The sequence below is a fragment of the Bos taurus genome, chromosome X (genome assembly GCF_002263795.3).
Source record: "Bos taurus isolate L1 Dominette 01449 registration number 42190680 breed Hereford chromosome X, ARS-UCD2.0, whole genome shotgun sequence".
Taxonomy (NCBI): domain Eukaryota; kingdom Metazoa; phylum Chordata; class Mammalia; order Artiodactyla; family Bovidae; genus Bos; species Bos taurus.
Window position 1 is genome coordinate 67,023,616 of NC_037357.1, and position 288,358 is coordinate 67,311,973.

At 38.2% G+C, this 288,358-nt stretch overlaps 2 protein-coding genes and 1 non-coding gene across 5 annotated transcripts; 2 read left to right on the forward strand and 1 right to left on the reverse strand.

Annotated features, from left to right (window-relative positions):
• The first annotated feature begins 19,536 nt into the window (after positions 1–19,536).
• On the forward strand, positions 19,537–19,608 carry TRNAC-ACA (transfer RNA cysteine (anticodon ACA)). Its single transcript has one exon. It is a non-coding gene; the product is annotated as a tRNA-Cys (tRNA).
• A 4,418-nt stretch (positions 19,609–24,026) lies between these two features.
• Positions 24,027–241,686, reverse strand: APOOL (apolipoprotein O like). 3 transcript variants are annotated; one of them, XM_059883312.1, is made up of 11 exons: positions 241,623–241,686; positions 239,165–239,334; positions 203,857–203,961; positions 165,561–165,680; positions 161,994–162,048; positions 159,556–159,654; positions 151,611–151,702; positions 149,042–149,149; positions 148,747–148,858; positions 24,900–24,982; positions 24,027–24,348 (listed from the first exon to the last, which is right to left on the reverse strand). In XM_059883312.1, the coding sequence occupies exons 2-10, from the start codon at positions 239,321–239,323 to the stop codon at positions 24,945–24,947; spliced, it is 888 nt and encodes a 295-aa protein (XP_059739295.1). In that variant the 5' UTR covers positions 239,324–239,334; positions 241,623–241,686; the 3' UTR covers positions 24,027–24,348; positions 24,900–24,944. The 3 variants fall into 3 exon arrangements, with proteins under 3 accessions (XP_059739295.1, XP_059739294.1, NP_001030203.1); XM_059883311.1 differs by lacking the exons at positions 24,027–24,348; positions 24,900–24,982 and adding an exon at positions 136,676–137,182; NM_001035031.1 differs by lacking the exons at positions 24,027–24,348; positions 24,900–24,982; positions 239,165–239,334 and adding an exon at positions 136,676–137,182 and having other exon boundaries at positions 241,623–241,663.
• Positions 101,581–128,084, forward strand: SATL1 (spermidine/spermine N1-acetyl transferase like 1). Its single transcript, XM_059883696.1, has 6 exons — positions 101,581–102,763; positions 114,858–114,909; positions 125,477–125,557; positions 126,212–126,313; positions 126,910–126,950; positions 127,804–128,084. Exons 1-6 carry the CDS (start codon positions 102,269–102,271, stop codon positions 127,972–127,974), a joined length of 942 nt encoding a protein of 313 aa, XP_059739679.1. The 5' UTR covers positions 101,581–102,268; the 3' UTR covers positions 127,975–128,084.
• Positions 241,687–288,358: the final 46,672 nt, after the last annotated feature.

Below are 288,358 nucleotides of genomic sequence, written 5' to 3' on the forward strand. Positions count from 1 at the left end.
TCCAAAAGACTGTTCTATACATCATTGTCTCTTTTGCTGTCTCGCATACAGGGTTATCATTACCATCTTTCTAAATTCCATATATATGTGTTAGTATACTGTATTGGTGTTTTTCTTTCTGGCTTACTTCACTCTGTATAATAGGCTCCAAAGATCACCTACCTCATAGGGACTTTACGAGGACTCTATAAAAATGCATATAAAGCAGTTTTCACTTACATAATAAGTATTCTATAAATATTAAACACTAACACATACTTGATAGATACAGATGTAGATAGATAAATAGGTAGATAGAAAGACAGACAGAGACCCTAGATCTTAGAGTCTTGGAGGGCCTTGTAAACTACAGTAAGAATTTGAATACTCTTTATTCTAGGGTATTTGAAAGATATTGAATGTTTTTAAGAAGAAAAGTAACAACATTACTTTGTATTTTTTATTGAAATATAGATGAAGTAAAATATGTTGATTTCAGGTGTATTACATAATGGTTTCATGTTTGCATATATTATGAAGTGATCACCATGATAAGTCTAATAATCATCTGTCTCCATACAAAGTTTTTACAATACTTTTGACAGTATTCTTTATGCTGCATATTATATCCTGGCGACTTATGTATTATATAACTGGAGGTTTGTATCTCTTAATCTTCTTCAACTATTTCACCTACCTCCATCCCCCACCCTTCTGGCAACCACCCATTTGTTCTGTGTATCTATTAGTCTATTTTCACTTTGTTTATTTGTTTTGGTTTTTAAATTCTACATATCCGTTGGATCATGGAGTATTTGTCTTTTTCTGTCTGACTTATCTCACTTAGCATAATACCCTCTAGATCCATCCATATTGTTGCAATTGACAAGATTTCATTTTATATTTGGCTGAGTAACATTCCATTGTGTATTGCAATATGTATACACACACACAGTATCACATTTCTCTATTCATTTCTCTATCCATGAATATTTAGGTTGATCCCAATCTTTTCTATTATGAATAGTGGATAATGCGGCAGTGAATATTGGAGTGAATATATCTTTGCAAGATGTTTTTGTTTTTTTTGTCATGAATATCCAGAAGTGAAATTGCTTGATCACATAGCAGTTCTATTTTTTATTTTTTTGAGGAATATCCATTCTGTTTTCCATAATGGCTGCACTGATTTTCAATTTCACCAACAGTGTATGAGTGTTCCCTTTCTTCACAGCCTTGCCAACACTTGTTATTTGTTGTCTTTTGGATGACAGGCACTATGACAGATGTAAGGTGGTATCTCATTATAGTTTCCATTTGCATTTCTCTAATATTAATTTTTCTTTCTGATAGTTCCTTGTTAGTGTACAGAATTGCAACGAATTTCTGTACATTAATTTTGTGTCCTGTAACTACTGAATTCATTTATTAATTCTAGTATATTTTATGGTATTTTTAGGACTTTCTATATATGATATCATGTCATTTATGAAAAGTGACAGTTTTTCTTCTTCCTTTCTGATTTGGATTCTTTTTATTTATTTATTTATTTTTTGTTTGGTTACTATGGCTAGGACTACCAATGCAATGTTGAGTAAAAATGGCAACAGTGGGCATCCTTGCTTCGTTTCTGATGTTAGAGGAAATGCTTTCACCTTTTTACCCTTGAGTATGTTAACTGTGGGTTTTTCATATATGACATTTATTATATTGAGATATGTGCCCTCTATACTCACTTCGTTGAGAGTTTCTTTTTATCATCAATGGATGTTAGGTTTTGTTAAATGCTTTGTTCTGCATCTAAAAATCGTATGATTTTTAGTCTTAAATTGTTAAAGTGGTGTATCACATTGATTTATTTGCATATATTGAACCACATCCTTGTATTCCTGGGATAAATACCACTTGATCATAATATGTGATCCTTTTAAAGTATTGTGTTTTTTTTTAAATTTTATTTTATTTAACTTTACAATATTGTATTGGTTTTGCCATATATCAAAATGAATCTGCCACAGGTATACATGTGTTCCTCACCATGAACCCTCCTCCCTCCTCCCACCCCATACCATCCCTCTGGGTGGTCCCAGTGCACCAGCCCCAAGCATCCAGTATCATGCAATGAACCTGGACTGGCGACTCATTTCATATATGATATTATACATATTTCAATGCCATTCGCCCAAATCATCCCACCCTCTCCCTCTCCCACAGAGTCCAAAAGACTGTTCTGTACATCAGTGTCTCTTTTGCTGTCTCGTATACAGGGTTATTGTTACCATGAAGATTTTTACATCTATATTCATAAGTGATATTGGACTATAATTTTCTTTTTTTTTTTTAGTATCTTTACAATATATCTTAAATTCATGGCGGGGGGGGGGGCAATTGCACCCTTATATAATATTAGTTTTGGTAGAGAAATTGATTTTAGGTACTCTAAAGAAGAACTTGCCTCACTGCAACTTCAACTGGAAGACCTTTGTATTTTCTTCCTCCCCACTGCATCTACAGAATTTGAGTTGATTCTACATTCAACACTAGATATCAAGGAATTTGCTAAATTCTCCCAAATTTGGAATAATCATATGAATCCTTTCTCTCTAGTTTTTGAATAACAATTTAGCTGGAGAAACAGTTAAATGAGAGATGCAGTCTCTCTTCTACCCATCCCCATCTGCTTTTCTGTAAAAGAAAAAGAGTGCTGCATGTGTTAGAATTACATTTGGAGAATCTGACAGACACTTTTAGGTGCCATTCCAATACCCATTTTCTCCTTTCCTTTTGCCAACAAAACCTTCATTTTTATCAAAGCAATGTGATCAAAGTCTTGAATAATGGAATAATGCCCTTCCTCCAAAGGCAATGGCACCCCACTCCAGTACTCTTGCCTGGAAAATCCCATGGACAGAGGAGCCTGGTGGGCTGCAGTTCATGGGGTCGCTAGGAGTCGGACACGACTGAGTGACTTCACTTTGACTTTTCACTTTCATGCATTGGAGGAGGAAATGGCAACCCACTGCAGTGTTCTTGCCTGGAGAATCCCATGGACAGAGGAGCCTGGTGAGCTGTTGCCTATGGGGTCGCACAGAGTCGGACATGACTGAAGCGACTTAGCAGCAGCAGCAGCAGTCCTTCCTCCAAAGATATCCATGTCATAATCCATGGAACTTGTGAATGTTACCTTCAATAGTAAATGGGAATGAAAGTTATAGATGGAATAAAGGTTGCTAATCAATTAATGTCGAGATAGGGAGGCTGTTCTGGATTTATCTGGGTAGGTCCAATTTATTTTATTTTATTTTATTTTTTTTAAGTGGAAAAGGAGGGCAGAAAAGGTATTTTGAGTAATGCAGTGTAAGAAGAACTCAACCCACCGATGCTGGCTTTGACAGAGACCATAAGCAGAGGGATGTGAGTATCTTAGAAGCTGGAAAAGTAGAGGAAACATATTTTCCCATAGAGCAGGAGAAATACAGCCATGTCCATACTTTGATTTTAGCTCAGGGAGAATAATGTCCAGACTCTGACCTACAGAATTTTAGGAGAATAAATTAATGTTATAAACCAACTAAGTTCCTGGTGATTTGTTACAGTGGCCATAGGAAACTAAGATGGAACCTGATAGATGAGCTCACTTTTACAAATATTGAGTTTTCAATGCTTTTGCAGTAGGCAGATGACCACATGGAAAAGTCAGGAAGATGTCTTAAATACAGATGCAGAATTAAGAGTTACTACAGATGATAACTAGAACAATGGGAGCAAATTAAAATACTTATGGGGAATGAATAAGTTTAGAAGAAGAAAGGACTTAACTCCAATAGTTAGTGAATTGAATAGGGGAAGAGGCCAGTAAGGAGGCTGAGAAGGAGCAGAGTTAGGCATGATAAAATGAGAGCAAGCCTCACAAAACCAAAGGAAGAGAATGTTTCAAGGAGGGTCATTGGTAATCAAGGCTGATGATTAGACTAGTGAAATAAAGACTAGAAATCATATATTAGATTTTAAGACAGAGGTAATTGGTTATACTAGTAAGAGCATTTTGGGTGAAATAGTAGGTGTTCAGTTCAGTTCAGTCCAGTCGCTCAGTCGTGTCCGACTCTGCGACCCCATGAGTCGCAGCACGCCAAGCCTCCCTGTCCATCACAAACTCCCGGAGTTCACTCAGACTCACCTCCATCGAGTCAGTGATGCCATCCAGCCATCTCATCCTCTGGCGTCCCCTTCTCCTCCTGCCCGCAATTCCTCCCAGCATCAAAGTCTTTTCCAATGAGTCAGCTCTTCGCATGAAGTGGCCAAAGTACTGGAGTTTCAGCTTCAGTATCATTCCCTCCAAAGAAATCCCAGGGCTGATCTCCTTTAGAATGGACTGGTTGGATCTCCTTGCAGTCCAAGGGACTCTCAAGAGTCTTCTCCAACATCACAGTTCAAAAGCATCAATTCTTCGGTGCTCAGCCTTCTTCACAGTCCAACTCTCACATCCATACATGACCACAGGAAAAACCATAGCTTTGACAAGATGGACCTTTGTTGACAAAATAATGTCTCTGCTTTTGAATATGCTATCTAGGTTGGTCATAACTTTCCTTCCAAGGAGTAAGCGTCTTTTAATTTCATGGCTGCAATCACCATCTGCAGTGATTTTGGAGCCCAAAAAAATAAAGTCTGACACTGTTTCCCCATCTATTTCCCATGAAGTGATGGGACCAGATGCCATGATCTTCGTTTTCTGAATGTTGAACTTTAAGCCAACTTTTTCACTCTCCACCTTCACTTTCATCAAGAGGCTTTTGAGTTCCTCTTCACTTTCTGCCATAAGGGTGGTGTCATCTGCATATCTGAAGTTATTGATGTTTCTCCCGGCAATCTTGATTCCAGCTTGTGCTTCTTCCAGCCCGGAGTTTCTCATGATGTACTCTGCATATAGGTTAAATAAACAGGGTGACAATATACTACCTTGACATATTCCTTTTCCTATTTGCAACCAGTCTGTTGTTCCATGTGCAGTTCTGACTGTTGCTTCCTGACCTGCATACAGACTTCTCAAGAGGCAGGTCAGGTGGTCTGGTATTCCCATCTCTTCAGAATCTTTTTTTCCTTTTTTTTTTTTTTTTAATTTTAAGTTTTGCCAAATATCAAAATGAACCCACCACAGGTATACATGTGTTCCCCATCCTGGACCCTCCTCCCTCCTCCCTCCCCATACCATCCCTCTGGGTCGTCCCAGTGCACCAGCCCCAAGCATCCAGCATCGTGCATTGAACCTGGACTGGCATCTCGTTTCATACATGACATTTCACATGTTTCAATGCCATTCTCCCAAATCTTCCCACCCTCTCCCTCTCCCACAGAGTCCATAAGACTGTTCTATACATCAGTGTCTCTTTTGCTGTCTCGTATACAGGGTTATCGTTACCATCTTTCTAAATTCCATATTTATGCGTTAGTATACTGTATTGGTGTTTTTCCTTCTGGCTTACTTCACTCTGTATAATAGGCTCCAGTTTCATCCACCTCATTAGAACTGATTCAAATGTATTCTTTTTAATGGCTGAGTAATACTCCATTGTGTATATGTACCACAGCTTTCTTATCCATTCATCTGCTGATGGACATCTAGGTTGCTTCCATGTCCTGGCTATTATAAACAGTGCTGCGATGAACATTGGGGTACACGTGTCTCTTTCCCTTCTGGTTTCCTCGGTGTGTATGCCCAGCAGTGGGATTGCTGGATCATAAGGCAGTTCTATTTCCAGTTTTTTAAGGAATCTCCACACTGTTCTCCATAGTGGCTGTACTAGTTTGCATTCCCACCAACAGTGTAAGAGGGTTCCCTTTTCTCTACACCCTCTCCAGCATTTATTATTTGTAGACTTTTGGATTGCAGCCTTTCTGACTGGTGTGAAATGGTACCTCATAGTGGTTTTGATTTGCATTTCTCTGATAATGAGTGATGTTGAGCATGTTTTCATGTGTTTGTTAGCCATCTGTATGTCTTCTTTGGAGAAATGTCTATTTAGATCTTTGGCCCATTTTTTGATTGGGTCATTTATTTTTCTGGAGTTGAGCTGTAGGACTTGCTTGTATATTTTTGAGATTAGTTGTTTGTCGGTTGCTTAATTTGCTATTATTTTCTCCCATTCTGAAGGCTGTCTTTTCACCTTGCTGATAGTTTCCTTTGATGTGCAGAAGCTTTTAAGGTTAATTAGGTCCCATTTGTTTACTTTTGCTTTTATTTCCAATATTCTGGGAGGTGGGTCATAGAGGATCCTGCTGTGATGTATGTCAGAGAGTGTTTTGCCTATGTTCTCCTCTAGGAGTTTTACAGTTTCTGGTCTTACGTTGAGATCTTTAATCCATTTTGAGTTTATTTTTGTATATGGTGTTAGAAAGTGTTCTAGTTTCATTCTTTTACAAGTGGTTGACCAGATTTCCCAGCACCACTTGTTAAAGAGATGGTCTTTAATCCATTGTATATTCTTGCCTCCTTTGTCAAAGATAAGGTGTCCATATGTGCGTGGATTTATCTCTGGGCTTTCTATTCTGTTCCATTGATCTATATTTCTGTCTTTGTGCCAGTACCATACTGTCTTGATAACTGTGGCTTTGTAGTAGAGCCTGAATTCAGGTAGGTTGATTCCTCCAGTTCCATTCTTCTTTCTCAAGATCACTTTGGCTATTCGAGGTTTTTTGTATTTCCATACAAATTGTGAAATTATTTGTTCTAGCTCTGTGAAGAATACTGTTGGTAGCTTGATAGGGATTGCGTTGAATCTATAAATTGCTTTGGGTAGTATACTCATTTCCACTATATTGATTCTTCCAATCCATGAACATGGTATATTTCTCCATCTATTAGTGTCCTCTTTGATTTCTTTCACCAGTGTTTTATAGTTTTCTATATATAGGTCTTTAGTTTCTTTAGGTAGATATATTCCTAAGTATTTTATTCTTTCCATTGCAATGGTGAATGGAATTGTTTCCTTAATTTCTCTCTCTGTTTTCTCATTATTAGTGTATAGGAACACAAGGGATTTCTGTGTGTTGATTTTATATCCTGCAACTTTACTATAGTCATTGACTATTTCTAGTAATTTTCTGGTGGAATCTTTAGGGTTTTCTATGTAGAGGATCATGTCATCTGCAAATAGTGAGAGTTTTACTTCTACTTTTCCAATTTGGATTCCTTTTATTTCTTTTTCTGCTCTGATTGCTGTGGCCAAAACTTCCAAAACTATGTTGAATAGTAATGGTGAAAGTGGGCACCCTTGTCTTGTTCCTGACTTTAGAGGAAATGCTTTCAATTTTTCACCATTGAGGATAATGTTTGCTGTGGGTTTGTCATATATAGCTTTTATTATGTTGAGGTATGTTCCTTCTATTCCTGCTTTCTGGAGAGTTTTTATCATAAATGGATGTTGAATTTTGTCAAAGGCTTTCTCTGCATCTATTGAGATAATCATATGGTTTTTATTTTTCAATTTGTTAATATGGTGTATTACATTGATTGATTTGCGGATATTGAAGAATCCTTGCATCCCTGGGATAAAGCCCACTTGGTCATGGTGTATGATCTTTTTAATGTGTTGTTGGATTCTGATTGCTAGGATTTTGTTTAGGATTTTTGCATCTATGTTCATCAGTGATATTGGCCTGTAGTTTTCTTTTTTTGTGGGATCTTTTTCAGGTTTTGGTATTAGGGTGATGGTGGCCTCATAGAATGAGTTTGGAAGTTTACCTTCCTCTGCAATTTTCTGGAAGAGTTTGAGCAGGATAGGTGTTAGCTCTTCTCTAAATTTTTGGTAGAATTCAGCTGTGAAGCCGTCTGGACCTGGGTTTTGTTTGCTGGAAGATTTTTGATTACAGTTTCAATTTCCGTGCTTGTGATGGGTCTGTTAAGGTTTTCTATTTCTTCCTGGTCGAGTTTTGGAAAGTTGTACTTTTCTAAGAATTTGTCCATTTCTTCCTCGTTGTCCATTTTATTGGCATATAATTGTTGATAATAGTCTCTTATGATCCTTTGTATTTCTGTGTTGCTGTTGTGATCTCTCCATTTTCGTTTCTAATTTTATTGATTTGATTTTTCTCCCTTTGTTTCTTGATGAGTCTGGCTAATGGTTTGTCAATTTTATTTATCCTTTCAAAGAACCAGCTTTTGGCTTTGTTGATTTTTGCTATGGTCTCTTTTGTTTCTTTTGCATTTATTTCTGCTCTAATTTTTAAGATTTCTTTCCTTCTACTAACCCTGGGGTTCTTCATTTCTTCCTTTTCTAGTTGCTTTAGGTGTAGAGTTAGGTTATTTATTTGACTTTTTTCTTGTTTCTTGAGGTGTGCCTGTATTGCTATCAACTTTCCCCTTAGGACTGCTTTTACCGTGTCCCACAGGTTTTGGGTTGTTGTGTTTTCATTTTCATTCGTTTCTATGCAAATTTTGATTTCTTTTTTGATTTCTTCTGTGATTTGTTGGTTATTCAGCAGCGTGTTGTTCAGCCTCCATATGTTAGAATTTTTAATAGTTTTTCTCCTGTAATTGAGATCTAATCTTACTGCATTGTGGTCAGAAAAGATGCTTGGAATGATTTCTATTTTTTTGAGTTTACCAAGGCTAGCTTTATGGCCCAGGATGTGATCTATCCTGGAGAAGGTTCCATGTGCGCTTGAGAAAAAGGTGAAATTCATTGTTTTGGGATGAAATGTCCTATAGATATCAATTAGGTCTAACTGGTCTATTGTATCGTTTAAAGTTTGTGTTTCCTTGTTAATTTTCTGTTTAGTTGATCTATCTATAGGTGTGAGTGGGATATTAAAGTCTCCCACTATTATTGTGTTATTGTTAATTTCTCCTTTCATACTTGTTAGCATTTGTCTTACATACTGTGGTGCTCCTGTGTTGGGTGCATATATATTTATAATTGTTATATCTTCTTCTTGGATTGATCCTTTGATCATTATGTAGTGACCTTCTTTGTCTCTTTTCACAGCCTTTGTTTTAAAGTCTATTTTATCTGATATGAGTATTGCTACTCCTGCTTTCTTTTGGTCCCTATTTGCATGGAAAATCTTTTTCCAGCCCTTCACTTTCAGTCCGTATGTGTCCCCTGTTTTGAGGTGGGTCTCCTGTAGACAACATATGTAAGGGTCTTGTTTTTGTATCCATTCAGCCAGTCTTTGTCTTTTGGTTGGGGCATTCAACCCATTTACGTTTAAGGTAATTACTGATAAGTATGATCCCGTTGCCATTTACTTTATTGTTTGGGGTTCGAATTTATACACCATTTTTGTGTTTCCTCTCTAGAGAATATCCTTTAGTATTTGTTGGAGAGCTGGTTTGGTGGTGCAGAATTCTCTCAGCTTTTGCTTGTCTGAGAAGCTTTTGATTTCTCCTTCATACTTGAATGAAATCCTTGCTGGGTACAATAATCTGGGCTGTAGGTTATTTTCTTTCATCATTTTAAGTATGTCTTGCCATTCCCTCCTGGCTTGAAGAGTTTCTATTGAAAGATCAGCTGTTATCCTTATGGGAATTCCCTTGTGTGTTATTTGTTGTTTTTCCCTTGCTGCTTTTCATATTTGTTTTTTGTGTTTGATCTTTGTTAATTTGATTAATATGTGTCTTGGGGTGTTTTGCCTTGGGTTTATCCTGTTTGGGATTCTCTGGGTTTCTTGGACTTGGGTGATTATTTCCTTCCCCAGTTTAGGGAAGTTTTCAACTATTATCTCCTCAAGTATTTTCTCATGGTCTTTCTTTTTGTCTTCTTCTTCTGGAACCCCTATGATTCGAATGTTGTAGCGTTTAATATTGTCCTGGAGGTCTCTGAGATTGTCCTCATTTCTTTTAATTGGTTTTTCCTTTATTCTCTCTGATTCATTTATTTCTACCATTCTATCTTCTAATTCACTAATCCTATCTTCTGCCTCTGTTATTCTACTATTTGTTGCCTCCAGAGTGTTTTTAATTTCATTTATTGCATTATTCATTATATATTGACTCTTTTTTATTTCTTCTAGGTCCTTGTTAAACCTTTCTTGCATCTTCTCAATCCTTGTCTCCAAGCTATTTATCTGTGATTCCATTTTAATTTCAAGATTTTGGATCAATTTCACTATCATTATTCGGAATTCTTTATCAGGTAGATTCCCTATCTCTTCCTCTTTTGTTTGGTTTGGTGGGCATTTATCCTGTTCCTTTATCTGCTGGCTATTCCTCTGTCTCTTCATCTTGTTTAAATTGCTGAGTTTGGGGTGTCCTTTCTGTATTCTGGCAGTTTGTGGAGTTCTCTTTATTGTGGCTTTTCCTCGCTGTGTGTGGGTTTGTACAGGTGGCTTGTCAAGGTTTCCTGGTTAGGGAAGCTTGTGTCGGTGTTCTGATGGGTGGAGCTGTATTTCTTCTCTTTGTTCAGTCGCGCTGTGGGGAGGGAGGGAGGGATGCTGCAAACAAATAACACTGGCGTGCGCTGGCAGTGCCTCAGCCACACTGGGTCTGCCCCTGCTCACGGCGCGTGTAGCCTCCCTGCCCACACTGCTCGGGCTCTAGGTTGTTCCACCGGGAACAATCCGAGGCTGGCCCTGGGTTGCATGTACCTCCCAGGTCCAAGCCGCTCAGGTTCAGGCACTCGGGTAGTCCTCAGAGGCGCAGACTCAGTTGGGCCTGAGTTTTGTGCTCTTCCCAGGTCCGAGCAACTCAAGTGATGAGGTGTTTGGCCAGCGCCAATGCTGCGACTTATCGCCTCCCCGCCACTCGGTTATCTGGGTGTAAAACCGGCGCACCTTCTCAGGCAGATGTTAACCATCCAGACCCCCAAGAAGTTTTAGTTAGCAAAGAAGCCTGCTTACAGTTTTATAGATAATGTCTCTCTGGGGCTGCGATTGCCCCCTTCCGGCTCTGGCTGCCTGTCACCGGAGGGGGAAGGTCTGCAGCCGGCTATCTCTGTTCAATTCTTTGTTCCGTGCCTCTTCAGAATTTTCCACAGTTTATTGTGATCCACACAGTCAAAGGCTTTGGCATAGTCAATAATGCAAAAATAGATGTTTTTGTGGAACTCTCTTGCTTTTTTGATGATCCAGCCGATGTTGGCAATTTGATCTCTGGTTCCTCTGCTTTTTCTAAAACCAGCTTGAACATCAGGAAGTTCACGATTCACATATTGCTGAAGTCTGGCTTGGAGAATTTTGAGCATTACTTTACTAGCATGTGTACTAGGTATTGATGATAATTGATGTGAAGTGAGGGATGAGCAAGGAGAGAGAAATGAAGGCAGGGAGTAATGACAACTCATTCCAGAAACTTAACAGTGAAGGAAATAACAGAGAAGTTGCAGGGGAAAATGCTGTTAAGGGAGTGTGTTTAAGTAGGCCCTCCTAGAAGCAAGCATCAAGACGGGATTAGACTGTGCAAAGTTTTTTGTTTTTTGGTTTTTTTTAATTAGAGGAAACACGTGTTGAGAGAAAACTAGGAGAAATATGGAAAAAGCTGAAAAAGTATGACCTGAGTGAAGGAGGATCGTGGAAAAAGCAAGAGAGTCCCAGAAAAACATCTATTTCTGCTTTATTGACTATGCCAAAGCCTTTGATTGTGTGGATCACAATAAACTGTGGAAAATTCTGAAAGAGATGGGAATACCAGACCTCCTGACCTGCCTCTTGAGAAATCTGTATGCAGGTCAGGAAGCAACAGTCAGAACTGGACATGGAACAACAGACTGTTTCCAAATAGGAAAAGGAGTACGTCAAGGTTGTATATTGTCACCCTGATTATTTAACTTATATGCAGAGTACATCATGAGAAACGCTGGGCTGGAGGAAGCACAAGCTGGAATCAAGATTGCCGGGAGAAATATCAATAACCTCAGATATGCAGATGACATCACCCTTATGGCAGAAAGTGAAGAGGAACTCAAAAGCCTCTTGATGAAAGTGCAAGAGGAGACTGAAAAAGTTGGATTGAAGCTCAACATTCAGAAAACTAAGATCATGGCACCTGGTCCCATCACTTCATGGGAAATAGATGGAGAAACAGTGGAAACAGTGTCAGACTTTATTTTTTGGGGCTCCAAAATCACTGCAGATGGTGATTGCAGCCATGAAATTAAAAGACGCTTACTCCTTGGAAGGAAAGTTATGACCAAACTAGATAGCATATTCGAAAGCAGAGACATTACTTTGCCAACAAAGGTCCATCTTGTCAAGGCTATGGTTTTTCCTGTGGTCATGTATGGATGTGAGAGTTGGACTGTGAAGAAGGCTGAGTGCCGAAAAATTGATGCTTTTAAACTGTGGTGTTGGAGAAGACTCTTGAGAGTCCCTTGGACTGCAAGGAGATCCAACCAGTCCATTCTGAAGGAGATCAGCCCTGGGATTTCTTTGGAGGGAATGATGCTAAAGCTGAAACTCCAGTACTTTGGCTACCTCATGCGAAGAGTTGACTCATTGGAAAAGACTCTGATGCTGGGAGGGGTTGGGGGCAGGAGGAGAAGGGGACGCCAGAGGATGAGATGGCTGGATGGCATCACTGACTCGATGGAGGTGAGTCCGAGTGAACTCCGGGAGTTGGTGTTGGACAGTGAGGCCTGACGTGCTGCGACTCATGGGGTCGCAAAGAGTCGGACACAACTGAGCGACTGAACTGAACTGAAGGAGAGAGGGGAGGAAAGTTGGGAGAAAATGTCTTGGACTGCTATTTAGTCTAAGGAGGTTCAACAAAGCCATTAGGGAGTGCTTAAGCCAAAGTCAGTCATCAGAGTAGTCCCATGACTTTCAGAAATGAATTCACAGTAGCATTCTTCTTTGTCTCTGGCATAAGCTAGGGTAGTGTGGGGGAAGCATAGTCTCCAGGCAAAATGTAGGAATGGATTTCAGAACATAGTAATATGGACCCTTGGTTAGAGGTCTATGAGACACATTTTTCATGGCTTTCACAGATGGATTTTCATGGCTTTTTAAAAAGTTTAGTGTGTATTTAAGCTCATTAAATGGAGCCACTAGAGAGAGAGAGATTGAAGATACCCAGGATAAAAGGAAGATAATTAATGCAGCAAGGTCCAAGTAAAGGCTGGGGAGGATAGGATCTGTCAGAGTAAAAGTTATTTCCCTTAGATGAGATGTGAGATGCTTTGAAAGAAGAGGGTGGATGTAGGAGTATTTGTTGGTTTGGGAGTTCCAATCTCATGGTTTCTATTTATTTTTTGAATTACAACATTGTTAATCAGCTATACCCCAATACAAAAAAAAAAAAAAAGAGAGAGAGAGAGAGAGAGAGAAAGTTTAAAGTTTGGAAAAAACATTACAAGTTGAGGTCATTTCCTGAGAATGGGATTATGAGTGTGGGGGTGGGTCAGAGTTCAAGGAAAGGCATAAAATAATCACTGTGGGGAGTTTGAGAGCGACCTGTCTTGCGTTCAAATGGCTGGACAGTGTTAATGTGCCCAGTTGAGTCTGGTCATGTAAACCAGTGGCATTAATCTGCCCCTTTCCTCCCAGCTCTTTCATTCTCTTTCCCCTCACCCAGTCTGCTCATTGGCCTGTTAATCTGTTAACAACCTACCTCCGTGAATACTGCCAATATCTTTTCAACCATAATAATTTCTTCCTCCCATCTGTAACATCTCATGAGCCTCCAGGTCCTGTTAGTTTACTTGTTAGAATTTGCTTCAAACTTCCTTTCCTCTCAATCTTTTTCTCTCACTGCTCGAGTGATAGGATTTCTCATCTCTACCTTCTAACTGGTTGTTTTGCCTCTCATCTTGTCTCATTTAAATCCATCTTGCACGTAACCATCAGAGTGATCAATCTAAACATTAAATCTGATTTTGATTATTTAAGGGCTTCCCTTGTGGCTCAGCTGGTAAAGAATTTTCCTGCAATGTGGGAGACCTGGGTTTAATCCCTGGGTTGGGAAGATCCCCTGGAGAAAAGGAAGGCTACCCACTCCAGTATTCTGGCCTAGAGAATTTAATGATCTGTGTAGTCCATGGGATCGCAAAGAGTCGGATATGACTGAGCAACTTTCACTCATGATTATTTTAAATCCTTCAAAGTATCCCCATAACCAGTAAAATTTAGTCTAAACTCCTTAACAAGGCATATGAAAGTCTCCGTGATGTAATTTTTGGCTACCTCCCCAGCCTCATCTCTTATGCCCTTGGTCACTTTTACACACCAGCAGTATGTGGAAGTTTCCTGCGTACTCCATGTTGGTTTTCACTTCTCCACTTTTTGCTTTTCCTCTGTCTTAAAAACTCTCTCCCAAGCTCACTTTATAAAGCTAACTCTCAACAGTATTATCACACTTCTCCCTAATGGTTTATTGGTTAATTGTTCTTTGGGTTCCTACTTTCTTGTATACATTTTTATCATTGTACTAATCACGTTGGATAAAAATAAGTGGCTTTTGTCTCTGTCTTTTCTATTAATCTGAGTTCCAAGGACTATCTCAGATTCATCTTTGTATCTTTGCAACTAACCAGTGCTTAGCACGCAACTGGTGTGAAATAAGTGCCTTTAAAGAAGGGAGGGGAGACATTGAAATGGCCAATAAACACATGGAAAGATGCTCAACATCACTAATTATTAGAGAAATGCAAATCAAAACTACAATGAAGTACCACTTCACATCAGTCAGAATGGCTATCATCAAAAAAAAATCTACAAACAGTAAATGCTGGAGAAGGTGTGGAGAAAAGGGAACCCTCTTGCACTGTTAATGGGAGTGTAAATTGATAAAGCAACAGTAGAAAACATTATAGGAGTTCCTCATAAAACTAAAAATGGAATACCATGTGACATAGCAATCCCCCTACCGGGCACATACCCAGAGAAAAACATAATTCACAAAAATACATACAGGACTTCTCTGTTGGTCCAGTGGTTAAGAATTTGCCTGCCAGTGCAGGCAACACAGGTTCTATCCCTGGTCCAGGAAGATTCCACATATTGTTGGGATAACTAAGCCTATCAACTGCAACTACTGAAGGTCATGTGCCTAGATCCCATGCCCCACAACAAGAGAAGCCTCTGCAATGAGAAACCCCACACACTGCAACTAAATTGTACCCCTGACTTGCCGAAACTAGAGAAAGCCCACAGGCAGCAACAAAGATCCAATACAGTCAAAAATGAAAATAAATAATTTTTAAAAATAAAAAAATATATACATGCACCCCTGTGTTCATTGCAACACTATTTACAATAACCAGGACATGGAAGCAACCTAAATATCCATCAACAGAAGAATGGACAAAGAAGATGTGGTACATATATACAATGGAATATTACTCAGCCATAAAAAAGAATGAAATTGGGTGATTTGTAAAGATGTAGATGGACTTACAGACTGTCATACAAAGAAGTAAGTCTGAAAGAGAAAAACAAATATCATACATTAACACATATATGTGAAATATAGAGAAAAGATATTGATGATCTTATTTGCAAAACAGAAATAGAAACACAGACAGAGAACAAATGTATGGATACCAAGCAGGGATGGGGAGGGGTGTGCTGGATTGGGAGATTGGGATTGACAGGTATACGCTACTATGTATAACATAGATAACCAATGAAAACCTACTGTATAGCACAGGAAACTACTCAATGCTTTGTGGTGACTTAAATGGGAAGGAAATCCAAAAAAGAGGGGCTGTATTGTATGAGTACAGCTGATTCACTTTGCTGTACAGCAGAAACTAACACAACATTGGAAAGCAACTATAATAAGGGCTTCCCTGGTGGCTCAGTAGTAAAGAATACATCTGCCAATGAAGGAAACGTGGGTTGATCCCTGGGTCAGGAAGTTGCCTTGGAGAAGGGAATGGCAACCACTCCAGTTTTCTTGCCTGAAAATTTCCATGGACAGAGGATTTCAGAGGGCTACAGTCCATGGGGTCGTAAAGAGTTGGATATGACTGAACAACTAAGCAAGATACTCCAATAAAAATTCATAAAAAATAAATAAAGGAGGGATAAAGGAAGAGAAGTAGGAATAATGGAAGAAAGGAAAAGGGTAAGGAAGAACCCAGATCTTGGGTTCAACACCACTCATTTACAGAAATTATTTAGTAATTCTCAGTGGCACCCCACTCCAGTACTCTTGCCTGGAAAATCCCATGGACGGAGGAGCCTGGTGGGCTGCAGTCCATGGGGTCCCGAAGAGTCGGACACGACTGAGCGACTTCACTTTCACTTTTCACTTTTCACTTTCATGCATTGGAGAAGGAAATGGCAACCCACTCCAGTGTTCTTGCCTGGAGAATCCCATGGACAGAGGAGCCTAACGGGCTGCTGTCTATGGGGTCGCACAGAGTTGGACACCACTGAAGTGACTTAGCAGCAGCAGTTTATTTTAAGAGACTAATTTATAATCAAGCCACACATTTCAAATAAAATTAATTTTACATGCTTTGATGAAATTCTATATGCTTATCTAGGAACTAAAATGTATTCAATGTTCTCTGTAGGCAATTTGCAGCCAACCTTCTGTGCATTTCACTGAGCATGTTATAAAGATACATGTCATAAATCAGTAAGCAAATGTTACGCTAAATTTTGGAGATAACAAGTATTTGCCATCCCTGGTGAATTAATGAAGTTGGTAATCGAAAATGAAAGTTTTGCTCTGTGGTCATAGAGAGGGGTGGGGGGAAGGAAAAGTTAAAAAATTTTAGAGATAAGAATTAATGGCATTAAAAGAGAAAGAAAGGTAAAGGATAATTTATAGCATAGGAAACTCACACCCATAGCTTTATAAAAATATTCCAAGTACGCTTTGAGGTTGATCAGATGATTTTATATAATTTTTTTCTGCAGGAAACTTAATAGTTGGGTTTCATCTTATAGCATGTGTCCTATCCTATAAGGGACTTCTGAATCCTCAGAGCTTGGATGTCCAATTTATTGTCTCTCTCTTTGAATGTAGCTTGATTTTGGACCTCCTGGGATGGACAAACTCTGCAAGGGAGTTAAAAATATCAAACATAATTAAATGATACTTAATAAAATCTCTATTCTTGTTTAGATATATTCATATACTAGAAAATTGGACATACAATATCTGAATCATTTTAGGAATTTGTTTAATCACCATTAAAAAATTAATTATTTAAAACAACTCACAAAATTTTTTAGCAAATGAATTGTTGGCTGACTTTAAATAACCATTAAATACTGTACTTTTAGTACAGTTTCCCTAGACAAGTTTAGATACAGTGCAATCCAGAATCTCCACAGTAAAGTAAGAATTTAATATTACAAGAGCAAATTTACCTAAGAAAAACAGACAGCTCTTTTTTTTTTTCCCCTGAAATTACAGTATCAAAGTCCACACTCTAATCTTGCAGGGATGAATGTTAGTACTATATAACTGTTAATTAAATTTGTTGCTTTTATGAAGTATCTCACTTTTGTTGTATAATCATATTGACAAATATTAAGCTACATCACTAGTGTTTCCAAATCATATGTTATTATTAATGTAACAACATTGTTTATGTCATAGTAACCCAGACTTTTGTCAGTGCTATAAAATTGTTTTATGATAGGGGTCATACTGAAACCTCACTTTCTCAACATGTTAATGTTACTTTTTAACAGTTAAAAATCTCTACTCACAGATACCCTTTTATATTGCAGAGACCTTGAAAAACATGTTCATGAGCATTTAGAAATACTATTTTAAAACAGATCTGAGAAAGGAATGAATGATGTAGGCCTTTATTTTGAGGGGTCTCTATTTTTGTTGGAAACCATTATACTAATCACCTTCCCCATTTTTAAGAGAATGGTTCAAAGATAAAAATACACACATACACACATGTTGACCATCACTCTGTAGCAAGCATTCTGCTTGGCACTCAGAATACAATAATGAATAAGTGATGGTTGCTGATCTGGATGAATTAAAAATCAAGTGGAAGACACATATACTATAGAAAGGAAGACAAATATTTATAACATGATACCTTAGTATAAGAATGAAGACAGTAATAGTACTGTTGGGAGGGCAGAGAATAGAGCACTACCTCTGCTTAAAGGTTTGGGAAAGGCTTCATGAATGTGATACCCAAAGTATATACTAGGATGACTGGGAGTTTTGCAGACATAGAAACCATAATTGCTTGGGAACCATGTACTTGGGAAACCATACATTTGGTATGGCTGGAACATAGAGTGGAAGACTAAGATCAGCAAGAGATGGAGATAGAGAGTTGGAGAGATGAGGGGGGATAAAATCCCTCATATAATGCTTACTTGAGGAACGTTGACCTATTTGTATGAGGATCAAGCATGGTCTTTTAAGCTAGATTACAATAAGATCATATTTGGTTTTAAGATGATAACTTAGGCAACAGTGTGACAGGTAAACCTGAAATAGAGACAGAGGTGGCAAAGGAATTAGCTGGCCATAATTTAGAAGAGGTGGCTCAGTGGTAAAGAATTTGCCTGCCAAGCAGGAGATGTAGGTTTGATCCCTGAGTCAGGAAGATTCCCTGGAGTATTCTTGCCTGGGAAATCCCATGGACAGAGGAGCCTGGTGGGCTACAGTCCACGGGGTCACAAGAGTTGGATATAGTGACTAAATCACCACCAACAATTTAGAAGAGACATGCTGAAGACCTGAAGTAAGTCAGTGACAGAGGGAATGAGTTGTCCCAGAACTGAAGGGGTTCCAGGAATGTGGGCCTTTCACTTTTAAAACCAAGACCTTCCCAAGCAAACTGTAGTGAGTTGGTCACCCTAGATTTAAGGGAAAAAAGAAAAACATACTACTTCATGCATGATTAGACTTAAAGGGAGCAGTAAAGGAGAGAAAAGAACTTCCTTGTGTTCACAGACTCCAGTCTTAGATGATTGGGTCAGTGGCACCATTCACTATAATACAGAATATAGGAGAGGAGTAGGGTGGAGTGTAGAGAAAATATCATAGGTCTTTAAGGAGTCTGCTAGAAATATAAGTGTACAAATATCCTATAGAGTATTAGAATCACTGGTCTAGATCTAGAGAGAATTTTATGAGTTGAAATTAGATTTGAAATTTACCGGAAAGATGGAACCCTGAAAAAACAGTACTATTTAAGTTGTAGACAGAGTTGGAAGTTCCTGGAGTTTGCTCAACTCATGTCCATTGAGTTAGTGGTGCCATCCAACCATCTCATCCTTTGTTGCCCTCTTCTCCTATTTCCCTCAATTTTTTCCCAGCAACAGGGTCTTTTCCAATGAGTCAGCTCTTCTCATCAGGTGGCCAAAGTATTAAGGTCTTATAACAATTACAACACTTGAATATATCTATGCATATGCTTTGGATATATGCTATATAACATGGGCAGAGCTGCTTGTCTTCCCCAAGATAGCCTTGCACTCACCAAAGTTAATGATAGAAAAAAGTCAAGCAAGACTTAAGAAACCTGGAATTTCCCTGCTCTGCCAATAATTAAATCCTGGAGAGCCCTATTCCTCCTAGAATTTTAGGCTTCTCACTGTAAAATGAGAGGGTTAGACTAGATGACCTGCAGGGTACTTTTCAGCTCTAGCTTTTTCTGATATCTAGGTGTCCTCCTGTGGACTTCCCTGGTGGCTCAGATGGTAAAGCATCTGCCTACAATGCGGGAGACCCAGGTTCAATCCCTGGGTTGGGAAGATCTCCTGGAGAAGGAAAATGCAACCCACTCCAGTACTCTTGCCTGGAAAATCCCATGGACCAAGGAGCCTGGTAGGGCTACAGTCCAGGGGTCGCAAAGAGTCAGACACGACTTCACTTTCCTCACTTTCTTGTGGAGCAGCCTTTCCACAGAACAACATCTTCCTCTGGCTGCAGACCTGACCTCCATCCATCCATCCATCCACAAAAGCAGTTTTCCTAATCCCATTTAGTTGTCTATGTTGTGTTCTTTTATTTTGCTAGATTTCCTTAAGAGGATTGTTCTTCATTCTTTGTGTGACAATTTGCAGATTTCCATTTTGTTAGGGTCAGTTCTTGGAGCTTTATTAGTTTCCCTTGTTGATGTTATATTTATTTGTTTTTTTGTTATCCTTGATTTCTTATATTGATATCTGCACACTGAGGCACATTTAGTGCACATTTAGGCAGAGGCGGATCTTCACCAGTCAACTCAGTTTGGGTTTCTAGGCATATCTGTTGGTAATGTCCTTAGGCAAGTGGGGTCTGCTATTATGTTGAGGGTGGAGGGAGGCAAGTATTCAAGCTCTGAGTTTGGGGATGGGGAGGTGTGCCACTGACTGAGAACATGCAGATAGCACTGTTAGCTTGGTTCTTTACACAAGTAAGGCAGTTAGATGGTGCTGTACTTTCCTGGATTCTCTGGTCAGGCTTACTAGATGACTGAGACTGGGTACTATATTCTATAGTAGATGGACACATGAATTAGTTTTCCTCCCTGGTAGGGTATCAAGTGCCTGTATGGCTTTATTGTTTGGGACCCCAAATCAGGCAATAGTGTGCACTGAATTCCTTGGTCAGGTGAGAACACCAGTTTTTTTTTGTTTGTTTGTTTTTGTTTTTTCTGAAAATAGGGAAAGATATGGGTTGTGCTCTCTGTTCAAGTGCCACTCTAATCAGGGGTGTTGGGTGGCCTATGCAGTTTCCTGTGTGCTCTGGTTAGGTTCCCTGCTCAGGCAAGATAGAGGCTGTATTCAGCAATGAGCAGGGCCATGAATTAGTTTCCCTGCTTGGGTGCAGTGACAGATGCAGTTCTAAAGGTAGTAAAGCTCTTTGTTTGTTGTCTTAAGCCAACCCATACTCCAAGTTCTCTGGCCAAACAGGTTCATTGGCTTTGCTGTGCAAACTATCAGCTCTGCCTGCCTGCTTCTTGCCTTGAGTGTTGCTGGGCTGCACAACTTCCAGATATTCTTGCTAGCCTTTCTGATCAGATGAGGTGGGAGATACTCTTCACAGTAGGTGGGGATATGTCTCAGTTCCCTTGACTGGGCAAGCCCACCTCTTGGTCCAAGCATTGCTGATTACACAGTTTCTAGGTGTTCTTGCCAGCTTTTCTGGTCAGATGGAGCTCTGGATCCATAGTAGGTTGGGCTATGTTTCAGGTCACTTGCCTGAGTGGGACACTGAAGAGTCACTGTAGGCAGTGCCCATTTTTTCCAAGCAGGCTTTCTGGACTGGAGGGGCTGGGAGTTACCCTCAGCCCTGGCTATGAGTTAATCTCCCAGCCTGGGCTTAGCAAGGAAACCCTCCAAGCCCACTGGCTTTACTCTGGGAGCAGTCAGCTCTGCATGTCTCTCAGCTGGAGTGTTGCTAGGCTACACAGCTTCCAGGTGCTCTCATCAGCCTCTCTGATCATATGGGGTTGGGGGACACTCTCCCCAGTGGATGGATCTCAGTGGACTCAGCTCCTTGCCTCAGACTCCTTGGCCCAGGCTCTATGGCCAGAAATACTCCTCATCTGAGTACCCAAATCAGGCATATCCACATCCTGATGAGAACTGCTGAGCAGTTCACTTAAGCCTGGTCAAAGTGCACCACTGATTCGGTTCTGCAAATGAGCAAAGCCATTTAATTAGGATTTCTACTTGGGCACTGCAGCTATGAAATTGGTCTGCCAAGATCCTTGTTGAAAGCCCCTTCCCTCCACTCCATAACAGTCAGATTCCCAGTGGTTGAACCCTGCAAGTCCCCCTGAAATCCCCATGTGGTGATACCAGAGTAGGGGCTATCACAAAGCAACCCGTGAAGCTTAGGAGGTTGGTTGACCCACTGGGCTCTCCTTTTCCACTGGAGGAAACAGAGACCTCTCTGAGTGGTGCTATACTGGCAATAGGAGGGACAATGCAGTCAATGTGGAGCAGATCCTCTTATCCTTCTAATGCAGTATCTCTTGGTCTCTCTGGTGCAGGGGATGCTCTAATCTCACCCCTATTTCTAGAATTCTCTCAGTTGTGCCATATTCTTAAATAGATGTTAGCTCTTCTTCTGAGGAGGAGTGAAGTCAAGAATGACATATGTTGCCATCTTGGTGATATCACTCTCCCCATTGTGGGTTTCTTGGGGGAGGTCATTTTGTCAGTGGTTATTAAACTAAAAATGACCTTCCCCCCACAAAAAGCAACACTTCAATATGTCAACAAACATTAGATATTCATTTTTGGTGTATTAGTTTCAGTTTTATATGATTCATTGCATTTGTCAAGAACATTCATAAAGATAACTTTCAGGTGATAATGTTTCATCTTTTTTGATTTCTGATTTTAAACACATACAAAGAAACAGTTTGCACCTCATATTAGTTGTTAACATGTAACTAGAGATCAGCAGTTAGCTAGTATTCAGCAGTAGCTTGAGCAATGTGCTATTTAATGTATTATGTACACTTAAACACAAATAGCAGTTGTCTTGTTCAGTTCAGTTCAGTCACTCAGTCTTGTCTGACTCTTTGTGACGGCATGAATTGCAGCATGCCAGGCCTCCCTGTCCATCACCAACTCCCGGAGTTCACTCAGACTCACGTCCATCAAGTCAGTGATGCCATCCAGCCATCTCATCCTCTGTTGTCCCCTTCTCCTCCTCCCCCAAATCCCTCCCAGCATCAGAGTCTTTTCCAATGAGTCAACTCTTCGCATGAGGTGGCCAAAGTACTGGAGATTCAGCATCAGCATCATTCCTTCCAAAGAAATCCCAGGGCTGATCTCCTTCAGAATGGACTGGTTGGATCTCCTTGCAGTCCAGGGAACTCTCAAGAGTCTTCTCCAACACCACAGTTCAAAAGCATCAATTCTTCGGCTCTCAGCTTTCTTCACAGTCTAACTCTCACATCCATACATGATCAATGGAAAAACCATAGCCTTGACTAGACGGACCTTTGTTGGCAAAGTAATGTCTCTGCTTTTCAATATGCTATCTAGGTTGGTCATAACTTTTCTTCTAAGGAGTAAGCGCCTTTTAATTTCTTGGCTGCAGTTACCATCTGCAGTGATTTTGGAGCCCCCCAAAATAAAGTCTGACACTGTTTCCACTGTTTCCCCATCTATTTCCCATGAAGTGATGGGACCAGATGCCATGATCTTCGTTTTCTGAATATTGAGCTTTAAACCAACTTTTTCACTGTCCACTTTCACTTTCTTCAAGAGGCTTTTTAGTTCCTCTTTACTTTCTGCCATAAGAGTGATGTCATCTGCATATCTGAGGTTATTGATATTTCTCCTGGCAATCTTGATCCAGCTTGTGCTTCTTCCAGCCCAGCATTTCTCATGATGTACTCTGCATATAAGTTAAATAAGCAAGGCGACAATATACAGCCTTGGCATACTCCTTTTCCTATTTGGAACCAGTCTGTTGTTCCATGTCCATTTCTAACTGTTGCTTCCTGACCTGCATATAGGTTACCTGGTCTTCCATGTCCAGTTCTAACTGTTACTTCCTGACCTGCATATAATTTTCTCAAGAGGCAGGTCAGGTGGTCTGGTATTCCCATCTCTTTCAGAAATTTCCGCAGTTTATTGTGATCCACACAGTCAAAGGCTTTGGCATAGTCAATAAAGCAGAAATAGATGTTTTTCTGGAACTCTCTTGCTTTTTCGATGATCCAGAGGATGTTGGCAATTTGAGCTCTGGTTCCTCTGCCTTTTCTAAAACCAGCTTGAACATCTGGAAGTTCACGGTTCATGTATTGCTGAAGTCTGGCTTGGAGAATTTTGAGCATTACTTTACTAGCATGTGAGATGAGTGCAATTGTGCAGTAGTTTTGAACATTCTTTGGCATTGCCTTTCTTTGGGATTGGAGTGAAAACTGACCTTTTCCAATCCTGTGGCTACTGCTGAGTTTTCCAAACTTGCTGGCATATTGAGTGCAGCACTTTGATAATTTAATGATTATCATAATATCAATCTGACCTCTGAGTTAGTCTTATGAAATTTAACCAGTCTTCCTTTGATCCCAAATCTCCTTTCTAAATATTGCAAATTTAAGCTATATATATAGCATATTAATTCATATGAAGTCTTACATATACTATACCTTGGACTCATATTTCCTAATCCCATTTTACAAAATGAAATAATGGTGACAGTCTTTTTTTTTTTTTTTTTTAAATTTTATTTTATTTTTAAACTTTACATAATTGTATTAGTTATAAGCTAAACTTTCTGTATCTTTATCTTAACTGATTCTGTCATATAATTTTGCTATAGCAAAGCCTTAGTATTCATTATAATACTTTTATATGAATTGTGATAATAATTATATATAGAAAACGAAATACATGATACACACAAAAAGTGCCTTCATGTGCATTGCCAAGGAATACTTGCCCCCATAGTTTGCTTCAGGTTTAGCTGTTCCCAGGAAGCCATCCCAGTTAAAAGACAGGTAGATATAAGGATTGTCCTCTTTGGGTTCATGAGTCATAATGCTAAATGAAAAATTAAACATGAAATATTTTAGGATATTAAAAAAATATCAAACACACCTAGACTGTTATCATATATTCTCTAGGAAGCAAATAAATGAAATCATCCAGAAAGCACATTAGATGACAGATATATTAATATAATGGCATCTTTCAGAAAACAAAGAAATCATTCTCCTTTTATTCTACTCCTCACTAAAACTAAGGTTTTAGTTAGGGACTATTTACTGTGTCTAAGAGTATCTAAGAAATCACTAGGATACTTAGATAAATGAAAGAAATACAATTTTAAAAATATTACAGATTAATTTAGGTCAGTGCTTTTTTACTCAGGAAATAGAGTCATCTTCTGGCATGAAAAAATTATGTATATATTCATAGTTAGAAATATTGTTATCTCTGACAATGCCCCTCCCTCTCTGCAACCCCACCTCCTACTGAGAAATAAATACATAAAAGTTTCTACTAAAATTATTTCCAAGTAAGATTCTGCTTTCTCCCCAAGCCCTCACAGTATTTACAAGCTTTAATTTTCCTTTTAAGGGATTGCTTACTTGTAATTTCTTCCAGAGAGCTGTTGTGGTGGAGATACAGGACTTCTAGGAAAGACACTTTGAAGGGATGAGCTCCAGGGATTCTGTACATAGATTTTTTTAAGTGCAAAAGGAAAGGTTCAGCCATGATTTTAAGGAGATTTGAAATACAATGACCCATATTGATTGTTGTTGTTTAGTCACTAAGTTGTGTCTGACTCTTTTTTGACTCCTGTGGACTGTAGCCTGGCAGGCTCCTCTGTCCATGGAATTCTTCAGGCAAGAATACTGGAGTGGGTTTCCATTTCCTTCTCCAAGGGGTCTTCCTGACCAAGGGATAAAATCTGCGTCTCCTGCTTGGCAGGCAGATTCTTTACCAATGAGCTACCAGGGAAGGTGACATATATTGATACCACATGCTAAGTATGTAAATATCAAGATATCTCTAGGCCTGCCCCTAAATGATGACAAATAAACAAATATATTTTTAAAAGGCAAATGTTTGGGTATTATGGTAGTAACTTAACAGGTCTTTGTATCTATGTCATCTATTTACATTTATCTATCTTTCTATGATATAGAATGGCTTATAGAAGGGGAAATGCAAATGGAAGATTCATTTCAGCTGTTACTGTAAGAAGTGAGTGAACCTTCCAGCCAAAATAATTAAATATAAACTCCCCTTCCCATTGTTATAGTGTGAAAAAATGCTTATTCCCAGAGAAAACAAAGTTGACAAAAAATAACTTACAGAATACTGAGGCTGAATATAGAGAGTTGCAGCATTAAACAGATACACTATACAACAGAGTTTTGGAGGGAAGCTAATACATATAAACCTTAACTGATAAAAACTTTGTTCTTAAAGACCATAGTTTCAGTAAGTGCATAAGCAAAGAGTAAATTCTAGTAATAATGGACTTTGAAATTGACCTTATAACACAGACATGAGGCATATAAGTGGGTGCAGACCAGATCTACTCAGAGCCTATTCTTATAGCCATGCAAGTTATGAGTGGGTTCATAACATTGTGACATAGCCATTCTGATGAGCCATACAGAAATCAAGAATATTTTAACATAGCTACTTTGACAGAGGTATTTTGACATGGCGAAATTTGATACAGACTGTAAAATAATTCACTGTACTTTCTGATTAACAGAAGATTAAGTTGGATGTGAAATATATACCAAAACTCATCCCTAAGTTTCAGTTCATGTCAATCCACAACCACTCTGGAGAGGGGGGAACCTTGGTTTGGTAATAATATTAGACATAAGATAAAGGTTAGGCATCATCTGGAAAGAGAAACTGATAAAAACAGGAAGAATGAAACAGACCCAGTATTTTTCCTCCGTTGTTTAAATATTTTTCTTCTGTCTTTGGGCTTTCCTCTTCTGCTTTGTTTTTGCAATCTTCTTTAAAATGAAATAAAAGGCCACCACAAAACACAAAAAGAAAACCATGACTCTTGAAAATGTGATTTCAGTGAAGCTTGGCAAGAAAGCTTCTCTTTTGTCTATAGCCAGTCCTTCTTGTCTTTGCTGCCTGATGTCATAGTAGACAGAATCACAGGCTCCTGACTATTCTGTGCATAATTTCTTAAAGGGGCTACCTTTTCCATCCATGGACTTAATTCCATTGGTCCAGGACTTTTTCTCTAGCAGGCAAGAGAGACTAGCATGTCTGATGCAATTTAATGAGACCTATCTAAAATTTTGGATATGAGGATCACAAACCAGATTTTCTAGCTTTAGCAATGTAGATATATTTGGGGAAAAGAATCCCATAGGAAGCAGTAAGTAAGTCTCAGCACATGGAGGGATGTTCTGTACTTCCCACTTGTCCATTTTTGGCCTATTTAAACTCATTAACCCAGACCTGGGCCTTGATTCAACTAGATAGATGTAGAAAAGTGTTTCAGGCAGAACCTAAGGAATAGAGAACTTTTGAAATTTGGTGTTGGAGAAGACTTTTGAAAGTCCCTTGAACTGCAAGGAGATCCAACCAGTCCATCCTAAAGGAAATCAGTCCTGAGTGTTCATTGGAAGGACTGATGTTGAGGCTGAAACTCCAATACTTTGTCCACCTGATGTGAAGGACTGACTCATTTGAAAATGTATGGCAAAACCAATACAATATTGTAAAGTAATTAGCCTCCAATTGAAATAAATAAATTTATAATAAAAAAAAGACCCTGATGCTAGGAAAGATTGAAAGAAGGAGGAGAAGGGGACGACAGAGGATTAGATGGTTAGATGGCATCACCAACTCAGTGGACATGAGTTTGAGTAAACTCCGGGAGTTGGTGATGGACAGGGAGGCCTGGTGTGCTGTAGTCCATGGTGTCACAAAGAGTCAGACATGACTGAGTGACTGAACTGAACTGAACTGACTAGAAGGTGGGGTCAGATTGACATAGTGACCTTTTTTAAAGATCAGATACTAGAGGTAGTGGTGATGGTTACGTGATTGTAGTATGACACTCTACTCTTATGAGCCCATGGGGGTCCAGAAAGAAGAATAACAGCTAGCTATGAAGACATTTCTCTCTAGAATCAGTGACTGTATCAGCCTCTTCAGGTAGACTGACTAATTTATTGCCCAAACCAAAACACTTATAAATAGAATGACAGGGGTAACCATGTTTACATTGGAACAACCAACAGAAGGTGAGACTATCCTCATCACCCTACCTTGAAGTCACAAGTTGTTGGACCGAAAAGCTGAGCCTCCAACCTGTTTTCAGAAATACAGTCAATACAGCTTCCATTTTCTATATCAAAATAAATTCCTCTTTCATATCTTGCTTTGGAAAACCTTGAAATACCCCGTTTGGTATTACATAGGCACAATCATTGATTCTGTTTCTCAGAACTCACAACGAGGTTGACCTTGTGAGAGTGTGGGACTGATATATTCCAAATTAAGCCATTGTGGAACCAAAGCATTAAGCCATAGTCCACCTTGACAACTTCAAAAGACAAAGAAAAAGCCATGTGGAGGGAAACATTAGTAAATGTAGAAAAGTGAGCAGATTTTCATTTAAATCTATGATCAAAGAGCAAAACATCATCTGAGTGTTGAGAAAATTAAAGAAATCAAGAGAAGTCTCTGGAACTCCCTGATGACATTCCAAAGAGAAAATTTGTGTGTAGGAAGACACACAGTTCTATCTAATCTATTTGGGACAGCCTGACTAGGTGCCTCATGTATTGACAGAGGCAGTTGTCATATTAATTCTCCTCTCCAATGCCATTAAAGTTTTTTCCCAGTTGTTACAGATCAAGGCTCTTTCTAGGGCAGCAATATTTGGAACCAGGAGTGGACTGCACCAGTAGAGGGCTGGATTTTAGTTTCTCAGATAAATATCAGATTTTAAAATGTATGATTAAAAATCTCCAAAGAGCCCAATAGCACTGGCGAGCAATCCTACAATTCCCTAATTTATTCTCTTATTCTCTGAGACAACTATTTAACCATCTCATCTCTCCACAAATTTCCAACTTCTCTTCCATGTTCTTTATTTCTAGTTAATGACCTCACATTTTATTTCGCTAACAACTATTTCATTTTCCAATCACCAAATTTATCATCCCACCTTCTTCTGTATGAAGTGTCTCTTCTTATATCAAAGAATAACTCTTGCAAATATGCTCAGGATCCCTCTTCTTGCCCTCCTGTGGCTTTTTTTTTTTTTTTTTGGTCATACTATTATTATTATCCTACAGTATCACTTTTTCACCTCTCAACTGGATCATTCCTATTATCACCCAGGTTTGCATTATACAAAACTCTCTTAACTCCACATCATTTTCTATATACTGCCTCATTTTTCTGCTTCTTATCACTGTAAAGCATCTCAGAAAATTTGTCACCCTAATTGTAACCATTCCCTCACCTCTCTTTCATTTTTCAGTCCATGTCAGTCTTTCTTCTGTCCACACCACTCTGCTGAAACTGCTCTTGTCAAGATTACCAACCACCTCATATCGCCAAATCCAATCTTATTTCTCTGTGTTCATCTGATTTTATCTCTCAGTATCATTTAATATAATGAGTTATTCCCTGATTCTTGAAATACTTTCTTTTCTCTCTTTGCTTCCTTGATATCACACTGTCCTGGCTTTTTTCCTATTGCTCTATATGATCTATCCCAGACCATTTTGCCAGCCCAGCTTCTCCTTTGCAACTTGACCTCTAAATGTTAGAACACCTGAGGGCTTGTTACTGACTTTTTTACTCAATATCTATACTCTGTCTATAAGTCTAGTAACATGACTTTAAATAGGAGCCATATCTTGGTTACTATCAAATTTATATCTCTAGTCTGTACTTGTCTACTGAGATCTAAATTCATTTATCCAACTGCCTACTCAAGACCTCTTCTTAGAAGTCTAATAGACATATCCAACTAATCATGTCAAAACCAAAAATGTGATCCCTTCATTGAAAAAATACCCTGCTTTTCCTCCAATAATCCTCATTCACCCAGTTGCTTAAATCAAAATCTGTGAATTCATGTTTCATTTTCCTCTTTACCTCCCTCTCCATATACAATCTATCAGTAAATTTTGGTTGTTATACTTGTAAAATAGATCACTTCTTTTTATCTCCACTGTTACCACCCTAGTTCAAGAAATCATTAGCTCTCTCTTGGACTTCAGTCAGATTTTGAACTATTCTTCTTTCTTCCAGTTGTGGACCCCTCCAAAACATTCTCTGCACAGCATTCAGAATCATTCTCATGAAGAAAGTTTTCCAGTGTGACTTTTCACTGAACCGATAACAAAATTAAATATCTCACCATATCCTACAAAGCCCAATATGATGTGCTTACCTCATCAACAATTCAACCATGTTAACTTTCTCTTTTTGGGCACATCGAGCCTGTTTTTCCCTTACGGTTTTTGTGTTTGTTCTTCTCTCTGCTTAGAAAGTTCTTTCCCTGACCTTTGTATGGAAGGGTTTTTCTCAACTTACACGTCAGTCTCAATTTACATATCAAATCTTCAAAAAGTCATCTCTAACTTTCCTATCTAATGTTACCCCACTCTAAGTCACTACTATATCACTCTGTTTATTGTACTTACAGAATTTAACATAATATTATCTTATTTACTTGTTTATTATCTGCCTTCTCTCCCTTCTCTAATTTAAGATCAATAAGGCAAGACTTAGTCTCAAAAGCCCCTGTATCGTTAGAATACAGAACAATTCCAGGCACATATTGGAATTTGGTAATTTTTCATTGAGTGGCTAAATGAATAATGATATCTAATGAGTACTACTGAGTGCATTTTTATGCTAAGAACCAAAGTGAAACATTGATTCCTTCCTGTTGAAGTCTGCAATCCCTTTGCTGTGACCTTATACTTTAAAGGCATCATAATATATCTATCTTGAAAGAGCATCAAGCCCAAATCAGAAATAATCTGAACAATAATAAGGCATAGAGGTCTCCCAATCAGAACCTATGCATTGATTATGTAGGATCCTTTACTTCTCTATCCTTACCGCTTGCCTGTTGGGATATTTATGCCCTCCTAAGGTGAATAATAGTGAAAAATAAAATTTGATATTCAAACTCATCAATTTGTTGTCAAACATCAGCAGCTTTAATGAAACATTGGTAGAAGGGAAAATATTCTGAAAGGAAATTTGATTATTTTTTTGTTTAAAGATTTACTATATCCACATTTTCCTTTGGCTTACTTTTTGATCAGGAGTAAAGATAAGTAAAAGCATCGAGAATTTAAGATCTGATGAACAGTGATCACCTATCCATGGAATAAGTGAGTCAAAGAAGTGGAAGAAAGAGAAAGAGCTAACTATTTTTTAGCCCTCACTCTGAGATTACTCCAACAATGAGAAAAGAACTGTTTCTTTACCTGCTTCTGCCCCCAAATAATAGCCTTGTGCACTGAAAATAGTGACTTTAGGCTGCCTTAGAGCTCTTTTGGGTCAGTTGTGATATGAATTTTTAACTTACATGACTGGCCCATGAAACTCAGAGAAAAGTTTCACAACCGTAAAAAAGCCCTACATCCATAAATATATAGAAAGTATATATAAATGGAGTTAATTCATTGTGAGTAAACTTAAAATTAAGTCTATATTAACACAAGATACAGTCTTTAAACAGGCCTTTGAAACAAGCATAACAGAGCCTCAGTCTCCTTTAAAAATTCATACTTTAACAAAATACAACATCCATTTATGATAAAAAAAAAAAAAACCCTCCAGAAGCAGGCATAGAAAGAATGTACCTCAACATATTAAAAGCCATACATGATAAACCCACAGCAAACATTATCCTCTATGGTGAAACATTGAAATCATTTCCCCTAAAGTCAGGAACAAGACAAGGGTGCCCACTCTCACCACTACTATTCAACATAGTTTTGGAAGTTTTAGCCACAGAAATCAAAGAAGAAAAAGAAATAAAAAGAATCCAGATTTGTAAAGAAGATGTAAAACTCACTGTTTGCAGATGACATGATCCTCTACATAGAAAACCCTAAAAACTCCACCAGAAAATTACTAGAGCTAATCAGTGAATATAGTAAAGTTGCAGGATGTAAAATTAACACACAGAAATCCCTTGAACTCCTATACACTAACAATGAGAAAACAGAAAGAGAAATTAAATAAACAATTCTATTTACCATTGCAATGAAAAGAATAAAATACTTAGGGATAAATCTACCTAAAGAAACAAAAGACCTATATATAGAAAACTATAAAACACTGGTGAAAGAAATCAAAGATGATGCAAATAGATGAAAAATATACTATGTTCATGGATTGAAAGAATGGATATAGTGAAAATGAGTATAAAACCGAAAGCAATCTATAGATTCAATGCAATCCCTATCAAGCTACCAATGGTATTTTTCACAGAACTAGAACAGATAATTTCAAAATTTGTTTGGAAATACAAAAAGTCTTGAATAGCCAAACCAACTTGAGAAAGAAGAATGGAACTGAAGAAATCAACCTGCCTGACTTAAGGCTATATTACAAAGCTACAGTCATCAAGACAGTATGGTACTGGCACAAAGACAGAAATATAGATCAATGGAACAAAATAGAAAGCCCAGAAATAAATCCACGCACCTATGGACACCTTAGCTTTGACAAAGGAGGCAAGGATATAAAATGGAGAAAAATCAATCTCTTTCACAAGTGGTGCTGGGAAAACTAGTCAACCACTTGTGAAAGAATGAAACTAGAACACTTTCTAACACCATACACAAAAATAAACTCAAAATAGATTAAAGATCTAAATATAAGACCAGAAACTATAAAACTCCTAGAGGAAAACATAGGCAAAACACATTCTGACATAAATCACAGCAGGATCCTCTATGACCCACCTCCCAGAGTAATGGAAATAATAGCAAAAATAAGCAAAAGGGACCTAATTAAACTTGAAAGCTTTTGCACAAGGAAGGAAACTAGGAGGAGAAGACAAGGTATAAAAACAGCCTTCAGAATGGGAGAAAATAATAGCAAACAAAGCAACTGACAAAGAATGAATCTCAAAAATATACAAGCAGCTCACACAGCTCAATACCAGAAAAATAAATGACCCAATCAAAAAATGGGCCAAAGAACTAAACAGACATTTCTCCAAAGAAGACATACAAATGGCTAACAAACACATGAAAAGATGCTCAATGTCACTCATTATCAGAGAAATGCAAATCAAAACCACAATGTGGTACCATCTCATGCCCATCAGAATGGCTGCTACCAAAAAGTCTATAAACAATAAACGCTGGAGAGGGTGTGGAGAAAAGGGAACTCTCTTACACTGTTGGTGGGAATGCAAGCTAGTACAGCCACTATGGAGAACAGTGTGGAGATTCCTTAAAAAACTGGAAATAGAACTGCCATACGACCTAGCAATCCCACTGCTGTTCATACACACCGAGGAAACCAGAATTGAAAGAGACACATGTACCCCAACATTCATCACAGCACTGTTTACAATAGCTAGGACATGAAAGCAACCTAGATGTCCATTGGCAGATGAATGGATAAGAAAGCACTGATACATATACACAATGGAATATTACTCAGCTATTAAAAAGAATGCATTTGAATCAGTTCTAATGAGGTGGATGAAACTGGAGCCTATTATAGTGAAGTAAGTCAGAAAGAAAAATACCAATACAGTATATTAATGCATATATGTGGAATTTAGAAAGATGGTAACAATGACTCTGTATGCAAGACAGCAAAAGAGACACAGATGTAATGAACAGTCTTTTGTACTCTGTGGGAGAAGGCGAGGCTGAGATGACTTTAGAGGATAGCATTGAAACATGTATATTACCATATGTGAAATAGATTGCCAGTCCAGGTTTGACACATCAGACAGGGCACTCAAGGCCGGTACACTGGGATGACTCAGAGGGATGGGATGGGGAGGGAGGATTGAGGGGGTTTCAGGATGGGGGACACATGTACACTCATGGCTGATTCATGTCAATGTATGGCAAAAACCACCACAATTTTGCAAAGTAATTAGCCTCCAATTAAAATAATTAAATTAATTTAAAAATTCATACTAGTTAGCATTCTCCTAGGCTGTGTTTAAATTATCTCCAGCCAGAAGCCCAGAAGTCTAATGAAATTAAGTATTTTAAAGTTCTGGGTAAAAACTTTCTTTCTTTTGATCTAAGTAACATATACACACACATGCACACATATACACAAACAAGCATACGTTCATGTGAGTGCATTGGAAGCTACATTAAAGTGCATTCAATTAGTTTGGTTTCTATTTAGTGCTACAAAACAGAACCCCAAGGTATTATAGTCTGGAAAGAGTTAATGCATCTGCCAAAGGTATACATTTTACAATGGTTGATAATTTAAATCCTGAGAGAGCATAATGCATGTCACAGGTTCCTCAATCAGCACTATACCTAATAGGGAGACCATATGTTTTTACTTTTTATAGGGACAATACTGACTTCATGTAATTTTTTTCAATAATGGAAATTTGCTAAACATATTACCTAAATATGACACCATATATGTGCAAAAATTACGTAGATTAAAATAAATACATGATGTAAACATAGAATGTTGCCTGGCCTTCCAGTTCTATAAGGATTAGGTTGCAACCCACTGCAATCTCAACTGAAGTGTTCCTTAAGAGAAATTTAGAATGGAAAAAGAGGAAGCATTCTGTTTTGGATATACAGGGCTCCTAGACAGTTAAAATGCATGTCTAAGGAAGAATTTCTATGACCTTAGATTCTTACATCCTCCCATACATAGAAAAGCACTAAAATCATTAACTTCTGATTGTTGTAGTTGTTGTTTTATGATTGGCAGTAATCTTTTACCTTTTCGTACTGTTCATGGGGTTCTCAAAGCAAGAATACTGAAGTTATTTGCCATTCCCTACTCCAGTGGACCTCATTTTGTCAGAACTTGCCACTATGACCCATCCGTCTTGGGTGGCCCTACATGGCATGGCTCATAGCATCATTGAGTTAGACAAGGCTGTGGTCCATGTGATCAGTTTCATTAGTAGGTGCCCAATATTCTACTGGAGAAAAGTGGAGAAATGACTCCAGAAAGAATGAAGAGATGGAATCAAAGTGAAAACAATGCCCAGTTGTGGATCTGACTGGTGATGGAAGTAAAGTCCAATTCTGTAAAGAGCAATAATACACAGGAATCTGGAATGTAGGTCCATGAAATTTGGAAAACTCAGCAGTGGCCAGCGGAATGGAAAAGATCAGTTTTCTTTTCAATCCCAAAGAAGGGCAGTGCCAAATAATGTTCAAATTACAGTCAAGCTTTTGGCTTTGTAGATCACAACACACTGGAAAATTCTTCAAGAGATGTGAATACCAGACTGCCTTACCTGCCTCCTGAGAAATCTGTATGCAGGTCAAGAAGCAACAGTTAGAACTGGACATGGAACAACAGACTGGTTCCAAACTGGGAAAGGAGTATGTCAAGGATGTATATTATTACCCTGCTTATATAACTTATATGAAACTACATCATGCCAACTGCCAGGCTGGATGAAGTGCAAGTAGAATCAAGATAGCCAAGAGAAAAATCAAGATAGCCAAGAGAAATATCAATAACCTCAGATATGTAGATGACACAATCCTTGTGGCAGAAAGTGAAAAGGAACTAAAGAGCCTCTTGATAAAAGTGAAAGAAGAGAGTAAAAAGGCTGGCTTAAAACCCAACATTCAAAAACCGTAATATCATGGCATCTGGTCCCATCACTTCATGACAAATAGATGGGGAAACAATGGAAACAGTGACAGACTTTATTTTTGGGGGGCTGCAAAATCCCTGCAGATGGTGACTGCTGCCACGAAATTTAAAGACACTTGCTCTGTGGGAGAAAAGCTATGACCAACTTAGACAGCATATTAAAAAGCAGAGATTTTGCTGCTGCTTCTGCCACTAAGTCACTTCTGTCGTGTCCAACTCTGTGCAGCCCCATAGATGGCAACCCACCAGGCTTCTCCGTCCCTGGGATTCTCCAGGCAAGAATACTGGAGTGGCGTGCCATTTCCTTCTCCAATGCATGAAAGTGAAAAATGAAAGTGAAGTCACTCAGTCGTGTCCGACTCCTAGCAACCCCATGGACTGCAGCCTACCAGGTCCCTCCATCCATGGGGATCTTCCAGGCAAGAGTACTGGTGTGGGTTGCCATTACCTTCTCGGGCAGAGACATTACTTTGCCAACAAAGGTCCGTTTAGTCAAAGCTGTGATTTTTCCAGTATTGATGTATGAATGTGAGTGTTGGACTATAAAGAAAGCTGAGAGCTGAATAACTGATGCTTTTGAACTGTGGCCTCTTGAGAAATTTGTATGCAGGTCAGGAAGCAACAGTTAGAACGGGACATGGAACATCAGACTGGTTCCAAATAGGAAAAGGAGTACGTTGAGGCTGTATATTGTCACCCTGCTTATTTAACTTCTATGCAGAGTACATCATGAGAAATTCTGGGCTGGAAGAAGCACAAGCTGGAATCAAGATTGCCGGGAGAAATATCAATAACCTCAGACATGCAGATGACACCACCCTTATGGCAGAAAGTGAAGAGGAACTTAAAAGCCTCTTGATGAAGGTGAAAGAGGAGAGTGAAAAAGTTGGCTTAAAACTCAACATTTCTGAATGTTGAGTTTTAAGCCAACTTTTTCACTGCAAAACTAATGCAATATTGTAAAGTTTAAAAATAAAATAAAATTTTAAAAAAAGGATCATTAAAAAAAAAAAAAGAAAGAAAATAAAGATCATGGCATCTGGTCCCATCACTTCATGGGAAATAGATGGGAAACAGTGGAAACAGTGTCAGACTTTACTTTTGGGGGCTCCAATATCACTGCAGATGGTGACTGCAGCCATGAAATTAAAAGGCGCTTACTCCTTGGAAGAAAAGTTATGACCAACCTAGATAGCATATTGAAAAGCAGAGACATTACTTTGCCAACAAAGGTCCGTCTAGTCAAGGCTATGGTTTTTCCAGTGGTCATGTATGGATGTGAGAGTTGGACTGTGAAGAAAGCTGAGCACCAAAGAATTGATGCTTTTGAACTGTGGTGTTGGAGAAGACTCTTGAGAGTCCCTTGGACTACAAGGAGATCCAACCAGTCCATTCTGATCAGCCCTGGGATTTCTTTGGAAGGAATGATGCTAAAGCTGAAACTCCAGTACTTTGGCCACCTCATGCAAAGAGTTGACTCATTGGAAAAGTCTCTGATGCTGGGAGGGATTGGGGACAGGAGGAGAAGGGGACGACAGAGGATGCGACGGCTGGATGACATCACTGACTCGATGGACATGAGTCTGAGTGAACTCCGGGAGTTGGTGATGGACAGGGAGGCCTGGCGTGCTGCGATTCATGGGGTCACAAAGAGTCGGACACGACTGAGTGACTGAAATGAACTGAACTGAACTAATTGAAGACTCTTGAAAGACCCTTGGACTGAAAGGACATCCAACAAGTCCATCCTAAAGAAAATCAGTCTTGAATATTCATTGGAAGGACTGATGCTGAAGCTGAAACTCCAATACTTTGGCCACGTGATGTGACTCATTGGAAAAGGCCCTGTTGCTGGGAAAGATTGAAGGCAGGAAGAGAAGGGGATGACAAAAGATGAGATGTTTGGATGGCATCACTGACTCAATGGACATGAGTTCGAGCAAGTTCCAGGAGTTGTTGATGGACAGGGAAGCCTAGTGTTCTGAAATCCATGGGATTGTAAAGGGTGGGACACCACTGAGAGCCTGAACTGAACTGAACTGAATCTTTTACCTAATGGGCTTTCCTGGTGGCTCATTGGTAAAGAATCTACCTGCATTGTAGGAGATGTGGGTTCAGTCCTGGGTCAGAAAGATCCCCTGGAGGAGGGCATGACAACCCACTCCAGTATTCTTAGCAATAAAGTCCCATGGACAGAGGAGGCTGGTGGGCTACAGTCCATGTGGTCACAAATAGTCTGACACGACAGAAGTGACTGAGCTTGCACATGCATGCAATCTTTTACCAAGATGGATGTTTGCTCACATACATTTTCCTGCCAAAATGTTTCATATACATCATGACTCCTACCCTACCTCTTGGGGACAGTGCCTCAGAGCTATCTGAGAAGCTGTCTCCCAGGCTATAGTCCTTGTTGTGTGTTCTTTTGACAGCAGATTAAAAAAAAAAAAAAACTTTTTCTGACCATATGTCCTTATGTTTATATCAGAAAATATAATTACTATTCATGTATTGCCCCCTATTTTAAAGAAATTCCTTCATGAATCAGTGATGAATAAGAGAACTCAGTTTTAGTGGAATGAGCCAGAGGATCAAGGGCAAGTTTCTGTCTTTACTCTCTTTTTCATCCATGTGCTTGCTCTCCTTTAGTGATCACATATACTCCTAGGGTTTGACTACCAGAAATATATTGTTTATCCCCTCTGAGCCCCGATTTCCTCATTTAAAAATGGGACTAATAATATCTGCCTCATAGGTTTCTGTTATAAGCATTAAAGGGGATAATGTGTATAAAATGCTGAGCACAATGCCTGCCAAGGCATATATTTTCACTGGGTTTGTCTGAAAGAAAAATTTTAATATAGAGATACAACTTCTTCAATTATTTGTGCCATAATTTTTTATAAAGCAACTTCTATGTGTCAAGAATCTGTACACAGGGATAAGACACAGACCTTATAGTTTGAGGGAAAGGAAGAGTCAATAGTCTAGCCTCTGTCTCCAAAGGACAATAAAGGATTAAGTGGGAAAACATGCATGAAATATTTAAAAAATGAGAAATGCAGCAGTGTAGTAAGATGATCCTGGTCATTTACACTTATTCACTTAAAGTTTTGTGATATAATTTACATGCCATAAAGTCCATCCATTTAAACTGTATAACTCAATGTTACTATATTCAGAGTTACACAACCATCACTCTAATTTTAGAACATTTTCATCATTTCCCCAAAGAAACTCTGTACCCACTAGCAACCATTCATTATTTCTCCCAAATGCTCTCCCACCCCTACCCTAAGCAACCGTCAGTCTACTTTCTGATTGTATGGATTTGTTTATTTTAGGTTTCTCAGGTGAATGAAATCATAAAATTGGCTTTTTTCACTTAGCACAATGTTACATCCATGTTATAGAGTGTATAAATATTTAATTCATTTTTTTAAACCAAATAATATTCCATTCTATACATACACCACACTTTGTTTATCTGTTCATTAATTGATGGACATTTTGAGTTGAACTCCATCTTAGCTATTATAAATAAGGCTGCTATAAACAGTCATGTGCAAGATTTTGATTAGACATAAGATTTCAGTTATCTTAAGTAAATATCTGGAATTGTGGGTCATATGGCAATTTTATGTTTAACTTTTTGAGGAGCTGTCAGACTCTTTTCCAAAGTGGCTGCACCATCTTACATTTACACTAGCAGTGTAAGAGGGTTCCAATTTTTCCATATCATCTCTAACACTTATTGTCTGTCTTTTCTATTATAGCCATCCTAGTGGGTGTGAAGCAGAATCTCATTTTGCTTTCCCATGATGGCTATTGACATTGAACATGTTTTTATGTACTTACTATCCATTTTTATATATTCTTTAGAGAAATGTCTATTCAGATACTTTGCCAAATTTTTAGTTATGTGATTAAACTTTTTGCTTTTGAGTTAGAGGAGTGTGTTATATAATTCTAGATAAAAGTCCCTTATCAGATATATGACTTACCAACATTTTCTGGGCTGTATTTTTAGTTTCTTAATGGTGTTCTTTAAAGCACAAAAGTTTACATTTTTGTGATTTTGAATTTACTTATTTTTTGTGTGTCCTCAGTTGTGCTTTTGGTGTCATATTTAATAAACTGTTGCTTAAAACAAAGTCATGAAGATTTACACCTGTTTCCTTCTTCTAAGAGTTGTATAGTTTTTTTAATAGCTCTTATATTTAGGTCTTTGATCTATTTTAATAGTTGAGTTCATTATTATATATGTTGTGAGATAGGTGTCCAGTTCTGTTCTTTTTCACATGAACAGTCAGTTGTCCCAGCACAATTTTTGAGAAGCCTGTTCTTTCCCTTATTGGATTATATTGGTACCCTTATCAAAAATCAATTGACTGAAATGTGAAGTTTTATTTCTGAATGCTCAATTCTATTCCATTGATATGTCTATCCTCTTGTCACACCTCACCATCATGATTATACAGTAGCTTTGTTGGGAAGTGAGAACTTTAGCTTTGTTCTTCATTATTGTTTTGACTTCTGTTTCCTTTGCATTTTCATGGTGTGTTTTTCTCATTTTACGGTCAGACTTACTCTTTCTCCAAAACAAACAAACAAACAAACCAATAGTAAGTGGAATTTTGTTAGAACTTGCACTGAACCTGTATATCAATTTGAGGAGTATTGCCATCTTAACAAGAGTAAGTCTTTGGGCTTCCCATGTGGCTCAGTGGTAAAGAATCTGTGTACCAATGCAAGAGATATGGGTTCAATCCCTGGGATGGGAAGATCCCCTAGAAAAGGAAATGACAGCCTACTGCATCCAGTATTCTTGCCTGGGAAATCCCATGGACAGAGGAGCCTCGTGGGCTACAGTCCATGGGGTTGCAAAAGAGTCAGACACAACTGAGCGACTAAAAAACAACAGGTCCTTCAACCCATGAACATGGAATTTCTTTCCAATTATTAAGGTCTTCTTTATTTCAACAAAGTTCTGTAGTTTATAATTTTGTACTTCTTTTGTTAAATTTGTTTCTAAGTATTTTTATTTTTATGCTATTATAAATGGAATTGTTTTCTTAATTTGATTTTAGGATTGTTCATTGCTAATGTATATACAATTGATTTGTGTATATTGATCTTGTATCCTGTTCAATTTTAACCACAAGCTCAATACAACCTGAAATTATATTCAATCTTATGACTAGTATGGATTTGTAGGAAGATATTGACTATGATTATTATTTTAAGATCTAAAATGACTATGATTGTTCTTTTAAGATCTAAAATCCTATTTTATTTTTCTTCAGCCTTGAGAAATACACATAAATGTATTGTAAAATGTGGTTCTGGACATGCCCTGGATTTTCTAAGTACCCACAGCCAAAAATATTTTCATATGACACATCCTTATCTGCTTGCCCCACTTTCAATGGAAAATAGTCCTTTCTGAAACCCAACTCCTATCATCAACTATTTGGTCCTAAATTTTCTCGAGGAATAACACTGCTTCTTGAGCTCTTCACATTCAGTCTTCTTAAAAGTGTGGTCCACGGTACCTCTAGTTCTTTACTGCCTGCTCTCTTCTCAATCTATTACAATCTGCCTTCTCTCCACTAGTCCACTGAAAATACGACTTATTCTGAGTCTTGAGACCAGAAGAAAAGCCTGAGCTAAAAGCAAAGATTTTGGAGTCATTTACTACCATTGTTTTAACTATCATTTCTCTGGTGATGTCTCCCAAATCAATATTTACAGTTAAGACTTCTCTCTTAAGCTACAGATCTACACATTCAACTGTTTAATATATCTCCACTCTCATGATTCACTTCCTTCATATTTAATAGGGCCAAAACTATCTCCAAATCTGCTCTTTCTTTGCCCCAAGTTTACTGAACAGAATGCTGCTGCTGCTGCTAAGTCACATCAGTTGTGTCCGACTCTGTGTGACCCCATAGACGGCAGCCCAACAGGCTTCTCTGTCCCTAGGATTCTCCAGGCAAGAATACTGGAGTGGGTTGCCATTTCCTTCTCCAATGCATAAAAGTGAAAAATGAAAGTGAAGTCACTCAGTTGTGTCCGACTCTTAGTGACCCCATGGACTGCAGCCAACCAGGCTCCTCCATCCATGGGATTCTCCAGGCAAAGAGTACTGGAGTGGGTTGTCATTGTCTTCTCCAGACTGAAGAGAATACCAGTATTCAAATAGGTAGCCCAAACACCCAGTAACCCAGATCTGAAATCTAAGGATTTATTCTAGGTCCTCTTTTTGTGTTTAACACACACATCCTGTCAGACTTGTCGGTTCTAGGTTTTACATCTTTTTCACCTCCATTACTACTAAATCAGTTCAGGCTATGATACATTTTGTGTTGATTACAATTTTTGTTTCTATCTCCAATCTTGCCAACTATTTACTCCCATTCATTCTGCACACAATAACCAATAATATTTCTAAAATGCAAATCTAATCATAACAGTCTTCTATTTAAAATTCTTCAGTTTTATTCCCCAATTTTCTACACCCCTGTCACAAACTTCAAGAAAATCCCTTAACATGACTTAGATCAGTCTTTGAAAAAGACCATGCCTTTTTTCACCCTTGTGTTCCCTATGTTCTAGATACATTGAAACATGCATATGTGTGCAGTTCTTCAAATAAGCCACGATTTCACTGACTCACATACCTTTTTTTGGACTCTTGTACCTGGACTATACATTTTGCTTTTTTGCCTGAGTAACTTGTACTTATCTCTGGGAAGACTTCCTTAACATTCTTTGAGTTAGGGCACATGTGAATTAAAATATTCAAATGGATATGAACAGTGCATATGAATAATAATTCATAGGGATATGAACTTTCTGTGATGGAAGTAAAGTCTGATGCTATAAAGAACAATACTGCATAGGAACCTAAAATGTTAGGTCCATGAATCAAGGTAAATCCGAAGTGGTCAAACAGGAGATGGCAAGAGTGAACATAAACATTTTAGGAATCATTGAACTGAAATGGACTGGAATGGGTGAATTTAAATCCAATGACCATTATATCTACTACTGTGGGCAAGAATCCCTTAGAAGAAATGGAGGAGCCCTCATAAGTCAACAAAAGATTCCAAAATGCAGTACTTAGGTGCAATCTCAAAAATGACAGAATGATCTCTGTTCATTTTCAAGGCAAACCATTCAATATCACATTAATCCAAGTCTATGCCCCAACCAGTAATGCTGAAGATGCTGAAATTGAACGGATCTACGAAGACATATAGGAACTTCTAAAACTAACACACAAAAAAGATGTCCCTTTCATCATAGAGGACTCGAATGCAAAAGTAAGAAAGCAAGAGATACCTGGAGTAACAGGCAAATTAGGGCTTGGACTACAAAAAGAAGCAGGGCAAAGGCTAACAGTTTTGCCAAAAGAACACACTGGTCACAGAAAACACCCTCTTCCAACAACACAAGAGAAGACTCTACACATGGACATCACCAGATGGTCAATACTGAAATTAGATTGATTATATTCTTTGCAGCTGAAGATGGAGAAGCTCTGCACAGTCAGCAAAAGCAAAACCGGGAGCTGACTGTAGCTCAGATCATGATCACGCAAAATTCAGACTTGAAGAAAGTAGGGAAAATCACTAGACCATTCAGGTATGACCTAAATCAAATCCCCCACTATTATACAGTGGAAGTGACAAATAGATTCAAGAGATTAGATTTAATAGAGTGCCTGAGAACTGTGGATGAGGTTTGAGACACTGTACAGGAGGCAGTGATCAAGATCATCCCCAAGAAAAAGAAATGCAAAGAGGCAAGATGGTTTTCTGAGGAGGCCTTAAAAATAGCTGAGAAATAAGAGAAGCTAAAGGCAAAGGAGAAAAGGAAAGATATACTCATTTGAATGCAGAGTTCCAAAGAATAGCAAGGAGAGATAAGAAAGCCTTCCTCAGTGATCAATGCAAAGAAATAGAGGAAAACAATAGAATGGGAAAGATTAGAAATTTCTTCAAGAAAATTAGATATATCAAAGAAACTTTTCATGCAAAGATGGGCACAATAAAGGACATAAATGGTATGGACCTAACAGAAGCAGAAGATATTAAGAAGAGGTGGCAACAATAAACAGAAGAACTATACAAAAAAGATCTTTATGACCCAGATAACCACGATGGTGTGATCACTCACTTATAGCCAGACATCCTGGAATACGAGGTCAAGTGGGCCTTAGGAAGCATCACTATGAACGAAGCTAGTGGAGGTCATGGGATTTCAGTTGAGCTATTTCAAACCCTGAAAGATGATGCTGTGAATATGCTGCATTCAGTATAAAGCAAATTTGGAAAACTCAGCAGTGGCCACAGGACAGGAAAACATCAGTTTTCATTCCAGTCCCAAAGACAGGCAATGCCACTGAATGCTCAAACTACTGCACAATTGCACTCATCTCATATGCTAGCATAGTAATACTCAAAATTCTCCAAGCCAGGTTTCAACAATATGTGAACCGTGAACTTCCAGATGTTCAAGCTGGATTTAGAAAAGGCAGATGAACCAGAGATCAAATTGTCAACATCTGTTGGATCATCGAAAAAGCAAGAGAGTCCCAGAAAAACATCTACTTCTGCTTTATTGAGTACACCAAAGCCTTTGACTATATGGATTCCAACAAACTGTGAAAAATTCTTCAAGAGATTGGATACCATACCAACTTACCTGCCTCCTGAGAAATCTATATGCAGATCAAGAAGCAACAGTTAGATCTGGACATGGAACAACAGACTGGTTCCAAATTGGGAAAGGAGTACATCAAGGCTGTATATTGTCACTCTACATATTTAACTTATATGCAGAGTACATCATGTGAAATGCTGGGCTGGATGAAGCACAAGCTAGAATCAAGATTGCCAGGAGAACTATCAATAACCTCAGATATGTAGATGACACCACCCTTATGGCAGAAATCAAAGAACTAAATAGCCTCTTGATGAAAGTGAAAGAGGAGAGTGAAAAAGTTGACTTAAAGTTCAACATTCAGAAAATGAAGATCATGGTATCCAGCCCCATCACTTCATGGCAAATAGATGGGGAAACAGTGGAAACAATGGTAGACTATTTTTTTTGGGGGGGGGGGCTCCAAAATCACTGCAGATTTTGACTGCAGTCATGAAATTAAAAGATGCTTGCCCTTGGAAGAAAAGCTATGACTAACCTAGACAGCATATTAAAAAGCAGAGACACTTTGCCAACAAAGGTCTGTCTAGTCAAGCTGTGATTTTTCAAGTAGTGATGTATGAATGTGAGTGTTGGACTATAAAGAAAGATGAATGCTGAAGAATTGATGCTTTTGAACTGTGGTGTAGGAGAAGACTCTTGAGAGTCCCCTGGACTGCAAGGAGATCCAACCAGTCCATCCTAAAGAAAATCAGTCCTGAATATACATTGGAAGGAATGATGCTGAAGCTGAAACTTCAATACTTTGGCCACCTGATGCTAAGAACTGACACATTGGAAAAGACCCTGATGCTGGAAAAGATTGAAGGCAGGAGGAGAAGGGGTGACAGAAGATGAGATGGTTGGATGGCATCATTGACTCAATGGACATGAGTTTGAACAAACTCTGGGAGATAGTGAAAGGCAGGGAATCCTGTTATGCTGCAGTCCATGGGATCGTAAAGAGTCAGATATGACTTAGCAACTGAACAATAACAACATTTTAAACCTTGGACTCTGGGGAATCTAAATTTTTTTCTACACATATTCATAATTCCACAAGCTTCCATGTTGAAATCTGGATGAAGACTTTTGGATACAACAAAATGCCACATCAAAATTTTGTCTCCTTCCAAAAAGGATCCCCTTAATAGCACGTTTTCTGAGACATCATGCCCATAGAGCCAGAGATAGAAACTTTCAAAGATAGAACATTTTAGCAAAGCTAACAGAAATGAAGCTTCATAGTTTTTATGTTTGGCTGGTATGACTAAAATTGCTTGAGCCTGAAAGAATTTGGTATGGTTACCTTGATCAGCCTAGAGTCATACACAACTGAGCATATAAAACTTTCACTTTCAATGGTTGAATTTTATTGCTGCATATGTGAGTTAATTAATTGCATGATCAACAATTTGTTCTTTACACTGAAATACAAAATCCAAAAATTTTATGACCAACTAGGAAACTATTGATGTAAATAATGCTTTCCTTTAATACAGTATGAGAGCTAGAAGTGATAAGTAAAAAGTGGCACTGTTTACTAAATATTCATCCTTTAACATCATTAGATAATATTAATTGAGCATTCATGAGGTACATAGCAACCATATAAGCCTAAGGGAATATCAAGATGAATTTTGCCACATTCAATTTTTTAAGAAATTTGCAATCCAAGTGGAAAAGTATTGAAGATATTTCCTCCCAATATTTTATAATATCTCCATTTGAAATATACTGTTTTGCATGTACAAATGTGTTTGAAAAACCTCAGTTCAGTTCAATTCAGTCGCTCAGTCGTGTCTGACTTTTTGCTTGGACTGCAGCACTCCAGGCTTCCCTGTCCATCATCAACTCCCAGAGTTTGCTCAAACTCATATCCATCGAGTCAGTGATGCCATCCAACCATCTCATCCTCTGTCATCCTCTTCTCCTTCAGCCTTCAGTCTTTCCCAGCATCAAGGTCTTTGCCAGTGAGTCCGTTCTTCTCATCAGGTGGCCAAATTATTGGAGTTTTAACTTCATCATCAGTCCTTCCAATGAATATTCGGGACTGTTTTCCTTTAGGATTGACTGGTTGGATCTCCTTGCAGCCCAAGGGACTCTCAAGAGTCCTCTCCAACACCGCAGTTCAAAAGCATTAAAAAGGCTGTGGCTAATTTATATTAACAATTATTTTCATTTAGACATTCCCTTTTATAATATTGACTATTTTTATTCCTTACATTAAGACACACACACAACTCTTCCTAACCATCTCCTGAAATCTTTCTACTTCCCCACATGCCACCCAACTCACAGACATGTAAAACTATCTTTAAACCCACACCAACATGAAAATTTAGTAGTTAATTATTTTATGGAAAGTATGAAAAAGAGAGCTCCATATCTCCACTGGATTAAAACATATATATTTTTTGCACTTTCATGTGTATTTTTATGGCCAAATATCTTTTTTATACTACAATTTTTAGGTGCAATAAAGGTAAAAATTTATTTCCAAAGAATAATAAATGGACTTCACTTTCACTTTTCACTTTCATGTATTGGAGAAGGAAATGGCAACCCACTCCAGTATTCTTGCCTGGAGAATCCCAGGGACGGGGAAGCCTGGTGGGCTGCCGTCTATGAGGTCGCACAGAGTCGGACATGACTGAAGTGACTTAACAGCAGCAGCAGCATATACTAAAAACATATGCGAGGAATTTCAGAGACTCATAGTAGTTTTTAGATGAGCAAATTAGAACTATTAGAATTCTGTGCTAGTTTGCTTTCTTTTTACAATAATAGAGTAAGGGTTAGAAATTTCTAGAAGAGTTTAAAAGGTCTAGAACTTTTAAAAAACACTTTTGCGTTAGTATACTGTATACTGTATTGGTGTTTGTCCTTCTGGCTTACTTCACTCTGTATAATAGGCTCCAGTTTCATCCACCTCATTAGAACTGATTCAAATGTATTCTTTTTAATGGCTGAGTAATACTCCATTGTGTATATGTACCACAGCTTTCTTATCCATTCATCTGCTGATGGACATCTAGGTTGTTTCCATGTCCTGGCTATTATAAACAGTGCTACAATGAACATTGGGGTACACGTGTCTCTTTCCCTTCTGGTTTCCTCAGTGTGTATGCCCAGCAGTGGGATTGCTAACGCATATATATGGAATTCAGAAAGATGGTAATGATAACCCTGTATACGAGACAGCAAAAGAGACACTGATGTATAGAACAGGCTTATGGACTCTGTGGGAGAGGGAGAGGGTGGGAAGATTTGGGAGAATGGCATTGAAACATGTGAAATGTCATGTATGAAACGAGATGCCAGTCCAGGTTCAATGCACGATGCTGGATGCTTGGGGCTGGTGCACTGGGACGACCCAGAGGGATGGTATGGGGAGGGAGGAGGGTTCAGGATGGGGAACACATGTATAATTTTTTTAAATTAAAATTGAAAAAAAAATAAAAAACACTTTTGCTTTATTTTGAGTGTTATGCATTTAAAACATACCAAAAAAAAAAAAAAATCCAGAAAAAAAGGTACACATTATTTTAGTGCTTAATGCCACATCTATTTATCCATTCCTCTGTTATGAACATTTAGGTTGCTTCCATGTCTCATCTATTGCTAATAGTGCTGCTATGAACATCTGGGTGCATGGATCTTTCAAAGGTTTTCTCCAGGTATATGACCTCAAGAGTGAAATTGCTGAACCTTATGTTAACTTTATTTTTAGTTTTTTAAGGGACAACCATTCAGTTTTCCTTGGTGGTTGCACCAATTTACTTTCCCATCAACAGTGTAGGAGGCTTCCTTTCTCTCCTATCACTTATTATTTATAGACTCTTTTTTATGGTTTTATTTTTATTGGAGTATATTTGCTTTACAATGTTGTGTTAGTTTCTACTGAACAACAAAGTGAATCAGCTATAAGTATACATATATCCCCACCCTCATGGGCCTCCCTCCCACATCCCCATCCCACCCCTCTAGGTCATCACAGAGCACCAAGCTGAGTTCCCTGTTCTATACAGTAGCTTCCCACCAGCTATCTATTTTACACATGATAGTGTATATATGTCAGTGCTACTCTTCTAATTCATCCCATGCTACACTTCCCCCATTGTATTAACATATCCATTCTCTATGTCTGTATCTCTATTCCTACCCTGAAAATAGGTTCATCTGTACCATTTTTCCAGATTCCATATATATGCATTAATATACACTATCTGTTTTTTCTTTCTTTTAAATTTTTTAAAAAAATTAAAAACAATTTTTACTTTACAATTTTTTTAAAAAATTATTTTTAATTGGGTGAAAATTGCTTTACAATGTTATATTGGTTTCTGCTATATAACAATGCAAATAAGTCATAATTATACATACATCACCTCCCTCTTGAGCCTCTGTCTCCTCCTCCCAACCTACCCCTCTAAGTGATCAAGAGAGCCAGGCTGGGCTCCCTGCGTTATATAGCAACTTCTTATCAGCTATCTATTTTACACACGGCAGTGTATATATGTTGATGCTACTTTCTCCATTTGTTCCACTATCTCCTTCCCCTACTGTGTCCACAAGTCCATTCTCCATATCTGAATCTCTACCGCTTCTCTGCAAATAGGTTCATTACACCATTTTTCTAGATTCCATATATATGTGTTAATGTGCAATATTTATTTTTCTCTTTCTGGCTTACATCACTCTGTATGACAGACTCTAGGTTCATCCACATCACTACAATGATGCAATTCCATTCCTTTTCATAGCCCAGTGTTATTCCATTGTATATATGTACCTTATCTTCTTTATACATTTCTCTGTCAATGGACATTTAGGTTCTTTCCATGTCCTGGCTATTGTAAATAATGCTGCAATGAACACTGGGGTACATGTATCTTTTTGATTTATGATTTTTCTCAGGGTATATGCCCAGTAGTGGAATTGCTGGGTCATATAGAACTTTTATTTTTTAGCTTTTTAAGGAACTTCTATACTGTTCTCCATAGTGGCTGTATTAATTTACACTTCCACTCACAGTGCAATAGGGTTCCCTTTTCTCCACACCCTCTCCAGTACTTATGGTTTATAAACTTTTTGATGATGGCCATTCTGACTGCTGTGAAGTGGTACCTCATTGTAGGTTTGGTTTACATTTCTCTATTAATTAGTGACATTGGATATCTTTTAATGTGCTTGTAGGTCATTTGTATGTCTACAAAGTAGAGAAATTAAAAAGGATAGGGAAATGCACTATGAGTCTGAAAATGTCTACAAATATATTTTTGACTGTTGTGATAAAAAATAAAATAATAAATAATAAATAAGGAATAAAAGATAAAAAATAAAGAATACATCAAAATAATAAAATAAAGAATAAATAAAGAATAAAAGATAAAAAATAAAAGGTTGGAAAAAATCATTTGAACTACTTGATTACCATGATTTAACAGGTTCAGATTTTTTATAAATTCTGCATGTAAAAAGACCACAGAATCATTTCTCAGGCTCTGATCATATGCCTCCAAAGAAGCAAATGAGAGAAGACACAAAAATAGGTCTTAGAATTAACAGTATGATTAGAGAAGATATTACATGAATTATTTTCTTTGGTTTTTACTGAGGGAAATTAATAATAAAGCTTTCCTGAAAGTGTTTAGTAAATCAAACGTATCAGAAAAAAAATATTTTAAATGTTTAGATGGTCTATGCCTTTTCTATCCAATACAATTGCTGCTAACTAGATTTATTTAAATTTAAATTCATTAAAATAAAATAGCTCATTTCTTAGTCATACTAGCTGAATTTTAATTCCACTATAGCCACACGTGGCTAGTGGCTCACATATTGGACAGCATAGATTTATAGAACATTTCTGTCATTGCAGAAAGATATTTGAAATCACTTGTCAAATCTTAGTCAATGTGCTAGATGTAGGAGGAGCATAAGAACTAGAGAACATTTCTTAGTTTGAAGGAACTCACAGTTAAAATTGTGCAGTAGATGACCACAATGTGTAAGATTTTTTTTTTTTAATAAATGGCCACTTCAATCAATAAGGATAGAATTCTGAGAACTATAGACCAATAATTCTTATTCTTACATTGTGGGTGAGGTAGAAGATTAACAGCAATATCATCAAATGCTTAAGAAAGCATAACCTACTAGGTAAAAGTGATCATGATTTCTATAAGGAAAATTATGACTGACAAAATCAACTAGGGTTTTTTGAGCATTTTTAGTAAGGGAGTTGAAATGGTTATAACTTATTTAGATTTGCAAAAATCTTCTCTAAGTTTCCACACCAAAGGCCTTTAAAAGTGTGTCATTGAATAGTTGGTCTCCAAAATTCCTTCCAAAGTAACATCTGATGCTGACCTTCATGAAAATGAACTGACAAGCTGACAAGGATAATCTGCATGGAGATCTCCCAAGGCTAGGTGAGTGGGTAGGACTCAACAGATAAGCTTCAATGAGCTAAATGTTATTTATTAGAAAATGGGCTTCAAACAATAACCTTGGCATTTAACATACTGAAAACACAGAGTTGAAGGATAGCAAAATAAATAAGAGCTCCTTTGATTCTTCAAATATAAAGGAAGCTGAAGCAAATTTAAAGTATAATATGCTAGAAAGGATATAAAATCTTAGCAGTGACTATCATAGAATCTTAACTGTTATCTAGTCTTTAATGACACCTGAAGATGTCACTCCTGTCTCATTCTACCCTCTTTTGGAATATTTCCATTTCTGAGGCGTGCACCCCTCACTAGACCAATCTGTTTAATTATTTAGTTGCTCTAACTGCTAGAAAATAGATATATTACATTGAACTGAAGTTTGCTTCCATTAATCTCCACCATTGGTTTTGGTTCTGCCTTTGGTAACTAGGCAAAATAAACATAATCTTTCTTCTACTTACATTCCCTACATATGCTTTAAGACACCTATCATGTACAACATGTACATATATTTCCCTGCCCCTAGTGGGGATGCAAATATTAAAAAAAAAAATAACCACCCAGATAAGAACATAGGTGCAAAGTACCTATATATATATATATATATATATATATATATATATATATATACACCTATCAGTTCAGTTCAGTCACTCAGTTGTGTCCGACTCTTTGCAACCCCATGAATCGCAGCACGTCAGGCCTCCCTGTCCATCACCAACTCCCGGAGTTCACCCAGACTCATGTCACAAAGATGTGTTACTGACGGAGACACACCTTCCTGCAAGAGGGTATAGCAAAGGAACCTGATTCAGACCTGTCCATTGTTTCATGGATCTTTATAATCTCCCTGGATACCAGGGATAATGATGTCCATCTGTCTTCCCACACATCCCATCAAGATTTTGGACTAAAGAGATTTTCAACCAATGTTTATTTTAAAAACATTTTATTTTGAAATTATTTTATTTTATTTATTTTTAATTTAAATTTATTTATTTTAATTGGAGGCTAATTACTTTACAATATTGTATTGGTTTTGCCATATATCAACATGAATCCACCACGGGTGTACACGTGTTCCCAATCCTGAACCCCCCTCCCACCTCTTAGATTACATAAAGGTTGAAAAAATTGCACAGTGAGTCCTGGATTACTTTGACTCTGCTTCCTCCAATGTTCACATCTTACATAAGTATTTGTTGTTCAGTCGCTAAGTCGTATTCAACTTTTTCCACTCCATGGACTGCAGCATGCCAGGCTTCCTTGCCCTTCACTATCTGCCAGAATTTGTTCAAACCCATGTCCATTGAGTCCATGATGCCATCCAAAGATCTCATTCTTTGTTAGCCCCTTCTCCTCCTGCCCTCAATCTTTCCTTGCATCAGGGTCTTTTCCAATGAGTTGGCTCTTCCTATAAGGCCAAAGTATTGGAAGTTCAGCTTCAACATCAGTCCTTGCAATGAATATTCAGGGTTGATTGCCTTTAGGATTGACTGGCTTGACCTCCTTGCTGTCCAAGGGACTCTCAAAAGGCTTCTGCAGCATTGGAGTTCAAAAGCATCAGTTCTTCAGCACTCAGCCATGTTTATGGCCCAAGTATCACATCCATACATGACTATTGGGAAAAACCAAAGCTTTGACTACACAGACCTTTGTCAGCAAAGTGATGTCTCTGCTTTTTAATGTGCTGTCTAGGTTGGTCATAGCTTTTCTTCTAAAGAGCAAGTGTCTTTATTTCATGGCTGCAGTCACCATCCACAGGGATTTTGGAGCCCAAGAAAATAAAAGTCTGTCCCTGTTTCCATTTCTCCACATCTATTTGCCATGAAGTGATGGGAGCAAATGCTATGGTCTTAGTTTTTTGAATGCTGAGTTTCAAGCCAGCTTTTTCACTCTCCTCTTTCACTTTCATCAAGAGGCTCTTTAGTTCCTCTTTCTGCCATTAGGGTGGTGCCATCTGCATATCTGAGGTTATTGATATTTCTCCTGGGAATCTTGAGTCCAGCTCGTGCTTCTTCCAGCTCAGCGTTTCACATGATGTACTCTGCATATAAATAAATAAACAGGGTGACAATATACGTCCTTGATGTACTCCTTTCCCAGTTTGGAAGCAGTCCTTTGTTCCATGTCCAGTTCTAACTGTTGCTTCTTGACCTGCATGCATACATATTTCTCAGGAGGCAGGTAAGGTGGTCTGGTATTCCCAACTCTTTAAAAAATTTTCAGTTTTTTGTCATCCATCCACACAGTCAAAGGCTTTAGGATAGTCAACGAAGCAGAAACAGATGTGTTTCTCTATCATTCAATGAGTATTGACAATTTTATCTCTGGTTCCTCTGTCTTTTCTAAATTCAGCTTTAACATCTGAAAATTCTCAGTTCACATACTGTTGAAACCTAGCTTGAAGGATTTTGAGCATTACCTTGCTAGCATGTGAAATGATTGCAATTGTACAGTAGTCTGAACATTCTTTGGGATTGGAATGAAAACTGACCTTTTCCAGTCCCGTGACCACTGCTTAGTTTTCCAATTTGCTGGCATATTGAGTGCAGCACATTCACAGCATCATCTTTTAGGATTTGAAATAGCTCAGCTGGAATTCTATCACCTCCACTCGCTTTGTTCTAGAAATGCTTCCTAAGGCCCACTTGACTTCACACTCCAGGATGTCTTGCTCTAGGTGAGTGGCCACACCATTGTGGTTATCCAGGTCATGAAAACCTTTTTTGTACAGTTCTTTTGTGTATTCTTGCCACCTCTTCTTAATCTCTTCTACTTATGTTAGGTCCTTACCATTTCTGTCCTTTATTGTGCCCATCTTAGCATGAAATGTTCCCTTGGTATCTCTAATTTTCTTGAAGAAATCTCTAGTCTCCCTCATCTATTTTTTTTCTTTATTTCTTTGCATTACTCACTTAAGAAGACTTTCTTATCTTTCCTTTCTATTCTTTGGAACTCTGCATTCAGATGGGTATATCTTTTTTTTTCTCCTTTGCCTTTGGCTTCTCTTCTTTTCTCAGCTATTTATAAGACCTACTGTATATAACTATATGTACATAACTATAGGACATTATCAAAATCAGGAAAAGAATAATGGCACAATATTACTAATAGCTATAACTAATTAGCATAACTAACTAAATCTAACTAAATAAGGTTTTATTTATTCCATCATTAAAAGCAAATTACAATGAAAATTTTGAATGACTAATAATTTAAACAATGATTTTCTTTTTCTTACCCTGTCCCCTAACCACTAAGTTCCCACCCCCTAACCCCCCAACAGTAGTCATTTTTATAGTTGCTTGTGTATTAATCCAAAGTTTCTTTGTGTAAATATAAGCAAACATGAATATATATTTTTACTTCCTCTCCTTTTTTATACAAAAGGAAACATGTCATACACATTCTTTTGCACCTTTTATTTCACTATACCTTTCTTGGAGGGCTTTTTATATCAGAGATAACTTCTTCTTTTGTAAAGCCTCCAAACATTTCAGTATATAGATGTACTATAGACTAATTAACTAGCCTCTCTTGATAGGCATTTGTGTTGTTTCCAATCCTTTCCTATGGTAATTGATGCTGCAATAAAAAATCTTGCAAATGTATCAGTATGCACCTGTGGGAATATATTTGCAGGATATACACTCTCAGAAGGCATATTGCTAGATCAAATGATATATGGCATTTGTAATTGCCAAACTGCCTTTCCACCAACCATTTTCCTTAGAGCCTTTCTAATAGAATATATTATCAAGCTTTTGGTTCTTTACTAAAATGATAGGCAAATATGGTATTTCAGTAGTCACATTTCCATCACAATAATGAAGGAAGCTTAACATCTTTTTCTGTTTAAGAGCCATTTGGATTTCCTCTTCAATGAATTGTCAGTTCATCTAATTTCTCCATTTAATGTTGATCTTTCACTTCATGTATATGAAGTTTTTATATATTAAGGAAAATTAACCTATAGGTTCCCACATAAAGAAAAAATATTTTTAATATTTTGGCTAAAGTATTTCCATCATATATGTATACTTTAGAAAAAGGAGAGTTGTAATCCTTCAGCATTACATTTTTATCTTCCTATTTTCCAATTGATTGATGCTTCCTTTACAATGCTATTTGTGTGACACAAATCAGTTAAGATTTTATCAGAATCTCCATGATTCTATACTGATGGCAAATCCTCTCAATGATTTGGTCCTGAATGCTTAACTACAGGTTTTCTGCTTTTGAATTTTCACAAAGCCTCTTCCTCTCCAAACCAGATGGCCTAGAAAGATGTATTTAATGGTTAATCATTGCCATCTACTGGTAAAGATGGAAATTTCGTCTAGCTACTTGCCCTTGTGGCTTGGAAGATTTGCTTTATGTATGACAACTTAAAATGTTGATGTACAACAGAAAACCACAAAATTATTATATAAAGCAATTATCCTTCCATTAAAAATTATAATATATATTATATATATATAATATATATATATATTATATATATATATATATATATATAACATGGGAAAATAAATTAAGTGAAAAACAATATAAAAAAAAGAAAAAAAATACAGTTCCTATTTTCAAGTCAGTCAACGCCTTGTAGAAAGACAATCCCATAAACAGACTTTTAAAATCAAGTGGTACAAGTGCAACAACTAAGGTAAACACAGAGCGGACTGTAGAAGTCCAATAGGAGGAAACTAACCAGGGAGGGGAAGTCAATCCTTTCTAGAGGAGATGATGCTGAACCTGAGCATCATTTCTATTCCATCTACAATTTCCAATCACTTACATGGAGTGAACAACACTTTATCTTCAATAAAGCGTATACTTTAAAAAAAAATTCCAGAAAATCTGGATGCTTGATAGTCTTAAATAAAATGGCAAAGAAATAGAAACAAAAATTTAAGAAGCTTATGAGTTTAGTCAAAACATAGTTTTCTTTGAAACCACTAATTCAAAAAGATGTGTGCACCTCAGTGTTCATAGCAGCATTATTTACAATAGCCAAGACATGGAAACAATCTAAGGGTCCATCAACAGATGGATAAAGATGTGATATACAATGGAAATACTACTCAGCCATAAAAAGAATGAAAATTTGCCATTTGTAGCAGCATTCATGGATTTGGAAGATATTATGCTAAGTGAAATAAGTCAGAAAAAGATAAATACTGTATGATATCACTTATATGTGGAATTTAAAAACTACAACAAATTCCTGAATAAACTACATAAAAGAAGCAGACTCACAGGTATAGAGAACAAATTAGTGGTTACCAGTGGGGGAGGAAGGGCAATAAAAGGGTAAGAGAGAGAGATATAAACTGTTGAGTGTCAGATAGGCTCAAGAATGTATTGTACAAAGGGAATATAGCAAATATTTTTTAATAACTATAAATGGAAAGTAACCCTTAAAATCATATAAAAAGTAAAAAGCAAAAAAAATAATAAAATAAATGTTAAAATGCTCAAAATAATATTCCTTTTTCAATTACTAAGATTCCTTTAGTGATTGTAGCCAAATAGCAGAATATTGGACTGTTGAAAAAACTAATCACAAACGTATTATTTCTACCTTGCTGATTTCCAGTTCATTTAAATTTTATTTGTTGTCTTGAACAAATTAATTTCATGGATTGGATAAGTGATAAAATATAAGGCTTTAACTATGTAAAATATTCAGAAGCCTGTGACTAATCATTTACTGATAAGGTAGAATAACATACCTTATTGAATATAACATATTCAATGATAATGCAGACTGAAAATGTAACAATGGTCTGGAGATTATCACAGTTTGCCCAGTGCTATCTGTAGTGGAGTTTGATAATGTTTAACTGTTTCAAGATGATATTAACAACCTCTAATAAAAAATTATTTAATGATAATATTCTCATGTGTCTAAAGAATACTTTAATTACATACCAGTATTTATTTCTATGCTCTTCAGACTATCCCTGAGTTTCTTAACAAATATAGGGTTGTTTTGTTTTTTTTTCTCTTGACATAGTTGCTGTATATTTTCACAAGGTGAAAGTAGTCAAAACATGTTACAGCCTGTAGCTGAATGTCGCTCAATCATGTCATGTAAGCTTGGCTTTAAAGGCAGATAAACGTAAAAAAAAAAAAAAATATTATCAGAACAAAAACCAAAAATAAACAACAAAGGCAATGGTGAATTCTCACAGGACTAAACTATGCCACACATTTTCCTGTTAGAGATTCACAGAATATATTGGGACTTATGCTAGGATTGTAACAGCTTTGAAACCCACAAGCTATTCTGTGGTAAAAGTAAAAGCGGGTGGAAGTGAAGAAGAGGTAGCAAGTATGTAGTAGTCTAACCTCCAGTCACTCAAATCTAATTGTTAAGTCGATTAGAAAAGATTAATGTTGACAACTCAAGAATTAACTCAGGCTCTGCTTTTTAGTTCCTAGTTCTCTGTGTGTGAACTACCTGCATAAAGAATATAGTGATGACTTTGCATGAAGAAGCATTATTCAATTCTGTGGAAATCTGATCTGGGCCTTAGCTTCTGAAAAGTCTCACACGTCAAAGTCAATATTTTATATGTACACTCAGAGCACAGTACCTCTGTACACCATTCTAAAAAGTTTAACTCAGTCCAAAAGTTTCCTAAGTCCTCTATTAAATTGTAAATCTGCAGTCCATTTCTTCCTCCTAATTCCCCGACTCTACCATAAGGAAGAGAAGAAAATGGTAGATTGACACGAGGCATAGCAGTTCACTTGTGGTGTGCCCAGTAAAGGGAAGTTTAGGAGATGGTCACAGCAATGAAGAGAAAGTGTCTACAGTGGAAGTATTTAGATAGATATAACAGAAACTAAGTAGGAATTTAGCTATGGGAATATGAGACCTGGAAATGGGAGAGTAACATTAATTGAATATAGCCTAAATGATGTGCATTATACTTGGCTCTCCTGAATTGTACCCACTAATAAAGCTTGTACACCATTAAGTAAAAACGGGATAATGTGAGGAGAGAAGGAGATCTGAAAAACAGGTGGGTAGCTGAAGTAACTATGGAGGCTAAGAACAAGTGAGTCCTTAGAAGTGAAAAGGCATCACCTCCCTGCTCACTTTTTCTAACACATAGGATTCATCTACAGAGTAATCGGGCACTTGAAGGAAAAAGTGACAACTAAAACAATTTGACAACCTTAAAACAACAGGATGAGAAAAACTAGAGATCTTTTCAAGAAAATTGGAGATAGCAAGGGAATATTTCATGCAAAAATGGGCACAATAAAGGACAGAAATGGCAAGGACCTAACAGAAGTAGAAGAGACTGAGAAGAGGAGGCAAGAATACACAGAAGAACTATACAAAGAAAGGTCTTAATGACCTGAATAAGCACCATGTTGTGGCCACTCACCTAGGGTCAGACATCCTGGAGTGTGAAGTCAAGAAGGCCTTAGGAAGCATTTCTATGAATAAAGCTACTGGAAGTGATGGAATTCCAGCTGAGCTGTTTCAAATCCTAAAAGATGTTGCTGCTAAAGTGCTGCAGTCAGTATGCCAGCAAATTTGGAAAACTCAGCAGTGGTCACAGGACTGGAAAAACTCGGTTTTCATTTCAGTCCCAAACAAGGGCAATGTCAAAGAATGTTCAGACTACCATAAAATTGTGCTCATTTCACATGCTAGCAAGGTAATGCTCAAAATCCTTCAAGTTAAGTTTCAAAAGTATGTGAACCGAGAACTTCCAGATGTTCAAGTTGAATTTAGAAAAGGCAGAGGAACCAGAGATCAAATTGCCAACATTCACTGGATAATAGAGAAACCAAGGGAATTCCAGAAAAACATCTACTTCTGCTTCATTGACTACACTAAAGCCTTTTTGACTGTGGATCACAACAAACTGAAAAATTCTTAAAGAGATAGGAGTAAAAGACCACCTTATCTGTCTCCAGAGAAACCTGTATGCATGTCAAGAAGCAACACTTAGAACCAGACATGGAACAACAGACTGGTTCAAAATTGGGAAAGGAGTATGTCAAGGCTGCATATTGTCACCCTGCTTATTTAACTTATATGCAGAGTACATCATGTGAAATGCTGGGCTGGATGAATAACAAGCTGAAATCAAGACTGTTGGGAGAAATATCAAAAACCTCAGATGTGCAGATAATACCATTCTAATGGCAGAAAGTGAAAAGGTATTAAAAAAAACCTCTTTCTGGCTTACTTCACTCTGGGAACATGTGTACACCCATGGTGGATTCATGTTGATGTATGGCAAAACCAATACAATATTGTAAAGTAATTAGCCTTTAATTAAAATAAATAAATTTAATTAAAAAAATAAACTCAACATTCAAAAAACTAAAAACAACAACAACAACAACAACAAACCTCTTGATGAGGGTGAAAGAGGAGAGTGAAAAAGCTGGCTTAAAACTCAACATTCAAAAAACGAAGATCATGGCATCTGGTCCCATCACTTGACGGCAAATAGGGAAAAAGTGGAAGAAGTGGCAGATTTTATTTTGGGGGGCTCCAAAATCACTGTGGACAGTGACTGCAATCATGAAATTTAAAGACACTTGCTCTTCTGAAGAAAAGCTAAGACAAATCTGGACAGCGTATTAAAAAGCAGAGATCACTTTACTGACAAAGGTCCGTGTAGTCCAAGCCTTGGTTTTTCCAGTAGTCATGTATGGATGTGAGAGTTGGACCATAAAGAAGGCTGAGTGACAAAGAATTGATGCTTTTGAACTGTGGTGCTGGAGAGGACTCTTGAGAGTCTCTTGGACAACAAGGAGATTAAGCCAGTCAATCCTAAAGGCAATCAACTCTGACTATTCATTGCAAGGACTAATGCTGAAGCAGAAGCTCCAATACTTTGGCTACCTGATGTGAAGAGCTGAAACACTGCCAAAGAGCCTGATACTTGGAAAGATTGAAGGCAGGAGGAGAAGGGGGTGACAGAGGATGAGATGGTTGGATGGCATCACGGACTCAATGGACATGAGTTTGAACAAACTCTGGGAGATAGTGAAGGGCAGGGAAGCCTGGCATGCTGCAGTCCACAGAGTCACAGAGTACATGACTTCATGACTGAACGACAACAACAACAACAACAATATAGTTAGCCTTTTATAACATCAACATTATTCACTATAGTCTATTCATCCAGAGTACTTTTAACTTCTTAAGTCCCAATTTAAATTGTTCTGATTTTTAATAGAAAATAAAAATAATCTGACCACTCTCCTTCATTTATCTATCCTTTATCAACTTTTTGTCTTAACTTTTTCATGAGTTTTAATTTTCACTGACCTTGATACTATTCAGAAGGTACCAAATCAAGAACATATGTAGAATTATACTGAGGCTTGTGTTCTTTAGTCTCAAACTAGGTCTTCCTTAAAATATAGAGATCATAATTGTGCATGAGTGAGTGAGTGAAAGCCACTCAGTTGTGTCCAGCTCTTTGGGACCACATGGACTACAGAGCCCATGGAATTGTCCAGGCCAGAAAACTGGAGTAGGTAGCCTTTCTCTCCTCCAGGGAATCTTCTCAACTCAGGGATTGAAGCCAGGTCTTCTGCATTGCAGGCGGATTCTTCACCAGCTGAGCCACAAGGGAAGCCCATAACTGGGCATATTCTAGGTCTAATATACTATAACAAAAAGATGATCTTGAAGTATCTTACTAGCTATTTGTTATATTTAAAACAATAAAAGCATTGCTGCTTCTTTTTATACTTGTGGTTTGTTTTGATATCCAGACCTTTAACTTCAGAGCTATTTGTAAGGTACAGTGAATTAAAGAGATCCATACAAGTCTTCTGTTTTAGAGGATGTGTGCTACTGAGATAAATATAAGATAAATCTTATCCTTATTCATCAGAGGGTAGACAGAATGAAATCCACAATCACAGAAAACTAACCAAATTGATCACAAGGACCACACATTTGTCTAACTCAATGAAACTGTGAGCCATGCCATGTAGGGAAACCCAAGACAGATGGGTCGTGGTAGAGAGTTATGACCAAACATGGTCCACTGCAGAAGGAAATGGAAAGCCACTTCAGTACTCTTGCCTTGAGAATCCCATGAACAGTATGAAATGGTAAAAAGATATGACACTGAAAGATGAACTCCCCAGGTCAGTAGGTGCCTGACATGCTACTGGAGAAAAGTGGAGAAATGACTCCAGAAAGAATGAAGAGATGGAGCCAAAGCTAAAACAATGCCCAACTGCAGATGTGACTGGTGACGGAAGTAAAGTCTGATGCTGTAAAGAACAATATTACACAGGAACCTGGATTGTTAGGTCCATGAATCAAGGTAAATATGAAGTGGTTAAACAGGAAATGGCACGACTGAACATTGACATTTTAGGAAACAGTGAATTAAAATGGACTAGAATGGGGGAATTATTTCAGATAGCCATTGTATTACTACTCTGGGCAAGAATCCCTTAGAAGAAATGGAGGAGCCTTCATAGTCAACAGAAGAGTCTGAAATGCAGTCTTAGGGTGCAATCTACAAAATGAGAGATTTTGTTCGTTTCCAAGGCAAACCATTCAATATCACAGTAATCCAAGTCTATGCCCCAACCATTAATGACGAAGAAACTGAAGTCGAATGGTTCTATGAGAACCTACAAGACCTTCTAGAACTAACACCAAAAGATGTCCTTTTCATCATAGGGGACAGGAATGCAAAAGTAGAAAATCTGGAGTAACAGGCAAGTTTGACCTTGGAGCAAAAAATGAAGCAGAGCAAAGGCTAACAGAGTTTTGCCAAGAGAACTCACTGTTGATAGCAAACACCTTCTTTCAATAACACAAGAGAAGACTGTACACATGGACATCACCAGAAGATCAATACTGAAATTCAGTTCAGTTTAGTTCAGTCACTCAGTCGTGTCTGACTCTTTGCAACCCCATGAATTGAAGCACTCCAGGCCTCCCTGACCATCACCAACTCCTGGAGTTCACTCAAACTCACGTCCATCAAGTCAGTGATGCCATCCAGCCATCTCATCCTCTGTCATCCCCTTCTCCTCCTGCCCCCAAACCCTCCAAGCATCAGAGTCTTTTCCAATGAGTCAACTCTTCACATGAGGTGGGCAAAGTACTGGAGTTTCATCTTTAACATCATTCCTTCCAAAGAAAACCCAGGGCTGATCTCCTTTAGAATGGACTGGTTGGATCTCCTTGCAGTCCAAGGGACTCTCAAGAGTCTTCTCCAACACCACAGTTCAAAAGCATCAATTCTTCAGTGCTCAGCTTTCTTCACAGTCCAACTCTCACATTCATACATGACCACTGGAAAAACCATAGCCTTGACTAGACAGACCTTTGTTGGCAAAGTAATGTCTCTGCTTTTCAATATGCTATCTAGGTTGGTCATAACTTTTCTTCCAAGGAGTAAGTGTCTTTTAATTTCATGGCAGCAATCACCATCTGCAGTGATTTTGGAGCCCCCAAAAGTAAAGTCTCACACTGTTTCCCCATCTATTTCCCATGAAGTGATGGGATCAGATGCCATGATCTTCGTTTTCTGAATGTTGAGCTTTAAACCAACTTTTTTACTCTCCTCTTTCACTTTCATCGAGAGGCTTTTTAGTTCCTCTTCACATTCTGCCATAAGGGTGCTGTCGTCTGCATATCTGAGGTTAGTGATATTTCTCCTGGCAATCTTGATTCCAGCTTGTGCTTCTTCCAGCCCAGCGTTTTTCATGATGTACTCTGCATACAAGTTAAATAAGCAGGGTGACAATATACAGCCTTGATGTACTCCTTTTCCTATTTGGAACCAGTCTGTTGTTCCATGTCCAGTTCTAACTGCTGCTTCCTGACCTGCATACAGATTTCTCAAGAGGCAGGTCAGGTTGTCTGGTATTTCCATCTCTTGAAGAATTATCCAAGTTTATTGTGATCCACACAGTCAAAGGCTTTGGCATAGTCAATAAAGCAGAAATAGATGTTTTTCTGGAACTCTCTTGCTTTTTCAATGATCCAGAGGATGTTGGCAATTTGATCTCTGGTTCCTCTGCCTTTTCTAAAACCAACTTGAACATCTGGAAGTTCATGGTTCACATATTGCTGAAGCCTGGCGTAGAGACTTTTGAGCATTACTTTACTAGCATGTGAGATGAGTGCAATTGTGCGGTAGTTTGAGCATTCTTTGGAATTGCCTTTCTTTGGGATTGTAATGAAAACTGACCTTTTCCAGTCCCGTGGCCACTGCTGAGTTTTCCAAATTTGCTGGCATATTGAGTGCAGCACTTTCACAGCATCATCTTTCAGGATTTGAAATAGCTCAACTGGGATTTCATCATCTGCACCAGCTTTGTTCATAGTGATGCTTTCTAAGGCCCACTGGACTTCACATTTAGGATGTCTGGCTCTAGTTGAGTGATCACACCATTGTGATCATCTTGATCATGAAGATCTTTTTTGTACCATTCTGTGTATTCTTGACATCTCTTCTTAATATCTTCTGCTTCTTTTAGGTCCATACAATTTCTGTCCTTTATCGAGCCCGTTTTGCAAGAAATGTTCCCTCGGTATCTCTAATTTTCTTAAAGAGATCTCTAGTCTTTCCCATTCTGTTGTTTTCCTCTCTTTCTTTGCATTGATCGCTGAAGAAGGCTTTCTTATCTCTTCTTGCTATTCTTTGAAACTCTGCATTCAGATGCTTATATCTTTTCTTTTCTCTTTTGCTTTTCGCTTCTCTTCTTTTCACAGCTATTTGTAAAGCCTCTCCAGACAGCCATTTTGCTTTTTTGCATTTCTTTTCCATGGGGATCGTCTTGATCCCTGTCTCCTGTACAATGTCATGAACCTCTGTCCATAGTTCATCAGGCACTCTATCTATCAGATCTAGTCCCTTTAGTCTATTTCTCACTTCCCCTGTAGAATCATAAAGTATTTGATTTAGGTCATTCCTGAATGGTCTAGTGGTTTTACCTACTTTCTTCAATTTAAGTCTGAATTTGGCAATAAGGAGTTCATGATCTGAGCCACAGTCAGCTCCTGGTCTTCTTTTTGCTGACTGTATAGAGCTACCCCATCTTTGGTTGCAAATAATATTATCAGTCTGATTTCGGTGTTGACCATCTGGTGATGTCCATGTGTAAAGTCTTCTCTTGTGTTGTTGGATGAGGGTGTTTGCTATGACCAGTGCGTTCTCTTGGCAAAAGTCTATTAGCTTTTACCCTGCTTCATTTTGTACTCCAAGGCCAAATTTGCCTGTTACTCCAGGTGTTTCTTGACTTTCTAGTTTTGCATTCCAGTCCCCTATAATGAAAAAGACATCTTTTTTTGGGTGTTAGTTCTAAAAGGTCTTTAGATCTTCATAGAACCATTCAACTTCAGCTTCTTCAGCATTACTGGTTGGGGCATAGACTTGGATTACTGTGATATTGAATGGTTTGCCTTGGAAGCGAACAGTGATCATTCTGTCATTATTGAGATTGCATCCAAGTCCTGCATTTCGGACTCTTTTGTTGACTATGATGGCTACTCCATTTCTTCTAAATGATTCCTGCCCGCAGTAGTAGATATTATGGTCATCTGAGTTAAATTCACCCATTCAAGTCCATTTTAGTTCGGTGATTCCTAGAATGATGACGTTCACTCTTGCCATCTCCTGTTTGACCTCTTCCAATTTGCTTTGATTCATGGACCCAACACTCCAGGTTTCTTGTCCAAGGAGTGATGGCCGCATAGACGTAGGAGGGCCGAGAAAAGCTACTCCATGTTCAAGATCAGGAGAGGTGACGGTGAGGAGATACCCCTCATCCAAGGTAAGGAACAGTGGCTGTGTTTTGCTGGAGCAGCCATGAAAAGATACTACACGTCCAAAGTAAGAGAAACCCAAGTAAGATGGTAGGTGTTGGGAGAGGGCATCAGAGGACAGACACACTGAAACCATAATCACAGAAAATGAGTCAATCTACTCACACAGACCACAGCCTTGTCTAACTCAATGAAACTAAGTCATGGTATGTGGGGCCACCCAAGACGGGCGGGTCAGGATGGAGAGGTCTGACAGAATGTGGTCCACTGGAGAAGGGAATGGCAAACCATTTCAGTATTCTTGCCTTGAGAACCCCATGAACAGTATGAAATACTGAAATTAGATCGATTATATTATTTGCAGCCAAAGATGGAGAGGCTCTATACAGTCAGGAAACAAAAAAAAAAGACCAGGAGCTGACTTTAGCTCAGATCACAAATTCCTTATTGCTAAATTCAGATTTAAATTGAAGAATGTAGCGGAAACCATTAAAGCATTCAGGTATGAACTGAATCAAATCCTTTAAAATTATACAGTGAGGAGAAGGCAATGGCAACCCACTCCAGTACTCTTGCCTGGAAAATCCCATGGACAGAGGAGCCTGGTAGGCTGCAGTCCATGGGGTCGCACAGAGTCGGACACGACTGAAGTGATTTAGCAGCAGCAGCAGCAGCAGCATGCAGTTACAAGCATAATGTAGATGGATCCTAAACTACATATCATGTGTAATTCATAAATGAGATTATCCTTACATAAAGAAATGATCCTCTTAACTGTAGAATTAATGGACTTTTAGATATGCAGATGACACCACCCTTATGGCATAAAGTGAAGAGGAACTAAAAAGCCTCTTGATGAAAGTGAAAGAGGAGAGTGAAAAAGTTGGCTTAAAACTCAACATTCATAAAACGAAGATCATGGCATTTGGTCCCATCACTTCATGCGAAATAGATGAGGATACAGTGGAAACAGTGTCAGACTTTACTTTTTGGGGCTCCAAAATCACTGCAGATGGTGATTGTAGCCATGAAATTAAAAGATGCTTACTCCTTGGAAAGAAAGTTGTGACCAACCTAGACAGCATATTGAAAAGCAGAGACGTTACTTTGCCAACAAAGGTCCGTCTAGTCAAGGCTATGGTTTTTCCAGTGGTCATGTATAGATGTAAGAGTTGGACTGTGAAGAAAGCTGAGCGCCAAAGAATGGATGCTTTTGAACTGTGGTGTTGGAGGAGACTCTTGAGAGTCCCTTGGACTGCGAGGAGATCCAACCAGTCCATTCAGAAGGAGTTCAGCCCTGAGATTTCTTTGGAAGGAATGATGCTAAAGCTGAAAGTCCAGTACTTTGGCCACCTCATGCAAAGAGTTGACTCATTGGAAAAGACTCTGATGCTGGGAGGGATTGGGGGGAGGAGGAGAAGTGGATGACAAAGGATGAGATGGCTGGATGGCATCACTGACTCAATGGACGTGAGTCTGAGTGAACTCCGTGAGTTGGTGGTGGACAGGGAGGCCTGGCGTGCTGCGATTCTTGGTGTCACAAAGAGTCGGACACAACTGAACGACTAGACTGAACTGATAGCTGAGAAAATTGAAGCCCAGTGAAGTGAAGAGATTTCTCCAAGACAGGGTCAAATTACAGTCAAGCGTATTGGATCCCTCTTTCCATTTCTCTGACATTGTTGCTGGGGGTTGAGGGGTTGCTCAAGTAGGACAATTCTTTAGTGAATTACACTTGGGTCACTTGGATTTTATCTGAGGAAGGGGTTTCCAGTTTTTGCTGCATCCAAATCCTGAACAAAATGTATTTGGTTATGCTGAGTTTTATTTGAATTTAATTAAATGTCAATGAATATGGAAGAGAACATACCCAGCTCTATGCATGATAAATGATATCCATTATTTCTTGAATCATTTGCTGATCTCACGAGAGATTTCCCATTATTCTCACATGTATTTAGAAATTTCTTATTCGTGATCATTTGTATTCTTTGATTTATTTTTATAGTAGTGGATAGTCTGGCTTTTTACACCAACTAGTACTGCCAGTCCTATTCTAGATAATGCTGCTACCAAAATCAGGTCCAGAGTATTCCAGAGTTGGTCACATTTGGCTCCCATGTACCAAAAACTTTCCCACCGACCTCTGAAATTTAGACATCTATATAGAGATAATAAAAATAAAAAAATCTCACAAATTTGAGAAACAAAAACAAAATGTTTTCAATGAAAGAATCCAGTCTTTCTTTGTTACTAAACCATGAGGTTTCCCTTTAAGGTCCTTATGAAATTTCTATTGTCCTTTTTTCCACTTGAGTGTGTGTGCATGCTCAGTTGTGTCTGACTCTTTGTGACTTCATGAACTGTAGCCAGAAGGCTCCTCTGTCCATGGAATTTTCCAGGCAAGAATACTGGAGTTGGTTGCCATTTCCTTTTCCAGGAGGTTCTTCCAGACCCAAGGATTGAACCCCATCTCCTGCACTGCAGGAAGATTCTTTACCACCGAGCCACCAAACATGCTGAAATGTACAGGTTTGGATACATTGAGTTAGCATGCAGAAGGCAGTCAGGATTTCCCAACCATTGAGTAATTAAAATGTAGCACTTAGTTAGAAATGAAAGAAAAAAAAAAAGTCTTACACAGAATGGTTGTCTCAAGACTGCTTTTAAAACTCTCTATATTTTGCCCATTGCTCGCACCTTTATTCACTCTGACTACTTCAGTTCTATACATGCTATGAAAAGAGTTTGAAGCAGTCTAATCTACTAGTTCTGTAACTGCAGCTGGATGTTCCCTTCACCAGCACTTACAGTGATGAATGAGGTTAACAACCTAACTATGCCACTTGACAGAAAATATAAGAATAAACATGCAAAGGTGAGAATAAACTGTCTGTCAGCCAAATCTGCCTGCCTCCATCTTTCCCATGATTCCAGATCCTTCTCTATTTTAAAGAAATAAATGACATATATAAACTTCTCATGTTTTTATAAAGTTTGACACTTTACCAGATAACCTGAATGTGGTTCTCTAGTGTCTGGATTGATAGCATACACCCACATAGAAATGCCTATGGGTTTGTGGATAGGAATAATATGACTTCTCAACATCCTCCTCTGGAGGGACTAATGGTGAGGTTAGTTCTTGTAGTGTCTTTAGAAATTGCCTGTAGAATTGTACTATCTCTTGTAGAATTGATAAAGAATTACTCACTTAAACAGTGACTATCAAATCATAAGTCAACTACTCCTGGTTTTTATTGTTCCAGTATATTAAGGACTACTGCCGTGGATGACATGAAGGGATTGATTAGATGATTATTATAATCTTTTATAGCTCTGATAGCCTAGGATTCTGTTATAAAATGTATCTACTGGCTTCACATAGGTAGTAACCTACTCAATGGGGCATGGATTCTAAAATATAATGTCATTCACTTAAGAAAATATGTTTGAAAAATATATCTTATAAACTCTCATGGATTTCTTCCTTAAAAAAAGACTTTTAAAAGTGCATTTCTGATTTAGTCTAAGATCAAATCACAAAGGAATTATCCATTAAACAGTAACAGTTCATTTATTCAACAACATTTATTGGGCTTCCCTGGTGACATAGATGGTAAAGAATCTGCCTGCAATGTGGGAGACCTAGGTTCGATTACTGGGTTAGGAAGGCCCCCTGGAGAAGGGAGGGCAACCTACTCCAGTATTCTTGCCTGGACAATTCCATGTTCAGAGGAGCTTTGCAGACTACATCTCATGGGCTCCCAAAGAGTAGGACACGACTGAATGACTAACACTTTACCACATGCCTAGTACTATGCCAGGCATTTGAGATAAACCAGAGAATAAAACAAGATTCATGTCTTCAAGCAGCTTAAAATGTAACAGAATGAAGACAGGCAACATTATTAATAAACTATCTAGAATGTTTAAAGGTGATAAGTGCTAAGGAAAAATAGAAAAAGTAGAGCATGGTAAAGGGGATTAGCAATTATGGGGGAAAAGATAGTGGGAGAGACTGCAGTGACATAATAGGCTAGTAAAGGGCAGGATTTATTGAGAAGGTAATATTTGAAGAAACACTGAAGTAGGTGAGGGAGTTAGTCATAGGTTACTTTGGGAAAAGAGGCTTCCAAGCAGCAGGAACAGCAAAGCAAAGGGATGGAATATGCCCATGTGTCTGAAGAACAGAAGATAATCCGTATGGCTGAAGCACAGTAAGGGACTATGGTAGAAGATAAGGCCAAAGAAGTATGGCAACAAGATCACAGAAGACCTTACAAGGTCATTGTAAGGACTTTACCTTTTACAGAGTGGAATGAGGAATAGTTATAGGATATTGAGAAGAAGGACATGATCTAGGTTGTTTTACAAGGATCACTCTGTTTTCTACTGCATTGAAAAAAAGGCCATAGGGGACAAAGGTAAAAGCAGGGTGAAATGTCACAAAGCTGTTCAGAATAGTTTAGATAAGAATGATAACAGTAAGTGTGAGGGAAGACCTTTTAGAACTAACACGCCAAAAAGATGTCCTTTTCATTATAGGGGACTGGAATGCAAAAGTAGGAAGTCAAGAAACACCTGGAGTAACAGGCACATTTGGCCTTGGAATATGGAATGAAACAGGGCAACGGCTAATATAGTTTTGCCAAGAAAACGCACTGGTCATAGCAAACACTCTCTTCCAACAACACAAGAGAAGACTCTACACATGGACATCACCAGATGGTCAACACCGAAATCAGACTGATTATATTCTTTGCAGCCAAAGATGGAGAAGCTCTATACAGTCAACAAAAACAAGACTACGAGCTGACTGTGGCTCAGATGATGAACTCCTTATTGCCAAATTCATATGTAAATTGAAGAAAGTAGGGAAAACCACTAGACCATTCAGGTAAACTATTTAGGTAGATCATTTGACCTAAATCAAACCGCTTATGATTATACAATGGAAGTGAGAAACAAATTTAAGGGACTAGATCTGATAGACAGAGTGCCTGATGAACTATGGACAGAGGTTCTTGACATTGTACAGGAGACATGGATCAAGACCATCCTCAAGACAAAGAAATGCAAAAAAAGCAAAATGGCTGTCTGGGGAGGCCTTACAAATAGCTGTGGAAAGAAGAGAAGCAAAAAGCATAGGAGAAAAGGAAAGATATAAGCATCTGAATGCAGTGTTCCAAAGAATAGCAAGGAGAGATAAGAAAACCTTCCTCAGTGATCAATGCAAAGAAATAGAGGAAAACAACAGAATGGGAAAGACTAGGGATCTCTTCAAAAAAATTAGAGATGCCAAGGAAACATTTCATGCAAAATGGGCTCAATAAAGGACAGAAATGGTACAGACCTAGCAGAAGCAGAAGATATTAAGAAGAGGTGGCAAGAATACACAGAAGAACTGTACAAAAAAGATGTTCATGACCCAGAAAATCACGATGGTGTAATCACTGACCTAGAGCCAGACATCCTGGAATGTGAAGTCCAGTGGGCCTTAGAAAGCATTACTATGAATAAAGCTAGTGGAGGTGATGAAATTCCAGTTGAGCTATTCCAAATCCTGAAAGATGATGCTGTGAAATTGCTGCACTCAATATGCCAGCAAATTTGGAAAACTCAGCAGTGGCCACAGGACTGGAAAAAGTCAGTTTTCATTCCAATCCCAAAGAAAGGCAATGCCAAAGAATGCTCAAACTACCGCACAATTGCACTCATCTCACACGCTAGTATGAAATTCTCCAAGCCAGGCTTCAGTAATACGTGAACTGTGAACTTCCAGATGTTCAAGCTGGTTTCAGAAAAGGCAGAGGAACCAGAGATCAAATTGCCAACATCTGGTGGATCATTGAAAAAGCAAGAGAGTTCCAGAAAAACATCTATTTCTGCTTTATTGACTATGCCAAAGCCTTTGATTGTGTGGATCACAATAAACTTGGACAATTCTTCAAGAGATGGGAATACCAGAACACCTGACCTGCCTCTTGAGAAACCTATATGCATGTCTGGAAGCAACAGTTAGAACTGGACATGGAACAACAGACTGGTTCCAAATAGGAAAAGGAGTACATCAAGGCTGTATATTGTCACCCTGCTTATTTAACTTCTATGCAGAGTACATCATGAGAAATGCTGGGCTGGAAGAAGCACAAGCTGGAATCAAGATTGCCAGGAGAAATATCAATAACCTCAGATATGCAGATGACACCACTCTTATGGCAAAAAGTGAAGAGGAGCTAAAAAGCCTCTTGATGAAAGAGAAAGAAGAGACTGAAAAAGTTGGCTTAAAGCTGAACATTCAGAAAACTAAGATCATGGCATCTGGTCCTTTCACTTCATGGCAAATAAATGGGGAAACAGTGGAATCTGTGGCTTACTTGATTTTGGGAGGCTCCAAAATCACTGCAGATGGTGATTGCAGCCTTGAAATTAAAAGACGCTTACTCCTTGGAAGGAAAGTTATGACCAACCTAGATAGCATATTGAAAAGCAGAGACATTACTTTTCCAACAAAGGTCCATCTAGTCAAGGCTATGGTTTTTCCAGTGGTCATGTATGGATGTGAGAGTTGGACTGTGAAGAAAGCTGAGTGCTGAAGAATTGATGCTTTTGAACTGTGGTTTTGGGGAAGACTCTTGAGAGTCCCTTGGACTGCAAGGAGATCCAACCAGTCCATCCTAAAGGAGATCTATCCTGGGTGTTCTTTGGAAGGACTGATGTTAAAGCTGAAACTCTAATACTTTGGCCACCTCATGCGAAGAGTTGACTCATTGGAAAAGACTCTGATGCTGGGATGGGTTGGGGGTAGGAGGAGAAAGGGACGACAGAGGATAAGATGGCTGGATGGCATCACCGACTTGATGGACATGGGTTTGGGTAAACTCCGGGAGTTGGTGATGTACAGGGAGGCCTGGCATGCTGTGATTCATGGGGTCACAGAGATGGACACAACTGAGCGACTGAACTGAACTGAAAGGGCAGTTGATTTCTGCTTATCTTTTTAAAGACAGAACCAACAAGATTTCCTGATGGACAAGAAAGAGATTGTGTAAGAAAAAGAGGACTGAAGAATGACTTTAGGTTTTTGGCCTAAGCAAGTGAAAGGATGGAATTTCCATTGTCAACTACAGACTGGCACTTACCAAGAGCATTCCCAATGACTGAACAAGGCACTTGCCATCTACATCTACTGAGATTGAACACCATGCTGCTACAGCTGGTGACCTTCAGCAACCCCCATGGAAGTTCAGAGTGGAGTGAGGCACTCTGTGGTCCAGGGAATCTGGTGGGACAGGTCTTTAGATAGTTGGATGTTTTTAGGAACAGATTTTATGATCTCCATCCTTGCATCTCCTCATATCTAGAGAAGCACTAAATTCCTTCATGGTGACATCAGACCCTCGTGACTAACAAAAAACCTTTTGTAAATTGAGTGCTTCATGGTATTGAACTCCCCCTTCACAAAAACTTTATATACTGACTTTCCCCCACTGCTGCTTTGGAGCAGTTTGTCAGAGGTATCTGAGATGTTGCCTCCCGGTCTGCAGTCCTCATTTTGCCCCAAATAAAACTTAACTCACAACTCTTACGTTGTACACCCTTTTTAGTCGACAGTTATGGCTACCGATGAAGTGACCCAGAATGCACTTCCTTCCTTCAACTGGACTCTACAAGGAACTGGAGCTTTGGTATCAGCGGCGGCCCCTTGTGCCCATCTGCCTCCTTGGGGAGTACAGACGAATTTGGGTAAGTCTTTCCTGGTTCTTGAATCTCTCATAATGGTTGAGATTCTATTTGGTGGTTGAGCAGGTTACCTGCCCCCTCCTAGTAGGAAAGATACTAGGGGGAACCCGGGTGAAACATCTGGGGTATACCCACTCATGGTCTAGACACTGAGTGGGACTCGTTTGAAAGATACCAAAGTCCCAAACAGTTAAAAGATGCTGGGTAGGGGGTTGGCTGAAAGATGCCAGGAGAATTGCCCATCCAGTGGAAAGGTACTGGGTAGGGGGGGATCGACTGAAAAAAAAAAAAATCAAAGAATATCCAGGGCTTGGCTGATAGATGCCAAGGTTGCTGCGTTGTAGGGCACTCAGTTGTCTTGGCTGAGTGGTTAAGAGGCTGATCTGACACTTTTCCTCAATTTGACTGCCATTATAGAATTTGTCAGGATAAAAGTGAGGAAAATACATGAGAGCATTGCTCTGAAGAAAAAGGACAAGACTCCTCCTGGCTGGTTTCGGTTTTCTCAGGTGACTGAGAACTTTATGGGCATGGTGGAGGCCTAGTCCTCATGCCGGGCAGTGGTCCCATAGGGAAACCCACTCATTAATTAAAACACTTGCTTGTCCGGGGGCCGCACATAAGAACTGGCCATTCAGTGACCTGAGCAGCCATGGTGGTCTTAGATTGCTGGAGGCAGAATCCGAGACACGTAAGACGAGCTGAAACGACTCTGGAGTGACTCCTGGAGGAGTTAAGTTCACAAGCAGCACTTTGGCCCACTACACAAGTTCACTAGTGATTTTTATCCCAGACAAATTCAGCTTAAAATGGGAAACAGAATCTCTCAACAGACACAAAGGCGTGTCATAAAGCCAGCCTCTGACTAACATTCTCGCCAGATTCATGTACAATACATATGAAGCTCACACTTGCAAGTACCTAGTTAATTGGAGAAATTATACTAAAAGAGATCTCAACCTAAAATGGCCAAATTTGGGTTCTTTTGATACTCTAAAATTGATATTTTTGCATGTACAATTAGAAAAGGCCGGCCGTGTTTGACTGGTACCTAGAAGCTTCTAAAACAGAAAATGATAGAGTAACTTCTTTGCAGAAAATCAACAAGAAATTGCTTGAAACTATATCAAAACTAAAACAAGGCTGCTAGCATTGACTTTGCCAGGTCGCAAGTCTAATTGAACTGGGAAGTCACGTTTGGCATTTATGCCTTTTGGCTTTTGATTTCTGGGCATCTCTTTGCCTTTTGTTTCATTTGGAGTGTGACTCCTGGCTGGTGAAGTTCTGGTTCGGATTGGTTTGTTGGTTTAGTTTGACTGCACAGACATCTGGTACAAACTATTCGAGCTAATATGTGAATTTCTCACTCCAAGGTTCCACACTCTACCTGGGAATCCCTTGGAAAAAAATTTTTAAATGATTGGTCAATCTATAGCTATGATCCAGTGACAAAGAAAATGGCCTAAAACTATTAGATCTTTATTGACATAGGATAGGAAAATGAACTGAAGTTCCCTTTTGTCCAGGACTTCCTCCTGTAATCAACAGCCTGGAGCTGATCAAACTAAGACCCCTACTTCCTCAGAGGGACAATCCCTGCTGGGACCAATCTGCCCTTGTTTTCAGGGCCAAGTTGAGTACTACCTGGTCTAAATTTTGGCTCTAAAACTATGGTCACACACAAAAAATATACAATTTTTGACAATGTGGTCATAATATTTTTAGACTCCAGTATGCCTCAGTGTGTGTCTTTATTTCTTTCAATAATATTGCTGATTGCTGGGATCAGTTTGTAAATGAGCTCTAATCTAATTGGCCTTAAAAAAAAAAGTAAATGCTTACAAATCAAATAATTTTAAATACAAGAGAAATTAACCTAAATGAATTTCAGGTTCATGTGAATTGGAAAATATTCAGTGTTAAACACCTGATATTAATGTTTATTTGTTGATCTGAATAATGTAGACATGTTTAAGAGTAATTAACATTAAGCAGAATATTTTCACTGTACCTAGATTTAATATAAATTAAATATTATATCTGTTACAAGTTTGTTAGTGAGGAAATTACCTTGCTGAGTGAAGAAACTTCTAAAAAACTGTAAATGAGATATGAGCCTTTAGACAAACTCTATTAAGAATAATTATGCTTTAGGAATGTCTGTCTAAATAGTCTATCCAGATTGGGGTAACTTGAACTTCTAAGGGTTGTGCTAAACTAAGTGTTGGAAGCCTATTGAATAGCTAAGTCATTTCCAAATAAAATAAATAAAAAGATTTTGAAACATTTACTACTAAACACTACCTCTTACAGAGAAACTAAAGAGATTTGGGATCAAAAAGAAATGTTTGGTGCCATCCTAAAATGTTATCTCCAAGAAAACAAAGGTTTTAGAAATTATCACTGGTATTTATGCTCACCGATCTATAAAATGCTGATGTAAAAGTCAGTTCTTGGTTGCTTAAGGGAAGTAGGAAGTGTCTTTTCGATAAAGAAGGTATGAGGAATGGAATTACCTTTTTGTTAAGGGAAAAGGAAGTAACCCTGACTTATAGGTGGCTTTTTAGGATGGAAGAACACAGTAATGGGTACAGAAAGTGATAAGGTTTGTGAAAAGTGAACCATGAGGAAAGAGTTTTGTATATGGTTAGGACTAAGTTTAAAATAAAGTTAATCAAGTTTACCTTTTAAGTAAAGTAAGCTGATGCCAAAACTTGAATTTAGCTTTTCTCTCTGTTAAGAGGACACTTTGTCTTCAGATATTGGACTGCCTTTGATAATAGATTTAAGTTTCTTTGTCTCTTTAATGTTCTGTTCTGAAATTCTTTATTGTGACTTTGGCTAGGTGAACAGCTATTGTTTCACAATGACCTATAGTCCTATCTGACTGAGTGTTCTAAATGTGTTTTTTTAATATAAATTTATTTATTTTAATTGCAGGTTAATTACTTTATAATATTGTACTGCTTTTTCCATACATCAACATGAATCCACCACAGGTATACACGTGTTCCCCATCCTGAACCCCCCTCCCTCCTCCCTCCTTATACCATCCCTCTGATTTTTTTTATATTTGTTGACAAAGCTTCCTAAATAATTCTAATGAAGATTTCTAGCTAACTTTGGGATGCTTCAGAGGGCTCCTGAAGCATCCCAAAGAGAGATATTACACTAATTAGGTTCATTTTGTATACAGAATTACATGGGGGATATTGTCAAGTGAGCAGTAAGTCTCGGGTTATATTGTATGGTAAATGTTACTAATATAGATATCCTAGAAACTGTATGGAGTTCCTAAAAGTTTGATATATTTGGGTAAAATGTTATCAAGCATAATTCTAGTTACCAACTCAAAATATTGTCATAGCACTAACCAAGTTTTGAAAAAAATGCTTCCTCTTCAAGATTTATAAAAAGGACTTTTGGATAAATACCAGTTTTTGAACTGGGTAAAAATTCTAATGAAAAACCTGATGATGTCACAAAGGTTAACAAAAAAGATTGAATGAACTGCTTAGAACTGAATATGCTTATTACTTTTATGGTTTTTAGTTTTCCAAGCTTAAGAAAAACCTTCCCCTCAAACTAATTATGATGGTAATTTGGTAAAATTATATTTTATAAACAAATTGAAACATCTATCTTTTCTATCTGAACCCTCCAGAGATTAGAAACTCTTAGTTTCCAGTAACTTTATCAGAAAAGTTAGGAAGGTTATCGTACTAGCAGGTACAGAAATCTGAAAGAACTTGAAGGAATCTGAGACCTTGAGAAGGGAGGAATTTACTTAGATCTGTTAGACAAAATCTATGATAAACCTTTGGCATGACTTTTCTTGCCCTGAAAGGTTTTATTTTAAAAGTTCAGTCTGAGACTTTTATAGTCTCAGCAAAGCAAAAAAGTCTATGATCAATTATGGTTATATAAATCATCAAGCCAAGTTTATTGCGACCAGACCTATATTACAAACAAGTATTAATTTGTTATATTTCTTAAAAATGATGGTGATTTTAGGGAGAAAAAGATGTTTCAATGAATGTTAAATACCAGTTTGTTAATGGAGGTCTGTATCTACTAAGACTCATTTCCTGGATAGTTCTTTGCTGTTAGGGTATATTAATGTAAAATTTAATTGAATTATTAAAGGACACTCTAGGGTTGTTTCTGAAGCCATCTCAGTAATCTCTCTTTAGATGAAGATCAGATGCCTCACACATTACTTTCAATCAAGACTGGAAGAAGACATAATTTAAGGAACTGTCTCTAACCTGTATGGAATGAACTTTCTATCAGGTAGTCTTAACTAGCTCATGCCCAGCGAAATTGAAGGGAAATTGACTCTTTGGTTAACTCCCGCTTCCAAAGGCCCCTAAGCTGGACTGGTCCATAGTGAGGCCTGATGACCTCAAACTCACTTTAAAACAATGCTCAAACGGAGGAAACTAAACTACACTAGGATGAGAAGAAGATGACATCAGAAGTAGACAGCTTGCCCAAGCTACTGATCTGATTTTTATGATCATTTGTAATGTTTTCTTGATTCCTTGGACCTATGTCTATCAATTACATGTTTTAAAAACTCAATCCAATTGTTGGGTTATGGCCAATTACCTGTGCCTAGTACTTCTGGGCTATCTGTTCTCTAGGTAGATTTCTGTTCTCTAGGGCTCTGATTGGACACCCCCTAGGAAATTTATTTTAGATGAGTGTTCAGTCCTGTTCTATTTATGATATTACTAGATGGGATCCTCCCACCTGGCCAATTAATAATACCTGCTCTGATGCTGGCGATAGATTTAAGTTTTTTCTTAGGGTCATTTAAACTCAGTCAGAGTGATGAGCTAAGTCTCAATAAAAAATTAACTTCTCATCTATTAAAAGGAAGACTCCCACAATTATGGGGTGGATCTACATGGTTAACACCAGGCTATGGTTATTTAAGTTTAAAAGCTCCTCTATGTTGGGAAGGGTTAAACCATACTAAAATGATCAACTTGGTAATTATGAGACAAGGCTGGGTGCTTTATGAACTATGTCTATTATTACCCTTAGAGAGAGTGATTGGCATGTAACTCAGTGGATTTGTGGCACTAATTTGTGCCTTTCACATCTACAGGAATGGATACGAAGGTGTAGCCTGGGATTCTCATGAATTTAAGGTCATACATGTTAATGAATTAGAGGTAACCCTAACCAATCTCGGAGAAGGCAATGGCACCCCACTCCAGTACTCTTGCCTGGAAAATCCCATGGATGGAGGAGCCTGGTAGGCTGCAGTCCATGGGGTCGCAAAGAGTCAGACACAGCTGAGCGACTTAACTTTCACTTTTCGCTTTCATGCATTGGAGAAGAAAATGGCAACCCACTCCAGTGTTCTTGCCTGGAGAATCCCAGGGATGGGGGAGCCTGGTGGGCTGCCATCTGTGGGGTTGCACAGAGTCAGACACGACTGAAGCGACTTAGCAGCAGACTTAGCAGCAGCAGCTAACCAATCTACCATTGGTATGATCCCAATGGGCCAAAGATCTGTATTGTACTGGTATGACATCTGCTCTCTCATATTTGCTTATTCTTCACAGCATGTATCACACTTTTTCCTCTAGACAGATAGATATAATTTAATGTTTGTCTCCCCTGATGACCATGTTGTCTTTATACACCAGTGTATTCCCAGTACATAAAGTGATGTCTGGCAGACAGGTGCTCAGTACCTATTTGTTTAATGAACAAAGTAGAGAAGAAAGCTGGCATTTATTTAACACTTAGCCTCATGCTAGACACATTCACATAAATTCACATTTATACCTTATAACAGTTTTGTGAGGAAGGAATTATTAGCACATTTTTAAGAGGATGAAAGTCAGAGACACTATATAACTCTCCTAATATCACAGCATTATTAGCTAGCAGCATCAGGATTCAAACTGAGGATACTTTGAATTCAAAGCTAGTGCTCTCACTCTACCACATTGCTTCTTCTTTTATTGTAAATTGAGATATAATCGATATACAACATTGTGAAATTATATATATATATATATATATATATATATATGATCACTACGGGAGCATTAGCTAACAGCTCTCTCATGTCACATAATTATTTCTTCTTGTGTTGAGAACAGTTAAGATCTAGTCTCTGTGGGAGAGGGCGAGGGTGGGATGGTTTGGGAGAATGGCATTGAAACATGTATATTATCATATGTGAAATGGATTGCCAGTCCAGGTTTGATGCATGATACAGGGTGCTTGGGGCTGGTGCACTGGGATGACCCAGAGGGATGGGATGGGGAGGGAGGTGGGAGGGGGTTTCAGGATGGGGAACACACGTACACCCGTGATGGATTCATGTCAGTGTATGGCAAAACCACTACAATATTGTAAAGTAATTAGCCTCCAAAAAAATAAATTAATTAATGTAAAAAAAGATCTAGTTTCTTAGCAACTTTAAATTGTATAACACAGTTTTGTTGTCTATAATCACTATGTTGTGCCTTAGATTTCCAGAATTTATTTACTTACTAGTTGCAAGTTTTACCCTTAAACAACATCTCCCCAGGTCCTCCATCCCCCAGCCCTTTACTACATTACTTCAATATCTGTTTACTGTGACTTCCCTATTGACTCAATGATGTAAAGGATGTACCAGGGAGTTCACACCAGTCAGAATGGCTGCGATCCAAAAGTCTACAAATAATAAATGCTGGAGAGGGTGTGGAGAAAAGGGAACCCTCTTACACTGTTGGTGGGAATGCAAACTAGTACAGCCACTATGGAGAACAGTGTGGAGATTCCTTCAAAAACTGGAAATAGAACTGCCTTATGATCCAGCAATCCCACTGCTGGGCATACACACTGAGGAAACCAGAAGGGAAAGAGACATGTGTACCCCAGTGTTCATCGCAGCACTGTTTATAATAGCCAGGACATGGAAGCAACCTAGATGCCCATCAGCAGATGAATGGATAAGAAAGCTGTGGTACATATACACAATGGAGTATTACTCAGACATTAAAAAGAATACATTTGAATCAGTTCTAATGAGGTGGATGAAACTGGAGCCTATTATACAGAGTGAAGTAAGCCAGAAGGAAAAACACCAATACAGTATACTAACACATATATATGGAATTTAGAAAGATAGTAACAATAACCCTGTGTACGAGACAGCAAAAGAGACACTGATGTATAGAACAGTCTTATGGACTCTGTGGGAGAGGGAGAGGGTGGGAAGATTTGAGAGAATGGCATTGAAACATGTAAAATATCATGTATGAAATGAGATGCCAGTCCAGGTTCGATGCACGATACTGGATGCTTGGGGCTAGTGCACTGGGACGACCCAGAGGGATGGTATGGGGAGGGAGGAGGGAGGAGGATTCAGGATGGGGAACACATGTATACCTGTGGTGGATTCATTTTGATATTTGGCAAAACTAATACAATTATGTAAAGTTTAAAAATTAAAAAAAATAAAAGAAACAGAAGGAAGGAATAAGACAAATATTTGAAGCTAAATATTTTCACTTCAATTCCAAATATCTAAATATCACAGAGAAAGTTGGATTACAAACAACTATACAAATGAATTTTTGTAAAGTAACATATTGATAAATTGGGGTGTCAACAGCACACCCCTGAAATTTTTAAAACATATTTTATTTTGGGTATGTTAAATTTTAATAGGTAATACGTATACAAATAATAAATGCTGAACATGGGTTAGAAAAAATGGAACCCTCCTACAAGATTGGTGGGAATGCAAACTGTTGCAGCCACTATGGAGAACAGTATGGGGGTTCCTTAAAAAAAATGAGAAAAAAAGAGCTACCATATGGCCCAGCAATCCTACTCCTGGGCTTATTTTCAGAGGAAACCATAATTCAAAAAGATACATGCACCCCAATGTTCATAGCAGTGCTATTTATAATAGCCAAAACATGGAAGCAACTTAAGTTTCTATCAACAGATGAATGGGTAAAGATGTGGTACATATATACAATGGAATATTACTTAGCCATAAAAAGAACGGAATAATTCCATTTGCAGCATCATGGATGGACCTAGAGGTTATCATACTAAGTGAAGTATACCAGACAAAGAAATACAAGTATATGATATCGCTTAATATGTGGAATCTATAAAATACAAATGCACTTATTTAAAAAACAGAAACAGATTCACATAGACAGAGACAAACTTATGGTTACCAAAGGGGAGGAGAGATGAATTAGGAGTAGGGATTAATAGATATGTACTACTATATATAAACCAGATAAACAACAAGGATTTACTGTATAATACAGGGAACTCTATTCAGTATGTTGTAATAACCTTTAATGGAAAAGAATATGAGAAAGAATATGTATATATAATTATAACTGAATCACTTTGCTATATATCTGAAACTAACACAATATTGTAAGTCAACAATGTGCTGTGCTCAGATCACTCAGTCGTGTTTGATTCTTTATGACCTTTTGGACTGTAGCCCGCCAGGCTCCTCTATCCATGGGATTTTTCAGGCAAGAATACTGGAGTAGGTTGTTATTTCCTCCTCCACGGGATCTTCCTGATCCAGGGATCAAACCCATGTCTCCTGTGTCTCCTGCATTGCAGGTGGATTCTTTACCACTGAGCCATCAGTAAAAAGGTAATATGTACTCCTATTTGAAAAAATAAAACAATACAGAAGCTTATAAAGTAAAGCTCCAAATCACCTTAACCTCCCTCCCAATCTCACTCTCCAGCAGTAACCAGATTTAATAATTTGATGTGTTGTGAACATGTATTTTGGTTTCTGAAAAAATATCTACAATTTCCACTAAAAGACTGTTATGAAACTCACAATTGGCAGTTATTATGACAGTGAATCCAGGTGTTGGTAAATGTTTTTCATTTAGTGTGTTTTTTCTCAGAGCATGTCTTTGTAATAATTTACATGCAGGGTTCAAAGGGCCATGCAGATTTCATATGGTACTTCCTACTTAAGGAAGCCTTTTCTTTTCCTTTTTCTTCCTCTCTTACAGTCACTCACATATTAATTTGTTCCAATATGTATTGAGTGCCTACAATATGTCTGGCACTAGGAATATAATCATGAACAAGACAGACACAGTCCTTGGTCTCCTTATAGGTTAAAGGGAAGAACCCCAAAGAGAAGAGACAAATACACAATTTTAACTCAAGGTGATGAGTAGTATGACAGAATGTGACTCTTAAACTTTAGTGCACAGCACAGTCGTTTGGGATTCTCGCCAAATTGCAGTCTGGTCCTACACCAGACCCACTAAATCTGGAGAGTAGATATTAGGAATTTGTATTTTAATAAGCTCCCAGGTGGCTCCAACTGGAGTATTTTATTTTGGCGACATATAGAGGCAGAAGAAGAGCAATAGGGAGTATGTATGTGGCAGTAAGTTTGTTTAAAGGGAGTTAAGGAAGACTTCTGCGAACAGTATGTCTAAATTGAGACCTGAACAATGAGTCAGGACTAACTAGGCAATTGGAATTTGGGGGTGGGGAGGTGGATAAGTGCAAAAGAAGAGAGACTTGCCTGAATCTGAGAGGGAGAGAGCCTACACTCAGGAAGTGAAAGAAGTTCAATATGGCTAAAGAGTACAGTTTGAGGTGGGTAGGTAAATGGCAGGTGAATAAGAACCCCTTTGGAAAGAGTAGTTTGAAGTGACAACCAAGGCTAGTATTGCAGGAATTGTTAACATTTAGGGGAAGTGAAGAGGAGGTCAAGAAGACTAACAAGGGCCATTCAATTATTTTCTGTCATGTCTTTGTCATATACTTTTTCCCACTTATACATATATCATTTTCTCTCTAAACATAAAAAATAATCCCTTACATTTTTACTCTCAAACATTTTTCCTTTCAAATGGACTGTCACAACAAATATATGAGATACATTGGGCAGATATTATTATTTCCATTTTACTCACGAGAAAACTATGGCTCATAGAAGTTAAATTTCTTAAGGCCTCAAAGTTACTAAGAAGCACAAAACTGATACATGATTTAGATTTTTTTAATGTTTGTTATGATTTGTTTTGGGGTATGTTTTTCAATGTTCTTATACTCTCTATTCCCCTATTTGAGGGTTTTTTGAATTCTGACTTTATCCTCCAAAATTATATACATTCCAGCCATCTGAAAGCCATTACACTGTTGAAAATATTGTCACCAAACTAGTAATGATGGCACAGGTCCCAGCAACTTAAGTAAGACCTACTCTTTTTCACCCCTCTCTATGATGGATAACTTTTAATTTTTTTTTTGGTAACAAGCTTGTAGAAGAAAAGAAATGTGTTGACATTATAGTACATGTTGCAAAATCAGCAGTACCTTGTGAGTCTTATTAACTAAGTACAATATTCATAGTAATAGCCTTTTCTATAACAGCCCAACATACTATAAAAGAGTTTATTGCTATGATTTTCAGTTTCACAGTTCAAATAAAGCAGAATGCTTTCATAAAACACCATTGACATAAACTCAGTTTCTGGAAATGTGCTTCCTTTAACTTTCAAAGTGTTAGTCGCTCAGTCATGTCTGACTCTTTGCGACCCCATGGACTGTAGCCTGTCAGGCTTCTCTGTCCATGGAATTCTCCAGGCAAGAATACTATAGCGGGTTTCCATTTCCTTCTCCAAGGGATCTTCCTGACCCAGGGATTGAACCCAGGTCTCCCGCATTGCAGGTGGATTCTTTACCTCTTGAGCCACCAAGGAAGCCCTTTAACTTTGCTTCCTTCTATTTGCATATTTCTTACTAACTCCAAAGAGAACTGAATTCTCAGGTTCATCAATTCTGTTATTTTCTTTGGTCTACTTTCATTTCAGAGTTATGTTCTTAAGAGCTTCTAACTTTACTTTTCACTGTCTCCAAGAATACTACTTCTTCATTAGAGCTGGAGAAAGGTTGTTGTTATTTCTCTTTTGGAGTTGGGATTCTTCTTAAACTGGGGACATTTCAGAAAGACAATGACTAAGTGGTTAAAAGTCAATAAGATTAGTGTTCCCTATATTTAATGGGGAAAGAATTTAAAATTTCTCTGGGAACACAGCTGTAGTGTCAGTCCCTTGCCTCTACCACACTCTGGAGGGAGAAACTTTCCCAGAGAGCTAGTGCAGGAATAGGGATAATTGAAAAGACTAGAAAAGTAAGATTATAATAATATTTAGTTGGGTTATTAGGTAGTGTAAAAGGAGGACTCTTTGAAGGGGAAAAAGCAAGATTTAAATTACATTAAATTTCTTAATTTTAATTAGTTACATTAAATTAATGTGGGGATGAGGGGCGGCCCTAAGATGGTGGAGGAATAAGACAGAGAGACCATTTTCTCTCCCACAAATTCATCGAAAGATCATTTGAATGCTGAGAAAATTCCACAAAACAACTTCTGAATGCTGGCAGAGGACACCAGGCACCCAGAAAGGCAGCCTATTGTCTTCGAAAGGAGGTAGGACAAAATATAAAAGATAAAAAGAGAGACAAAAGAGTTAGGGATGGAGACCCATCCCGGGGAGGGAGTCATAAAAGAGGTTTCCAAACACCAAGAAACAGGCGGGTTTGTGGGGAGTTTTGGAATCTCAGAGGGCAACATAACTGGGAGGAAAAATAAATAAATAAAACCCAGAGATTATGTGCCTAATGGCAACTCCCAGAGGAGAAGTAGCCCAGACTCTTGCATTCGCCACCAGCAAGTGGGGGCTGAACATAGAGGCCTGGGCTGCGTTGCTCAGGGGAGGGACCGGGCCTGAATACCCTGAGGACAATCTGAGGGAGCTAACATGAGATAGCAACCCAAACTATGGGATAGCCAGAGAGAGAGAGAGAGAGAGAGAGAGAAGAGAGAGAGAGAAAAGAGAGAAAACTTTTCCACAAAAAGCTCTAACCTAAGGCACTGCCAGGCCAGCTCACAGAACAAAGGAGTGAGCGAATACCAGAGGAGAGCTAGCTGGCTGAGGACCGGCCCATCCCCCACCGGAAGCAGGGAGACAGGGAGTCAGGCTGGCAACAGCCAGAGCTGGAAAGGGGTACCATCTACCAAACTGCAAGCAAGGTCCCCAGTTTCTAACCAAGTCTTTCTGGGATCCTGGATGGTTGACATACACCGGGAGGGTCACAGCCAGAGATCATCTCCTCAGAGGAGACACACCAGACACCTGAGACAGCACTCCCAATGCGCACCCAGGAAACCAAGCGGCTAGGACAGGGGAGGTGATAAGATGCACTGCCCAACTTGAGGAGAGTGTGCTCGTCAAGCACCTGATCGCCTGAGCAGCTCGGACCTGGGAAGGGCACAAAAAGCAGGCCCAACCAAGTCTGCACATTTGTGGAGTACCAGAGAACCTGAACCTGAGCAGCTTAGACCTGGGAAGTGCACGCAACCCAGGGCCCACCTTAGGCAGTTCCCCTGCAGAGCAACCTGGAGCCTGAGCAGTGTAGACTGGGAAAGCACATAAGCCATGAGCAGGGGCAAACCCAGTGTGGCTGAGACACTGAGCACTCCCCACACACGCCAGTGATATTGGTTTGCAGTGTTCCTCCCTCCCCACAGCATGACTGAACAAGTGAGGCTAAATAAGTGACCACATTTGCCCCTTTGTGTCAGGGCAGAAATTAAACACTGAAGAGACTTGCAAACAGAAGAAGCCAAAATAAACAGAGGGAACTGCTTTGGAAGTGACAGGTGCAACAGACTGAAACCCGGTAGTCAGTACCAACTACATTGGAAGGGGCCAATAGACCTTGAGAAGTATAAGCTAGATCAAGGAACTATCTGAAATGGAACTGACCCCACACTGCCTGCAAGAGCTCCAGAGAAATTCCTAGATATATTTTTACTATTATCACTTTTTGAAATTTAAAAAAAAATTTTTGAAAATTTTAGGTCCTGTATTACTCCTTTATTTTCTTCTTCTTCTTCTTCTTTTTTGGTTTTTATTTTTTTATTTTTCTTTCCAACTACAATTTTATTTTTAAACTTTACAAAATTGTATTAGTTTTGCCATATATCAAAATGAATCCGCCACAGGTATACATGTGTTCCCCATCCTGTACCCTCCTCCCTCCTCCCTCCCCATACCATCCCTCTGGGTCGTCCCAGTGCACCAGCCCCAAGCATCCAGTATCGTGCATTGAACCTGGACTGGCAACTCGTTTCATACATGATATTTTACATGTTTCAATGCCATTCTCCCAAATCTTCCCACCCTCTCCTTCTCCCACAGAGTCCATAAGACTGTTCTATACATCAGTGTCTCTTTTGCTGTCTCGTACACAGGGTTATTGTTACTATCTTTCTACATTCCATATATATGCGTTAGTATACTGTATTGGTGTTTTTCTTTCTGGCTTACTTCACTCTGTATAATAGGCTCCAGTTTCATCCACCTCATTAGAACTGATTCAAATGTATTCTTTTTAATGGCTGAGTAATACTCCATTGTGTATATGTACCACAGCTTTCTCATCCATTAATCTGCTGATGGACATCTAGGTTGCTTCCATGTCCTAGCTATTATAAACAGTGCTGCAATGAACATTGCGGTACACGTGTCTCTTTCCCTTCTGGTTTCCTCAGTGTGTATGCACAGCAGTGGGATTGCTGGATCATGAAGTAGTTCTATTTCCAGTTTTTTAAGGAGTTCATTTTTATAACCTATCATTACCTTGCAAAAAAAGAAAGACATCGTTTTTAAAGAAATTTTAATAGATTTTTTTTTATTTTTTGTGATTTTTTAAACATATATATATATATATATATATTTTTTTTTTTTTTTTTTTTTGAGAATCTAACCTCTAGATTTTTAATCTTTCCTTTTTGGTATTTGTTATCAATTCTGTACCTTTAAGAATCTAACCTTCAGTACCCATTTTTACTTGGGAGTGGAATTATTGGCTTGATTGCCCTCTCCCCCTTTTGACACTCCTTTTTTATCCCCTAGGTCACCTCTATTACCTCCATCCCCCTTCCCATCTCTACCCAACTCTGTGAATCTCTTTGGGCATTCTGGGCTGTGGAGAACACTTAGGGAACTGATTACTGGCTAGATTTGTCTCTCTCCTTTTGCCTCCACCTCTTCTCCTCCTGGTCACCTCTATCCCCTTCCTCCCTCTTCTCTTCTCTATGTAACTCCATGAAACTCTCTGGGTGTTCCAGGCTGTCGAGAGAACATAGGTATTCGATTACTGGCTAGATTGCTCTTTCCCCTTTTGGCTCCCCCTCTTCTCAACCTCAGATATGCAGATGACACCACCCTTATGGCAGAAAGTGAAGAGGAACGAAAAAGCCTCTTGATGAAGGTGAAAGAGGAGAGTGAAAAAGTTGGCTTAAAGCTCAACATTCAGAAAACAAAGACCATGGCATCTGGTCCCATTATTTCATGGGAAATAGATGGGGAAACAGTGGAAACAGTGTCAGACTTTATTTTTGAGGGCTCCAAAATCACTACAGATGGTGACTGCAGCCATGAAATTAAAGGACACTTACTCCTTGGAAGAAAAGTTATGACCAACCTAGATAACATATTAAAAAGCAGAGACATTACTTTGCCAACAAAGGTCCGTCTAGTCAAGGCTGTGGTTTTTCCAGTGGCCATGTATGGATGTAAGAGTTGGACTGTGAAGAAAGCTGAGTGCCGAAGAACTGATGCTTTTGAACTGTGGTGTTGGAGAAGACTCTTGAGAGTCCCTTGGACTGCAAGGAGATCCAACCAGTCCATTCTGAAGGAGATCAGCCCTGGGATTTCTTTGGAAGGAATGATGCTAAAGCTGAAACTCCAGTACTCTGGCCACCTCTTGTGAAGAGTTGATTCATTGGAAAAGACTCTGATGCTGGGAGGGATTGGGGGCAGAAGGAGAAGAGGACGACAGAGGATGAGATGGCTGGATGGCATCACTGACTCGACGGACATGAGTCTGAGTGAACTCTGGGAGTTGGTGATGGACAGGGAGGCCTGGCGTGCTGTGATTCATGGGGTCGCAAAGAGTTGGACACGACTGAGTGACTGAACTGAACTGAACTTCACCTGGTCATCTGTATCTCCCACGTCCCTCTTCTCTTCTCCATGTAACTCAGCGAACCTTTCTGGGTGTCCCTCACTGTGGAGAAACTTTTCTCCATTAACCTAGATATTTTATCATAGGTGCTGTATGGATGGAGAAATCTTGAGTCTACTGTAAGAATAAGACTGAAAACCAGAGGCACGAGGCTTAAATCCAAAACCTGAGAACACCAGAGAACTCCTGACTCCAGGGAACATTAATCGATAAAAGCTCATCCAAAAGCCTCCATGCACACCCAAGAGCCAACAAGTTCTGGAGGAAGATATACCACGCAAATTCTCCAGCAACACAGAAACATAGCCCTGAGCTTTAGTATACAGGCTGCCCAAAGTCACTCCAAACCCACTGACATCTCAAAACACACTACTGGACACTTCATTGCACCCCAGAGAGAAGAAATCCAGCTCCACCCACCAGAACACGATGCAAGCTTCCCTAACCAGGAAACTTTGACAAGCTACTTGTCTAACCCCACCCACAGGGAGGAAATTCTACAATAAAGAAGAACCACAAACTGCCAGAATACAGAAAGTCCACCCCAAACACAGCAATATAAACAAGGTGAAAAGGCAAAGAAATACTCAGCAGGTAAAGGAACATGATAAATGCCCACCAAACCAAACAAAAGAGGAGGAAATAAGGAGTTTAGCTGAAAAAGAATTCAGAATAACGATCGTAAAAATGATCCGAAATCTTGAAAACAAAATGGAATTACAGATAAATAGCCTGGAGACAAGGACTTAGAAGATTCAAGAAATGTTTAACAAGGACCTATAAGAAATGAAAAAGAATCAATATATAATGAATAATGCAATAAATGAGATCAAAAACACTCTGGAGGGAACCAACAGTAGAATAATAGAGGAAGAAGATAGGATAAGTGAGGTGGAAGATAGAATGGTGGAAATAAATGAAGCAGAGAGGAAAAAAGAAAGAATTAAAGGAAATGAGGACAACCTCAGAGACCTCTGGGACAATGTCAAATGCCTCAACATTTCAATCATAGGAGTCCCAGAAGAAGAAGACAAAAAGGAAGGCCATGAGAAAATACTTAAGATTGACTTCCCTAAAATGGGAAAGGAAATAGCCTCCCAAGTCCAAGAAACCCAGAGAGTTCCAAACAGGATAAACCCAAGGCAAAACACCCCAAGACACATATTAATTAAATTAACAAACATCAAACACAAAGAACAAATATTAAAAGCAGCAAGGGAAAAACAACAAATAACACACGAGGGGATTCCCATAAGGATAACAGCTGATCTTTCAACAGAAACTCTTCAGGCCAGAAGGGAATGACGGGATATACTTAAAGTGATGAAAGAAATAAGCCTAAAACCCAGATTACTGTACCCAGCAAAGATCTCATTCAAATATAAAGGAGAAATCAAAAGTTTTACAGACAAGCAAAAGCTGAGAGAATTCAGCACCCCCAAACCAGCTCTCCAACAAATGCTAAAGGATCTTCTCTAGACAGGAAACACAGAATAGGTTTATAAACTCGAACCCAAAGCAACAAAGTGGCAATGGGATCATACTTATCAATAATTACCTTAAATGTAAATGGATTGAGTGTCCCAACCAAAAGACAAAGACTGGCTGAATGGATACAAAAGCAAGACCCCTATATAGGCTGTCTAAAAGAGACCCACCTCAAACCTAGGGACACATACAGACTGAAAGTGAAGGGCTGGAAAAAGATATTTCATACAAATGAAGAGCGAAAGAAAGCAGGAATAGCAATACTCATATCAGATAAAATAGACTTTGAAGTAAAGGATGTGAAAAGAGACAAAGAAGGACACTACATAATGATCAAAGGATCAATCCAAGAAGAAGATATAACAATTATAAATATATATGCACCAAACATAGGAGCACTGCAATATGTAAGGCAAATGCTAACAAAGATGAAAGGGGAAATTAACAGTAACACAATAAGAATGGGAGACTTTAATACCCCACTCACACCTATGGGTAGATCAACTAAACAGAAAATTAACAAGGAAACGCACACTTTAAGTGATACAATGGAACAGTTAAACCTAACTGATAGCTATAGGACGTTTCACCCCAAAACAAGGAATTTCACCTTTTTCTCAAGTGTACACAGAACGTTCTCCAGGACAGATCACATCCTGGGCCTTCTCCACGTTTTGGAGAAGACTCCAAGAGTCTTCTCCAACACCACAGTTCAAAAGCATCAATTCTTCGGTGCTCAGCTTTCTTCACAGTTCAACTCTCGCATCCATACATGGCCACTGGAAAATCCATAGCCTTGACTAGACGGACCTTTGTTGGCAAAGTAATGTCTCTCCTTTTCAATATGCTGTCTAGGTTGGTCATAACTTTTCTTCCAAGGAGTAAGCGTCTTTTAATTTCATGGCTGAAGTCACCATCTGCAGCGATTTTCGAGCCTAAAAAAACCTATATGCAGGTCAGGAAGCAACAGTTAGAACTGGACATGGAACAACAGACTGGTTCCAAATAGGAAAAGGAGTACATCAAGGCTGTATATTTTCACCCTGCTTATTTAACTTATATGCAGAGTACATCATGAGAAACACTGGGCTGAAAGCACAAGCTGGAATCAAGATTGCCAGGAGAAATATCAATAACCTCAGATATACAGATGACACCACCCTTATGGCAGAAAGTGAAGAGGAACTAAAAAGCCTTTTGAAAGTGAAAGAGGAGAGTGAAAAAGTTGGCTTAAAGCTTATAATTCAGAAAAGTAAGATCATGGCATCTGGTCCCATTACTTCATGGGAAATAGATAGGGAAACAGTGGAAACAGTGTTAGACTTTATTTTTTTGGGCTCCAGTGAATATATTTGTGTAATAAATTTTAAAATAAATATCACTTTAAATATTCCCAAAGAACCTGGAAACTTTTTGGAAAAATAGCAGTAGATGAAGCCCAGACAAAAGCTCTATTTAAGATGCTTAGTGGAGTGGAGTCAAGATGGCAAAGTAGGAGGACATGGAGTTCACATCTCACAACCAGGGCACAACTAGCACCTTGGGTGCTAGTAGGAGTCCTCAGACACCAGAAAGTACAGAAAGAACCTCAGTGCAACTGGGTAGGTCATGGGAGGGAAGTAGGGAGAGAGAAAACGTGGAGACAGGATAAGACTATGCGCCAGAAGGGTGCATAGGGGATGGAAGAGGTTCCTGTTTTTGGAGGGGTCTGCTCAATGTGCGGAGATCAGGAGGGAAGGAGAGAAACCTTCGGAGAATTAGGAGACTGGAGAAGAATTCATCCAGTGTCTCCCCTTCCCAATGGGCTCCAGCATGACTGCTGGTGTCCAAGGCCTGAGCTCCCCCTACCAGGGCCTCTTCTGCCCATGTGAACCGCCAGGTCTGAGCTCCCCCTAACCTTTGCAAAATCTTCTCTGGCTGTGTGGGTCCTGGCAGATCAAGTGGCAGCCCTGAAAGGACCTACTCTGGCTGTGGAGATTCAGGCAGGCTGAGTGCTACACACCCTCTAAGGTCTCCTCCAGCTGCACAGGCCCCTGTAAGCATGCCTGTGGAGGCTTGCATGGGCATAAGTGCCTCGGACCAGCTCCAAAAACAGATGCTGGTGAGAGGAACACACACAGACTTTAAGCTGACACAGTGGGTCCAGAGACATATCTAGAGATCTTGAAGGCCTACTGAGGAGGCAGAGGTATGCTGCAGTTCACCATGGGGTAAGGACAACAATACAAGAAGCATCAGGGAATTTTTTATTTTTTTATTGTCTTAATCAATTTTTTAAAAATGATTTTATTTTTTACTCTCTCTTTCTCTCTTTTTTTTTCTTTTGGCTCTTTTTCTGTTTTCTTATCTTGATGCTTCATTCCCCCCCCCCCCAAAAAAAAAAAAAAAAAAAACTAACATTAAAAAAAAAAAAAAAAACAAGCTGAAAGAAAGTTCACTGTAGAAAGTCAATAAGGGTTTTAACAAAACCAAAGTATACTTTTTTATACAATATATGTGTATATTATCAGCAAACGACTTCTGAGATTTTATGTTCTTTTAGTTATTTATTTTAAAGAAAACATAAACAATTATATTAGTATGGAATGTCAGCTAATCAATTCTTCTTTTATTCTGTGATTTGGGCCTTCTAGTGCAAGTAATTTTATGATTCTCATTCAGTTCAGTTCAGTTGCTCAGTTGTGTCTGACTCTGCAACCCCAAGGACTGTCACATGTCAGGCTTCCCTGTCCTTCACCATCTTCCAAAGCTTGCTCAAACTCATATCCATTTAGTCAATGATGTCATCCAACCATCTTGTCCTCTGTCATTCCTTTATCCTGCCTTCAATCTTTCCCAGCATCAGGGTCTTTTCTAATGAGTTGGCTCTTCTCATCAGCTGGACAAAATATTAGAGCTTCAGCTCAGCATCAGTCCTTCCAAAGAATATTCAGGGTTGATTTCCTTTAGGATTGACTGGTTTGATCTCCTTGCAGTCCAGAGGGCCAGGGAGTCCAGCTTGTCCCTCTGTGACAACTTAGAAGTGTGGAATGAGTGGTGGGGTGGAAGGGAGGCACAAGTGGGAGGGGTATGTATATACACACACACACACACACACACACACAAACACACACACCTATGGCTAATTTGCCATGTTGTATGGCAGAAACCAACACAACATTATAAAGCAACTATCCTCTAATTAAAAAAGCATTTGTTGAATGATAGCAAATTTTAAAAGCATTATATGTAATGCTATAGCAAATGGTGAAGACTAACAATACATTGTTAAGTAAAGAAAGATAGTTACTATGATGTCAAGTTTATTTAAAATTTTATATATTTTTATGTAGAGAGAAAAAATATATAGAGAGGCAAAGGACAGCCATTGAATGTAAATAACGATTATGTGCAGATAGGACTCTGAGAGATTTTTCATTTCTATTTTATGTGTTTCTTAGGTCTCCCAGTCTTCTGTAGTCATGTATTCCTTTAACAAGCAAATGTCTTGAGTTCCTACCCCAGGTAACAGCAGGGTCTATGCTCTTTACCCATTCCTCCTTTCTATCATAAACTTCTTCTTAGATATCTGCTCACCAATCAGTCCAAGCTATAGTTCTACTAGTCTCTGTGTTCAACTCCTACAGCTGCTGTCTTCTTTCAGCACCTCTGTCAGGCATGTAGCCTTCATTCCTCCATTTACATGTCTCTGAAACACCGAGGCTAGTCTAGTGACTTCCATTAAATTATTGGTAGGCATATTTCCACACAGCATCCAGTAGGAAAAAAATTAAAACTGAATGAGTGAGTGAGTGAAGTCGCTCAGTAGTGTCTGACTCTTTGTGACCCCATGGACTGTAGCCTACCAGGGTACTCCATCCATGGGATTTTCCCAGCAAGAATACTGGAATGGATTGACATTTCCTTCTTCTGGAGATCTTCCTGACCCAGAGATTGAACCCGGGTCTCCCACATTGTAGGCAGTTGCTTTACCATCTGAGCCACCAGGGAAGTTTAAAACTGAATAGTGATATCTTAAAGAGAACCTTTACTGGCTGTCTTGTGCCCTAGAACTTAGTGTACCACAGTTGGGCCAGGTACTGCTCCTCAAGCCAAGAAGTCTTCCTTCCATTTAACCTCTATTTCCCTAGTTCCTAAAGTGCCCAGCCTCTTTCTCAAGATTTCTCCCTGGGGGGGGGGGGGAGTCCAATTTATTGTTTTTATATGCAAAGCAATCTAGTTCTTAGTCTTCCCTCCCAGACTAGGCTTTGGACGCATATTGTCTTCTACATAAAGTTACTGTTGGGGAACTTTTCTAAACAAAACAAACAAACAAACAAAAATCCATGCATCCCTGATTTACACTCTCAGCTAAGTAAAAGAACAGCATAAGTTAAGTCATAATTTCCTTTAACTGGAAATTTGCTGATAATATATGGAAAGGAAGAAAATGAAAATTCTTGGATGTGCTCATTTTTAATCAGAGGAAAATCTAGAGGAAATTTTTCATCTGTTACAGGTATTTTCCAAATGTTTTACAATGAGCATGTGTTTTTTAATAAAATAAAATACAGCAAATATTATAAAAAATATTATTCTGTTGATGAATGTCTCCAAAGCATTTTAAGTTTTTATTTCAGAAAATAACTGCTATGCATTATTTCTGTTCTCCTTGCCTTAAACCCATCCTCATCCTGTGCCCTCAACTCCTGCCTTTTCTTTTTCTTTCTTTTTGTTTGTTTGCATTTTACAGGGGTAAAAATAAAAAGCCTGTAACTTAAAAGGGACAGAAAAAAGGTTGGCTGTGAAGTATAGGGAGATTCCAACAAATTCATCTGCTTGCTATAGATGATAATTATACAAATGCCTTTCTCAATTGTGAATAGACGTTTAGAAGAAACCAAGTTGGGGTCAGAATTCAGAATACCGGATTTTAGCATCTTCAGTAAGGGGGATCTTATGTATTGTAGTCATTAGTTTAAGTGCATAAATATTTCCATTTTTTAGACCTATAGGAAGTGGCTTATACATTAAATTAAAAATATTTTGGTAGAGTAGACTATAAATGTACATTTTGATTCATAGAATTTGGCAGATTTTGGCTTACAAAATTAACAACTTAGGCTAGATCTGTATATGTTAAGACTAAAGTTACATTTTAGAAATTTTCTGATAATATATGGAAATGATAAAAACATGAAATTTAAATAATATATATATATATATATATATATTAAATATAAGCAAGATTACAACGTTTATCATTTAGACTTTGTCCCTAAACTGGACATTTCCACCTTTTGGCAAAGACTGATTACTGACACTTCTGTCTAAATAGATTTAAAAAAAAAAAAAAAAAAAAACTATTTTTTCCCCTGTTAATATATCAGGTACAGTGTGGTGATAATTTGTATGACTGATAAAGACAGTGTCATTTTGTTTCTAAGATGGAACAAGCTGTGTTAATAAGTAACTGCAAGCAAGAATATGCATTTTTGATACAACCCCTTAAAATCACCATTTTATAAAGTTTAAAAAACATTAAATGTTAAAAAACTAACACCTAAATCACCTTCAAGTGATGATAAGGTTCATGAGCCAAAATATAAAATAAACTTGTTAACAGTTCTCGATCACACACTGTAATTTCTAATGTTACAGCTTTAAGGCATCAGCCGGAAACCTAACACGTGTCTCCTCCTCCATTCATCCCTACCATAAACTATGAAAGTGGTTGGATTTTTGTTAAACAAACAACAAAATTCTTTCACCTCTTTTCTGGCATTTCAGTTCAGCTCAGTTCAGTTCAGTTTAGTTCAGTTGCTCAGTCGTGTCTGACTCTTTGTGACTCCATGGATTGCAGCACGCCAGGCCCCCCTGTCCATTACCAAATCCTTGAGTTTACTCAACTCATGTCCATTGAGTCAGCGCTGCCATCCAACCATCTCATCCTCTGTCATCCCCTTCTCCTCTTGCCTTCAGTCTTTTGCAGCATCAGGATCTTTTCAAATGAGTCAGTTCTTTGCATCAGGTGGCCAAAGTATTGGAGTTTCAGCTTCAACATCAGTCCTTCCAATGAATATTCAGGACTGATTTCCTTTAGGATGGACTGGTTGGATCTCCTTACCGTACAAGGGACTCTCAAGAGTCTTCTCCAACAACACAGTTCAAGGGCGTCAGTTCTTCAGCTCTCAGCTTTCTTTATAGTCCAACTCTCACATCCATGAATGACTACTGGAAAAACCATAGCCTTGACTAGACAGACCTTTGTTGGCAAAGTAATGTCTCTGCTTTTTAATAAGCTATCTAGGTTTGTCATAACTTTTATTCCAAGGAGCAAGTGTCTTTTCATTTCAAGGCTGCAGTCACTCTCTGCAGTGATTTTGGAGCCCCCCAAAATATAGTCTGTCACTGTTTACCCATCTATTTGTCATGAAGTGATGAGACCAGATGCCATAATCTTCGTTTTTTGAATGTTGAGTTTTAAGCCACTTTTGCAGTTTCCTCTTTCACTTTCATCAAGAGGCTCTTTAGTTCTTCTTGACATTCTGCCATAAGGGTGGTGTCCTTTGCATATCTGAGGTTATTGATATTTTTCCTGCCAATCTTAATTCCATCTTGTGCCTCATCCAGCCTAGCATTTCGAATGATGTACTCTGCATATAAGTTAAATAAGCAGGGTGACGATATACAGCCTTGATGTACTCCTTTCCCAATTTGAAACCAGTCTGTTCCATGGCCAGTTCTAACTGTTGCTTCTTGACCTGCATACAGATTTTTCAGGAAGCAGGTTAGGTGGTCTGGTAGTCCAATTTCTTGAAGAATTTTCCACAGTTTGTTGTGATCCACACAGTCACAGGCTTTGGCACAGTCAATGAAGCAGAAGTAGATATTTTTCTGGAACTCTCTTGCTTTTTCTGTGATCCAACAGATTGGCAATTTGATCTCTTGTTCCTCTGCCTTTTCTAAATCCAGCTTGAATATCTGGAAGTTCATGGTTCATGTAATGTTTAAGCCTGGCTTGGGGAATTTTGAGCATTACTTTGCTAGTGTGTGAGATGAGTGCAATTGTGCAGTAGTTTGATCATTCTTTGGTGTTGCCTTTCTTTGGGATTGGAATGAAAACTGAGTTTTCCCGTCCTGTAACCACTGCTGAGTTTTCCAAATTTGCTGGCACATTAAATGAAGCACTTTCACAGCATCATCTTTTAGGATCTAAAATAGCTCAACTGGAATTCCATCACCTCCACTAGCTTTGTTCATAGTGATGCTTCCTAAGACCTACTTGACTACGAATTCCAGGATGTCTGGCTCTAGGTGAGTGATCACATCATCATGATTATCTGGGTCATGAAGATCTTTTGTGTATAGTTCTTCTGTGTATTCTTGCCACTTCTTCTTAATATCTTCTGCTTCTATTAGGTCCATACCATTTCTGTCCTTTATTGTGCCCATCTGTACTCCAAGGCCAAATTTGCCTGTTATTCCAGGTGTTTCTTGACTTCCTACTTTTGCATTCCAGTTCCCTATAATGAAAAGGACATCTTTTTTGGGTGTTAGTTCTAAAAGGTCTTGTAGGTCTTCACAGAACCATTCAACTTCAGCTTCTGCAGCATTACTGGTCAGGGAATAGACTTGGATTACTGTGATATTGAATGGTTTGCCTTGGAAATGAAGAGAGATCATTCTGTCATTTTGAGATTGCATCCAAGTACTGCATTTTGGACTCTTTTGTTGACTATGATGGCGCCTCTATTTCTTCTAAGGGATTCTTGCCCACAGTAGTAGATATAATGGTTATCTGAGTTAAATTCACCCATTGCAGTCCATTTTAGTTCGCTAATTTCTAAAATGTTTATGTTCACTCTTGCCATGTCCTGTTTGACCACTTCAGATTTGCCTTGATTCATGGACCTAAGTTTCCAGGTTATTATGCAATATTGCTCTTTACAGCATCAGACTTTACTTCCATCACAAATCACATCCACAGCTGGGTATTCTGTCATTTCAGAAAAAGTCATAATGAGAACTGAGTTTTCCTTATTTTGTGTGGACTTTCAGTTGTGTGACTTAAATTTTTTAACATCTTTGAGTCTCAGTTCCTTTACCTGAAAAATGAACATAATAATATTATCTACCTCACTGGGTAAGTAATCCTCACAATAAGTGAGGATTAAATGAGTAAATTGTCCCCTAGAACCATAGCTAACACCACAGGAATCATTCATAAAGTTTTAGATTTCATTATTATGGGTTGATCAAGATCAGAAATGTATCTGTATCTAATTTGTGTTAAGTTTGGCATAGTTCTGTGATGTTACTGTATTTATCTGTCATGCTAAGAAGGTGGGCTCTCTAGGTTCCATTTATAGCTAGTAGGAGGCAAATGGTGGTTACTCTTTACTTCTATTCAAACCTTATCTCTACAGAATGGACCTTGAACATTGTCCCCATTTTGGCATGTATCAGATTTGGGAAAATTAATCTTTCTGAGTTTCAGTTTCTTTATTGATAAAATTAGGAGCAATAGTATATATCTCTTATGGTTGCTTTGATGATTGTTTTTAAGGTTTTAATGTTTTTAATTTTAAATTAATTACTTTAAATTGGAGGCTAATTACTTTACAACATTGTAGTGGTTTTGCCATACATTGACATGAATCAGCCATGGATCTACATTTATTCCCCATCCTGAATCCCCTCTCACCTCCCTCCCCATCCCATCCCTCAGGGTCATCCCAGTGCACCAGCCCTGAGCACCCTGCATCAAAGCTGAACTGGTGATCAGTTTCACGTATGATAATATACATGTTTCAATTCTGTTCTCTCAAGTCATCCCACCCTTGCCTTCTCCCACAGAGTACAAAAGACTGTTCGTTACATCTGTGTCTCTTTTGCTGTCTTGCATACAGGGTCATCGTTACCACCTTTCTAAATTCCGTATATATGCATTTACTGTATTGGTGTTTTTTTTTTTTTTTTTTCCTGACATACTTCACTCTGTATAATAGGCTCCAGTTTCATCCACATTTCATCCACATCCTCCTCATTAGAACTGATTCAAATGTATTCTTCTTAATGGCTGAGTAATACTCCACTGGGTATATGTACCACAGCTTTGTTATCCATTCGTCTGCTGATGGACATCTAGGTTACTTCCATGGCTTGGCTATTATAAACAGTGCTGCAATGAACATTGGGGTACATGTGTCTCTTTCCATTCTGGTTTCTTTATTGTGTATGCCCAGCAGTGGAATTGCTGGGTCATATGGCAGTTCTATTTCCAGTTTTTTAAGGAATCTCTGCACTGTTCTTCATACTGGCTGTACTAGTTTGCATTCCCACCAACAGTGTAAGAGGGTTCCCTTTTCTCCACACCCTTTCCAGCATTTGTTGTTTGTAGGCTTTTTGATAGCAGCCATTCTGACCAGCACGAGATGGTACCTCATTGTGGCTTTGATATGCATTTCTCTGCTAATGAGTGATGTTGAGAATCTTTTCATGTGTTTGTTAGCCATCTGTATGTCTTCTTTGGAGAAATGTCTGTTTAGTTTTTTGGCTCATTTTTTGATTGGGTCATTTATTTCCATTACTGTGGGAGATGGGTCATAGAGGATCCTGCTGTGACTTATGTCAGAGAGTGTTTTGCCTATGTTTTCCTCTAGGAGTTTCATAGTTTCTGGTCTTACATTTAAATCTTTAATCCATTTTGAGTTTATTGTTGTGTATGGTGTTAAAAAGTGTTCTTGTTTAATTCTTTTACAAGTGGTTGACCAGTTTTCCCAGCGCCACTGTTAAAGTGATTGTCTTTTCTCCATTGTATATTCTTGCCTTCTTTGTCAAAGATAAGGTGTCCATAGGTGCATGGGTTTATCTCTGGGATTTCTATTTTGTTCCATTGATCTATATATCTGTCTTTGTGCCAGTAGCATACTGTCTTGATGACTGTAGCTTTGAAGTATAGTCTGAAGTCATGCAGGTTGATTAGTCCAGTTCCATTCTTCTATCCAAGATTGCTTTGGCTATTTGAGGCTTTTTGTATTTTCATGCAAATTGTGAAATTATTTGTTCTAGTTCTCTGAAAAATACCATTGGTAGCTTGATAGGGATTCCATTGAATCTTTAGATTGCTTTGGGTATTATACTCATTTTCACTATATTGATTCTTCCGACCCATGAACATTGTCTATTTCTCCATTTATTTGTGTCATCTTTGATTTCTTTCATCAGCTTCAAAACTTCTCCATCCATACAGCACCAATGATAAAACATCTAGGCTAATGGTGAAAAGATTCTCCACGGTGAGGAACACCAAGAGCAGTTCACAGAGTTACATGGAGAAGAGCAGAGAAGAGGGACGAGGGAGATAGAGATGACCAGGTGGAAAAGAGGGGGAGTCAAAAAGGGAGAGAGCAATATAGTCAGTAATAAGTCAAAAAGGGAGAGAGCAATATAGTCAGTAATAAATTCCCTATATACTCTCCACATTCTGAAACACCCAGAGAGGTTCATGGAGTTACATAGAGAAGAGAAGAGGGAGGAGGGAGATAGATGTGGCCAGGAGGAGAAGAGGGGGAGTCAAAAGGAGAGAGATGGATCTAGCCAGTAATCAGTTCCCTAAGTATTCTCCACAGCCCAGAACACCCAAAGAGATTCCAGAGTTAGGTAAAGAAGAGAAGGGGGAAGGAGGAGATAGAAGTGACCTGGAGGAGAAAAAGGAGAGTCAAAAGAGGAGAGAGCAATCAAGCCAGTAATCAGACTCCTAAGTAAAAATGGGTACTGAAGATTGTATTATGAAAGGTACAGAATTGATAACAAATACCAAAAAGCAAAGATTAAAAATCTAGAGGTTAGACTCTCAAAAATACAATATTAAAAACCAAAAACAAAATCACAAAATTTATAAAAAATACATATGAAATTTGCTTTAAAAATAGGGTCTTTTTTTGGCAAGGTAATAATAGGTTATAAAAATGAAAATTAAAGGAGTAATAAAGAACTTTAAAAAATCAAATTAAAAAATGATAATAGTAAAATATATCTGGGAATTTCTCTGGAGCTGTTGAGGGCAGTGTGGGGTCAGTTCAGTTTCGGATTTTTTCTTATTACAGCTTATACTTCTTCTCAAGATCTGTAGGCCCCTTCCAATGCTGAGTCAATGTTAACTACAAGGTTTTAATCTGTTTCACCTGTCACTTCCAGAGCAGTTCCCTCTTCTTTGTTTATTTCGGCTTCCAGTGTTTTCAAGTCTCTTCAGTGTCTATTCTCAGCCCTGATACAAGGGGGTGAAAGTGGTCACTTATTTAGGCTCACTTGTTCAGTTGTGCTGTGGGGAGGGTGGAACACTGCAAACCAATACCACTGGCATGTGTGCAGAGTACTCGCAATGTCTGAGCCACACTGGGTTTGCCCCAGCTCATGGTGTGTTTGCTTTTCTGGCCTACACTGCTCAGGCTCCAGGTTGCTCTGCAGGGGAACTGTCTAAAGCGGGCCCTGGGTTGCGTGCACTTCCCAGGTCTAAACTGCTCAGGTTCCAGTTCTCAGGTACTCCACAAAGGCACAGACTCGGTTTGTTCTGCATTCTGTGCCCTTCCCAAGTCTGAGCAGTTCAGGTGACCAGGTGCTTGGTGAGCACACTCTCCCAGGTGGGCAGTGCATCTTATCACCTCCCTGGTCCCAGCCCCTCGGTTTCCTGGGTGCAGTGCTAGAGCCCCATCTCAGGTGTGCTGTGTGTCTCCTCTGGGGAGCTGATCTCTGACTGCGACCCTCCTGGTGGATGTCAACTGTCCAGGATCCCAGGAAACCTTGGTTAGCAACCAGGAGCCTGCTCACGGTTTGGTGGAGGATGCCATATCTGGGGCCGAGATTGCCCCTCACCTTCCAGCTCTGGCTGCCACCCACCTGCCTCTCTGCCTCCAGCAGGGGGATGAGCCTGTCTGCAGCTGGCTAGTTCTCCTCTGCATTTGCTCAGTCCTTTGTTTTGTGAGCAGGCCCAGCAGTTCCTTAGGTTAGAGCTTTTCATGGGAAAGTTCTCTCTCTCTCTCTTTTTCCTTCTCTCTCTGGCTATCCCACAGTTTGGGTTCTTGCTCCTTCAGATTGTCCTCAGGGCATTCAGGCCCAGTCCTTGCCCTAAGCATGCAGCCCGTACCTCCCTGTTCAGCCCCCACTCACTGTTGGTGGATGTGAGCGTCTGGGCTACTTCTCTGCTGGGAGTTGCAGTTAGGCGAGTAATCTGTGGGGTTTTTTCCGCCCTCCATTACGTTGCCCTCTGAAATTCCAAAACACCCCACAGATCCACCATTGAGAGGGTTTCCTGGTGTGTGGAAACTTCTCCTCTTTCATGACTCCCTCCTTGGGACAAGTCTCTGTCCCTAACTCTTTTGTTTCTCTCTGTATCTTTTACATTTTGTCCTACCTCATTTTGAAGAGAATGGGCTGCCTTTCTGGGTGCCTGGTGTCCTCCACCAGTGTTGAGAAATTGTTTTGTGGAATGTCCTCAGGATTCAAATGATCTTTTGATGAATTTGTGGGGGAGAAGGTGATCTCCCCATCCTATTCCTCTGCCATCTTAGGACAACCCCCCTGCTTTGATGATTAAATGAAGTAATGCATACATAGAGACCTATTAGCAAACTGTGAGACTTCACAGCTTCAACCAACATTTTCTGGTATGTTTTAAAAAAATACAAGACACTCCATCTACAACAATATTAGCACCAGCACATAATCTATGTTATTAAGGAAGTGATCCAACAGATAAAAAGATAGGAAAAGGAATTCTATGAGGGGAGATGGGGTGAAAGGACAACATACCTGATCTCACAGATATGGGGGGTGGAGATAAGTATAGTGTGTATAACGGACAGGATAATATTATGGTAAAAATCCTGTAATTGGAATCAGATAGACCAGGGTCTGAATTCAGGCTCTTTGCCAACTGTTCAGATCTTGGTTAGGTTACCAAATCTTTTGAATAAATTTCCTTAGAATTGGGTATAATAGGGTTGCTGTGGGATTGAATGTCAAAATGTAAAAAAAAAATGTTCCCACTGAACCAAGGTCAGAAAATAATTCAAAAAGTAGTAGCCGCAGATATTCTTAATTATTTGTAAAGAAATATCTTCTTCATTAGGGACTTGAACACCTCTCTAGGAGAACTCTTTTAAATATTCTACCTCTATGGTGTGGGGAAAAGATAATAAGTAAAAGTTAGAACAAAAATAGGAAGTGAATTATTTCAGGGCTGGAGAATGGGGAAAACAAAAAGGTTTAGGGCAAATATCTTTAAATTGGTTGGTTAAAACAGTGGGCACTGAGGATGAATGTCAAGCATATGCTCTGAGATTTCCTTCTAGCTTTTTGTTTCAGCCCTGTCGCTCTTGGGAGGAGGAAATAAAGTGGTCAAGCAGGCCCTGCCTCACCCCCTCCCTCACCACTTGGGGGAGCACGTACACATGTAAATAAGGGTATTGTGACTTCATTGCTGTGAGGCAGTGCAAGGTGGTGCGGCAGTAATAGTCTCCCAGGGTCATTTTCTTCTGCCCCTCACTTCCAGCCCATTGGCAGGGAAAGGCCAGATGACAACCTGAAACCCAGATAAGCATACAGCTGTGACAGCTGGTGGTGTCAGCTCCAGCAAATCAGAGGCATTAATAATCTTTAGATAGCACTCCTTTATTTTCCCATTCTAGTCTTGATAGAGGGGTATCTCGAAGAACGAATCAAGTTGAGGAAAAACAGAAACATCCTACAGCCTCCCACCACAGAACTGTAGTTAAGGGCTCCTATTACATCAAGGCACTCAGTCATTGGCCAACCAGTCCTCTGCCAACCCACAATCCATCAACTAGTCATAAGCCAACTAGCCCTCAGCCAACCAGACATGAGTCAACTGGGTATGAATCAATCAAGCCTACCAGACATGAACCAGCCAGGCACGAGGTTACTTGGTATGAAGCAACTGGACGTGAACCAACGAAGCACAAGCTTAGCTGACACTAACCAACTTGGTCAACTAGGCATGAGGCAACCAGGTCTGTGCCAAATAAGCATGAGGCAATCTGGCACATGGCAAGAAGTCCTGAGCCAATCAGGCATGAAGCAAACAGGCATGAGCCAATCAAATACAAGCCAATCAAGTACAAGTCAGCCAGGCCTGAGTCAACTGCAACTAGGCCTGAGCCAATCAATCATGAGTCAACTAGGCCCGAGCCAATCAGGCACAAGCCAAACATGCATGAGCCAACTAGGAATGAAGCAGCCAAGCTTGAGGCAACCAGGCAGGAGCCAATCAAGCATGAGGCAACCAAGTGTGACTTCTTTTAGAGTAAGACCTGCAGAGGCTCAAGACTGCCCAGAAATCCTGCATCTAATTAAAGTAAGCTGCTTTCTCTTCATTCCATAGAGCTTCATGGCATTAGTTTAAGGCAGAGGGTACGGAAGGCATATTCTTTCTGAATCCTGCTACTGCTGCTAAGTCACTTTAGTCGTGTCCGACTCTGTGCGACCCCATAGATGGCAGCCCACCAGGCTCCTTCGTCCATCGGATTATCCAGGCAAGAACACTGGAGTGGGTTGCCATTTCCTCCTCCAATGCACGAAAGTGAAAAGTCAAAGTGAAGTTGCTCAGTCGTGTCCGACTCCCAGCTCTGTTAATTATGACTCATATATATAAATTAATGGAAGTTACTTAAGTTCTATAAGCTTCTGTTTTCACATCTAAAATCAAGATCATAATACTATCTATTCACAAGATTGTTGTAATGATTTAGAGTATAAAATGATTACATATTAATTGCTTGACTTATAGTAGGGGGCTTAAAAAATCAAGGGGGAACCAATTCATAGATATTTCAGGGACCTAATGTGTTATCCCTCCTGGGAAAATTTAACTTTAAAAAAGGATCTTCAATAAAAGGAATGCTTAACTCACATGAATGACCTGTCAGTGATAGAATTTCAAGCTAATAATAGCTAAGATTTTAGGATAGGGTATCTTTGTTTGAAGACCACACCTACTTGTGGAATCTCATGATTAACTGTCCAGAAACAATATTTGTCCACAACAATTTTTTTATGTATAATTTCAGACTGTTGTTTGACTACTGAAGCCCATCCACAGATATCCTCCTAAGAGTCCAAGGATCGGGGTTAAAATTTCTGATTTAAAAATTCATTTTAATTGTTTTCCTGGAATTCATCCCAGTGCAGTAAAAGGGACAAACAATTAGCCATAGCTACTGTGCTGGAGCTCTGTGGCACTCAAGGCAATCATTTATGTGACACACAACCTAAACAATTCCATATAAAAGCAGTTGGTTAGATGTTTTTAAAGGAATAAATATGTGGCTGGAACAAGGCACTCATAAAATATTTTTGTAATGTAACTGTTTCCATCTAATATATAATTTAAATTAGGCCAAGTTCCTGTTCCCTTGGATCATAGAATGTGTTTTCATGGGCAAAATAAAATACCGGAAGTTTTCGAGTGAAATCTGTCTGTCAAAATGATGCTAGGCCTGGTTACAGATCTGTAAGAAGTGGGTTATCTATCCTTCCATGCCTTCCATTCTATTCTATCCCCCCAGAGTTCCCACATAATTTCCCTAATTGGCATTAATCCACATGAGTAGGTCATCAATCAAAATACTATGCCCAACATGGTAATTATTCTCGAACCATATTTTTCCAGGTAGAAAATAATTTTAAAGAGCTTTTTTAGCTTAGTATCTGACATTCAGTTGGCAGTTAATAAAATTATTATTGAACAACAATGAATCTCTCTATCCAGAAAACTTACCTTCCTTATCTTTACAAAAAGGGTCCATTGTTATCACCAAGGGAAAAACATACCACTAGATTCTCTGACTTTAGTGAACCTGTATCTCTCAAGTTCCTAACCACATTTACTTTTGAATTTGCCTCTTGTGCCTAAATAAACACTATATGTTTCTTGGAAATAATTTAAATAATATTCACTGTAAAAAATAATAGAAAAGATAAATTATTCTGCATCACAGACATGAATATGATTCATTTGCTTTTACATGATCTTCTCTAATACATATGTATCTATTCATCCTAACTCGTATTCATTGCTAAGTTTGCAAGACATTCTCTTTGTAAATGAATTCATGAGAGTTTGCCATCATAATAACTCATTCCTTAACTGAAAGTTTTTCAGGTTTTACTTACTGTTCTGCCAAGAGTCTTAAAACTCTTCCAAGCATCTTTTGTATGCATCTGTTTTATCCTATTAATCACCACACCACAGCATTTTTTGGCGATCTAGCCACTTTATGGCTAGGCAGCCATAACTTCCTGCTTATCAGACTTTCCATTTAAAGCCTTTTTTAATGGTGGTTCTCAAAATGTGGTTTTTGGATAATTGGTGATCCATAAGAAGGACTGTGTACTGCTAATACTGATTTTTTGTTCATTATGCGAACATTGAGTATGTACTAGGGGAAGGCCATGTGCTAAGTACTATAAAGGATGTTGCTGCTTTTTAATCACTGTCATGTTCATCTCTTTTGTGATCCCATGGACTGTAGGCTCCTCTGTCCATGGGATTCTCTAGGCAAGAATACTGGAGTGGGTTGCAGTTTCCTTCTCCAAGTTATCTTACTAACGTAGGTATCAATCCTGTGTCTCCTGCACTGGCACGAACATTCTTTACCACTGAGCCACCTGGGAAGCTCCACTATAAAGGATATCAGGTTATTAAAATATAGTTGTTGCCCTCAAAGAACTTACAGTATCTTAGGGAAGGTGCTCAAAACAGCAGCCAAAATGCTCAAACTTCATTGGGTTCTGGTTGCACTGAGAATAAAATCCAAATTTCTTAGCAATGCTTTATATAATCTGGCCCTTGCTGTCTTCCTTATGTATTTTAAAGGCTTTTTCAATTATAAATTTAATGTGATTCCAGTCAAAATCTCCAAGAAGAATAAATGTGTGACCATTTCTAGAAAAATTCCAAAAAGAACAGTGATGAGTGGAGGTGATTCCTACCAGAAACTCTAAAGCTGTCAGTAATTAAAATATTATAGTAATCTATAAGTATAGATGCAGAGATAGATCACTGGAACAGAATGGAGAGTCTAGAAGTTCTCTTAGATATATATGTGAATATAGTACATAATAGGGTCTCCCTGGTGCCTTAGCAGTAAAAAATTTGCCTGCCAATGCAGGAGATGTGGGCTTGATGCCTGTGTTGGGAAGATTCCCTGGAGAAGGAAGTAACAACCCACTTCAGTATTCTTGCCTGGGATCTCTGGGATAATGTTAAATGCCCAAACCTTCGAATCATAGGAGTCCCAGAAGAAGAAGACAAAAAGAAAGACCATGAGAAAATATTTGAGGAGATAATAATTGAAAACATCCCTAAAATGGGGACGGACATAATCACCCAAGTCCAAGAAACCCAGAGAGTCCCAAACAGGAAAAACCCAAGGCAAAACACCCCAAGGTACATATTAATCAAATTAACAAAGATCAACAACAAAGAACAAATATTAAAAGCAGCAAGGGAAACACACACACACACACACAAGGGGATTCCCATAAGGATAACAGCTGATCTTTCAATAGAAACTCTTCAGGCGAGGAGGGAATGGCAGGACATACTTAATGTGATGAAAGAATATAACCTACAGCCCAGATTGCTGTAACCAGCAAGGATCTCATTAAAATATGAAGGATAAACCAAATGCTTTACAGACAAGCAAAAGCTGAGAGAATTCAGCACCACCAAACCAGCTCTCCAACAAATGCTAAAGGATCTTCTCTAGACAGGAAACACAGAAAGAGTGTATAAACTTGAACCCAAAACAACAAAATAAATGGCAACGGGATCATACTTATCAATAATTACCTTAAGTGTAGATGGGTTGAATGCCGCAACCAAAAGACAAAGACTGGTTGAATGGATATGAAAGCAAGACCCCTATATATCTTGTCTACAAGAGAGCCACCTCGAAACAAGGGACACATACAGACTGAAAGTGAAGAGGTGGAAAAAGATGTTTCACACAAATGAAGACCAAAAGAAAGCAGGAGTAGCAATACTCATATCAGATAAAATAGACTTTAAAACAAAGGCTATGCAAAGAGACAAAGAAGGATAGTACATAACGATAAAAGGATCAATCCATGAAGAAGATATAACAATTTTAAATATATATGCACCCAACATAGGAGCACCACAATATGTAAGACAAATGCTAACAAGTATGAAAGGGGAAATGAACAATAACACAATAATAGTGTGAGACTTCAGTACCCCAGTCACACCTATGGATAGATCAACTAAACAGAAAGTTAACAAGGAAACACAAACTTAAAATGATACAATAGACCATTAGAACTAATTAATATCTATAGGACCTTTCACCCCAAAACAATGAATTTCACCTTTTTCTCAAGTGCACATGGAACCTTCTCCAGGATAGATCACATCCTGGGCCATAAATCTAGCCTTGGTAAATTCAAAAAATTTGAAATCAATCCAAGCATCCTTTCTGACCACAATGCAGTAAGATTAGATCTCAATGACAAGAGAAAAACTATTAAAAATTCCAACATATGGAGGCTGAACAACACGCTGCTGAATAACCAAATAATCATAGAAGAAATTTTTAAAAAATCAAAATATGCATAGAAATGAAGGAAAATGAAAACACAACCACCCAAAAACGCGTGGGAAACTGTAAAAGCAGTGCTAAGGGGAAGGTTCATAGCAGTACAGACATATCTCAAGAAACAAGAAAAAAGTTAAATAAATAACCTTACTCTACACCTAAAGCAACTAGAAAAGGAAGAAATGAAGAACCCCAGGGTTAGCAGAAGGAAAGAAATCTTAAAAATTAGGGCAGAAATAAATGCAAAAGAAACAAAAGAGACCATAGCAAAAATCAACAAAGCCAAAAGCTGGTTTTTTGAAAGGATAAATAAAATTGAAAAACCATTAGCCAGACTCATCAAGAAACAAAGGGAGAAAAATCAAATCAATAAAATTAGAAATGAAAATGGAGAGATCACAACAGACAACACAGAAATACAAAGGATCATAAGAGACTACTATCAACAATTATATGCCAATAAAATGGACAACGTGGAAGAACTGGACAAATTCTTAGAAAAGTACAACTTTCCAAAACTGGACCAGGAAGAAACAGAAAAACTTAACAGACCCAACACAAGCACGGAAATTGAAACTAATCAAAAATCTTCCAGCAAACAAAAGCCCAGGTCCAGATGGCTTCACAGCTGAATTCTACCAAAAATTTAGAGAAGAGCTAACACCTATCCTGCTCAAACTCTTCCAGAAGATTGCAGAGGATGGTAAACTTCCAAACTCATTCTATGAGGCCACCATCACCCTAATACCAAAACCTGACAAAGATCCCACAAAAAAAGAAAACTACAGGCCAATATCACTGATGAACATAGATGCAAAAATCCTTAACAAAATTCTAGCAATCAGAATCCAACAACACATTAAAAAGATCATACACCATGACCAAGTGGGCTTTATCCCAGGGATGCAAGGATTCTTCAATATCCACAAATAAATCAATGTAATACATCACATTAACGAATGGAAAAATAAAAACCATAATGATTATCTCAATAGATGCAGAGAAAGCCTTTGACAAAATTCAACATCCATTTATGATAAAAACTCTCCAGAAAGCAGGAATAGAAGGAACATACCTCAACATAATAGAAGGTATATATGACAAACCCACAGAAAACATTATCCTCAATGGTGAAAAATTAAAAGCATTTCCTCTAAAGTCAGGAACAAAACAAGGGTGCCCACTTTCACCATTACTCTTCAACATAGTTTTGGAAGTTTTGGCCACAGCAATCAGAGCAGAAAAAGAAAGAAAAGGAATCCAAATTGGAAAAGAAGAAGTAAAACTCTCACTATTTGCAGATGACATGATCCTCTGCATAGAAAACCCTAAAGACTCCACCAGAAAATTACTAGAACTAATCAATGACTATAGTAAAGTTGCAGGATATAAAATCAACACACAGAAATCCCTTGCATTCCTATACACTAATAATGAGAAAACAGAAAGAGAAATTAAGGAAACAATTCCATTCACCATTGCAATGGAAAGAATAAAATACTTAGGAATATATCTCCCTAAAGAAACTAAAGACCTATATATAGAAAACTATAAAACACTGGTGAAAGAAATCAAAGAGAACACTAATAGATGAAGAAATATACCATGTTCATGGATTCGAAGAATCAACATAGTGAAAATGAGTATACTACCAAAGCAATTTATAGATTCAATGCAATCCCTATCAAGCTACCAACAGTATTCTTCACAGAGCTAGAACAAATGATTTCACAATTTGTATGGAAATACAAAAAACCTCGAATAGCCAAAGCAATCTTGAGAAAGAAGAATGGAACTGGAGGAATCAACCTACCTGACTTCAGGCTCTACTACAAAGCCACAGTTATCAAGACAGTATGGTACTGGCACAAAGACAGAAATATAGATCAATGGAACAAAATAGAAAGCCCAGAGATAAATCCACGCACATATGGACACCTTATCTTTGACAAAGGAGGCAAGAATATACAATGGATTAAAGACCATCTCTTTAACAAGTGGTGCTGGGAAATCTGGTCAACCACTTGTAAAAGAATGAAACTAGAACACTTTCTAACACCATACACAAAAATAAACTCAAAATGGATTAAAGATCTAAATATAAGACCAGAAACTATAAAACTCCTAGAGGAGAACATAGGCAAAATACTCTCTGACATACATCACAGCAGGATCCTCTATGACCCACCTCCCAGAATATTGGAAATAAAAACAAAAATAAACAAATGCGACCTAATTAACCTTAAAAGCTTCTGCACCTCAAAGGAAACTATTAGCAAGGTGAAAATACAGCCTTCCGAATGGGAGAAAACAATAGCAAATGAAGCAACTGACAAACAACTAATCTCAAAAATATACAAGCAGCTCAACTCCAGAAAAATAAATGACCCAATCAAAAAATGGGCCAAAGAACTAAATAGACATTTCTCCAAAGAAGACATACAGATGGCTAACAAACACATGAAAAGATGCTCAACATCACTCATTATCAGAGAAATGCAAATCAAAACCACTATGAGATACCATTTCACACCAGTCAGAATGGCTGCAATCCAAAAGTCTACAAGCAATAAATGCTGGAGAGAGTGTGGAGAAAAGGGAACCCTCTTACACTGTTGGTGGGAATGAAAACTAGTACAGCCACTATGGAGAACAGTGTGGAGACTCCTTAAAACCTGGAAATAGAACTGCCTTATGATCCAGCAATCCCATTGCTGGGCATACACACTGAGGAAACCAGAAGGGAAAGAGATATCTGTACCCCGATATTGATCGCAGCACTGTTTATAATAGCCAGGACATGGAAGCAACCTAGATGTCCATCAGCAGATGAATGGATAAGAAAGCTGTGATACATATACACAATGGAGTATTACTCAGACATTAAAAAGAATACATTTGAATCAGTTCTAATGAGGTGGATGAACTGGAGCCCACTATACAGAGTGAAGTAAGCCAGAAAGAAAAACACCAATACAGTATACTAACGCATAAATATGGAATTTAGAAAGATGGTAACAATAACCCTGTGTACGAGACAGCAAAAGAGACACTGATGTACAGAACAGTCTTATGGACTCTGTGGGAGAGGGAGAGGGTGGGAAGATTTGGGAGAATGGCATTGAAACATGTAAAATATCATGTATGAAACGAGTTGCCAGTCCAGGTTCAATGCACGATACTGGATGCTTGGGGCTAGTGCACTGGTACGACCCAGAGGGATGGTGTGGGGAGGGAGGAGGGAGGAGGGTTCAGGATGGGGAACACATGTATACCTGTGGCGGATTCATTTTTATATGTGGCAAAACTAATACAATTTTGTAAAGTTTAAAAATAAAAAAAATTTATAATTAAAAAAAAAGAAACAAGTAAAAAGTTAAATAAATAACCTAACTCTACACCTAAAGCAACTAGAAAAGGAAGAAATGAAGAACCCCAGGGTTAGTAGAAGGAAAGAAATCTTAAAAATTAGGGCAGAAATAAATGCAAAAGAAACAAAAGAGACCATAGCAAGAATCAACAAAGCCAAAAGCTGGTTCTTTGAGAAGATAAATAAAGTTGACAAACTATTAGCCAGACTCATCAAGAAACAAAGGGAGCAAAATTAAATCAATAAATAAAGTTGACAAATTATTAGCCAGACTCATCAAGAAACAAAGGGAGAAAAATTAAATCAATAAAATTAGAAATGAAAATGGAGAGACCACAACAGAGAACACAGAAATACAAAGGATTATTAGAGACTACTATCAGCAACTATATGCCAATAAAATGGACAAAGTGGAAGAAATGAACAAATTCTTAAAAATACAACTTTCCAAAACTGAACCAGGAAGAAATATAAAATCTTAACAGATTCATCATAAGCAAAAAATTGAAACTGTAATGAGAAATCTTCCAGCAAAGAAAAGCCCAGGACCAGACAGTTTCACAGCTGAATTCTACCAAAAATTTAGAGAAGAGCTAACACCTATCCTGCTCAAACTCTTCCAGAAGATTGCAGAGGAAGGTAAACTTCCAAACTCATTCTATGAGGCCATCATCACCCTAATACCAAAACCTGACAAAGATGCCACAAAAAAAAGAAAACTACAGGCCAATATCACTGATGAACATAGATGCAAAAATCCTTAACAAAATTCTAGCAATCAGAATCCAACAACTCATTAAAAAGATTGTACATCATGACCAAGTGGGCTTTATTCCAGGGATGCAAGGATTCTTCAATATCCATAAATCATTCAATGTAATGCACCATATTAACAAATTGAAAAATAAAAACCACATGATCATCTCAATATATGCAGAGAAAGCCTTTGACAAAATTCAACATCCATTTATGATAAAAACTCTCCAGAAAGCAGGAATAGAAGGAACATACCTCAACATAATAGAAGGTATATATGACAAACCCACAGCAAACATTATCCTCAATGGTGAAAACTTGAAAGCATTTCCTCTAAAGTCAGGAACAAGACAAGGGTGCCCAATCTCACCACTACTATTCAACATAATTTTGGAAGTTTTGGCCACAGGAATCAGAGCAAAAAAAATAAATAAGAGGAATCCAAATTGGAAAAGAAGAGGTAAAACTCTCACTGTTTGCAGATGACATGATCCTCTACATAGAAAACCCTAAAGACTCCACCAAAAAATTACTAGAGCTAATCAGTGAATATAGTAAAGTTGCAGGGTATAAAATCAACACACAGAAATCTCTAATAATAAGAAAATAGAGAAATTAAGGAAATATTTCCATTCACCATTGCAACAACAACAACAAAAAAATACCTAGGAATATATCTACTTAAATAAACAAAAGATCTATATATAGAAAACTATAAAACACTGGTGAAAGAAATCAAAGAGGACACTAATAGATGGAAAAATATACCATGTCCATGGATCAGAAGAATCAATATAGTGAAAATGAGTATAGTACCCAAAGCAATCTATAGATTCAATGCAATCCCTATCAAGCTACCAACGGTATTTTTCACAGAGCTAGAACAAATAATTTCACAATTTGTATGGAAATACAAAAACCTCAAATAACCAAAGCAATCTTGAGAAAGAAGAATGGAACTGGAGGAATAATCCTGCCTGACTTCAGGCTCTACTACAAAGCCACAGTCATCAAGACAGTATGGTACTGGCACAAAGACAGAAATATAGATCAATGGAACAAAATAGAAAGCCCAGAGATAAATCCACGCACATATGGACACCTTATCTTTGACAAAGAAGGCAAGAATATACAATGGAGAAAAGACAATCTCTTTAACAAGTGGTGCTGGGAAAACTGGTCAACCACTTGTAAAAGAATGAAACTAGAACATTTTCTAACACCATACACAACAATAAACTCATTATGGATTAAAGATCTAAACCTAAGACCAGCAACTATAAAACTCCTAGAGGAAAACATTGGCAAAACATTCTCTGACATAAATCACAACAGGATCCTCTATGACCCACCTCACAGAATACTGAAAAGAAAAGTAAAAATAAACAAATTGCACCTAATTAAAATTAAAAGCTTCTGCACAACAAAGGAAATTATAAGCAAGGTGAAAAGACAGCCTTAAGAATGGGAGAAAATAATAGCAAATGAAGCAACTGACAAAGAATTAATCTCAAATATATAAAAACAACTCCTGCTGCTCAATTCCAGAAAAATAAACAACCCAATCAAAAATGGGCCAAAGAACTAAACAGACATTTCTCCAAGGAAGACATACAGATGGCTAAGAAACACATGAAAAGATGCTCAACATCACTCATTATCAGAGAAATGCAAATCAAAACCACAATGAGGTACCATTTCACGCCAGTCAGAATGGCTGCTATCCAAAAGTCGACAAGCAATAAATGCTGGAGAGGGTGTGGAGAAAAGGGAACCCTCTTACCCTATTGGTGGGAATGCAAACTAGTACAGACACTATGGAGAACAGTATGGAGATTCCTTAAAAAACTGGAAATAGAACTGCCATATGACCCAGCAATCCCACTGCTGGACATACACACCGAGGAATCCAGAATTGAAAGAGACAGGTGTACCCCAATGTTCATTGCAACACTGTTTATAGTAGCCAGGACATGGAAGCAACCTAGATGTCCATCAGCAGAGGAATGGATAAGAAAGCAGTGGTACATATACACAATAGAGTATTACTCAGCCATTAAAAAGAATGCATTGAATCAGTTCTAATGAGGTGGATGAAACTGGAGCCTATTATACAGAGTGAAGTATGCCAGAAAGAAAAACACCAATACAGTATACTAATGCATAAATATGGAATTTAGAAAGATGGTAATGATAACTCTGTATGCAAGATGGCAAAGGAGACACAGATGTATAGAACAGTCTTTTGGACTCTGTGGGAGAGGGCAAGGGTGGGATGATTTGGAGAATGGCATTGAAACATGTATATTATCATATGTGAAGCGAATCGTCAGTCCAGGTTCAATGTATGATATAGGATGCTCAGTGCTGGTGCACTGGGATGACCCAGAGGGATAGTATGGGGAGGGAGGTGGGAAGGGGGTGCAGGATGCGGAAAACATGTACACCCGTGGTGAATTCATGTCAATGTATGGCAAAACCAATACAATATTTTAATGTAATTAGCCTCTAATTAAAATAAATAAATTTATGTTTAAAAAGTTTAAACAGTTTTGTGATAATTGGGGAAAAAAACAAATGTGAAATTCCACCTTCTTACACACAGATGAAAGCAAATTAATCAATTATTAATATATAGAACTTAAAACAGTTTGGTGGTTCCTAGAGGTGGGAGGTGGGGGTTGGGGAGATGGCTGAAGGTAGTTAAAGGGTAAAGACTTCCAAGTATAGGATAAATAAGCTCTGGGAATGTCATGTACAGTGGCTATAGTTATCAGAGAAGCCCATAGTTGACAAAACTGTAGTGCATATTTGAAAGTTATTAAGAGAGTTGATCTTAAAAGTTCTCATCACAAGAGATAAATTGTAACTATATGATGTCACTAATGTTAACTAAACTTATTGTGGCAATCATTTCACAGTGTATACATACATCAAATCATTATGTTGTGCACCTTGGACTAATACAATGTTATATGTTAATTATATCTCAAAAAAGAAAACTGGAAAAAAAATTAAGAAAGAAACAAAAGTCACTATTTTTATAATTCCAAAATGGTGATTGCCTTTCCAAATATGAGATCAAAACTGTGAAAAATTAATTTGAAGGTGTAGAAAAAATGATATTAAAAAGCCAAATAAATTCTAGTGTTAAATTGGAAAGAACACCTAATAAGCAAATACAACAGACTTCTCTGTAAAGTCTATGAAATTTATAATACATAGACTTTGTTATATCTACCTCGAATGCTCAGAGAACCTTTGGGCTTTACTTCCTGATTTCATTGTATTCAAAGCTAGTTACCTAGATAGTTACCTAGTTACATAGATAGACCTTCATAGGAGTGATGTATTGACATAGTTAATCTCTCTGTATATTTATTATCTTGTTGCATATGTTATTTTGAATTTTAAGTTTCTAGATGACTGGAGTTAAATCTGACTCACTTTTAATACTACCCACAACATCATAAGTTAATAAATGCTCAATAAAAACTTCATGATTATCATCTTAATAATTTGTTACTAGGAATCCCCTGGTAGTCTGCAGGTTAGGACTTGGTGCTTTTACTGCCATGACATGGATTGAATCCCTGTTTGGGGAACTTAAAGATCCTGCAGGTGTGCAGAATGCCCTTTTTTTTTTTCGTAATTAAATAATTTGTTACTAAACCATAAACTGAAAGTTTTCTCTATTTTGACAGGAATTGGCTGCCTGTGAAAACATGCTAGATGCAGTGAAGTTGACATCAAAGGGTAAGATGTTTCATGGTATTTTCAGAGCTAGAAAAAGAAACACGGCATAATGTATGCACAAAGCATTACTTGTACCTAGATATGTGGATGCTGCTGTCCTTGGTGCACAAAGAAACTGTCATTAATAGTATCTAGATGTACGGGGCAAAAACTCATATGAAATAATATTAATAGTTTTGCCAGTGCAGCAGAATATTATATTTTCCCCATTTTTAAATTATGAAATTTATAGTTAAGTCATCTTTACAGCAGCAATGGACTTCAACTTTCAATATATAAAATGAGAAGTGTAGTTGATCAAAGACAGAATAATTTAATGCCCAATATGTTAAAAGCAACATGACAGGATGAAATGGATAAAAACAAAATGACTTAAAACTATTTTCAAGGAATTTGCTACATTTGATAGCCAGCAATATTAATAGGCTCAATTCAATTCAGTTCAGTCGCTGAGTCGTGTCCGACTCTTTGAGACCTCATGAATCGCAGCACACCAGGCCTCCCTGTCCATCACCATCTCCCAGAGTTCACTCAGACTCATGTCCATCGAGTCAATGAAGCCATCCAGTCATCTCATCCTCTGTTGTCCCCTTCTCCTCCTGACCTCAATCCCTCCCAGCATTAGAGTCTATTCCAATGAGTCAACTCTTTGCATGAGGTGGCCAAAGTATTGGAGATTTAACCTCAGCATCAGTCCTTCCAATGAACACCCAGAACTGATCACCTTTAGCATGCACTGGTTGGATCTCTTTGCAGTTCAAGGGACTCTCAAGAGTCTTCTCCAATACCGCAGTTCAAAAGCATCTATTCTTTGGCGCTCAGCTTTCTTCACAGTCCAACTTTCACATCCATACATGACCACAGGGAAAACCATAACCTTGACTAGACGGACCATTGTCGGAAAAGTAACATCTCTGCTTTTCAATATGCTATCTAGGTTGCTCATAACTTTTCTTCCAAGGAGTAAGCGTCTTTTAATTTCATGGCTGCAGTCACCATGTGTAGTAATTTTGGAGCCCAAAAAATAAAGTCTGACACTGTTTCCACTGTTTACTCATCTATTTGCCATGAAATGATGGTACCAGATGGCATGATCTTCGTTTTCTGAATGTTGACCTTTAAGTCAACTTTTTCACTCTCCTCTTTCACCTTCATCAAGAGGCTTTTTAGTTCCTCTTCACTTTCTGTGATAAGGGTGGTGTCATCTGTATATCTGAGGTTATTGATATTCTCCTGATAATCTTGATTCCAGCTTGTGCTTCTTCCAGCCCAGCGTTTCTCATGATGTACTCTGCATAGAAGTTAAATAAGCAGGGTGACAATATACAGCCTTGACATATTCCTTTTCCTATTTGCAACCAGTCTGTTGTTCCATGTCCAGTTCTGACTGTTGCTTCCTGACCTGCATATAGGTTTCTCAAGAGGCAGGTCAGGTGGTCTGGTATTCCCATCTCTTTCAGAATTTCCCACAGTTTATTGAGATCCACTCAGTCAAAGGCTTTGGCATAGTCAATAAAGCAGAAATAGATGTTTTTCTGGAACTCTCTTGCTTTTTCGATGATCCAGAGGATGTTGGCAATTTGATCTCTGGTTCCTCTGCCTTGTCTAAAACCAGCTTGAACATCTGGAAGTTCACGGTTCACATATTGCTGAAGCCTGGCTTGGAGAATTTTGAGCATTACTTTAATAGCATGTGAGATGAGTGCAATTGTGTGGTAGTTTGAGCATTCTTTGGCATTGCCTTTCTTTGGGATTGGAATGAAAGCTGACCTTTTCCAGTCCTGTGGCCACTGCTGAGTTTTCCAAATTTGCTGGCATATTGAGTGCAGCACTTTCACAGCATCATCTTTCAGGGTTTGAAATAGCTCAACTGGAATTCCATCACCTCCACTAGCTTTGTTTGTAGTGATACTTTCTAAGGCCCAATTGACTTCACATTCCAGGATGTCTGGCTCTAGGTCAGTGATCACACCATCGTGATTATCTTGGTCATGAATGTCTTTTTCGTTGGCTAGTTTAGTTCAATTGCTCAGTTGTGTTTGACTCTTTGTGACCCCATGGACAGCAGCAAGTCAGGTTTGCCTATCCATCACCAACTCCTGGAACTTGCTCAAACTCACATCCATTGAGACAGTGGTCCCATTCAAACATCTTAACCTCTGTCATCCCCTTCCCCTCCTGCCTTCAGTCTTTCCCAGCATCAGGTTCCTCAGATCAGGTGGCCAAAGTTTTGGAGTTTCAGCTTCAGCATCAGTCCTCTCAAAGAATATTCAGGACTGATTTCCTTTAGGATGGCCTGGTTGAATCTCCTTGCAGTCCAAGGGACTCTCAAGAGTCTTTTCCAACACCGCATTTCAGAAGCAGCAATTCTTCTGTGCTCAGCTTTCTTTATATTCCAACTCTCACATCCATGCATGACAACTGGAAAAACCATAGTTTTGACAAGATGGACCTTTGTTGGCAAATTAATGTCTCTGCTTTTTAATATGCTGTCTAGGTTGGTCATAGCTTTTCTTCGAAGGAGCAAGCTTCTTTTAATTTCATGGCTGCAATCACCATCTGCAGTGATTTTTGGGAACCCAAGAAATTAAAGCCCATAACTGTTTCCATTGTTTCCCCATCTATTTGCCATGAAATGGTGGGGCCAGATGCCATGATCTTCATTTTTTGAATGTTGAGTTTTAAAGTCAACATTTTCACTCTCCTCTTTCACTTTTATCAAGACACACTTTAGTTCCTCTTTGATTTCTGCCATTAGGGTGGTGTCATCTGCATATCTGAAGTTATTGATATTTTTCCAGGCAATCTTGATTCCAGTTTGTGCTTCATCCAGCTTGGTATTTTGCATGGTGTACTTTGCTTATTAGTTAAATAAGCAGGGTGACAATATATAGCCTTAAAGTCCTCCTTTCCCCTTTTAAAACCGGTCTGATGTTCCATGTCCAGTTCTAACAGTTGCTTCTTGACCTGAATACAGATTTCTCAGAAGGCAGGAAAGGTGATCTGGTATTCCAGTCCCTTGGAGATTTTCTCACAGTTTGTTGTGATCCACACAGTCAAATGCTTTATTGTAGTCAATAAAGAAGTAGATGTTTTTCTGGAATTCTCTTGCTTCTTCTATGATTCAGTGGATGTTGGTGATTTGATCTCTGGTTCCTCTGCCTTTTCTAAATCCAGCTTGAACATCTGAAATTTCACAGTTTACATACTGTTAAAGCCTGGCTTGGAGAATTTTGAGCATTACTTAACTAGCGTGTGAGATGAGTGCAATTGTGCAGTAGTTTGAGCATTCTTTGGCATTGCCTTTCTTTGGGATTGGAATGAAAACTGACCTTTTCCAGTCCTGTGGCCACTGCTGAGTTTTCCAAATTTGCTAGCATATTGAGTGAAGCACTTTCACAGCATCATCTTTTAGCATTTGAATAGCTCAACTGGAATTCCATCACCTCCACTAGCTTTGTTTGTAGTGATGCTTCCTAAGGCCCACTTGACTTCACATTCCAGGATATCTGGCTCTAGTTGAGTAATCACAGCATCATGATTATCTGGGTCATGGAGATCTTTTTTTGTATAGTTCTTCTGTGTATTCTTGCCACCTCTTCTTAATATCTTCTGTTTCTGTTAGGTCCATACCATTTATGTCATTTATTGTGCCCATCTTTGCATGAAATGTTCCCTTGGTATCTCTAATTTTCTTGAAGAGATCTCTAGTCTTTCCATTCTATTGTTTTCCTCTATTTCTTTGCATTGATCACTGAGGAAGACTTTCTTATCTGTCCTTGCTATTCTTTGGAATTCTGCATCTTTCTTTTTCTCCTTTGCCTTTAGCTTCTCTTCTTTTCACAGCTATTTGTAAGGCTTTCTCAGACAACCATTTTGCTTTTTTTGAATTTCTTTTTCTTGGGGATGGTCTTGATCCCTGCCTCCTGTACAATGTCACAAACCTCCATCCATAGTTCTTCAGACTCTATCTATCAGATCTAATCCCTTTAATCTATTTGTCACTTTCAGTGCATAATCGTAAGGGATTTGATTTAGGTCATACCTGACTGGTCTAGTGGTTTTACCTACTTTCTTCAATTTAAGTGTGAATTTGCAATAAAGAGTTCATGATCTGAGCCACAGTCAGCTCCTGGTCTTGTTTTTGCTGACTGTATAGAGCTTCTCCATTTTTGGCTGCAAAGAACATAATCAGTCTGATTTCAGTGTTGACCATCTGGTGATGTCCATGTGTTGCATTGTCTCCCATGTTGTTGGAAGATGATGTTTGCTATGACTAGTGTGTTCTCTTGGCAAAACTCTATTAGCCTTTGCTCCACATCATTTCGTACTCCAAGGCTAAATTTGCCTGTTACTCCAGGTATCTCTTGACACCCTACTTTTGCATTCCTCTCCCCTATGATAAAAATGACATCTTTTTTGGGTGTTAGTTCTAGAATGTCTTGTAGGTCTTCATAAAATCTACAAGAGGATGAATTAGAACATTTTATGCAGGGAATGAGAGAAGAAATGAAATGATTAAAGTGTACAGTCCCTGACTTACATATAGTATGACTTTAGGATTTTTGGACTTTATAATGGTTGAAAAGAAGTACACATTCAATAGAAACTGTACCTCATATTTGGAAGTTTCTCCTTTACCTGGGCTAGCTATATGGATAAAATGCTTTCTTATGATGCTAGGCCGAAGCAGTGAGCTGCAGCTCCTTGTCAGTGTTGTGATCATGAGGGTAAATAACTGATACATTTACAACCATTCTGTACCCGTACAGCCATTCTGTTTTCACTCAGTATTCAATAAATTACACGAGATACTCAATACTAAAGTATTCTAAAATAGGCTTTGTGTTAGATAATTTTGCCCCACTCTAGGTTAGTGTAAGGGCTTCTTCTGTGGCATTAGTGGTAAAGAACCTGCCTGGCAATGCAGGAAATAATAAGATGTGTGTTCAATCCCTGGGTCAGGAAGATCCCCTGGAGAAGGATATGGCAACCCACTCCAGTATTATTGCCTGGAGAATCCCATGGACAGAGGAGCCTAGCGGGCTGCAGTCCATAGGGTCACAAAGAGTCGGACCCAACTGAAACGACTTAGCATGCAGGCTAATCTAAGTGCTCTCAGCAGGTTTAAGGTAGTGAAGTGAAAGTCATTCAATCGTGTCTGACTCTTTGCGACCCCATGGACTATAAAATCCATGGTATTCTCCAGGCCAGAATACTGGAGTGGGTAGCTGTTCCCTTCTCCAAGTGATCTGCCTAACCCAGGGATCAAACCCAGGTCTCCAACATTGCAGGCAGATTCTTTATCAGCTGAGCTACAAGGGAAACCCAAGAATACTGGAGTGGGTAACCTATCCCTTTTCCAGTGGATCTTCCCGACCCAGGAATCGAAGCGGGGTCTACTTCATTGCAGGCAGACTCTTTACCAGCTGAGATACCAGGGAAGCCCCAGGTTTAAGGTAGGTTTAGGTTTAGGCTAAACTATGATGCTCAATAGTTTGAATATATTAAATGCATTTTTGATTTTTTGACATTTTCCACTTATGATTGGTTTATCAGGATATAACCCTATCTTAGGTCAAGTGAAGTCTTGACCTAGATAAAATTACACACTTGGAATTCCAAATGAATTTGAGCATCAGCTTCATCACTCCTGTGAAAGAGGATGTTAGAATATTTATTGAGATGACAGTGAATCTTCAGATCACTTTGGATAATATTGACATCTTAACAATGTTAATTTAAATCTTGTCTATGAACACAGGATAACTTTTAACTTTTTTAGGTCTTTAATTTCTTTCAGCAATGTTTTATAGTTTTTTGTATGTATTTCACCTCCTTGGGTAGATTTATTTCTAGGTATTTAGTTATTTTTTAGGGGTGGTTGTAAATGGAATTGCTTTTTAAATTGACTTTTTGGTTTGTTCTTTGCTGGTGTATAGCAATACAAATGATTTTTGTTTGTTGATCTTGTAGCCAGCAACTTTGCTGAATTTGTGTTAGTAGCTTTCCTTTGGATTCTTTGGGATGGTCTATAAGTAGGCTTATGTCATCAGAAGATAAGGGCTTCCCAGGTGGTGTTAGTGATAAAGAACTTGCCAATGCAGGAAACGTGAGATGATCCCTTGGAAAAAGGCGTGACAAACCACTCTAGTATTCTTGCCTGGATAGAGATCGTTTTACCTCTTCCTTTCTTATTGGGATGGCTTTTATTTCTTTTTCTTGTATAATATCTCTAGCTATAACTTCCAGTGCAATGTTGAATAGCAATGTTGAGACTGGGCATCCTGTCAGTTGCCTTTTCTGTAACAATTGAGATGGTCCTATGCTCTTTTTCCCCCTTTGTTCTGTTAACACGATTGATTTCCTTATACTGAACCATCCTTTCATTCCTAGGATGAATCACACTTGGTCATAGTGAATGATCCTATTAATATGCTGTTGGGTTCAATTTGCTATTAATATTTTGTTGAGTACTTTTGCATCTGTATTAATAAGGGATATTGGTCTTTAATTTTCTTGTGATGTCTTTCTCTGTATTTGGTATCAGAATAATGTTGACTTCATAAAATGAGTTAGAAAAAGTTCCCTCCTCTTCAATTTTTGGGGAAGAGTTTGAGAAGGATTGGTGTTAATTCTTTAAATGTTTGGTAGAATTCCCCAGTGAAACCATCTGGTGGTCCCTGACTTTTCTTTGTTGGGAGATTTTTTATTATTATTATTGATTCAAATTCTTGTTATAGTGCTGTTTAGATTTTATTTCTTCTTGAATTCATAAGTTTCAAGGAATCTGTTCATTTCTTTTTGGCTATCTAATTTGTTGGTGTACAATTCACAGTACTTATAATCCTTTTTATCTCTGTAAGGTCAGTGGATTTTAATTATCTGCCATCTTTTTTTTTTTTTTTCCTCTCTCTCTTTTTCAGTCTACCTATAAATCTGTTGACTTTTTCAAATAACCAAATTTTGGTTCCATCGACTTTCTTATTGCATTTCTATCTTCTATTTAATTTAATCTCCTTTCTAATCTTTATTGTCTTCTTTCTGCTAGTTCTGGTTACTAAGGTGTTAGATTAAGCTATTGCTTGAAGCCTTTCTTTTCTTTCTTTTTTTTTTTTTAATGTTGGCATTTCCAACTATAAGTTCCCCTCTGAGCACTTCTTTCACTGAATCTCATAAGTTTTATATGTTGTGTTTTCCTTCTCATTCATTTCTTTTTTTCTGATTTTTCTTTTTACTTCTACTTAGCCATTAGTTGTTTGAGTGTATTGTTTAATTTCCACATATTTGTGAATTTCCTAGTTTCCTTCTGTTGATTTCTAGTTTCAATCTATTGTGATTGGAAAAGATACTCTGTATGGTTTTGACCTTTCAAAATGTATTAACACTTGATTTTTGGCCTAACATGTGGTCTATCCTTAAAAAAAAAAAAAAAGAGAAAGTTCAATAAAAATGTGTATATGTTTTTGGGTCACGTGTAATACTTCTGTTAGGGGTCCAGTTGTTCTATAGCTTTGTTCATATAATCTATCAATATTAATGTATTTATCATTGTTCTGGTTGTTCAGTATATTATTGAAATTGATGTCATGAAGTTCCCTACTATTATTTTAGAGCAGTCTCTATCTTCAATTCTGTCAATATTTGCTTCATATACTTCGGAGCTCTGATGTTTGGTGCATAAGTGTTTATAAATGTTATATCTTCTTGCTGAATTGAACTTTCTATCATTATTTAATATCCTTCTCTCCTGTAACATTTTTCTACTTAAAGTCTATTTTGTGTTATATTAGTACAGCCATTCCAGCTTTTTTTTTGGTTACTATTTGCATTAAATGTCTTTTTCCTTCATTTCACTATCAACCTTCTTGTGTTTATTAAAATTATTTTTATTTTAAAAATATTTTAATTGGTGGATAATTACTTTACAATATTGTGATGGCTTATGCCATATATCAACATGAATCAGCCATAGGCATATATGTGACCCCTCCCTCTTGAATCTCTCTCCCTCCTCCCTTCCCACCCCATCCCTCCAGGTTATCACAGAGCACCAGCTTTGGTTACCTGCATAGAACCTATTATACAGAGTGAAGTAAGTCAGAAAGACAAATGTTGCATACTAAGCATATATATAGAATCTAGAAATTTATTTTTAATTGGAGGATAATTGCTTTACAATGTTGTGTTGATTTCTGCCATACAGCAACAGCAATCAATACTATATATTCTTGTTTTTGTTTTTGTTTTTAATCTAGAGTCTCTTATAAGGGTTTCCCTAGTGGCCCAGTTGGTAAAGAGTCTGCCTGCATTGTGGGAGAGTTGGGTTCAATCCCTGGCTTGGGAACATCCCCTGGAGAAGGAAATGGCAACCCACTCCAGTATTCTTGTCTGGAGAATTCCATGGACAGAGGAGCCTCGTGGGCTACAGTCCATGGGGTCACAAAGAGTTGGACTTGACCTTTTTAATAGTCAGTCTCTTATAGATAGCATATAGTTGGGTCATGCTTTTTTTTTAAAATCCATTCTGCTAATCTCTGTATTTTGATTAGGACATTTAATCCACTTATATTTAAAGTAATTACTGACAAGGAGGGACTTCTGACATTTTCCCATTTGTTTTCTATATAGTTTTTGGTCCTTCATTTCCACATTTCTACCTTCTTTTTATTTTTGCAGTAAAATGTTTTGATTCTCTTCTCATTTCCTTAGGTGTATATTCTATAGATATTTTCTTTGATGTTATCACAGGGATTATATTTATTAAGTTGGCTAAAAATATTTGTTCAGGTTTTATGGAAAAACCCAAATGACCTTTTGGCCAACTCAATAACATCTAAAAGTTGTAATAGTAAAATTTGTATTTATATTAGCTTAATGTCAATAGTGTGCAAAAACTCTTCCCTTATATATCTCCATTCCCCCTTTTTAAGTTATTGATGTCACAGATTACATCTTCATACATTGTGTGCCCAAGAACAAACATTAATGACTAATTTTATGCACTTGTCTTTTAAATCATGTAGAAAATATAAAGTAGAACTATAAATAAATTTGAGGTAACACTAATTTTTTATAATTGCCCATATGTTTACCTTTAACTAGGCACCATTATCTTTATTTCTTCATATGGCTTTGAGTTATTACCTATTTTCCTTCCATTTCAACCTGAAGGACTCCTGAAAGACTCCATTTCGTGCAGGGCAGGCCTAGTGATAATGATTTCTTCAGCTTCTTCTTCTTCTTCTTCTTTTTTTTTAGTTTGGTGGAGAACTGGGGATATCTTAATTTCTCCCTCATTTTTGAAGGATTTTTTGGTGCATATAGAATTCTTAGTTAAGTTTCTGCACTCTTCCTCTCCTCCCCTGTCCTCTGTACTGGCTGCCAAGGTTTCTGATGAGAAATCAGATGATAATCTTATTGAGGATCCATTGTATGTGACAAGCTATTTCTGTCTTGCTGCTTTCAAGATTTTCTCTTTAATTATGTGTTTTGGTATTGATCTTTTGGGGCTTATACTACTTGGAGTTTGTTGAACTTGGATTTGTAAAATGATATATTGCATCCAATTTGGGAAGTTTCCAGTCATTATTCAAATATTCTTTTTTCCTTACTTTCTTTCTTCTCCTTCTGAGAGTCCCATAATACATATGTTGGTGTGCTTGATGGTGTTACACAGATACCTTAGGCTTTTTACTTTTCTTCATCTTTTTTTTTTTTGTTTCCTCAGACTTGATAATTTAAATTATCCTATCTTTAAGTTCATTGATTCTTTTTTCAGCTTGCTTAGAAATTTGGATTTTGAACCCCTGCAGTGCACTTCTATTATACTTTTCAGCTTCAGAATTTTTTGGTGGGGATTATTCTTTATAATTTCTATTTCTTTACTGATATTTATACTTTGTTTATACATCTTTTTCCTTTGTGCATGTCTCCCTTTAGCTATTTGAGTACATTTAAGACAGTTGTTTAAAAGTGTTTGTTGATGATCGAGTGGGTGGGGGTAGTTGGAAGCCACCACTAGGCTGATGGCTGAATTTCACCAAAATTAACTGCAATTTATCAGTCAAGCTGTCCTCTGGAAGCTGCAAGTACACAGCAAAAGAGACACTGATGTATAGAACAGTCTTATGGACTCTGTGGGAGAGGGAGAGGGTGGGAAGATTTGGGAGAATGGCATTGAAACATGTAAAATATCATGTATGAAACGAGATGCCAGTCCAGGTTCGATGCACGATACTGGATGCTTGGGGCTAGTGCACTGGGACGATCCAGAGGGATGGTATGGGGAGGGAGGAGGGAGGAGGGTTCAGGATGGGGAACACATGTATACCTGTGGTAGATTCATTTTGATATTTGGCAAAACTAATACAATTATGTAAAGTTTAAAAATAAAATAAAATTAAAAAAAAAATAAACTCTAGTTCCAAAATATTCACTTTAGGCAGTTTATGCCTGTACAATTGTTGTACACGTGAAGAAAGGAATTCTGGGATTGCCAACTCCACTATCTTCCTTCTCTTTACTCTAAACTTTCTAATATATTTTATGTGAATCAATATTTCAGATTTACTCAGGGATGGCTTTGGGGACAATCCCCTTTTCTACTGTCTGATTGCAGAAGTACAGAATCATCAAAAACCATCAGGTAAAATAAACTTCCATTTTTCAATTTAATCAAGAGTATATTTTCTCTACCCTGAAAACAAAGTACAGTTTGATAGCATACAGTTACTCTTAAGCCAAGGAGATGAGTGTAAGTACATAAACTAAGTCTTGCTTTCTGAAAGAGAAAATGTGTGGTATGTATTTATGTTGGACTTCCCAGGTGGCACTAGTGGTAAAGAACCAGCCTGCCAATGCACAAGACATGAGAAACAGGTTCAATCCCTGGGTCAGGAAGATCCCCTGGAGAAGGATATGGCAACCTACTCCAGTATTCTTGCCTGGAGAATCTCATGGACAGAGGAGCCTGGTGGGCTACAGTCCATGGGGTCACAAAGAGTCGGACAAAACTGAAGTGACTTAGTATACAGCACACATGCATTTATGTTTGTATATGCATAGAAACAAATTAGGAAGAATGTACTCCACACTGTTAAAAGATGGGTTAGCTCTTAAATGTTGTATTATAAGGACTTAAACCTTCTTTATTACATATTTCTGTATTTAAAATTTTGTCCAGCAAGCTTTTATTACTTTAATAGATAAAAATAAACACAAAGATATTCCATTTTGGAGGAAAGAACATTGTAAGATTCAATGATTTAACTTCTTTATACCCTATCTTTCCTCTTCCTAGGTAAAGTGACTGTTGGATTTGCCATGTACTACTTTACTTACGACCCCTGGATTGGCAAGTTACTTTACCTAGAGGACTTTTATGTCATACAAGCTTACCGAGGTCAGGTAACACATAGTATTACTTATATTTTAAAAATTAAAATGGTATATTTAAAGGAGTTTTAGTATAAATATGCTGTTTAAGTTAGTTTATGTAAATACTTTCTATTTCATTAGACTGATTACTATCCTAGTTATCCTAGCATATGGTGTGGTGAAGACTCAATCACAGATTAGAAAAGATTTATTAGTTCCCATCAAGGCTTGAATAAGCCAAGTTATCATAGCTATATTTTTATCTTTTTTTTTTTTGTTTTCTTTTTTTTTAAGCTATTTTTTTAATCTCTAAAACATGCTTTTATATTTTGTGTTGATTTGTCTAAAATGAATAAGAAATATATTCCGTGATAAGATGATAGTGACAAGGACTCATTTCCTCTTCACTGATCTTTAAAATAAATCCAAAGTCTTTTCCATTACCTTTGGAACCACATTCCATTTCGGAAAAAGAGATATGGAAAGCATTCATGAGCTGAATTTCAACACAAGCTATTATGAATATGTAACAACCAGATAACAGGCTTTAAACTAAAGCAAACAAATTGTTAAGTGGAATTTTTCAACATTTTTTTTCGTTTTGTATTATCTATTGAAAAGGTCTAGGTATTGGAGCTGAAATGCTGCAGAGGCTAAGTCAGGTATACATTACAGTTACTATTGTTATTCTATATGTTATCCTTTTCTTCATCAAATGTTATTATTTAACATTGCATAGATACTTTATCTTAACATCAAAACATAATCTCAAAATATACTTAATTTTTTCCCAATTAAACAGGTTTTCAAATTAGGTCTTATTTGACATGTTTAAAAGCTGATATAATCCACAACCACATTATATACCCTTTTGCTACAAAGCAGAAGCAAGCAAAAGGGAGATTAGAAGGCAATTTACCCATAAAATGTGTCTACAGTATGAATATGCTGCTGCTGCTAAGTCGCTTCAGTCGTGTCTGACTCTGTGCGACCCCATAGACGGCAGTCCCCCAGGCTCCCCCATCCCTGGGATTCTCCAGGCAAGAACACTGGAATGGGTTTGCATTTTCTTCTCCAATGCATGATAGTGAAAAATTAAAGTGAAGTCGCTCAGTCATGTCCGACTCTTAGCGATCCCATGGACTGCAGCTTACCAGTCTGCTCCGTCCATGGGATTTTCCAGGCAAGACTACGGGAGTGGATTGCCATATCTTTGCCACAGTATAAAAAGATTCTTTTGCATTTCAGAAATACATATAGGTTAACTTTTTCTGTAGAATAAAGAAAAAAAGCTGAATTTATTTTGGACTTCTAAAGAAAGGGTTTTAAAACTCAACAGTACATTTTTTATTTTTACAGATTTAGAGAACTCCAAGAGATAACTATTGCATTATTATTTGGAAGTATTTTACACACACACACAGTGCCTTGCATATAGTAGATTTTCCATAAAATAAATGTGATAATGAAGATTATACTTTTAAATAAAAGTAATGTCTGTTTGTTTTTAAACAGATAGCCATCAGAAGGCAGTGTAACTGCATGCAGTTTCTTGTCGTCATTTGGAACCAGGCTTCTATCGACTACTACACTCGTCGAGGGGCTTTAGACCTTTCTTCCGAGGAGGGCTGGCATCTGTTCAGGTTTAACAGAGAAGAACTCATGGACATGGCAGGGGAAGAGTGAAAGGTGACTTATCACTTGTCCCAATATAGGCTCCAACATCTGAATGTTAACAACTTGTCCCAATATAGGCTTCAACATCTGAATGTCGCCTAAATCCAACAGCAATTTGACTGTCGTATAATACAGCAAGTGAACAAACTCTGGCTTCAGCAGATCTTTGAAACAGATTTTGTAGATACAACTTGCCATTATCTGAATTAACATACTAATGGTTAGTAGCAGAGCTGATAACCCAAAAGAGAAGATAATTCAAAAATAACTTATACTTGGCTTTAGGATATTTATTTTTCTACTTACTGTATCCTATGAAATTTCAAATGCTTATATTTTCATATTGTAACACATCTGAAATTTGGATAAATATTATGATCAAATGGCAACACTTTTCCCTTTGAGGTCTTGGATTTGATGAAATACTGTACATTTGGTCACAAACAGATCTGAGGTAAAAAAAAATATATAAAATGCTAAAGCTAAATTATGAAAAGCTTACCTATGAATAACTAGTAAATGAACTGCTTTCCCAACTTGAGCAGATCAAGGACCACTGCCTTGACTTCATCTTGGAACTACATTACATCTCTGTCTTTATCTTGGAACTAAATTCTATCTCTGAGAAACCAACTTTTGTTGTAACTATCTTAGGGAAGATATTACATAGTACACTGTATCTGTGTATGTTTCTATCCTTTCTAGTAGGATATAAGCCTTTTGATAGAATTATAATTATTTTTTCACCCTATATTACAACCACCATGTGAGTACCTACTACATACTAGGTATTATGGGTATAAAAGCTATGAAGTGAAAGTGAAAGTCGCTCAGTTGTGTCCACCTCTTTGCGACCATATGGACTATAGCCCATCAGGCTCCTCTGTGAAATTCTCCAGGCAAGAATACCAGAGTGGGCAAGTTGCCATGAGCTTCTCCAGGGGATCTTCCCAACCCAGGGATCGAACCCAGGTCTCCTGCACTGCAGGCCAATCCTTCACCATTTAAGCTACCTGAGAAGCCCATTTAAAAAGCTATACAAAGATGATTCAGTTATACCACAAGGAGCCTTGTAAATTTAAAAAAAAAAAAAAAAACTAATCTAGTTTTAGTTTTTATTTATTTTAATTAGAGGCTAATTACTTTACAATATTGTATTGGTTTTGCCACACATCAACAGGTGTACACGTGTTCCCAATCCTGAACACCCCTCCCACCTCCCTCTGGGTCATCCCAGTGCACCAGCCTCAAGCATCCTGTATCCTGCACCAAATCTGGACTGGTGATTCGTTTCTTATATGATATTATATATGTTTTAATGCCATTCTCCCAAATCATCCCCCCGTGCCTCTCCCACAGAGTCCAAAAGACTGTTGTATACATCTATGTCTCTTTTGCTGTCTCGCATACAGGGTTATTGTTACCATCTTTCTAAATTCCATATATATGCATTAGTATACTGTATTGGTGTTTTTCTTTCTGGCTTACTTCACTCTGTATAATAGGCTCCAGTTTCATCCACCTCATTAGAACTGATTCAAATGTATTCTTTTTAATGGCTGAGTAATACTCCATTGTGTATATGTACCACTGCTTTCTTATCCATTCATCTGCTGATGGGCATCTAGGTGGCTTCCATGTCCTGGCTATTATAAACAGTGCTGCGATGAACACTGGGGTGCACATGTCTCTTTCGATTCTGGTTTCCTCAGTGTGTATGCCCAGCAGTGGGATTGCTGGGTCATATGGCAGTTCTATTTCCAGTCATTTAAGGAATCTCCACACTGTTCTCCATAGTGGCTGTACTAGTTTACATTCCCACCAACAGTGTAAGAGGGTTCCCTTTCCTCCACACCCTCTCCAGCATTTATTGCTTGTAGACTTTTGTATTGCAGCCATTCTGACTGGCATGAAATGGTACCTCATTGTGGTTTTGATTTGCATTTCTCTGATAATGAGTGATGTTGAGCATGTTTTCATGTGTTTGTTAGCCATCTGTATGTCTTCTTTGGAGAAATGTCTATTTAGTTCTTTGGCCCATTTTTTGATTGGGTCGTTTATTTTTCTGGAATTGAGCTGCAGGAGTTGCTTGTATATTTTTGATATTAGTTGTTTGTCAGTTGCTTCATTTGCTATTATTTTCTCCCATTCTGAAGGCTGTCTTTTCACCTTGCTTATAGTTTCTTTTGTTGTGCAGAAGCTTTTAATTTTAATTAGGTCCCATTTGTTTACTTTTGCTTTTATTTCCAATATTCTGGGAGGTGGGTCATAGAGGATCCTGCTGTGATTTATGTCGGAGAGTATTTTGCCTATGTTCTCCTCTAAGAGTTTTATAGTTTCTGGTCTTATGTTTAGATCTTTAATCCATTTTGAGTTTATTTTTTGTGTATGGTGTTAGAAAGTGTTCTAGTTTCATTCTTTTACAGGTGGTTGACCAGATTTCCAAGCAGCACTTGTTAAAGAGACTGTCTTTTCTCCATTGTATATTCTTGCATTCTTTGTCAAAGATAAGCTGTCCATAGGTGCATGGGTTTATCTCTGGGCTTTCTACTTTGTTCCATTGATCTATATTTCTGTCTTTGTGCCAGTACCATACTGTCTTGATGACTGTGGATTTGTAGTAGAGCCTGAAGTCAGGCAAGTTGATTCCTCCAGTTCCATTCTTCTTTCTCAAGATTGCTTTGGCTATTCGAGGTTTTTTGTATTTCCATACAAATTGTGAAATTATTTGTTCTTGCTCTGTGAAAAATACCATTGGTAGCTTGATAGGGATTGCATTGAATCTATAGATTGCTTTGGGTAGTATACTCATTTTCACTATATTGATTCTTCCGATCCATAAACATGGTATATTTCTCCATCTATTTGTTTCCTCTTTGATTTCTTTCACCAGTGTTTTATAGTTTTCTATATATAGGTCTTTAGTTTCTTTAGGTAGATATATTCCTGAGTATTTTATTCTTTTCGTTGCAATGGTGAATGGGACTGTTTCATTAATTTCTCTTTCTATTTTCTCATTATTAGTGTATAGGAATGCAAGGGATTTCTGTGTGTTGATTTTTTATCCTATAACTTTACTATATTCATTGATTAGCTCTAGTAATTTTCTGGTGGAGTCTTTAGGGTTTTCTATGTAGAGGATCATGTCATCTGCAAACAGTGAAAGTTTTCCTTCTTATTTTCCAATTTGGATTCCTTTTATTTCTTTTTCTGCTCTGATTGCTGTGGCCAAAGCTTCCAAAACTATGTTGAATAGTAGTGGTGCGAGTGGGCACCCTTGTCTTGTTCCTAACTTTAGGGGAAATGCTTTCAATTTTTCAACATTGAGGATAATGTTTGCTGTGGGTTTGTCATATATAGCTTTTATTATGTTGAGGTATGTTCCTTCTATTCCTGTTTTCTGGAGAGTTTTTATCATAAATGGATGTTGAGTTTTGTCAAAGGCTTTCTCTGCATCTATTGAATTAATCATATGGCTTTTATTTTTCAATTTGTTAATGTGGTGTGTTACATTGAGTGATTTGTGAATATTGAAGAATCCTTGCATCCCTAGGATAAAGCCCACTTGGTCATGGTATATGATCTTTTTAATGTGTTGTTGGATTCTGATTGCTTGAATTTTGTTAAGGATTTTTGCATCTATTTTCATCAGTGATATTGGCCTGTAGTTTTCTTTTTTTGTGGGATCTTTGTCAGGTTTTGGTATTAGGGTGATGATTACCTCATAGAATGAGTTTGGAGGTTTACCTTCCTCTGCAATTTTCTGGAAAAGTTTGAATAGGATAGGTGTTAGCTCTTCTCTAAACTAGTTTTATTTTTATAATAAATTATGTGGGCTATCACAGCCATAAATACCAAATGTAAGGGAATGTATAGGAGAGTATCTAAATCCTACCCTGGGGAACTGAGAAAGGATGTGTTTGAATAATAAGTAGGAAGTTGGAATGAAGCATGTGTGACGAGACAAAAACAACTCTGAGACACTAGCACAGGCAGAGAAAGAGGTAATAAAAGAGCAAAGCATGTTTATGAAGCAAGTGGTGTTATAGATAACATACTGGGCAGACCAAAAAGTTTGTTCAAGTTTTTCTGTACAGTTTTATGGAAAAACCCAAATTAACTTTTTGGCCAACCCAATATAATATACTTGATAGTAGGGTGGGTGGGGAGAGGGAAGGAAGGATTAAAGTTTAGCTGGGATCATATATGAAGGCCTTGTATGTCATGCTAATGGGTCTTGATTTGATTCTGTAGACAATGTTGAGTCACTGAAGATCTCAGGAAGACAACTATGTCATAATAATCTGATAGATGGGTTAGAAGAATAGGGTAGCAGACATTATATATTAACTTAAACTCAACACCATTCCAAATCCCTTACCACTTGCCTTTCTCTTCATAGACAAAAATGTAATTTGCCAACCTTAAATTTGACTTACAAGACAAATTCTGGTTAAGGTACAGACAGAAGTCTTTTGAGAGGGATTCTAAGAAATAATTTAATTCTCTGATTAGAGGGAGTCAGAAGTATCTGGTACAGTTTTTTGTAACCCCTTTTCCTACTTTGAATGTGTGTGTTCCCGAGAGGTAGGGGAGCCATTTTGTGATCATGAGGTGACAAATCAACATGCTAAAGAGTAGAGCAGAAAGAGAAATATATCTAGATCCTTGATGACACCAATGAGTCACTATACCAACTCTGTACTGACTAATTCCAGACTTTAAACAGACTCATTTATTTAAGTAGCTACAGTTAACTGGTTTACTGTTACTTATAAGCAGAATGCAATGTTAAGTGACAGAAAGCAAGACTGATGGCAAGCAGATTGATGAGAAGCATATATAATAATCCAGGAAGTGATGATGAAGACCTGAATGAGAGTAAGGATTAGAGAAAGTACAATCGATTTGAGAAACACAGAAGTGAGAGAGATGTAGAGACAATTTAATTTTAGGTCTTTTGATATCAGGGCTTCCCAGGTGGCTCAGTGGTAAAGAATTCGCCTGACAATGTAGAAGATGCAGGTAGACCTGGGTTCGATCCACTGGAGGAGTGAATGGCAACTCACTCCAGTATTCATACCTGAAGAATCCCATGGACAGAAGAGCCTGGCCTCCTGAGAAACCTGTATGCAGGCCAAGAAGCAACAGTTAGAACCAGACCTGGAACAACAGACTGGTTCCAAACTGGGAAAAGAATATGTCAAGGCTGTATATTGTCACCATGCTTATTTAACTTATATGCAGAGTACATCATGTGAAATGCCAGGCTAGATGAAGCATAAGCTAGAATCAAGATTACAGGGAGAAATATCAATAACCTCAGATATGCAGATGACACCACCCTAATGGCAAAAAGCCAAGAGGAACTAAACAGCGTATTGATGAAGGTGAAAGAGGAGAGTAAAAGAGCTAGCTTAAAACCCAACACTGAGAAAACTAAGAGCATGACATCTGGTCCCATCAGTTCATGGCAAATAGATGGGGAAACAATGGAAACAGTGACAGACTTTGTTTTCTTGGGCTCCAAAATCACTGCAGCCATGAAATTAATGCAGCTCCTTGGAAGAAAAGCTATGACAAACCTATGCTGTGCTGTGATTAGTTGCACAGTCATGTCCAACTGTTTGTAACCCCAGGGACTGTAGCCTTCCAGCCTCCACTGTCCATGTGGATTCTCCAGGCAAGAATGCTGAGTGGGTTGCCATGCCCTCCTCCATGAGATCTTCCCAACCTAGAGATCAAACTCAGGTTTCTTACATTGCAGATGGATCTTATCTATTAAAAAGCAGAGACATCACTGTGCTGATAAAGGTCCATCTAGTCAAAGCTATGGTTTTTCCAGTAGTCATGTATGGATGTGAGAGTTGGACTATAAAGAAGACTGAGTGCCAAAGAATTGATGCTTTTGAACTGTGGTGTTGGAGAAGACTCTTGAGAGTCCCTTGGACTGCAAGGAGATCCAACCAGTCAATCCTAAAGGAAATCGATCCTGAATGTTCATCAGAGGGACTAATTCTGAAGCTCCAATACTTTGGCCACCTGATGCGAAGAGCCAACTCATTAGAAAAGATGCTGATGCTGGAAAAGATTGAAGGCAGGAGGAGAAAGGGATGACAGAGTATAAGATGGCTGGATGGCATCGCTGACTCAACGGACACGAGTTTGAGCAGGCTCTGGGAGATGGTGAAGGACAAGGAGGCCTGGAGTGTTGCAGTTCCATGGGGTCACAAAGAGTCAGACACGACTAAGTGACTGAACAACTATTGATATTGAGAATCTCTATGGGATATACAGGGCTTTCCAGGTGGTGCTAGTGGTAAAAGAACCTGCCTGCCAATGAAGGAGACATAAGAGATGTGGGTTCGATCCCTGGCTTGGGAAGAACCCCTGGAGGAGGGCCTGGAAACTCACTCCAGTATTCTTGCCAGGAGAATCCCAGGGTTTCTGGAGAATCCCTGTGGGCTACAGTCCATAGGGTCACAAAGAGTCAGACATGACTGAAGCAACTTAGCACACATGCACATATGGATATAAGATAGACATGACTAATAATTAGAAAGATAGATACACACTTCTGGAGAAATATGCAAGATGGAAATATTAATAATAAGGACATATAAATGATGCTTGAAGTCAGTGAAGTATATTGAATGGAAATGAGAAAGCATTGAATGAGAAAAGACAAGAAATGCAAACTGAGGAGCCTTAACATGTAAGGGATTCAAAGCAAGAGAACAATGAGTAACAAGAGGAGCAGGAATAACACTAAAAGGAGGACTCATTTTTAGGAGGGAGTAGTTATGAGTCAATCATTACATAAAATTCAAGTAGGTAAAGAGGATGAGATTACTAGATAGCATCACTAACTCAATGAACATGAATTTGAGCAAACTCTGGGAGATAGTGAAGGATAGGGAGACCTGTCTATGGGTCACAAAGAATCAGACAAAATTTACTGAAAAACAACATAGAGGCAAAGGTGTAGCAAGTTATAGAGGAATTGAAATTGAGAACTTAAGAAAATGACATTAATTACTGTTTTATGAAGTCTGAAAATCATAGGAAAGAGAAAGAAAAGAGAGCTCAAGAGGAAGAGGGAGTTATGGAAAGGTTTTTGCTACTGTTGTTTTTGGATAAAGAGGATGTGAAGCTGTTAGAGACTGAGGAAAAGAAATCAGTTAAAAGAGAAACAAAAGACTGAAAATTAAACAGGATGGAATACGGTACTAGAAAAGACGGGAAGGAGATCTGGAACACAAATAGAAACATCAACTTTAGAAAAGGGGGATGCATGGCTGAAAAAAGGTAAGCATTGAAAACAGATGGGAAGAAGTTGGGAAAGATTGTGTCTAATAACTTATTTTTGTCCTCTGAGTAATAGGATACATAGTCTTCTTTGGCAGGTATAGGAGGCTTCAGAATAAGAAAAAAGCAAGAGAGTTCCAGAAAAACATCTATTTCTGCTTTATTGACTATGCCAAAGCCTTTAATTGTGTGGATCACAATAAACTGTGGAAAATTCTGAAAGAGATGGGAATACCAGACCACCTGACCTCCCTCTTGAGAAACCTATATGCAGGTCAGGAAGCAACAGTTAGAATGGACATGGAACGACAAACTGGTTCCAAATAGGAAGAGGAGTACATCAGGGCTGTATATTGTCAACCTGCTTATTTAACTTATATGCAGAGTACATCGTGAGAAACGCTGGACTGGAAGAAGCACAAGCTGGGATCAAGACTGCCAGGAGAAATATCAATAACGTCAGATATGCAGATGACACCACGCTTATGGCAGAAAGTGAAGAGGAACTAAAAAGCCTCTTGATGAAAGTGAAAGAGGAGAGTGAAAAAGTTGGCTTAAAGCTCAACATTCAGAAAACTAAGATCATGGCATCTGGTCCCATCACTTCATGGCACATAGATGGGGAAACAGTGTCAGACTTTATTTTTTGGGGCTCCAAAATCACTGCAGACGGTGATTGCAGCCATGAAATTAAAAGACGCTTACTCCTTGGAAGGAAGGTTATGACCAACCTAGACAGCATATTAAAAAGCAGAGACATTACTTTGTCAACAAAGGTCCATCTAGTCAAGGCTATGGTTTTTCCAGTAGTCATGTATGGATGTGAGAGTTGGACTGTGAAGAAAGTTGAGTGCTGAAGAATTGATGCTTTTGAACTGTGGTGTTGGAGAAGACTCTTGAGAGTCCCTTGGACTGCAAGGAGATCCAACCAGTCCATCCTAAAGGAGATCAGTCCTGGGTGTTCACTGCAAGGACTGATGGTAAAGCTGAAACTCCAATACTTTGGCTACCTCATGCGAAGAGTTGACTCATTGGAAAACACCCTGATGCTGGGAGGAATTGGAGGTAGGAGGAGAAGGGGATGACAGAGCATGAGATGGCTGGATGGCATCACCGACTCGATGCACTTGAGTTTGGGTGAACTCCAGGAGTTGGTGGTGGACAGGTAGGCCTGGCATGCTGTGATTCGTGGGGTCGCAAAGAGTCAAACATGAATGAGCGACTGAACTTAACTGAAAACCTCTCCTGGAGACCAGAATAGGAAACTACACAGGAATCAGTAGAAGGAATGCTAAGCAGCACTGAGGCTTCCCATGTAGCACATGGTCCTCTCAAACAGACTTATTTTTGGACATCTAAGAGGAATTAGCATTAATTAAACAAAGAGACAAAGCCAAGAACATGTCATAAAATATGTATATTTTATTATATCTCTGGGAAATGCAAAACAAACGGGGGGAGGGAACACATCCTTCCACACACCATTCTAATTTAGCTGATATTAATTCAGAAAAGCTACAGCAAATATATATGTGTATATGTTTATATATATACAAAATTTTTTTTTTTATAAACACCCTTAAAGTCATGAAATGCATCCTAATACTTCTACCTCTGCCTCCTCATTGATCATTTAATGTTGTTTGGATTGTATTCAGTTTGTGTTTTAGTCACTAATGTGATTTTTCAAACTGTACATTAGATGATGTAAGGGGAAAACTTGGTTTAATTTATATCCTATGCATCAGTTACATGTTACATGATTTTTTTCACCATTATTTGAAACTTCACACATCTTGTAGTTCTCTATGCAGACTACTTCAGCTTCTAGTGCTGTACATATCTATATCTTCTGGATGGGACTGCCCGTGATCCATGAGCTTGGGGTCAGGCATAAACTGTGTAGCACCTGATAAAGTATTAAAATGAAAAAGAAAATTAGTCATTAATTTAACAAAATTCTTGTTGATATGGGGGGCACATCAATGAGCAAAACAGATAAAAATCTCCACCAACATGGACCTAACATTAAAGTTGGGTAAAGGAGACAATACGTTAAGTAAACAGTATGTCAGATGGTGGTATGCAGAAAAATAAAACAGGGTGGAGAGGCATATGGAGAGATTGGGTGATCTGCAATTTTAAACAGGGTGGCCAGGGAAAGAAAGCCTTATATATTTGAGCAAAGAACTGAAGAAGGTGCAGGTATGAGCCCTGTAACTATTTGAGGGAAATGACTTACTGGAGGAGCAGGTGGCAAGTGTAACAGACTTTAGGCATGTCTGAGGAGCCATAAAATAGCAAATATGGCTGTAACAGAGATAGCAAGATGTGCTGATGGTGGATGCAATGAGTGTGATAGAAGTCATAATCAGAAAACAGTGGAATGCTAGGCCACACAGGTCATGGGAAAGTTTTTCTCTTTTATTCTAAGAGATGAGAAGTCACTGGACAGTTTTGAGCAGAAGTGTAACATGATATTATGTTTTTAAAAAGATTACTCTTGGCTATGGGTAGAAGAGAGTGTAGGGAAATAAGCATAGAAATAGGGAGACGAGTTACGAAGCTATTATAGCAGAGAAGACTGCAGTACACCAGGATGGAAATGCTAAATGGCTTTTACTAGGGCAGTGGAGGTGGTGATAACTTAAGGACAGGATTTCCAAAGTGGATTCAGTATGTTGTGTGAGTGATACTCTTTAATTTGAGAAACTAAAAGAATGGAGTTGACATTTACTGAGATGGGGTAAATGTAGAAACATGTTTTGTTGTTGTTGTCATTCAGTTGCTCAGTCGTGTCCGACTCTTTGCAACTTTATGGACTGTAGCCCACCAGGTCCCTCTGTCCATGGAATTTTTTAGGCAAGAATACTGGAGTAGGTTACCATTTCCTTCTCCATGGCATCTCCCCCAAATCAGGAATTGAACTTGCATCTTTTGCATTGGCAAGCAGATTCTTGACCACTAAGCAACCAGGGAAGCCCCAGAAGCATGTTTGGGAGAAGGTAAATTAAGTGTTAAGTTTTGGGTGTGCTATATTTGAATTGCTAACTAGACATCACTTCATGGCAAATAGATGGGGAAACAGTGGAAACAGTGACAGGCTTTGTTATCTTGGGCTCTAAAATCACTGCAGCTATGAAATTAAAAGATGGTTGCTCGTTGGAAGAAAAGCAATGACAAACCAAGAAAGCATATTAAAAGCAGAGACATTACCAACAAAGGTCCATTTAGTCAAAGCTATGGTTTTTCCAGTGGTCATGTATGGATGTGAGTTCAGTTCAGTTTAGTCGCTCAGTCGTGTCCGACTCTTTGCGACCCCATGAAACGCAGCACGCCAGACCTCCCTGTCCATCACCAACACCCAGAGTCCACCAAATTCACGTCCATCGAGTCAGTGATGCCATCCAACTATCTCATCCTCTGTCGTCCCCTTCTCCTGCCCTCAAACTTTCCCAGCATCAGGGTCTTTTCAAATAAGTCAGGTTTTCGCATCAGGTGGCCAAAGTATGGGAGTTTCAGATTCAAAATCAGTCGTTCCAATGTACACCCAGGACTGACCTCCTTTAGGATGGACTGGGTGGATCTCCTTCAAGTCCAAGGGACTCTTAAGAGTCTTCTCCAACACCACAGTTCAAAAGCATCAGTTCTTTGGTGCTCAGCTTTCTTCACAGTCCAACTCTCACATCCATACATGACCACTGGAAAAACCACAGCTTTGTCTAGACGGACCATTGTTGGCAAAGTAATGTCTCTGCTTTTTAATATGCTGTCTAGGTTGGTCATAACTTTCCTTCCAAGGAGTAAGTGTCTTTTAATTTCATGGCTGCAATCACCATCTGCACTGATTTGGAGCCCCCAAAAATAAAGTCTGACACTGTTTCCACTGTTTCCCCATCTATGTGCCATGAAGTGATGGGATCAGATGCCATGATCTTCGTTTTCTGAATGTTGAGCTTTAAGCCAACCTTTTCATTCTTCTCTTTCAGTTTCATCAAGAGGCTCTTTAGTTCTTCTTCACTTTCTGCCATAAGGGTGGTGTCATCTGCATATCTGACGCTATTGATATTTCTCCCTGAAGTCTTGATTCCAGCTTGTGCTTCCTCCAACACAGCGTTTCTCATGATGTAGTCTGCATAGAAGTTAAATAAGCAGGGTGACAATATACAGCCTTGACGTACTCCTTTTCCTATTTGGAACCAGTTTGTCGTTCCATGTCCAGTTCTAACTGTTGCTTCCTGACCTGCATATAGGTTTCTCAAGAGGCAGGTCAGGTGGTCTGGTATTCCCATCTCTTTCAGAATTTTCCACAGTTTATTGTGATCCACACAGTCAAAGGCTTTGGCATAGTCAATAAAGCAGAAATAGAACTCTCTTGCTTTTTCGATGATCCAGCGGATGTTGGCAATTTGATCTCTGGTTCCTCTGCCTTTTCTAAAACCAGCTTGGACATTAGGAAGTTCACGGTTCACGTATTGCTGAAGCCTGGCTTGGAAAATTTTAAGCATTACTTTACTAGCATGTGAGATGAGTGCAACTGTGCGGTAGTTTGAGCATTCTTTGGCATTGCCTTTCTTTGGGATTTGAATGAAAACTGACCTTTTCCAGTCCTGTGGCCACTGCTGAGTTTTCCAAATTTGCTGGAATATTGAGTGCAGCACTTTCACAGCATCATCTTTCAGGATTTGAAATAGCTCAACTGGAATTCCTTCATGTCCACTAGCTTTGTTCGTAGTGATGCTTTCTAAGGCCCACTTGACTTCACATTCCAGGATGTCTGGCTCTAGGTGAGTGATCACACCATCATGATTATATAGGTCATGAAGATCTTTCTTGTACAGTTCTTTTGTGTATTCTTGCCACCTCTTCTTAATATCTTCTGCTTCTGTTAAGTCCCTACCATTTTTGCCCTTTACTGAGCCCATCTTTGTATAAAATGTTCCCTTGGTATGAGAGTTGGACTATAAAGAACGCTGAGGGCCAAAGAATTGATGCTTTTGAACTGTGGTGTTGAAGAAGACTCTTGAGAGTTCCTTCAATTGCAAGGAGATCAAACCAGTCCATCCTAAAGGAAATAAGTCTTGAACATTCATTGGAAGGACTGATGCTGAAGCTGAATCTCCAATACTTTGGCCAACAGATGTGAAGAACTGACTTACTGGAAAGGACTCTGTTTGTTTTTTATTTTATTTTTTAAAATTAAATTTATTTATTTTAATTGGAGGTTAATTACTTTACAATATTGTATTGGTTTTGCCATACATCAACATGAATCCACCACAGGTGTACACGTGCTCCCCATCCTGAACCCCCCTCCCACCTCCCTCCCTGTACCATCCCTCTGGGTCATCCCAGTGCACCAGCCCCAAGCAACCTGTATCATCCATCGAACCTGGACTGGCGATTCGTTCCTTATATGATATTATACAAGTTTCAATATCATTCTCCCAGATCATCCCTCCCTCTCCGTCTCCCACAGAGTCCAAAAGACTGTTCTATACATCTGTGTCTCTTTTGCTGTCTCGCATACAGGGTTATCATTACCATCTTTCTAAATTCCATACTTATGCATTAGTATACTGTATTGGTGTTTTTCTTTCTGGCTTACTTCACTCTGTATAATAGGCTCCAGTTTCATCCACTTCATTAGAACTGATTCAAATGTATTCTTCTTAATGGCTGAGTAATTTTTTGGGCTCCAAAACCACTGCAGCTGGTGACTGCAGCCATGAAATTAAAAGACACTTACTCCTTGGAAGGAAAGTTATGACCAACCTAGACAGCATATTGAAAAGCAGAGACATTAATTTGCCAACAAAGGTTCGTCTAGTCAAGGCTATGGTTTTTCCTGTGGTCATGTATGGATGTGAGACCTGGACTGTGAAGAAGGCCGAGGGCCGAAGAATTGATGCTTTTGAACTGTGGTGTTGGAGAAGACTCTTGAGAGTCCCTTGGACTGCAAGGAGATCCAACCAGTCCATTCTGAAGGAGATCAGCCCTGGGATTTCTTTGGAAGGAATGATGCTAAAGCTGAAACTCCAGTACTTTGGCCACCTCATGTGAAGAGTTGACTCATTGGAAAAGACTCTGATGCTGAGAGGGATTGAGGGCAGGAGGAGAAGGGGTCGACAGAGGATGAGATGGCTGGATGGTATCACTGACTCGATGGATGTGAGTCTGGGTGAAGTCTGGGAGTTGGTGATGGACAGGGAGGCCTGGCGTGCTGTGATTCATGGGGTCGCAAAAAGTTGGACATGACTGAGCGACTGAACTGAACTGAACTGAACTGAATAATCCATGGTGTATATGTACCACAGCTTTCTTATACATTCATCTGCTGATGGACATCTAGGTTGCTTCCATATCCTGGCTATTATAAACAGTGCTGTGATGAACATTGGGGTACACATGTCTCTTTCAGTTCTGGTTTCTTTGGTGTGTATGCCCAGCAGTGGAAAAGACTCTGATGCTGGGAAAGATTGAAGGTGGGAGGAGAAGGGGATGACAGAGGATGATATGGTTGGATGGCATCACCGATGTGATGGACACGAGTTTGAGTAGGCTCCAGGAGTTGGTGATGGACAGGGAGGTCTGGTATGCTACAGTTCACGGGGTTGCAAAGAGTCGGACACAACTGAGTGACTGAACTGAACTTACTGAACATCTGAGTACAAATACTGAGTAAGCAGAAATGTGAATCTAAAGTTCTGGAGTCTCCTGGGCTGGTTTATAAATTTTATGTTCCTAAGGTATAAATAGCATCTAAAACTATGGGACCATATGAGGTCATCCATAACATCATAAAGGAAGTCCAAAGAAAGACCTTTGGATACTCCAAGTTTTTGAGGTTAAGAATATTAGGAGAATATAGCAGAGAAGACTGAAGAAACAGCCAGTCAGTGAAGTAAGAGAACCAAGAGTAAGTGATATCCCACAGGCCAAGTAAAGAGACTGTTGCAAGGAGGAAGGAATAATCATTTCTGTTAGAAATGACTGATGGATTACATAAGATAGAGATTGGGAATGGAACCTGGATTTGGCAGTGTGGATCAATGTGATCTTGATAAGCTGACTGCGTACCAGGCAAGATGCCACATTATTTTCATGCATTATCTCAGAATAACACTGTGAGATAGATGACATTTTTATATTATCCATGTTTTACAGATAAGGACATTTTAATGTAGACAGGTTAAGAAACTTGACCAGTGTCATCCAGGTGATAAGTATTGGAACCAGGACTGAATCCAGTTTTGTCTGACTCCCAATGCAACAACCCTGGATCTTCTGAAAAATGGGGGTTAGAGTAGGCAGAAGTGTCACAAAATGTCACAAACCCTGGGGTTAGAGTAGTCACAAAATGTCACAAAATTATTTTTAGTATTCAACATAATAATATATACAAAGTGGTACATATAATACCCTGTGTATGTTAAGTAGGTAAGAATAATTTTTATATTTATTTTGTGACATACACTAAAGATATTTTTCACAATTTTTAAAATTTTAAATATTTTTCAAATTCTGATTCATTTTGAAATGATTTTTTTTTCATTTGAGAAACACATCTTTTTGCCAGAGAGAAATTTAGTTTCTAGTTAAAGGTGAGAAATAGATTTACATACAATTATTTATTTTACATCTACCTTTTCAGAAATAGTTTCTGTTTTATAAACTGGGATAGATCTATATGTAACTTCACCACTAAGTATATTTTAAAAACAGCCAGATCTTAAATAATCACTACGCATGACAAGAATACAGTTCTCCATAGACTTTTAACCTGGAATCCCTTTGGAGGAGGGGAGTCTGTGGATAGAATTCATATGATCTATGAACTTGGATAGGGGAAATTTGTCTTTGTTTTCATTAACCTCTGACTGAAAATGAATGTCTTCTTCAATAATGAATGCAAGCAACAAACCACAATACTATACTCTTAAGAATACCTTAGACTCTGTCACTAATAGAAACCATAGATATTGTCATATCACACTGCAGTTGCAGATATCTTGAAATATTTATACTTACTACCACTTCAAAATTATACCCTTTTTCAGTATGTTGTTAAATACTGTTGATTAATACAACTAGGGAAGCTCATACATTATTGTGTATTTTGTTTATGTATTTAAAAACATTCTGAGATGGGGTCTGTAGTACAAGTAGGTTAAGAAACAGTGTTTCTGACTGCTCCTTTTCCAAATGTATCTTCCTGGTGGAAGCTTTTGGTCAGTACAAGTGAAAACTGAACTAAGAAATAGTATTATCAAATAGACATACTATAGTTCAGTTCAGTTGCTCAGTCGTGTCCAACTCTTTGCAACCCCATGAACCGCAGCATGCCAGGCCTTCCTGTCCATCACCAACTCCCAGAGTCCACTCAAACCCATGTCCATCGAGTCAATGATGCCATCTAATCATCTCATCCTCTGTCGTCCCCTTCTCCTCCTACCCTCAATCTTTTCCAGAATCAGGGTCTTTTCAGATGAGTCAGCTCTTTGCATCAGGTGGCCAAAGTATGGGAGTTTCAGCTTCAACATCAGTCCTTCCAATGAATACCCAGGAGTGATCTCCTTCAGGATGGACTGGTTGGATCTCCCTGCAGTCCAAGGGACTCTCAAGAGTCTTCTCCAACACCACAGTTCAAAAGCATCAATTCTTTGGCACTCAGCCTTCTTTATAGTCCAACTCTTACTATAGACATACTATAGTAAGCATTGAGAAATACTTATTTTATGTAAGTCTGAATGTGTCTGATTTGCTTAACAATGTCCATCAACTGACTAAGTTTTCTAACACTCTACTAACTTTCTTAATTTATATTCTTGTCCAAAATCTGGTCAAATAGTCAGCTCACCTAAATTTGAAAGGCTCTGTTACCTTTAGATCCCCATCTCTCAAAATTTGTTGAGAGGCTTCAGATTTTTTATTTATTCATAGCTTATGTTGGTCATTATTAACTAGAGGAATGTACATACAGAATTCCCTGTGGAGCTTTTCCTATAATCCACCTGCTTGGAGGCCTCACCTCTGGAAATTCTAATTTATAATTCTTATGTAGAGTGAATTTTAGAAAAAAAAAAGAAACTCAAGAAATTGTGATGTGGATCCCTCTGGCTTAGAACCACTTAGCCTAGGTCATTTGATTTCTGCCTTTTTAAAAAGGATTTGTCTCATGCTTTTCTGAGTAATTAAAGATTATACCTTTCCTCAGATATTTCTTAATCCCTTTTGATAAAAGGCTCTCTGTCCTCCCAAAGAATTAGCAGTCATAAAACTCTTCTTTAATCTCATTCCCCTAATCATCAAAATGATTTTCTTTGTACTTTATCATAAATCTCTAATGAAAAACTATTTATGCTTAGCTTTTTTTAGTCGACTTAAAAAAAAAAAAACTGCTGTTATAGCAAACAGGTAAAGAATAAAGATGTTTATTAAAAAGCAATGAATTATTGTCTCAAATAGCCATTAGGTATTATCTGTTCATTGATAATTTAGTTCACTCCTTATCTCATTTACATTTTAAGCAAGTTAGGTATCAAAAATAGGACAGATCACTAATAAATTGCTGAGTGAAGTTATGAATATTAGAGATTCTATTTTTGTTTCTTCTGTATAAAATCGGGATGATATTCAGTATTCAGCTGTCTCAGTAACTGAAACACTTAAACATATTAATCATTGCAAAGTGTGTTCTCACACTGATCTATTCTTTCCATTCTTTTTTCTCTCTGGCTTCAGTTTGTCTTTTTTATCCTATATTTGAGTTCATTATTTCTGTCCTCTTTTTGTATACAATCTGCTATTAAACCCATCCAATGAGTTCATAATTTCAGATTCTGTATTTTTTCACATCTAGAATATCCACTTGATTTTTTCACAGACTCCAACTGGCTGTGAAATTTTCCATCCTTTCATCTATTTTGTTCATCATATTTTCCATTTGATATATTAGTCATAGTTATTTTAAAGTGCTTTTATTCTAACTTCAATATTTAGATCACCTGTGGATCTGCTGTAATGTTTTTTTCTCTTTTCTTAGTCACATCTTCCTGTCTCTTTGCATGACTAATATTTTATTTGTAGGACTTCGCTGTAGCTCAAATGGTAAATAATCTGCCTGCAATTCAGGAGACCAGGGTTCTATCTCTGGATGTGGAAAATCCTCTGGAGAAGGGAACAGCAATCCACTCCAGTATTCTTGCCTGGAGAATCCCATGGACAGAAAAGCCTGGCGGGGTACAGTCCATGGGGTTGCAAAGAGTTGGACACGACTGAGTGACTAACACACATTTTATTTGTATGGTGGACACTGTGTAAAAAAGAATTGTAGAAGCTCCAGATGATATCATCTGCCAGAGTGGGGACTTTTTTCCTTTCTTGGGGAGGGGTAAAGTATTGATACTTATCATCTCCAATCAGGCACTGAGCTGTGTTGCAGTTTATAGAAGAGTTGGTCAGCCCTGTTCCTCAGGTATGGTACTCTGTAGCTTCTGATTGACAGCTTGAGTTTCTGTCTCCCTAACACTAAAAGACTGTAGGAAATCTTGTTTTGCCTTTCAGGATTTTGATTTTGGATATTTAGTGTCATGACCTATATAATAATCTGGGAAATATCATGAGGGGAACATGAGTCATGTATGTATGGCACACCTCATCCCTCTAAAATATGAATCGGCAAATCTATTTGCAAAGGACCAAAGTAAACATTTAAACTTTGTAAACCATAAGGTCTCTATCACAACCACTCAACTCTACCATTTTAGGGTGAAAACAGCCACAGACAATACATAAATGAGTGTGGCTGTGTTCCAATAAAACTTTATTTATTTATGGATACTAAAATTTGAATTTCATACAATTTTCACTTGTCATGAAACATTTTTCTTCTGATATTTTTTTAAACTATTTAAATTACATAGGAACTATTCTTGGCTTGTGAAATGTGCAAAAATAGTTAGTGAGCCAGATTTAGCACAAGGTCCATAGTTTGTCAACCTCTATTTGAGAGGGACATTAATCTTGTGAGGCTGTGAAAGATTTCATTCTACTTTCATCATATTTTGAAGAAGTCCATGTCACCAAATTTCCAAATTTGTGATTCCCAAAATAAAAGTTGTCACCAAAAATGTATATGGATGATAGAGGACAATCAAACTCACATTGTGAATTACAATATATTGTTGGACAGTATACACAATCTATTCTGTATGGTGAGAAGTGGTGGCTAGGGACATGCTCCCCTGCTAAGTAATGTGCTCCCAAAGTGTGCTCAATGACAAATTTGTTTATTGGCAAAATGGCACCCCACTCCAGTACTCTTGCCTGGAAAATCCCATGGATGGAGGAGCCTGGTAGGCTGCAGTCCGTGGGGTCGCTAAGAGTCGGACACGACTGAGCGACTTCACTTTCACTTTTCACTTTCATGCATTGGAGAAGGAAATGGCAACCCACTCAAGTGTTCTTGCCTGGAGAATCCCAGGGATGGTACAGCCTGATGGGCTGCCGTCTATGGGTTCACATAGAGTTGGACACGACTGAAGCAACTTAGCAGCAGCAATGATATCTTTTAACACTCGTTGAGAATTTAGTATGTGCTTGACATTGTACTTTTTGCTTTACATGCAATATCTCATTTAATCCTCATAACAATCATGTCAAAAAGATACTATTATTGACTCTCTTTTATAGATGAAGAGACTGAGGCTTGGGTATTAGATAACTTGCCCCAGGCAATAGAACTAGTACATGTTGGATTTAGGATTAAGATTCATGTTCTATCTTAAAACCTATGTTCATGATCACTACTGTTTTTCACATAATAGACCTTTGGGATTGCATATGAAATGTGGAAATAATGAGTCTCAATTCTGGGTCTACTATATACCCTGAATGATATACGATAACGATGAATAGTACTGAGTATCTCTTTCCTCTACATGTCTCCTTAGGATGCTTTACATATACCAGATTACTTATGATAGGCAGTAAAAGGTTCCAGAATACAGATGTGAGAAGAAAAGATGTTGGCTAGGGATGGAGAAGGCAATGACACCCCACTCCAGCACTCTTGCCTGGAAAATCCCATGGACAGAGGAGCCTGGTGGGCTGCAGTCCATGGGGTCACGAAGAGTCGGACATGACTGAGCAACTTCCCTTTCACTTTTCACTTTCCTGCATTGGAGAAGGAAATGGCAACCCACTCCAGTGTTCTTGCCTGGAGAATCCTAGGGATGGTGGAGCCTGATGGGCTGCCGTCTATGGGGTCGCACAGAGTCGGACACGACTGAAGCGACTTAGCAGCAGCAGCAGCAGCAGGGATGGTCTGGTCCCACTGATAAGCTGTAACATCTCCACAAAGATCTCTGGAGTTGACAGGCATTTAGAGAAATGACCAGATATATTATATACTTGAGGGAATATGGGCAACTGTGGGTTATTCAGAGAGTCTAAAACCTGTGTAACTTATCTTGATTAGAAAAGAGAGGTGACAGGACAATATTAAAACTCAAATCAAGTTTGTTACTCAGTGAGAGCTTTTATAAAGATTAAGTGATAGGGGAGGAGACTAAAATCTCCTCAGAGGAAATTAGAGACTAAAATCTTGTTTTAAATTAGATAATCTATATGCAAAAGAGGAGCTTGGACTTCGGTGTCAAGAATATCTAGACTCTAAACATAACTCTATTTGTAAACTATAATTTTGGGCAAGTTACTTAAGCTCCCTGAATCTCAGTCTATTTATCATAAAACAACTATAATTACATACACACCAGAGTTTTTTTTTTTTTTTTTTCTTTTTTGGAGAAGATTGAATAACACATTTATAGCTCTTTGCCCCACAGCAGTTGCTCAGTAAAGGGCACATATTCTCATTATTCTCTAATTCTCTACTTTTGAGTTGGTCCTATTTCCTTTGTAATAAGATGACTTGATGCATAGTATCATTTACTTAGTACAGATAAACCTACATAAGCCAATGACTGGTGAGTTTATGTGAATATACTATTGAACTGATATGTTTCTTTTTGATCACGGTAAAACCATGATGTTTAGAAAGTATAACTGTCACATTTTGATCTCGCATAGTTGCCTGTATCTAATACTAGCAAAGATATTAGTATTATAATTTGTGCTATTTTTACTATTTTATGTTGAAAGTTTTCCTAGTATCTAAACTAAATAAAACTGACTGTGGAAGCAAAGACGGATGGGGATAGAACAAGAAATGGAAACCTGGTATTTCTTCTATGTAGGTATGACATATTGTTATAGCCTATAACTAGAAGAATCCAGAAATACACATTTTCCCCTACCTTATTGAGAACCTCATAACCTAAAAAGACACACAGACTACAGATATGAGGACAAAACATTTATGAAAACACATAAATAAATTCAAACTACTAATTATAATACTATAAAGTTATTTAAGAAAATAATTTAAAAAATGAATTATTCCAAACAAACCTGATGTAGATTTTGTCTTTGTTTCAGAGCTGAGTTCTGCTGGCAAAGGCACTGAATGTTTCAGGTTGTGAGTTGTTTCTGCAGGTGTTTCTGTTTCATCAGCGCTTCCTAGCTGTTTACCAAAAAGATTTTTCTTTCATAGGTAAATCGTTTTACTAAAACAATAAAATATCCTAAAAAATTATAGCATGCAAGGTAGTATATTCCTTCATCTCTTTTCATTCCATCCTTGACCTCTGTCTAGGACATCCACCTAAACAAAACAGTCTACGTTTTTAGTCCATTTAAATTCTACCTTAGTTTTTTCTTTATGTTCAGGAAGTTTTTTGTTGTTTTTTGTCCACAGTGATTTAACTGCTTCATACATTTGCTGGCTTGTAGCATATGCCTTTTTCCCAGCTACCTAATTAAAAAAAAAAAGTGAGTCAAATTATATAAATTTTTAAAAGTTAAAATAACAAATATTTTAAAAAAATTATGTCTTGTATTTTATATGAAAAACCAGGTCAGAATCAACAGTAAAACTATAAGTCTCTAGATCATGATAACACAAAGTCTCATTTTCTGTATCTTATACAAAAAATTATTAGCCTCACGATATATATTATTTGGAGGTGTGATTTTCTCAAAAGCTTAACAACATGTAACAGAGATGTTTCCATATCAGATTATATACCAGAAGATCTGCTTCTAATAGCTGCAAAGTCTGTAGTCTATAATGAACATATCATAATTCATTTAACAAATCCCCTATTGATGGGCATATGAGCATTATGATTTAACAAATCCCTTGATGATGGGCATCCTTTTTTTTCTTTAGGCAATTATAACCATTTGTAATTAGCACTCTTCCACAAATAACTGGGATCATATACCCTTGTGGTAATTCCTTGGGTATATCATTAAAGATGATATGCATTTTAATTTTTGATACTATTGCCACATTGCGTTCAGAAATTCAGCACTGTCCTACAGCAATTTACACTCCCATCAAGAGTATGTAACTATTTTCCAACCTAATTTCTCAGCAGCAATGTTATGAATCTTTTAAATCTTTGTCAAATGAAAAGGCTAAAAATCAATATCTAAATGATTTTTTAAATTTTCATTTATTTGGTTGCTGATGAAGTTAAGCATCTTTAATATCAGATCAGATCAGATCAGTTGCTCAGTCGTGTCCCACTCTTTGCAACCCCATGAATCGCAGCACGCCAGGTCTCCCTGTCTATCACCAACTCCCGGAGTTCACTCAGACTCACGTTCATGGAGTCAGTGATGCCATCCAGCCATCTCATCCTCTGTAATCCCCTTCTCCTCTTGCCCTCAATCCCTCCCAGCATCAGAGTCTTTTCCAATGAGTCAACTCTTCGCATGAGGTGGCCAAAGTACTGGAGTTTCAGCTTTAGCATCATTCCTTCCAAAGAAATCCCAGGGCTGATCTCCTTCAGAATGGACTGGTTGGATCTCCTTGCAGTCCAAGGGACTCTCAAGAGTCTTCTCCAACACCACAGTTCAAAAGCATCAATTCTTCGGCCCTCAGCCTTCTTCACAGTCCAGGTCTCACATCCATACATGACCACAGGAAAAACCATAGCCTTGACTAGACGAACCTTTGTTGGCAAAGTAATGTCTCTGCTTTCGAATATGCTATTTAGGTTGGTCATAATTTTCCTTCCAAGGAGTAAGTGTCTTTTAATTTCATGGCTGCAGTCACCATCTGCAGTGATTTTGGAGCCCAGAAAAATAAAGTCTGATCTGCCTCTTGAGAAATTTGTATGCAGGTCAGGAAGCAACAGTTAGAACTGGACATGGAACAACAGACTGGTTCCAAATAGGACAAGGAGGACGTCAAGGCTGTATATTGTCACCCTGCTTATTTAACTTATATGCAGAGTACATCATGAGAAACGCTGGACTGGAAGAAACACAAGAAACACTGGAATCAAGATTGCCGGGAGAAATGTCAATAACCTCAGATATGCAGATGATACCACCCTTATGGCGGAAAGTGAAGAGGAACTAAAAAGCCTCTTGATGAAAGTGAAAGTGGAGAGTGAAAAAGTTGGCTTAAAGCTCAACATTCAGAAAACGAAGATCTTTAATATATTAGGCCATTTATGTTTCTTATTTTGTGGATTGTTTGTTCATATACTTTCTTCATTTTCTTAGAGGGCATTCATTGTTTTCCTATTGATTTACAGAAGCTTTTAATATATTGAAGGATATTATTTAGTCCTGTATTATATATGTGCAAATAACTTTCCCAGTTTTTCATTTATCCTTTAACTTTGTACATGGTATACTGTGATCAACAGAAATGTATGACTCTGATGTAGCAAAATACATTATTTTTTATCTTTGATGGCTTCTGGCTGTGTTTTAAGAAGGCCTTTCCTATCTCAAGATTATACAAAAATACCTTTCTGCTCTTCTAATATTTTATAGCATTATATTTTCTCATTATATTTTTATTTCACCTGCAATATTTTTGCATGATATTTGGTAAAGGTCAAAGTATTTTTCTGAAATGTCAATTATTCCAACACGTTTCTTGAATAGTCCACCTTTTCTTTACACACTGATCTGAAGTGCCACGTGTACATTAATCCTCAAATCATCATTTATATTGTTGAATTATATTTTAACAAACTAATCCTATTTATTTGTGATAATCATGTAATTAACAATGGCATTAACAAGCTGAGATGCTAATGTCATTTTGCCAACAGAGTTGCCACCAGAGTTAATACCAACTATATTTCCCTGAAAATTAAATGTTACAGGTACTGTGTGACATTTAAATATTGTCACACTGAGAATTTAAACAAATACTGAAATGAAGCTATCACTTAAAAAGAGCTTACCTTTGCAATTATTACTGATTGAACGGGGTAGCAAACAGTTGCTCCCAAAGTGGCCAATCCCAATGGATAAGCAATTCTCTTAAACCGAGAACCTGTAACATTCAAACAAACTATTAAACTCCAAACAGATGCTGCCAGACACTTGATGCTTTTAGAACTTTAATGTTTTCTGTGTTCCCCTTTAAGCCATCATCTATGCTTATTTTTTAGGTAAAAACACCAATCAAGATGAGAGTTAAAATGTCCTTAAGTATTACAGTTCAATTAATCTCCCTTAGTTGTCACATTCAATTTAAGAAAAGTATTCTCAATCTAACATTGATAATTACCTACACAAAGGGGGTTGATAATTTTCTTCTTTTTAAAAGCTAGGTATTTTTTCATGTCCTAAGAAACCCAGAGTTGTAGCCACAGTTTTTCCAAGTTTGTAACACCATGTTAAACTGAAATGGACTCTTTTCAGATATCTTTTTTTTTTTTTTTTTACTAACTCTCTAGAAAGCTGAAATGATCCAGCTAACTAATAAAGATTTTAAAAGGTACATAACTCCTTCATGTCATTGATTTAGAATACTGAAGTAATAATTTAATAATTGCAAGTAATTTGTAATAATTCATTAATTTTCACTTTTGCCTTAATTAAGCATCTAGGAGTCATTTTCAAAGTGTTTAAATTAGCAAAATTCTTCAAAAAAAATCTTCCAAATAGAACCTAACTAGGAACTTCATATATAAAATCTATAGACTTGAAGTTACTCCAGTTAGCCTGAGGAAGTGAAGCTCATATCATGCCCTACCTACGTGGCTTTTCCAGTATTCCCATACCACCACTGAACACTTTCATGGAACCCTAGATTCTACAGAATAGTTTGAAACCCACTACTCTAAGCCATAGCTTAGTTCAAACAGACTGTTAGTTCAAAACAGTATGTATCTTAAGTGCTTGTGTGGGTACACTTGACTCTAAATATGATCTGGGAAACTATTATAGATATTGCAATTTCTAATTATGGTAAGTACTTTTATTCTCTGGAACAGAATTTACAACTCAGTTTAAAAATTGGACAGTTTATCTGGTATATCAGTAAAATATACCAGTTTATCTGGTATATCAGAAAAATATATCAGGCAACTTAACAGTTTAGGGAAGGTAACACAAGATGTATTTCTCTAACTGGTTTTGACTATTAGTAATGAGGCCTTCTACAGTCATGTCTACAATAGATTGAGCATTGAGGGAGGTGGGTAGGTAGGCAGCTTCCACCCTTAGTTTTACTTTCCTTTAGATACAGACTGGTTTTGGTGATATTGGGAAAGAAGGTATAATTATATTAAAATATGTCTTGCTCACTATTATCCTAGTATCTGTAGTTTGGTTCTTGATTTTACTGACCTAATATTTCTTAATGTAGGTTTCCTTGACTCAGCCAAATTCTAATTCTGCTGCTCCTAAACTTGGAAAGTGGCAGTTTTTCCTTTATGTGTCATCTTATTTTATTCTTTATTTACTTTTTTTGTACTTGCTATACTTCTTAAAATCATTTTAAAATTGAAGTATAACCATTTCTTTATTGATTGACATTGAATAGTATACCATTCTCTAAACAACTATCCAAATGTCTAGTGTATGATGCATACATATGCTTGGATTTATTCTGTTTTTTTCATATGAATATATATCTATGGAAAAAAATGAAAGTGTGGTTAATTTACAATGTTGTGTTAATTTCAGGTGTATAGCAAAGTGATCTAGTTATATATATTCTATTTCAGATTCTTTTCCATTATTGGTTATTACAAGATATTGAATATAGTTCCCTGTGTTATATCATTGTTGTTTATCTAGTTTATATATAGTAGTGTGTATATATTAATCCCAAACTCCTAATTTTCCTCCCTCTCTCATCCCCACTATCCCCTTTGATAACCATGTTTGTTTTCTATGTCTATGATTCTATTTTTGTTTTTTAAATAAGTTCATTTATATAATTTAGATTCCATATATAAGTGATATCATATGATACCTGTCTTTCTCTTACTTCACTTACTATGATAATTTCTAAGTCCATCCATGTTGCTGTAAATGGCATTATTTCATTCTTTTTTATGGCTGAGTAATAATATTCCATTCTCTCTGTGTGTATATGTACACACAAGATGTATTCTTTATTATTTAAATATTAAAAAGATTTGCATTCATCCTTTCTTTACTTGATATAAAAGGCCAGGTTACAAGAAAATAAATTGCATTTGTGTTCAACTGCCCTACTGCTATAAGTAGGAAATGACTCTAGACATAGTCACTAACTAGCTATATAATATGTACTATGCAATCACTGAATGATTCCCTTTCTCTAGAGCTCTATCTGTAGCATTATATGATTACACTAAACCAACATCTTTCATACTTTTTTGACCATGACTCACATTGAAGAACAAATTTGACCTATCTCTCTTTGTCTTTTTCTATTTCTCTTTCTCACACACACACACACACACCACTGAAACAAAAGTTTCACAATATTTATCCATACTGAGTATAAAACACTCATATTTGCTATCCTCCTCTATTTTATTTTTGAATAAAATGCTTCCTGAGAATCACCATATTTATTTCACTACCTACTTATAAACTGAGCTCTGTAATTAAAAAAAAAAAAAATATTGGGTTAGATTATTCTAGCTCTGACACTTTGGAGTCATTGTGGATGACCTAAGGAACAGTTTCTCTTACAAGTGGATTATGAGAACTGAGTAATACACTTTGGCCAGTTTCCTTTAAAATTGAATTCTTTGTCTTATTGTTACATATGATGATCTTGGTTTTCAATGTCTTTCCTAACAAATAATTTATAATATGTATGCAATTAGAGGTTGCATATAGTGTTAGAATAAAAACTATGATACAAGGAGCCATTAATACTATCTATAAAGAAAGTGTTAGATCTATTGTGATAGATACATGGGCTATAGTAGAATACTGGAATGTTTTTATAACTTACAGAGGTTTTATATGTGATTAGGTATACTTGGATTGAGGCTACTTTAAAGACTAAAGCTGGGTAAACCAACAATAATGTATCTGATGTCAAACTCCAGGCTGGTTCAGACATGTGGTTCAGCTGGTTCTAACCACATGTAATTTAGTTTGGAGATAATGACTGGCATTGGGAGACAGAGGATAAATGGAAGGCGCTCAAAATGCCTACTGACCAGAGAACTGACCAGCTTAGTAAGGGCTTAAGTGAGGAGGGGAGGCAGTAATTTCTACTGAGAGAGATTTCCATACCAGAGATGGAAAATGGGCAAATACAAAATTCACCATGTGCTTATGAGAGTTATTTAATGATGTGCAGAAAACAGTTAACATATGCCCAAGACTGCTACCATTAGTAAGGTATGCTTGCAAGACTGGCAATTAGCTGGCACCTGGAAACCTGACTGGTAAGTAGTTCACTACACTAACAGAAACTGTTTCCTAAATCACAAGAATGGATCAGTTCAGTTGAGTTGCTCAGTTGTGTCTGACTCTTCACGACCCCGTGGACCACAGTACGCCAGGCTTCCCTGTCCATCACCAACTCCTGGAGTTTACTCAAACTAATGCCCATCGAGTTGGTGGTGCCATCCAACCATCTCATCCTCTGCTGTCCCCTTCTCCTCCCGCCTTCAATCTTTCCCAGCATCAGGGTCTTTTCAAATGAGTCAGTTATTCGTATCAGGTGGCCAAAGTATTGGAATTTCAGCTTTAGCATCAGTCCTTCCAATGAATATTCAGGACTGACTTCCTTTAGGATTGACTGGTTGGGTCTCCTTGCAGTCCAAGGGACTCTCAAGAGTCTTCACCAACACCACTGTTCAAAAGCCCCAATTATTCAGTGCTCAGCTTTCTTTATAGTTCAGCTCTCACAAATAACATGGTTTATGCTGAACCACTATTGATACTTTCATTCTGGGAGTCTGGAGTCTTGGTACATGCCAGAAAGACAGTGTTTATATGACTAGCCTCCAATAATAGACTCGGTCACTCAGTCTCTAATGAGCTTCTCTGACTGACAACATCTCATAAGTATTGTCACAGTTCATTAGTGGAGGAATTAGGTGCATCTTATATGTGAACCATGAACTTCCAGATGTTCAAGCTGGTTTTAGACAAGGCAGAGGAACCAGAGATCAAATTGCCAACATCTGCTGGATCATCAAAAAAGCAAGAGTGTTCCAGAAAAATATATATTTCTGCTTTATTGACTATGCCAAAGCTTTCGACTGTGTGGATCACAATAAACTGTGGAAAATTCTGAAAGAGATGGGAATACCAGACGTCCTGACCTGCCTCTTGAGAAACCTATATGCAGGTCAGGAAGCAACAGTTAGAACTGGACATGGAACAACAGACTGGTTCCAAATAGGAAAAGGAGGACATCAAGGCTGTATATTGTCACCCTGCTTATTTAACTTCTATGCAGAGTACATCATGAGAAACGCTGGGCTGGAAGAAGCACAAGCTGGAATCAAGATTGCCGGGAGAAATACCAATAACCTCAGATATGCAGATGACACCACCCTTATGGCAGAATGTGAAGAGGAACTAAAAGCCTCTTGATGAAAGTGAAAGAGGAGAGTGAAAAAGTTGGCTTAAAGCTCAACATTCAGGAAACGAAGATCATGGCATCTGGTCCCATCACTTCATGACAAATAGATGGGGAAACAGTGGAAACAGTATCAGACTTTATTTTTTGGGGCTCCAAAATCAGTGCAGATGGTGACTGCAGCCATGAAATTAAAAGACGCTTACTCCTTGGAAGGAAAGTTACGACCAATCTAGATAGCATATTCAAAAGCAGAGACATTACTTTGCCAACAAAGGTCCGTCTAGTCAAGGCTATGGTTTTTCCAGTGGTCATGTATGGATATGAGGGTTGGAGGGTGAAGAAAGCTGAGCACCGAAGAATCGATGCTTTTGAACTGTGGTGTTGGAGAAGACTCTTGAGAGTCCCTTGGACTGCAAAGAGATCCAACCAGTCCATTCTAAAGGAGATCGGTCCTGGGTGTTCTTTGGAAGGAATGATGCTAAAGCTGAAACACCAGTATTTTGGCCACTTCATGCAAAGAACTGACTCATTGGAAAAGACTCTGATGCTGGGAGGGATTGAAGGCAGGAGGAGAAGGGGACAACAGAGGATGAGATGGCTGGATGGCATCACTGACTGGATGGATGTGAGTTTGAGTGAACTCCGGGAGTTGGTCATGGACAGGGAGGCCTGGTGTGCTGCAATTCATGGGGTTGCAAAGAGTCGGACATGACTGAGCAACTGAACTGAGTTGAACTGAACTGAACTGTGACTTACACAAGGAGCCTGGCAGGGTAGTCATCAGGGTCGCAAAGAGTTGGACATGACTGAAGTGACTGAGCATACACACATGACTTACACGACTCTACTGGGAGAAAACTCCTGGAAGCTTGTAATTCATTTCCTCTAAGCTTTGCCTGACGTATCTTTTCTCTTTGTTGATTTTACTTTGCATCCTTTCAATGGAATAAATCTTAGCCATGGATATGACTATAGGTTGACTCCTCTAAGTCTTCTGAACTAACCATCTAATCTGGGAATGGCTGTGGGGACTCTCTCTGTACAAGTGGTATAGTGAGAAGGACGGACAAAGTTGGTAGAGATACGGAGTACAAAGATGAAAAGAAATGAAATATATTAACCCTCATATGCTGAATGAGAGTAGTGATTGAGTTGTCTACCTCAGAATCTCCATTCCCAGCTAGCTGATGTCAGTTCCAACAACCTTGGTCAGGATGAGACAAAGAGAGAATAAAATTTTTCTGAGATGTATCAGTATCTCTGTCTCAATTTCTTAATATAGTCCCCCAAATATGGGTGTTCACAACTAAGCAGAGAAAAGCAGTTTGAGTGGTTAGTATACATTATTATATAAATGTAAATTTTTCAAGATCTTTTTTTTAATAGCGAGAGATTATTAAGATCTTGTCAAAAATAATGTTATCTAAGAGATGAAAAACAAAATGATAAATTACAATTTTAACAGGAACAGCTCTATATTTTTCAAATTTTATTTTTAAAAGACCATTCGGGAAATTCAACTTTTGGCAGGGGTTCAGTTCTATCCATTTTATGAAATGGAACCATGAGTCATGAAACCACCAGAGTCATGAAACCACCACTACAATAAGGATATGGTCTATCACTCCTAAAAATTATCTCATGCTATCCCTTTGTAGTCACACCTTTCCCCCACCCCTAATCCCTGTGAACCACTAACTTATTCTTCGTCACTAAAGTTTTGCCTTTTTGAGAATAATATGAATGGAATCATACATTGTGTAACTTTTTAAGACTGGCTTTTTTAACTCAGATTCATCAAGATTGTTGTATGTGTCAATGGTTCATTCCTTTTGTTCCTAAGTAGTATTCCTTTGTATGAATGTGCCATAGATTAGTTCACTGTTGAAAGACATTTAGGTTGTTTGCAGCTTTCGGTGGCTATGAATGGAGTTACTATAAATACATCAGGGAAGCCTGGCATGCTGCAGCTCATGGGATCACAAAGAGTCAGACATGACTGGGCGAATGAACAACAATGACAACTATAAACATTAGTGTACAGGTTATCCAGAGTAAATACCCAAGAGTGGGAATACTGTGTCTCATAGTAATTACATGTTTAACTTTATGAGAAACTGTCAGGCTATTTTCCAGAATAGCTATCTCATTTTGTATTCCTACCAAAAGTGTACAAGAGTGTTAGTTGCTCTACATTCTCAACTACATTTTGTATGAGCATTCTTAATTTGAGATATTTTTTTAATTGTTATTATTATTATTATTTTTTTTTACTTTACAATATTGTATTGGTTTGCCATACATCAACATGCATCCACCACAGGTGAACACGTGTTCCCCATCCTGAACCCCCCTCCCATCTCCCTCCCCATACCATCCCTCTCAGTCATCCCAGTGCACCAGCCCCAAGCTTCCTGTATCCTGCATTGAACCTGGACTGGCAATTCGTTTCTTATATAATATTATACATGTTTCAATGCCATTCTCCCAAATCATCCCCCACCCCGACCCATAGAGTCCAAAAGACTGCTCTATATATCAGTGTCTCTTTTGCTGTCTCACATACAGGGTTATCATTACCATCTTTCTAAATTCCATATATATGCATTAGTGTACTGTATTGGTGTTTTTCTTTCTGGCTTACTTCACTCTGTACAATAGGCTCCAGTTTTATCCACCTCATTAGAACTGATTCAAATGTATTCTTTTTAATGGCTGAGTAATACTCCATTGTGTATATGTACCACTGCTTTCTTATCCATTCATCTGCTGATGGACATCTAGGTTGCTTCCATGTCCTGGCTATTATAATAGGTATGTATTGTTATCTCACTGTATCTTTTTGAAAAAAAGTTATTTATTTTTTTATTGAAGGTTAATTGCTTTACAGAATTTTGTTGTTTTCTGTCAAACATCAACAAGAATCAGCCATAGGTGCACCCATATCCCCTCCCTCCTGAGCCTCCCTCCAATCTCCCTCCCCATTGAACCCTTCTAGATTGCTATAGAGTTCCCTGAATCATACAGCAAATTCCCATTGGCTATCTATTTTACATATGGTATTGCAAGTTTCCAGGTTACTCTCATCATACATCTCACTCACTGTAGTTTTAATTTGCATTTCCTTAATAACTAATGATATTGGACTTCTTTTTGAATCACTGTATTTCTAAAAACACAAAAAAGTCTTTGTGAAAGTAAAGTAAACACACGGTACTATAGAATCTAAAAATTTTTTACATTAGCCTACCCTACTAATATTCAATAAGGGATATGTGGTTTTCCTGTAGCAGTAAAATTCAGAAATTAGTATAACAGCATTGAAAGAGGGAATATATATATTTTAACCTTACCTTTTCTTGCTGAAATGAAGCCTGCCAATCCTGAAACTGTAATCACTCCAATTTTTGGAAGAAAATCTCGAGGTGGATTCTTCAGATATACATACGCATCTCAAGAAATCAGTTAAAAATTAATATGAATAACTTACAATTTTGGGCATTCATATCAGTATGATGAAAAGTTAAGAGATTTGCTTAGATAATAGCAGATGATTTAAACATTTGTGAGAGCCAGCTCATGGGAAAAGAGCCTGATGATGGGAAAGATCAAAGACAAAAGGAGAAGGGGATGAGATGGTTGAATGGCATCACTGGCTCAATGGACATGAGTTATAGCAAACTCCAGGAGATAGTAAGGACAGAGGAGCCTGGCAGGCTACAGTCCATGGGGTTGCAAACAGCTGGACAAGGCTTAGTGACTGGAAAACAACAAAAAGAACTACACAAAATAATGATTTGAGAAGCAACTTAAAAAGCCAGTTATAATAGTTACCTGCTACAGAATAAAAATCTTCCTTCCACAGCTTATTTAATAGCATTTGTTTTCTTAATAGAGGTGATTATTACACTTTAATGAAATATAATGCTAGAGTGCACACCTTAAGATGGATTACTATAAATTCCTGATTGTGTATGTATAATAATGGAAATGCTTCTGGCCTTATCTATTTAAACAATGGTATAATACAGAACGGAGAAGGCAATGGCAACCCACTCCAGTACTCTCGCTTGAAAAATCCCATGGACGGAGGAGCCTGGTAAGCTGCAGCCCATGGGGTCGCTAAGAGTCGGGCATGACTGAGCGACTTCACTTTCACTTTTCACTTTCATGCACTGGAGAAGGAAATGGCAACCCACTCCAGTGTTCTTGCCTGGAGAATCCCAGGGACAGAGGAGCCTAGTGGGCTGCCGTCTATGGGGTCACACAGAGTCAGATGTGACTGAAGCGACTTAGCAGCAGCAGCAGCAGCAGGATACAGAAAGAATTGAAATAGATACTTTATTAAGGAACTTTAAATAAGGGTCTAGTAAAACATGCAGCTACTACACTCTGCTTGTCACACTATCCCCAGTAACCTCAGAGTAGTTGTTGCTCTCAGTTAAAACCAATGGTCAGTGTACAGACAAAAAGTAGACAGAGGGTGGGTAGAGGTCCAGATTTCTTGACTTTTTTAATATGTTTATATGGTTTCTGGTTCCAGGCAACCCAAAAAAACACTCTTCTATCATAATTATTTAATGGATTTCATTTATTTAATATTCCTCAAGGCTGATGAGGCATATAACTTGGAATTAATTGGAATTAATCTCTACACACATTATATGATGATACATATACAGGTTATCAGTATCAGTGACATTTAAAGATTTTAGCTAATCTTTCTGTCCCTACCGCCAACACACATTTATTTTGACAACTGACTTAGTCTAAGAAGGGAGCTATATTTGCTGCCAAACTCTATTATCAAATTTACAAGTCAAATACAATTATTTTCCAACATTAGCTCAAAAATTCTAGGGTGACTAATTGAAGTACTGTTTCCGAGCAATAGGTAGCAAACTACTATGCATTTTAACAGCAAACAGTACTTATTTAAACTAACTAATAATAATGGAGATATATTTCTAGTTTATGGTTTATGAATATGTAATATGGGTTTTGTAACCAAAACAGTTTGAGTCCAGGTGTTGCCACTTACTAGCTATGTGACTTTGGTAATCCACTTAACCCTTCTAAACTACAGGTTCGTCATCTATAAAATGGGAGTAAGTATAATACCAACACGAAGAAGGCAATGGCACCCCACTCCAGTACTCTTGCCTGGAAAATCCCATGGGTGGAGGAGCCTGGTAGGCTGCAGTCCATGGGGTTGCTAAGAGTTGGACACGACTGAGCAACTTCACTTTCACTGTTCACTTTCATGCATTGGAGAAGGAAATGGCAACCCACTCGTGTTCTTGCCTGGAGAATCCCAGGGACAGGGGAGCCTGGTGGGCTGCCGTCTATGGGGTCGCACAGAGTCGGACACGACTGAAGCGACTTAGCAGCAGCAGCAGCAGCAACCCTGTATTAGGTGTTCTAAGGGCTACAGAACTCAAATAAGACACGGTTGCTGATCCTTGAGAATTCAACACCCTGATTAAGCTGTCTAAATCAGTAAGTGACTTAGCAGCAGTAGCAGCATAATACCAACATTCACAGGTTTGCTACAAAATTAAATTAGATAAATTATGTAAAATGCTTATTATAGTGCCTCAACATATAATAATTGCTAAATAAAAAATTGATACCATTGCTTTATTATTGTCATAAACTGCTATATGGAGTATCTTCTGAGTTGGTCAAACATGATAATGATTAACATTCCAGGTATGTTTTCTCATATGTAAACCCTGCAAGTTAAAAAGACAATAGAACATTTCTGAATATAGATGGTTCACTCACCTACCTTTTCCAAATTGCACTGTATCCATTATCCCATTTTTCACAAAGACATAAACGCCCTAAGTAAAAAGGAGGGGAAAAAGGACATCTGTATTTTTGAAGATGTTGATAATTAGATCAAATAGCCCACATCTCTGAGAGTGTATGAAATTTCACCAAAATAAATTTAGCTTCTCTATTATCTATCAAGACACTTCTTGAACTTAGCTTCTCTTCTTGTTTTTCATCTATTTAACATGGATAATACATGTTATTATTTTCCTCATATAAATGGGTAAAGTAATGCCTAGAAAATAATCATTGCAGATCACAGAAAAGTTATTACAGAAATACAAAGATTTATCATCTTATTTTATGACAGTGTAGAAAAATGAATGGAATTTTTAAAAAGCATGAAGAGAGGTACATTTCAGCCTAGAAGCAACATCTGATTAATAAAGATGTAACAGCAACAACATTAATGATTTGTGGAGAAAACAACAAAAAGCCTAAACAAAGTGCTTCACCTCCCTTTTTCTTAGTGTGCATTCAGTTCAGTTCAGTAGCTCAGTTGCGTCCATCTTTAGTGATACCGTGGACGGCAGCACGCCAGGCTTCCCTGTCCATCACAAACTCCCGGAACTTGCTCAAACTCATGTCTATTGAGTCAGAGATGCCATCCAACCATCTCATCCTCTGTTGTCCCCTTCTCCTCCCGCCTTCAATCTTTCCCAGCATCAGGGTCTTTTCAAATGAGTCAGTTCTTTGCATCAGGTGGCCAAAGTACTGGAGTTTCAGCTTTAGCATCAGCCCTTCCAATGAATATTCAGGACTGACTTCCTTTAGGATTGACTGGTTGGGTCTCCTTGCAGTCCAAGGGACTCTAAAGAGTCTTCTCCAACACCACGGTTCAAAAGCATCAATTCTTCAGTGCTCAGCTTTCTTTATAGTCCAATGCTCACATCCATGCATGACTACTGGAAAAACCATAGCTTTGACTATATGGACCTTGTCAGCAAAGTAATGTCTCTGCTTTTAATATGCTGTCTGGATTTGTCATAGCTTTTCTTCCAAGGAACAAGTGTCTTAATTTCATGGCTGCAGTCACCATCTGCAGTGATTTTGGAGCCCAAGAAAATAAAGTTTGTCACTGTTTCCATTGTTTCCCCATCTATTTGCCATGAAGTGATGGGACCGAATGTCATGATCATAGTTTTTTGAATGTTGAGTTTTATAGTGTGCATTAGAAAAATAAATAAGACATTTATCTTAGGATAGAAATCATCCTACACAGTTTTTCAATAGGAACATAAATTCTCTGCAAATCAACATCATATTAACCCATTTGAGGGATTAAAGCTTTAAATTAAATTACTTATTTTACCTGTTTATATTTTAATACAGGAAATATTGTTACACACATTTTTTTAATAGGTATTATCTCAATTACATCAGAAGAAAAATGAAGGTATGGTATAATTTACCAGTATAATTGCCCATTGTCATGCTGTACTCTATCAATGGAACTACAAAACACAGTGTAAATATATAGTCTCCTTCTATGAACTAGATGCTATGAAATCATGGAATAAAAACAACAAAAAACACAACAAAAGATTTTCAAAGAAAAGAAAATAGAAATAATTACATTAAATAAGAAAGAAATAAGTTATTGCTATTGACAAAGTATTAGTAACTTTGTCTCAGATACATTCATGATGATCAGGTCCAGAACCTGTTCACTGTGTTTTAAAGCTGTACAAACCAACAGGTACCTTAATTGCCACTGAGCTATTTTTCTTTAGGTATTGTCTCTTGAGTAAATGTTACCTTCAAAGTTATAATACTTACAGACCAGTTGATTGGGAATCATGTAACTGTTGAGGAAGAAAACTAGTCACTTCTTTTGGGAAATTTTCCTTAGCTGTGTTTAGGAATTCACTTTTACCACTGGAGGTCACTGCTACCTGAATTTCAAAACACTAAGGAATAGGAGTAGAAAATGAATTTGCCCTCCATGATTCTAAGTTTAATGAAAAATGTATTTTGAGTCAGAGTTAATTTTTAGAGAATAGATTATTTTTAAGAGAAAATTAGAGAGGAAATGTTTACATTGAAGATGAAATGCATTTTAAAGCACCCTCCTTCAACTTATTCAGTTCAGCATATTAACAGAATAAAAAGTTCTTTTGGTCTTAAATTGGGTGATGGTAACAATAGCAATTGAAAGATCTCTCAGGAACAATTTCCCTCAATGAAAACGACTTTGAGGACACGATGGAAAATGAGCTCTCAAGAGACTTCAGTCTGAATCATCCAGATGTTGACACATAGCCTCAGGGGCATGATTCAGACCTTATTAGTTAAGCTATTTCTTGCTAAGACCAAACTATAGTACAACTAGTCAAACTATTAAGAGTGTATTAAACGTCCATCAGAATTGTTTGACAGGCATAAAATAAAACACCATGTATTCATCAGATGTTTGAAATGCCAGCTGAAATGACCATAGTCCAAAGATTTGCTATTTAAGAACATTAGAATTTTCTTTCTAAAAAGAATGGATTAGAAACAAAAAAGGCACAGGGGTTCACAATTGGATAGGTTAGACTTGAGGGGAAGTTGTGTGGTTAATAGGTCAAAATGATTAAAATAATAGTACCAACATTATCACTATGACACTGATACTGGAAATGTTGATATTAGCACACATCTATGTGGATGTGATAATGAAACAGCAGTAATGTACCAGCTTATTCCACCATTCTACTACTGGATAGTGTCGATTCAAAGCTAAGTATTAAAATAAGGTGAATTCTATTTTGTCCAATAGATGACTATAGTCAGAAATGTCTTATGAACCAAACCCAATATGTGAACATTTTACTTAGTCAAATAAGGAACAATGCGGAAGTAACCTCAGAACTTCATGTAAAAACTCAAACAATGTTTTGTACATGCCATGTGACATAAATGCTTGTTGAACTTCTTTAATCTACGCAGTAGTGGTAGAGTACATTATATATGGCCACAAATTTTTTGCTGCTACTCATACTGAGAGATGGTATCTAATTCCTCTCTCATAAAGACTGTGTTGGCCTTAGTGACTTTATTTAACAACAAAGTATTGTACAAGTAACCTTCCCAGACATCTTAAGATAGGTTGGTGAATTGTGACTAGAGCTTCTTGTAACATTTTCTCTAGAAGCCCTGAACTGTACATATAAGTTATCTGACTACCTGAGGCTGGGTATAGATGCTTCAGTCAACATTCCCAGCTGAGCCCAGCCTTCTAGCCATCTGTGACAAGGTACCAGCAATGAGAATGAAGTTGTCTTGGACCCTCTAGATCAATCCCTTCACCTGACGAATATCACTGAGTGACCTTTGTCAATAACATATGTGACAGAAGAATCAGCTATCTGAAGTATGATTAAATTTCTGACTTACAAAATCATGAGTTAGAATAGTTACCATTTTAAACCATTAAGTTTTGGGGAAGTTTGTTACACATCAGTGGATAACTGAAACAACTGTTATGTAAGACAAATGAGAACCCTCTGATATTAAACCACTATCAGAATTCACTTACCTTGCACCAGCCAATATAACGACTGGTTGTAGTGCGAATGGATGCAAAGCCCATTTGTAAATGACCAGGCTGCTCTTCAACATATTTAGACTGGAGTGGTGGTGCAGTATATATGGGGAGCTAGAAGGGAAAAAGTTCATGTCAAAAATATAAAATAGCTGGACTTCTTTTTTCTAGCATATTGCAGGATAAGAATCCTTACCAACCTTGCTACTGAAAACAACTGAAAAATACTGATAAAATGTATTTTGCATGTGTGCTAGGTCATTTCAGTCACGTCCAACTCTTTGTGACCCTATGGACTATGTAGCCCTCCAGGCTCCTCCAGGCAAGAATACTGGAGTGGGTTGTCATGCCCTCCTCCAGGGGATCTTCCTGACCCAGGGATCAAATCTGCATCTCTTATGTCTCCTGCATTGGCAGGCAAGTTCTTTACCACTAACGCCACCTGGGAAGACCAAAATATGTTGTAAACCATCTTAAATGCAGGAATAACCTGGTAACGTGTTTATAAAGACTATTCAAAAGCCAGACATTAAGTGAAAGCAAAAATGCAGAGATGAACAACAAAACCAGCTTTTACCTTGATGTCATTTGCTGTGAAACAGATGGTTATTGGAGTATGGATTCAGAAAACAAAACCCAGAATGAGCTTCAGGTGGGCAATCTTACTGGAGACTACTTAAAAACTGGTATCTCAAGGTGCTGCATCCCAAATTAAGGTTGAGCTAGAAATAAACATTTCACTGTAAGGGACTGTTAAGATAACTGATTGTCTCAAAGATTGGTCACTGAATAGAGAAGAAAGAACATTTCCTAAGAATTGGCAATCACAAGTGAGAACTCATAAACTACAGCACAAAACTATCTCAATAATTTAAGAAATCTCAAATCAATTATACATGTAGTGTGCTCCCAGGCTGGTATACCCCACAGATATGTGGCAGATGCAAATGAACAGATCCTCTCTGGAGGAAGCTATGCAGACTTCAAAGAATTACAACAGATAAAGTTCTATGAAATATGAAACCACAATTTTGAAAAATTTAAAAAATTCAAAGAAGCAAAATTAGAAAAAAATAGAAAGGATCTTGACAAGAGCTAGCAGAAACAACAAAGAGCAGAATCAGAGCCGCAAAAATGTCAACACTAGAACACATGATATCAAATACATGTATTTTTTGTTGTTGTTGACAATGAGGGCTACTCCATTTCTTCTAAGGGGATCCTTGCCCACAATAGTAGATATAATGGTCATCTGAATTAAATTTGCCCATTCCTGTTCATTTTAGTTCACTGATTCCTAAAATGTTGATGTTCACTCTTGCCATCTCCTCTTTGACCATGTCCAATTTACCTTGCTTCATGAACCTAACATTCCAGGTTCCTATGTACCATTTTTTGTCTACAGGATTGGAATTTACTTTCAACACCATACCCATTCATACCTGATCATCATTTCTGCTTTAGCTCAGACAATTCATTCTTTCTAGAGCTATTTCTCTGCTCTTCCCCAGTAGCATATTGTACACCTACCAACTTGGGGTTCTCATCGTCCAGAATCATATATTTTTCCCTTTTCATAGGTTCATGGGTTCTCAAGGCAACAATACTGAAGTGGTTTGCCATTCCCTTCTCCACTGGACAACATTTTTCCAGAACTCTCAACCATGACCCATCCGTATTTGGTGACAAGATTCCAAAATGCAGTACATGGGTACAATCTCAAAAATGACAGAATAATCTCAGCTTGTTCACAAGGCAAACCATTCAATATCACAGTAATCCAAATCTATGCCTCAACCACAAATGCTGAAGAAGCTGAAGTTGTATGGTTATATGAAGACCTAACCTAGAACTAACATAAAAAAAAAAAAAAGATGTCCTTTTCACAATAGGGGATTGGAATGCAAAAGTAGGAAGTCAAGAGTTACCTGGAGTAATAGGCAAGTTTGGCCTTGGGAGTACAAAATGAACTAGAGCAAAGGCTAATAGAGTTTTGCTACAAGAACACAATGATCATAGCAAACACTTCTTCAAACAACTCAAGAGATGACTCTACACATGGACATCATCAGATGGTCAATACCAAAATCAGATTATATTCTTTGAAGCCAAAGATGGAGAAGCAAAAACAAGACCACTAGCTGACTGCCTCAGATCATGAGCTCCTTATTGAAAAATTCAGGCTTAAATTGAAGAAAGTAGAGAAAATCACTAGATCATTCAGGTATGACCTAAATCAAATTCTTTATGATTATTCAGTGGGGATGACAAATAGATTCAAGGTATTAGATCTGATAAGAGTGCTTGAAGAACTATGGAGGGGGGTTCATAACATTGTACAAGAGGTGGTGACCAAAATCATCCCACAGAAAAAGAAATGCAAGAAGGCAAAATGGTTGTCTGAGGAGGTCTTACAAACAGCTGAGAAAAGAAGAAAAGCTGAAGGCAAATTAGAAAGGGAAAAACATACCGAACTGAATGCAGAGTTCCAGAGAGTAGAAAGGAGAGGTAAGAAAGCCTTCCTAAGCTAACAATGAAAAGAATAGGCGAAAACAATAGAATGGGAAAGACTAGATATCTCAAGAAAATTGGAGATATCAAGGGAATATTTCATGAAAAGGTGGGCACTACAAAGGACAGAAATGGTAAGGACTTAACAGAAGCAGAAGAGATTAAGAAGACGTAGCAAAAATACACAGAAAAACTATATAAAAGCCTTAAGACCTGCATAACCATGATGTTGTGATCACTCACCTAGAGCCAGACATCCTAGAACATGAAGTCAAGGGGCCTTAGGAAGCATTACTACAAACAAAGCTAGTGAGGGTGATGAAATTCCAGCAGAACTATTTAAAATCCTAAAAGATGATGCTGTTAAAGTGCTGCACTCAATATGCCATTAAATTTTGAAAACTCCTCAATGGCTATAGGACTGGAAAAGGTCTGTTTTCATTCCAATCTTAAAGACAGACAATGCCAAAGAATGCTCAAACTATCATACAACTGCATTAATTTCACATGCTAGCAAGGTAATGCTCAAAATCCTTCAACCTAGACTTCAGCAGTATATGAACTGAAAAATTTCATATGTATAAGCTAGATTTAGAAAAGGCAGAAGAATCAGAACCCAAATTGCTGACATCTGTTGGATCATAGGAAAAGCAAGAGAATTCCAGAAAAATATCTAATTCTGCTTTATTGACTATGCCAAAGCCTTTAATTGTGTGGATCACAACTGCGGAAAATTCTTAAAGAGATGGGAATACCAGACCACCTTACCGGTCTCCTCAGAAACCTGTATGCAGGTCAAAAAGCAATAGTTACTACTGGACATAGAACATGGACTGGTTCAAAATTGGGAAAGGAGTATGTCATGGCTGTATATTGTTATATTGCTTATTTAACTTATATGCAGATTACATCATATGAAATGCCAGGCTGGATGAATCATGAGCTGTAACCAAGTTTGCCAGGAGAAATATAAAAAATCTCAGATATGCAGATGATACCATTATAATGGCAGAAATCAAAGAGGAACTAAAAAACCTCTTGATGAGGTTCAAAGAAAAGAGTTAAAAAGATAGCTTAAAATTCAACATTCAAAAAACTAATTTCACGGCATGGCAGGCATCTGGTCCCTTTCAGTTCAGTTCAGTTCAGTCGCTCAGTCATGTCCGACTCTTTGCGACCCCATGAACTGCAGCACACCAGGCCTCCCTGTCCATCACCAACTCCCAGAGTCTACCCATATACATGTCCATCAGTCGGTCATGCCATCCAACCATCTCATCCTCTGTCAGCCCCTTCTACTCCTGCCCTCAATCTTTCCCAGCATCAGGGTCTTTTCAAATGAGTCAGCTCTTCACATCAGGTGACCAAAGTATTGCGGTTTCAGCTTCAACATCAGTCCTTCCAATGAACACCCAGGACTGATCTCCCCCAGGATGGACTGGTTGGATCTCCTTGCAGTCCAAGGGACTCTCAAGAGTCTTCTCCAACACCACAGTTCAAAAGCATCAAGTCTTCGGCACACAGCTTCCTTTATAGTCCAACTCTCACATCCATACATGACCACTGGAAAAACCATAGCCTTGAATAGATGGACCTTTGTTGGCAAAGTAATGTCTCTGCTTTTGAATATGCTGTCTAGGTTGGTCATAACTTTTCTTCCAAGGAGTAAGTGTCTTTTAATTTCATGGCTGCAATCACCATCTGCAGTGATTTTGGAGCCCCAAAAAATAAAGTCAGCCACTGTTTCCCCATCTATTTGCCATGAAGTGATGGGACCAGATGCCATGATCTTAATGAATTTTTCTGAATGTTGAGCTTTAAGCCAACTTTTTCACTCTCCTCTTTCACTTTCATCAAGAGGCTCTTTAGTTCTTCACTTTCTGCCATAAGGGTGGTGTCATCTGCATATCTGAGGTTATTGATATTTCTCCCAGCAATCTTGATTCTCATGGCAAATGGATGAGGAAAAAGTGGAAAAGTGGCAGATTATATTTTCTTATGCTCGAAAATCACTGTGAATGGTGACCATAGCCATGAAATTAAAAGACACCTGCTCCTTGGAAGAAAAGCTATGACAAACCTAGACATTAAAAAGCAGAGACATCACTTTGCTGACAAAGGTCCATATAGTTCAAGCTATGGTTTTTCAAGTATTCATGTACAGATGGGAGAGTTGTACCATAAAGAAGGCTTAGTGCCAAATAATTGTTTTTATTTTTTAAATTGTGGTGCTGGAGAAGACTCCTGAGAGTACCTCAGAGCGCAAGGACATCAAACCAGTCAACCCTGAAGGAAATCAACCCTGAATATTCATTGGAAGTACTGATGCTTAAGCTGAAGCTCTGATATTTTGGCCACCTGATGAGAGGAGCCGACTCATTGGAAAAGACCCTGATGCTGGGAAAGACTGAGGGCAGGAGAAGAAGGGGTGACAGAGAATGAGATGGTTGGATGGCATCACCGACTCTATGGACATGAGCTTGAGCAAACTCCAGGAGATGGAGTGAAGGACAGTGAAATCTGGTGTGCTCCATTCCTTGCAGTCGCAACGAGTTGGATAGAATTCAGTGACTGAACAACAACAACATATGTTTTATATTTAGAGAAATAAAAGGGGAAATTTGAGTTTAAAGCTAGAGACTACTGAAAGGTTGTTATTGAATCACGTGAAGACACCGGGATTCTTGGCCCCAGGAGGAGAAGAATTCAATCTAGGGCCAGAGACGAGGCTTGATCGTTCAGCGCTTTTGTGTACTAAAGTTCTTTTAAAGTATGAAGGAGATAGAGAAAGCTTCTGACATAGGCATCAGAAGGGGGCAGAAAGAGTACCCGCTTGCTAGTGTTAGCAATGAAGTTATATACTCTCCAATGAATCCAAAGAATGTCTGGAGGTTATAAAGACCTCACCAGACCTACTCCCATAATTTACATTTTAAGATAACAGAATTGGCCAGAAGGTTTAATCCAGAGACTGTCCTCAGGTAGGATACATTATTGTTATATAATCCTAGGGAATGTAGAGAAGGAAAAAAAGTTTGTCCTTTCTTCCTCCTTGAGAATTCCAGACCCCTCTCTCCTTGGGGACCCCTAGACACCTTATCAACCTGCCTAGGAAATGACTCTATCACTACAAAAATTACCAAAGCTAATGAAAATAAAGTGAAAGAGAACTAACTTCTAGAACTGGAGATTAAAACTTAAAGAACTCAGTCGATAAGTTTTCATAGATCAGAAACAGTTTAGAGCTGCTGACGGATTTTGTGAACTAGTAGTCCTGAGAGAAATTGTTATGCAAAGAAATGAAAAAAAAATATGAAAGTGGTATGTACAATAGATTGAGAACTATCAACTTAGGTCTAATCAGAGTTCCAAAAGAAAGGAGAACGATTGGGGCAGAAGTAATATTTAAAGAGAATAGTTAAGATTTTTCCAGAACTTACAAACACTTGACAAGTTCAGAAATGCAACATATCCCAAACAGGATAAATAAAAAGTGGTCCACAACTAGACAAATGATAGTGAAACTCCATAATGCCAAGAAAAAGAGGGGGTATTAAAAAGAAAACCAGATAGAAAAAACAGATTACCTTCAAATGAATAAAAATTAGATAAAATTCTGAAAAACAACATTGGAAAGCATAATATCTTCAATGTGCTAAAAAAGTAACTCTACTGAGAATTATATATTCAGTAGAATATCTTTGTTTCAAAAATGAGGGGAGAAGTAAGGACACATTCAGACAGACAAAATCCAAGATAGTTTGAAACAAAATGATGTTCAGTGGGAAATTTCGAATCATGTACTTAAGGTAGAAGAAAAATGTTCCCATTGAGAAGGTCTGTGATAGAAGAAAGAATCATTAGCAAAGAAAGTTGTAGATACATGAGTAAAACTGAAACAATGAAAATATACCATAATAATTGTATGCATGTATTTAAAAAATAGAACTATATCCCTGAAGGTAGTATAAATTAGGAAAGGCTTCTCAGGTGGTGCAGTGGTCAAGAATCCACCTGCCAATGCAGGAGATGAGGGTTAAATCCCTGGGTCAGGAAGATCTCCTAGAGCAGAAAATGGCAACCCACTCCAGTATTCTTGCCTGAAAAATTCCATGGACAGAGGAGCCTGGCAGGCTACAGTTCATGGGGTCTCAAATAGTCAGACATGACTGAGCGCGCACACACACACACACACACACACATGTAAATTAGGAAGGGATGACAGAAATTAAAATGTTCTCAGTTTCTAGTATTGTTTGGATGGGGGAGGTGAATATAATGATGAGACTGAAATGATTGAGTGTTACTCAGCCATTAAAAAGAATACATTTGAATCAGTTCTAATGAGGTGGATGAAACTGGAGCCTATTATACAGAGTGAAGTAAGCCAGAAAGAAAAACACCAATACAGTATACTAACGCATATATATGGAATTTAGAAAGATGGTAACAATAACCCTGTATACAAGACAGCAAAAGAGACACTGATTTATAGAACAGTCTTTTGGACTCTGTGGGAAAGGGAGAGGGTGGGATGATTTGGGAGAATGGCATTGAAACATGTATAATATCATATAAGAAACGAGTTGCCAGTCCAGGTTCGATGCACGATACTGGATGCTTGGGGCTGGTGCACTGGGACAACCCAGAGGGATGGTACGGGGAGGGAGGAAGGAGGAGGGTTCAGGATGGGGAACACACGTATACGTGTGGCAGATGCATGTTGATATATGGCAAAACCAATACAATATTGTAAAGTTAAAAAGTAAAATAAAATAAAAAGAAATGAACACAGGTTAAAATTTCTAGAGTGACCAATAAAGAAAATAAAAAGAAGGTAGAATCAACAAATTCTGTTATAGAAAAAAATTAAGTGTAAACATAAAGCAAAGAAATAAGAAGAGGTAACAAAACCCACAAAAACTTGATATAAAAAATTCCAAAGATATTAAAAATTATAGTAAATGCAAATGGATAAAAATGATCTAGTTAAAAGTCAAAGACAAAAAGAGTGTATTTACAAAATACAGTCACATGCTTTTTATATGAGACATTCCTAAAACAACTACTTAGAAAAGTCAGGGGAAAAACAGGAATAAAAAATACATATTGGGCAAATAGCCACCAAAAGAAAGGTACTATAAGTTATATGAATATTAGGATAAATAGATTTTAAGACAAAAACCACTACTAGAGATAAAGTGCCTATATTAAGGCCAAAAGTTTAAATAAGAGAGATTACTTTCTTAAACTTGTATGAATCTATTAATATATTCTCAAAATTAATGAAACAAGGAAAAACAGACAAAATCACCATCACAGAGGGAGTTTAACTTATCATCTATGATGGGTTATCAAAAGAAGATTTAAAAAATAGTAATGAGCAGAAATGGGCAAATGACAACCTGTGGACCAGTCACCTGTTTATGTAACTCAAATTTTACTGAATCACAGCTATACTCATTCATTAATACATTGTCTGTGGCTGCTTTTGTGCTACAACAATAATTAAGAAGGTGTGACAGAGATGCGTATGTTTAAAATATTTACTATAAGGCTTTTTAAAGAAAAAAACTCTATTGACTCCTGGTACAGAAAAATATAATCAATAAGCTTGGTCTCATGGACACATGTAACACAAAGAATTGAACAACTGTAAAATACATAATATTTTCAAGCACAAATGAAAATATATAAAAATTGAGCACACCCTGTGCCATTTCAGGAACTGAAACTCTCAGGAAGTTTCAAAGGACTAATATACAGAATATGCTAACACAAAATTCCAACAGCTTAATCTTACTTAATGGTAAGAGACTGATTGTTTATTCCCTTACATCAGCAACATAAAAAATGCCACTCTTACTACTTCTAGTCAACATTTTACTGGAGGTTCTAGTCAGTGCATTCAGGCAAGAATAAGAAATAGAAGACAATAAACCTGAAAGGAATAAATAAAACTCTCTCTATTCACAGATGACATGATCTTGTACACAGAAAATCCTAACAAACCCAGCATAATCCCTAAACAAATAAATTATACAAGGTTGCAGGATAAAATATCAATGCACAAAAATCAACTATATTGTTATATACTAGCAATAAATGATCTGAAAATGAAATTAAGAAAGCAATTCCATTTAAAACATCAAAAAATAAAATCCTTAGGAATAAATTTAACAAAGAAGTGTAAGACTTATACACCAAAACCTGTAAAAAATGTTGAAAGAAATAGAGAAGATGTAAATAAATAAAAGGCATCACAGATATCCCATGTTCTTGGATTAGAAAGTTAATATTGTTAAAATGGCAATTACTTCCCAAATTGATCCACAGATTCACTTTGAAAATTCCAATTGCCTTTTTTCCCCATAAAAAGAAAAATTTGATGCTAAATTCATACAGATGTGAAAGGAACCCAGAATAGCCAAAACAATCTTGAAAAAGAAGAAAAATGTTAGAAGACACATACTCCCCAATTTAAACTTGTTACAAAATAATAGTGTGTTATAGCTATAGGGATAGACATATATACAAATGGAATAGAATTTTGAGTCTAGAAATAAACCCATGCATTTATAGTCAACTGATTTTCAACAAAAGAACAAAGAAAATTCAATGGAGTAAAAATAGTATTTTCTATAAATAGTACATGGACACCTGCAAACTCACAAAAGGACAAAGTTGGATCCTAACATCATGCCACAGACAAAAAAATTAATGCAAAATGGATCATGTAAAAAACTATAAGAGCTAAAACTATAAAACTCTTAAAAGAAAACATAAAGGTGAATCTTCATGATTTTGGGTTAAGCAATGATTTCTTGTATACAACATTAGAAGCACTAGCAACAAAACTAAAAAAATAAAAATAAGTTGGACTTCATCAAAATTAAAAACTTGTGTTGCAAATGATATCAATATAGTAAAAGGACAAACCATAGACAATACTTACAAATCATATGTCTCATAAAGAACTTGTATCTAGAATATATAAACTATATATATTTTGAACTTGCAATTCAGCAATAAAAAGGCTAATTACCCAATTTAAAAAATGACAAAGAATCTGAATAGACAATTCTTCAAAGATGTACAAATTATCAGCAAGCAGATGACAAAATGCTTGACATTATTACTTATTACAGAAATGCAAATCAAATCCCCACTAGGATGGCTACAATAAAAAAAAACATACAATAACAAGGACTGGTAAATAAGTGGAAAAAGTGGAACCTTAATACACTGCAGGTGAGAAGATAAAATGGTGTAGTTGCTTTGGAAAACAGCCTGGCACTTCCTCAAAAAGTGAAAGCTGATTTACTATATGGACCAGAAATTCCATTCCTAGGTCTATACCCAAGAGAAATGAAAGTAAATGTTGACACAAAATTTATACACCAAAGGTCATAGCAGCATCAGCCATAATAGTCTCAAAGTGGAAATAACCCAAATATCTATCAGCTGATACATGGACAAATATTTGCTGTATTTACAGAATGAAGTATTCAGTTCAGTCGCTCAGTCGTGTCTGACTCTGCGACCCCATGAATCACAGCATGCCAGGCCTCCCTGTCCATCATCAACTCCCCGAGTTCACTCAGACTCACCTCCATCGAGTCAGTGATGCCATCCAGCCATCTCATCCTCTGTCGTCCCCTTCTCCTCCTGCCCCCAATCCCTCCCAGCATCAGAGTCTTTTCCAATGAGTCAACTCTTCGCATGAGGTGGCCAAAGTACTGGAGTTTCAGCTTTAGCATCATTCTTTCCAAAGAAATCCCAGGGCTGATCTCCTTCAGAATGGACTGGTTGCATCTCCTTGCAGTCCAAGGGACTCTCAAGAGTCTTCTCTAACACCACAGTTCAAAAGCATCAATTCTTCAGTGCTCAGCCTTCTTCACAGTCCAACTCTCACATCCATACACGACCACAGGAAAAACCATAGCCTTGACTAGACGAACCTTTGTTGGCAAAGTAATGTCTCGGCTTTTCAATATGCTATCTAGGTTGGTCATAACTTTTCTTCCAAGGAGTAAGCTATTACTCATCAATAAAAAGAAACTACATAATGATACATTCTATAACGTGGATGAAACTTGAAAACATTTTGGAAATTGAAAGAAACCAGTAACAAAAGGTCATATATTATGACCTTTAGAATCATATAATTCTATTTATATGACATGTCTGGCATCGGCATTGATCTACTTTCATCAGAAAGTAGATTAGACCAGGGGCTTGGGAAAGAGTGAAATTGAAGTGATGATAATGGGTATAGGGTTTCTTTTTGTAGTGATGAATTTTTTTCCCCTAAAATTAGCAGTAAGGGGATTTCCAAGATGGCAGAGGAGAAGACGGATGTGAAGTTCATCTGCCCCTACAAACACATCAAGAATACATCTACATATGGAATAGTTCTCACAGAGCACCTGATGAACACTAGCAGAGGACCTTGGACACCTAAAGGACAAGAAAGATCCCCACGTAACTGGGCAGGACAAAAGAAAGAAGAGAAAAGGAAGAGAGGAAGCAGGATGGGACCTGAGTCCCTGGTGGGGAGCTGGAGGTGAGGAGAAGCTCCAACATCTGGGGAAGCCCCTTTATCAGCAAGGAGATCAGATGGGACAGAAGGGGAGATTTGGGGTCTTGGAGGAGAGGTCAGCAATTGGTCAGTGGCAGGGAGGACAGAGGGAGACCTACAGAGGGTTTGTCCCACAGCACTGTGCACATCAGTCTGAGATGGGTGTCCTGGGGCTAGGTTCTGTAACGTGGGGTTTGGAAAGCAGACTAAAGGAGGATATTGCTGCTGGCTATGAGAAGACAGCATGAGGGGATGAGGGTGAGGAGCTCTGAAACCAGGAATGCCTGTGGAGAAAGCCATGACCACTATAGAGGCAAAGTGCCACTGTTGAGTGACGCTCAGTTGTGCCCGACTCTTTGCAACCTCATGTACTATACAGTCCATGGAATTCTCCAGACCAGAATGCTGGAGTGAGTAGCCTTTTCCTTCTCCAGGGGGTCTTCCCAACCCAGGGATCAAACCCAGGTCTCCCGCATTGAACACAGATTCTTCACCAACTGAGCCGCAAGGGAAGCCCAAGAATACTAGAGTGAGCAGCCTTTCCCTTCTTCCCAGGAAGATCCAGTGGATCTTCCTGACCCAGGAATCGAACTGGGGTCTCCTGCATTGGAGGTGGATTCTTTACCAACTGAGATATTAGGGAAGTCCAAGATGAAGTAGGAGAAAGACAAATTTATGGTATCACTTATATGTGGAATCTAAATAAGGGTACAAATGAGCTTATCTACAGAACAGAAATAGAGTTACAGATATAGCAAACAAACTGATGGTTACAGAGGGGGAGGGGGGAGGAATAAATCGAGAGATTAGGATTTACATATACAAAATGTGCATGTGTATGTGTGTGCTAAGTTGTTTCAGTCATGTCCAACTCTTTGCAACCGCATGAACTGTAGCCCACCAGGCTCCCTGGGATTCTCCAGGCAAGAATACTGGAGTGGGGTACCATGCCCTCCTCCAGGGGATCTTCCCAACCCAGGGATCAAACCTACCTCTCTTATGTCTCCTGCATTGGCAGGTGGGTCCCTTGCCCCTAGTGCTACCTGAGAAGCCCACATATACACATTACTATATATAAAATAGATAACTAATAAGGATCTGCTATATACTGCTGGGAACTGCTGGGAACTCTGGCCTATATGGGGACGAAAAACTCTAAAAAAATAGTTGATATATGTATATATAAAACTGAATCACTTTACAGTACATCTGAAACTAACATATTGTAAATCAACTATATTCCAATGAAAATTAAAAAAAAATATTAGAATTAAATCTAAATATACTAAAACCCAATTATTTCTAAAAAATAAATAAAACATGAATAAATGCTTATGACTTGATTAGGCAAAATTTTCTTAGACATGACATCAAAATCATAACCCATAAATTCAAGAACTGACAGATTAGATTTTATAAAAATCAAAATCTTCTGTTCCTGAAAAGACACTGTTAAAATGAGGTAGTGTATGCAGAACAATGACCCCCACCCCAAAACCTCTTAATCCTTGGAAGCCATGAATATGTTATGTTACAATAAATGAGAGTTAAAGTTGCATATATAACTAACATTAATCATTTAACCTTAAGAGAGGAAGATTTTCCTGGATTATCTGGGTGGGTTCAAAATAATCTTAAGACATTAAAAGTAGAAGGGGCACGTGGAAGGGTAATGTCAGGGGGAGATGTGACTGTAGAAGAATGGTCAGTATGCTGTGACACGAGAACGACGTACACTATTTATCCTGGCTCTGAAAATGCATAGTTTTGGACGTTTTGGCCACAGCAATCAGAGCAGAAAAAGAAATAAAAGGAATCCAGATCGGAAAAGAAGAATTAAAACTCTCACTCTTTGCAGATGACCTGATCCTCTACATACAAAACCCTAAAGACTCCACTAGAAAATTACTAGAGCTACTCAATGAATATAGTAAAGTTACAGGATATAAAATTAACACACAGAAATCCCTTGCATTCCTATACACTAACAATGAGAAAGTAGAAAGAGAAATTAAGGAAACAATTCCATTCACCACTGCAATGAAAAGAATAAAATAATTAGGAATATATTTACCTAAAGAAACAAAAGACCTATTTATAGCAAACTATAAAACACTGGTGAAAGAAATCAAAGAGGACACAAATAGATGGAGAAATATACAATGTTCATGGATCGGAAGAATCAATATAGTGAAAAGGAGTATACTACCTAAAACAATCTAAGATTCAATGCAATCCCTATCAAGCTACCAACGGTATTTTTCACAGAACTAGAACAAAAAATTTCACAATTTGTATGGAAATACAGAAAACCTCAAATAGCCAAAGCAATCTTGAGAAAAAAGAATGGAACTGGAGGCATCAACCTGCCTGACTTCAGTCTCTACTACAAAGCCACAGTTATCAAGACAGTATGGTCCTGGCACAAAGACAGAAATATAGATCAGTGGAACAAAATAGAAAGCCCAGAGATAAATCCACGCACCATTGGACAACTTATCTTTGACAAAGGAAGCAAGAATATACAATGGAGAAAAGACAACCTCTTTATCAAGTGGTGCTGGGAAAACTGGTCAACCACCTGTCAAAGAATGAAACTAGAACACTTTCTAACACCATACACAAAAATAAACTCAAAATGGATTAAAGATCTAAATGTAAGATCAGAAACTATGAAACTCCTAGAGGAAAACATAGGCAAAACACTCTCTGACATAAACCACAGCAGGATTCTCTATGAGCCACCTCCCAGAATATTGGAAATAAAAGCAAAAATAAACAAATGGGCTCTAATTAAAATTAAAAGCTTTTGAACAACAAAGGAAACTATACGCAAGGTGAAAAGGCAGCCTTCAGAATGGGAGAAAATAATAACAAATGAAGCAAGTGATAAAGAATTAACCGCAAAAATATACAAATAACTCCTGCAGCTCAATTCCAGAAAAATAAATGACCCAATCAAAAAGTGTGCCAAATAATTAAACAGACATTTCTCCAAAGAAGACATACAGATGGCTAACAAACACATGAAAAGATGGTCAACATCACTCATTATCAGAGAAATGAAAATCAAAACCACAGATGGCTAACAAACACATGAAAAGATGGTCAACATCACTCATTATCAGAGAAATGAAAATCAAAACCACAGTGAGGTACCATTAAACCCTCTTACACTGTTGGTGGGACTTCAAACTAGTATAGCCACTATGGAGAACAGTGTGGAGATTCCTTAAAAAACTGGAAATAGAACTGCCATATGACCAGCAATCCCACTGTTGGGCATACACACTGAGGAAACCAGAATCGAAAGAGACACGTGTACCCCAATGTTCATCACAGCACTGTTTATAATAACCAGGACATGGAAGCAACCTAGATATCCATCAGCAGATGAATGGAGAAGTAAGCTGTGGTACATACACACAATAGAGTATTACTCAGCTATTAAAAAGAATACATTTGAATCAGTTTTAATGAGGTGGATGAAACTGAAGCCTATTATACAGAGTGAAGTAAGCCAGAAAGAAAAACACTAATACAGTATCCTAACACATATATATGAAATTTATTTTTTTATTTTTTAAATTTTATTTTACTTTTAAACTTTACATAATTGTATTAGTTTTGCCAAATATCAAAATGAATCCACCACAGGTATACATGTGTTCCCCATCCTGAACCCTCCTCCCTCCTCCCTCCCCATACCATCCCTCTGGGTCGTCCCAGTGCTCTAGCCCCAAGCATCCAGTATCATGCGTCGAACCTGGACTGGCATCTCGTTTCATACATGATATTTTACATGTTTCAATGCCATTCTCCCAAATCTTCCCACCCTCTCCCTCTCCCACAGAGTCCATAAGACTGTTCTATACATCAGTGTCTCTTTTGCTGTCTCGTACACAGGGTTATTGTTACCATCTTTCTAAATTCCATATATATGCGTTAGTATACTGTATTGGTGTTTTTCCTTCTGGCTTACTTCACTCTGTATAATAGGCTCCAGTTTCATCCACCTCATTAGAACTGATTCAAATGTATTCTTTTTAATGGCTGAGTAATACTCCATTGTGTATATGTACCCTTTGTGTCAGGGTGGGAACCAGACACTGAAGAGACCAGCAAACAGAAGAAGCTATAACAGAGGGAAACGCCCTGGAAGCTACAGGCAATACATGAAAACCCTGTGGTTACTACGGACTACATAGGAAGGGGCCTATAGATCTTGAGAAATATTAAGTCGGACCAAGGAACTAGCCAAAAATGAACTGAACCCACAATGGAGTATATATGAAATTTAGAAAGAAGGTAACGATAACCCTGTATGTGAGACAGCAAAAGAGACACAGATGTATAGAACAGTCTTTTGGACTCTGTGGGAGAGGGAGAGGGTGGGATGATATGGGAGAATGGCATTGAAACATGTAAAATACATTTGTGAAACAAAGTGCCAGTACAGGCTTGATGCATGATAAGGGTGCTTAGGGCTGGTGCACTGGGATGACCCAGAGGGGTAGGATGGGGAGGGAGGTGAGAAGGGGGTTCAGGATGGGGAACACATGTACACTCATGGTGGATTCAAGTCAATGTATGGCAAAACCAATACAATATTGTAAAGTAAAATTAATTAATTAATTAAAAAAATAAAACATTTTGCTTGCATTAAAAAAAAAAAAAAAAGAAAATGAATGAAATGGCCATAAGCCAAGGGAAGTCTCTAAAGCTGAAAAAAAGAAGAAAGTGGATTCTCTCAAGATGCTCCAGAAACAAATGCAACCCTGCCAACACCTTGACTTTAGTCCAGTATAGTTGTATTAGAATTCTATCTTAATAAAAACTACAAGATAATAAAATTGTGCTGTGTAAAATCACTAATTTCCTGGTAGTCTTTTACAGAAGCAATGAAAAAGTAATATATAAAGAAGAGATAAGTCACAGTTTGGAGAAAATATGTGCATATCACATACCTAATACAGGGCTGAAAGTCCAGAATATATAAACAATTTTAAAGCTCAATAATAACAAACTAAACAAATAACCTAATAAAAATGGCCCAAACATTTTAACAGATTATTCACAAAAGAAGAATGGCAAATAAACACATGAAAATATGCTCAAGATATTAGTTAGTAGAAAAATACAAGTGCAATGTTATGCCTGTATTTAACCACTAGAATAACTAATATATATATAATGATGTTCAACTTCATCAATAACATGGAAATGAAAATGAAAACCACAGTGAGAAAGTATTTCAATTCCACCTATTTGGCAAAGTCTGACAATATCAAGTTGACAAGAATATGGAGCAACCTTGAATTGGGCTATATACATACAATGAAATATTATAAATTAAGGGGAAATGTATAAATTACAGCTACATGGAAAAATCTGGATGAATCTCAGAAATGTTGAGAATAAAAAAGTATTTGTAGAGCAAAAGAGGAAAATTAGAGAAAATTATATGCAGGTATATTTCCATCAACATATAGTTCAAAAACTTATAAAACCAAAAACATTGTTTAGTAATACTGACATACAAGGTAAAGGTAAAAAGTAAACAAAGGAAGCAATAATCCAAATTCAGCATAGGGTAATGGTTATCTCTGTATGGATAGGGAATGCTATAAGAACAAAGGGATTTTATTTTGTTTTTCCTTTAAACTAGATGGTAGGTATATGGTTGTTCATCATGTTATTTTTATACCTTTCATAAACTGATTAGTCTTTTAATTCTAATCCATATTCAATAAAAACAAATATAAAACATAAAAGAATTATGAAAAACTTAATGAGGTAAGGACTTAGTCTCTTCAAAGTTACATATTATCTGCTTTATATTCAGGGTGTATCATCTTTCCTTAAGATTTGAGAAAGACATATTTGGGAAGAATCAAGTTTACCAATCAACAGCAAGGGAACTAGATTATTAATAGCTTTAGATCTGATCTACCAGCAACAAATATGAGACAGTTTAGGTTTGGTAAAACTTTACAAGTAATGGGTCACAAAATTCTTGTTTTACCATTAGACAGATCACCCTTTGCTACCTGTACCAGGATTAAAATGTTTCTCTTTTTAGGCTAATACTTGAAAATTAAATTAACTACATTAGCAACTATGTGTAATTAGGAAGATCAGAGGTACATACTTTATATTAAAGGAATGTAACATGTATAAAAAGCAGGTACACAGCAGGTAAGGAAGTTCCTCAGCTCCCAAGAAAGGAAGAATATATGTGGATATACGGGTGTTAAAATAGATAAAATCATTTACTTACATGTTTGTTTCTTTACATGTACATGTTTCTTTTTACACTCCCCAATTCAAACCTTATAAGTCATAAACTGTTCTTGTTCTCTCTTGTATCCTAATCAAAACCTGCTGATTTTTCCTTTATACCCCAATATAAATTAGATCAACAGTCTATAGAACAGGTTTGTTTATTGTGGTTTATTGTAAACAAAATTTTGAATATGAACTTTTCTAGGAAGAACATTCAAAGTTTCATCAGATTCTCAAAGGAATCAAAATGGTTAAAATCGGTGCTTTAAACTATTTTCCTTCTTAGATATGGGCATTCAAGCATACTTGAAAGGTTTATGATAAAAGTACTTCTTGAAATGATAAACAAAATTGACAAACCCTTAGCTAGTCAAACTAGCAAAAATAAATAAATAAATAAATAAAAAGAGTAGATTCAAATAAAATTAGAAATGAAATACCAGAGATTACAATTGGTGCCTCAGAAACAAAAAGTATCATAAAAGACTATCATCGATAAGTACATGCCAACAAATTGGATAACTTAGAAGAAATCAGTAAATTTCTAGAAACATACAACCTACCAAGAAGAAATGCAAAGTCTGAAGAGACCGGTTAGGAGACTGAGTCAGTAGTCAAAATCCCCTCAACAAAGAAGAATCCAGGATGAGATGGCTTCACAGGTAAATTAAAAATTCAAATATCAGTTCTTCTTGAACTGTCCCACAAAAAGGAAGAGGGAATACTCCTAAACTCATTTGATTGTATCACTCTGATCAAAAACAGACACAGGAACTATAGGAAAATAAAACTACAAACCAGTATCCTTAGCGAAGTGAAAGTGAAAGTTGCTCAGGCATGTCTGACTCTTTGGGACCCCATGGACTATACAGTCCATGGAGTTCTCCAGGCCAGAATACTGGAGTGGGTAAACTTTCCCTTCCCAGGGGATCATCCCAACCCAGTGACTGAACCCAGGTCTCCCCCACTACAGGCAGATTCTTTACCAGATGAGCCACAAGGGAAGCCCGTCCCTAGTGAACACAGATGCAAAAATTTTCAATAAAGTGGTGAAAATGAAGTAGCTCAGTCATGTCCGACTCTTTGCAACCCCGTGGACTGTAGCCTACCATGCTCTTCACTCCATGGGATTCTGCAGGCAAGAATACTGGAGTGGGTTGCCATTTCCTTCTCCAGGGGATCTTCCCAGCTCAGGGATCGAACCCGGGTCTCCCACATTGCAGGAAGACACTTTAACATCTGAGCCACCAGGGATTCCCAATAAACTAAATTCAACAGCATAGTAAAAGGATTAAACAACAGGAACAAGTGGACTGTATCCCTGGAATGCAAGGATGATTCATCATGTGCATATCAACGTGATACACCACATTAACAGAATAAAAGACAAAACTCATATTTGTCATCATCTCAATAGATGCAGAAAAAGTATTTTATGAAATTCAAAATCCATTTATGAAAGAAAGCTCTCAACAAAATAGGTACAGAAGGAACTTAACTCAATAAACATATATGAAAAACCCATGGCTAACATCAACTGGAAAAAAAAAAAACTGAAAAATTATTCTCTAAGTCCACTCAAGTCAGGGATACCCACATTCAAAACTTCTATTTAATACAATATTAGAAGTCCTAGCTAGAACAACTAGACAACAAAAAGAAATTTTAAAAAATCAAATCAGAAAGGAAGAAGTTAAGGATCTGCACAAGACACAATAATATATGTTGAAAACTCAAAGAACAACCAAAAATTATGAGAATTAATAAACAAAGCCACTAAACTTCAAAATATAAAATCAACATACAAAAAGTCAGTGGTGTTTCTACACATTAATGGTGAACTATCCAAAAAAATTAAGAAAATAATTCCATTTCCAATAGCAATAAAAAGAATAAAATAGACAAGAATAAACTCAACCAGAGGTGAAAGACTTGGACACTGAAAATTATTAAAAAACTGATAAAGGAAATTAAAGAAGACACACAAAAAGGAAAGATATCCCATGTCCATGGATTGGAAGAATTAATATTGCTAAAATGTCCATGCTGCCCAAAGTGATGTATAGATTAAATGCAACTATTAAAATCCCAATGGCATTCTTTATAGAAACAGAAAAAAAAAGTCCTAAATTTCAAATGAAAAAAAAAAAAAAAAGAAATCTTGAATAGAAAAGCAAGTTTTGAGCAAGAACAAGCTGGAGGTATCACACTTTCTGATTTCAAAACCATTATCAAGAAAAAGAAATGCAACAAGGCAAAGTTGTTGTCTGAGCAGGTCATACAAATAGCTGAGAAGGGAAGAGAAGCAAAAGGCAAATGAGAAAGGGAAAGATGTACACATTTGAATGCAGAAGCAACAGTTAGAACTGGATATAGAAGACTGACTGGTTCAAAACTGGGAAAGGAGTATGTCAAGGCCGTATATTGTAATCTTGCTTATTTAACTTACATGCAGAGTACATCATGCAAAATGCTGGGCTGGATGAAGCACAAGCTGTAATCAAGATTGCTAGGAGAAATATCAATAATCTCAAATATGTAGATGACACCATGCTAATGGCAGAAATCACTGCAGATGGTGGCTGCAGCCATGAAATTAAAAGATGTTTGATCCTTGGAAGAAAAATTATGACAAACTTAGACAGCATGTTAAAAAGCAGAGATGTTACTTCGCCAACAAAGGTCTGTAGAGTCAAAGCCATGGTTATTCTAGTAGTCATGTACAGATGTGAGAGCTAGACCATAAAGAAGGCTAAGTGCTAAAGAATTGATGCTTTTGAACTGTGGTGCTGAAGATTCTTAAGAGTCCTTTGGACAGCAAGGAGATCAAACCAGTCAGTGCTAAAGGAAATCAATCCTGAATATTCATTAGAAGGACTGATGCTGAAGCTCAAACTCCAATACTTTGGCCACCTGATGCGAAGAGTTGACTCATTGGAAAAGACTCTAATGCTGGGAAAGATTGAGGGCAGGAGGAGAAGGGGGCAACAGAGGATAAGATGGTTGGATGGCATTATTAAATTAATGGAAATTAGTTTGCATATACTCCATGAGATAGTGAAAGACTGGAAAGCCTGGTGTGCTGGAGTCCATAGAGTCACAAAAAGTTGGGTATGAGTGAGCGACTGACCAACAACAACAAATCACACTTTGTGATTTCAAAATATATTACAAAGTTATAGTAATCCAAATATTATTATATTGGCATAAAACAGGCATATAGAACAATGTAACAGAACAGACTACACAGAAATAAATATATGCCTTTATGGCCAATCTTGATCTTTGACAAGGGTGATAAAGACAGTGGGAAAAGGACAGTCATTTCAATAAACGGTGTTGGGGGGCTTCCCTGGTGGATCAGTGGTGAAGAATCTGACTGCCAAGGGAGGAGACACAGGTTTGACCCCTGATCTGGGAAGACCCACATGCCACAGTGCAACTAAGCCTGTGTGCCACAACTATTGAGCCTGTGCTCTAGAGCCTGGGAACCACAACTACTGAACCCACATGCCACAACTACTGAAATCTGGTCACTGTAGAGCCCATACTCTGCAACAAGAGAAACCACTGCAATGTGAAGTTCACAACTAAAGAGTGGCCCCTGCTCACCACAACTAGCGAAAGCCCACACCCAGGGAATTAAGACCCAGCACAGCCAAAAATAAATAAATAAAACTATTTTTAAAAAAATGGTGTTGGGAGAACTGGGTATCTAGATGCAGAAGAATGAAATGGGACCCAAATTTCACATCTCATACCATATACAAAGATCAACGCAAAACACATGAAGCATGGCACTCAAAGCCAGTGCACTGGGACAACCCAGAGGGATGGGATGGGGAGGGAGGTAGGAGGGGAGTTCACAGTAGGGAGACACATGTACACCTGTGGCTGATTCATGTCAATGTATGGCAAAAACCATCACAATACTGTAAAGTAATTAGCCTACAATTAAAAGAAATAAATTAAAGAAAAGAAAAAAAGGAAAACAGATTGAAGAATTAAATGTAAAACTATTAAAAAAAAAGAAACATGGTTAAAGCTTCCTGACACTAGTCTTAGCAATGACCCCCAAAGCACAAACATAAGCAAAAATAAACAAGTGAAATAACATTAAACTAAAAAGCCTCTGTACAGAAAAGGAAAAAGTTAACAGGGACAACCTAAAGAAAGGGAGAAAATATTTGCAAAACTTACATCTGATCAAGGTTAACATCCCAAACATGTAAGTAGCTCATATAACTTAATACCAAAACCCAACTGATTAAAAACATGGGCATGCTGGGGGCAGAGAGGCCAGTGTGCAACAGAGGGCAATCTTGGCCCCAGAGACTGGCATCCTCCACCAAACTGTGAGCAGGCTCCCAGTTGCTAACCAAGTCTTTTTGGGATCTTGGACGGCTGACATCTGCCAGGAGGGTCGCAGCCTGAGATCAGCTTCCCAGAGAAGACACACAGCACACCTGAGACAATGTTCTTGTGGTGCATCCAGGAAACCTCGAATAGCCAAAGCAATCTTGAGAAAGAAGAATGGAACTGGAGGCATCAACCTGCCTGACTTCAGGCTCTACTACAAAGCTACAGTCATCAAGACAGTATGGTACTGGTACAAAGACAGAAATATCAGTGGAACAAAAGAGAAAGCCCAGAGATAAATCCACGCACCTATGAACACCTTATCTGTGACAAAGGAGGCAAGAATATACAATGGAGAAAAGACAATCTCTTTAACAAGTGGTGCTGGGAAAACTGGCCAACCACTTGTAAAAGAATGAAACTAGAATACTTTCTAACACCATACACAAAAATAAATTCAAAATGGATTAAAGATCTAAATATAAGGCCAGAAACTATGAAACTCCTAGAGGAAAACATAGGCAAAACACTCTCTGACATACATCACAGCAGGATCCTCTATGACCCATCTCCCAGAATGGAAATAAAAGCAAAAATAAACAAATGGGACCTAATTAAACTTAAAAGTTTTTGCACAATGAAGGAAACTATTAGCAAGGTGAAGAGAGAGACTTCAGAATGGGAGAAAATAATAGCAAATGAAGCAAGTGACAAAGAATTAATCTCAAAAATATACAAGCAGCTCAGGCAGCTCAATACCAGAAAAATAAATGACCCAATCAAAAAATAGGCCGAAGAACTAAAAAGACATTTCCAAAGAAGACACACAGATGGCTAACAAACACATGAAAAGATGCTCAACATCACTTTTTATCAGAGAAATGTGAATCAAAACCACAATGTGGTAGTACCATCTTATGCCAGTCAGAATGGCTGTTATCCAAAAGTCTACAAACAATAAATGCTGGAGAGGGTGTGGAGAAAAGGGAACCCTCTTACACTGTTGGTGGGAATGCAAACTAGTACAGCCACTATGAAGAACAGTGTGGAGATTCCTTAAAAAACTGAAAATAGAACGGCCATATGCCCCAGCAATCCCACTGCTGGGCATACACACCGAGGAAACCAGAATTGAATGAGACATGTGTACCCCAATGTTCATTGCAGCACTGTTTACAATAGTACAATAGCTAGGACATGGAAGCAACCTATATGTCCATCGGCAGACAAATGGATAAGAAAGCTGTGGTACGTATGCACAATGGAATATTATTCAGCTATTAAAAGCAACACATTTGAATCAGTTCTAATGAGGTGGATGAAACTGGAGCCTATTATACAGAGTGAAGTAAGCCAGAAAGAAAACACCAATACAGTATATTAATGCATATATATGGAATTTAGTAAGATGGTAATGATGACCCTATATGCAAGACAGCAAAAGAGACACAGATATAAAGAACATACATTTGGACTCTGTGGGAGAAGGCAAGGGTCGGATGATTTGAGAGAAAAGCATTGAAACATGTATATTATCATATGTGAAACAGATTGCCAGTCCAGGTTCAATGCATGAGACAGGGCGCTCAGGGCCAGTGCACTGGAACAACCCTGAGCAATGGGATGGGGAGGGAGGTGGGAGGGGGCTTCAGGATGGGGGACACATGTTCACCCATGGCTGATTCATATTAATGTAGGGCAAAAGCCACTACAATCTTGTATAGTAATTAGCCTCCAATTAAAATAAATAAATAAATAAATGTCAAATAATTTTAACAGACATTTCTCAAAAGAGGACATACAAATGTCCAACAGGTATATGAAAGGGTGTTCAACACCCACAATCATCAGGGAGGTGCAAATCAAAACCTCAAAGATATACCATGTCAAAACTGTTAGGATGGCAAAACTCAAGAGATAACAAGTGTTGGCAAGAATTTGGACTAAACAGATCCGTTAAACACTGCTGGTAGGAACGTAAATTTGTATAGTTATAATGGAAAACAAAATGGGGGTTTCTCAAAAAGTCAGAAACAGATCTACCATATGATCTGCAATCTCACTTCTGTAACTATATCCAAAGAAAATGAAATATGGATCTTGAAGAGATATTTGTACCTCCCATGTTCACTGCAGCACTATTCAAAGAGCCAGATATGAAAACAACCTAAATGTCAATCAGCAGATGAATGGATAAAGAAAGGTGTATTATGAGTGTGTGTGATACTGAATACTGCAAATTTCATGGCTTAAAAATGTATACTTATATGTGTGTGCATGAATGGAATATTAGGATATCCCCCATTTTTGACAACATGGCTGATCCTAGAGGACATTATGCTAAGAGAAGTAAGGGAGATACAGAAAGAGATATATTGCACAATCTCATTTATATGTAGGATCTAAAATAGACTCAAAACCAGAGGTAGAATAGTGGTTACCAGTGTGAGGTGAGGCAGAGGGAAAGTGGGGAGGTCTTGGTCCAAGAGTACAAAGTTTCAGTTATGCAAGAAGAACAAGTTCTAGAGATTCAATGTATATCATAGCGACTAGTGACTATGGTTAATAATGATGTATTCTATATTTAACATCTGCTAACAGGGTCAGATATGCAGATGACACCACCTTTATGCAGAAAGTGAAGAGGAACTAAAAAACCTCTTGATGAAAGTGAAGAGGAGAGTGAAAAAGTTGGCTTAAAGCTCAACATTCAGGAAACGAAGATCATGGCATCTGGTCCCATCACTTCATGGGAAATAGATGGGGAAACAGTGGAAATAGTGTCAGACTTTATTTTTTGGGGCTCCAAAATCACTGCAGATGGTGACTGCAGCCATGAAATTAAAAGATGCTTACTCCTTGGAAGAAAAGTTATGACCAACCTTGATAGCATATTGAAAAACAAAGACATTACTTTGCCAACAAAGGTCCGTCTAGTCAAGGCTATGGTTTTTCCAGTGGTCATGTATGGATGTGAGAGTTGGACTGTGAAGAAAGCAGAGCACCGAAGAATTGATGCTTTTGAACTGTGGTGTTGGAGAAGACTCTTGAGAGTCCCTTGAATGCAAGAAGATCCAACCAGTCCATTCTAAAGGAGATCAGCCCTGGGTTTTCTTTGGAAGGAATGATGCTAAAGCTGAAACTCCAGTACTTTGGCCACCTCATGAGAAGAGCTGACTCATTGGAAAAGACTCTGATGCTGGGAGGGATTGGGGGCAGGAGGAAAAGGGACCGACAGAGGATGAGATGGCTGGATGGCATCACCAACTCAATGAACATGAGTTTGAGTGAACTCCGGGAGTTGGTGATGGACAGGGAGGCCTGGTGTGCTGCGATTCATGGGGTCGCAAAGAGTGGGACACAACTGAGTGACTGAACTGAACTGAATTGAAGAGGGTAGATCTTAAATGTTCTCACCACACACACAAGGAAAATGGTAACTATATAAGATGTCAGATGTTAATTAGCTTGACTGTGCTCATTTCACAATGTACACATATCTAAAAAAATCAAGCTGTGCACTTTAAATTTGAGAAGGCTTTCCTATCCTTGCTATTCTCTGGTACTCCGTATTCAGTTGGGTATAGCTTTTCCTTTCTCCTTTACCTTTCAATTCTCTTCTTTCTTCAGCTACTTGCAAAGCCTCCTCAGACAACCTCTTTGCCTTCTTGCATTTCTTGGTCACTGCCTCCTGCACAATGTTTTGAACCTCCGTCCCTAGTTCCTCAGGCATTCTATCAAATCTAATAAAGGCAGAAATGGTATGGATCTAACAGAAAAAAAAAAAAAAAAGTGAAGTCGCTCAGTTGTGTCTGACTCTTTGTAACCCCATACACTAGAGCCTGCCAGGCTCCTCCTTCCATGGGAATTTCCAAGCAAGAATACTGGTGTGGGTTACCACTTCCTTCTCCAGGGGAACTTCCTGATCCAGGGATCAAACCCAGGTCTCCTGCACTACAGGCAGCTTTTACCATCTGATCCACCAGGGAAGCACATGAGAAGATATTAAGAAGAGATGGCAAGAATACACAGAGGAACTATGAAAAAAAAGGTCTAATGACCAAGATAACCACGATGATGTGTTCACTCACCTAGAGCCAGACATCCTGGAATGCGAAGTCAAGTGGGCCTTGGCAAAGCTAGTGGTGTTGATGGAATTCCAGCTGAGCTATTTAAAATCCTAAAAGATGATGCTGTTGTAGTGCTGCACTCAATATGTCAACAAATTTGGAAAACTTAGCAGTGGCCACAGAACTGGAAAAGGTCAGTTTTCATTCCAATCCCAAAGTACAGCAATGCCAAAGCATGTTCAAACTACAGTGAATCTTCAGTCATTTGACATACTAGTAAGGTTATTTTCAAAATCCTTCAAGCTAGGCTTTAGTAGTATGTGAATCAAGAAATTCCAGATGTACACACTGGGCTTCAAAGAGGCAGAGGAACCAGAGATCAAATTTCCAGCATTTCATTTTGTTTGTTTGTTTGTTTGTTTGTTTGTTTTTCCTAAATTTATTTATTTTAATTGGAGGCTAATTACTTTACAATATTGTATTGGTTTCACCATTACACTGACATGAATCTGCCACAGGTGTACATGTGTTCCCCATCCTGAACCACCCTCCCACCTCCCTCCCCATACCATCCCTCTGGGTCATCCAGTGCACCAGCCCAGTGCATACTGTATCATGCATCGAACCTGGACTGGTGATTTTTTTCACATATGATAATATACATGCTTCAATGCCATTCTCCCAAATCATCCCACCCTCGCCTTCTCCCAGAGTCCAAAAGACTGTTCCATATCTGTGTCTCTTTTGCTGTCTCGCATAAAGGGTTCTCATTTGTCAGGGAGTGTTTAACAGAAAGATTCCTATATGCTGTTTCTTACAAGTCCTTTGTTTCTTTTTAATCAGAACAGCAGGCTGCTCCCAGGAACTGAGATAATTGTGTGAGACAGGCTTGAATCTCCTTTAGTAAACATTCTCTTTACGACAAACTTGCTTAGTCTCAATCCCCTTTCTTGAGATATGGATTGTCTCCTGACCTTGTGACCATTATTAATCCCTTGTTCCCTTGGTAATGGCTGCTGTACATTTGGTTTTCTGATCTTTATCATTGTTGAAAGAACTTTCTTGTACCACAGACTACATATACTCACAGAAAAATCATTAAAGCACCTTTGCTCCATCAGAGCTTGGATCCCCGTGTCTTTCTTCCTTCCTCCCTCCCTCCCTTCCTTTCTCTCTTTCATTCTCTCTTTTACTCTTTCTTTCTCTCTTTCTCTCTCTCTCTCTACCTCCAGCTCTCTCTTTCACTTTCTTATCGTCGACTCTGGGCCACCAAGTCTGGGTCCATTAAAGGACCCCAACAATCTTTACTGTCTTTCTAAATTCCATATATATGCATTATTATACTGTATTCATGTTTTACTTTCTGGCTTGCTTCACTCTGTATAATAGACTCCAGTTTCATCCAACTCATTAGAACTGATTGAAATGCATTGTTTTTAATGGCTAAGTAATACACCATTGTGTATATGTACCACAGCTTTCTTATGCATTTGTCTCCTGATGGACATCTAGGTTACTTCCATGCCCTGGCTATTATGAACAGTGCTGCAATGAACATTGGGGTACATGTGTCTCTTTTATTTCTGGTTTCCTCAGTGTGTATGTCCAGCAGTGGGATTGCTGGGTCATATGGCAGTTCTATTTCCATTTTTTAAAGGAATCTCCACACTATTCTCCATAGTGGCCATACTAGTTTGCATTCCCACCAACAGTGTAAGAGGGTTCCCTTTTGTCCACACCCTCTCCAGTATTTATTGTTTGTAGACTTTTGAATAGCCGCCATAAAACTGGTGTGAAATGGTACTTCATTGTGGTTTTGATTTGCATTTCTCTGATAATGAGTGATGTTGAGCATCTTTGCATGTGTTTGTTAGCCATCTGTATGTCTTCTTTGGAGAAATGTCTCTTTAGTTCTTTGGCCCACCTTTTGATTGGATTGTTTATTTTTCTGGAATGGAGCTGCAGGAGTTGCTTGTATATTTATGAGATTCATTCTTTGTCAGTTGCTTCGTTTGCTGTTATTTTCTCCCATTCTGAAGGCTGTCTTTTCACCTTGCTTATAGTTTCCTTTGTTGTGCAGAAGCTTTTAATTTTAATTAGGTCCCATTTGTTTATTTTTGCTTGTATTTCCAATATTATGGGAGGTGGGTCATAGAGGATCCTGTTGTGATTTCTGTCGGAGAGTGTTTTGCCTATGTTCTCCTCTAGGAGTTTTATAGGTTCTGGTCTTACGTTTAGATCTTTAATCCATTTTGAGTTTATTTTTGTGTATGGTGTTAGAAAGTGTTCTATTTGCTTTCGGTTACAAGTGGTTGACCAGTTTTCCCAGCACCACTTGTTAAAGAGATTGTCTTTTCTCCATTGTATGTTCTTGCCTTCTTTGTCAAATATAAGGTGTCCATAGGTGCATGGATTTATCTCTGGGCTTTCTATTTTGTTCCATTGATCTATATTTCTGTTTTCTGCCAGTACCATACTATCTTGATGACTGTGGCTTTGTAGTAGAGCCTGAAGTCAAGCAGGTTGATTCCTTCAGTTCCATTTTTCTTTCTTAAGATTGCTTTGGCTATTCGAGGTTTTTTGGATTTCCATACAAATTGTGAAATTATTTGTTATAGCTCTGTAAAAAATACCATTGGTAGCTTGATAGGGATTGCAATGAATTTACAGATTGCTTTGGGTAGTACACTCATTTTCACTATATTGATTATTCCAATCCATGAACACGGTATATTTCTCCGTCTGTTAGTGTCCTCTTTGATTTCTCTCACCAGTGTTTTATAGTTTTCTATATAGAAGTCTTTTGTTTCTTTAGGTAGATATATTCCTAAGTATTTTATTCTTTTCGTTGCAATGGTGAATGGAATAGTTTCCTTAATTTCTCTATTTTCTCATTTATAGTGTATAGGAATGCAAGGGATTTCTGTGTGCTGATTTTATATCCTGCAAGTTTACTATATTCATTGATTAGTTCTAGTAATTTTCTGTCATGTCATCTGCAAACAGTGAGTGTATTACTTCTTCTTTTCCAATTTGGATTACTTTTATTTCTTTTTCTGCTCTGACTGTTCTGGCAAAAACTTCCAAAACTATGTTGAGTAGTAGTGGTGAGAGTGGGCATTTGTTTCTGACTTTATGGGAAACGCTTTCAATTTTTCAGCAATGAGGATAATGTTTTCTTTGGGTTTGTCACATATAGCTTTTATTATGTTGAGGTATGTTCCTTCTATTCCTGCTTTTTGGAAGGTTTTTATCATAAATGAATGCTGAATTTTGTGAAAGGCTTTCTCTGCATCTATTGAGATAACCAAATGGTTTTTATTTTTCAATTTGTTAATGTGGTATATTACATTGATTGATTTGTGGATATTGAAGAATCCTTGCATCCCTGGGATAAAGCCCACTTGGTCAGGATGTACCATCTTTTTAATGTGATGTTGGATTCTATTTGCTAGAATTTTGTTAAGGATTTTTGCATCTATGTTCATCAGTGATATTGGACTGAAGTTTTCTTTTTTGTGGCATCTTTCTCAGGATTTGGTATTAGGGTGATGGTGGCCCCATGGAATGGGTCTGGAAGTTTACCTTCCTCTGCAATTTTCTGGAAGAGTTTGAGTACTATAGGCGTTAGCTCTTCTCTAAATTTTTGGTAGCATTCAGCTCTAAAGCTGTCTGGTCCTGGGCTTTTGTTTGCTGGAAGATTTCTAATTACACTTTCAATTTTTGTGCTTGTGATGGGTCTGTAAAGATTTTCTGTTTCTTCCTGGTTCAGTTTTGGAAAGTTGTACTTACCTAAGAATTTGTCTATTTCTTCCAAGTTGTCCATATTATTGGCATATAGTTGCTGACAGTAGTCTTTTATGTTCCTTTGTGTGATCTCTCCGTTTTCATTTCTAATTTTGTTGATTTGATTTCTCTCCCTTTGTTTCTTGAAGAGTCTGGCTAATGGTTTGTCAATTTTATTTATCCTTTCAAAAAACCAGCTTTTGGCTTTGTTGATTTTTGCTATGGTCTCTTTTGTTTCTTTTGCATTTATTTCTGCCCTAATTTTTAAGATTTCTTTCCTTCTACTAACCCTGGGGTTCTTCGTTTCTTCCTTTTCTAGTTGCTTTAGGTGTAGAGTTAGGTTATTTATCTAACTTTTTTTCTTGTTTCTTGAGGTAAGCCTGTATTGCTATGAACCTTCCCCTTAGCACTGCTTTTACAGTGCCCCATGGGTTTTGGGTTGTTGTGTTTTCATTTGCATTCGTTTCTATGCATATTTTGATTTATTTTTTGATTTCTTCTGGGATTTGTTGGTTATCAGCAGCGTGTTGTTCAGCCTCCATATGTTGGAATTTTTAATAGTATTTCTCCTGTAATTGAGATCTAATCTTACAACATTGTGGTCAGAAAAGATGCTTGGAATGATTTCAATTTTTTTTAATTTACCAAGGCTAGATTTATGTCCCAGGATGTGATCTATACTGGAGAAGGTTCCGTATGTGCTTGAGAAAAAGTTGAAATTCATTGTTTTGGGGTGAAATGTCCTATAGATATCAATTAGGTCTAACTGGTCTATTGCATCATTTAAAGTTTGTGTTTCCTTGTTAATTTTCTGTTTAGTTGATCTATCCATAGGTGTGAGTGGGGTATTGAAGTCTCCCACTACTATTGTGTTATTGTTAATTTCCCCTTGTGCCGGGAGCTGGTGAGGCATTCCACTCGTGACAAAGGTCATGAGGAAGGAGGCTCGGCATACGCAAAGGCGGGATCGAGCCTCAGGAGTCCGCCCGGATATTCTCGAGCATTTTCCCCCAAAAAACCAGAGTCTGCCTACTTTATTGCTTTGTGCTCTCACCTCTGACTTTACTGGGGGCTGTCCCCTACCACCATCTCGCTCTCTCTGTCAAAGAGTTAACTTACAGCTACAATTAATAAAGTTCCTGGGCAATTAGGAGTGTTTAAATCCAAACCCCTCAGATGGCTCTCTAACTCGCCTGACAAGTTTACCCGGACTCCTGCAGCTATGCATACGATTGTTTACAGTCTCCTAGCCTCCAGAGGCAGGGGAAGCTTAAGATATTCAAATAGCTTAGAGCCTCTAAGAGAGTTAAAAACTGTCAGAATAAACTAGTAAAGGATTTCATTGATGAGTCAATGCTTGTTGCCAAGTTTTCACATCCTCTGAATTGTATCCTTGAATGTGTATTAATTAATAGTGGGTATGTAGAAAAAATAAGTAGTGGCCTTGGTGTTAGTAACTTTAGACCCTTAAGGTAATAAATTCTTTCCTTTGTTGTAAACCCATTACACATCCGCCCTATAGGAATGCAATTTTATCTTTGGAAGATGGCGCCAAACCTTAAAATAATTACTCTTAGAGAAAATAAGTCTTTGTTGATAAGTCCTTGTCAAGAGTCATAAAATGTTAGTAGGCCTTCTGGCCAGAAGATGATGTAAATCACCTAAACCATTTGTATACGATAAATTTGCAGGAAAGAAACCCTGGTTTTTGATAAGAATCAAAGACTGCTGACTTTGCATCCCCTATTATCCTCTATGTGTAACTTAGGGTATATAAGCCCCTGTTGAAAATAAAGCTACGGGCTTTGCTCACCAGCGCTTGGTCTCCCCATGTCATTCTTCCCTTTAACTTCCAGCTGAGTCTCCATCTGAAGCGCGGAACCCACCACGCTTACTAATTATGCCTGGGCTTCTAAGACCCACTCGAGAAGGTGTCTAGGGTGAGGCACCTTCCGCTATTCGAGAGGGCGCCTGCGGCCTAGTAAGTGGTGCAAACTTCTTGTCTTGAAGTTTTATTGGTCTCCCGCGTAAACCAAGCTACTCAGCTTCTTTTCTCCATTGAATTTTCCTACTGAGCTATCCTCATTCTATTATTCTTTATATCTCTAATTAGCATATAAATAGTCGCCTAGGCCGTCTCTCCTTTGAATACCCTGGATCAGCTGGGGCTGGTCCCCAGCACCCTTGCATATTGTTAGCATTTGTCTTACATATTGTGGTGCTCCAATGTTGGGTGCATATATATTTATAACTGTTATATCTTCTTCTTGGATTGATCCTTTGATCATTATGTAGTGTCCTTCTTTGTCTCTTTTCACAGCCTTTATTTTAAAGTCTATTTTATCTGATATGAGTATTGCTACTCCTGCTTTCTTCTGGTCTCTATTTGCGTGGAATATCTTTTTCCAGCCCTTCAGTTTCAGTCTGTATGTGTCCCTTGTTTCGAGGTGGGTGTCTTGTAGACAACATATATAGGGGTCTTGCTTTTTTATCCATTCAGCCAGTTTTTGCTTTTGGTTGAGGCATTCAACCCATTTACATTTAAGGTAATTATTGATAAGTATGATCCTGCTGCCATTTACTTTATTGTTTTGGGTTCAAGCTTATACACCCTTTATGTGTTTCCTCTCTAGAGAAGATCCTTTAGCATTTGTTGGAGAGCTGGTTTGGTGGTGCAGAATTCTCTCAGCTTTTGCTTCTCTGTAAAGATTTTGATTTCTCCTTCATATCTGAATAGGATCCTTGCTGGGTATATTTGAATGACACCTGGGCTGTAGGTTATTTTCTTTCATCCCTTCAGTATTTCCTGCCATTCCCTCCTGTCCTGAAGAGTTTCTATTGAAAGATCAGCTGTTATACTTATGGGAATCCTCTTGTGTGTTAGTTGTTGTTTTCCCGCTGTTGCTTTTAATATTTGTTCTTTGTGTTCGATCTTTGTTAATTTGATTAATATGTGTCTTGGGGTGTTTTGCCTTGGGTTTATCCTGTTTGGGACTCTCTGGGTTCCTTGGATTTGGGTGATTATTTCCTTCCCCATTTTAAGGGAAGTTTTCAACTATTATCTCCTCAAGTATTTTCTCATGGTCTTTCTTTTTGTCTTGTTCTTCTGGGACTCCTCTGATTCGAATGTTGGGGCGTTTCACATTGTCCCAGAGGTCTCTGAGATTGTCCTCATTTCTTTTATTTCGTTTTTCTTTTTTCCTCTCTGTTTCATTTATTTCTACCATTCTATCCTCTACCTCACTTATCCTATCTTCTGCCTCTGTTATTCTACTGTTGGTTCCCTCCAGAGTGTTTTTGATCTCATTTATTGCATTATTCATTACATATTGACTCTTTCTTATTTCTTCTAGATCCTTGTTAAACTTTTCTTGCATCTTCTCAATCCTTTTCTCCAGGATATTTATCTGTAACTCCATTTTGTGTTCAAGATTTTGGATCATTTTCACTGTCATTATTTGGAATTCTTTATCAGGTAGATTTCCTATCTGTTCCTCTTTTGTTTGGTTTGGTGGGCATTTATCCTGTTCCTTTACCTGCTGGGTATTTCTCTGCCCTTTCATCTTGTTTATCAGCATTTCTTTTATATCTTTTTGTTCTATGATTGCCATGGCTAGGATTATCAAAACTCTCTTGAGTAATAGTGGTGAGAGTGGGCACCCTTTCTTGTTCCTAATTTTAGAGGATATTCTTTCAATTTTTCACCATTGAGGGTAATTTTTACTGTGTGTTTGACCTATATGGCTTTTATTATTCTGAGGAATGTTCTTTTTATGCCTGCTTTCTGGAGAGTTTTTTAATCATAAATAGGTGTTTAATTTTGTCAAAGTCTTTCTCTGCATCTGTTGAGATAATCATATGGTTTTTAATCATTCAATTTCTTAATATGATGTATCACATTGATTGATTTGCAAATACTGAAGAATCCTTGCATCCCTGGAATAAAGCCCACTTGACCATGTTCTTTTAAATATGTTGCTGGATTCTGTTTCCTAGAATTTTGTCGAGGATTTTTGCATCTATGTTCATCAGTGATATTGGCCTGTAGTTTTTTTTTTTTTTTTTTGTGGCATCTTTGTCTGGTTTTGATATTAGGGTGCTGGTGACCTCATAGAATGAACTTGGGAGTTTGCCTTCCTCTGCAATTTTCTGGCAGAGTTTAAGATTGGTGTTCGCTCTTCTCTAAAATTTAGGTAGAATTCACCTGTGAAGCCATCTGTTCCTGGGCTTTTGGTTGTTGGAAGATTTTTGATAACAGTTTCAATGTCCATGCTTGTGATGGGTCTGTTAAGATTTTCTATTTCTTCCTGGTTCAGTTTTGAAAGGTTATACTTTTCTACTAATTTGTCCATTTCTTCCAAGTTGTCAATTGTTCATACTAGTCTCTTATGATCTTCTGTATTTCTGTGTTGTCTGTCTGTTGTGACTTCTCCATTTTCATTCCTCATTTTATTGATTTGATTCTTCTCTCTTTTTTTCTTGTTGACTGTGGCTAATGGTTTGTCTATTTTATGTATATTCTCAAAGAACCAGTTTTTAGTTTTGTTGATTTTTGCTATAGCTTCATTCATTTCTTTTTCAGTTATTTCTGCTCTGATTTTCATGATTTCTTTCCTTCTGTTAACTTTGGGTTTTTCTGTTCTTCTTTTTCTAGCTGCTTTAGGTGTAAAAGTTTGGTTGTTTATTTGATGTTTCTGTTTTTGTTTTTTTTTTTTGAGGTATGCCTGTATTGCTAAGAATCTCCCTCTTAGCACTGCTTTTACTGAATCCCATAGGTTTTGGGTTGTCGTGTTTCATTATTATTTGTTTCTATGCATAGTTTGATTTCCTTTTTGATGTCTTCCGTGATCTGTTAGTTATTAAGAAACATGTTGTTTAGCCTCCATGTGTTTGTGTATTTTTATAGTTTTTTTTTTCCCCCTATAGTTGATATGATCTTACTTACCATTCTGTGATCAGAAAAGATACTTGAAATGATTTCATTTTTTTACAATTTACTAAGACTAAATTCGTGGCCCAGGACATGATCTATCCTGGAGAATGTTCCGTGTGCACTTGAGAAAAAGGAAAAATCCATTGCTTTTGGGTGAAATGCCCTGTATATATCAATGAGATCTAACTGGTCCATTGTATCATTTAAAGGTCTGTTTCCATGTTAATTTTCTGTTTTGTTGATCTATCCACAGGTGTGAGTGCGGTATTAAAGTCCCCCACTATTAGTGTGTTACTGCTAATATCGCCTCTCATACATGTTAGCATTTCCCTTACATATTGTGGTGATCCTATGTTGACTGCATATATACTTACAATTGTTATATCTTCTGGGATTGATCCCTTGATCATTATGTAGTGTCCTTCTTTGTCACTTCTACATAGAAAACACTAATAATACCACCAGAAAATTACTACAGCTAATCAAAGAATGTAGTAAAGTTGCAGGATATAAAATTAATACACAAAAAACCCTTGCATTCCTATACACTAACAATGAAAAAACAGAAAGAGAAATTAAGGAAACAATCCCATTCACCATGGCAATGAAAAGAATAAAATACTTAGGAATACATTTAAAGAAACAAAAGACCTATATATAGAAAACTATGAAACACTGATGAAAGAAATCAAAGATGACACATACAGATGAAGAAATACACCATGTTCATGGATTGGAAGAGTCAACAGAGTGAAAATGAGTATACTACCCAAAGCAATCTAAAGATTCAATGCAATCCCTATCAAGCTACCAGTGGTATTTTTCACAGAACTAGAACAAATAATTTCACAATTTGTATGGAAACCCAAAAAACCTCGAATAGCCAAAGCAATCTTGAGAAAGAAGCAGGGAAGTGGAGGAATCAACCTGCCTGCCTTCAGACTATACTACAAAGCTACAGTTATCAAGACAGTATGGTACTTGGACAAAGACAGAAATATAGATCAATGGAACAAAATAGAAAGCCCAGAGATAATTCCATGCACCTATGGACACCTTGTCTTTGACAAAGGAGGCAAAAATATACCATGGAGAAAAGAAAATCTCTTTAACAAGTGGTGCAGGAAAAACTGGTCAATCCTGTATAAAAGAAAGCAAATAGAACACTTTCTAACACCATACACAAAAATAAACTCAAAATGGATTAAAGATCTAAATGTAAGGCCAGAAAGTATAAAATTTGTAGAAGAAAACACAGGCAGAACATTCTCTGACATAAATGACAGCAAGATCCTTTATGACCCACTTCCCAGAGTAATAGAAACAATAAATAAATAAATAAACAAATAGGATCTAACTAAACTTAAAAGCTTTTGGGCAACGAAGAAACTATAAGCAAGGTGAAAAAGAAGCCTTCAGAATGGGAGAAAATAATAGAAAATGTGAAAACTGACAAAGAATTAATGTCCAAAATACACAAGCAATCCATGCAGCTCAATACCAGAAAAATGCACAATACAATCAAAAAGTGGAGAAAGAACTAAACAGACATTTCTCCAAAGAAGACATACAGATGGCAATGTAGGAGACCTGGGTTCGATCAGTAGGTTGGGAAGATTCCCAGAGAAGGGAAAGACTACCCACTCCAGGATTCTGACCTGGAAAATTCCATGGATTGCATACTCCATGGGGTCATGAGATGGACACGACTGAGCGACTTCAACATACACACATATGTAAATAGTCCATAGCACTTAGCTGGCAACTTTGCTTAATAAGCAACTCAATTGAATTCTGTTTAAAATATACTGGGGAACACAATAAATACCAAGATATCTTGTTCATTCCATAACATAGTAAGGAGCACAGATTTATTTTAAAATATAGAAATATGTAAATTAAGTATTAGAGCCAAATGCCAGTTTCCTATTATCCAACCTAGATTTTAAACTTTCCAAAGATACAAGTGCCAAGGTAGGCTTAAAAACAACATCTCACTAAGATTAATAAAAAGGAGAAAAAAATACTGAGAGTCTGCAAGTATACAGAAGAGTAAATCTATTCTAGACTGCTAATGAAAATTAATAAAACTTTACCCAGTGCTTTGTATATGCCTCACATATGTAAGAGGAGCTCAGGAAATATTTTTTTGTTTAGTGAATAAGTAAATACCACCTTTATGCATGTTGGTTTGGCAACTTACTGATATGTTTCATGCTTTCTCACCTACAATTCCATTTCTAGAGATTTATTCTAAGGAAACAGTTACATATGTACATAAAGATTCAGGTACAAAGTGTTTTGACAAAGCCTGATTACATTTGCAAAATAATTGGAAATACACTAAATTTTCAGAATATATGAAAAATATATATTTGATATGATATATTCATACAACAGAATATGCCACTATTAAGAATTCTGTCCAATGCCATCCAACAGTCTGTGACAGGGTCAAGATTCAGATTTAGGCCTGTTTGCCTCCAATATATATTTCTAAGCATGCAGATGTATCTTAAGGGTAACTTGAGGCTAGAAAAGATGAAACGTACCGTGGTGAAGAGAATAAGTTACTACAATGAGACATTAAAAGGCTGATATGATAGACTAGATTAATGAGATGTAAGTTAAAAAGGCATAAATGTACCTGTAACTAAATCTAAAATGTATATATGCATAAGTACAAACTCAGAAATTACTAGTAAGCTATGTACTAGTAGCTTACTAGTAGCCCATATAAAAACATTTAATGAATTTTAGAGAACTGCACATTCACTATGTCATGGTCAAAAGCTGATTTTAAGCAAGGTTGATTGTGATGACCCAAAACAAAAATAAATATAAAAACAAATGTAATCTTAGACTGAAACACCAGGGAAGCCTAGTCAGCATTAAAACAGAAATAAATTATCTTAAACAAGAAAAGTCAGAGTCTGACTCTATCTTGCAGTATTCAAAATACTTACACCAGAAGAAAACACTAGCCATCCTGAACATGTTTGGCAGAGAAAGATCATGAAAGTGAAGGAACTCAAAGCTTTGACCCAGGAGTAATTGTTAAATTACTAATATGTTTACCCAGGAAGCAAAACTAAATAAAGTGAATGGACATCTGAAGAGTTGTTTTGTGGAAGAGAGATGAGAACTGTTCTGGACAGCATAAATGAAAGAGATACAGGGCCAATAGGTAGAATATGATTATGAGACAGGTTTGTGTTTGATGAAAGAAAGGACCTTAAATTGAATGAAAGCTGCCAGAAAATGGTATGGACTGCCTTAGGTTCCTTTATCCAGTTTTATTCACATTGAAGAAAACAGCCAGTTAGTGTGCCTATTGTAGAGGGACTTACAATACTATAGAGTAAGCGAATTAGAAAACATCTAAGATTGCTTTCAAAACTGAGATCTTAATGAATTTCTTAAACTAAAGCTTTCAAATATCATGTGCACCTGTATAAATTTTTTTCCAGAAACAAAAACTAGACTGCTTACAAGAACTAAAACCCTATACTACTCATCGATTATTCATTAAGAAAAATCAAAAAACTGTTTTTCATTGGAGTTAGTATTTTAGATGTTTGGGCTAAAAATAATAAAATATTTACTTTGAGACATCTTGTAACTATTTCTCTCAACTTGAAAAACATGCCTAACAAATACTTCAAAGACATTTTTGATGAATAGAGTTAACAAAGAAACAAACCTCACAGTTTTTACATCATATTTATGTCATACAAAATTCACAAACTTTTGTAGGCAAGTTACCTGCTCTGGTTTCACTAGCTGCTTTTTGGACTCCTCTTCTTTGGCCACATGCACACTTATAGATGCATATATTAGACCTGTTGGCATGGTTGTCAACTTTCCCATCTGAGAAAATATATCAAAACATATTTTTAATTGAAAAGCTTCCCACCCCATATTTCCTGATAAATTTGGGGGTGGCACATTTGAGGAACACTATGGGTTTCATTTAAGTGTATTAAAAACTCAAGCATTCCAAACAATTCATACCTTTTTAGGATATAATTCCTAAAATTCTCCTCTCATGCTAAATGGTAGAGTATTATTTTCACCAATTTGTTAACTACTTACTTCATATGGAATACAGCAATATAGTAATTAGCAGGAAGAAGTGAATATAAAATTTTACAGGTGAAGTGAGATAGATTATGATATTCATTCAGTTCACAAATATTAACTGAGTAATTACTATATGCCAGACCCATTGGGAACAAAACAACAATTATCGCTTTCATGGAGCTGACATTCTAGTGGAGTAGAGACAGAAGATATACACAATACATAAATTATATGGTATACTACAATCGATAATGCTAAGGAGAAAGTAAAAAATAAGGGTGATCTGGAGTACTAGGTGATTCAGGTTGTATCTTGACACATAATTTATAATCACATTATTTATAAAAATAACTTCCTACCATTACAAATCTTATTCCCCTAATACATTCCTTTTTAGCTATTATATTTAATGCTTGATCTAAAGCCAAAAGTGACCTTTGTTTTTGATATAACTTGATTTAAATTAAGAATGCAGGAAAATTAGTCTCTAAGAACAAAGTGCTCCAGTGTTTATCCAGTATCAAAATAATTCCTAAAGATTATACATTCAACAAGGCCAAATGAAAAACTCTCCAGGGAACAACTATTTTAAGAGCTTTATTCTTTAGACTCAAAAGGAGGGCCTGATGAAATTGACAAAAGACATCCACAGGGAAGAGGTTTCTCTGGCTTACACATAAGTGGAATTGTTCAAGAACTGGAAGAAACACCAGCCAAAGGATTCCAAATGTTCTCGGATAACAGTGATAGTAACTGCATTTCATTTCTGACATATGTTTCCATAATTTCTGGGCAAAATAAGGGAAAGTACTGGTACTAGTAAAGCAATTTCCTGTTTAGGCATGACTCTGATTTAGATTGAGACTCCAAAAATATACAGTAAAATTAAGACTCAACACTAATAAAAAGAGATTGTTTTCACTGTTTTTCTACCTTCAACCTTCCCTCTGTACGTATGTCAGCATCATAGAACAATTTATCTAGTCCTGGCTTCCCGAAATACATCACTTTTGATTTCTTATACATATTTGGTATTTACTAATGAAATAACAAGATTCCCACTCAATATATAATGTCAGGTAACAAAAAAAAATATTAAAACTGATGCTGGCAAGAATGTTCTCCTATGTACCTGAAAAAATATTTTAATAAAGCTCTGAAGTGATTATTTGAAGCAAGTCAATTCTTACAATATTTTAAAGCTATTTTTAAAATACCTGATTAGACATTACTTCCTAGATAAAAGAAAAATATCTTTGAATATTGCTAATATCTGAAAAAATTTCAACAATGTTCTCATAGTCATTTTACTTCACATAATGGAAAAATAACATGTAGACTATAAAATAAGTTCATAGGTATTACTTAATAATTATAATCCTGTGCTACAGAGTGTGGACTAATTAAACTAGTGGCCTAAACTTTTCCATATTTCAGCCCGGGAACTTGGGGCACAGTTTCCAGCCTGATATATGAACTTTCCATATTTCAGCCTGGCAACTTGGGGAGTAAGCCACTAATTAGTCCACAGAAGAGAACATTCTTGCCAGCATCAGTTTGAATATATATATATATATATATATATATATTTTTTTTTTTTTTTTTTAAGTTAGGGCTTCCCTTACAGTGCAGTTGGTAAAGAATCTGCTTGCATTGCAGGAGACCCCAGTTCAATTCCTGGGTCGCAAAGATCTGCTAGAGAAGGGATAGGCTACCCACTCCAGTATTCTTGGGCTTCCCTTATGGCTCAGCTGGTAAAGAATCCGCCTGCAATGTGGGAGACCTGGGTTCCATCCCTGGGTTGGAAAGATCCCCTGGAGAAGAGAAAGGCTACCCACTCCAGTATTCTGGCCTGGAGAATTCCATGGACTGTATAGTCCATGGAGTTGCAAAGAGCTGGACACAACTGAGCGACTTTCACTTTCACTAAAAAGTTAAAACAGTAGTATAACCTTGAAAAATGCCCAAGTATTGATATCCTTGCTACATTTTCTACTCTGTAGGGCAGAGTCCATCCACCTTGACTTTCAGTGATAAAGCTGTATGGCATAATGGCAAAAATATAAGCTCACAAGTTGCACAGACTTGGTTTTGAACTCAAGTTTTGGAGCTTACTGTCTACGTTTGGGCAAGTTACTTAAGCTCCTAAGAGGTATGCTGCCCAATATGGTAATTACTAGCTACACTGTTGTTCAGTTACTAAGTCATGTCTGACTCTTTGCAACTGCAAAACTCCAAGCTTCCCTGTCCTTTATCATCTCCCAGAGTTTGCTCAAACTCATGTCCATTGAGTCAATGATGCCATACAATCATCTCATCCTCTTGGCCCCCTTCTCCTCTTGCCCTTAATCTTTCCCAACATCGGGGTCTTTTCCAATTACTTGATTCTTTGCATCAGGTGGCCAAAGTATTGGGGCTTCAGCTTCAGCATCAGTCCTTCCCATGAATATTTAAGGCTGATTTCCTTTAAGACTGACAGGTTTAATCTCCTTGCAGGCCAAGGGACTCTCAAGAGTTTAGTCCCAGCTTTGTTCTTAGACTATGTAATCTCTAGTTAAGTCACAGGCCTACGTTTCTTTATTTGTAAAAATATCTTGTGCAGACAATCTCTGAGAGCCTTAGACCTGCACTCTCCAATAGGGTAGCCAATATCCACATGTTATTTAAAATTGTATCTCAATTAATGAAAATTTTAAAATTAAAAATTAGTTCTTTCATCCCCCTAGCCACATTTCAAGGTCTCAATAGATACATAGGACTCTAGTGGCCACCAACTGGACAGCACAGAAACAGAACATTCCTACCATAGGGGAAAGTTTTATTGGATAGCACTGCCTTACAGCTCCAACATTTAGGATTTTCTTATAATTCTATCAAAAAAGAGATTAAGATTTTAATGAGATATATACACTCCTATGTTTATCACAGCATTATTCACAATGGCCAAGATATGGAAACAACCCAAAAGTCCATTGACAGATGAATGGATAAAAAAGATGTGATATACATATATATGCATGACTGCCTGTGCACTAAATTGCCTTGATCATGTAACCATAGGGTTACTCTTTGTAACCCTATGGACTATAGCCCCCCAGGCCCCTCTGCTCATGGGATTCTCCAGGCAAGAATATTGGATTGGGTTGCCATGCTCTTCTCCAAGGGATCTTCCCAACCCAGGGATCAAACCTTGGTCTCTTATGTCTCCTGCATTGGCAAGTAGGTTCTTTACCACTACCACTGCTTGAGAAGCCCATACACAATGGAATATTATTCAGCCATGATAAAAGAGGATATCAAACTATTTTCAACGATATGGATGGACTTTGAGCATATTATACTAAGCCATATAAGTCAGAGAAAGACAAGTACTGGAGAATGTCACTTAGATGTGAAATCTAAAAAGTCAAACATGTAAAAACCAGATAGTAAAATGATGGTTACTAAGGGATGTGGGGGAGGGGAATAAGACTGATGGGGTTTAAGGGTACAAACTTGTACATAGTAAATAAGCCATAGAGATCTAATGCACAATATAGACAATGTTGTAATATAATTATATCATTTGATAAATATTATATAACAGCAGTCACATTACAACCTATACATGTATAAAAGCAACATACAATACACCTTAAACTTACACATTACATATCAAATTTATTCAATAAGAAATGATTATTTCTGATTTCGAATATACCAGTTTTAATTCTAAATCCATCTATTCAGGGCATATATATTAACCTGAAAACAGCAAAAGGAAGAACTGGACACTATTTATGCCACTGCAGAAGAATATAATGGCATTATATTTTTAAGAGAGTAAAATATGAAAATGAGAAATTTTATCCTGTTATAGGAATGATGGTTTAAATCTATAAATCAGAAAACATTCTCATAAAATTGTGAAAACAAACCTATGAAACAGTTGACCCTGGAACAGTGGAGGGCTTAGGGGTGCTGACCCTCCTTGCAGTCAAAAATGTATAACTTTACAGTTGGCTTTCTATATCTGTGGCTCCACACCCACAGATTCAACCAAACTGGGATCATGTAGTACTGCAATAAAAATTTAGTGAAAAGAATCTGCATATAAGTGGACCTGTGCAGTTCAAACTCACGTTGTTCACTGTATTCATTATACTTACATCTTTCCATTTTTTACACAAATAGTAGTCAAACAACTGTGCTAGATACGAGAAAAATAAACATAAAAAAATATGCCCCCACTTCCCATGCCCCATCTCCAAGGGAATTTACCATAACTTTTCTATCCTTGTCTCTGTTCACTACTCTCCCTCAGGAATTCGTTGACATAGTTAAGCTCAACTGGTTGCTTATTTCCATGTCATAACCCCCAGGAATACCCTCTTTACTATATCGGCATTCTTAAGAACTACTTAGATACAGTACTCTTCATGTGGTCTTTCCTACCCCTCTAATTATATATATAATTATTTCTAATTAGAAATAGTCAACCAAATCCAGGAAGCACAGAGAGTCCCAGGCAGGAAAAACCCAAAGAGGAACACACTGAGACACACAGTAATCAAACTGACAAAAATGAAAGACAAACATAAAATACTAAAATCAACAAAGGAAAAACAACAAATAAAATACAAGGGAATTCCCATCAGGCTATCAGCTGATTTCTCAACAGAAACTCTACAAGCCACAAGGGAATGGCATGATATATTTAAAGTGATGAAAGGGAAGAACCTACAACCAAGAATACTCTACCCAGCAAGACTCTCCTTCAGATTTGATGAAGAAAAATCAAAAACTTTCCAGACAGGCAAAAGTTAAGAGAATTCAGCATCACCAAACCAACTTTACAATAAATGCTAAAGGAACTTCTCTAGATGGGAAATAAGAGAAGGAAAAGACCTACCTCTACAAAATAAACCCAAAACAATTAAGAGAACAGTAATAGGATCATGTGCTGTGCTGTGCTTAGTCAGTCAGTCATGTCCGACTCTTTGTGACCCCATGGACTGCAGCCCACCAGGCTCCTCTGTTCACGGGATTCTCTGGGCAAGAATACTGGAGTGGGTTGCCATGCCCTCCTCCAGGGGACCTTCTCAACACAAGGATCAAACCAGGTCTGCCACACTGCAGGCAGATTCTTTACCATCTGAGGCAGGGAAGCCCAATAGGATTATATGTATTGATAATTACCTTAAATGTAAATGGATTAAATGTACCAACCAAAAGACAAGACTGGCTGAGCAGATGAAAACATGTACATGTATGAAAATATGTGCATTCCACTTACCACATCACTCTGCTTGACCCCCCCCTCCCCAAATTGCAAGTAATTATTTGTTAGGTTAATCATGTTCCGATTATAGCTTGCATTTGTAATTATCTTTTTTTTTGAGGGGGGGCAGGGGGAGGGTCTGGCTAATGATCGTGAAGGGCTTCCCTGGTGGGAAGGGCTCAGAGGTTAAAGCGTCTGCCTGCAATGCACCTGCAATGCGGGAGACCTGGGTCCAATCCCTGGTTCGGGAAGATCCCCTGGAGAAGGAAATGGCAACCCACTCCAGTATTCTTGCCTGGAGAATTCCATGGGCAGAGAAGCCTGGTGGGCTACTGTCCACGGGGTCGCAAAGACTGGAACATGACTGAGCGACTTCACTTTCACTTTCATTGATCGTGAAAACCAATAAACATTTTTCACTATTATGATTATGTAACTATTCCTCACTTAAAACAAGTGTACTGTTATTGGTCAACAGAAAAATAATAGAATTCTGTATCACAAAAACTACCATTTAATAGAAAAACCTGTAATCACTTTTTAAAATCCAGATGCATATCAGAATTGTCTTGGAAGTTTTTGAAAAATTCAAATGCCCAGTTACTGCTTTCTTTTTTCCACCAGAGCTCCAGATATGATTCTAGTTAGCATCCGTGTTTAAAAACAACTGAACTATATGAGGACCTTTTATTTTTATCTAGTTAAATGGCAACCCACTCCAGTATTCTTGCCTGGAGAATCCCAGGGACAGAGGAGCCTAGTGGGCTGCCGTCTATGGGGTCACACAGAGTTGGACATGACTGAAGTGACTTAGCAGCAGCAGCAGCAGTTTGCTTCACTTTTTTCTATTTCATATTCAGTGCTCCCGTTTCATTTAGTTTGTTTTCAATTTTTCCAACTTTTTTTTATGTTATTTCTCAAGCCTTCATCAAGTGTAGCAGAAAATCTCTTGTATACACATAGATGAATAATATGCGTAATATATATATATTAGAATACTTATGGGTTTTTGCTTAACTAAAAAATGTATAACGTTTGATTCCACTTGTTTGACTTAGTATGAATAGAATGTAAGACTTCTAATTTTAAGAAATAGATATGCCACAAGAAAAAAAGGTTTACTGTATAGCATAGGGAAGTATAGTAAATAGCTTACAATAACCTGTAATGGAAAATAATTTCAAAAATAATATAAATGCATATATAACTGAATCACAAAACAAAAGAATTCTACTTTTTGAAATTTAGAAATGTTCATCTTTTTGCCAGTTTTTCGAAGTGTCCTATGGACATCTTATAACAACGTATGAGACACAAAATCTGATTATATTTTTTTAGGATGTAAGATTAATATAAATAGAAATCTATTATATTTAAATTATTAATGATATCATTCAAGATGCTCCTATTCTTATTTTTTCTATACTTGATAAAATATTGTCAGAGAAATGTTAATATATCTCACTAAGATTATACTTATTTTTCTTTCCTCTTATATTTTCTGATTTGCTTTATGTATCTTTGTTTCTTGTTGTTAGGTGTCTAATGGTTTATAATGTCTATCTTCTTTGTGAACTGTACCTTTTATCATTAAAAATATTCATCTTTTTTCATTTAAAAGTAAATAATTGATTTAAAAAAAAAGAAAAATAGCTAGAGCATATTAAAACCAGCAAAGTTAAATAACGAAGATATCAAAAGACGAAGAACAGGTTAAATTCTCTTTGGTTAAAGATGAATGGGAAGTACTTGTTACACTTCAGTTCTAATATTCATCAAAATTAAAATTCCAGTACTTAAAACGTCCAATCTTAAATTAGCTAGAACAAATAACTGCCCACCTCAGTATGGCTTGGATAGATATGTTTGTTTGTTTGTTTTTCAACTGTAGCATTAACGTGTAGAACATTATGTTAAAGCATTTCAAGCACCAAGTGCTTTAATTATGATGTAATAAAGAACTAAATTATTTTCAAATTTATTTCACCTTGGAGTACGGAATGAAGCAGGGCAAAGGCTAATAGAGTTTTGCCAAGAGAACACACTGGTCATAGCAAACACTCTCTTCCAACAAACACAAGAGAAGAATCTACACATGGACATCACCAGGTGGTCAACACCGAAATCAGATTGATTATATTCTTTGCAGCCAGACATGGAGAAGCTCTATACAGTCAGCAAAAACAAGACCAGGAGCTGACTGTGGCTCAGATCATGAACTCCTTGTTGCCAAATTCAGACTTAAATTGAACAAAGTGCGGAAAACCACACTTTGATTTGATTCAGGAATGACCTAAATCAAATCCCTTATAATTATACAGTGGAAGTGAGAAATAGATTTAAGGGACTACATCTGATAGACAGAGTGACTGATGAACTATGGAGAGAAGTTCGTGACATTGTACAGAAGACAGGGATCAAGATTATCCCCATGGAAAAGAAATGCAAAAAAGCAAAATGGCTCTCTGAGGAGGCCTTACAAATAGCTGTGAAGAGAAGTGAAAAGCAAAGGAGAAAAGGAAAAATATAAGCATCTGAATGCAGAGTTCCAAAGAATAGCAAAAAGATATAAGAAAGCCTTCCTCAGCGATCAATGCAAAGAAATAGAAGAAAACAACAGAATGGGAAAGACTAGAGATCTCTTCAAGAAATTCAGAGATACCAAGGGAACATTTCATGCAAAGATGGGCTCGATAAAGGACAGAAATGGTATGGACCTAATAGAAGCAGAAAATATTAAGAAGAGGTAGCAAAAATACACAGAAGAACTGTACAAAAAAAATCTTCATGACCCAGATAATCATGTTGGTATGCTCACTCACCTAGAGCCAGACATCCTGGAATGTGAAGTCAAGTGGGCCTTAGAAAACATCACTATGAACAAAGCTAGTGGAGGCGATGGGGTCCCAGTTGAGCTATTTCAAACCCTGAAAGATAATGCTGTGAAAGTGCTGCACTCAATATGCCAGCAAATTTGGAAAACTCAGCAGTGGCCACAGGACTGGAAAACGTCAGTTTTCATTCCAGTCCCAAAGAAAGGTAATGCCAAAGAATGCTCAAACTACCGCACAATTGCACTCATCTCAAACGCCAGTAAAGTAATGGTCAAAATTATCCAAGCCAGGTTTCAGCATTACGTGAACCATGAACTTCCAGATGTTCAAGCTGGTTTTAGAAAAGGCAAAGGAACCAGATAAAATTGACAACATCCGCTGGATCATCGAAAAAGCAAGAGAGTTCCAGAAAAACATCTATTTCTGCTTTATTGACTATGCCAAAACCTTTGACTGTGTGGATCACAATAAACTGTGGAAAATTCTGAAAGAGATGGGAATACCAGACCATCTGACCTGCCTCCTGAGAAATCTATATGCAGGTTAGGAAGCAACAGTTAGAACTGGACATGGAACAACAGGCTGGTTCCAAATAGGAAAAGGAGTACCTCAAGGCTGTATATTGTTACCCTGCTTATTTAACTAATATGCAGAGTACATCATGAGAAACGTTGGGCTGGAAGAAGCACAAGCTGGAATCAAGATTGCTGGGAGAAAGATCAATAACTGCAGATATGCAGATGATACCATCTTTATGGCAGAAAGTGAAGAGGAACTCAAAAGCCTCTTGATGAAAGTGAAAGAGGAGAGTGAAAAACTTGGCTTAAAACTCAACATACAGAAAATTAAGATCATGGCATCTGGTCCCATCAGATTAGATCAGATCAGATCAGTCGCTCAGTCATGTCCGAGTCTTAGTGACTCCATGTATCGCAGCACGCCAGGCCCCCTGTCCATCACCAACTCCCCGAGTTCACTCAGACTCATGTCTATCGAGTCAGTGATGACATCCAACCATCTCATCCTCTGTCGTCCCCTTCTCCTCTTGCCCCCAATCCCTCCCAGCATCAGTCTTTTCCAATGAGTCAACTCTTCGTATGAGGTGGCCAAAGTACTGGAGTTTCAGCTTTAGCATCATTCCTTCCAAAGAAATCCCAGGGCTGATCTCCTTCAGAATGGACTGGTTGGATCTCCTTGCAGTCCAAGGGACTCTCAAGAGTCTTCTCCAACACCACAGTTCAAAAGCATCAATTCTTCGGCGTTCAGGCTTCTTCACAGTCCAACTCTCACATCCATACATGACCACAGGAAAAACCATAGCCTTGACTAGACGAACCTTTGTTGGCAAAGTAATATCTCTGCTTTTGAATATGCTACCTAGGTTGGTCATAACTTTCCTTCCAAGGAGCAAGCATCTTTTAATTTCATGGCTGCAGTCACCATCCGCAGTGATTTTGGAGCCCTTTAAAGTCTGACACTGTTTCCATTGTTTCCCCATCTATTTCCCATGAAGTGATGGGACCAGATACCACGATCTTCGTTTTCTGAATGTTGAGCTTTAAGCCAACTTTTTAACTCTCCACTTTCACTTTCATCAAGAGGCTTTTTAGTTCCTCCTCACTTTCTGCCATAAGGGTGGTGTCATCTGCATATCTGAGGTTATTGATATTTCTCCCGGCAATCTTGATTCCAGGTTGTGCTTCTTCCAGCCCAGAGTTTCTCATGATGTACTCTGCATATAAGTTAAATAAGCAGGGTGACAATATACAGCGTTGACGTACTCATTTTCCTATTTGGAACCAACCTGTTGTTCCATGTCCAGTCCTAACTGTTGCTTCCTGACCTACATACAAATTTCTCAAGAGGAAGATCAGGTGGTCTGGTATTCCCATCTCTTTCAGAATTTTCCACAGTTTATTGTGATCCACACAGTCAAAGGCTTTGGCATAGTCAATAAAGCAGAAATAGATGTTTTTCTGGAACTCTCTTGCTTTTTTTATGATCCAGCAGATGTTGGCAATTTGATCTCTGGTTCCTCTGCCTTTTCTAAAACCAGCTTGATCATCAGGAAGTTCACAGTTCACGTATTGCTGAAGCCTGGCTTGGAGAATTTTGAGCATAACTTTACTAGCACGTGAGATGAGTGCAATTGTGCGGTAGTTTGAGCATTCTTTGGCCTTGCCTTTCTTTAGGATTGGAATTAAAACTGACCTTTCCAGTCCTGTGGCCACTGCTGAGTGGGAAATAGATGGGGAAAAAAGTGGAAACATTGGCACACTTTATTTTGGGGGACTCCAAAATCACTGCAGATGGTGATTGCAGCCATGAAATTAAAAGATGCTTACTTCTGCAAAGAAAAGTTATGACCTACCTAGACAGCATATTAAAAAGCAGAAATATTACTTTGCCAACAAAAGTCCGTCAGGTCAAGGCTATGGTTTTTCCAGTGGTCATGTATGCATGTGAGAATTGTAGTATGAAGAAAGCTGAGTGCCGAAGAATTGATGCTTTTGAACTGTGGTGTTGGAGAAGACTCTTGACAGTCCCTTGGACTGCAAAGAGATCCAACCAGTCCATCCTAAAGGAGATCAGTCCTGGGTGTTCATTGGAAGTACTGATGCTAAGGCTGAAACTCCAGTACTTTGGCCACCTCATTTGAAGAGTTGACTCATTGGAAAAGACCCTGATGCTGGGAGGTACTGGGGGCAGAAGGAGAAGGGGATGACAGAGGATGAGATGGCTGGATGGCATCACCGACTTGATGGACATGAGTTTGAGTGAACTCTGGGAGTTGGTGATGGACAGGAAAGCCTGGCATGCTGTGATTCATGGGGTCGCAAAGAGTCGGGCACGACTGAGCGACTGAACTGAGCTGAACTGAATTATTACTAAATCCTAAAGAAATCAATCCTAAAGGAAATCAGTCCTGAATATTCATTGGAAGGACTGATGCTGAAGCTCCAATACTTTGGCCACCTGATGTGAAGAACTGACTCATTGGAAAAAACCCTGATGCTGGGAAAGTTTGAAGGCAGGAGGAGAAGGGCACAACGGAGGACAAGATGGTTGGATGGCATCACCAACTTGATGGACATGAGTTTAAACAAGCTCCGGGAATTGGTGATGGACAAGGAAGCCTGGCATGCTGCAATCCATGGGGTCACAAACTGACACACGACCGAGTGACTGAACTGAATTATTACTAACACCTGAAAGTGTCAAAAGTTCATCTTAGATAAATAAAAACTAAAGTAGAAAATTAAAAATAAGAACAGGGAATGTAGCAGTTACATAAACACTTTAAACATCCTCCAGAAATAGTAATGTAGATTGGTGCAATTCAATTTTATTCAGTTTATGGTAATCAGAGTCAGGAAAATACTAACTTACTGTCAAAAACAGTAAACAAATTTTCAAAAACATCTAAAAGCTCCCTTTCACATACATATTTACAAGCATTTGTATATCAAAGAATCTAGGCTATATCTACCTTATAGTGTTGTAGGAAAGGAACATTGAGAGCATTCTATTTACTTGAGAATATGATAATACTCCAGTAAGAGATGATTTTCAAGGTGTTGTCAATTTAGAGTTCAGTTGCTACTAAATTTCAAAAGAGCATTATATAAACTATACAGAAAATAAAGTGAATCTTTCTAAAATACTGTTTTGTTTTCCTGGCTCAACAAACAAGCCATCTTAGTTTCTCCCTCTGTATATATCCTCGGGGGTTAGCAGACATTTGGTCTTGTTCAAAATGTCTGTAAGACATTTGGCCCACATCAAAAGGTCTTTGATATTTGGTCCTATCCAAAAGCATTTGACACAGATCAAATATGCTCACGGATGTTTTAGACGGGACCAAATTTCAAGGAGGTGTTGTCCAAATGTCTCATTAACCAATTGTCTTATGGATCAAATGTGTTTGTTAGACCCTCTGGCTCTAACCAAATTCATCTTCCCAGGCCAAAATATGTCAAGTACATTCCTTCCTCAGTGCCTTCACTTCATTTTCTCTGCTAAAGTATCTACCCCTCTCCTAAACCTAACAGTGACTGGCACATACTAGGTACTCAAAAAATATCTGGAGAATGAATACACTTGTCCAAACCCTGCCCTTCCTTGAAGGTCTAGCTCAAGTCCTACTAGCTCACTCAGAGCCATCTTTCTAAATTCATAAAGCTCTTCTTTGTGTGAAACACTAATCTGGAATTAAACAAACATAATGTTATGTTACTATTTACCCTTAGTTATATACATATATAGCCTATTTTTCTAATAAAATATAGGTTCCTAGTGAGTAGTCTTATGCCTTTTTGCATTCACAGGGCTCTGTAGGGCTAAGGATCTGAAAAAAGTTATAAAATAATTCACTTGTTTATATAGGGCAGTATGCATAGGTAATCTAGCAAGTTCTACTATGTAACATTTATTTACTACCTATGTGCCAACCATTTGTGAAGGGAAATGATAACTAAAGGTGCTTAAAGCTAATCTGAAATTGTAAGACTGATTCAGTGGTCTGAGTTTTTTGAGAATTCAATGAAAATTATGTATTATGGTCTCCCCAAATGTAGTTATTCTCAAAATTTTGCATATGCTTGCAGGCTCTGCCACACTCTCTGACACATTTGGGGACCCAATTAATTCAGCCCCACCACAACTAAAATTTTTCACAAATACATCTTATCCTAATTCAAGTATAAATGCCTCAGAGAAATTTTCTTAACAATTCTCACAAGAATGTTTAAAGAATCAAATAGTACAATAGATGAAAACTTTATGAACTGTTTAGTGTTAGATAAATGGAAGGAAGTATTCTTATACCACATTTCTTGACTAAATCTCAACCTTCTGAATACTATATCTAATGAACAAGCCTGATTCCTTCTTACTAGAAACAACATTCTACTTTGCATGTGCCATGCCAAAACTTCATGAAATTAATGTAATTATTGTATCAAATATCTTAAAATATAATACTAAGTTGATGCATTTTTAGCTACAATGGTCAATAATACCTTGCTTAGGGAAAAATATACCTTTATACGATAATTGCTTAATTTTTAAAAGGTTTCATTTTTTGAGGTCAAAAGATTCAGAAATGGAGGGAGCTGGAAAGGTATGAAAAGAAGTATTCCTCTTAGTGTAAGGCTGGTGCCTGAGGAGCTGTTCACAAGGAAAATCTCATTAGCACAAGGATGTTTATGATTTGCGACTTAGTGACTAAACCACCACCACCACCACCATCCTTTAGTAGGGAAAAGAGGAAAGTTATAGTCTGCCATCCCTGGTAAAGGAAAAAAGTAGCTTATTCATCGCCAATTGCTCCTACTTTTTGCTCTTTCTTCTCATCACTTCTTTCCCCCACCCGTTTTTCCCCCAGAAACTATCTCTTCTACTTATTTTTCTTTTCTAATAGACTTTAATAAAAAATATATTTATTTATTTAGGTTGCTCTGGTTCTTCATTGTTATGCACAAGCTTTCTCTAGTTGCAGTGAGCAGGGGCTACGGTTCATTGTGGTGTGTGGGCTTCTCATTACAGTGGTATCTCTTGGGAACACAGGCTCTAAGTGTGTGGGCTTCAGTAGTTGTAGCATGTGGGCTCAGTAGTTTGGTACATGGCATATGGGATCTTCCTAGACCAGAGATTGAACCCACGTCCCCTGTATTAGCAGGTGGATTTTTAACCATGGGACCAGCAGGGAAGTCCCTGTTTCACTTATTTTTCTATCCTTATTTTACCTCCATTTCCTACTTTTCCATCTTTCTCCCTTTCCTTTGTAGATCTGAATGGCTAATAGCTTGCCTTATCAGCAGGGGAGAGAAGACTGTGACTTTCTGGGTGATTTCCTTCATCCACAGAGCTAAAGTACAAACACACAGGCATAAATATGCAACTGATGAAGTTTAGCCTCTTTTGAAATATTAGGTAGGAGACAGGAAGAACATAAATTGGCCTGAAAAATCAAGCACTGCTTCAAGATAAACTAAACATTATTGAAACCAATATAAAATGGTAAGAGAGACTGGTTTCAAAATGTGTTGTGTTTCAGCACCTTCTTTGTACTAGAGTTTCAGTCTCAGAATACAAAGGGACCTTACTGGTCTTCTGGTTCAGTCATTCCTCTGACAATAGAATCCCTCCTATAACACACTACCAAGTGACCCCAAGTGAGTGTACGTACTTACCCCCTCTCAGTAATGGGAATCTCCACTAACAGATCATTCCATCTTCTTATAGCTCTATGAGAAAATTCTACTAAAGACAGAACTGAAACATGCAATTTTCACTGGTCCTGATTACACTCTTTTGGTTTATGGAGCAGAGGTCCAACCACTCTTGTCAATGAAAGCATATTGTAATTCTCCATTACTAACTTGTGTGTCCCCTATATTACTTTTTCAAGATTAATAAATTTTATGACAATGGCAAGTGCACTAACTCATCTTCTGCTTTAACAGAGATATTACCATATCTTTTTTTCTGACTAAAATTGAAACAAGAAAAGTGCTAATGCTTCATTATGTAGCTATTGTATAAGAACTATTTCTTGAGAGCAAGATAAAAGTCTTACACAAGACTGTTCTGTTTTAAAGTAATCACCAGTGAGTCACTAACATGTCTATATATATCATGGTGCTTATTTTCTTAAAGAAATAATGAGTGGGTGAATCATCTCAAAGAGAATAAGCTATTATTAAATCTACTGAGAACAGAGTCTATCGGCTACAGCATTACTTATTATACTGGTACATGGAAAGCAGATACTTTGCTGAAAAAGGAAATTTTAAAACTCTGCCTGTATTTTTTCAAAACACTTGTGATAAAGAGCAAATAAACTATGAAAACGTATTTGTACAATTTGGGCCTTCCATGTCAGCATTTCAAACAGTCTATTTTTCAAAGGGTTGAAATGCTAAAACAAAAATAAAGAATCTGTGAAAAACCTATAGGGGTAAAACAGCCACAAACTATAAAGGCTTTAGCATCTCAATCCTCAAAGGTTTGAGACTCTAGCATACCTTAATTTACACTCTTATCAGTTAGCTTTTTAATAGATGATCAATGAAAATGGTAATCTCATTTCCACTCTACTAGAATTCTACCAAGAGAATCCTTAAATTTGGGTTATTCAAAAGGAAACTTTTCTTAATGCCTGTTTCACATTATAGTTTTTGAGTAAACAATCTCAGAAATAACCTCTGCATTTAAGTTACACATAAATGGAATGGTAACCAAATAAATACATTGTATTTTACACTTATAAAGATGATTTCTCTCTTTAAAATATAATGAATAACCATCAAGGGTCTGAAACAAATCAAAATAATTCTAAGAAGAAACAAGGATACCCAGCTTCGATCCCTGGGTCAAGAGGATCCCCTGGAGAAGGAATTGGCCATCCACTCCAGTATTCTTGCTTGGAAAATTCCATGGATGGAGGAACCTGACAGGCTAAAGTCATACGGTTGCACAGAGTAAGACACGACTGAAGGATTTCACTTCAAGAAGAAACAAGGCTATAAATATGTACTCATTTTAATAAAAACTGAACACAACAAATTCCTATTCTACTTGTTTGAAACTGTTATTGTTCACTGTTATGAAAAGCCAAGTTACCAGCCTACTGGCATACAACAATAATGAATACTTGGGAATGTTTTCCATAGTAAGAACTTCTGTTTCCTTGGTCTCAAAATTACTTGATAAATAATTCTTCTATTGATGGAAGTAATCAAGTGGTACAAAAAAATTCTTCACGACCCAGATAATCATGATGGTGTGACCACTCACCTAGAGCCAGACATCCTGGAATGTGAAGTCAAGTGGGCCTTAGGAAGCACCACTACAAACAATGCTAGTGGAGGGGACAAAATTCCAGTTGAGCTATTTCAAATCCTGAAAGATGATGCTGTTAAAGTGCTACATTCAATATGTCAGCAAATTTGAAAAACTCAGCAGTGGCCACAGGACTGGAAAAGACCAGTTTTCACTCCAACCCCAAAGAAAGAAATAAAGAAAGAAAGTGAAGTCGCTAAGTCGTGTCTGACTCTTTGCAACCCCATGGACTGTAGCCTACCAGGCTTCTCCGTCCATGGGATTCTCCAGGCAAGAATAATGCATTGGGTTACCATTTCCTTCTCCAGGGGATCTTCCTGACCCAGGGATCAAACCCCAGTCTCCCACATTGGAGACAATGCCAAAGAATGCTCAAACTACAGCACAATTGCACTCATCTTACACGCTAGTAAAGTGATGCTCAAAATTCTCCAAGCTTCAGCAATACATGAACCGTGAACTTCCAGATGTTCAAGCTGGTCTTAGAAAAGGCAGAGGAACCAGAGATCAAACTGCCAACATCTGCTGGATCACTGAAGAAGCAAGAGAGTTCCAGAAAAACATCTATTTCTGCCTTATTGACTATGCCAAAGCCTTTGACTGGATCGCAATAAACTGTGGAAAATTCTTAAATATATGGGAACACCAGACCACCTGGCATGCCTCTTGAGAAACCTGTATGCAGATGAGGATGCAACAGTTAGAACTGGACATGGAACAACAGACTGGTTCCAAATAGGAAAAGGAGTATGTCAAGGCTGTATATTGTCACCCTGCTTATTTAACTTATATGCAGAGTACATCATGAGAAACACTGGGATGGAGGAAGCACAAGCTGGAATCAAGATTGCTGGGAGAAATATCAATAACCTCAGATATACAGATGACACCACCCTTATGGCAGAAAGTGAAGAAGAACTAAAGAGCCTCTTGATGAGACTGAAAGAGGAGAGTGAAAAAGCTCAACATTCAGAAAACTAAGATCATGGCATCTGGTCCCATCACTTCATGGCAAATAGATGGGGAAACAGTGGAAACAGTGGCTGACTTTATTTTTCTGGGCTCCAAAATCACTGCAGATGGTGATTGCAGCCGTGAAATTAAAAGACACTTACTCTTGGAAAGAAAAGTTGTGACCAACCTAGACAGTATATTAAAAAGCAGAGACATTACTTTGCCAACAAAGGTCCATCTAGTCAAGGCTATGGTTTTTCCAGTGGTCATGTATGGATGTGAGAGTTGGACTATAAAGAAAGCTGAGTGCAGAAGAATCGATGCTTTTGAACTGTGGTGTTGGAGAAGACTCTTGAGAGTCCTTTGGACTGCAAGGAGATCCAGACAGTCCATCCTAAAGGAGATCAGTCCTGGGTGTTCATTGGAAGGACTGATGTTGAGGCTGAAACTTCAATACTTTGGCCACCTGATACGAAAAGCTGACTCATTTGAGAAGACCCTGATCCTGGGCAAGATTAAGGGCAGGAGGAAAAGGGGATGACAGAGGATGAGATAGTTGTATGGCATCACCGTCTCAATGGACATGAGTTTGGGTAAACCCCGGGAGTTGGTGATAGACAGGGAGATCTGGCGTGCTGTGGTTCATGGCGTCACAAAGAGTCGGACATAACTGAGCGACTGAACTGAACTGAACTGAACATATCTGAGAGAGCTAGTTCTTAGGTAGGTTGATAAGGAGTCCAGTTGAGGAGGAGGAGGAAGTGACAAACATTTTCCATCCTTTGTCTTAGTCACATAAGACGTTTTTTCTTAAGCTCTGAGTTGTTATGGCAACAATCTAACTTTCTTTAAGCCAGAGCTAATGATTATACAACAAAACAACTAATCTTGCTCAAGGGTATGTTTTTCCTTAAGCTCTGTACTAATGATTATATAACAACAATGTATCTTGCTGGATGATGTGTTTCTCCTTAACAGGTGCCTGTTCCTTCTGGCTAATCTTGTTATTTGTTATTTTAAGATGCATGTTGTGGGAGTGGGTCTGCTAAGACCTTCACAACCTTGAGGCATTTTTGACCTATTGTTAGTAAACAAGTGAAAAGGTCTATAAATCCCTTGCTAAGACTGGGAGGCGGGGGTGGGGGTGGGGGGGGGTGGGGGGGCACTCTTTCTGCCCACTTCTAATGTCTGTGTCAGAATCTTTCTCTATCCCTTTCCACTTTAATAAAACTTTTGCTATACAAAGCTTTGAGTGAGTGAAGCTGTGTCTTTGTCCCAAAGCGAAATTTTCTCCTTCAGACATCATGAATCCGACACTGTTTACTGTAAGCTGTCATCTCCATCTCAAACTTTAACTATCCCTTCTCCCGATCCTTCCCCCAGCAGTCATGAATCAGTCTGTTCTCTTAGTGTGAGTCTCTTTCTGTTTTGTAAGTAAGTTCGTTTGAATTATTTCCTTTTAGATTCCACATATAAGAGATGTCATATGATATTTTTCTTTCTCTGTCTGACTTACTTCACTTAGTAGGAAGCAATTAATATATTTTTAAATCTAGTGAAAGTGAAAGTCACTCAGTCGTGTCTGTTGGTGACCCCATGGACTGTACAGTCCATGGAATTCTCCAGGCCAGAATACTGGAGTGGGTAGCCTTTCCCTTCTCCAGGGAATCTTCCCAACCCAGGGACTGAACCCAGGTCTCCCGTACTGCAGGTGGATTCTTTACCAGCTGAGCCACATGGGAAGCCCATCTAGAGTTATGATTAATTTCCCTCTAAATATATTTAAGTATAAATGTCTAAACATTAAAATTTGAATCATATGTTTGCATATATGGGTATAACAGAATGCACTGATTCATTCATTCAACAACCATTCAAGTGTCTTCTATATATTATATCTCAAGAGGCTGAGAAACTTGAGCTACAAATATGAATAAAACATGATCTCTACTTTTAAGGAAACTTTTAGCTTAATGAAGAAAAAACACAAAAACAAATGCAATACATGGTTTTAAGCAGTATAAAAGAAGTGTGTACAATGGGGATACAGAGAAGGAATTAATATTTTCTATTTAGGGAGCAGAGATAAGGATGATATCTTCATTTTCAAGTATTTCAAAAAGATGGAAAATTTTACCTATACAGGACATAAACTGCCCAGTCTATGAAAGCCTGGGATAATTCAGAATTTAATCGTGTTACTCTTATGAACTATTAATTAATATTTCTTCAACCAGGATGCTATGTTCTTTAAGGGCAAGAAGTCTAAAAGTTATTCAAAGTTTTAACTCAGTTAACAAACAATTCCTAAAGAAACACTATGCTCCAAGAAGGTGTCATCTTAGGCCATGAGGGGTATAAATATGCAAAAACATTATTCTTGCCCTCAAGTATTGTATAATCTCTAGTGTGGGAGTTGGACAAATATATCACCAGTAAAGGATGATAAAAGAATATGGTGGAGGACTTCCACTTATGGAAAAATGAAGAAGATATATTTTTCCCAATTCCTTTTACTAAGTACAGCTCAAATACAAGATATTATATAGAAAATAAGTACAGGAAGACTCAATGGTGGAGAGAAGATGGAAGACCAGATAGGGATGTCGGGACCTGAGGAATGACATGGCAGTGAGGTCCCTGGATTTTCTTTTTGCCTCATATGTCTTAGACTGTCTGCTGAAGAAGCTAGCAACACAGAAATGGCAACCAATGAGGACAGACACCCAAGAAAAGCAGCTCTCTTTAGCCAAAAGAGCCGGAAAGGCGTGGTCCAGCAAGATACAAAATAGTCACTCTACTACAGTCAAACACCACAGACAAAATTGCATGAGCCAAGGCTGAGGGGAGAGAGAACCTAGACTTCCATTCTGGCTAGGCTGCAATACAGTATTCTAACACTCCCCATCCCATCAAGGTAGCATTACAGAAGGTAGAACTTTCATCCCTGCCAGATGGTAATAAGCCCTGGCCCCCAAGATATTAGTCGAGACCATGTAGGGAATCTGAATATCCACTACCATCTGATATTAGTGAGGCCACCCCTCCCCTTCCCTGCTAAAGCAGTACCTGAGAAGGCCTAATGGAGAGTTTTCCCTATCATCAAATGGTAACAAGGTTACTCCCCCTCCCCACTCCACTAACAGTGCTCACTAGTGGGAAGCACTAATAAGATACTTCTACCCGTCCCAGCCGGGGTGCTAATAGCAGAAATCTATGGGAGACCTAAACTCACTCTTGATCAGGAATATCAAATGGGGTCTCCCCTCCTTGGGTGTCAAAAGACACTGAGCAGGGAAGCTTGATTTTACCCTCAATCGCAACTTAATTTAAAAGGACAATAAGACAAATATCAACAAGTGATAGAGATGCATAATTATCTGACAAACATTTTAAAGCAACAATCAGAAAATGTTTCAACAAGCAATTATAAACACTTGAAGCAAATTAAAAAATAGAAAGTCTCAGCAAAGAAACACAGTCTTGGCAGATAAATATAAGATGTAAAGAAAAATCAAATGGAAAATTTAGGCTTGAACAATTCAATGACTGAAATAAAAAAACTCAGTGGGTGAGCTCAAAGAACCCAAAGAAGTTCATACCAAGATACATCACAGTTGAACTTCTAAAAACTAAAGAAAAAGAAAAAATACTGAAAACAATGAAAGAGAAACAACATCTAAACTACACGGAGAAAATGATTCAAATAACAGCAGATATCTCATCAGAAACCACACAGTCCAAAAGAAAGTGTCACAACATTTCTCAACTGGTGAAAGAAATGAACTGTTAGCCTGTATTTCTATATCTAGAAAAGATTTCCACTAAGAGTAAGGAGGAAAGAAAACTAAAAGAATTTTTAACCAGCACACCAATCCTAAAAGAAGAAAGAAATGATGTGTTACCAAAAGCTAAGCTTCTCTATACACTAGTGTCGAACTGAATCTCGCAGAAAGAGTTTTGGGCCAAATAGAAAAGGATTGGTGCCGAGCACAACCCTGTGGAGCTCCTGGACACTGAGGCCTCATTGTCTCCCATTTCTTGTAGGCAAGACCCCAGCCTCCATGAACTTCTGTGAGTTAAAAAAGGAGAAGCAGCAACAAAACCACCTGAGGCAAGATTAAAGGGATAAGAGCAGCTCATCAGGATTAGGAGACCTGGCCACCTGAGACCCTGCACACATCCTAATCTTGTCAGTGTGTGTGCTAGGTCACTTCAGTCTTGTCTGACTCTTTGAGGCTCTGTAGATGATAGCCTGTCAGATTCCTCTGACCAAGGGATTCTCCAGGTAAGAATACTGGAATGGATTGCCAGGCCCTCCTCCAGGGAATCTCCCCAAACCAGGGATTGAACCTGGATCTCTTACATCTCCAGCATTGGAAGGCAGATTCTTTACCACTAGCACCACCTAGGAAGCACAAGCTGGAATCAAGATTGCCGGGAGAAATATCAATAACCTCAGATATGCAGATGACACCACCCTTATGGCAGAAAGCGAAGAGGAACTAAAGAGCCTCTTGATGAAAATGAAAGAGGAGAGTGAAAAAGTTGGCTTAAAGCTCAACATTCAAAAAACTAAGATCATGGCACCTCGTCCCATCACTTCATGGCAAATACATGGGGAAACAGTGGAAACAGTGGCACACTTTATTTTGGGGGGCTCCAAAATCACTGAAGATGGTGACTGCAGCCATGAAATTAAAAGACACTTGCTCCTTGGAAGAAAAGTTATGACCAACCTAGACAGCATATTGTAAAGCAAAGACATTACTTTGCTAGCAAAGTTCCGTCTAGTCAGTGCTATGGTTTTTCCAGTGGTCATGTATGGATGTGAGAGTTGGACTATAAAGAAAGCTGAGAGCTGAAGACTTGATGCTTTTGAACTGTAGTGTTGGAGAAGACTCTTGACAGTCCCTTGGACTGCAAGGAGATCCAACCAGTTCATCCTAAAGGAAATTAGTCCTGAATAGTCATTGGAAGGACTGATGTTGAAGCAGAAACCCCAATACTTTGGCCACCTGATATGCAAAGAACTGACTCATTGGAAAAGACCCTGATGCTAGAAAAGATTGAAGGTGGGAGGAGAAGGGGATAATAGAGGATGAGATGTTTGGATAGCATCACCCACGCAAAGGACATGAGTTTGAGTAAACTCAGGGAGTTGGTGATAGGGAGGCCTGGCATTCTGCAGTCCGTGGGGTCACAAAGAGTCAGACAGGACTGAGCTAACTGACTGAACTGAACTGAACCACATAGGAAGCCCATAATCTTGTCAGCAACTCCACCCTTTTGAAACTCTAAAGAAGGAAGACTGTTACTGCCTTGATCCTTATCACATACCCCTGTCTGACTCCTCCCTATTCACCAGGGAGGAGTGCACAGCTCTTGAGGCACTAGCCTACTGTGTTCCCCCTTTGCCTGGCAAGGTAATAAAGCCATTCTTTCCTTCTCATCTATAACTCTGTCTCTGTATTACTGTTTGGCACACACTACTGATGCACAGATAGCCAAGATTTTGGCAACAGGATGGCTTTATAACTTTGTCAGGCAAATGGGGACACAGTGGGCTCCTGCCTTTAAAAACTTTTTCCCAAGCCCAGAGGATTTGATGAAGGGTTTCATAATAATGGTTCAAGGGGCAAGGGAGGGTGGGGCCTGCACTCCTTTAATCTACTCTCAGGTGGTCTCCAAAAAAACTGTGGACATTGACTGCAGTCATGAAGTTAAAGTTGTTTGCTCCTTGGAAGAAAAGCTATGACAAACCTAGACGGCATATTAAGAAGTGGAGACATCACTTTGCTGACAAAGGTCCATATAGTCAAAGCTATTGTTTTTCCAGTAGTCAGGTATGGATGTGAGAGTTAGACCGTAAAGAAGGCTGAGCACCAAGGAACTGATACTTTTGAACTGTAGTGCTGTGGAAGACTTTTGAGAGTCCCTTGGACAGCAAATGGATAAAACCAGTGAATCCTAAAGGAAATCAGTCCTGAATATTCATTGGAAGGGCTGATGCTGAAGCTGAAGCTCCAATACTTTGGCTACCTGATGCAAAGACCTGAATCATTGGAAAAGACCCTGATGCTGGGAAAGATTGAAGGCAAGAAGAGGAAGGAATGACAGAGGATGTGATGGTTGGATGGCATCACTGACTCAATGGACATGAGTTTGAGCAAGCTCAGGGAGTTGGTGAAGGACAGGGAAGCCTGGTCTGCTATAGTTCATGGGGTAGCAAAGAGTTGGACATGACTTAGCAACTGAGCATGCACACGTGCATAGGTGGATTTGGCAGTTGGTGAAAACCAGAAGATACCATACACACTAATTTCCCATGCCTAGCTCCTTCTCTATTGAGAAGGTTAAGAAAGCCAGTTGGTGAAAATTCCAGTCCCATATTCCTTCATGTCTCTATGCTGTTAAAGAGTTGTTCTGATACTCACAGTACCTGATTGGCACACCATAAAATATCTACTGAATACAAGTAAAGGCATTAAAGGAGGAAGAGAAGAACAAAAATCGACATGAGACATAGAAAATGAAAGCAAAATCACAAAAATAAATCTAATTGCCTCAATAATCACATTAAATCTGAGTGAGTTAAACAATCAAAGGACAAAGTTTGTCAGATTCTATATTAAAAAAAAAAATCCAAGTATACCCTGTCCAAAGAAAATATATTTTAGATACAAAGATATATTTAGGTTAAAAATAAAAGCATAGGGATTTCCCTGGTGGCCCAGTAGTAAGAGGCAGGGGATATATGTATACCTATGTCTGATTCATGTAGAGGTTTGACAGAAAACAACAAAATTCTGTAAAGTAATTATCCTTCCATTAACAAATAAATAAAATTTTTAAAAAGAATTAAAAACAAAAAGACTCTACCATCCAATGTAGGGTACAATGGTTCAATCCCTGGTCAGGGAACTAAGATCCCATATGCTATGCGGCAACTAAATCAACAAGCTGCGACTAGAGAGCCCACACACCACAACTACTAAGCCCATGCACTCTGGGGCCCGAGCCACAAATAGAAGCCCACATGCTACAATGAAAGATTCTGTGTGCCACAACTAAGACCCAATGCAGCCAAATAAATAAATAAATAGTTTTTAAAAAGTAAAAGCATAGAAAGTGGTACACCAGGAAAACAGCCACCATGATTTGACTTTGAGGCAAAAATTGTTACTAGAGCTAAAGAGACATATTATGATGGTAAAATAGTAAATCTACCTGAAACATATATGATCACAATTATAAACATATACGCACCTAACAACAGAGCCACAAAATACTTAAAACAAAAACTGACACAAAACACAGCAAGGAAAAACAGAACAAACAGAAAGTAAAGAACAAAGAAAACAGAAGGGAAAAATTAGACAATGTAATAATAACAGAAATTTCAATGTCTTATTTTAATAAATTAAATTAGGCAGAAAATCAGCAATTCAGAAGATCTGAACAATATAAACTAAGTAGACCTAACAGACTTCCACAGCACACTTCTATCTCACAACAGTAGAATATACATTCTTATTAAGTGCATATGGAACACTCTCCAGGATAGACCATACAGTGGCCATAGAACATGTCTCAAAAGATGTTAAATTATACAAAGAAAATACAGTCTCTAACTACAACAAAATTAAATTAGAAAAGAACAACATAAAGATCTAAAAAATGCTCAAGTATGTAAAAAATAATTAAAAACAAAAACCAACTAAACACTCCTAAAAACAAACAGGCCAAAGAAGAAAATTCACAAGTAAAATCAGATAACACTTTGAGTTGAATGAAAATTAAAACAAGAGACCAAAACTTATGTATCCAGTAAAAGCAGTATTGAAAGGGAAATTTATATATAGCTGTAAATGTTAGAAAAACAATACCTCAAATCAATAATCTAATAACTTATCTTAGGAAAGCAGAAAAAGAAACTTAACCCCAAAGCCAGTAGAAGGAAGGAAGGAATGAAGATTAGAGTGTAAATAAATGAAATAGAGGAAAGAAAATCAACCCAGAAAAATCAACACAACCAAAGGTCACTTCTTTGAAATGAGCAACAAAATTGACAAACCTTTGAACAAGGTCAGAAAACGCTCAAATTACTAAAATTAGTAATAAAAGTTGTTGTTATTTAGTTGCTCAGTCGTGTCCAACTCCTTTGCAACCCCATGGATTATAGCCCACCAGGCTTCTCTGTCCATGGGATTCCCCAGGCAAGAATACTGGAGTGGGTTACCACTTCCTTCTCCAGGGGATCTTCCTGACCCAGGGATCAAACCTATGTCTCCTGCATTGGCAGGCAGATTCTTCCCTGCTGAGCCACAAGGGAAGCCCATTAATGAAAGAGAGGACATCACATACTGACTTTACAGGAAAAACATTTTAAGTTAATATTATGAAAAACTGTACAACAACAAATTAGATAACTTAGAAGAAATGAACAAATTCCTAGAAAGACACAAATTACCAAAAAAATGAAAGAGGAAATGGAAAATCTGAATATGTAACAGTATGAGGGAAAGTGTTGCCTCCTGTCCTATTTTTTGAACAAGTTTTTGAAAGATTGATGTTAATTCTTTTTTAAAGATCAGGCAGAATTATTAACACTAAAAAATCTTCCTATAAGGAAAGCTCACGTGTAGACTGCTTCATGGGCCAGTTAAATTCAGTTCAGTTGCTCAGTCATGTCCAACTTTTGCAACCTCATGGACTGCAGCACGCCAGGCTTCCCTGTCCATCATCAACTCCTGGATCTTGGTCAAACTCATGTCCATCAAATCAGTGGTGCCATCCAACCATCTCATCCTCTATTGTCTCCTTCTCCCCCTGCCTTCAATCTTTCCCAGCATCAGGGTCTTTTCCAATGAGTCAGTTCTTCACATCAGGTGGCCAAAGTATTGGAGCTTCAGCTTCAGCATCAGTCCTTCCAATGAATATTCAGGACTGATTTCCTTTAGGATGGACTGGTTGGATCTCCTTGCAGTCCAAGGGACTCTCAAGAGTCTTCACCAACACCACAGTTCAAAAGCATCAGTTCTTCGGTGCTCAGCTTTCTTTATGGTCCAACTCTCACATTCATACATGACTACTGGAAAAACCATAGCTTTGACTAGACAGATTTTTGTTGGCAAAGTAATGTCTCTGCTTTTTAATATGCTGTCTAGGTTTGTCATAGCTTCATGGGTAAATTCTACCTAATGTTTAAAGAAGAAAAAAGAGCAGAGGAGGCAACACTTTCCCTCTCATTTGGTGTCCTGGCACTAAAACCAAAGATGTCACAAGAAAATTACAGACCAATATTGCTTATAAATATAGATTAAAAATCTTCAAGTAAAAAATAATAAAATTGTATATAGACACATATAAAGAGACCTATGCATCTGACCAAGTGGGATATGTATCAAGAATGCAAGGTTATCTAGAGGGGCTGGATGGGGTGGGAGGTGGGAGGGAGGGCATGGAAGGAGGATACATAGGTATACCTGTCTATGGTGGATTCATGTTGATGCATGGCAGAAAGCAACACAACACTATATACCAATTACCCTCCAATTAAAAATAAATAAATTTTAAAAAAGAATGCAAGGTTAGTGTAACAAATGAAAATTAATCAATGTATCATATTAGTAAAATAATGGACAATAAAACAAATGACCATATCAACAGACACAGAAAAAGCATTTAACAAATACTAGTACTTTTCCATGTTTTTAAAAAGCCACTCAACAAATTAGGAACAGAAAAGAACTCCCTTAACCCAGTGAAGGGTGCCTATAAAATCCCACAGCTAACAATTTCATGACAAGTAGCTGAAAGCTATGATCAGGAAGAAGAACAGAATGTCTACTGTCACTACTTCTATTCAACACTTCACTGGAAGTTCCAGCCAGGGCAATAAGACAAAAAAAAGAAATAAAAGGCATGTAGTTTAGAAAAGAAGTAAAACTATCTTTATACACGACATGATCTTGTACGTAGAAAATCCTAAGAAATACACTCATACACACACACGTACATGCATGCACTCGACTATTCAAGATAATAAACGAATTCAGCAAGGTTGCAAGGTACACAGGATATAAATCTATATACCAAGGTACACTTTATTTCTATTTGCCTGTAATGAATAATATGAAAATGAAATTATGAAAACCATTTCATTAACAAGAACATTAAAAGAATAAAATAGGAATAAATTCAATACAGTGCTAAATTTTCAAGTCTTGCAAGACTTGCAAAGTAAGTACAAGACTCTCTAGGCTGAAAACTACAAAATATTGTTAAAAAAAATTGAAGACCTAAATCGACTTAAAGACATCCCAAATTCATGGATTGTCAGACTCAGCATTGTCAAGATAGCAATATTCTCCAAAGTGATCTACTGATTCAATGTAATCACTATCAAAATTCAATTCAAATTTCAAATGTCTCTTTTTTCAAATTGATATGCCGATTATAATATTCATATGGAAATGCAAGGAACCTAGAAAAGTCAACATCTTGAGAAAAAAGATAAAAATTGGAATTCTCATCACAAGGAAATTTTTTTCTATTTCTTTAATTTTGTATCTAAATGAGATGATATGTATTCACTAAAGTTACTATGATAATCATTTCAGGTTGTAAGTCAAATCATTCTGTACAATTTAAACTTATGAAGTTCTGCATGTCAATTACATCTCAATAAAACTGGAAGAAAAAAATACTTTTAAGGTCATTCATGAAAGACAGGAAGACTGAGGAAATATTTCAGATTAAAGAAGATCAAAAAGGAATGATAAGGAAATGTTATGCATGATTCTAGATTTGGATTCTGGCCTCTGGGCTTCCGTGGTACCTCAGATGGTAAAGAATCTGCCTGCAATGTGGGAAACATGGGTTCGATCCCTGGGTCAGGAAGATCCCCTGGAGAAGGGAATGGATACCCACTCCAGTATTCTTGCCTGGAGAATCCCATGGACAGAGGAGCCTGGTGGGCTACAGTCCATAGGGTCGCAAAGAGTCAGACATGATGAATGACTAACACACTAGAAAAGAAAAGGAGACATTGTGCGGTGGGTGAAATTTGAATGGCATCTATGGTTTGGATGGTAGCATTCTATCAGCGTTACCATCTCAGATTCGGAGGCTTGCACAAAGGTTAAAGAACAGTATATGCTTCTGAGGAAATACACGGTGAAATATTCATGGGTGAAATAGCAACATGTCCGCAACTTGCTCTCAGACTGATCAGAAAAGGAAACATTAAAAAAAAAAAAAAAAGAAAAATTATAATAGAGGTGAAAGGGGGAAAATGGCAAAAGCTAACAACTGTAGGATCTGATTTAAGATGAGTTCTCTGTACTCTTCTTTAAGCTTTCCCGTACGTTTGAAATTATTTCACAATAAATAATACTAAAAAAAAAGGCCAAATTTAGAAAACTCACATTTTCGCATTTCAAACTTAATAAAAAGCTATAGCAAAGAAGACAATATAATATTGGCACGAAGACAGAATACAGATCAATGGAATAGAACTGAGAGTTCAAAAATAAACCCTTATGTTTAGGGTCAATTAAGTTTTGATAAACGTGCCAAAACAATTTAATGGAAGGATGAATTGTCCCTGCCAGTGCATGGCTCTGTGAGTTTTTGTCATAGGAGCTCTACTGTGAATTTTGTCAAAGGGACCAAAATTGCAATTTTTCCATTAGGCAGAAAAATACATATAAAAATACATTCCAAAGTTAAATGCAATATTGGTTTTCAATTATTTATGCTGTTCCTTTCCTTCCATTAGCACTGATGAGTGAATAGATATGATGGTACTTTCTCTGCCTACAAAATTAAGTTCTGTTTAACTCTACTGGTTCTTTCATGATAAACACAAGGATTTGTGTTTCAATTAAACTAAGGTGGAGTAAATATTTTAACCATATTTTGATCAGTACCAAGATATGCCAAAAACAAATTATAAAATTATTTACCTAGTAAAGTAATACGAGTCATTCTTGTGGTAGAGGAAAAGAATAAGAAATCTAGGCAGGGGTGTATAATACTCTTACAGTAAGAGACCACAAATATTTAAAATAAAAAATACAATCTACCACCACTTGCCAACTAGAAGTTCTCAACACATGGCAGGTGTTTAATCCATACTTGAATGAACTAAAATGAACAATTATGAAGCAGTCTTATATTCTGTAGGCATTTAAACTATTTCCTCCTCTTTTCTCCCATAGTAACTTTTAGATTATGCGCAGGTCAGGAAGCAACAGTTAGAACTGGACATGGAACAACAAACTGGTTCCAAATAGGAAAAGGAGTACGTCAAGGCTGTATATTGTCACTCTGCTTATTTAACTTATATGCAGAGTACATCATGAGAAACGCTGGGCTGGAAGAAGCACAAGCTGGAATCAAGAGGGCGGAGAGAAATATCAATAATCTCAGATATGCAGATGACACCACCCTTATGGCAGAAAGTGAAGAGGAACTAAAAAGCCTGTTGATGAAAGTGAAAGAGGAGAGTGAAAAAGTTGGCTTAAAGCTCAACATTCGGAAAACGAAGATCATGGCATCTGGTTCCATCACTTTATGGCACATAGATGGGCAAACAGTGGAAACAGTGGCTGACTTTATTTTGGGGGGGGCTCCAAAATCACTGCAGATGGTGACTGTAGCCATGAAATTAAAATACGCTTACTCCTTGGAAAGAAAGTTATAACCAACCTAGATAGCATATTGAAAAGCAGAGACATTACTTTGCCAACAAAGGTCTGTCTAGTCAAGGCTATGGTTTTTCCAGTGATCATGTATGGATGTGAGAGTTGGACTGTGAAGAAAGCTGAGTGCCAAAGAATTGATGCTTTTGAACTGTGGTGTTGGAGAAGACTCTTGAGAGTCCCTTGGACTGCAAGGAGATCCAACCAGTCCTGCGTGTTCATTGGAAGGATGGATGCTGAAGCTGAAACTCCAATACTTTGGCCACCTCATGCGAAGAGTTGACTCATTGGAAAAGACCCTGATGCTGGGAGGGATTGGGGGCAGGAGGAGAAGGGGACAACAGAGGATGAGATGGCTGGATGGCATCACCGACTCGATGCACTTGAGTTTGGGTGAACTCCAGGAGTTGGTGGTGGACAGGGAGGCCTGGCATGCTGCATTTCATGGGGTCGCAAAAAGTCGGACACGACTGAGTGACAACTGAACTGAACTTTTAAATATCTTTTGTTTTGAATAGAATTTGTGTTTATTTATCAATTTCGGTTAGTAGAATCCATTCCTTGAGGACAATAGTTTGGTCTTGCTCTTCTTTGGCCTTCTGCTAATCAATCAAAATTGATTGATTAATTCATTTCCTTTAAACATCAAATTTCACTCTAATTTACCCATCATATGTACGTGGGTATTTTAATGTGTTTAGTGATTGTATTATCTTTTTGTTTGCATTTTTAAAAATGCATATTGTAGTAACATGTACATATATTTTTAACTGTTGACTTCCCAGGTGGTGCAGTGGTAGAGAATCTGCCTGCCAGTGCAGGAGATGCAAGAAACAAGGGTTTGATCCTTGAGTCAGGAAGATCCCCTGGAGTAGGAAATAGCAACCCACTCCAGTATTCCTGCCTGGGAAATCCCATGGACAGAGAAGCCTGGCAGGCTCCATAGGGTTGCAAAAAGTCAGACACATTTAAACACAGACACACATTTTTTGTTATTACATATCTCATTTTTTCTTACTTTTTAAAATAACATAAATGGTGTATTACAGTTACTTTGTTTCTTACCCTTTTTCATAAAACATAGCCATCTGTGTTCATACAACCAATTTCTTCCAGCTGATGTTCGGTGTATATCCACCACATTTCACCTATCCACTGTCAGTGATAGACAACTACATTGCCTTAAACTCCCTGTCACCATAAAAAAAATACTGTGAGGAATATTACTCTATAAGTGTCCTCATGAACTTGTATATCTTTGTGATATACACTCAAGAACAGAACTGCCATGCCATAGGATATGTATATATACTTAATTTCACTGAATAAATCCCTACCAACATTAACTAGAATTCTATTTTTCTCTAGCTTAATAAAGAGTTACCTCATTGTTCTAGTATGCAGTTATCTGCTAATTGTTTTAAGCATTTCTTCATGTGTTTACTAGTTTTAGTTTTTCTCTTCTATATACCTTGTTTATATTTTGCTGATTTTTGTATCCCCAGTGTTTATCACCATCTCCTATACATTATAGGCATTAAGATTTTTTTTTTTTATCAATGAATGTATACAAGAACAAGAATGTATGAAAGTATAAAGTATCCAGAAGACTCGTTAACAGTATGGGTGTAGAGGATAATTTAAAATGACCCCAAGCTTAGAAGCTCATGTTCTTAAATGAAATAAGGAATGCAGAAGAAAAGTCAAATTTGGCAAACAGAAAGGAATTTTGCCCTTGTTGAATTTGATGCACCTAAAGATATCAAGTATGAATTTGGAAATATGAATGAAAGAGGTGAACTACAGAGCCAGACTAAGCAGGGATATGGCAGTAGCAGTTAGCCTAGTGATACGAAAAGTCCCTGGTAAGCCTCAGAATGACTGAGAGAAAAGATCCAAAAACAGCCAGGCCAAATCTACATTAAGTATGCAACTCATGACTTAGCTTAGAGTACTAATATCGATCAAGTCTATATAACAGATGGTCTCAATCAGGGAAATTATAGAAATGGGTTACTTTTCCCCCTAACATGTTCAAATTGTAACTAAACAAAATGTATTATCAACTATAGATTGCTACTACACTGGTTGTCTCAATGGTCTTTCTTTTTTTTCCATGGGCAACCAATTTTCCAATTTAAATTATAAGACCTTAATAAGTAAGCTTTTAAAAACAACTCTAAATATATTCCATTATATTTTCAACAACCTTATTGCTTACTTCTAGAAAGTATTCAAAAGTACATTGTACCAGAAAAACCATGAACACCGAAAGTACCCATCAATTGCCTTGCCCCTTCTAAGAAGCCCTGGAACACAGGTCACCATGCAGGACTGATACACTGGCCAAAACAGACTGGACCAGGATTGGTACCTGAGCCAAAGACAGCCAACAAGAAACTGCCTTGCCAAAGGGCCTGATGTGCAATTTCTGCCTAAGAAGGATACTTTGCAGTGGTTTGTGCCTAGACAACCTGATCAGATCCTGGCTCTAGGAAAATCTGAATATGAAACATACAGAGTTAACAGAAGCAGAATAATCATGAGAATGACTACCAGTATTGATACAGTATCTTGAATGGTTCTACTTACAAACCTGAATGGTGAGACAGTTTCCTAGGCATTCTTCCTAACCTAAATATTTTTTCACTAAACTACTATTTAAGATAACTTGATCTTGCATCTGTTCTTTATAACCTGAAAAGGCCTAATACTCTTTTTCTCTAACTTGTATGAAAGCCACAAATTCCCTCCTAAACCAGTGGTTCTTGAACCTAGCAACACAGCAGAATCATTGGTGGAGTTTTAAAATATTAAAATGTCCCATCAGGGATGGGGGTCAGGCATCAGTACTTTTTTCCAGGATATCACATAGCACACAAGAATGAATGAACTAGCATACATGTGTAATGGCTGAATCTCAAAAATATAATATTGGGTGAAAGAAGCCAGATATAACAAAGTAAATACTGCATAATTCTATTTATATAAAGTTAAAAAATAGGCAAGATTAATCTATGAGGGAGGAGGAGAAAAGGGGAAAGTTTCTGGGCTGCTGGTAATGTTCTTTTTTTCTTTTAATTTAGGTGCCACTTGAACAGGTATGTTCATCTTTTGACAATTTACTAAGCTGCTTGTGATTTGTGTACTTAATTGTATGTATGCTACACTTAAACTGAAAATAAGTTCCCATTAAGGAAAGAAAAGTGGTTCTCCTTTGAGGTTCATACCACCCACCTATTCATCCTTAGCACCTGCCTCCCGGACACTTCATCACATCGAAGATTTAGGATCCTGGTCAACAGCCTTCTTCTATACTCTGTCTGCTGTACTAAGTTGCTTCAGTTGTGTCCAACTCTTTGCAAACCTATGAACTATAGCCCACCAGGTGCCTCTGTCCATAGGGTTCTCCAAGCAAGAATACTGGAGTGGGTTGCCATTTCTTCCTCCAGAGGATCTTCCTGACCCAGGGATCAAACACTCGTTTCTTACTTCTTCTGCATTGGCAGAAGGTTCTTTACCACTAGTGACACCTGGGAAGCCCTCTTCTATACTCTAAATCCTGCCATAACTCTGAGTGACTTTAATGTCCATGTGATTGAGCCACTCAAAAGCCTCACCTTGCTGTTCTTTGGCTTCACCTTCTTAGAGCTTTCAGTCCACTGCAGTTACACTGTCCATGAGTACACCCTGAATTTACCATTTTCTGGAACTTGTTAACAGCTTAAATTATAAACTCAATAAGCTGTTCTCTGACTACAACCTCCTATTTCAGTTTTGACTTCCTTACTGTCCTACTCCTGTTCTTTGAGCCAATAATATTATCTACCACAGAAAACTTTTTGTGAGAATTAAGTTAAATGATGTCATCAACAGCATAATACAATGTCTGACACACAGGAACTGCTCAGTACATGGTAGCCATATTTCAATATTATGCATTTTATTATAAACAAACATTTTTCAGGGCCCAAATTTTCCCCAAATTCACTCAACTTTTGGCATTAATGAAATCTGGCTTTTGACACTATATTTCTCCTGATCCTTTTAAATGAAAGCCAGTCCTCCAGCTATTCTTTCTGATTCAAGAAGTCAGGAAGAAAGATCAGTACAGACCTGTTCTCAAGGCTAATTCCACATCAGTGTTCTATCATCATGTTTGCTCAAAAAGCTCTTACCTTTCAAAATGAATGTAAACTATTTTCAGAATTATCTAACCAACATTCAGGACTCCTTTCTACATTATCCCTTATTATTAAACTCTAGGGCTTCAAAATTAATACAGATCATCTGTTTTATACCTTGGCTTTACAGATGCTTCATCAAGGTTAAGCCCCATGATCTGGACTAAGATCAGAGATTTCAGATTCAGATTGACCACTTACAACTGTGTGACTGTGGCAGAGTTACTTAACCTTTCTGAATTTCAGCTTCTTTACCTGTAAAATGCTCATAACAGCAACTACTCATTGGGCCATTGTGAAGCATAAATGTGAAAATTCACATAATGCACTTAGCAAAATGCCTAGTGCAATAGCTGTGATCACTATCATTAATTTTTAGTAGTTCTTCCACATTTCTCCCTGTCTCCAAACCTGCTCAGGTCTCCTAACATGTTTTTCCCCCAGTTTCATTGAGATTTAATTGGCACATAGTCTCCTACTTTTTTTTAAATGAAAAGACATCTTTTCTGGAACTTCCTACCACCATTTTAAGATCTCTTCCCTACTTTGACCATAACATTTTTCTAAGAGTGATGTACACCTCCCTTTCAGAGGAGACAAGGAGTAGTGGAAAGATCAGGGACTTTGAAGCCAAATATACCTGTGTTTGAACCTGGTTCTTCCACCTAGTAGCTGTATGACCTGGACCCAGCACTTTTTCTAAGCCTCAGTTTTTTCATATGTAAAATGGGTATATTACCCCCATTTCTTAGGGTCATCAAAAAGATTAAACAGAAATAATACATTAAAGCAGCTGGTCAAAGTAGGTGCTAAATGAATGCCAGTTTCCCACCCCTTATCCTTTCCCTCAGTTCAGTTCAGTCGCTCAGTCATGTCCAACTCTTTGAAACACCATGAACTGCAGCACGCCAGGCTTCCCTGTCCATCACCAACTCCCGGAGCTTCCTCTAACTCATGTTCATCGAGTCAGTGATGCCATCCAACCATCTCATCCTCTCTTGTCCCCTTCTCCTCCTGCCTTCAATCTCTCCTAGCATCAGGGTCTTTTCCAATGAGTCACTTCTTCACATCAGATGGCCAAAGTATTGGAGCTTCAGCATCAGTCTTTCCAATGGATATTCAGGACTGATTTCCTTTAGGAAATCCTTTCCTTAACCCCTTATAATCTGGGGATTCCCCAGTGGCTCAGCAGTAAAGACTCACCTGCCAATGCAGATGTAAGAGACACAGGTTCCATCCCTGGGTTGGGAATATCCCCTGGAGGAGGGCATGGCAACCCACTCCAGTATTCTTGCCTGGAGAATCCCATGTGCAGAGAAGCCTGGTAGTCCACAGTCCATAGGGTTGCAAAGAGTAGGACATGACTGAAGCAACTGAGCACAACACAACATAACTCTTTACAATCTAGGTTCTCATTCTACCACTTTACCTCACTTCAGCTCTTATTAGCATTATGACTTTGGGGAACTTAATTGAATTTTCTTAGCCTTAGTTTTTCATTTGTAAAATGGTGATCATAGTATCTTCAACATAAAGTTGTCTTGATAATTAAGTGAAAAAACATACACAAGGTATTTTAGCAAGGTGCCTAGCCTTGTAGTAAGCACTTAATAAATGGCAGCTACCAATGACTTTTTACTGGCCAAATCAAAAAACTGTTCAACGGTCTCCTTCTCTGGGTTTTGGTGACAACATACTTTTCAGGTTTGCTTTTTAACCATTGACCACTCAATCTCTCTCTGTACTCCCTCCGTGAAGTCTTTCTTTATTCTCTTCAACCAGGTGTGAGCTCTCTTCTGAACCCTCAGATCACTTTTTACTTCTCCTGAGGCAAAGCACTTCCCCTACTTTGAATCATTATCATTTGTTATACAATGCTTAACTTAATTTCTTTTATCTCCATTGCCTGGTATTTATTTATTCATGCAGAATTTATTGAGTACTTAATATAAGTCATACTTGTACTTAGTACTAAGGATAAAAAATTAACATATAATTACTGCTCTCAAGTAGCTTATCATTTAGGAGGGTAGAATAGACAGTAAATAGTCTATTACTTGCAGTGTGATAAGTCCAAAGGTAAAAGTATGCCCAGGGTCCTCTGGGAGCATAAAGGCGAGTTACTTAGACTGGGGAGATCTGGGACACTATCTCGGAAAAGGCATTTTGCATTTAGCATACGGGGAGGCAGTACACAGATCACTGTTAAATCAATCAGTGAAATATGAATAGGAACTAACTACATGAGGATGGTAAAGGGCACTTCAGACCCAGAGAAAGAGCAGGGAAAAAGTACAGATGTTAGGAGAGTTCCTGAAAGATAGGAAAAGAAGCTGGAAAGGCAAGGCAGGCTGGGCTGTTCTAGACACATAAGAGTCTGACCTGAGCCCAGAGGACAGATGATGGCGTACCAATAAAGATTTTTAAGTAGTGGAGGAACATAATCAGATTGCCATTTTAGTACTCTGGCAGTGCAGGGGAAAATGAATTCCATTAGAACCAGGCTAGAGGCAGCGAGTCCAGTTGGACGGGTATTGTAGTAATTCAAATAAATTATGAATGCAGAAGAAGAGAAGAGCAATGGCAACCCACTCCAGTACTCTTGCCTAGAGAATCCCTTGGACAGAGAGGAACCTGGTGGGGTGCTGTCCATGGGGTCACACAGAGTCGGACACGACTGAAGTGACTCAGCATGCACGCATGCATGAATGCAGAAATGAAGTGAGAACGGCTTATCAAGCCCGATATAGAGCCTGAATTATTCATATTTGTATCTCCTGCAAGAGTGCATTTTACACTTAAAACCTGCTACAAATATCTACCCATAGATTTTTGTCGACCACTGTTACTGAAACTTACTGAGGGAACTGCAGTTGGCAGACAGTTGGGTCACTTCCTGTACAGATTCCTAAGTAAAAGGATCATTCCGCATTGCAGAACTCAAAAGAAACAGGTTTGTTATTCAAACCCGTAGAGTAACAGCAGTGAATACAAACCCGCGCACTGCGGAGAGACCTCTCTATCCTGGTCTATTTCACCAGAAATAATTTTCGAACGAAGTCCTCCAAAGGGTCGTGAGGCTCCGCCCTATGCACTCAGACAAATGCCCAGGCTTTTTTTCTCTTTGTTTCAGCTCAAGACACAAGTCTGTTTGCTGCTCGTCGCCCAGGCGGCCATTTTCACCCAGCAGTTTCCCAGTTTTCACCCCACCGCAGAATAAAGTCAACAGCAGGGAACTGAGGAGAGTACAGTTCCAGGCTGCTGCTGCTGCTGCTGCTAAGTCGCTTCAGTCGTGTCCGACTCTGTGCGACCCCAGAGACGGCAGCCCATCAGGCTCCCCCGTCCCTGGGATTCTCCAGGCAAGAACACTGGAGTGGGTTGCCATTTCCTTTTCCAATGCATGAAAGTGAAAAGTGAAAGTAAAGCCGTTCAGTCCTGTCCGACTCTTAGCGACCCCATGGACTGCAGCCTAGGCAGATGTATTGAGGCTTCAAACCGGTTAAAGATTCCCTGACCTTGCTAGTTCTTTCGCAACCTCATCTCCATCTCGCCTCTTGCTGTGGGACTCCTTTTTGAAGTTAGGAGGACCCCTTCTATGGTTATTATAGTGCTATCAGCACTCCAGAAACTAAGCAAGGTATTTTTTTTTTTTTTAACTTACCCTAAGGGCTGCCATAGCTGTGACCGCCTCCGCCCAAGTCCTCGCACGGAGAGCGGAAAGGGACAAAACATTTCAACTAGATTCCACTTACACTAGCCTCAGCCAGTCCCGCCCCTCGCCGGCTGGCTCCGCCCTTTCTCCGCCCTTGTAGTGCTGTTCTGGGAAGCTGCAGCAGTTTGTCCTTTCTGGGGAGAAATGATTTAACTTTGTAATTGATTGTCGCCGTCCCTGATAACACCTTTCAGAATATATTCTCCATAGACCATTTGAAAGGTACTTTTCTGGGTACAGAACTTTTCATTATGTTAGTTGTTTCTGGGATATGAGATTTTTTCTAGCTGAAGACTTAAAATCCAAGTTCAGCTGCCTTAATAAATACTGATAGTGAAAGTCCCTCAGTCGTGTCCGCCTTTTTGCGACCTCATGGACTATACGGTCCATGGAATTCTCCAGGCCAGAATACTGGAGTAGGTAGCCATTCCTTTCTCCAGAGGATCTTCTCAATCCAGGGATTGACCCAGGTCTCTCTCACTGCTGGGGGATTATTTACCCTGAGCCACCAGGGACGCCCCCCTTAATAAATAACTAGTTACAAAAAGAACGGGTTATTTCTACAATACGTGGGCAAGTTCATACAGTCTAAGACCATGTGACTAAGCGCCTACTATGTGCCCGGCAATTGTTCAAAATAGAAAATAATGTAATACCTTCCGTCACGGAGCTTACAATTCCAGGAATAAAAGAAACAGACAAATGTTACAAAATGCCAAGTGCTATGAAGGAAAATAAAAAGAGTATGGGGATGAGGTGTGAATTTACTGATTTCAATCCATTCAGTTCAGTGCAGTGTCTCAGTCGTGTCTGACTCTTTATGACCCCGTGAATCACAGCACGCCAGGCCTCCCTGTCCATCACCAACTCCCAGAGTTCACCCAAACTCATGTCCATTGAGTCAGTGATGCCATCCAGTCATCTCATCCTCTGGCGTCCCCTTCTCGTCCTGCCCCCAATTGCTCCCAGCATCAGGATCTTTTCCAATGAGTCAACACTTCACATGAGGTGGCCAAAGTACTGGAGTTTCAGCTTCAGCATCAGTCCTTCCAATGAACACCCAGGACTTATCTCCATTAGGATGGACTGGTTAGATCTCCTTGCAGTCCAAGGGACTCTCAAGAGTCTTCTCCAACACCACAGTTCAAAAGCATCAATTCTTTAGTGCTCAGCTTTCTTCAGAGTCCAACTCTCACATCCATACATGACCACTGGAAAAACCATAGCCTTGACTAGACATACGTTTGTTGGCAAAGTAATATCTCTGCTTTTAAATATGCTATCTAGGTTAGTGATAACTTTCCATCCAAGGAGTAAGCGTCTTTTAATTTCATGGCTGCAATCACCATCTGCAGTGATTTTGGAGCCCCAGAAAATAAAGTCAGCCACTGTTTCAACTATTTCCCCATCTATGCACCATGAGGTGATGGGACTGGATGCCATGATCTTCGTTTTCTGAATGTTGAGCTTTAAGCCAACTTTTTCACTCTCCTCTTTCACTTTCATCAGCAGGCTTTTTAGTTCCTCTTCACTTTCTGCTGTAAGAGTGGTGTCATCTGCATATCTGAGGTTATTGATATTTCTCCCTGCAATCTTGATTCCAGCTTGTGCTTCTTCCAGCCCAGCATTTCTCATGATGTACTCTGCATATAAGTTAAATAAATAGGGTGACAATAAACAGCCTTGATGTACTCAAGGGACTAGATCTAATAGACAAAACTATGGATGGAGTTTCAATACATTAGGGAAAGGCATTCTGATAAGGTGACATTTGAGAAAAGTCCTGAAGGAATTTAGGGAAGAACCTTCCATGCAGAAGTAGCAACAATTAAAGAAAAGCCAGTGTGTCAGAAGTGGCTACATCTGATGGCATTGACTTAATTTAAGGAGAGATTATCACATTAATCCAAGTCTATGCCCCAACCAGTAATGCTGAAGAAGCTCAAGTTGAACAGTTCTATGAAGACCTACAAGAACTTTTAAAACGAACACACAAAAAAGATGTCCTTTTCATTATAGGGGACTGAAATGCAAAAGTAGGAAGTCAAGAAACACCTGGAGTAACAGGCAAATTTGGCCTTGGAATATGGAAGGAAGCGGGGCAAAGACTAATAGAGTTTTGCCAAGAAAATGCACTGGTTATAGTAAACACCCTCTTCCAACAACACAAGAGAAGACTCTACACATGGATATCACCAGATGGTCAACACCAAAATCAGATTGATTATATTCTTTGCAGTCAAAGATGGAGAAGCTCTATACAGTCAACGAAAACAAGACCAGTAGCTAACTGTGGCTCAAATCATGAACTCCTTATTGCCAAATTCAGACTTAAATTGAAGAAAGTAGGGAAGACCACTAGACCATTCAGGCATGACCTAAATCAAATCCCTTATGATTATACAGTGGAAGTGAGAAATAGATTTAAGGGCCTAGATCTCATAGACAGAGTGCCTTATGAACTATGGACTGAGGTTTGTACATTGTACAGGAGACAGGAATTAAGACCATCCCCATGGAAAATAAATGCAAAAAAGCAAAATGGCTGTCTGGGGAGGCCTTACAAATAGCTGTGAACAGAAGAGAAGCAAAAAACAAAGAAGAAAAGGAAAGATATAAGCATCTGAATGCAGAGTTCCAAAAAATAGCAAGAAGAGATAAGAAAGCTTTCCTCAGCGATCAGTGCAAAGAAATAGAAGAAAACAACAGAATGGGAAAGACTAGAGATCTCTTCAAAAAAATTAGAGATACCAACGGAACATTTCATGCAAAGATGGGCTCAATAAAGGACAGAAATGGTATGGACCTAACAGAAGCAGAAGATATTAAGAAGAGGTGGCAAGAATACACAGAAGAATTGCACAAAAAAGACCTTCACAACCAAGATAATCACGATGGTATGATCACTCACCTAGAGCCAGACATCCTGGAATGTGAAGTCAAGTGGGCCTTAGAAAGTATCACTACAAACAAAGCTAGTGGAGGTGATGGAATTCCAGTTGAGCTAATTCAGATCCTGAAAGATGATGCTGTGAAAGTGCTGCACTCAATATGCCAGCAAATTTGGAAAACTCAGCAGTGGCCACAGGACTGGAAAAGGTCAGTTTTCATTCCAATCCCAAAGAAAGGTAATGCCAAAGAATGCCCAAACTACCACACAATTGCACTCATCTCACATGCCAGTAAAGTAATGCTCAAAATTCTCCAAGCCAGGCTTCAGCAATATGTGAACCGTGAACTTCCAGATGTTCAAACTGGTTTTAGAAAAGGCAAAGGAACCAGAAACCAAATTGCCAACATCCGCTGGATCATAGAAAAAGCAAGAGAGTTCCAGAAAAACATCTATTTCTGCTTTATTGACTATGCCAAAGCCTTTGACTGTGTGGATCACAATACACTGTGGAAAATTCTGAAAGAGATGGGAATACCAGACCACCTGACCTGCCCCTTGAGAAATTTGTATGCGGGTCAGGAAGCAACAGTAAGAACTGGACTGGAACAACAGACTGGTTCCAAATAGGAAAAGGAGTACATCAAGGCTGTATATTGTCACCCTGCTTCTTTAAATTCTATGCAGAGTACATCATGAGAAACGCTGGGCTGGAAGAAGCACAACCTGGAATCAAGATTGCCGGGAGAAAGATCAATAACTGCAGATATGCAGATGACACTGCCCTTATAGCAGAAAATGAAAAGGAACTCAAAAGCCTCTTGATAAAGGTGAAAAAGGAGAGTGAAAAAGTTGGCTTATGGAGAACAGTGTGGAGATTCCTTTAAAAACTGGAAATAGAACTGCCTTATGATCCAGCAATCCCACTGCTGGGCATACACACTGAGGAAACCAGAAGGGAAAGAGACACGTGTACCCCAATGTTCATCGCAGCACTGTTTATAATAGCCAGGCCATGGAAGCAACCTAGATGCCCATCAGCAGATGAATGGATAAGAAAGCTGTGGTACATATACACAGTGGAGTATTACTCAGCCATTAAAAAGAATACATTTGAATCAGTTCTAATGAGATGGATGAAACTGGAACCTATTATACAGAGTGAAGTAAGCCAGAAAGAAAAACACCAATACAGTATACTAACGCATATATATGGAATTTAGAAAGATGGAAACAATAACCCTGTATGTGAGACAGCAAAAGAGACACTGATGTATAGATCAGTCTTATGGACTCTGTGGGAGAGGGAGAGGGTGGGGAGATTTGGGAAAATAGCATTGAAACATTGTATAATATCATGTATGAAAGAGTCGCCAGTCCAGGTTCGATGCACAATACTGGATGCTTGCGGCTGGTGCACTGGGACAACCCCGAGGGAGGGGAGGGGAGGGAGGAGGGTGAAGGGTTCAGGATGGGGAACACATGTATGCCTGTGGCAGATTCATTTCGATATTTGGCAAAACTAATACAATATTGTAAAATTTAAAAATAAAATAAAATTTAAAAAAATCTACAAAAAAAAAAAAGAATAGTATGATGCATGCATTAGGTATTAAATAAATGCTATCTGAAACAACAACAACAACAAAAAAAAGTTGGCTTAAAACTCAACATTCAGAAAATGAAGATCATGGCATCTGGTTCCATCACTTCTTGGGAAATAGATGGGGAAACAGTGTCAGACTTTATTTTTCTGGGCTCCAAAATCACTGCAGATGGTGACTGCAGCCATGAAATTAAAAGACACTTACTCCTTGGAAGGAAAGTTATGACCAATCTAGATAGCATATTGAAAAGCAGAGACATTACTTTGCCAACAAAGGTCCGTCTAGTCAAGGCTATGGTTTTTCCTGTGGTCATGTATGGATGTGAGAGTTGGACTGTGAAGAAAGCTGAGTGCCAAAGTATTGATACTTTTGACCTGTGGTGTTGGAGAAGACTCTTGAAAGTCCCTTGGACTGCAAGGAGATCCAACCAGTCCATTCTGAAGGAGATCAGCCCTGGGATTTCTTTGGAAGGAATTATGCTAAAGCTGAAACTCCAAGTACTTTGGCCACCTCATGCAAAGAGTTGACTCATTGGAAAAGACCCTGATGCTGGGAAGGATTGGGGGTAGGAGGAGAAGGGGATGACAGAGGATGCGATGGCTGGATGGCATCAATGACTCGATGGACGTGAGTCTGAGTGAACTCCGGGAGTTGGTGATGGACAGGGAGGCCTGGCGTGCTGCGATTCATGGGGTCACAAAGAGTCAGACACGGCTGAGCGACTGAACTAAACTGAAGGTGAGAAGAAAAGTATGTGCAACTTTAAAAAATTTCCCCAAGACATATGGTAAACCTCAGTGACTTTTTATAGCCATACTAAAGAAAGCAAAGCCCCTTTACTTCACATGATCAAAAAAGCTGAGATTTTAAAAGCTAAACTCAAAGACTGATTCTTTGTGTTTCTAAAATTACTTCAGCCTGATACCAATTTCTGTATTATTTCGCATTCTTTATTGTCAGGCAACAAAGCCCAGCTCTGGATGATATAAGCAAAAATGGAACTTATTTTAGACAAATAATTGAATCAAATGTAAAGCTAAATAACTAGAACTTTAAAATGTCAGGAACCAAGATAGCAAGAGAATCTAAATAGGAAGAACTAATCAACAATAAATTCCAGGCTTTGTTGTCTAAAAGCATGTGTTCCAACAAATTGTAATTATTACAAAGTCTCCTTATTACAAAGTCTGCTTATTGGGCTCCAATCCATCCATGTCCATCTGCTTACATCTTCTATAAATCTTAGTTATAAGCTACAGTTTTTAGCAATTTTAGCTAACATTAATAAATATAAAATAATTTTTAAAGATATTAGCCATTAAGCCAAATTAAGAGAAATTCTGGAGACATAGGATCAGAAACATCAGCAGGGATCAGTGAAGGCTAGGATGCAGGCAACACAGTTAAGGATGCTCCACAGAATAAATATGCATGTCCTTTTCATCATAGAGGATTGGAATGCAAAAGTAGTAAGTCAAGAGATAGCTGGAGTAACAGGCAAGTTTGGCCTTGGAGTAGAAAATGAAGCAGGGCAAAGGGTAACAAGAGAATGCACTGGTCATAGCAAATACAGTCTACCAAAAATGTAAGTGATGACTCTGCACATAGATATCACCAAATGGTCAAAACCAAAAACAGATTGTTTATACTCTTTGCAGCCAAGATGGAGTAGCTTTATACTGTCAGTGAAAACAAGATATGGCAATGACTATGGCTAATATGATGAGGTCCTTATTGCAAAATTTAGGCTGAAATTGAAGAAAGTAGGGAAAACTCATAGACCATTCATGTATGACCTAAATCAAACCCCTTATGATAATACATTGGAGGTGACAATAGATTCAAGGGATTAGATCTAGTAGACAGAGTGCTTGATGGATGTAGGCTTATTACATTGTACATGAGGTGGTGACTAAAACTATGCCAAAGAAAAAGAAATGCAAGTAGGCAAAGTGGTTGTTTGAGGACATCTTACAAACAGCTGAAAAAAAAAAGAGAAACAAAAGGCAAAGGAGAAAAGGGAAGATAAACCTAACTGGTTGCAGAGTTCTAGAGAATAGCAAGGAGAGATAAGAAAGCTTCCTTAAGTGAACAATGCAAAGAAATAGAGGAAAACCACAGGAGAAAGACTATAGATCTCTTTAAGAAAATTGGAGATGCCAACGGAACATTTTGGGCAAAGATGGGCACAATAAAGGAAAGAGATGGCGAGGACATAACACAAGTGGAAGAGATTAGGAAGAAGTGGCAGGAATACACAGAGGAACTATACAAAAAAGATCTTCATGACACATATAACCCTAGAGCCAGAGATTCTGGAGTGTGAAGTCAAGTGGGCCTTAGGAAGCATCACTATGAACAAAGCTAGTGGAGGTAATGGAATTCCAGCAGAGCTCTTTCAAATCCTAAAAGATGATGCTGTTAATGTGCTACACTCAATATGCCAGCAAGTTTGCAATACTCAGCAGTGGCCACATAACTGGAAAAGGTCAGTTTTCATTCCAATTTCAAAGACAGGCAATGCAAAAGAATGTTGAAACTACCATGCAATTGTGCTCATTTCATATACTAGCAAGGTAATGTTCAAAATTCTTCAAGCTTGGCTTCAGCAGTATATGAACTGAGAACTTCCAGATGTACAAGCTGGATTTAGAAAAGGCAGAGGAACTAGATCAAATTGCCAACTGCTGTTGGATCATCAAAAAAGCAAGAGAGTTCCAGAAAAGCATCTACTTCTGCTTTATTGACTACAGCAAAGCCTTTGACTGTGTGGATCACAACAAACTGTGGAAAATTCTTAAAGAGATGGAAATACCAGACCACCTTATCTGTCTTCTATGAAACCTGTCTGCAGGTCAAGAAGCAGAAGTTAGAACTGGACATGGAACAATAATGGACTGTTTCAAAATTGGAAAAGGAGAACATCAAGGCTGTAATCATGTCACCATGCTTGTGTAACTTATATGCAGAGTACACCATATAAAATGCTGGGCTGGATGAAGCACAAGCTGGAATCAAGATTGTCAGGAGAAATATCAACAAGCTCACATATGCAAATGATACCACTCTAATGGCAGAAAGCAAAGAGGAACTAAAGAGCCTCTTGATGAAAGTGAAAGAGGGAGTGAAAAAGCTGGCTTAAAGCAATATTCAAAAAAGAAAGATCATGGCATCCAATCCCATCATTTCATGGCATATATATGGGGAAAAGTGGAAACAATGACAAATTTTATTTTCCCGGGCTCCAAAATCACTGCAGATGGTGACTGCAGTCATGAAATTAAAAGAGGGTTGCTCCTTGGAAGAAAACCTATGAGATACCTAGACAGCATATTAAAAAAAAAAAAAAAGGCAGAGACATCTCTTTGCTGACAAAGGTCCATCTAGTCAAAGCTATGGTTTTTCCAGTAGTCATGTATGGATGCGAGGGTTGGACTATAAAGAAGGCTGAGTGACTTCCCTCCTTCCCTCTCTCTCTGTCTTTGTAATGACCATTGTAACAGATGTGAAAAGACTACCTACCTCATTGTGATTTTGCATTTGTCTGATGATATTTGATGTTGAGCACTTTTCATATACTTATTGGCCATTGACATGTTCTCTTTGGAGAACTGTCTATTTAGGTCCTTTGCCCATTTTAAATCTGCACATTTTTGGGGGGCTATTGAATTATAGAATTCCTCATGCTTTTTGGAAATTAACCCTTTTCAGATATGTGGTTTGCAAATATTTTCCCATTCCATGGATTGTCTGACAACAAAAGCACAGACAACAAAAGCACAGACAACAAGTAAAAATGAACAAGTGAGATCACAATCATTTAAGCTTTTAAAGTTGAAATATAACCTGTTTGTAGAAAAGTGTATAAACTGGTATTATTATAGAGTATACCCATTCAAGCAACTGCACACAGATCAAGAAATAGAACATTTTCAGCACTCCAGATTCCTTTCTTGTGCTCACTCTCAGTCAGTACCTACCATCAACTCTAAAGATAAATACTAGAGTGTCTTTTAGCACTATATATTGGTTTTATCATGTTTGAACCTTATGTAAGTGGAATCATATTGTAGGTCCCCTTTGTGCTTGACTTCTTTTCTCAAATGTTAAAATCTATTGATGTTATACTTTTATGGGCATTTGAGTTGTTTCCAGTTACTCAATATTGTGAATAATGTTGCTGTAAACATTTTTGCACATGTCTCTTGACACATGTACAGGATTCATGTATAAGATGTGTATGGTTCAGTCTGATATTTCCTTAGCTTGCATTCCTCAGAACATTGAGCCTGAGATAAAGTTTATATGTTGCTACTTTATTAGGGAGCACATTCCCAAGGCAATTAAGTCTCAGAAGAAGTGAGTCAACAAAAGTGTGTGTTCCCTGGGCCTACCACAATTTGGAATGAAAACAACTGACTGTTCAATATCACAATCTCTTCTTTGAGAGGCTATATCGATTGTCATAAGACAGTCTGACAGTGGGAAGAAAGGGAAGATTATTTATTCAGTGGATCTCCCCGTGCTCATTCTCAGTTACTCAATAATAGATCATCCCAGAGTGAATTCAATGGGAGTCCATATCGGTTCAGTTCAGTTCAGTCACTCAGTCGTGTCCAACTCTTTGTGACTCCATGGACTGCAGCACGCCAGGCTTCCCTGTCCATCACTGACTCCTGGATCTTGGTCAAAGTCATATTCATAGAGTCGGTGATGCCATCCATCCATCTCATCCTCTGTTGTCCCCTTCTCCTCCTGCCTTCAATCTTTCTCAGCATCAGGGTCTTTTCCAGTGAGTCAGTTCTTCACATCAGGTGGCCAAAGTATTGGAGTTTCAGCTTCAGCATCAGTCCTTCCAATGAATATTAACGTCTGATTTCCTTTAGAATTGACTGGTTGGATCTCCTTGCAGTTCAAGGGACTCTCAAGAGTCTTCTCCAACACCGCAGTTCAAAAGCATCAATTCTTCAGCGCTCAACTTTCTTTATGGTCAAACTCTCACATCCATACATGACTACTGGAAAAACCATAGCTTTGACTAGACAGATCTGTGTTGGCAAAGTAATGTCTCTGCTTTTTAATATGCTGTCTAGTTTGGTCATAGCTTTTCTTCCAAGGATCAGGTGTCTTTTAATTTCATGGCTGCAGTCACCATCTGCAGTGATTTTGTGCCCCCCAAAAAAGTCTCTCACTGTTTCCATTGTTTCCCCATCTATTTGCCATGAAGTGATGGGACCAGATGCCATGATCTTAGTTTTTTGAATGCTGAGTTTTAAGTCAGCTTTTTCGCTCCCCTCTTTCACTTTCATCAAGAAGCTCTGTAGTTATTCTTCACTTTCTGCCATAAGGATAGTGTCATCTGCATATCTGAGGTTATTGAAATTTTCCCAGCAATCTTGAGTCCAGCTTGTGCTTCATCCAGCCCGGCATTTTGCGTAATGTACTCTCCTTATAAGTTAAATAAGCAGAGTGATAAATATACAGCCTTGATATACTCCTTTCCCAATTTGGAACCAGTCTTTTGTTCCATGTACCGTTCTAACTGTTGCTTCTTGACCTGAATACAGATTTATCAGGTTAGATGGTATGGTATTCCCATCTCTTGAAGAGTTTTCCACAGTTTGCTGTGATCCACACAGTCAAAGGCTTTGGCATAATCAATAAAGAAGTAGATTATTTTCTGGAACTCTTTTGGTTTTTCTATGATCCAACAGATGTTGGCAATTTGATCTCTGCTTCCTCTGCCTTTTGTAAACCCATCTTGAACATCTGAAAGTTCATGGTCCACATACTGTTGAAGCCTGGCTTGGAGAATTTTGAGCACTACTTTGCCAGCATGTGAGATGAGTGCAATTGTGCAGTAGGTTGAACATATTTTGGCATTGCCCTCCTTTGGGATGGGAATGAAAACTGCCCTTTTCTAGTGCTGTGATCATTGCTGAGTTTTCCAAGTTTGCTGGCACATTGAGTGCAGCACTTTAACAGCATCATATTTTAAGATATTAAATAGCTCTGCTGGAATTCCATCACCTCTATTAGCTTTGTTCATAGTGATGCTTCCTAAGGCCCACTTGACTTCACATTCCAGGATGTCTGGCTCTAGGTGAGTGATCACACCATCATGATTATCTGGGTCATGAAGATTCTTTTTGTATACTTCTTCTGTGTTCTTGCTACCTCTTCTGAATATCTTCTGCTTCTGTTATATCCATACTGTTTTTGTCCTTTATTGTTCCCATCTTTGCATGAAATGTTCCCTTGGTATCATTAATTTTCTTGAAGCGATCTCTAGTCTTTGTCATTCTTTTTTTTTTTTTTTTTTAATTTATTTATCTTTTTTAAATTGTCTTTTTTTAAATTTTATTTTATTATTATTATTATTATTATTATTTTTACTTTACAATATTGTATTGGTTTTGCCATACATCAACATGCATCTGCCATGGGTGTACACGTGTTCCCCAACCTGAACCCCACTCCCACCTCCCTCCCCATACCATCCCTCTGGGTCATCCCAGTGCACCAGCCCCAAGCTTCCTGTATAATAATGGAAGAATAATTGCTTTACAGAATTTTGTTGTTTTCTGTCAAACCTCAACATGAATCAGCCATATATATACATATATCCCCCCTGTTTTGAACCTCCCTCCCATCTCCTTCCCTCTAGATTAATACAGAGCCCCTGTTTGAGTTTCCTGAGTCATACAGCAAATTCCCATTGGCCATCTCTTTTACAATATGGTAATGTAGGTTTCCATGTTACTCTTTCTATACATTTCACCCTCTCCTCCCCTCTATTTCTTTGCATTGATCACAGAGGAAGACTTTCTTATCTCTCCTTGCCATTCTGTGGAATTCTGCATTCAAGTGTGTATATCTTTCCTTTTTTCCTTTGCCTTTAGCTTCTCTTCTTTACTCAGCTATTTGTAAGGCCTCCTCAGACAATTATTTTGCCTTTTTGCATCTCTTTTTCTTAGGGATAGTCTTGATCCCTGCCTCCTGTACAATGTCATAAACCTCGGCCCATTATTCTTCAGGCACACTGTCTATCAGATCTAATCCCTTCAATATATTTGTCATTTTCACCGCATAATTGTAAGGAATTTGATTCAGGTCATACCTGAATGGTTTAGTGGTTTTCCCTATTTTCTTCAATGTAAGTCTGAATTTTGCAGTAAGGAGGTCATAATCTGAGCCACAGTCAGCTCCCAGTCTTGTTTTTGCTGACTGTATAGACCTTCTCCATCTTTGACTGCAAGGAATATAATCAATCTGATTTCAGTATTGACCATCTGGTGATTTCCATGTGTAGTTGTGTTGTTCCACACACACACACACAAAGAGAACACACAAGTTCTCTTGTGTTGTTGGAAGAGGATATTTGCTATGACCAGTGCGTTCCCTTGGCAAAACTCTGTTAGCCTTTGCCCTGATTCATTTTGTACTCCAAGGTCAAATTTGCCTGTTACTCAACATATCTCTTGACTTCTACTTTTGCGTTTGAGTCCCCTGTGTTGAAAAGGACATCTTTTTTGGGGGTGTTAGTGCTATAAGGTCTTGTAGGTATTCATAGAACCATTCAACTTCAGCTTCTTCAGTGTTGGGAGCTGCGTTAGGTATTACTAACAAAACGGAGGCATGGCCCCAACCCCCTCTCCTCATCCCGCAGTCACGGTCCCAGGATGAAGGAGTTAGGTCTTGTGATTCTGACTTGTTCTTTCCTTTCTTTGGTTGAGTTGGCTGGAAAGAATGTTAAGGTGCTTATTGTTCTTGAGAGAAGCATAAGAAAGCACAAAGCCTTCTGCAGTTGTGCCCAGAAACTGATCTATAAAGTAACCATTTCATTTGTTCAAGGATCTTTACAAAGAATGTTCCAGGATGAGTACACAGGCCTCAGATTTAGGCCATGGGAAGGATTGTTATCTGAGACCTCTTTGTGAAGGGAATGTTTATGGCAAAAGAAGTTTGCTGAGCTTAGGGTTTAGGAATAATTAAGAATAGTTAGGAAATGGCAACCCATTCCAACGTTCTTGCCTGGAGAATCTCAGGGACAGGGAAGCCTGGTGGGCTGCTGTCTATGGGGTTGCACAGAGTCAGACACGACTGAAGCAACTTAGCAATAGCAGCAGCAAGAGTAGCTAGAAGCCTTTTTAGTGATCTTAAGATGCTAGGGGCAAACAGGATTTGGAAAGATAAGAAATAAACTGAGGAGTGTAGCATGAGTTACAATGTAATCACAAGTTAAGTATAGGACACATAAGAGGAAGTAGATAATAGATAGTAAAGCCGATTCTTAGAGAATCCCTGAAGCAGGAACTCTGTTTGTAGGGCAACAGTGATTTCTGGAGACAATAGATCTGGGTGGGAGAAACTAAAAATATCAAACCTCTGACCTAATGCTTTAGTCAAAGTATAAAAGAAAACCTGAAGCTTGACATAAACATGTAGCCCCGCACCTTGAGTTAGAGGCTACATCATTGTCTGCCGACAAAGCTCACCCCTTCAGGCTGATTCCCTGGCTGCTGGAGCTGGACTCCGGCACTTCAGCATTACTGGTTGGGGAATAGAGTTGGATTATTGTGATATTGAATGGTTTGCCTAGGAAACGAACAGAGATCATTCTGTCATGTTTGAGACTGCACCCAAGGACTGCTTTTCAGACTTTTGTTGACTATGTGGGCTCCTCCATTTCTTCTAAATGATTCTTGCTCAAGGTAGTATATATAATGGTCATCTGAATTAAATTCTTCCATTCCAGTTCATTTTAGTTCACTGATTCCTAAAATGTTGATGTTCACTCTTGTCATCTCCTGTTTGACCACTTCTAATTTATCTTGATTCGTGGACCTAACATTCCAGGTTCCTATGCAATACTGCTCTTTACAGCATTGGACTTTACTTCCATCACCAGTCACATCCACAACTGGGCGTTGTTTCCCTTTGGCTCCATCTCTTCATTCGTTCTGGATTCATTTCTCCACTCTTCTCCAATAACATATTGGGCACCTACTAACCAGGGGAGTTCATCTTTCGGTGTCATGTCTTTTTGCCTTTTCATACTGTTCATGCAGTTCTTAAGGCAAGAATACTGAAGTGGTTTGCCATTCCCATCTCCAGTGGACCAGATTTTGTCAGATCTCTCCAGCATGACCCATCCATCTTGGGTGGCCCTACATGGCATGGCTCATAATTTCATTGAGTGATCCATTTGATTGAGTGATCCATTTGATTGAGTGATCCATTTGATTAGCTTTCTGTGATTGTGGTTTTCATTCTGCCTGCCCTCTGATGGATAAGGATAAAAGGCTTATGGAGGCTTCCTGATGGGAGAGACTGACTGTGGGGCAAACTGGATCTTCTTCTGATGGGCAGGGCCATGCTCAGTAAATCTTTAATGCAATTTTCTGTTGATGGGCGGGGATGTGCTCCCTCCCTGTTTGACTTGAGACCAAACTATGGTGGAGGTAATGAAGATAATGGCAATCTCATTCAAAAAGTCCTGTGCATGTGCTGCCACACTCAGTGCCTCTGACCCTGGAGAAGGCTGCTGCCAACCCACACCTCTGCCGGAGACTACTGGACACTCATAGGCAAGTCTGGGTCAGTCTCTTGTGGGGTCACTGCTCCTTTCTCCTGGGTCCTAATGCACACAAGGTTTTGTTTGTGCCTTACAAAAGTCTGTTTCCCCCACCTATGTAAGTTCTGTAATCAAATCCAATTGGCCTCCAAAGTCAAATTCCCTGGGAGTTCTCAGTCCCTTTGCCAGATCCCCAGGTTGGGAAATCTGTTGTAGGTTCTAGAACTTTCTTAACAGTGCGAGAATTTCTTTGGTATAATTGTTCTGCTCAATGGCTATATGGTAGGGTTCATGGTGATCTCCTCCAAGAGGGCTTATGCCACAATCTTTGACTCAGGTATGATTCATCCAGAGCCCATGGCCTTTTGATAGACCACTGCTGACCTGTACCTCTATAGGAGACTCAAACACAGGTCTGGCTCAGTCTCTGTGGGGTCTGAGTCTTGATGTGCAAGACACAAAATGGCGGAGTTGAAGAACACATGCTCATCTTCTCCTGAAAGAAGTGCAAAATTACAACTCACTGCTGAACAACCATCAACAGGAGAGTGTTGGATCTCACTCACACACAAAAAAAATACCCCATGTCCAGGGGCAAAAGAGAAGCTCCAGCAAGATGGTAGGAGGGGCAAAATTGCATGTAGAATCAAACCCCATACACACCAGAGGAAGCTCAGAGGGCTCAAACAAAATCTTGTGTGCACCAGGACCCAGAGACGTCAACTTTAGTAGACACAGTCAAAAAATTTTCCAAGTGATTATACCAGTTTACAGTTTCATCAGTAGTGTTTGAAGGGTCCAGCTGCTCAACAACTTCATCAACAGTTGGCATTATCTTTTTCACTATAACCATTCTGATAGGTGTTTAGTGATATCTCATTCAAGTTGCATTTCTCTGATGTCTAATGAAATTGATCACCATTTTATATTTCAATTGGCCATTTTAATGTTATCTTTCATAAAGTGCTTATTCAAGCTTTTAATCCATTTTTTTTTCTATTCTGTTGTCTATTTTTCTTATTTATTTGTAGGTGTTCTTCATAAGACTGTATACAAGCACTTTGCCAGTAATATGTGTTTTTAATATTTTCTTCCACACGGTGGTTCACCTTTTTATCCCTTCAGTGGTGTCCAGAAACCAACACTACTGGACCTTTACCTGAGATTTCTAGCCTCCAGAATTGTTAGAAAATATATTTCTGTTGTTTAAGCCATTCAGACTATAGTATTTGGTTGTGGAAACCTAAGCAGACTAATACATTATCCTTCTTATATATTGCTTGTTTCCATTTGCTAATACTTTCTTTAGGATTTTTACATCTATGTACATAATGGTTATTGGTTTGTAATTTTCTTTTAAGACTTCGGTATCAGTGTTTTATTAGCTTCATAGAACAAGTTGTGAATTGTTTCCTTTATTTTATGGAAGAATTTGTTTAAGATTGGCATTGTTGCTACCTTAGATGTCTAACAGCTTTCACCAATGAAGCCACCTAGGCCTGGAGATTTCTTTGTAATAAAGTTTTTAATTATAAATCCAAATTATTTAATATGCTCTCAAATTTTCTCAAAGTGGCTGCTTTGCTGAGTTGTGCACAGACAGTTCTACAATAACATGTGTTTTACAAAGGTGACTTTGTTCCAATATGATGGATATGTTAGAAAATAATTTGAAAATTACATAAATTTCATGTGCATTCATATACTATTTCATTTATAAGAAACATGATGTGAATGCAGAAAATGGCCACCAACTCAAAGTTTGAAGTAACCAAGCATTTTGAAAGAAGTGAGAGAATATGTAATAATTCCTGAACAGTAGGTATAAAGAAATCTTCATTTTTGGACCATCTGAGACAGTACTGTGAAAATAAACATTTACAGCTAGAAAAACTTCAGGAAATACAAAAAGTCATAAGAATTAAAGTAATAGAAGAAATGAAAAGATTGATGATTCTGTGGATTAACTACACAGGAATAACCTCTCTCACAAGCACTGAGAAGTCACTGCCTGCATGTGAGCTAAGCCGCTTCAGTTTTGTCTGACTCTTTGTGACCCTATGGACTGTACCTGCCAGGCTCCTCTGTCCACGGATTCTCCAGGCATTCCATGAGAATCCATGAGAATTTCCAGGATTCTCCTCCAGGGGATATTCCTGACCCAGGGATCGAACCTGGGTTTCTTATGCCCCCTGCATTGGCAGGTGGGTTCTTTACCACTAGCACCACCTGGGAAGCACTAAGAAGTCACTCAGTTCCGTTCAGTTCAGTCACTCAGTTGTGTCCGACTCTTTGCGACCCCATGAATCGCAGCACTCCAGGCCTCCCTGTCCATCACCACCTCCCAGAGTTCACTCAGACTCATGTCCATCGAGTCAGTGATCCCATCCAGCCATCTCATCCTCTGTCATCCCCTTCTCCTCCTGCCCCCAATCCCTCCCAGCATCAGGGATGTTTCCAATGAGTCAACTCTTTGCATGAGGTGGCCAAAGTACTGGAGTTTCAGCTTCAACATCAGTCCTTCCAATGAACACCCAGGACTTATCTCCATTAGGATGGACTGGTTGGATCTCCTTGCAGTCCAAGGGACTCTCAAGAGTCTTCTCCAACACCACAGTTCAAAAGCATCAATTCTTCGGCACTCAGAAGTCACTATCTATGCACAAAACCTTAAATGAGAATTATTAAATCCTGTGGAAGTGGCTTGGCTCCTTTAATGATGGTTTGATGGGAGGAGGAAGAAGATGGCGGAGGAGTAAGATGGGGAGATCACCAGCCTCCCCACAAATATATCAAAAACTCATCAAGATACAGACAACTCCTACAAAGCAACCTATAGGTGACAGCAGAAGACCCCAGGCTTCCAGAGGGGCAGGCTAAGCTCCTTGGAATGAGGCAGGAGAGAGGATGGAGATATAAAAAGCAAAAAGACTGAGTACTTCTGGATGGGAGCTTGCATCCTGAGAGAGGGAGGGAGTCATGAAGCAGGAAGAGTTCCCATGCACTGGGAAGCTTCCTTACAGGTGGGCCCAAGGGGGAGCTGTGGAATCTCAGAAAGCCAGGCAAAGCTGGGACTTAGGCAAAAATCAGAGAAAGTTGCACTTCTCAGCCCATAGACAGCTCACGGATTGTGGCCCCAACCAGATGGCAGGCTCGGGGAACCAGAGGAGCCCACAGAAGCCCTGTGTCACCGAAGGCAGGCTAGGGGAGCCAAAAGAAGAATACCCAAGCCCCTTGACAAGGAGGGCCCAGGGGGCTGAGGGACAAAGAGCCCAGGGGCCTGAGCGAAGCCCATACAAATGTCCACAACACAGAGGACAGGGCCAGGGAGCCAAGAAAAGATCCACACAAGCCCCTACCTAGCAAGCTTCAGCCTTCAGTGCAGAGCAGGACCTGGGAACAGAAGCACCAGCAACGATTCTATGGGCAAGTAAGGGACTGGTGGCAGTGAAGATATGCTGAGAAGGCCACTTTGACATGGCTGCAGAAATAGATGTGACTAACACTGCCAAAGCCAGAAGGACTGCTCAAAGACATACTTAAAACACAGCAGGACTGTATGGCCCTTGCCCTCCCCCCACCATATCTTCTGCCTGCCTTTTGCCTGTGGAAAACTTTAATCAAAGAATAAGCTTAATCAGAAAAGTGAGAGATGCTGAAAACAAGAAAAACAGTCTAAGGAGATTAAATAATAATAGCATAGTCATTAAGCATAGTCAAGGACCTTTAGTTCTTTCTCCAGAGCTATAGTTAATATTCTGAGCCATATCCTATGAGCTGTCTTATATATACTAAAACCCTAGGTGGAAAAGTTAACTACATGATGATCAGACTGTACCCAGGACTTGAGCTGCCACAGTTATGAGAATTGACCTCAAATAAATGGGGACAAGTGCAACCTGGAACTGAACATTAACTGTACCTAAAATAACCAAGAAGATGCTAGTAATACCACTGATGACCAATTGAAGATGACTGTTAAGAGATTACTATACTGTTTCTGCATGTAATCCGCCCCTCACTTTGTCTATAAAAACTCTCACCCCTTGCTTGTTGCAGAGGGTGGAGGGTGTTGGACTTTAGACAGATATCCGCCACCCTCCCCGCCAGTTGCTGGCATATGAAATAAAGCAAAATTTCCTTTCCACCAAGTTGGCCTATTTACTGGCTTTTGAGCAACAAGCAGCTGGACACCCAGCCCCCATACCTCTCGGTAACAGATTTTTGGTGCCCAACGTGGTGCAGCTACTGCTAGCTATGGCTGGCTACTGCTAACTCCTTTGCTTTCATGGCAGTTGGCTCTCCTGGGTCTTCCAGGGGAGAGTCGTGGCCATGACAGTGTATTAGCTTGCTCATGGTTAGCTAGCCCTGAGTAGGGGATTTGGGAGACTTTCCTAGCAGCTGCCAAAACTATGTGTTTTTAGGACACTCCCTATTTCTCCCTTGCTCAGCACTAACTGCAAACTTATGCTTTTCTTGGTGGAATGGAAACTTGCATTTGGGATGAGTTGATGAGCTCCAAGACTGGCTAAGTCCACTGGTGTGCACACGGGCAACCTTCCCATTTGTGAGTGATAGTGCTATTTGGGCATTCTTGCCAATTAGTTCTGACTACTGTTGAGGACTGTGAGCACTAGTGCTATTTGGGCATTCTTGCCTGTTGGTTCTGATGTGTGTCTGATGTTGAGAACTGTTTGAGACATGAGGTGATACTTGGGCATTTTGCCAGTTGGTTCTGACATGTGTTTGAGGTTGAGGATCATTTATGAGCACTGACTGCTATTTGGTTATTTTTTGCCAATTAGTCCTGATGTCTGGCTATTCTTGAGGACTATTTGTGAGCACCGAGTGTCATTTGGGTATTTTGCCAATTTGTTCTAACATTTGACTAACACTGAGGGTCGTTTGTGTTGGGGAAGTGTTTGGGATTCCGTACTGGTCACCCTTGGAGAAGGTTTATAACAGATCCTATGTTTCATGTATAGGTGTGTGTTCTATTTGTATGACTGGTAATCTTGTTGCCTTACGTAAAATGGGAAATCCAGGTTCAATTCATTAAGAAAAATTTAGCTGTGGATTTATGACTAAAAATGAAAGTTTTTTTTTTTTTTTTTGATAATATATGTCTACAGAATTCTTTAGACTCCAGAGAAAATTGACTAAGATAAAACTCTTGAAATTCATCAAATTCTTGAAACTCAAAAGACCAATTCTTTTTGCATATGCAGTTAGGGAAAGCTAACTTGATAAAACACTTTTTTCAAGCCCTGAGAAAACAAAAATATACCTAGGAAGAAACTTGAAGTTAATGCTTATCATGTTGTTGAAATACAACCACAGTCCACATAGCCTGAAGCTCCAGCCTTTGGTTAATTGTAAAATGTCAAGCTAAGGAAAAAAAAAACAGGAGGGAAGACTTTTAAAATTGAGTGTGTAATTTGGCTATTCTGATTATTATCCATAAACTGATAAGTGTAATTGCAATGCCTAATTAATGAAAGGTAAAAAGATGAAACAATGAGATCTCTGTCTGGATGTTTGTTTGTCTCAATATGTGTTTTTGTCTTTGGAGAATATCACTGAGGTTAATTTGTAAAGGAACTCTATTTAATTGACCTTAGAAAATATATGTACTTACAAATCAAACAAATCTAAATTTATCTACTTTGGTCCCTTTGTAAGACCAAGAGGGAAACTAAAGATGTTTGGGGTTTATTAAACATACATGTTGTACCACTGAAGAAAAACTACACTATGAAAAAAATGTTTTTTTGAGGTTATGAAATATGTTCATAAGTCTGCCAATCAGGAAATGCTGGTGTAACATTTCAAGTGATTGTTTCTTGATTTTGTTAAAGCTTTCAAGGGTTAAAAATTGTGATATGTAAAAATGATAAGCAAAGCATTTTGGTATGTAAAGCAAGTAGGATATATGTTGTCAACAAAGAAAAGGCATAAAGAATGGAGATACTTTTGTTGAGGAAAAATGATGATAATAGTTTTGTCCTACAGTTGCTTGTTTCTTGATGAAGAAATATAGGACAAATTTGTTTGCATCTAGAAAGTGACAAAAGGTTTGTGAAAAAGGGATTTTTAAAAAGAATTGTGTACATTGTCATGATTAACATTAGACTAAATTTAATTAGATATATGAGTTTTATTAACAGTAAGCTGATGCAAGACTGAAGTTGGATTTTCTCTCTGTTAAGAAAGCAAACTTCTCCTGGAATATTGATCTGATTTTGGTAACAAAGACTTCTAATGGAAAGTAATTGTTTTGTTTCTAATCATACTTCCGACCCCAATATTCAGGATGGAAAATTTTTCCAATAAAGGTGTCACAAAGTATAGCTGCTCATGATGTGTAGCATTGCTGGCTTGAAGTGTACTATAAAGCACATGTACAATGTTTGTGTGCCAATTGGGTATAAATGAGAAAATGTATGGCCTATAAAGCATTTCCCTAGTAACCTCTGAACCTGTTCATGATATCTGATTAGTTTTCTCCCAACGTGGACAACTAGGCAAATATATCAATAAAATGGAGACCTGGCACCGAGGGACATGGATGGATCCAGAGCAGGCAAATGAACCACTCTGGTAACGTTGAAAAATATATTGATTATCAATGCTCTCTATAGAAAGAGTTACAACTTAAAAGGGGAAAATGATAGAAAAAATATTCACATATTGAGGTGTGAAGAAGTCATTCTTCCCTATACATGATTTAATTTAAACTTTAGGTTAACCAAAACAGCCTATCTGTGGCCTATTAAACATGCGTTGTACATCTGCTTTAATCATTAAGACAAAAAACAGTACAAAAGTATATTTTTATTATTATCCTCATTGTAATATGTCTAGAAATTTTCAAATTTTTGTCCAGGTACTATGAAAGTTTGTGGCCTTTCTTGTTCTGTACCTGTCCCTCCTCGAGATTGAGGAGTATTAAAGAAAAGGGGAGGATTGAAACAGAGTAGGACTGTATGGCCCTTGCCCACCAGCCCCAATATCTTCTGCTTGCCTTTTGCCTGTGGAAAACTTTAATCAAAGAATAAGCTTAATCAGAAAAGTGAGATATGCTGAAATAAAGGAAAATAGTCTAAGGAGACTAAATAATAATAATAGTCATTAAGCATAGTCAAGGACCTTTAGTTCTTTCTCAAGGACTATAGATTCTGAACCATATCCTGTCTTATATATACTAAAACCCCAGGTGGAAAAGTTAACTACATGATGACCAGACTGTACCTGGACTTGAGCTGCCACAGTTATGAAAATTGTCTGCAAAGAAATGGGAACAAGTACACCCTGGAACTGAACATTAACTGTACCTAAAATAACCAAGATGATGCCAGTAATACCACTGATGACCAATTGAAGATGACTGTTAGAGATGACTATACTGTTTCTGCATGTAACCCTCCCCCTCACTTTGTCTATAAAAGCTCGCACCCTCTGCTTGTCAGGAGGAAGTGTCAGCCTTTGAACACATATCTGCCACCCTCTCCCCCAATTGCTGGCATCTGAAATAAAGCAAGCTTTCCTTTCCACCAATCTGGCCTGCTTATTGGCTTCTGAGTGGCAAGCAGTTGTATCCCCCACGCATACCTTTTGGTAACATATGAACCCATGGACACCCTAAAACCTACTACTGGACACTGCACTGCCCTTCAGAGAGACGAGATCCAGCTCCATCAACCAGAACACAGGCACAAACTCCCCCAACCAGGAAAACATCACAGGACACTAATCCAACCCCATCCATGGGGGCAGACTCCACAACACAGAACTATGATCTTGAGACCTTTTTCTTTTTCTTCTTATAAATCACAGTTTATTCCCCCTATGTATTTCTACCTTCACATTAGCCTTGTGTGTTGCTGTGGAGTTTTCCTCTTATTTTTCTTGTTAAAAACATTCTTTTTAAGATCTTTTTCACCTTTTTTGTGATTTTTAATATGAAACTGCCTTTCATATAGTTCTTTACCAACTGTAGCTATTCCTGAATATATATAAATCCTTTTCACATACATCTGTTTATCTTTGCTTTTCTATTTTTTTCTTTTCTCTCTTTTTTAACCCTCTTTCCAACCCCCTCATTTTCTCTTTTCTCTCCTTATTCTCTTTTTTCTTTTTCTTTCTTCCTTTTTTTCCTTCACTCTTTCTTTCTTCATCATGTAAGTTAAATTGTTGTGCTCTCTTTGCTATATTCCCCAGTTAGCAATCTGCTCAGGCTCAGTTTTCAAGATTGAGCATTAGTTTAGCTCTGCTTTTAATTGGTCAATATCACCTTTGGTTTCCCTTGTTCATCAAGTCAATTTCCTGTACTCTTTAGAATACTTTGGTTATAACTGTGTGTATGGAAGTGTGTGTATATGTCCCAGTGCTTATGTAACTACCTGCTTGATCTGCTTGATCTCCTCCCACTAGAACACAGGCAAAAGTCACACCTAACAAAAAGTCAACACAAACCACTCAACAAACATTTTTCTCCGAGGGCAAAAATCAAAAGGAAGGAGGAATGCAATCCTAAAGCCCAGGAAAAGGAGACCTCAAGTGGAGCAAAATTAAAAAAGAAAAGAAAAGACAGAGAAATACATGACAAATGAAAGAACAAGAGAAACTCACAAGACCAGATAAATGAAGAGGAAATAAGCAATCTACCTGAAAGAGAATTCAGAATAATGATAGTAAAGATGCTCTGAACACTTGAAAATAGAATGGAGAAACTGCAAGAAACTTTTAACACAGTTAATACAATCACCAAGGACATAGAAGAAATAAAGAATAAGTAGACATTTCACAATTACTGAGATGACGGTTTGATGGTTTAAGCACTGCTGTAATTTCCAAAGCTTTCAGCCTTAGATAAAGCTATGATTACAGATCTAAAACTTGCAAAAGAATTTCTAGCAGTGAAACACATGTTAATAGAAGAAAAAGGATTACATTGGTTTACATTTTCAATTTTAATGAAATAGTTATCTGCATCTCTTGAATGGCCATTTAAAGAAAGAATAATGACCTCGGATTCAAGGCTGTGAAATATTGCAAATTTTGTTCAAAATTACTTCCCAGTGACTCATGAGCTGCAACTCTTGCTACATCTGCTTTCATAAGCAAACTTCAGATGACTTCCCTATGTATTGTTTGTAGTATGTATATATTTCTTAATAGTTTAACATGCATAAAAGTGTACTACCAATTTTATTAAGTTCCTATATTTTTGTAATGTGTCACTGATGAAGTGTTTGGGTGCTACACCTCTAATCTCATTTTCCCCATAAGATCTGCAGTTTTTATTATATGATTTTATGGTGAATTGCTTTTTAGGGATGCATATGTTGAGTTATAGTATTATTGACTTTTTTAATCTTAGTTTTCAGATATATTGGCACAAAATTACTCGTAATATATTAGTGTAAATGAGTGAATCATAAGACATGCAAGAGATAGTTTTTTTTTTTTAGTCTACCTTTCATTTTCCTATTTTTGAAAAAAAAAAAAAGGATACAAAGAAAACAATACTAGTGTAATGATCAATGGTACTTAGCCTCAGTGTCAGGAAGACAATAGAAAGAGAAAGAGATACTCTGGCAAACATTAGAGCATTCCCTTCTACTCAATTCCAAGTTTTCAAGACAAAATATTCTGATTTTTAAATATTTAGACCACACACATAGTCTGCAACCCAAAACCTGGAGGTTATGAGTAGTATAAAGTGGCAGGAATTACCAAGTTCTAGTCCTGTATTTTGTATTGTTATTACTTACCTCAGTTCTTGAACTCTTTAATCAATAGAAATTTATATTAAGACAAGAAAATTCAAGCAAAATTTCATAGGGCTCATGCCAGGTGAAAGCATCTCCAAGATATAGTGATGGTGTGAATTTTCCACTTAATCAGAGATCCTGGGTACTTGCACAGTGCTTTTCATAGAAACTCACTAGTTGCAGCACCTTCCAGACTATAGTTTATGGAATTCAAGGATGTGGCCAGACATCTGAACTTCAGGATACAAAGCCTCTGCAATATGCCTTTTCCCCCACTGTTCCTACCGACTTTAGAATTTTGTTTATTGTTGTTTTTGTTCAGTCACTAAGTCATGTGTGAGTCTTTGTGACCCTACTGACTGCAGCATGCCAGATTTTGCTGTCCTTCACCATTTCCTAGTGTTTGCTCAAACTCATGTCCATTGAGTCAGTGATGCCATCCAACCATTTCATCCTCTGTCATCCTCTTCTCCTCCTGCCCTCAATCTTTCCCAGTATCAGGGTCTTTTCCCATGAGTTGGCTCTTTGCATCAGGTGGCCAAAGTATTGGAGGTTAAACTCCAGTATCAGCACCAGTCCTTACAATGAATATTCAGGGTTGATTTCCTTTAGGATTGACTTATTTGCATTGCTTTTCTTTTTATTCACAAAAGTCTTAATTCTAACGTGTCCCCCCCAAAATAAGGTCTGACAATCATGAGAAAGAGCCTGACTCAGTTCTTCACAACACACTAACTTTTAATTTTTTACATCCTTTCTGAAGTCTTTTGAAATAGAATTTTCCTTCATTGGAAGGGAGGAATAAATACTCCATATGTGTGTGTGTTAAGTTGCTTCAGTTGTGCCTGACTCTTTAGGACCCTATGGACTGTATCCCACCATGCTCCTCTCACCATGGGGTTCTCCAGGCAAAAATACTGGAATGGGCTGCCATGTTCTCCTCGAGGGGATCCTTCTGATGTCTCTTAAATCTCCTGCATTGGCAAGTAAGTTCTTTACCACTACCACCAGTGCCACCTGGGAAACTCCAAATACTCCATACTTTTTACAATTAGTAACCTTCTATCCAGAGTAAAAGAAGAGCTTGTTGTTAAAGCAGAAAACCAAATCCCATAACTATTACACCCTGTAACAGTTGAGCTTCCTGAGATTTTTTTTTTAAGTTGATCAACCTTGAGTAATTTCTGTTTATCATAATCAAATGTGCTCACAGACAGTTATATAGTGGAGTGAAGGAAGATGTGAGTTGATGAGTTCTGTTTTGGATGTGCCCGGTATGAGATATTTTGGGAGCATTCATTTGCATATTGGAGTTCTGATGAGTGGTCTGAACTGTCTACAAATATTTTGGAATCTTGCATATAGGTGATTAATGAATGAAACTGCTCAGGGTAAGCATGGAGTAATCTTTCTTCCAGTAATCTCAAGGCTAGTTGGAAGTTTCAGAGTAAAAATACGAGAAAATAATTTTGGTTACATAATCACAAAGTTGAGATCTTAGATTAATATTTTTACGGAAATCTCATTATATTCTTAGTAAAAATTGTATACTCAAAGCTTATGTGTGCACATCAAAGACATTTTCATTTTCTCTTTCTTAGTATATTTTTCAGAATTTGCATTTTGTCTTTAGATTTATTAAATTTGCATTTTATTGTTACTAATTAGGTTGCCTCAGATCTTTAACAAAAATTAATCATTGGTGGAAGAATGTGTCAAAAATACATAATAGTTATTAAGATAGTCTAAGTACTACAATAAATAACCTAAAAACCACAAGCCATAAAAATGTAAATATGGATAATGAACACAGATTTTATGTTTTTCTCTATTTCTGTATCAGTTGAATTTTTTTCTTATAAGAATAGATTCATGTATCACATATTTAATAAAATGCACATAAATAATAATTGGTGAAGAGTTAGAAAAAATAGTATAAACAACTCTTTTCTTATGGACAGAGGTGAAATAGGTAAGCTATCCAGAAGGGAGAAGAGTACCAGTTTTTTTAGTATACTTTTTGAACAAGTGTAGACTATTTATCATCATGCATTTAGATATATGCATCTGGGAATGCAATAATTTTGCCTAAGTAACTTAAAAAAAAATATTTCCAGGAACTGCAATGATAAATATATAAAAATTAGATTTTATTGAATCAGTGATATATTCACTCCAAATTCCTAGCATGTTGACCATTATGAGAATTATGAAAATAATGAATTGGTTTTATTGATGATTTTGTGCCATATCCAGAGTACATTCAATGTGAACTGAGTTTTTCTAAAACAAGTACAAAATAATTATTTGTGAAATAAAACTGATGACTTATTTTTTCTCTTAAAGTTGTTGTTCAGCCACTAAGTCATGTCTGAGTCTTTGCAATCCCATGGACTGCTTAAATTTGAGAAGAGACCAAAACAAAGAAGCATCATTCAAAGATGTATTTATCATAGGAAACAGAGGAAAAGACTTGCTAATAACCGTGTAAAGCTAGCTACTAAGTATTTGTACAGAGAGCTCAAGCTGCTGGTAAATTTCCTCTAAAAACTATATTGTTAAACACTGCATAATATCAAAAATATATATATAAAGCACTAGAGAAATGATTATAATGTATGTACACAGGGCAAATCTTCGATACTGTGAGTTTAGGTATCCTGTATTTCTTATATATATTTCCCAGATATAATACCAAAAGTGCAGGCATAAAAAGAAAAAATTAAGTTGGATTTATCAAAATCATAAAATTTCATTCTTCAAAGGACACCACTGAGAATGTGAAAAGAAAACAAAATATATATGTATTCTAGAGAGACTGGGAGAGAAAATTTTTTCAAATTGTATATCTGAAAAAGGGACTTTGTATCTACAATATGTAAAAAAGTCTTACAATTCAATAGACAACCTAGTCTTTTCAATGAGAAAATAACCTAAATTAACATTTCTACAAAGGAGGTATACAAATGTCTAACAAGCAGAGGAAAAGATGTTCAACATCCTTAGTCATCAGGGAAATGCAAATCCAAATTGCAATGAGATATCACATCATACTCACTTTTTGATTAGCTATAATCAGAAAGGTTCACAATAACAATTGTTGTTGTGAATGTGGAGAAATTAGAACCCTCCTACACTGCTGATGGGAATGTAAAATGGCACAACCACTTTGGAAAATAGTTTGGCAGTTCCTCAAATTGTTAAATCTAGAAATAACTAATAACCCAGCAATTCCACTATTATGTATCTAACCAAGAAAAATTAAAAATATGTGCACACAAAAACTTGTGCATCAATGTTCACAGCAGCCCTATTCATCGTAGTTAGAAAGTGGAAACAAGCCAAATGTCCACCAACTGATCAATGTATTAAAAAAATATGGTATATACATTCAATAGAGTACTGCTTGGCAATAAAAGTGAAGAAAGTGCTCACATATATATATTAAAACATGGATGAAATTTTAAAACTTTATGCTAAGTTAAAGAAGCCAGTCACACAAACTGAAATTTAAAAAGTAGGTGAATTTTTTTGAGGTTCTAATATTCAGTTATATGTTTTCTAAATGATGATTTAAATTATTTGTGTAATTGGCATTATATGTGTGTGTGAATAAAGTATTTGTAATATATAGACACATGAATTTATAAAATTCATGTTTAGCTAGTATCCATCCATACTTGTCACACAGAAAGAATTGCATACCACTCATTTAAAAATTCATTGTGAATAAATGCTGTTTTAAAAGTATAGGCATGGAACTTCCCTGGTGATGCAGCGGATAAGAATCAGTCTGTAAATGCAGGGCACACAGGTTCGATCCCTGGTCCAGGAAGATTCCACATGCTATGGAGCAGCTAAGCCCCAGTGCCACAACTACTGAGCCCACGGGCTGCAACTACTGAAGCCCACATGCCTAGAGCCTGTTCTCTGCAACAAGAGAAGCCACGGCAATGAGAAACCCATGCACCACAATGAAGAGTATTCCCCACTTACCGCAACTAGGGAGAGCCTAGTCAAAGAAATGAAGACCTAACATACCCAAAATTAAATAAATGAATATATATATATATATATATATATATATATATTTAAGTATAGGGATGAATTGTAGTTACATTTTCCATAACTGCTTATCTCATGATTATTCATACACTTTTTCCTTTAAACAGACATTCCAAAATATTTGGTACAATCATCTTTTCTCTCCCCATATGCCTATATATAATTAGTTCTTCAAAGGGAAATAACCATGTTCATAAAATGTTTATTGTCATTATTTTCGTATTAGAACCATTCAATAAATATTTGTTGCCTAAGTACTTTGGCCACCTCATGTGAAGAGTTGACTCATTGGAAAAGCCTCTGATGCTGGGAGGGATTGGGGGCAAGAGGAAAAGGGGAAGACAGAGGATGAAATGGCTGGATGGCATCACTGACTCGATGGATGTGAATTTGAGTGAACTCTGGAAGTTGGTGATGGACAGGGAGGCCTGGCGTGCTGCAGTTCATGGGGTCGCAAAGAGTCGGACACGACTGAGCGACTGAACTGAACTGAAGTAAAATATATTCTTAAAAAAATGGAAACGGTTGCAAAAGTTTTCATACTGTATGATTCCATTTACCATTAAATGTCCAAAATAGGGAAATCTCTAGAGATAGAAAGTAGATTCATGTTTTCCTAGGGCTGGAAAGTTGAGGCGGGGGGTGGGGGGAATGGAAAGTAACTGCTTATGGATACAAAATTTCTTTTGGAATTATGAAATATTCTAAAATTAGATTGTAGCAATGGTTGCACAACTCTGATTATACTGGGCTTCCCAGGTGGCACTAGTGGTAAAGAACCCACCTACAGAAGCAGGAGAGATGTTAGAGATGTGGGTTCGATCCCTGGGTCAGGAAGATCTCCTGGAGATCTACTGGTAGCCTCCTGGTACCTGGTAGTACTGGTAACTCACTCCAGTATTCTTGCCTGGAGAATCTCGTGGACAGAGGAGCCTAGCAGGCTATGGTTCATAGAGCCACAAAGAATTGGACATGACTGAAGTGACTTATCCAGAGAAGGCTATGGCACCCCACTCCAGTACTCTTGCCTGGAAACTCCCATGGACGGAGGAGCCTGGTGGGCTGCAGTCGGACACTACTGAGCGACTTCACTTTCAGTTTTCACTTTCATGCATTGGAGAAGGAAATGGCAACCCACTCCAGTGTTCTTGTTTGGAGAATCCCAGGGACGGCGGAGCCTGGTGGGCTGCCGTCTATGGGGTCGCAGAGTCAGACACAACTGAAGCAACTTAGCAGCAGCAGCAGAAGTGACTTTTCATCCACATGTGAGCATACTAAAGCCATTTTATAAGGGCGAGTATTTATAAGTTGTATCTTAATAAAACTGAGAAAAAAGAATATGTGCTAGCATATATTTTCTTTAGAGTGGGGTGAAACCACACATATGCAGAACACATTTCAAGAACTATTTCTTGAAATATGTGTAATATGTATAAGACAGAAATGTTCTATAACCTTGTTTGGTACATCATTGAAAATATATTTCACAGAAGAGATATTTTTACTAGTTAATTATATTGTGAATTAATTATAAACATAAACCTGAAAAGAGTCATAGAACTAGGATATTGATGGCCATGTGAATCTAAATGTTTTCATTTAGCCTCTAACAAAGCAGTAAAATCAACTAGGAGTGTAAATAAAACCACACATGACCCATGTCTTCAGCATTACTAGGAGATCATACCACAGACCACATTAATTTGCATATGTTGATCATCTTTGCATCTAAAGTGTAAATCTCATTTAATTATGGTGTTTAATCCTTTTAATTCACTGTCAAATTCATTTTGTTAGTACTTTACTGAACATTTTTGCATCTATGTTCATTAGGTATATTGACCTGCATTTTTCTTCTGATGTCTGTCTGGTTTTGACACCAAGGTGATGTGTTTGAAAGTGCTTTCTTCTATTTTGGAAGAATTTAAGAATTGATATTAATTATTCTTCAAGTGCTTGGTAGAATTCACCTGTGAAACTATCTGGTCCTAAGCTTTTCTTTGTTGGGAGGTTTTCAATTACTGTGTTAATCTCCTAATTTTTATTGACATATTATGTATTTCCATTTTCTCATGTTTTGTCCTGGGGGATTGTATATTTTCTAGAAATTTATCCATTTCTTCTAGGTTTTCGAACTTATTGACATACAAAATTTATAATAGTTTCTTATGACCTTTATTGTTTATGAGGCAAATAAATAAGCCAATGTCATGTGTCTTCTTCCATTTCTAATTTTATTTATTTGCATCTTCTTTTTTTCCCTTAAGTAATCTAGGTATGAGTTTGTTGATTTTGTTTATCTTTTCAGAAAACCAGCTCTCAGTTTTATAGACTATTTCTTATAGCTTTTCTAATCTTTATTTCTACTCTAATCTTTATTGTGTCCTTCTTTTTGCCAACTTCGGGATTAGTTTGCTCTTTTGCTAAATTCTTGAGGTATAAAGGTCAGTTTTTTATTTGATATTTTTTCTTTTTTAATGTGCTTATTACCATGAGCTTCTCTTTTAGCATTGATTTTACTACGTTTCATAAGTTTTGATATGTTGTGTTTTGTTTTTATTTTTATCAAGGTATTTTTATGATTCCTTTTTTATTTCTCTTTAACTAAATGGTTGTTCAAGAATATATCGTGTATTGTCCATATATTGGTCAATTTTCTTGTTTTCTTTCTGTTATCAATTTCTGGTTTCATCTACTGTGGTCAGAAAGGGTACTTTGTATGATTTTAATCTTCCTAAGTCAAGTGGGCCTTAGAAAGCATCAATGCAAACAAAGCTAGTGGAGGAGATGGAATTCCAGTTGAGCTATTTCAAATCCTGAAAGATGATGATGTGAAAGTGCTGCACTCAATATGCCAGCAAATTTGGAAAACTCGGCAGTGGCCACAGGACTGGAAAAGATCAGTTTTCATTCCAAACCCAAAGAAAGGCAATGCCAAAGAATGCTCAACCTACTGCACAATTGCACTCATCTCACACGCTAGTAAAGTGATGCTCAAAATTCTCCAAGCCAGCCTTCAGCAATACATGAACTGTGAACTTCCAGATGTTCAAGCTGGTTTTAAAAAGGCAAAGGAACCAGAGATCCAATTGCCAACATCTGCTGGATCATGAAAAAAGCAAGAGAGTTCCAGAAAAACATATATTTCTGCTTTATTGACTATGCCAAATCCTTTGACTGTGTGGATCACAATAGACTGTGGAAAATTCTGAAAGAGATGGGAATACCAGACCACCTGACCTGCCTCTTGAGAAACCTATATGCAGGTCAGGAAGCAACAGTTAGAACTGGACATGGAACAACAGACTGGTTCCCAATAGGAAAAAGAGTACGTCAAGGCTGTATATTGTCACCCTGCTTATTTAACTTATATGCAGAGTACATCATGAGAAATGCTGGGCTGAAAGAAGCAGAAGCTGGAATCAAGATTGCCAGGAGAAAGGTCAATAACCACAGATATGCAGATGACACCACCCTTATGGCAGAAAGTGAGGGGGAACTAAAAAGCCTCTTGATGAAAGTGAAAGAGGAGAGTGAAAAAGTTCGTTTAAAGCTCAACATTCAGAAAACTAAGATCATGACATCTGGTCACATCACTTCATGGCAGGTAGATGGGGAAACAGTAGAAACAGTGACAGACTTTATTTTTGGGGGCTCCAAAATCACTTCAGATGGTGACCGCAGCCATGAAATTAAAAGATGCTTACTCCTTGGAAGGAAAGTTATGACCAACCTAGATAGCATATTCAAAAATAGAGACATTACTTTGCCAACAAAGGTCCGTCTAGTCAAGGCTATGGTTTTTCCTGTAGTCATGTATGGAAGTGAGAGTTGGACTGTGAAGTAAGCTGAGTGCCGAAGAATTGATGCTTTTGAACTGTGGTGTTGGTGTAGACTCTTGAGTATCCCTTGGACTGCAAGGAGATCCAACCAGTCCATCCTGGGGGAGATCAATCCTGGGTGTTCATTGGAAGGACTGATGCTAAAGCTGAAACTCCAGTACTTGGCCACCTCATGCGAAGAGTTGACTCACTGGAAAAGACCCTGATGCTGGGAGGGATTGGGGGCAGTTGGAGACGGGAACGACAGAGGATGAGATGGCTGGATGGCATCAGCGACTTGACGGACATGAGTTTTTGTGCACTCCGGGAGTTGGTGACGGACAGGGAGGCCTGGCGTGCTGCAGTTCATGGGGTCCCAAAGAGTCGGACACAACTGAGTGACTGAACTGAAGTGAACTGAACTGAAATTTATTAAAACTTGTTTTGTGACTTAGTATTTGATTAATCCTGGAAAATATTTCATGTGATGTACTGTTGAGAAGAATGTGTTTTCTTCCACTGTTGAGTGAAAATTCTGTATATGTATGTTAGGTTTGATCTGTAGTGTTATATAAGTCAGTTGTTTCTTTATTGGTTTTCTGTCTAGATGTTCTATACATTATTAAAAGTGAGGGTAGTGTAGTGTCCCACTATTATTGTATTGCTGTTGGTTTCTCCTTTCAGACCTGTCAATATTTGCTTTATATATTTAGTTGATGTAATGTTGGATGCATATACATTTATAATTATTATATCTTCCTGGTGAATTGACCCCCTTACCCTTATATAATGGATATCTTTTTTTCTAGAGACAGTTTTTGACCTAAGATCTATTTTGTGTGATATAAGTCTAGCTAACCTTGTTCTCTTTTGATTATCATTTTTGTGAACTATGTTTTCTATCCCTTCACTTTCAGTCTATGAGTATCTAAAGTGAGCTTCCTGTAGACAGTGTAAAGTTGGATCTTATTTTATATCCATTAAGCCATTAAATATATTCTTTTTGATTGGAGAATTTAATCTATTTCATTTAATAATTATTGAAAAGGATTTACTATTGTTATTTTTTTAATGACTTTACAGTTTTTCTGCCCCCACTTTTCTGTCATGCTAGTTTCTTTGTACTTCTTTCCTTTCTTTTTTTTTCTGAATTGATAGGCTTTAATTCCTTTCACTTCTTGTTTTGTGTAACTTCCATAGGTAATTTTTGTGTGGTTATCATGGGGCTTACATAAAATATTGTTTATTTATAACTCATTATTTTAAGCTAATCACAAATTAACCTCACCTGAATACAAAAACTCTATGTGTCCAAACCACCATCTTTGTTCTTAGTGGTTCTCTGTAGGCTAGAGTATGCTAAGTTCCATCAGTACTCTGAGACAGATGAAATACAAGCGAGTTCTTTGAGTTCTTTTAGTAGTAGCAAGAAAAGCTTGGACACTAGATGTTTGGTTCAATTCCTTTTCTCCTCAGAAGAAGATAGGAGGTGGATTGTATCATCCATTCACTGTGCATTGAGCCAGAAAGAGGAGTTATGGCAGATATCTGCACATTTGCTCAGAATGTATGCTGTTTTAAACTGTTGCTTGACTCTGTCATATCAGGGGCCTAAGTAATGTTGTACCCTATCATATCTCAGAGACATGTGGATTGGAAGCCAGTCCTTTGGTTAGCAGCCAGAAAAATTAGGGCACTAGATGTTCAGTCCAAGTCCTAACATGCTGGAGGCAAACAGCTTTCCAAAGTGGCTATGCTATTTCGTATTGCCACCATTAGTGAGTGAGAATACTTGTTGCTGTACATCCTCCCCAGCAGTTGGTTTTATCAATGTTTAAAACTTTGGCCATTCTAATAAGTGTGCAGTGATATGTCACTGTTGTTTTAATTTTCAGTTCCCTAATGACAAATGACTGAAACTACCACACAGTTGCACTCATCTCATATGCAGTAGTGTGATGCTTAAAATTCTCCAAGCCAGGCTTCAGCAATATGTGAACCATGAACACCCAGATGTTCAAGCTAGTTTCAAAAAAGGCAGAGGAACCAGAGATCAAATTTCCAAAATCTGCTGGATCATAGAAAAAGCAAGAGAGTTCCAGAAAAACATCTATTTCTTCTTTATTGACTATGCCAAAGCCTTTGACTGTGTGGATCACAATAAACTGTAGAAAATTCTGAAAGAGATGGGAATACCAGACCACCTGACCTACCTCTTGAGAAACCTCTATGCAGGTCAGGAAGCAACAGTTAGAACTGGACATGAAACAAGAGACTGGTTCCAAATAGGAAAAGGAGTACATCAAGGCTGTATATTGTCACCCTGCTTATTTAACTTATATGCAGAGTACACCATGAGAAACGCTGGGCTTGAAGAAACACAAGCTGAAATTAAGATTGCCAGGAGAAATATCAATAACCTTAGATATGCAGATGACACCACACTTATGGCAGAAAGTGAAGAAGAACTAAAGAGCCTCTTGATGAAACTGAAAGAGGAGAGTGAAAAAGTTGGCTTAAAGCTCAACATTCAGAAAACTAAGATCATGGCATCTGGTCCCACCACTTCATGGGAAATAGATGGGGAAACAGTGGAAACAGTGGCTGGCTTTATTTTTCTGGGCTCCAATATCACTGCAGATGTTTATTGTAGCCATGAAATTAAAAGATGCTTACTCCTTGGAAGGAAAGTTATGACCAACCTAGACAGCATATTCAAAAGCAGAGACATTACTTTGCCAACAAAGGTTGGTCTAGTCAAGGCTATGGTTTTTCCAGTGGTCGTGTATGGATGAGAGAGTTGGACTGTGAAGAAAGCTGAGTGCAGAAGAATTGATGCTTTTGAACTGTGGTGTTGGAGAAGACTCTTGAGAGTCCCTTGGACTGCAAGGAGATCCAACCAATCCATCCTGGGGGAGATCAATCCTGGGTGTTCATTGGAAGGACTGATGTTGAAGCTGAAACTCCAATACTTTGGCCACCTGATGAGAAGAGCTGACTCATTGGAGAAGACCCTGATGCTGGGACAGATCGAGGCCAGGAGGAGAAGGGGACAACAGAGGATGAGATGGCTGGATGGCATCACCAACTCAATGGACATGGGTTTAGTTGGACTCCGGGAGTTGATGATGGACAGGGTGGCCTGGCGTGCTGTGGTCCATGGGGTCGCAAAGAGTTGAACACGACTGAGCAACTGAACTGAACTGAACTGAATGACACATGAAGTCTTCCCCCATGCCTCAGTGGTAAATAATCCGCCTGCCTATGCAGGAGGCATGGGTTTGATCCCTGATTTGTGGAAATCCCCTGGAGAAGGAAATGGTAATTCATTCCAGTATTCTTGCCTGTGTAATTCCATGGACAGAGGAGACTGGTGGGTCATGGGGTTGGAAAAGAGTTGGATGCAACTTATTGACTAAACAACAAAACAACAGTGACACATGAATCCCCTTCATGGATCACAGCCTGGTGGTGAAGCGGCTTGCATAACTCAATGAAGCTTGAGGGCCACCTAAGATGGATGGATCATAGTGAAGAGTTGACAAAATATGGTCAACTGGAGAAGGAAATGGCAACCCACTCAAGTATTCTTGCCCAGAGAAGCCCATGGAAAGTATAAAAAGGCAAAAAGATATGACAGCAGAAGATGAGCGACCCCCCCCCCCCCGCCACCCTCGGTTGAAAGGTGTCCAATATGGTACTGGGGAAGAGCTGCTGCTGCTGCTAAGTCGCTTTAGTCGTGTCCAACTCTGTGTGACCCCATAGACAGCAGCCCACCAGGCTCTGCCATCCCTGGGATTCTCCAGGCAAGAACACTGGAGTGGGTTGCCATTTCCTTCTCCATTGCATGAAAGTGAAAAGTGAAAGTGAAGTCGCTCGGTCGTGACCAACTCGTGGCGACCCCATGGACTGTAGCCCACCAGGCTCCTCCATCCATGGGATTTTCTAGGCAAGAGTACTGGAGTGGCTTGCCATTGCCTTCTCCAGGGGAAGAGCAGAGGGCAATTACTAATAGCTCCAGGAAGAGTGAAGTAGGTGGGCCAAGACAGGAAACAACGTTCAGTTGTAGTTGTGTCTAGTGGTGAAAGTAAAGTCCGATGCTGTCAAGAACAATATTGCATAGGAATGTGGAATGTTAGGTCCTTGAATCAAGGCAAATTGGATGTAATCAAGTAGGAGATGGCAGGAGTGAACATTGACATCTTTGGAGTGAGTGAACTAAAATGGATGGGAATGGGATAATTTAACTCAGATGACCATTATATCTACTACTGTGGGCAAGAATCCCTTAGAAGAAATGGAATAGCCTTCACAGTCAACAAAAGAGTCTGAAATGCAATACTTGGGTACAATACCTATGGCTGATTCATGTTGAGGTTTGACAGAAAACAGCAAAATTATGCAAAGCAATTATCCTTCGATAAAAAATAAAAAAAATTTTAAAAGAAAGAAATTTAGAAAAAAATAACAAAATGATCTTGGTTTGTTTCCAAGGCAAACCATCCAACATGACAGTAATCTAAGTCTATTCCCTAACTAATGATGCCGAAGAAGCTGAGGTTGAATGGTTCCATGAAGACCTACAATATCTTCTAGAACTAACACTGAAAAAAAGACATCCTTTTCATCATAGGAGACTGGAATGCAAAAGTAGGAAATCAAGAGATACCTGGAATAATATGCAAGTTTGGCCTTGGAGTACAAAATGAAGCAGGGCAAAGGCTCACAGAGTTTTTGTCAAGAGAACACGCTGGTCATAGCAAACACTCTTTTACAACAATACAAGAGATGACACGACACATGGACATCACCAGATGGTCAATACTGAAATCAGACTGATTACATTCTTTCAGCCAAAGATGGAGAAGTTCTGTACAGTTAGTAAAAACAAGACCTGGAGCTGACTATGACTAAGGTGATGAGCTCCTTATTGCAAAATTCAGGCTTTAATTGAAGAAAATAGGGAAAAGCACTAGGCCATTCAGGTATGATTTATTAATAAATCAAATTCCTTATGATTATACAATAGAGGTGACAAATAGATTCAAGGGATAAGATCTGGTGAACAAAGTACCTGAAGAACTAAAGATGGAGGTTCATAACATTGTAAGGAGGCAGTGACCAAAATCATCCCAAAGGAAAAAAAAAAAAAAGGCAAGAAGGCCAAGTGGTTGTCTCATGAGGCTTTATAAATAGCTGAGGAAAGAAGAGACATGAAAGGCAGGAGGGAAAGGGAAAGATATACCTGATTGAGTGCAGAGAGATAAGAAGACTGAATGCAAGGAGAGATAAGAAGGCCTTCTAAATGAACAATGCAAAGAAATAGAGAAAAACAATGTTATGGAAAAGACAAGAGATCTGTTCAAGAAAATTGGAGATATCAAGTGAACATTTCATACAAGGATGGCCACAATAAAGGGCAGAAATGGTAGGGACCTAACAGAAGCAGAAGTTAAGAAAAGGTGGCAAGAATACACAGAAGAGAGTTCAGGCAGAGAACATGGCAAGAAGTGGATCATGGCCTTCTACCCTGGGACTCTCCAGACCCTCTGGCCTCTGGTCAGTGGGTGAACTGGAGGGCCTGGGACAGCCTCAGGCTGTGTCTTGTGGAGCCCCAGAGCCCTCCATGCGACTGCTTACTGGTAGGGCTGAAGCTGGGAACTTCTGGCCCACCCCACTGCTGCTGAGACCTTATGGCAATGGCCCCTCCAAGCCCAGATCTCCTTTACCACCGGATCTCTTGGCCCAATGCTGCAGGTCTTGGGCCTAGTCAAAGCCTCCACCAAGCTACTGAGGATGTGGCACATTTGGGCCTCTGGCATGTCAGGATGAGAAGATTGGAGGCTGCTCAAATGCCATGGAGGGCTGCTGGAGCCTCAGGGGTGCCAGAAGGCATATATGTGTGGATATCAGCCTGGCCACCCTTAGGCCTTGTAGCCACAGAGATTCAGGACCTGAAGTGACTCCTCTGTCCAAGTTGGACCAGATCTCCCCTTATCTGAACAATGACAAACAAAGGTCTTAACAGGCCTGGAAGATAGGTGGAAACTTAACAGGCCATCTGGCAGTTGGTCATAATTCTACCAAGACTTTAATGTCAAAAGATATAAATGATAGAAAATGTGTCCCATGTTGCTGGGCAAGAAGTGCCCGCTGCCCTTTGGGAAGATTTACTGGCTATTTATGAAAGGCCTGTGTATATAATATTGTTCATGGGTTCTTGAGGCAAGAGTATTGGTTTTCCATTCCCTTCTCCAATAATATGAAAAATCTGCCCTCAACTTCCCCCTCAACTTTTCAAAAGAAAACTTTCACTACATCTAGACCCCCTAGATGTAAAGAAGTTGCCAATATATGATAGAGTTATAAAATCACATGTCTTATAAATGCCATTTATTTGAAAAACAACAAAGAAAATAAATGTCTTCTGGAAATTACTTTTCGAAGTTGAGTTGTTTGACCACCTCTAGAAGTGACCTCAGGAGCTCCAGGGATCCATGTTTGTTCCTTTGTTTAGAGGACATGGAATGGAAGACCTTGAAGAGAAATATAAGAAGGCTGTATGCCAGACTGGTTTTGTGTGTGCATTGTATTCCTCACCATTGTGTGTGTGGTTCATGTAATCAGTGTGATTAGTTTTCTGTGATTGTGGTTTTCATTCTGTCTACCCTCTGATGGATAAGGATAAGAGGCTTATGGAAGCTTCCTGATGGGAGAGACTAACTGTGGGGGAAACTGGATCTTGTTCTGATGGGTGGGGGCATACTCAGTAAATCTTCATCTTATTTGCTTCTCAAAACTTTCTTTTCTGAGACATAGGCTGAGTAACCAAATCCTATCATGTTGCAGAGGAGAGAGGCTCCGTAACTGATACTAAACCACCAGCCTGATGACACCGAGAACGATGACGCTCCAGTTCACTCCAGTTGGCCTCGATCTTGGTCAAAAGTTCAGTCATGCAGTTCTTTTGGTGAAGAAATTGGTCGAAACTCTGCCTCATGGCTGCAGACATGGGGGGAAACATCATGTGTGGAAGCTCAGGGTTGTTCCTTGTGCCCTGTGGCTGCAGAGCAGGGTGTTTGTGACAGGGAAGGTGGGGACTGGTGGGCAGGGCTGGGCGGGGTGGGAGATTAAATATCAATAACCTCAGATATGCAGATAATACCACCCTTATGACACAAAGCAAGAAGAACTAAGGCTGTTCCTTGCACACTGGTTCAAGGACAGAGGGAGGAGAAGGAAGTGCAGAGTTCTGTGTCAATGTATTTATAGTGAGGCAAAATTAATCACTGTCTTTTTTATGTTTGTCCATTTTGTTTCACTTTGCTGTGTATAAAGAATATGTAATAAACAAATGTGCCCTAATTTATATCTAGGTATTCTAGATGTTAAAGAAATTGCCAGCATATGACAAAAATAGAAATGGTGAATAATATATATTTTGTGTTAAAATTTCTAGGAAAGATTGTCTTCTGAAAATTTGATCATTATAGCCCCCTGGGTAGGTGGAGGCAGGAGACAAGAGAAGGGTGCTGGTCTTAGGCTCATATTGTGAAGACACTTGCAGATTATAACTGTTAGATGTGTGCAGTTTATTGGAGACTGCTTTGTATAGAGTGGACAAATGAAGTCCTTATTTGAATCATCTAGTACATCTAGTACAAGAGAAGACTCTACACATGGACATCACCAGATGGTCAATACCAAAATCAGATTGATTGTATTCTTCTCTGCCAAAGATCAGAAGTTCTTTACAGTCAGCAAAAACAAGACTGGGTGCTGACTGTGGCTCAGATCATGAACGCCTTATTGCAAAATTCAGACTTAAGTTGAAGAAAGTAGGGAAAACCACTAGACCACTCAGGCATGACCTAAGTCAAATCCCTTATGATTAAACAGTGGAAGTGACAAATAAATTCAAGGGATTCGATCTGATAGAGTGCCTGAAGAACTATGGATGGAAGTTCATGACATTGAACAGGATGCAGTGATCAAGATCATCCTCAAGGAAAAGAAAGGCAAAAACACAAAATGGTTGCCTGACGAAGCCTTACAAACAGCTGAGAAAAGAAGAGAACATAAAGGCAAAGGAGAAAGAGAAAGATATACCCATTTGAATGCAGAATTACAAAGAATAGCAAGGAGAGGTAAGAAAGCCATTCTCAGCGATCAATGCAAGGAAATAGGGGAAAACAATAGAATGGGAAAGACTAGAGATCTCGTCAAGAAAATTAGAGATACCAAGGGAACATTTCATGCAAAGATGGGCACAATAAAGGACAGAAATGGTATGGACATAACAGGAGCAGAAGATATTAAGAAGAGGTGGCAAGAATACACAGAAGAACTGTCCAAAAGAGATCTTAATGACTCAGATAACCACAATGATGTGATCACTCACCCAGAGCCAGACATCCTGGACTGTGAAGTCAAGTGGGCCTTAGGAAGCATTACTATGAACAATGCTAGTGGAGGTGATGGAATTCCAGTTTAGTTATTTCAAATCCTAAAAGATGATGCTATTAAAGTGCTGCACTCAATACGCCAGCAAATTTGGAAAACTCAGCAGTGGCCAGAGGATTGGAAAAGGTCAGTTTTCATTCCAATCCCAAAGAAAGCCAATGGCAAAGAATGTTCAAACTATTGCACAATTGCACTCATCTCACATGCTAGCAAAACAATGCTCAAAATTCTCCAAGCCAGGCTTCAACAGTACATGAACTGTGAACTTTCAGATGTTCAAGCTGGATTTAGAAAAGGCAGAGGAACCAGATCAAATTGCCAACATCTACTGGATCATTGAAAAAGCAAGAGAGTTCCAAAAAAGTATCTACTTCTGCTTTATTGACTACACCAAACCTTTGATTGTTAGGATCACAACAAACTGGAAAATTCTTAAAGAGATGGAAATACCATACCACCTGACCTGCCTCCTGAGAAATCTGTATGTAGGTCAAGAAGCAATAGTTAGAACTGGACATGGAATATCAGACCGGTTCCAAATCGGGAAAGGAGTACGTCAAGGCTATATATTGTCACCTTGCTTATTTAACTTATATGTATAGTACATCATGCAAAATGCTGAGCTGGATGAAGCACAAGCTGGAATCAAGATTGCCGGGAGAAATATCAATAACCTCAGATATGCAGATGACACCACACTTATGGCAGAAAGAAAAGAACTAAAGAGCCTCTTGATGAAAGTGAAAGGAGAGTGAAAAAATTGGCTTAAAGCTCAACATTCAGAAAACTAAGTTCATGGCATCTGGTCCCATCATTTCATGACAAATAGATGGGGAAATAATGGAAACAGTGTCAGACTTTATTTTTTGGGGGCTCCAAAATCACTGCAGATGGTGACTACAGCCACAAAATTAAAAGATGCTTGCTCCTTGGAAGAAAAGCTATGACCAACCTAAACAGTATATTAAAAAGCAGAAACATTACTTTTCCAGCAAAGTTCTGTCTAGTCAAAGCTATGGTTTTTCCAGTAGTCATGTATGGATGTCAGAGTTGGAGTATAAAGAAAACTGAGCATTGAATAATTGATGCTTTTGAGCTGTGGTGTTGGAGAAGACTCTTGTAAGTCCCTTGGTCTGCAAGGAGATCCAACCAGTCCATCCTAAAGGAAATCAGTCCTGAATTCCTGAATATTCATTGGAAGGACTGATTCTGAAGCTGAAACTCCAATACTTTCGCCACTTGATATGTAGAACTGACTCACGAAAAGACCCTGATGCTGGGAATGATTGAAAGCAGGAGCAGAAGGGGACAATGGAGGATGAGATGGTTGGATGGCATCACCAACTCTACGGACGTGAGTTTGATTAAGCTCCGGGAGTTGGTGATATAAAGGGAAGCCTGGCGTTCTGCAGTCCATGGGGTCACAAAGAGTCAGACACGATTGAGTTACTGAACTGAACTGATGATCCTATTACAATTTTCTTAAATTTTTTAGGCTTATTTTGTGTACATCTTTTTCTTCTTTTGTGTTTCCTGTCTAGAGAAGTTCCTTTATTATTTGTTGTAAAGCTGGCTTTACGGTACTGACTTTTCTTAACGTTTGCTTCTCTGTAAAGCTTTTGATTTCTCTGAATGAGATCCTTGCTGAGGAGATCAATCTTGGTTGTAGGTTTTTCCTTATCATCACTTAAAGTAATTGTGCCATTTTCTTCCGGCTTGCAGAGTTTCTGTTGAGAAATCAACTGATAACCTCATGGGAGTTCTGTTGTATGTTATTTGTCATTTTTCCCTGTTGCTTTTAAAGAACTATTTCTTTTCCATGTTAGGAAAATTTTCAGCTATTATCTTTTCAAATATTTTCTTGATCCTTTTTCTCTCTCTTCTCTTTCTCAGTTCAGTTCATTTCAGTTGCTCAGTCGTGTCCGACTCTTTGCAACCCCATGAACTGCAGCATGCCAGGCCTCCTTGTCCATCACCAACTCCCAAAGTTCACTCAAACTCACATCTATCAAGTCAGTGATGCCATCCAGCCATCCCATCATTTTTCTAGGACCACTATAATGTGAATGTTGGTGTGTTTAATGATGTCCCAGAGGTTCTCTTTGGCTTACTCCATTTTTTTTTTCATTCTTATATATATATTCTACTCTGCACCATTGATTTCTACTATTCTTTACTCCAAGTCACTTATCTGTTCTTCTGCCTTGATTAGGCAAACATTTCTTGCACCTTTCCATTCTGTTTTTGAGATCCTGTATCATCTTCACTATCACTATTCTGAATTCTTTTTCTGGAAGTTTGCCTGTATCCACTTCATTTAATTTCCCACCCCCCCCCCCACCCTGGGGTTTTAACTTGTCCCTTCATCTGGCACATAACTCTCTGTTTTTCATCCTGATTATGATTCTGTAATGTGGTTTTCATTTCAGCCATTGTGGGATTGTGATTCTTCTTGCTTCTTCTGTCTGTGCTCTGATGGATGAGGCTAAGAGACTTCTGTAAGGTTCCTGATGGGGGGGATTGGGTGTGAAAAACTGAGTCTTGCTCTGGTTGGCAGTACTATGCTTAGTAAAGCTTTAATTCAATTATCTGTTGATTGGTGGGGTTATATTCCTTCCTTGTTAATTATTTGGCCTGAGTTGACCAGCCCTGGAATCTATGGGCTTTATGGTAGGGATAATGGTGACCTCCAAGAGGAATTAAGCCAAGGGACTGCTGCTGAAAGTGCCCTGGTACCTGTGGCAAGCAACTGCCAACCCACACCTCCACAAGAGACCCTTCAAACCTTCAGGTAGGCTTGGTTCAGTCTCCTGTGGGGTCACTGCTCCTTTCCTTTGGGTCTTTGTGCATGCAAGATTTTGTTTGTGCCTTCCAAGAAAGGAGTCTCTGTTTCCCGCAGTCCTTCAGAAGTCCTATAATCAAATCTCGCTGCCCTTCAAGGTCAGATTCCCTGGGGATTCCCAGTCCCATGCCAGGTCCCCAGGCTTGGAAGCCTGACATTGGGTTCAGAAGCTTTACAACAGTGGGAGAACCTCTTTGGTATTATTGTTCTCCAGTTTCTGGGTTGTCTATCAAGTGGGTATGGGATTTGATTTTATCATGATGGTGCCCCTCCTACAGTACTGTTGTGGCCTGTGGCTTCTCCTTTGTCTTTGGATGCAAGGTATCTTTTTCTGATGGGTTACAGTATCCTCCTATTGGTGGTTGTTCTATAGCTAATTTTGATTTTGACGCTCTTACAAGAGATGAGCACACATCCTCCTACTCCACCATCTTGTGTAAATAGTTTTTAAAAACTGATGGGAAATACTGTCTTTGAAAGTTGAATCATTAGACCCTTTCTCTGAACAGAATTCTCTATAATTTTCATTGGGTTGAGGGAGCTGAGAGGGAAGATTGCAAATGATGTTTTGCTAGTGTGTACTAGAAAATTTCAGCTTACCATTGCTCTATATGTTAAATTGCATTTCATTTAACATTATTGTATATATTATGTATATACTGGACAAATGGAACCCAATTTTATAATGTCTAGTCTCTAGATATTAAAGAAGTTTCCAATGTATGACAAAAGTATGGATAGTAAACTAACATATTTTTGTACACTTTGTGTTAAAATTTATTGAAAGGCTATCTTCTGAAAAGGAACTTTGGAAGTGAAATTGTAAATCACATCTAAGTGACACATGTGCTTGTACTTGCCAACTGTTGAAAGGATGGAAAAAAGGAGGAATTGAGAAAAATGAAGGGTTCTAGACTAAAATATCCTTTTGCCTTTTTATATAGCTCATGGGGTTCTCACAACAAGTATACTGGGGCTGTTTGTCATTCCCTCTTCCAGTGGATCACGTTTTGTCAGAACTCTCCACTATGACCCATTCATCTTGGGTGGCATGGCTCATAGCTTCACTGAGTTATGCAAGCCATTTTGTCATGACAAGGCAGTGATCCATGAAGTGGGATAGAATAAAGGACAGAAACAGTAAAGACCTAAGAAGCAGAAGAGATAAAAAAGAGATAGAAAGAATACTCAGAAGAACTGTATATAAAAAAAGATCTTAATGACCCAGATAACCATGATGGTGTGGTCACTCATCCAGAGCCAGACATTCTGGAGTGTGAATTCAAGTGGTCCCTCGAAAGCACTACTGTCAATAAAGCTAGTGGAGGTGATGGAATTCCAGCAGAACTATTTAAAATCCTGAAAGTTGATGCCATAAAAGTGCTGCCTACAATATATCAGCAAATTTGGAAAACCCAGCAGTGGCCACAGGACTTGAAAAGGTCAATCTTCACCCCAATTCCCAAGAAAGCCATACTAAAGAATGTTGCAACCACCAGACAATTGCATTCAAATTGCACCCAAATCCTGCATGCAGGCTTCAGCATTATGTGAAAAGCAGACCTTTTCATCTGTGTGAATACTTTATTTATAGTTAGTTTTAAGAGTTATTTCTTATAAGAAATGGAGCAAAATAATTACCAGTTACTACCAGAGTGGCCTTTCATGATCAATTTAATCATTTACACCATTTCTTCAACTAGATTGTAAGCTTTAGGAATGTCTGAATGGGTTTCTTTTTCATTCCAATCCCAAAGAAATGCAATACCAAAGAATGGTCAGTTGAGCTCATTTCACATGAGCTCATGCAGTACAATTGAGCTCATTTCACATGCTAGCAAGGTGATGCTCAACATCCTTCAAAACTAGGCTTCAACAGTACGTGAACCAAGAACTTCCAGATGTACAAGCTGGATTTAGAAAAGCCCGAGGAACCAGAGATCAAATTGCCAACATCCATTGGATCATAGTAAAAGCAAGGGAATTGCAGAAAAACATCTAGTTCTGTTTCACTGACTATGTGAAAGGCTTTGACTGTGTGGTTCACAATAAACTGTGGAAAATTCTTAAAGAGATGGGAATACCACACCACTATACTTGTCCCCTGAAAAACCTGTATGCAGGTCAAGAAGCAACAGTTAGAACCTTGTATTGAACAACTGACTGGTTCAAGATTGAAAAAGGAGTACATCAAGGCTGTTTATTGTCACCCTGTTTATTTAACTTATATGCAAAGTAGATAATGAAAAATTATTGTCATTTTTCATTTTTCACTCAGAAGAGCTGAGTGAGTTACAAGCTGGAATCAATATTGTTGGGAGATATATCAACAACCTCAGATATGCAAATGATACCACTCTAATGGCAGAAAGCAAAGAGGAGCTAAAGAACTTGATGAGGGTGAAGGAGCAGAGTGAGAAAGCTTACATAAAACTAAGTATTAAAACAAACAAACAAAGATCATGGCACCTGGCCCAATTACTTCATGTAAAAGAGTAGGGGAAAAGTTGGAAGCAGTGACAGATTTCTTCTTTTTTGGCTCTAAAATCACTGTGGATGGTGACTCCAGCCATGAAATCAGAAGATGATTGCTTCCTGGAAGGAAAGCAATGACAAACCTAGACAGATTGTTAAAAAGCAAAGATAGCATTTTACTAACAAAGGCCTTTTTATTCATCCTATGGTCTTTCTAGTAGTCATGTATGGTTGGACCATAGAGCTGGACCATAAAGAAGGCACAGAGCCAAAGAATTGATGCTTTTGAAATGTAGTGCTGGAAGACTTGAGAGTGCCTTGAATGGCAAGGAGATCAAACCAGTCCATCTTTTTTTTTTTTTTTTTTTTTAATTTACCATATTGTATTGGTTTTGCCATGCATCAACATGAATCCACAACGGGTGTACACGTGTTCCCCATCCTGACCCCCTTCCCACCTCCCTCCCTGTACCATCCCTCTGGGTCATCCCAGTGCACCAGCCCCAAGCATCCTGTATCCTGCATAGAACCTGGACTAATGATTCGTTTCTTATATGATATTATACATGTTTCAATGCCATTCTCCCAAATCATCCCACCCTCTCCCTCTCCCACAATGATCAAAAGACTGTTCTATACATCTGTGTCTCTTTTGCTCTCTCGCATACAGGGTTATCGTTACCATCTTTCTAAATTACATATATATGCGTTAGTATACTGTATTGGTGTTTTCCTTTCTGGCTTACTTCACTTTCATCCACCTCATTAGAACTGATTCAAATGTATTCTTTTTAATGGCTGAGTAATACTCCCTTGTGTATATGTACCACTGCTTTCTTATCCATTCATCTGCTGATGGACATCTAGGTTGCTTCCATGTCCTGGCTATTATAAACAGTGCTGTGATGAACATTGGGGCACACATGTCTCTTTCAATTCTGGTTTCCTCAGTGTGTATGCCCAGCAGTGGGATTGCTGGATCATAAGGCAGTTCTATTTCCAGTTTTTTAAGGAATCTCCACAATGTTCTCCATAGTGGCTGTACTACTTTGCATTCCCACCAACAGTGTAAGAGGGTTCCCTTTTCTCCACACCCTCTCCAGCATTTATTGCTTGTAGACTTTTGGATTGCAGCCATTCTGACTGGCATGAAATGGTACCTCATTGTG

What these genes read in the sequence shown, in the direction of transcription:
- SATL1 (XM_059883696.1), top strand. Translation starts at nt 102,269, where the DNA reads ATGAGTCAACTGGGTATGAATCAATCAAGCCTACCAGACATGAACCAG. An exon ending in AAATCCTGCATCTAATTAAA is followed by an intron (nt 102,764 to 114,857) that starts GTAAGCTGCTTT and finishes CTATTTTGACAG; the next exon opens with GAATTGGCTGCCTGTGAAAA. An exon ending in TGTCATACAAGCTTACCGAG is followed by an intron (nt 126,314 to 126,909) that starts GTCAGGTAACAC and finishes TCTATTGAAAAG; the next exon opens with GTCTAGGTATTGGAGCTGAA.
- APOOL (XM_059883311.1), bottom strand. Translation starts at nt 239,323, where the DNA reads ATGTCCTACTCTTTGCAACCCTATGGACTGTGGACTACCAGGCTTCTC. An exon ending in CTTCATTTCAGCAAGAAAAG is followed by an intron (nt 151,703 to 159,555) that starts GTAAGGTTAAAA and finishes TGAATGTTACAG; the next exon opens with GTTCTCGGTTTAAGAGAATT. An exon ending in AACATAAAGAAAAAACTAAG is followed by an intron (nt 148,859 to 149,041) that starts GTAGAATTTAAA and finishes TTTGGTAAACAG; the next exon opens with CTAGGAAGCGCTGATGAAAC.